This window comes from Oxyura jamaicensis, chromosome 14, assembly GCF_011077185.1.
Source record: "Oxyura jamaicensis isolate SHBP4307 breed ruddy duck chromosome 14, BPBGC_Ojam_1.0, whole genome shotgun sequence".
Classification (NCBI taxonomy): Eukaryota; Metazoa; Chordata; class Aves; order Anseriformes; family Anatidae; genus Oxyura; species Oxyura jamaicensis.
In genome coordinates, this window is record NC_048906.1 from 4607479 (window position 1) to 4889548 (window position 282070).

At 45.5% G+C, this 282070-nt stretch overlaps 7 protein-coding genes and 3 long non-coding RNA genes across 19 annotated transcripts in view; 6 read left to right on the forward strand and 4 right to left on the reverse strand.

Annotated features, from left to right (window-relative positions):
• Positions 1-27518, forward strand: part of CARD11 (caspase recruitment domain family member 11) — a 44781-nt gene extending 17263 nt beyond the window's left edge. Inside the window, exons 1-24 of one of the 2 annotated variants that reach the window (XM_035339610.1) lie at positions 3937-4070; positions 4464-4676; positions 5310-5447; positions 6083-6408; positions 7683-7862; positions 9624-9776; positions 9872-9997; positions 10482-10679; positions 11159-11338; positions 12372-12426; positions 13646-13761; positions 14964-15067; positions 16299-16351; positions 17034-17166; positions 17689-17890; positions 18754-18880; positions 19991-20231; positions 20645-20741; positions 21751-21846; positions 22353-22485; positions 23024-23203; positions 24328-24452; positions 25284-25399; positions 25983-27518. In XM_035339610.1, coding sequence (XP_035195501.1) covers positions 3992-4070; positions 4464-4676; positions 5310-5447; positions 6083-6408; positions 7683-7862; positions 9624-9776; positions 9872-9997; positions 10482-10679; positions 11159-11338; positions 12372-12426; positions 13646-13761; positions 14964-15067; positions 16299-16351; positions 17034-17166; positions 17689-17890; positions 18754-18880; positions 19991-20231; positions 20645-20741; positions 21751-21846; positions 22353-22485; positions 23024-23203; positions 24328-24452; positions 25284-25399; positions 25983-26187 — 3576 coding nt within the window. In that variant the 5' untranslated portion in view covers positions 3937-3991 and the 3' untranslated portion in view covers positions 26188-27518. Of the gene's footprint in view, positions 1-3936; positions 4071-4463; positions 4677-5309; positions 5448-6082; positions 6409-7682; positions 7863-9623; positions 9777-9871; positions 9998-10481; positions 10680-11158; positions 11339-12371; positions 12427-13645; positions 13762-14963; positions 15068-16298; positions 16352-17033; positions 17167-17688; positions 17891-18753; positions 18881-19990; positions 20232-20644; positions 20742-21750; positions 21847-22352; positions 22486-23023; positions 23204-24327; positions 24453-25283; positions 25400-25982 lie in introns of those variants that run through there. The other variant, XM_035339611.1, reaches the window with a different exon arrangement.
• Positions 27519-46397: 18879 nt separating this feature from the next.
• GNA12 (G protein subunit alpha 12) lies at positions 46398-89414 on the forward strand. Its single transcript, XM_035339622.1, has 4 exons — positions 46398-46990; positions 58844-59059; positions 81341-81391; positions 82349-89414. Exons 1-4 carry the CDS (start codon positions 46670-46672, stop codon positions 82916-82918), a joined length of 1158 nt encoding a protein of 385 aa, XP_035195513.1. The 5' UTR covers positions 46398-46669; the 3' UTR covers positions 82919-89414.
• A 3763-nt stretch (positions 89415-93177) lies between these two features.
• AMZ1 (archaelysin family metallopeptidase 1) lies at positions 93178-108960 on the reverse strand. Its single transcript, XM_035339620.1, has 7 exons — positions 108418-108960; positions 101138-101471; positions 100011-100178; positions 99013-99141; positions 98524-98687; positions 97271-97447; positions 93178-93906 (listed from the first exon to the last, which is right to left on the reverse strand). Exons 2-7 carry the CDS (start codon positions 101439-101441, stop codon positions 93337-93339), a joined length of 1512 nt encoding a protein of 503 aa, XP_035195511.1. The 5' UTR covers positions 101442-101471; positions 108418-108960; the 3' UTR covers positions 93178-93336.
• On the forward strand, positions 101407-104663 carry LOC118174341. Its single transcript, XR_004754621.1, has 2 exons — positions 101407-103038; positions 103444-104663. It is a non-coding gene; the product is annotated as an uncharacterized LOC118174341 (long non-coding RNA).
• Positions 108961-121078: 12118 nt separating the features above from the next.
• On the forward strand, positions 121079-122453 carry LOC118174340. Its single transcript, XR_004754620.1, has 3 exons — positions 121079-121200; positions 121401-121518; positions 122317-122453. It is a non-coding gene; the product is annotated as an uncharacterized LOC118174340 (long non-coding RNA).
• On the reverse strand, positions 122170-131510 carry BRAT1 (BRCA1 associated ATM activator 1). Of its 3 annotated transcripts, none has more exons than XM_035339613.1 (13): positions 131147-131510; positions 130709-130863; positions 129817-129961; positions 128549-128921; positions 128347-128466; positions 127133-127224; positions 126748-126866; positions 126065-126251; positions 125620-125693; positions 124941-125040; positions 124561-124659; positions 123377-123555; positions 122170-123157 (listed from the first exon to the last, which is right to left on the reverse strand). In XM_035339613.1, the coding sequence occupies exons 1-13, from the start codon at positions 131322-131324 to the stop codon at positions 122426-122428; spliced, it is 2553 nt and encodes an 850-aa protein (XP_035195504.1). In that variant the 5' UTR covers positions 131325-131510; the 3' UTR covers positions 122170-122425. The 3 variants fall into 3 exon arrangements, with proteins under 3 accessions (XP_035195504.1, XP_035195505.1, XP_035195503.1); XM_035339614.1 differs by having other exon boundaries at positions 128549-128918; positions 129817-129964; XM_035339612.1 differs by having other exon boundaries at positions 129817-129964.
• Positions 131511-131588: 78 nt separating this feature from the next.
• IQCE (IQ motif containing E) lies at positions 131589-159870 on the forward strand. 5 transcript variants are annotated; one of them, XM_035339615.1, is made up of 22 exons: positions 131589-131775; positions 132927-132974; positions 133628-133670; positions 134041-134181; positions 134480-134611; positions 135600-135670; positions 136411-136524; positions 138439-138489; positions 139010-139080; positions 139299-139371; positions 139799-139848; positions 142367-142524; positions 143016-143071; positions 143377-143585; positions 144394-144498; positions 145274-145382; positions 147722-147817; positions 149283-149306; positions 150298-150411; positions 151419-151549; positions 152248-152390; positions 155063-159870. In XM_035339615.1, the coding sequence occupies exons 1-22, from the start codon at positions 131734-131736 to the stop codon at positions 155200-155202; spliced, it is 2121 nt and encodes a 706-aa protein (XP_035195506.1). In that variant the 5' UTR covers positions 131589-131733; the 3' UTR covers positions 155203-159870. The 5 variants fall into 5 exon arrangements, with proteins under 5 accessions (XP_035195506.1, XP_035195509.1, XP_035195508.1 ...); XM_035339618.1 differs by having other exon boundaries at positions 152272-152390; XM_035339617.1 differs by having other exon boundaries at positions 145280-145382.
• Positions 159871-164466: 4596 nt separating this feature from the next.
• TTYH3 (tweety family member 3) lies at positions 164467-242991 on the forward strand. 3 transcript variants are annotated; one of them, XM_035339215.1, is made up of 15 exons: positions 164468-164730; positions 202389-202558; positions 210895-211006; positions 211916-212136; positions 212912-213007; positions 215564-215636; positions 215997-216072; positions 223796-223851; positions 225050-225142; positions 225245-225337; positions 226088-226224; positions 228258-228434; positions 229356-229431; positions 231634-231735; positions 237104-242991. In XM_035339215.1, exons 1-14 carry the CDS (start codon positions 164608-164610, stop codon positions 231712-231714), a joined length of 1584 nt encoding a protein of 527 aa, XP_035195106.1. In that variant the 5' UTR covers positions 164468-164607; the 3' UTR covers positions 231715-231735; positions 237104-242991. The 3 variants fall into 3 exon arrangements, with proteins under 3 accessions (XP_035195108.1, XP_035195106.1, XP_035195107.1); XM_035339216.1 differs by lacking the exon at positions 231634-231735 and having other exon boundaries at positions 164470-164730; positions 237104-242988; XM_035339217.1 differs by lacking the exons at positions 228258-228434; positions 229356-229431; positions 231634-231735 and having other exon boundaries at positions 164467-164730.
• Positions 242992-248848: 5857 nt separating this feature from the next.
• On the reverse strand, positions 248849-260426 carry LFNG (LFNG O-fucosylpeptide 3-beta-N-acetylglucosaminyltransferase). Its single transcript, XM_035339570.1, has 8 exons — positions 259950-260426; positions 253168-253216; positions 252358-252457; positions 252080-252233; positions 251838-251923; positions 251383-251548; positions 250891-250976; positions 248849-250780 (listed from the first exon to the last, which is right to left on the reverse strand). The coding sequence occupies exons 1-8, from the start codon at positions 260331-260333 to the stop codon at positions 250714-250716; spliced, it is 1092 nt and encodes a 363-aa protein (XP_035195461.1). The 5' UTR covers positions 260334-260426; the 3' UTR covers positions 248849-250713.
• Positions 260427-271441: 11015 nt separating this feature from the next.
• On the reverse strand, positions 271442-275691 carry LOC118174584. The gene is made up of 2 exons (XR_004754699.1): positions 275567-275691; positions 271442-273858 (listed from the first exon to the last, which is right to left on the reverse strand). It is a non-coding gene; the product is annotated as an uncharacterized LOC118174584 (long non-coding RNA).
• Positions 275692-282070: the final 6379 nt, after the last annotated feature.

Consider the following 282070-nt stretch of genomic DNA (forward strand, 5'->3'; position numbering starts at 1 on the left):
AAAATTAAAAATAGTACTAAGTCCCTTTGTGGTTTTGTGGTTCTCTGATATACAAATCGACATCTATCCATACAAGCAGCTTTTGAGAAAATGACCTTGTTGTTATGCTTTATATCATATGAGTTGCTACATAAACTTCAAGGAGAAAGGGCATTGCCCCATGAAGTCTAGAGATATGCACAGAAAAAGGTTGTAATACAAGTAGTCTCAAAATGTTGGGGATAATATATATAGTTTTAAAATGCTTTTTTCATCTTTATATTTTACTTTAGAGTGTGCTAATTCATATGTAAACCATTTCTTTTTTTATATACTCATATTTAGTATTTAACATGAACAAACTTATGTTCATATTAACTTTTAATTTGCACATTTTGCGTGGTGGTTTCTTTTTAAATACTGTTAGTCTGTGAACATCTGTGACAAATGCAGAAGTCTCAAGCATTAGAACAGTTCACCCTTCCAAAACAAACTTCCTCCTGCTCCTAGGCATGAGTACAATACCCTTTGTGTGTGTGTGTATTTCATGAAGGGCATATCAAGAAATCAGCAATGCTGGCTGAAGCCCTCATTTGCAGTCTGCTACATGGTGGTTTCTCAGTATCGACAGGCTGTCAAGAATTCACAGCAAGGGCATGCAAATAATTAAGCAGTTGAAGGGTTAATTTCTGCACCATCATGGAATTAAATCCCAAAAATGAAGCCTTAGGATGTGCCTTGATGAAGAGCACTTTATAGAACCCCTGGTTCTGAAGCCTGGAGGCTTTATTCCCTTGATCAGTGGAGAGTGTCACTGACGTACGAAAGCATGGAGTCTGAGTGAGAACAGAGAACAGCTTTAACTGCAAGGTGATTTGTTCAGTTGAAAAATATAACAAAAAAATAGCAAACACATAGAAAGATTCATTTGTGTGTAACAGACAAGAGAAGAATATTCCCCGAGAGAGCAAAGGAGATGAGGGGAGTAGAGCGTTTCTTTCAGTGTAAAAAAGGGATTCTCTCTTTTATTTGTCTGCATCTATAGAGACCTTTGAAATAGATGGGACTAGCTGAGATTATTACTGGATTAAGATCTCCTGCAGTTAAAAGCTACGTTGTATACTAACTACTGAAAGGAGCAGCAGGAGAGCAATTTTTTAACTGCTGTGGCAATTCTTATTTCTTTTTGGCTACTGTTTGTTGAAGTCAGTCCAAGTCTGTGATTTCACACCTGTGATTTGTAATGGACATCGTAGTATTTCTGACATATCACAACTTCTGAATGTGTTAGGTTACAACTCGAGAGGTGCTGGAGTCGGAAACTAAATAGATAGTGATAATGAAGGTCAGATGAAATGATTACACAGTTGAAAACTTTTTAAGTCTGTCATTTTTAATTTGATAAGTAAAAACAACTTCTGTGCAATGTCATTACAGCAAGGAAACAGGGAATAAGATCCTTTAAAAGACTGCAAAATACATGTGCTGCTGAAAATCTCCTTTTACAATTAAAGCCACTAATGCAATGCCTTTATTAGCTTCCCTCTGAGTTTCAGTTGTCATATCTGGTTTTGAACCAGCATAAAAAAAATCATCTAATCATAAGCATTTTATTTCTTATTCAATATTACGTTACATGCTAAATCAAACTACTAAGTGGTTACTATGAAGGCTGCTCTATTAGTATCAGCTATTGGTTTCCATTGTCTCTGGAAAAGCTGCAAAACACAGTGGAGTTACATGAAGGTTATGTACTCATAGACCAGTCTGGCCAAGGAAACACAACAGAGGCAATACCCAAGCTCTGGGAAGGAGAGGAGTGCTACCCATTATGCAGCAGTAATCCCTCAAAGGGGGTGGGTAACAGCATGGAGAACTAGGAGAGAGCTTAGCTGTGCATCTGGTAGGGCATTTCCCTCCTGAAAATGTGAAGAAGAAAGCAAAAGGATGATTCTCACATTCCTACATGGCAATGACGGACTACTCCACTGAATGTTGTTTTTAAGGGCTTGATCTTGACAATAGGCTGTGCTTAATAAGTCTGCTACCAGAAATGTGCTTTTAAAATTCTTAACCACTCGTGCAATATATTTATTACTTTCCCATTAAATGTTATATCCTCAAAATAACAGTATAGATATGTTATGCCCGTACATGAAGGACTATTTGTTAAAGGTATTTTTAATGTAATGTAAAAAATGTATTCATGTTGAGAATTATGCTGATGAGTGAACTTTTCTTTGAATCATTTAATGAAGAAATCCCTTACTAATGTCCTAAGGGAAGTGCTGACAGAGAGTGTAATAAGTTCTGGTTCAGTGCAGCAGACTGCAAGATATTTTGCATTTTATAAAATTCAGGCAAGTGCTTCTGAGGTCCATCTGTGAGCTTACTGGAATACTTTGAAAAAGCAAAGGGCCTGCAACATAACTTTTTTTTTATATGCAATAGCTGTAGCTAGATGACTAAAATACTGTTACCTTCTGCTTTATTGCCTTCTCCCCAAAATTCAGCTTTTTTTTTTTTTTTTTTTTTTTTTTTTTAATACAACATTTGTTAAATTCACCTCTGAAATGCAATATATGTGTGTGTTTTTTTTTCCAGAATAAGTGGCGGATAGTAAGGTTCATGAGAATGAATATTTGAGATGAAGCTGTATTTCACCATCAGAATTCCTCCCACTGCTACCTACTTTATATAGCTTTATCTGTTGTTTTACCTTTATACTGTTAATTGCTCCAGTGTCATTTTTACCACATGCAAATGCTGGTACACAGTAAAAATTTATTCCACCTTGTAAGGAGTTCGTAGTCTCAGAGAGACTTTCTCATAATGACAGCCATGGCCCCATGATCCTAGATCCCACTGGGCAGATCTGGTCTTCCTTGCCCTCTGAGGATGGTTGTCCCTTTTGGCCCATTTAATAGCAGCCAGTGGAGTAGTAAAATTTACATGCAATCAGCAGAGCTAAATAATGGTTCCTGGGATATGAAACTACAAAGAAAAGAATTCTGTGAGAGCTACTGGAGTATAAGAGAGAATAGCAAAGCTTCTGGCACTTTTCCCATAACCTATCCATGATATGAGGAACCCATTCAAATTCTTCTCATAGAGATATTGAACCCCAGCCTAGAATTCTGGACAATTTGGGAAGACCTTTGAAAGCACAAGGCAAGGAACATGCGTTTTTGTAGGACTATTTTGCATTTTATTATGATAGAACACTGACAAACACATTATCTAGAAGATTAGCACTTGCATTTTTAGTTTCCAAAATGAGGAGTTAATCGCCTCTGGCTATACAGAATAATAGCTGGTTCTGCCCAGTGACATTCAGTGTAATGCATCATGCTTTGCAGTTCCTAAAGTTGGAAGCTGAGGAAATTATAACACAATGCAGAGAGCTCTTCTGGTCCAAGAAAAACACCTTGCTTTAGTTACTGATTACCACCAAAGCCTCATAAAGCACTGCTCTCATCTCTTATGACCTAAGAACTACACATTCTTCTTATACCATGGTCTCCGATAGGCTAAAATAACTCTTGAAACAGAAGCTTAACTTCCGTGTGCCACCTGGATTGCAAGACCTTGAAAAAGAAAGAATGTAAAAATCTTGACATTTATCACAAATTTAAGAGGAAAAAGATTTTTACAGTTTCCTTACTACTAGCTTAGCTTTACTACAGGTTTTTTCACCTTGTTGCCTGCCTTGTAACCTTCTCTAATGAGATGGTTACAAATTAGGAGTTGGCAGGAAATTGCTTAGCAAGCACTCAAAGATCATGTGATATTTTTTGCATGAGCCAAGAACATTTTCAGGCTTCAGTGATACAATACCCATACCTATCCACTCATGCAGAGAAAGGCAAGGTCTGAACTCATGGGTAGTGGCGTTCATGCCCACATGTCCATCGGTACACACAGCTCCAGGAGGCAGGCACTCATAGCTGCTTGCCTATGAGCTAACTCTTCTTTAGGTATAGTTAGTTTCATCATTTGGCTTGTCACAGATATGCAGGGAAGCTGCATGTTCAAATCAGTACAGCTGAGAGGAACAGGGGAGATGAGAATGAAAGCCTTAGCTTCCTGCAGTGAGTATTTGTCTTTGTTCTGAGCTTTGTATGTTCATACCCTTTCTTGCATCGCACCACGTCCTTTACGCTTCTATTATGAAGAGGGATTCTGTGACTTCAGGAGACCTTCATGGAGTTAGCTGAGCTACAGATTCATCACCAGAGAGCAATATGCAATAGTTCATAAACTCAAGATAGCTCTTGTCTGAACTGTCACTTTCCAGATGAGCTGTGGACAGGCTGCACTTCAGTTCAAGCAGTTTCAATATAGGGCAGACTCAGCATTAGTCAGAAGTGATTTTAAGCTCATTCTATATGACATGGAAGCACAAAAACAAAACAAACGAAAACAAAAACAGGATAGAAACTGTCCTGTTTGATGCTCATTTGCCAATTGTTTCCCTTGTTAAGGAGGAGAGCCGGAGATGGATGACTGCCTGGAGACACTGAAAGATGAGGAGGAAGCTTTGTGGGAGAACGTGGAATGCAACCGGCACATGCTGAGCCGTTACATCAATCCCGCCAAACTTACCCCGTACCTGCGGCAGTGTAAAGTAATCGATGAGCAAGATGAAGATGAGGTGCTTAACTCGCTTATGCTGCCCTCCAAAATTAACCGAGCAGGTAATTATTTTATGAATGGCTACATCTGTATCCCTGTTTGAACGGTATTACTTTGCTAAGTCTAGAGGGAGCCCGTAGCAAGTTACAGATGATCAAATGAAACCATATATCCCATTTATGGGAGGTTTAATGTGAAGGGGGGGAATCTGCTGCTGTTATTTTGATAACAATGACTCTTGCCAGTGTTGTACAGACCAGAGCTCATGGGGTACATGTTCCCATCACAGCCGTGGCAAATATTTCATTTAACACAGGCAGCAGCCCTTACCATTCCAAGGGTAGATTTTCAGCTGTCTTGTGATGCTTCGTGATTTGTCACTGAAGGGTCTGCCATCCTAGCATTTCAGTACTGCCTGGTAAAAGCTGCACTGAATAAGGCGTCTTTTGAAATTCCTGTTCCAGAGACCAATTTGCTTGCACACCTTCAGAATAATGATCAGCACAAACATAAAGAATGTGTGGCATTACTTCATGAGTTCAGCTGAACTCAATTAATCAGCCAGATTTTCCACAGTGCATTGCTGTGTCAGAGACAAAACTTTAAAGAGATTTGACTTCAGGGATACACTGCTTGCTTATGCTACTCATAGTGCTAAGTCACCTCTCACTCTGTTCCCTGTGGGTTGCTCTCAGGGCGGCTACTGGACATACTTCACACCAAGGGCCAAAGGGGCTATGTGGTTTTCTTGGAGAGTCTGGAGTTTTACTACCCTGAGCTCTACAAACTGGTGACAGGGAAGGAACCCACACGGAGATTTTCCACTATTGTTGGTGAGTAAAATCAGTCCCAAACCCTGTTGAAATGAGGGCTATCTTGAAGACTGGTTTTAATCATTTAGGCAAGAAGTGTGAATAAAAGCTAGTGTTTTAGTGGCATTGTGCAGTTTTTCAGTCCCCTTCAATGCACAAGGAAAGAGCAACAGGTGAGGTATAAAGAAAAGGAAGATCCCAGTTGTCTGAATGGGGCTGTAAAGCTTCAAATGAAGTGACAGCCATTACAAGAGGTCTCAGGAGAAGAAACATTGTAACAGCAGACTTAATTTACATGGATGAGTGACACATGCAGAAAATCTGAAGGATTCAGATTAATTGTATTTGTACAGATCTGTTTTACAATGTTTGTGCTATTTCCATAGGCCTATCAGCTCAGCTGAAACAACAAGACAAATGTTAAGGCTTCATATTCTATCTAAACAAAGCTGTATGCATGGATATTGTGATTCTGGTAATAGTATGCTGTGTAATGCTTGTACCATTGCCAGTTAGATATATAACTGTGTATATATTTGTGCATAGGCTACATTTCTGTACATAATTTGGGACACTTATTTCTTATTCAGTTTTGCTGATCCTACTTAATATTAAGTTACTTTATGAGAAGTTGATAAACTGTTTAAACATTTCAGTGGAGGAGGGACATGAAGGCCTTACACATTTCCTAATGAATGAGATCATTAAGCTTCAGCAGCAAGTAAAGGCAAAAGATGTGCAGCGCTACGAACTCTTGGCTAAGTCTCGCCAGCTAGAGGATGAGCGAAAGCAACTAAAGCTGAACAAGATAGAGCTGCTGACCTTCCAGGAGAGATACAACAAGATGAAGGAGGAGAGGAACAACTACAATGATGAGCTGGTCAAGGTGAAGGATGAGAACTACAATCTGGCCATGAGATATGCCCAGCTGAGTGACGAGAAGAGCATGGCTGTGATAAGGAGCCGAGACCTCCAGCTAGAGGTGAGAGAAATGCTCTGGGTGTCTTTAACCAGGAGTAGCAATGGAGGATGCCAGTGGCACGTGGCAAAAAGAGACCTTCCCTGACAGCAGAGAGATGTAGAGCTCTCATTTGCTCTGCTTATCCAGATGATTAGGGGCATCACTGTACAGAAATGCCTACTGCAGTGATGTGTATTAATGGCAGGTAATTTACATACTTATAATGGATTAGCAGAAAATAACATACATAAAAGCAAAATTTAAAAAACATAATTGTTTGCTAGAATAATAATTTTAGCTTTTCAAGCTCAATAATGTATTAAGGCAGTTATCCAGGTGTGCATTACAGTGTTTTACTGAAAAAGTCTCACATAGAGTATTGAAATATCTTGGGGCCATTTAGAAAACAGAATTATTTCAAGTGCGTTAAAATTTATTCTTGTGTGTGTGTCACAGGTGAGACAGTAAACAACTACCCACAGTGGATATGGATACTGAGGTTTATTTTAGAACCAAAGAGATTAGATATTTTATGCCACTTTGCTTTTTCACAAAATCATTTGTTCCCCTCCCTTGGTGCTGCCTTTTATCAGGCTTAGTGCTCCTACTCTGCATGGAGGTGGCTGCTGGTGCAGGAAGCTCGGGCAGAAATTTGTGTCAGTTTCTGCTGCTTGCAGTCACCAGTCACTGGCATTACTGGCCAAGGACACGGGGTTTAAAGGTTTTCTCTGGAATTCATATCCATGCATCTCTGATCTCCAGGATACTCCACCACTTCCAGGTCCTTCCTCCAGCCAAGATCATCACGTTCTTCTTTCCAGGCTCCATTCTTTCTCTTTTTTTGGGAACCATCATTTTGGGAACCTCTCTTTTCTATCCAGAACCTCAAATCACCCATTTACCCATTTTTCCCAATCCGAATAGTTTATGTGTAAAAGCACAATGTGTGGTCAGCTTCCTAAGAGTAGTTCTGTCTTATATCTCTATTTATTAGAGGATCAACGACATGATGCTTTATTAGTCCTGAATTTATCAAAATTTGCAATCAGTCCATACCAATTACAGCAAGCAAGTAGCAGGCTTCTGCTTGAGAGTTCAAAAGTTCAATACTGGACATTCACCACACACACGTATATACACAATGCTTGTTAGCATTCGTAGTTTAAGGTTTTTCCACCTATGACAGTATGTTTTCACCTGAAAGTGAGAGTGTTTTCAAAACAGTCACTGCCAGAGCTAGAAATGATTTCTTTCCTTTCCTATTTCTCCTTTTCACTGCTCACTGGCTGCTCTAGATTGACCAGCTGAAACATCGCTTGAACAAGGTGGAAGAGGAATGCAAACTGGAGAGGAACCAGTCACTGAAACTGAAAAACGATATTGAAAACCGACCCAAAAAGGAACAGGTGCTGGAGCTAGAGCGGGAAAATGAGATGATGAAGACTAAAATCCAGGAGTTACAGTCCATCATTCAGGTATAAATGCAGAGTACTCTACTGAAAAAGCTGTACCCTTCAACTTATCCTCCCTGCTTACCCAGATGATGGAATCAGCAGCCTTTGACCACTCTTTGCCTCCAGGCATCCCCACACTCACCTCCCATGCAATGTCAAATACCCCACATCTCACAGCCTGCTTCACAGTGGCTACCCTTCAGTATCTCAATATCTGAAAAAGGCTGCGAGTGTGGAAAGAGAAGCAGCTGGTGGTGACATCTCCCATATGTTTTAGTAAGGCACAGGGGGTTGAATCCATAATGGGGAAACTAGAAACTATGAATAGGAGAAGCTGGTATGGTCTCTGCTACAAAAAATATTGTTGTCTGATAAATCAAGCTGTTGAGACATCAGCTCTTTCAAGGTGCAGAGTGCAGCTGTTTAATTAATGAGCATTCAACTCCATGTTTTAATCCTGCTGTGGTTCTTTTTACCAGTATGTCAGTACAAAGCTGTGTCAAATAGCCAGCCTAGAAATTCCTGACACTGGCTCCGTGTACCCTGTTCTATGCTATTGTCCCACCTGTGCCAAAAAGTCCTGATGAAACAAAGCATAATAAAGATTTCTGAACTTGGTTGGTCACTGATTTCCAGAACACCCCATAGAGCACTGCTGTAAATTGCACAAGGATCTTAACCCATTTTTGGGGAACACAATTGGGAACAAGGATGATATGCAGCTAATTTAGCACTGCATTACACTGTGAACAACATAGTCAGTATCAGGATATTTGTGAAAGTGATTAGTACTTCGCTGGGCAAGGCTTTTAAAATGACACTTTAAAAATTATCAATAGAAAGCATTTCAGAACACGGCTTTAGCCTTTAGCAGTGCCTAACAGTTCTTAGTTTTAATACAAATCCAATTCAAAGGTTGAAAAAGCATGTAGTGTAGAAGTTTGTGGGAGTTCTGGTCCATGCATACTATCTCATATGGATTGAAATGGTCTTATAGCAACTAAAGAAATAGACAAATTATCATGAAATGTCTAAAAATAGGGTTGTAATTCTCCTAAGTGAAAGTATAAATAAACAAAAGGCAGTTTGTTTTAGAAATATTTATTTTATTAGGTAACGAAAATATCACTGAAATCTCCAACTTAGTCTAGGTATTTTAAAAATAAATATGCGTATTACTTGCTTGCATTTTGTGCCTGTTTCATCTTGCATTCATGGTTAATTTTGGATGACAGTTTATTTGTTGGAACCTGCTCTGGTAATCTTGTTAATTTTAAATCTGAAAGAAAAAATATTGCTGGACACCGTAGAAAATGAAGCTGTGGTACAAGCTACTTCGGGCATGTTTAATATTCTCTAAGCTTAGCCTTCTAAAGCCTATGCATGCTTTAAAAATTCCTCTGAATGTTTTCTTAGGCCCTGCTCTTTGGCAAAGGGTGAATTTTGTGTTCAATGAGAGCTGATTAATAGAGAAGAATTTTAAATGCAGGGCTTGGAGTGAAGAATTGTGACTGCATCCAAAATGGATCAAATTATAGCCAGCACAATAAAACAGTAAAACTGTTCCTTCATCAGGCTATTCTGATAGCAAGACAGACTTTATTCATCTTCTCTGTCAGTATTTTAAAATATGAACAAACGTCCATCTCTTCTGCTGCTTTCCCATTGCAATACCATGTTCATTTTATATTCCTCTTGTTTGTTACCATCTTTGTTTCTTTTTTCCTCTACAATATTCTTTTCTCTTTCCCTTGCCTGTCTCTTAAAAATGTCTTTCCTTAGGCTGACAAGCGGAGTTTGCCGGATTCGGACAAAGCCATATTGGATATTCTGGAACATGACCGTAAGGAGGCACTAGAAGATCGTCATGAGTTGGTCAACAAGATCTTTAATCTCCAAGAGGAGATTCGTCATGTGGAAGACTTGAGAGATAAGGTGAGAAATGAAAGGATGGAAATAAAGAGGATATTTCAGGCTAGTACCCAAAAGATCTTTTAGAGCAGTAGTAGTTAATGGTCTTTCATTTCCAGTATCTTGAAGAGAAAGAAGATTTGGAGTTAAAATGTTCAACGCTAGGAAAAGACTGTGAGATGTACAAGCACCGTATGAACACTGTGATGATACAGCTAGAAGAGGTGGAAAAGGAGCGAGACCAGGTATCTAACAGTTAAAGTGGGGAAAATTGGTAGCAAAAGCCTGTTTCTCTTCCGTGTCACTTTGGGGAACTGTGGGTAATTGGATCCAAAATACCATGGCTATGTGAACATTTACAAGAAATCCTGCTTGTTGGAATTTGCATTATAGCAGTTATGCACAGGATGATATTGTGTTGTTACCACAGAGTAGCATGCTCTAGGCAGGACCAAGATTTTGACAACTACTGCAGGCTTCGTATTAGTGTCCATCCAATTTGCACTCTGGAGTATTTTGCCACTGACCCAGAGGGAACTGGAGATGAACCACCCTCATCATCATTATTTTTAATGGTACTACTGTGGCACGTCCTGGTCCTCACTGCTGTGTTAATTGGTGGATTGTTACAATTTCTGAAGTCCCCATTCCAAGTGCCTTACAAATAAAACCACCAGGAGAAGATACCTGCTGCCCCGATACAAAACAAGTTTCTTCTCTCCACTGCAGGCATTCCGCTCACGTGATGAGGCTCAGACACAGTATTCACATTGTCTGATTGAAAAAGATAAATACAGGAAGCAGATTCGAGAGCTGGAGGAGAGAAATGATGAACTCCGAATTGAAGTGGTTCGGAAAGAAGCTTGCATTGTTAACCTAGAGTGCAAACTCCGACGGCTCTCTAAGGACAATAATTTTCATGACCAGGTAAGGTTGAGAAAGACAAACGTGAGTTATTTTTTTAAGACTTCACTTGTAAAACAATTTAATATGGAAGGAAGAGGACTCCATTTATTCCCTCCATTAATTAACTTAAAAATCCACTTCTACTAAATGCCAATGCTCTGAGAAATTTTTCAGTACAATGGGGTTCAAGTTGTCCATATCACACACATAGTTTCTCAAAGGCTGGAATTCCACATCTTGATTTAAAATGGATGGGAAAAATTGTAGAAAGAATGAATTTCTGCACTGGGTTAGAAATTGTGAATTCTTTTGAGGAATTTGCTCCAGTGGACAAAAATCCCCACAGATGTCAATCTGAATTATTTTGGGGGGACTGGACCACATTCTACGTGAGCTTCTGAAGCACTCAAGTCACAGAAAATTCTATCCGATTACTCTAAAGGGGAGTCATGAGGAATCATACCAAACTCTTCTCAGAAGTGTTTCCTTCTGATCTTTAGAGTTTGCCAAGGAATCTACCCATTACCATTATCTCCCAGACCTTTGGGACTTCTAGCCCAAAAGCCAATGGTCAGGAAGCAGATGACTCCTCCACTTCTGAAGAGTCTCCAGAAGACAACAAATTCTTCTTGCCTGATCAAGCTCGACTCAAGAGAAGAGTGAATCTAAAGGGAATCCAGGTATGTTTTTACATCAGGCTGGAATGATACAGTGCGGGCACTGCTAGAACAAATTGATGACACATGTTGTGGTTACGCCTCTGGAGTGCTGTGCTATAAAGATAGGAACAGATTTGTATAATACTGTCAGTTTTTACCCTGTGGTGATTTGTGTCTTGAGGAGCAGATTTAATCAAGCTTCATTGACCATTTTCTGTCCCTCTTCTCCACATTCTCCTCGATTCTGCTGTTCATTCACATTCTTGGAGCATTGTCAATAAATTGATTCGTTGCCTCCTTAACAGTAGTGAAAAAAATGACATAATGCCTGAAGTCTAGCACACAAGGAACTGAAGGTGGAAATTGAAGCATTGGTGGAAAAGCTCGCATCAATAGGTAGAAATAATACAAAGAAATGGATACAATCTAGAGTCAAATTAACTGTCTAATTTAGAATTAAATTATGGCAATTTCCTCTCACTTAAAAGTAAGGGGTAGCATGAGTTAGGTCCATGATTTCACCAACTAGCTGCATTCACACTGCTATTATCTGATGCTATGTTCATGAATTGTAAAAAATATACAATCTAACATTTGGGGTTTTGAGCTTCTCTTCCCTTTCATCTGCATTTGAATTCTCCCTGCCCTTCATAACCTTTCTGAGCTTTTACTGTCATTATTACTTATGGCAATAGAGCTGCATTTTTTAAATTTCATGCTCCAAAAGGATGCCTGTTGTATTAACAGCTGCCTGAAACCAGTCCCAAGGCACCCACTTAACTTTTTTTTTCTTTCTTACTTTGTTCCTTCAGCAGAATCTGGAAATTGGAATACATTTTAGGCCGGATTTTAAAAGTAGTTAGGTAGATAAATCCCATTCATGGCAGTGGCATTTAGATACCTAAATATCTTCAAAGTTTGGTGTCCTGTTGTTTAAATGAGGACAAACATATTGCAGCACAACAGTGAAGGGGGGGTGGGGGGGGGAATCTCTTTTTTACAGTATGTGGCAAATATCCTGCATTTGTTCTGATTTTTGTCCTCTTTCTTATAGATAAATCCAAGAGCTAAATCCCCTGTCAGCATGAAAACAACACCAGAGTTTCAAGGTCAGAAAGAGCACCTATGTCCTTACTCCTTTTCTGTTGCTTTGTCTCATTCATTCCATCCTTTTAAGTTATTTTAAGAAACATTCCAACTCCGGACATTCTTAACAAAGTCCAAGTCAGTAAAACAGAGTTTATCTCACAGTGAATAATGTCATAATTTGAAGTAGTCAAGTGTTTTACCCAATCAACCCTTCCATTCAGAGATACCTCTACAAACACACGATATTGTATTCAATAATTAAATTTTCAGTTTACTTAATTTTCCTTTTAGCTTATAAAAATAGTAAATGCTGTTTTGTGATACCTGTAATAAAAGTGATAATACTATTCTATTTTGGCTGTTGGAAAAACCCTTTGAGCTGTATAGACCCCAATCTAGTGATCATCTAATGAGTTTCCTTGTCCTTCGGCAAAAAGGAATGACTTTTTTAAAATTATTTTTTAAATCTAAAGCATTGCAAAGGTTGGCGTGGGGGAGGGTTGACCCACCCATCAGCCAGCTGCCAAGTTGCCAAATTAGTTGCTGTATACTCCTAATTCCTCTTATTTAGCTAACACTGTTCTCAAAGCAAAGATCTTAAGCAGCACTTCCTTTATTTTATATCTACTGCAGCATGGTCGCTGTTGTACAAACTAAGAAGGTAAACATGGTTCCCAGCTGTAAGACATCATATGTATGTTTAGTATTAGGTAATGGCAAAGTTAGTTTGAATTAGAGGTGCTGGAGAAGAGAGGGAGTCCACAGAGACATTCACGCTGTGCTACCTGGGGCTGCTGAGGGATCTCAGACTTCTTGGTCCCAGCTGTAAATTTTTGGTTGAAAAAAAAAAAGAAAAGTAATTCAGTGAGTCAACCTTTCTGCAGATTATCAGATCCAGATGATGAAGTTAAAACACAAAGGAATAAAACAATCCTTCTCTAATCTGGTATTTAGTATTAATATAGCTAACAAAAAAAAGTACAGGAAATTATTGAGAGAAATGGTTGGCAGGAGGCTGTTCGGCATGGTGTGCATTTCTGTCCTGGGGCAGGAAAGGGTGCCAGTGCTGCCAAGTGCCTCCTGCAGCCTCTGTCCAGTACAGGAAGGGCAAACATGATAAACTGAAATGGAAAGATAATCTTAAGTGTTGTTGCAAATCTGTGAAAGATTCTGTATTGAAAGTGATCTAACATCATTTTCTTTGCTGTCTGTATTTTTCTCTGTCATCTGTAAGCACAGCAGTCAGAGCACAGGATGAAGATGGGGCTGATGCCAGCAATGGCCGCACAGACACTAGTTCCTCTAATTCTGTTTCCATCGGTAACTCCATCAGCAGCTGTGAAGTCAGCAAAATTGTAAGGAGCCTTCAGATGCCCCTTGCCTGTCTGCAACCTTCTCTCCTAATGTGGCTCAGAGCTTCTGCAACGCAGTGTTATCACTTTGCTAGCATCCCAGCTGTGATCAAATTCAAGACCTTTGTCAGAAGCTCTCTTAATCCTTTTACCAGCATTTTGTTAGAACCATGTTATTAGCCTTTTCCAAAATTACAGAACTGCTCTATGTTTATTGACAATTATTTTAGAGGTATTTATGACCTCTCACCACTGTCTCCCTATACCATTTCACATTTGCTGTTAGAAAGATGAGATTCTCTTTGAAAGCTGCTTTGTAATGTAAGAAAATTTTCAGGTTATACTTTTCTTTTTTTTTTTTCTTTTTTTTTTTTTATTTATTTCTCTAATGCTTCTTCTGTCTGTAAGTAACAGTGAGTGAGAAAAGGGGTGCAGATCACAGCTGGAAGTTTCTCCGTGCCATAGCCAAACCATTTCTTCCCTGCTTGCTGTATCCCCATAATCTCTCAAGGTAGATATTCCATTATACATATGTGAGCACTGACACAGCAGGACAAGCAGACAGAGAGAGTGCTCTTGCAGAGTGTTAATAACAAAGAACAAAACATCTTTCTAGAACACTGTGAAAAATGCTGCCCCCAGGAAATTAAAATTATACCCAAGAATAGCCAGGGAAGAACTCCCTGCCACTCATAATGAGCTTAGTTGTTTTAGGAATATTCTTTGGAATATCTGTTGGATACTTCGATGACTTACACTATTTTCCCTGCAGTACAATTTAAAGTTTAGACTCCAAACCAGTGTACTAGATTAATAATTGAATCTATAGAGATCTGTATTTTTCTTCCTCATTCCTACTATGTGTATGTCTAGAAATACATGTATATATGTATCTACATTCTACTTCTCATCCTCTTCATCCTGTATGTCAGCTGTGCAACATATATTCTACATATCAAGGGTAAAGTTAAAATTCTTCAGTAAATCCACTCACAGAAAAAGGTATTTTGCCATGATACAATCTGAACATATAGCTACAATGCCGGAACATATGAACGTGAGTCTGTAATATTTTTTTCTTACTGTTGGATATGTTTCTCAGTGCAGAATACTACTGGCAAGCTAACAGGCTAATGCTTCTGTAAATTAAAAATGATGCCATGTTTCATACAGACATTCTTTCTTTTGTTGATGTTTTTTAAAAGCAAACCCTGAGAAATCGCAATGACAGTATCATGTCTACCACTCCTGAGCCTCCAGGAAATGACTCAATCGTCCGACGCTGCAAAGAAGATGCCCCTCATTGCAGGTAGGTAGCTGGTAAAGTATGTCCAAAACCTGCTGGCACAAGAAGGAAGTAAAAAGGGCCTTAAATGTCCTCTTGTGTGTCTCTAGCTGGAGAGTTTCTGTTAGGAAGTCAGGGTAACTTCCTAAATGTCTTTGGGCTGCAGCCATTCATCCCTAATCTTGTCTGCCTCAGACATCTGAATGGCACTGACCCCTTCTCTGAAAGCTTTATAGCAAGGCAATACTAAGAAATAGTGTTTTGGTGTTGGTGTCAACAGTATTGGTGTTTGTATCAGAAATACCAGTACTCTGGCTTAGCAAGGTCCAAGTGTGACATTATTTTGTTAAGCTAGTAAGCACTACAGTTAAGTATCTTGAGTATGCCCAAAATTTCACTGTAGTTTATAACTTTATAATCAGCCTGCAAAGGTCTCTTTTAAATTTGTTTGTGAACATAATCCAAAATAATTGCCATTCACATGCCAGGTTGTGGCTTTCACAGTTCATCTGATCTTGATTTGCGCGAAAAGGGTGAGATTATAGTTCAATATGTAAGAAATGGTATATTATTTCCTTGCTTATACATAGTGTAAAAATAGCTGATTCTCCCCATACTGACTGAAGAAATTCACCCTTTACCTGAAGCCAGCTATGAGGATTATCAGCTCCACAGGAGATCTACAAATCATTCTGAATGGGAAAAACAACAAGCTGTTAATTTAGACAGTTTTGCAACCGAAGGACATACACTTTAATGAAGTCCTTCTGGTGAAGCAGACAGATCACTTGGCTGGACATCACCAATATCCCCTTAAGAGCAAAATTTTGGTGCATTTTTCCTGTTTAGTTATAAGACCAACCATTCCAGTCACCCTTAAAAGCAAAGGTTTTATCTAAGTAGTGTTAGTGGGAGCTAGGCTGGGGCCAGAGCTGCGGCATGAGTTTCTGTGCAAATGCTTGGTACACCTTGCCGATCTGTTACTGTAGGCATCTGAGTAAGCATGTGAGGTGCCATTAAGCTGTTATAAAATCCTTCAAGTACTTTAAAACAAGCAGGTAAATTGCTCTTAAACATGTCATTATTATTTATTTTTTTTTTCAGCTGTGCTGTTGCCTTATTTAACACCTCCAACATTTTTCTTTGTCACTGAAAAGGTTCCTCCTTCAGAACTTAATGAAATCTGCTGAAAGTGGGAAAGTGAACATCTTTTTCTCTCTCTCTTCTGTTATCTTACCTTTGTTTTTAATTCCAGTCTGGTTGAAGAGGACAATGACAGCTTTGGATTTGATGCTTTGGAGCTAGATGGTAAGAAAGAGGATATCATATAGTTTAACTGTGAGATGTGATGAGTTTACCTACTACAGGTACTGTCAAATTATCAACTCATACTAGATGAGATGGGACACATAGTCTGGAAAAAAAAATCAAGTCAGATCATCATAAAAAGAAAACAAACCTTAAAATAAGGAAAGCATCAGACTGAGAGGGGAAAATATAAAGACAGCACTGAGAATAGTATACCTGTATCCAGTGAGAGGACAAGAAGCAATGGGTACAAAGTGAAGCATAAACACTTATTAAAAAAAAAAAAAAAAAAAAAAAAAAAAACTTTTTTACTGCAAGATCAGTCATGTCAGTCATGCACTGGAATGTGTTCATCTGTAGAGGTTGAGGAGTCTCCATGTCTGGAGATATGCAAACCTCAGCTGGACCAAGTCCTGAGCGTTCTCCTCTATTTAACCCTTCTATGAGCAGGAGGGTTGATTAGGCAGTCTCCAGAGATCCCTTCCAACCTGAATGGATCTGTAAGAGCAAGCGGGTAGGTCTAGTAAGAAAGACTGGAATTCCTTGCCATGGTCTGTAGAGACGAATCATGCCTCTTATCAGGAATTTCCTCATTCAGTTTTGGCTAGGATCAAACTTCCATTTTCACCTTTTCCATTTCTGTCACTCTAAGACTCATTTTCATTTTTGTTACCCTTTTCAGATGACAGTCATGACAGACACTCACATGGAGCTCCTTCAGTTCACTCTTCCTCTTCCTCTCATCAGTCAGAAGGCCTGGATGCCTATGAGCTTGAGCATGTCAACTCCATATTTAGAAAATTCTCTCTGGAAAGGTATTTGACATGCCGGTTTACCTATCATAGACAAGAGACCCCCCTTTATATTTTAGTTACTGAAGATATATATTGACAGGAATATCATGTCACAAGTTGTCACTTGACACAAAGATCTCGTGGTATTGTGCTAAGTCTTTACTTCTTTATGTTGACAGCAGTATAACATTTTGAACCACTTTCATATCCTGTAATCCATTGAAGGTCATCTTAAAATTTCAAAAACCTCAAGGCAGGCAAAATGTTCTGGAGATTTAAATTTATCCCTATGTTCTTGTTATCTTTCTACCACAGGTTGCTAGGTGAGGTTGCCATTATACATCTGAGTACTTGAAGCTATCCAGTTGATCTTCTCTAGAACTTAGGCAAGAAGAATTTATTTTAGAGTCCTTAGATTCTAGTACTTGATAACATTAAAAGTTTATTTATATGTCTCTCATTTATTGTGCATGCATTTAACTCTGGATTGATAGTTAAAAGATGAGATAATGGTGTAACTGTTGCTTCCTTTCACAAACACAGACCTTTTCGTCCCTCTGTCACCTCTGTTGGCCGCATCAGAAACTCCTGCCATACCATCCAGCGCATAACACTGAATGGAGACAGTCTCAATTCAGAAATTACTCTTGTTGGAGGTAATGATAAAGGGAGCTTTATTAGCTCTGTCAAGACAGAATCACTGGCAGAGAAAGCAGGTCTTCGGGAAGGACACCAACTCCTACTGGTAAGCATAAAATAATCTACACATAGCATTAGATGTCCGTGCACCTGCATGTATTCATGCTTATCACAATACTTTCCTTTGTGTCTTCTTTCACCTTGTGTTAATGGCAAACCATACAATTATTTTGCAGAAAAAAATCTGATATTGACTATGAAATTATGGGAGAATAGTATTTATGGTCATCCAACACAGAGACACACACGCCTTTGCACTTTACACTACTTCTGTATGGAAGAGATTAGAGTAACTGACACTTTCCTAAATGCTCTGCCCTTCTGAAAAAGAGTAGAGTGGGAGTTGCTCTCAGCTTCCCAGTAGTTGCCTGAAAGGAAGTTCATGCTACTTAGCTCAGCGTGATGACTCCTAAACCATTATTTAGAGTGGTCTATCCTGGCACTGGACCTGCAATGAGACAGAATTGTATACAGCTGCAATATGAACAGGAAGAATGGCTCCACAGCTGTGTAGCTGTACCCAGCATCATGTAAGCACTTCAGTGATGCTTCTGCTAAGTTTCTCATTGCTTAGAGTTTTCCCTCAATTGCCAATGATCCCAAACTTTTTTTCCCATTAAAATACCTCCAAGGGAAACAAACAAACAAACAAGCAAACAACAACAACAACAAAAAACTGATATTCTTGCACTACTTACTACTGGGTTTATCAAAGAGCTGCAGCATGAATCCATGACTGCTAACATTTCTAATTTGAGAGAAAAGAAACTAGGTAATTAGAACATAATCTGTATCTTGATAGCAAAGTATCTGGATTGATTAATGAGAAGATTATGCCGCTTAAAAAACTGGTGTAATGGACTCAGAGATTGAACCTGCAGTGGATAGTAATATTTCTTTCATATCTAGTTGGAAGGCTGCATCAAAGGGGAAAATCAGAGTGTTCCCTTGGATACTTGCACAAAGGAAGAAGTTCACTGGACAATTCAGAGATGCAGTGGTCCAGTAACACTCCAGTATAAATCAAATCATGAAGGTAAGACCAAAAGTATTTCTCATCTCTAATAGCTCCAGGTCTATTGTACTGACTAGCGCAGATAAGAATAACAGAACCAGAATATATTTTATATTGGTATAAATCTGAAGCATGTCCACCCGTATTAGTTATTCTGTGTAACTGCTCCAGATTTTAGCTATGAAGTGAATACAAATAAACAAACAAAAAACATATGCTAGTCACTACAGGACTCTGAAGAATTTACATGGTGGGCCAATAACTACATGACTCACAAAACAGAAACTTATTTTTATGTACTGTTTTCTGTAATACAGTGTGGTGACCTGAATCATCTTTTATACAGCCGAAGACCATTTAGCATTTTACCTGATGGAGTTGCCCTGTTTATTACCTTTGTGGTTTTATCTTTTCCTTAACATCTGGAGTTTGTGTGTGATGGATAGAATTTGATTTTAGTGTTCAAGGCTTGTGATGATACTTTGGCGTTGTGGATCAAAAATTACATTCCCAAATCCATTTTTTACCCGTATGTATGAATTTTCAGGTTTTATTTATTCTGGTTAGAGAATTTCAGCTGAATAAATCACAAAGGAAGTGATGTCTTTGCTTTTCTTTGATGTTTTCAAAGGTAGGAAAGAATATTGCAAATTTTTGAGCACCGCTTAATGGTAGATAAAGCATGTTATAGTTTGTGGGAGTGCCAGTTAGAGCTAATAATGAGGGGAATAGCTTGTCATTAAAATTGGTGGCAGAACTCAAGCTGTACTTACAGTATAGAGTTACAGCTATGTTTGCATCTTTGCTGAGAAGTTCTCTGTTTTACAGGTCATGTTTGGAGCACTGAAAATAGGGTTATCTGTTCTAGGTATCAAGACAATGGGAGTATTCTCACAGATTCTGATACCAGCAGCATGACCTGCTTCTGAACTAATGCCTTGTTGGTGTCTTTAAGGTGCAGACCCATAACCTTGCTGTAACTGGTGCAGCTAGCACTGTAGAAGGACAAACCCTCTCCAGAGGAGCCTCCGAAGTTTGTGCTGTGTCCCTCAGAGGATGCCCTGGAATGCAGCAGTGCTGAGGTTTTGACCAGCGGCTTATCATGCTTTGCTCCTTTCCTCATTGCTGCAGGTTACCGAAAGCTGTTGTCAGAACTGGAAGAAGGGCTTATCACATCAGGGGACTCGTTTCATATCCGCTTGAATCTGAACATCTCCAGCCAGCTGGACTGCTGTTCCCTGTCAGTGAAATGTGATGAGATTGTTCATATTCTTGACACCATGTACCAGGGAAAGTACGAGTGGCTGTGTGCCAGAGTTGATCCTTTCACAGACAGGGATCTGGAAACAGGGACCATCCCCAGCTATAGCAGGTGAGTGTAATGCAGAGTGACCATGACTGAGAGCAGTGGTTCTGTAAATAGGAAAATTAATAGCTGCTGTAGGAAAGATGTGTATGTCTTCATTTTGGGGAAAAGACCAGGTGGTGTTAAACTGTAATATGAGCTGTAAAACTTGAGAAAGGAGTCTGCACATCTCACCCAAAAGAATAATGTGGGTTTCTCAAAAAGAAGCATAAGAAAATATATCATGGAGATTCTTTAATCCTTAACTACACTGCAGTCCTGCTCATTATTTTATTCCTGTATTTACTATGTCATTTATTCAGTCCTCACTGCTATTTCTATTTAATCTTTTCTGTCAGCATAGACCCATTGCAGTTCAGCCTTTTTTCTGAGGGGTTTCAAAGGTTTCTTGATCTATGAGATTCCATCCTTTCTTTCAGAGCCCAGCAACTTCTTCTGGTGAAGCTGCAGCGGTTGATGCACAGAGGAAGCAGAGATGAGACAGAAAGCTCATATAATACCCTTCGGGCACTCCGGGTAAGGACCTACAAACAAGGTCTTTTTAAAATCCATTACTCCACAGCTAGTTGTTGTTCATCATGTTAATTTTGTGGGAATTCTTATTTACACTCTGTGTAGCTTTTATTGTCCCAGGTAATGGGTGACCTACGTTTGCTTGAAATAATATTGTCTCTGGCAATGTACCTAGCTCCAGTGCACTATTAACCCTTCCTGCTATGAGGTAGTACACTTCAAAAGTATAGTATCTGTTCTGCGTCATAGTTAATCCCTTTCATTCTTCTCTTCCCATAAGCCTCTAACACAACATCACATCCACATGAGGAAGAAGCTGTGTCCTTGGAGTTAATAATCGGAATTATTTATTTCCTACTGTGAACAATTGTCTAATCCAAAGAGCTGTCATTGTCCCACATTAGAAAAACGTCTGTCTCCCGACCTACATGCTATGGAGAGAAGTGGGATTGTCAGGTCTTCACACACAACAGCCCTGCCAATTTCTTCTTTTCCGTCAGTGAAAGAACTTTTCTTTTTCTTTCTTTAGTCCCAAGAATTCCATCTTTACACAATGAAAAACTAACTTCCCAATGTATTACTTACCAGAGTTTTTTTCTAGAACTTCTAATAGAGCTTAGGAGACATGCACACTTCTAACATTTGCAGAGACACTGGAGCCATGTTATTTGATTTCAGTCAAGGTTGTGCTATGCATTCATCCTGTACTCCAGTCCTCACTCATCAAAGGGATGGAGAGCACCAGCAGAGATGCCAGTGAGAGCAAAAGCTTTGCATGCTATTTCTTGATACAGAAATTACCTCCATCATAAACTGTGGAATGCAATCTCCTGTGAAGAAAGGAATGTGGAAGAGCAGTAACCAAAGTGCTATAGCTTGCTTAGAACATTGTATTTGGGATAGATATAAATCAGTCACTATCCCTTTTATTGGAAATACAAAATATATGCTTCTGCTTGTTCTGTTTCTCTGATGCTATGATTAAAAATATATACGTATTTTTTTTCACTAGAATACATTGCAGCCAGAGGAGCCTGCACCACCAAATGACCCAAAAGCCAGCCCTCGCCTGTCTAGAGCAAGCTTTCTTTTGGGCCAAATATTACAGGTAATAAAGTTTAAACTCTCAGTGGCATGTCTGAAATAGTAGATCTAAATAACAGATATTCTCAGGCTATCCTAATCTCCCCAGAAACTCTGTCTCAGGTATAGAGGTTGCGTAAGGACTTCTCTGTGGTACAAAAAAGAAGGGGCAGAGCTGTGGGTACGATCTGCAATGCTGTTGTGCAGATATTAAGTGTGTGTGTGTTAATCTGCTGTGGATACATCAGTGCTTTGACTCATGATAGCAGCAAGCTCTGCCGAGGAAAAGAAAAGCATGCCACTTAAGAGCAGAGGAGAAAATAAGAAATCCCAAAGGGCATTAGCAAAGGCTGTGAATCAGATCTATGATATTTAAAGAGACTTAGAATTTAGCCTGCAGATTCATGGAGTTTTGTCTTTGACAGACATAGGTAATTCAGATCTCACAGATAACAAGCGTGGACTGATGAATGCATAGGAGAATAAAGAACATAAGAAATGAGGGTCAAATCTCTTTGTTCACCTTTTCAGTTTGTCAGCAGGTCTGAAAACAAATATAAGCGCATGAATAGCAATGAGCGAGTCCGTATCGTCACTGGCTGGCCCTCTGGTCTGGCACGGACCTCATCTGAAGCAAAGAAACTCTCACCCGATAAACTGGAAGGTATGGATATAAAATAATGATAGCTTTTATACATGTGGTGCTGATATGAAGGCCTACTGCGTAACTGCATGGCTGTTAAAAATGTTATAGGACTTCCCTATTACTAGCTTCTCTGTTCTACTCTGTGCAAAAATTAGACAGTGTTTGTTACCAAAAGACAGATTTTACTAAAAGTGTTTGGGGAACCAAGCCTTCATGAGCAAGCTTACAACACTGAAACTTCCTGTTTCGTTGGCAGTTCTTCCCAGGTTCTCTCTTGCTCTTTGTCTAAAGCAATTAACTTATTAGCAGAAAGATTCTCCTAGCAAGTCTCCTATTAAACCATGAAATAATTTTGTGAAAGCAAAAGGCACTAGAATTATTTAGTGTTAGATTGGACATTATACTACTGGATATATAGTAAAGATAACCTTGGCATAAGAGAAAGGAGAACCAGTATGAATAACCATGTCATTTCTGGTTCACAAGTTTCTCCTCTTTTTTCTCCAAATACTGATGGTGAGGAAATGCCATTATAAATATCTTGTTTTCTACTCAGATTTGGATTCTGAAAGTGAAATCAATAAGAGGCTCAGTCTGATCCCATATAGCTTGGTGAGACCCATCCACTGTGAGCGCAGGCGCCCCGTTCTTTTCACCCCCACCATGCTTGCCAAGACCTTGGTACAGAAGCTTCTGAACTCTGGAGGTGCCCTGGAATTCAACATATGCAAGCCAGGTAATGGGATAAAGACTGCCAGCCCACAGTGTTGGAAATATGAGTGTACACATACGTGCATATACACAAGGGCATGCACTGTTCAAAGTTGCTTGAGGTTTTTAAGTCACATCAGAGTGGTGTATAACTACAAATCTTATTTTTTGAGACTGAGATATTTGAATGTTTTTGAGACAGCCAATGCACACAGTTATGAGATTCTGTGTCTGTGAATATTATCCATGTGTATGCTGTGTGGTTGCTAGGATGCCCCTCAGAGACTGAAATGCTGTGAGTGCTCTTTCTGTTTGCATACTGTTTGCATACTGCATATCTAGGCAATGTGAAATTTTGATTAATTTGTTTCTAGTATTTGCTATTATGAGGAATATCTTCCCTAGAGCGATTTTATGTTTCTATCTCGTCCAAGGCTGTGAAGATTGTGCATTTGATCTGCTTGAAAGACTGATTTTCTTCCATTCTAAGTATTTACTATTAAAGCAATATGCAGTGCTGTGATTGCTGTAGGGCAGGATTGTATACAACGCAGCATTAAACACAGCTGACGTTTCATTTTTACACTAATATTGAATACCCACCACATAGTACAGTCTTACAGTTATCCAGACAGAGAAACTGAAAAGTTAAGTATCATAATAAATATCCCGTCTTGCAATATAAAACAAAAGCTTTGATGTAGAGCTGCAATTCACAAGGGGACCAGTATCACACATTGCAACCTAAGCCAAAAATTTTTGAAACTTTAAACACAAATGTTGGAACACTAAATCCATGTTTTAGGATCCTGTACTGAAGCGACCTTCTTTTTTTTTTAGCATTTCTCAGCATCTTTCTGTAACATGAGGTGCTGGAATTGTATTTACTGTTTTAATTTAATGCCTTCATAGTGTTGTGGTAATTGCCCGAGGACTCATTGGTGCAAGATATAGCTGAGGTGCTCAGCTGTGATCAGATTAAGCTTTAATTGAATTTAATGGAAGAAATGAGGCAGCTGTTAAGACAATTCATTGTTCATCTTCTTTCCCTGAACCATCATGACATTCTAGGTGAAGTACTATTGGACAGTTGTTAGGTGTTCTGCTGTTGTAATCATGATTTTTGTCCTCGTCCACTTCTCCTACCAGATATTGTAACAAAGGAAGAGTTCTTAAGGAAGCAAAAGATGGAGACTATCATCTTCAGCAGAGAAAAGAATCTGAACACATACGAATGTATTGTACCTGCCAATATTGAGGCTGTCACCGCAAAGGTGCTGAGAGTACTCTGTATCCATTGCATAGGCTGTCTGTGAATGTCTGCACTGTGTGTTTCTTCTTGAATGAGAGATTGACAAATTTATAGTTGCATGTTCTTTTTCTTGCCCACCTTAAATCTTAGTTTTGTATTTATTCTCTCACATGGCTTTTATTTGTGCTCCTGCTTTTCCTTTTCCTTTTCATCCTCAGCTATATCCTTTTATATTCTCACTCATTCCCTGTGATGACCCACATTGATGCAGCAAAATATCCTTTCATTTTCTGTGCTTCATCCCTTATTCAGATCCTTTTTGTATTGTAAGTATATATGAATGCGCGAGAGAGTAAGAGATACAAGGACCGAGACAAAAGAAAGGATAGCCTGAAACACAGACACAGGGGTGTACAGTACAAAGATAACGATGTCAAAGACAGAGATCTCATATCAAGTACAGTAGATTTGATGCACAGCATGGAAAAAAAGGAGAATTAAAGTGATGTTTTTCCTCATACAACTAGTTGCAGTAGGTGTTCTCTGAACAAAGACCATGTGTGTGTTTGTGTGTATATGTAAAACTTTTATCACACGCTTCAATTTTAGATCAATCAATTTCTATTTTAAACCTTTTCAGAAAGCTATTAAGCTTCACTTTTATTTGACTGGCTAGTTGTAAACCAGTAGGAGGAGTTGGGACTTTAAATGTATATTTGATTAAAAGGTTTTAAATCTGTACAATGGTAAATGGAGAGCTTTTCAGCTGACCCCATAAGGTATGGATACCTTTATCTCAAGATTCTACAGTAGTGAATGTTCCTTTGTAACGCTGTTATGACTTTGTTTTTAGAATAAGCATTGTCTACTGGAAGCTGGAATAAGCTGCACAAAGGATTTAATCAAAGCCAAGATATATCCTATTGTTCTCTTTATCAGAGTCTCAGAGAAAAACATCAAGAGGTTCAGGTAAAATATCAAACCTTTTGCATATTTGATATTCTGTCTTATTCAGTGAGTAATTCTCAAGTCCAATAATGTTATCACTGAGAGAAATGCAAGTCCTCTTCTTTCTTCATCTGGTGTCTGTGTGTGCATTGTTTCCTACCAAGTCTTCTTCCTGAAATACTGACCAGGAAAAAGAAGGAATTCCCCAAATTTTACATTCTTTCACTGTCCCTGATAGCAATGATCATTGTGGGAGGATAAGACTGAAGAATATGTCTTTTTCTCCATGCTTAGCACTCCCACAGCATCTCTTAAGTTAAAACTAGCTGTAAGAGGAAAGTTCACAAACACTTGCACTCTCCCTACATTCAGCCCTCTTAAATTATTTCCCCATAGCAAGTATTTTTTCTTGGGGGCAGGATGGAGGGTGGGGAGGGGGAGGGGAGGAGGGAATAGGAGGGAGAGACCTGGAGTAGCTGTATTCTCCACTGCTTTTATTGCTTTTATATAATCAGTAGAAAATAAATTCTTGATAGGGCAGCTGGTAATAGGGGATTCACTTAGAGTGCAAGACATTTATTTTTGGTCTGCTCATTTGGTACAGGAAACTACTGCCAAAGCCAGAGACCGAAGATGAGTTTTTACGTATGTGCCGTCTGAAAGAGAAAGAACTGGAGGCACTGCCATGCCTTTATGCCTCTGTAGAGGCAGATGCATGGAGCAGTATTGAGGATCTTATCCGGGTAATAAAAGACAAGATCGGAGAAGAGCAGCGTAAAACCATCTGGGTAGATGAAGATCAGCTATAAAAAACAATATGCAAAATGAAGCTCTTTGATGACAAAAGGACATACCCAGGTGGAGCAGGGCCTCGCAGAATTCTCTGATTCAGTGCCCAGTGCTCTCTTCTGTTTCACCCTTGCTGGCTGGGGACTTGCTACTGGCAGAATGAGTGTATGGAATGGAACTGGAGCTGTGCTGAACAGCCAACGTCTCAGATGCTGGGGATCTAGGGTGTGGATCAGACCACAGCCACCACCACAACTTCTGACCAACCAGCATCTCTTAATGGACAGCAGCTGTTTAACAAGTCAGAAGGACAAAGATCTTGCAAGGGAGCTTAGGGTAATTTATTCTGTAAAGATGCGGTTCACATTTGGCCCATCAAACACTTCTGATGAGACCAGATAACTGAAATCTAAGAGAAATAAAGCATGAAGATTGGACTAAAGGATATGGAATTGAGACGTGTCCTGCACCCATCCTGAGGTGAGGTTCCAAAAATACTCCAATAAGGAAGCAGTTTGGTAGCAACAGAAACACTACCGCTGGTGGCCGAGGCAGCTCTGTAGCCCTGTTTTTCCTTGAACATTTCAATCAGAAGGGAAGAGAATAGCTGTAATTCCTGGCATTAATTAAAATGACAATTTTCACGTCCTCTTTAAAGCCAGTCCTGTTTTGTGGGTTTTCTTCTAGTCTTGGCACTTACAGAAAAAAAAAAAAAAAAAAATGAAAAGACTCCACAGTCCCAGTGGCATATCAAATCTTTCCAGATCTGCCAATGTTTCATTTATTTTTCCCCTGCCTCTGTATTGTATTAATTTGTATGTCTCTCAATTTTTACCATTTTTTACTTGTGGAGAATTCTGTTGTGCCTTCTCTAGGCAGCAAGGTTCTCTGTTTCTCCACTGAAATCTGTATTTTTGTACAATGTCATTGCCTGCCAACATGCCTGCTCTCAACAGGAGGGACTGTTCTGAGAAGAGGAAAAGGAGAATTTCATAAGCCAGTAATCGCTGTGAGCCACTCAGTCCTTGACCTCTCTGCCATGACTGACAGCAAGGAGACCAGTGAGTGTCACACTGAGCTGTGGCCAGCTAGTATAACATTTTCAAAAGTGTGTACATGACTTAGAAGACCACATCCCATTTTCAAAAGCACTCGACTCCTCAGAGAGTTTAAGTTCCACCAAAAATGAGTGGGACTAGGACTCCTAAACCTCTTAGGGCTTTTAAAATGTTTCCTCTATACATCAGACACTGCATTGAGACTGCCAAATTGATTCAATAAAACTGATCAGATAATTATGACTTGCACAGTTGCTGATCTGAAATGCAATAAAATCTGACCTACGGATGAAGAGGTGTACATCTCATTATCCTTAGATCTTTCATTCCCTGCAATATCCCTCCCTTTTAAGATGCCTTTGATAACAAACAACTTATCTCTGCTTCTTTGTTCATCCCGTGTCCCCTGTCTTGGTAGCTCAGGCCAGCATGCAGCAGCTTGCAATAAAAAGACAAGGAATCCAGGCAAAACACCTGGCCTGGTTGCCCTCACTACATTAACTGCTGCACTGTCCTGGCAGCGAGCTTCTGATGTTGGGGGTGTCTCCCAGGTGGACTAGGTCAGTTCATGTTAGCTTTACATGACTGTGCTTTTCTTCTCTTCTCTTACTTTTATGCATATCATTTTTTTAACTAATGCTGTCTTCTAGAAGTCATTTATGTCAGCTTACATCTAACTTTCTGCTGCTGTGTTTTTCACATTATTAATGTTTGAAAGACTGCTCATACCTAGCGTTTCTCAGAGAATAGCTTTTTACCTTCCCAATGCCATCTGTTTGGACTGCGCAAGCAGGGGATACTCCTATTTTGCAATCTCTTCACAAAGTACAGGCTGCATCCACAATTTGCAGCTCCCTCCAGGGCAAAGAATAACAGCTGATTGGGGTATATATAGAACAAATTGGATGATTCTTCATAGAGCCTCTGTAGCTCAACAAGAAAACAAAGTGTCGGCTGGGAAAGCTGAGCCTTCCAGGAGCGTTTTTGCAGACATTCCTAATGTCCTGATCATGCAACCTTGTGCGACAGCTGCCTGTGCTTTGTTACCGTGACAGTTTTGAGTCCACAGCTGAGCAAGGGGTGGGACTGCGATAACATTCCTGGGCTGCTTCAGCAAAAAGTTCAGCCAGGTCAGCTTCAGAGCCTGCAGGAGCAGCCAGCTGCCTGCCTACAGGACAGAGCTCACCCCGTGTCCCTGCTACAGGGATCAGGAACAGCTGGTGGGGCGGCTGGGACAGACAGGGAGCTGAAAGGAGGGGCTGAAGGATCTCCATCTCTCATGGCTGCTCCTGCAGTGGTCTTCTCTTCCCACTGCCTTAGTTCTGAGCCCTCTTTACACAAACAACAGCTGTGGATGTGATTTATCTCACTTAACTTCAGACATGGAGAAGGTGGATGCCAAAGTCTGAAGGAGGTTCCTTTCACAGTGAATGGAGATACACCTCCCAAGAGCTATTTGTCTAACTTACTGTAGATGGCTATCTTAGGATGAGATAAATTGCCCTCTGAACTGTCTGTTTCTTTCCATGGACTATAGAAGAAAACTAGAAAATTTGCCTGGCTTTTAGCATTTAGCTTTTTGACCTGTATTTTAGGACAGCTAAGCCCACCTTATGGAAAAGGTGGGACTAGAGATGGAGGCAGGGAACAATAACAGACCTAATTATTTCTGTGAAACTAGAGGAGTAAATACACAGAACACATTCTTCTCAATATCTGAGTGAATCTCCTGTAAATTCCCAGCCCTGCAGATGCTGTAAGGCATTGAGATTGTCTACTCATTTGACGCAAGGCAACAAGACTCTTAAGTGAAGTTCACTGGCAGAGCTATGTGCTGTGACATTCATAATCCCCATCTCTCTTTGACTGACTGGAGAAGGACTGGAAACTATATTCCCCCTTGACTTCTGGATGTGAACTCAAAAAGCAAATCTGTAACTGGAGCACATTCCCAGAAGTGCAGCAGAGCAGTAAGGGCCATTATCATTTACACTAGCTGAAGAAGTGCTTCTGATGTAGTTCCAAATGCTGTCCATCTAAACTGGAAGAAATTAACCTCTGTGTCATTTGAAATATATTCAAAACTACAGGCTTGAAAAGAGGCCATGAATTTCCCTAAATGGCAGAGTACTGGAGTCAGTGTGAATTCCAAGTCCTGAACTGGCAGGTCTGAAGTGCAAACTTTGGACTTGGGCTGTAGATTTTCTCAGTATTCTTGATTCTGCTAAGTCTTACTTAGGAGGTATGACTTTAATCTACCAACCACTTCCCTCCTCACATACACATGTAGTATAGACAACCTGGAGCTTCTGATGCCCACCCATAAATGGCCACCCATAAATGCCCACCCATGCATAGTCAGCTTATTTGTCAAGGATCAATAGTGATCATTTTGTTGAAAATCTGGAAGCAATCAAAACTGGAAATATTGTAAATGTGTGTTGTAAGCAGTGTCAAAACTGAGTCCAAAACAGGCTCTCAGCTGGATCTCCTGGAAGTGTAAGGATTTGACAAGTTTTCAGTTGGATTTTCTTTGGGTGTTTTTGTATTGTTAGACAGCACTTGGTAGAAGATTTGCAATCAACAACTGGACATGCAGGTACCGCTGTAATTCAGAAAAATTATCCGAGTCTAATAAAATCAAGCTGCAGACCCACGTTCGAGCTGGCTGCCATGGCTGGACATCAGAGATCAGATCAAGCCATCTGACAGAGACATGTCTGGATACCAGTTGCATTTGTCTGTCTGAGGTAAGCAACATTTACATTAATCCAGTTAAAAACATACCACTCAAGGTTTCTAATTGAAGTCTGTGAACATTTCTCCACAATCTGTATGTTAAGCTAAACAGGGAATTATCAGAAAATTAGGGTAATTGTCCAGTATTCAGTATGCTACTTTTTTTTTTTTTTTTTTTTTTCCAGAAAAAGTTCTAAAGCATCAAATACTAACAGCCTTTCATAATATATTATTGGAAAACTACTTATTTCATTTAAGAGCTCACAAGAGCTGGCTGAAAAATTTTTAGATGTGGATTGTTCTTTGGAAAATGTCATTTAAAAAATTGGTCACTGGAAAATGCAATTGGAAATTTTTTCAATGGAATATTGTGCTGTTAGAAAATGTGTTTTCATCCAAATCAATTGTCTGTAAAAATGTTTCCATTCTGACATGTCATTAAAAAAAAAAAAAAAAAAAAAAGTTTTTAAGTTATACTGAAGTAGTTCTTTTCAGTATTTCACATACTTTCAGTCTCTTACCTAGAAATATTTCAGGTTTTAATTTTTTTTATTTTTTATAGATGAAGTATTTTTAAATGTCTACATTTAAGCATTTAATTTGATTCAAATACAAGAAAATCTTGTATTTGATTTTTTATATTCTACAAAGTAATAGCAGTAAGGCCTTTTAGCTATCAGATGTGGAATAATTTCTGTGATCATAAGGAAAAAAAAGCACTGAATCTGGCTTTACATTATATTTAACTCTGCTGCTAAAATGATGTGTTATATAAGTCAGTATCATGCAGTTCAGCACATTTGGGAATTGTTGCAGGTAAAAATTTCATGCAAACTTTATTACACAGAATTTGATATTCCTTTGAATCAGAATTCTGGCTGGAGGCTAAGCTGTCAATTGGTCTGTCTGCAGCACAGACAGCTCTGGCAGCACAATTTGCAGGGGGGTAGGAACACACACAAAGCAGACTTTTGCTTATGAACCTTAAGTGGAGATAGTTGCCAAAGCTGGAAAAATGCCTGTAAACCTGTTAGAGCTTTTTGTATTCTTTTATGCCAAGCTATTTTCATGGGTTAGGGTTGGAAAACTCTGTAGCAAGGATGAAGGCAGTGAGACAGTATTCAGGTGGACCGACTTCAGCTCTGGGGGTTCCAGAGCTGCGTGAACCCCAGAGCTGCTGTGAGGGTACAATGCTCTGCACAGTCACCCTAAGGGAGATGTTCAAGCAGCAGTTACTGTGCTGGCTGCTGCAGACTGAAAAAGCAAGTCACGGTTAGGGATTTGGGACTTCTGGGAGAACAGCATTCTAGGATTTTGCAATTATTTGAATTGAGTACTCTGAATCATTCAGCATTAATCAGCTTATACTGTGAAGCCTATCAAACGTGTTCCCTCTTGGTGTAGTTGCTATCTCCCTTGCTTTTGTTCAGTTCCGATGACTGAATGGTATTGTGCTATTTGTGCTGTTGGCCATTAAAAGGTACACAGGATTTCAGCTGAGATATGTGATTCCTTTCTTGTAAGTTCCTCTGCTTTCCCCACATCTCCTGCCTTGCTCAGTTTCCAGAGTTCTCGTTTGCTCCGCGCTCTATGTAACGCCCAGGCTGATTCAGGGTTTGCAGCACACTTGGCTTGCCTGAGGTCCTTCATCAGAACACTGCTCCATGCAGTCATGTCCAGCACACCGAATGATTAATGTGTAAATTGAAACTGTAATTCAAGAAAAACCTTGTGCTTTACTGGACTCATCTGCAGAAGAAAAGAAAAAGGAGGCTCTCATGTGGATCAATGCAACGTGCCTTTTGACTTTGGAGACCTAATCCCAGTGTGATTCTTGGTTCAAGTACAGTGAATACGGTCCTTTGGCTCTGGCAGCTTGGCTAGCAGCACAGCTGTTGGCTGTAACTCCTGGCACAGCAGGAGTTACGCTGACAGCGCAGAGCGAGTCCTGCCCACGCAGGACCTGGGGGAACCAGGGTAACTTATTCTGTCTGACACCTTCCTGAACGGAAAAGCTAATTCAGCCAACGCAGTGCCGAGAGACCGTGACAGGAAATTTCCTCCTGAATCTTTCAGGGACCGCAGAATTCTGCTGTGCTCCCAGAAATCACACTCAATATTTCTGCAAAAACCCTCTGCAGCCCTTACTCCCCCCTCCCCCCCCCCCAAAAAAAAAGAATCTGTGCCATCCTCATGGGCTTTCCCCTGTCTTTCTAGTGAAAAATTTTGGTTTTTCTCTCTGATCCTGCAGAAGCAAATGGAAGGCCTCCCATCCCAGGTTTCATCTGTAGTACTCTTGTTTCTTTACGAAGAAGGTGCTGTTAACATTCCTGTGCAAACAGAGGAACTGGACAGAAGGTCGGTCTGTCCGGCCTGCCCAGGGCAGTGACACGGGCTGGCTCCTTTAACCCTGCACAGAGCTGGTTCTGGGGCTGTGCTGCTCTGGCCTGAAGACTGAACGAGAGCGTAATGCAAGTCTGGCAGCGCTCTCAAGGATTTGAGTGGTGGCTGCCTTAAGTGGTGAGATTTCTAGTTTGATTTGAGAACCCTACCAGTAAGCCAAGTTCAGAACAACAGGAAACTCGTCCACCCTACCTCCCCCGCCTCCTTTTTTTCTGTTCCTCTGCTGCAGAAACTTTCTGATGTTCAGATCACAGGCTCTCCGGGGTTAAATGCACCATTAGTCACTGGAAAAAAAAAAAAAAAAAAAAAAAAAAAAAAAAAAAAAAAAGACCCTTTAAAAGCAGATGGTGGGTGATAGGGAACCTGTTTGAGAGTAAATATCTGCAGCAGCATGTCTGCTTCATCAGATATTAGCATCAAAAGCTGTCTGACAATTTAGCAACAAACAGCAATATTGATTTTCTTCCAAACTGCAGACACAGAAAGCACAGAAAGACAAAGATGGAGAGATGGCTCTTTCATATGATCCCCATCATGCCTGGGCAAATAACAAAGCAGGACTGCCAGGCAGTGAAGCACCTGCAACACCCAGGTCAGCGTGGTACCAGCAGCCTGCAGGTTAGAGGTGACTCAAGGACACAGGAGATGGTCCAGCTCCTGGCCCCGAGGATGTGCAGCACACAGTGATACCTTCCCAGGGATGAAGAAGCGAGGCTGGGGCCAGGCTGTTCCCACCACGACAAGTGGGAGCTTGTGGATGGAGCGTGAAGCAGTGAGGTACAGCTTGCCTCCCTTGCTGTTTTCAGAGGATACACGAATTAATCACTACAAAACAGTTGAACAGTGATAGCTACCTCTCCACCTGGGCTGTCTGCAGCCCTAGCAGCCATCCTGACTTTTCAGGGCACTGGCAAAGTAGCAATTTTTTTCCACCCTGGCATTCTGGAAGAATTTTACCAGAGAACTAAGATGCAACTGTTGTTTTTGTTTGTTTGTTTGTTTTCGCTTGTTCTCTGTCCCATTAACTTAATTTTCCCATGTTGGTAGAAAGTATTCTCATGGCCAGCAGTCAGACCTCAGGACCACTTCTTTTATCACAAGTGTTTGGTATATCCAGTCCTCTGGAGAACAGCTTTCTTTTTTCTGATTTAAATTCACCACAGCTATTGGTCTCACATCAATTATGTACACTTTTCTCTTGCCTCTCAGTCTGAAATGCCAGTGAATCTGGTAATTTTTGCTCACAGAAGTGGGGAACTAACAGGGATCTGATCTTTGGCACAGCCTGCAGTGATTGCAAGTACCAAGGCATTAGCGAAACAGCAAGGAAACAGAAACAGGCACTGAAACTCACTGAAGTACAATCTCCTGCTCACAAACAAGTATTCAGAGAGTAACTCATAACGTAGTGCTTCAGAAGGGGATGGGGTACATCAGGACAGTGCCCAGGAAGAGCTTCACAAGCAATATCCAGCCCTGGTCATGGGGACATCCAGAATGCTCAGGGCAGAACAGACAAGAAATAAGGATTAACTTGTGCCTAGACTTCCTGGCATAAATGGACACAACTCCATTAACTTTTAGCTCTGTGCACCAGAAGGAGCTAAGCTGGATATCAGCTCTGACCTAGTTGGAGTTCTTTATAGGAACATTACCGTATTGTTAAAATGCTGTTTTAAGAGCCAGTTTTTGGTTGTTGCCTTCATTTTTTTCACCCTAGAGAAAGCTGGTGGGGTAAACTTCTATTAAATGAATGTGAAAAATTGATGCCTGGGTCTAAGTGCACATTTATAAATATAACATCAAATTCAGTGGCTTACAACAGCATGTTGTAAGCCACTGCCCTCCAAGAACTGCCTATCCTGCTGTAGTAATGGTCTTTCTCTTACCAGCCTCCTGAAACACTCGAGCAGTCTTCCAAAGGCAGCCTTATGCTGGTGAGATTTAGCTCTGTCATTGTAGCTTGTCTGCAGCATTTACTTCTCCATATCCTGGTGCTGAGCTGATTTGCTCATTATCAGATTGCTTTTTATTAATCACAGCAGTAACAATGGGAGAGAGAAGCTGGAATACAGCATAGACAGTGCTTCATTTCTTCCAATTGATTTTCCTATCACATTTTATTACTACTATTTACTTTGTGCCTCAGAAAGATTGAACTGCACTGTGCAGTAGGGGTACATATTTGAATTTCTCCTCCTTTTAGCTCTTGGTATTTCTATTATGATAGTCAGAACAGTGGGTTCTTCCAGCAACTAAGCCATGACCTTCTCTGCTATAAAACAGCATATAGAGGTTTTGTGATAATTAGACTCCACCGGCGTGTGAAGTCCTGCGTGTGGAGTCCTAGGGAAATCCATGCGAATCATGGATACTGAGCACGTCTGAAAATTAGATTGCCAAGATGGTATTTTACAAATTCCCAGCACTGACCAGAACCACAGCTATAGCTAAAACAGCCACAAGGTATAATTTGAGAGTATGCAGAATATGTCTATGCGTACTACACTTGGGCTAGGATGTTCTGGTGGTTTCAGGATGAGGTTTTGATTTGCAGTAAAAATAATGGAGATAATGGTGATGATGATGCTTCTTCCTAGCTATTTTCTAATGTCTTAGATCATTGTTCACAAGCTGAATCTGGCAAACTTCAGTCAGCATATCTAAAACGTCAGAGAAAACCAAAGGATTACTGTCAGATGGTATTTGGTGGTTTCTGGAAGATGATGCTTGAGTGAACGAGAAGACAAAGGATGGCAGGTGCAGTAAGATTCATTAGTTGTTTCCTTTCCATAAACGAGGCTCACTGAGAACCAAAACCAACTTAAAACTTTGCCAGAAAAAAACTATCAAATTCTGTGGTAAAGCTCCTATTTTCAGCACAGCTAGGATTTCATGCTAGAGATTTATAAGCGTTTGAACTATATTTATTCTGAAATTGCCCTATTCAATGAGTACAACAGGAAATCCATGGTTGGCTGCACCTGTAGGTGTGAGATACAGTTGTGTGGGGAGGTGATGAGAATATGTAAAAAAGAAAAAAAAAAAAAAAAAGCTTTGTTTTGTACAAATTGTTTTACAATTAGCCTAGTTTAGGAGGGAGGAGGAAGCTAGCAGGTGGCAGCATGTGTCATTAATAAAGTTTAAAACAGAAACCACAAATAGTCAGCTGAGCTGAAAATTTCCATGGGCTCTTCACTCTTACTGGAAATGTGAGAGTCCCTCTCACAGGAATTTCTTTATTATCATGTGCTTTATCTTGCTGAGGTGCTGTTTTATAACTTAAGCAGAATGTGTGAGTGTTTGTGTGTGTGTGTGCGTGCAAGCACGTCTGTGTACACGTGCACGGCAGAACAGCACATGTCTATACAGATGCGCAACATTATGCTCTTTGGGAACATGCCACACACCATCAAGTAGATGTTTTTTCCTCCTAGCTCAACTACTAGAATGTCTTCTTTTGTTCTACCAGCAGAAGCTTTTGGTTCTTAGAGCAGAAGATGCCGAGCTTGAGTGCCCTGGCCCCCTCCCTGAAGTACATACATACACTTGTCATTTGTCCAACAGCGTTTGAGCTGTGTGACTTTGAGTTTGTATGATGGTTTACTTTCCTCCTACAGCTGGTGACCTTGAGCTGCATCAAATTATTATTTTCTTACTTTTTTTTTTTTTTTTTTTTTTTTTTTGAGCAGTAGTGGGGGTAATTGAATGATTGTAAAATCGGCCACTAGGCAACTAGAGGTTAAACAAAAACTAAAATAATGTCATCTACTGGAACATTTTTGGTCACATTTAAGGTCACAGTCAGATAAAGGGTTAGGAAATATCAGCCTGAGACTTTAGCATTGCAAATGGGTTTCTGCAAGCACAGCTTGTGAGTGATGGGAGGGGAGAGGAAGAAGGGAGGAGAATATACAGTTAATGGTGGTGGATTTAACTGGACTAAGTTCAGGCACCTCAATAAGATTCACTTGAGCACTATTGATCAGAGTGGAAACACTAAATATGTTTGTTAATCTGGCACTATTTCCTTCATGCTGTATTTTTATTGTTATTAGAATCTCTGATTTACTGTGTCCAGCCTGGATCAAATTCAGCAGCTGTATTTCTCAAGATTATTTTTTCACCCTTTCTCAATGAAGTGCATTTATGGAAGTTTTACAGCTTTTCAAAAGAATCATGTCTCCCTCCAGTGGTGAAGTGATATAGCTTGGGTTTCCAAAATCAGTTAGGCCATGTGACTGTATGTCAGTGTGCATGACAGTACACTTTTACGTGAAATAATCCTGTGACGCACATGAGGAGAACATGAACACTCATCAGTAGCCACCTATTCTATAACGGCTCTTCCAGTAGAACACACTGTTTCTTTGAACAACCCCTGTGGTGCACCACATCTCATTTTAATACTCTTCGTTTTAACAAAATAGTTTAGTATTGCAAATTCTCACTCAATTTGCATGTTTTGCTGCTTGAATATTAGTAGTTTCTGTGTGCTGATTCCAGAGTTGTACAATGAAATACCGGGTTGAGCCCCGTCACCTTGTGGCACGAGGTAAAACAATGTTTTAGACGCCGTGTAGAAAAATCTCTTTGGATCAAGCTGTTTTCAGTTCAGAAGAGACATATTCAAGCCCTGGTCACCCCATAACAGAAAGCCATACGATACAAGTGCATTGGGGTGAGGAGATATTGATTTACCTTCTGTGAAATAAATGTAAAGTCAAAAGCCTGAGCATTTTTCAGCACCTCTCCAGTACTCTGCCTGATTAGTGTGCAAACCCCAAGTCTCATACCTTCCACCGTACATCCCACATCTTTTGAACAATCCCTGAATTGCAGATTCATATTATGAGCTGCAAAACTTGTTCGGCCTGTGTTGTGAGCCACAAGTGCTCCCTTACTCATCTAGTTTGTGTTCCTTACTCAAGTTCTTCCTTTTTGACCTCATTCTTCACATTTCCAAATCTGAGATGAACTTCATAAAGCACTTTTCTTAGCCTCCCTATGCCTTACTGTGTTCCCCACAGAAACTGTGCAACATCAAAATAGGTATTAAAATAGTGATACCTCAGTAAGGGAAACAGCAAGAAGCAATATATTTAAACCAGTATTTATTGTTAATTATGCTTTTCCTTCTAGTAGTCAATAAGCACTCAGTGCTGAAATTGGAAGACCTTCTCAGAAAGGGTTCTGTGTGATTATTTGATTATAATATGTTAGCAGTGCTTGTAGTTACCGTTCTGCTGATTTCATGCCAAAACAATGGGCTGTGATGGCTTCAGAATCAGCTAAACACTTCACCATCTTCTGAGCATCGTAAATGGATTGGAGAAAACATATTTGTGCATTTTCTTTCTGAGCTCTTTCATCATCTGAACTGTGACATAGAATAGTTTTCTTCAATTCTTACTGTATCACAACCATTTGCTAAAATATGAATATATTTTGGAAGATAAAATGTTATCTTGTCTCTTCAGGAGAATGCATTCTCCTCCTGTTTACTTTGGGTTTCAGGTTGTGCTTTTCCCTGTCACCCACAAATATTCAATTGTTGTTCCCTCCTCCTTCTCTTCTAGCCAAGGTTATAAATTAAAATTCAATTTCATTAAAATTGTAAGTAATCATTCTCTGCCTCTCATTAGTAATGATTCGGTGCAGGGGGATCCCGGCTGCTCCCACAACTGTAATTCAATTGGGCTCACCAGCTCTTGTTCACAAATCGCTTGAGCTGCACTTTCTTCACAAATTTATGGCATCAGCACTGTCCAGAGGTTGAATTACAGCTGCAGGTTTGATCAGGGACTGCATTATTCTGCATCTAATCCCTGCATTCTGACAGCAGCAGGGGGGAGCACTGTTGTTTTACAGGAACTGTGCATTGTTCTTCTGCTTTATGTCAGGGCCTGAATTGCCTTTGGAATCAGGGAACTGTCAGCCCAAAGCTACAAGCAAACAACAAGATCAGAATGACATGGTATATAAATAACGAACATGGAGACAGTCGAAAGCCAGCGTTCCTTCTTCTGCACTCCCCTAAATTACTGGAATGGTGATTGACCACAGACTGTGCTCTTTCATCATCTGATGCTATCTGAATATGCGATGCTAGCTGAGCATAATGTTGAAATATCACTCCCAGCTTTTACTCAAAACGAGGAATGTTGATATTCACTCAATGTTGATATTCACTGGTGGCACAAAGTCACCATTAACATTAATTAAATCTTTCAGCCAGAGGCCATGTTCATGCACCCGTTCACACATGAGCCCTTCCTCTCAGGCAGTGTTCTGCAGCCTACGGCATTCTTGGCAAAAAGGGTCCGTCAGCAGATCTGGAACGGCACGCAGCAGGACCTGTGTGTGTGCCATTTACCCCGGAGGTGAGACGTCACCATCAGCTGACAACTTGCCTGCTGCAAGGCGGTATAGCCCCAAAGCCGCCTGTACCCGGGGTTTTAAACCTGGTGGAAAGCAGAAGCCCCTGCCTCTTGCAGAGAGGTGGTGCTGCCATGCAGCTGACCTGGCTCGTCACTCTCAGTTTGGAACTGATCTTCTCCAGGACTACAGAGACACATGGCCTCAACACATTTAACATCAGTTTGGAACACAAAAATAAAATAAAAAATGGTGTATTGCCTTTGAGAGATTTTCCTGCTTTAATGTATCCATATGCAGGTGGTCCCACAACAAAGAACAGGTCTGAAGCTGGCATGTGCCAGTATGTCGTACTCATTTAATTGAGCTTTGCTGTTAAATCATTAATGGAAATCACTGAGTGTAAGGCAATGTGATAGCTTTGCCACTGTTCTGCTTCTTCTGGCTTCTACTAATTTTCTTGTTTGTTTTAATAACAGAATCTGTCATATTCTAGTTTTGCACAAACCCTAAGAGGCAAATTACAAGAGGTGTCAAGCAATTCTTGTTGACTTCAATGAGGGTTATGTTTTTTTAAAAACTACTTCCCATGGAATCTGAAGGTCCTTTTATTTCTTTATGCAATCTTGCCATTTTTTAGGCTTTGTTGTCAGAGAGACTGTGACATGAGACAGGATAAGGGAAACGTCTGCTTTTACATGACAATTCAGAGCAACAGCATTTGGCTCCTGGTTTGCAGCTTGCAGCTGAATCACCTGTTGTGTGCAGTCCCTTGTGGCTGCAGGCTCCCCCAGCAGGATTCCCAGGCACGGTTTCCCAAGTGTGTTCCAGTATGTTTTCAGTGTATTTTAGAGCCTTCGTTTGCTCATTTTTTAACTAAAATATATTTTTCCTTTCCTAATTAACTCCCTGCCACCCCACTTGTGGTAAAGCCTGATTTATTTCTCCGTCTCTGCACTGAGAGGACAGGATACTCAATCTCCTCTGGGCGGACGCTGAAACACTGTCTGAATAAAATGCTGATCACTCATCTGGTTAGCTCCTGCCAGCTCTTCTCCACATTCCTGCCGCCCAGGTTTTGCATCATTTGCTATCACTTCTTTAAAATGACCGAGTCCCTTCCTTCTCCACTTCTGAAGGCTAATAACTCCTCCGTTAGCCAACAGCCACATTCGGGTGTGCGTGTGAGTGTTTGTCCTTTCATTTTGTCTGAAGAACATGAATATTCACAGGCTAACAAGGATTGTTTGGATAAAAACTTTGAAAGGATATTAAGCTGATTGCTGCAATTTATTGCACTTGTTCATTTGGGACTTTTTTTTGGTTGTTGACAGGGACCTGCTTTTTGTGCTAATGTCCACTTGGTAGCTGCAGAGGAATAAAGAAGCTTTGGGATCCCCTCATTCATGGAGCAATGAATAAACATGGTGTAGAAACAAACAGGAATAACAGCCCAATGAATTAACATTTTGAAAGCTTCTGAGTTTGATGCCCATCTGCAAAGTAAAGAATGAATATCAGATATATGTGGATGCATGCATACATGTTTGCAGTGGCAATCTCTTTCAGATGGCAAACACTTAGCTCTAAGTGCCAATGTTTTTGCACATCTTGAAAATATTTGTGTAAAAATGGAAAGAGAAAAGTTGCCATCTGCACCGCGTAGTGGAAAATGATGTGGGCAGAATGCACAACATGTGTTAAGTGAAGGGAGCCAGGTGAATGAGGTGAGGAATCAAGCTTTTTCTTCTTCACGCTGAAGCCCTGAGAGACTCATTTAGTGACGTCTCACAGCACACTTTTCAGATGTGCATCCATTCTGCCTTTCCTTTGAAGCTAACCTGGGCTGCGAAACGTAACAGTGAATTCAGCGAGAGGGCTTGGAAGCCTGGTCTGCCAGACCATTAATGGTCTCAGGCAAATACTGTTGACTCCATTCTATTTATTTTTCCTAAAGTGTAGGTGTTAAGAAATATGAGGCTGGTAAGCGGGTGACACGGCATCTGCAAGCATCACCTCGGCAATTCTGGTTAGCAGACAGCCTTGGAGTAGGATTGTAAAAATTGCATCATTTGTAACCTTTTCCGCACCAGCCTTTTTAAAAACAACTGTAACCAACAGCTTTCCTTTGGACATGAAGAGAATAACTAAAACGAACATCTGTTTTCCCTTTAGATGTGGAACTGCAATAGCAAGCCATGCATAAATTTTATTAAGGCTTGCTAATTTCCTATGAGTTTGGGGAGCTACATGTTACCCATGGAGATATTTGGCTCTGCATCTCCAGATGAAATGTAATTTTAAAAACAATGCAGAAAAAAAGTGTATATAATTTGGCAGCAAACATGTTAGGTTCTGTTCTCAGGGAGCTCCATTTTCTTTGGCTTTGTTTTTATACTTTTTGAAATTTTTACCTTTTCCTTTCTCTTAATGTTATTCTCCTTGTTTTCCAATGACTTTCTATAACATAGACATCTAAATGAAACAGGCATCTGAATTGGATATACTGCTTAACGTTTGAGTCTTTTGTACTCAAAATCAGAGCTCCAAACGTATTTAGGACCTAAGGCTGGCTTTATGTTGTTTCTTAAATGCCAGACTTCTTGTGCATGCTAGGGATGTATGCTCTAGCCAGCATGTGCCTGTTCTGTCACTTGGGGCTCTAGGAATGTCTCCAGATTTAGAACTCAGAAGCAAGGACTGTTGAGACATAACCTCATGTAGATATAAACCCACTCACATCCCACAGGCCCAGTTTCTGTGCCCTCTGAGGGCACCTTCGAGCAGAACCTCACTTTCGGATCTTTCTAAGCTCTCAGAATCAAGGCACATTGTCCCTGTGCATAACCGAGGGAACTTCACACTAACAACTTAGAGCCTGCAGGATGCTTAGCAGAACATGCCTGGAATTACACAGATCATGCCTTCTTATATGAAATAAGTAGAAAAGTCACGGCATGGGTTAAAAATATGCTTGTCTTCTCTTAATAATTAATTGTTCGGGGATTAATATGAGGTTTTGTGTTTTGAAAATAAACTAATCCACTCGTTGGCTGGTGTGTAATGAAGGAGAACAGGCTACTGTCAAGCGGGCTGAAAACAGTGAAAATTAACTACAAGAAGTGCCACGACTCACATATTTTATGTATATGAGTAATGTATTCTCTGTGGGACAGAAGATGAAAATATCACAAAGAAAACACTGTGGCTACAAATTTAATAAAAGAAGCAGGCATACTTTGCCTCACAGCATATTTTGGCATTTTTACTGTCTGTCGGTATCTGGGCTGGGCAATTGCGAGAGAATCCATGTCTGCGAACCCACAAAAAGCATGAACAAAACCTTCTGCAGCTTCCCTGCCTGCAGAGCTAGCAAAGGGAAAAAAATATATAATTAAAAATCAGAATACACTGATATCAAACAATTATAATTTGAAAACACTGTTTGGTCCCCCATTCTCCTTCCAGTCATACCATTACAAGGCTGTTTGTGGTTTTCTAGTTCTTTGTCTAGGCCTGTTTGTGATCTCTTGATGTCGATGCTTAGAAGCTCAAGAAGTTTAGGCAAATCTGGGTCAAAAAAACAAATGCATGTACAAAACAACTGTATATTAAAGCAATGTTAAAAGGGACAAGGCAAATACTGAGAAACAAATTCCCTTTTAGACGTATTTTTTGAGAGGTGCCAAGCTACTTCAGTTTTCTTTGACTTGATGGGAGTTGAGACTGCAATCACTTCAAAGAACTGGGACTGCTGAAAAAGAGCAAATTACAATAGAGATCATAAAGACTTGCAGAAAACATCCAGCTAAGGTGTCAGTACCCACAGCAAAACATTACTGTACTAGTCCTAGAATGTTCCCATATACTTAATGAGGTTACTAGAAAATAGTTGATTTATTTGAACTATTTTTGTTTCATTCCTCCACAGGAGAACATTATTCAGTTTTTCTATTTTTTCATGCTGCTATGGGGAATGTGATGAGAGGTGGCCATTGAAAAAGCTGCATAAAACCTCTGAGAATGCAGTAAGCAGAATATAGCTCTTTTAACATCACAAATCTACCAGCTTAGGTAAGGGCTTGAAGTGCACATAAACTCCCGCACCTCCTCAGATAGGCAGAGTCACGATCTCAACAATGGAGTAGAAGCAAAAGGAGCTTAGATCATAAATCTTTTTCAGATCTACAAGCTTTGCTGTCTGAATGCACAACGAGCAATTCAAGGGCCCCAGCATCTTTTAACAAGTCAGGCTAAGCTGGGAGTACTTCTGCCCTGTGGTAACAACAGTTCAATATTTTGACTCAGTTCGTTCATCTAGCACAGTGGTCAGAAAGGACAAGGTGGGTGATTTATCAGCTCAGGTGATTCCATTAGTGCACACTTTATCTTGCTGTTGTCTAAAGATTGCCAGTTTCGTGCCTAAACTCTGAAGTTTAAATTGCATTAGAGCGAGCTCTAATATTGCTGCATGGTGCTGTTCTGCAAGCTGGTAGGCATAGCGTCATTGTTGTTTTCTTTGCTTTCCGGTTTCACTGAGCAAAATATTTTTCCTGGCAGTGACAGTGTCTGGTAGTGCTCAGGAAGACAAGACCCATGTCTCAGGTATGGGCTAACACTCAGTTCTGTAGCAGCACCTCCTTCATACTGTGTCTCCTCTGCTGATGTTGATGGTACACTTTCAGAGCACAAAATGTAGTCTTTAAGGTATGGGTCACAGCGGACTGGGTAAAGAATGGGCCATCATCCAGAGGGCTGAGGGAGAATTTGGGGTTGGTCAACTATGAGCTTCAGGACACTGGAAAGATAGCTCTGCATGCTTTCAAGGGCTTAATCCATATATTCCCCCTGTGCTCAACCCAAGTAGAAACAAGTGACACTTGAAACATAGAAAGAACCAAGTTCAGGCACCTCAGCCCTCCTCATTACCTATACTTTGTGCTGACATTCATCAGTGAGGCCATAGCCTCGTATGGACTTTCTGCAAAAATCACAGAAATCACAGGATTTACAGACTGGTGTTCAATATCAGGGCTACTTCCATAATTTCTTGCTCATCTGCCTGAGCTGACCAGATGTCATGCCCAGCAGACATACAGACCTTATGGTCTGTATGTACAAGCAATCCAACAGCTTCTCCAAGTCCCATACAACTTTTCAGCCTTGATCTTCTGCCATCTGTTTGCAGGCTCCGGGTGCACAGAATTTCATGCTCCAGTCCTTCCCCAAGAGCTCCCAGTTTTCCTGATCATAATTCATGTTCATTTTCCTGCTCATTATAAGTCTGTAGCCAACAAGGGAAATGGAAATCATGTTGCCCTCACTGCCTCTTTCTAGCCTCCTCTCCTCTATTCCATCCTGCAGTCTCTTTCTCTCTTTACATCCATGGGAGTTGAAGGAGGGAGAAATAGAAGCAGGTGTACAAGTCTTTCTTCATCTCAGCAGACAGAGAAGAGGAATTATAGGAAGTAACAGAGATGGCAAAAAGGAAAATAGAGTTGAAATAGGAAAAATATGTACCTGTAAAACTGAGAAAGTAAATGAAGAAATAGAAAGCTGAAACAGTATAAATTCATTGTTTTGTAAAAAAAAAAAAAAAAAAAAAAATTCAGTACAAGCCCAAAAGAGGGAGATGAACTAGGAATTTTGAAACATGAAACTGGTAAATAATAAGGAAATGGAGAAAGGGAAGGTGTAGAGACTGAGTAGAAACCCCTCTCTTATAACCTTTTACATGGATGCTTACACCTACTGCTTACGCTCATAACAAAACACCCGCAGGAACATCAGCAGGGATCACCACATGCATTTGTGAGGTTCTGCCCAGTCCCTCAGCAGGGTAACAGAAAGCATACTGCTGCAGCTCCGCAGTAGTAAACAAAATTGTTTTGTCCTGTTTTTAGAGCAGCTTCTGAATGATTAGATGAGCAACAACAGTGCTGCGGGGGAAAGAGGGAGGGGTGGACCTTTTCCTTTTGACAATTAGATGTGAGCTATTGAAAGCTGCTTTCATGGATGAATGCATAGAGAACGAAGGACATATGGTAACTGATTTGTCTGATGAGGTTATTGTATACCATAATTTCGCTCTCGCTTACAGACGAGGCAGGCCTATCACGGGAGTTGCACTTCACAGTTGTTTGAATTCTCTGCCAAATACCTTCAGAAGCTCAGAAGTCTGAAGAGGACCTCAAGCAGGGCGCAGACAAAGCTAGCGGGGCAGGAGTAACGGAGCTAATCAGAAAACACCAATCTGGGCACTTCATAGTTACATAGGGTCTGATTTTCAGGCAGCTTAGGCTCTGTGGATTCCAGCGGGAGTCCTGAGTACTCAGCTGCTCTCAAAATCAGGCCTAAGAGCACGGGGGAGCTGGGGGTTGGTTGGTTCGCATCGTCCCGGCCCGAGTGGCTTCTGCTGGGGCAATGACGACCTCCAGCGGGGGAACTCGTGAATTACGGCAGTATTTTATGCGTGGAACGGGCTGTGCTGCCTCCAACTGCAGTCAGAGAGTAAGATCCTGCGAGAGAAAACAGCTATTACAATACCTAAAGGTGTTTTTCAGTTCCGTCTCTTTGTTAGGAGAAAAAGATTTGCTCTTTGGGGAAGTTGACAACAGCACCTCAGTGTGATTAAGGCACTGAGTGGTCACTTCCAGGAGGGGTTTTGTTTATTTTTGTCTCGTTTTGTTCTAAATCTGTAAGTCCCTGATCTTTTTGGTCATGTTAAGGCTTCCTGACAGCCTTGCCTTTCTATAAAATCCCTGCCACTTCAGGATTTTCCCTCAGCTGTATTTGTGTCGCTTGCCCCGGTGAACGCTTGCATAGGCTTGCCCCAGTGTTTGGTAAAGGCCTGGGGCAGGAAAAAACAACTGAAGCTGGATTGATTAGGCATTTATGACATAAACTCTCAGAAGCAGAAACAAAGGAATAAACACAGAAAAGGCCACAACGTCTCGTGGAGTTGGGGAAACGTCACAGCCACTTATGATTTCACTGTGTGGGCAGCAGGTATGGATCCCAGCTGTGGCGAGGTGACTGCCCTGTGGTTTATTTCCCCGGGTACCTAACCGTGGGACGGGGGGGCTCTGTGTCAGGTGCGTGCTTGGGAACTTCAACCCCTGCCTCAGCACAGAGGGAGGAGCCGAGGCCCCGGGGCCTGGCAGGAGCAGGAGCCCCGCTGGAAGCAGGCCGAGGGGCCCCTCACGGCCCGACCACCAGGGCTGCAACGTGACGTCACGATTTGACGTCACATTCTGGAGTCACGATCTGACGTCACACCCCGCCGACACGCCCCCTTCGGCCGACAGGCTGCCTTCTCCCCCAGCCAGGCTCAGGCCACGCCCCCTCCTCCATCACCGCTCTCCGCCCCCCGCCCGTGATTGGTCCCCCTCGCCTTGCCCCGCCTCCCGCCGCGCGGCTCCTCCCCCTCCCCCGCCCTGACCCTCCCTCCTCCGCCCTCTCCCCCTCGCACCCCGTCCCCTCACGGCGCTTTTATCCAATCAGAGCCGAGAACCCCTTGAGCGACACTTCCCCCGCCCAACGAAGCGCGGCGTTGGCGGGGCGGAGCCCCTCCCTCCGCCGGCCGCCTGAAGGCACCGGGGGCTCCCCCACCCCCCCCCCCCCCCCCCCCGGTACCCCCTCACCCCTCAGCGGCCGCGGGGCTGAGGCCGGGCCGCGGCGCTCGGGGGGCGGCTGCCCGGGCCCCTGGGTGCCCCCACGGCTCGGAGCGGGCCGGCGGAGCCCCCTCCCCGGGCCTGCGGGCCGCGCCCCGCCGCCACCGCCCCCCTTCCTCCTCCTCCTCCTCCTCCTCGTCGTCGTCGTCGTCGTCTCGGCGGCCTCCGCCCGATGCTGGCCGCGCAACCGGGGCTCGGCGCGGCGCCGTGAGGCGGCTCCCTCCCCTCCTTCGGCCCCCGCCGCCGCCGCCATGTCCGGCGTGGTGCGCACCCTCAGCCGCTGCCTGCTGCCCGCCGAGGCCCCGGGCCGAGGCCCGGAGCAGGCGCGGAGGGAGGGCAAGGAGCGGAGCCGCGATGCGGAGCGGGAGGCGAGGCGGCGGAGCCGGGAGATCGACGCGATGCTGGCCCGCGAGAGGCGGGCGGTGAGGCGCCTCGTCAAGATCCTGCTGCTGGGAGCCGGCGAGAGCGGCAAGTCCACCTTCCTCAAGCAGATGCGGATCATCCACGGCCGCGAGTTCGACCAGAAGGCGCTGCTCGAGTTCCGGGCCACCATCTACGAGAACATCCTCAAGGTGAGGGGCTTGGCAGGGAGCCGGGGCCCGCCGCTTGCCCAGGGACAGGTGCCTGGCGAGGCGCTGGGTGCCCTTTGTGTGCCCACAGAGCGGCTCCGGGCTCGCCCTCCCCGGGCCTCGCCGAAAAGGAGTCGGGGGAAAAGTTTTGGCTGCGAACGGGGAGTGGGAGAAGCTTTGTGGGAACGCGGGGGAAAGAGGAGATAGGTGTGGCCTGCCTTCTGGAAAGTGCATTAGGAGAGCATCCTCCAGGAGCTGGAGGGGCTTCAGGATTTGGAGGAGCGAGGAGGGATTTCCATTCTGTGCACCCTGAGTGTGTGCACCCCTGGGTGAGACGAGAAATGGTCCCCGTGTGTGTGCTGCGGCTAAAAGTGGCTGTGGGACATAAGTCGTGAAAGTTGGGCGCTGCGGGATGTTATCAAGCATAGCTCAAACATTGAAATAACTTAGTTTTGGTGCCTTTGCAAAAAGGTTATTGCTTGGTGCTTGTGCTGGCTGGTAGTGCTGGCAGTACGTTTCTTTAGCAACTGGAGAAGGTAAAGGCTACTGGTAGAGCTTGCAAGTTGAGCCCTTGGTCTTCAGACAATGAAAGAAAATTACCCCTGACAACTACTGTTTCCTTCTGGGGAACCAGCTTTGATGCCCGGTTCAGGTAGAAGTGGTTGTGTTTCAGCATATCATTGAAGATGCATGAATACATTACTTAGGAATATCTCTCTCTTAATCATCATAATCTCCCTAAAAGATTAGAGATGGCTACTTTCCCGCTTATGCTTTTCTGTAGAACTGACTCCATTCTTATATGGACATGGATTTGTGTGGCTCTGTGATACTTCATAGAAAACTTGAGTGAAGGGAACTGCGTAAGTTAAGGATAACAAGAGTTACTTCTGAATTTTCAGGTTTGTTTTGGATAGAAGCATATACGCCCTTAATAAGTGCACACACACACAGTGGTTCTTGGTTTTTAAGAATTCCGGTATTCCATCAAGAACCTTTAACTTGTGTTAGTGAACCAGAACGTTGTTGGCTGATTTTCTTTTCCTTTATTTTTTTAGTCCATTTTTGGAGCATGCTGTTTTTTACATGAGCACATACAGGAGTTACAGGCTCATTAACTGCAAGGAAGAAGCTTTTCTTTCATTGAATTTAGGAAAAAAAAAAAAAAAGTTGTTACAAATGTTTTATTTGCATACCTAGAAGCAAGGACTCTTATCTTAGAGGACAATGCTTATTTTGGCACTGTCAGTGGTATATTTAGTGGTACTACTGTTCTAAAGTAGTAACAGAAGTTTTTAAGGAAGAGATTGGGGGAAACAAAATTTTGATGAGACTTTCTTCTTTAAGTTATATAAGCAACATTAGTTATGGTTAAAATGTTGTAATATTTTATGTATAAAGAAAAAATAGAGCTTTCAGCAGTAGGATTTATTGTGCTTAGGAAAGGAAAGTGTCTCCATCATCTTGGGGAAGCTGAGTTACACACTTGAAGCACTTGTCTGCTGGATGGCTTTGGGCAAATCCGTGGAATCTGGGTCCTCGAGGTAGCTGGCCGGTGTTTGGATTGCAAGACCAGTAGTTACAGCACTTCATGGAGCGTTGTCAGCGGAACACCTTGCTTAAGCCTCCCTATCATCAAAGTAAAACATGGAAGTATTATTGAAGGGAGATAACAGGGCTTAATGAACGCCCTTTTGGCCTTGCAGATCGTTATTTGGGAGCGTAAGGTTATGGTACCCTTGTAGGTACGCGTACAGTGTCCACTGAACTTCTCCTTTTTTGTTTCTCTGGATGACAGAGATGGCTCTTGTGTAAGAATACAGTTTATATTTTACCCACAGTTTGGGGGAATGGCTTGGGAATGGCTGCTATGGAAAGAGCATGCAGAAGGAGAAAGAGCAAACAAAATGTTTTCTGATGGGAAGGTTTGAGACAGGAGCAGGGAGAAGGCAGTAGATATTTGCTTTTTGCCCATCAGAAAGAAACCTGATAACACCTTGAAATTCTGCCGTAATCATCAGGAAGAAGTAGGAGGCTCTTAAAAGAGTGATGTTGTCAGGGAAATTTAGTTTAGTGTAACACTTTTTTGTATTACTTTTCTGTGGAAAACCATCAAACGTTTCAAGTAAACTAATTTTGCTTCTTGGACAATGTAAATTGTCAAGTGAATCTGATTGCTATTCTTTCTATAGCAGTGTTTAGACTACGAGTTATTTCCCATGTTTCAGGAAGTTCAGACTCGAATGACCATCCATTAACACTATGTGGAGCAGAGATCATTGTGTAGCTAACTTGCAAGAAAGGGTTTAAGATCAATTTTATAACACGATACGTGGACAACACGAAAAGTAACTGATCGTGTAGAATGGCATATAAATCTGTTGGGTGCTGTGGAGTACAGCTGCAGCAACCTTACCCCTTGTTCCATTCAGTTCTCAGCATCGTCAAGTAATGGTTTTGTTAAGCTCCTACAACGCTGAGATCTGAGATAAAAATGCAGTGTAAATCTCTGGGATTAAATGGTCAATTTTCGTTTTCCAACCATGACTAAACTTCTGTCTGAAGGGGAGAGGATTACCAGTCTCTCAGCAGTACTTGGTATTTCTGAAGTGCTTATTGCAGTAGTATTTCGGCCGTCTACACAGCTCTTGGAAACTGAAGGAACTGATTGAGCGAACGGAACCCGAAACCTCTCTGGAAATAATGGTGCTAAGTGTGAATTGACATTAGTGTCAGCTTCGACTTTGAGTTTTCAGCTTTCCTTGTCCTGTTCTCTCCATTTCTCTTCCACCCTCCTTGGGAAACCCTAGTTAGAAACAAACTGCTAAAACGGAGTTAATCCCTGGTGCAGGATTTACTTTTCCGTTCCGTACAGGTGATAGTTCAGGGCCTCGCTAGCTTTTTCTGGCGTTTGTGGGGCAGTCTTCAAATACATTAGTTTTGCTTTGGTTTAAGGTAAACAGTCATCGGTTAACTAGGGTTTTGCTTGTTAATCGAGGCTAAGTTTCAAAGTAACTTTTTGGAACTTTTTGGTGATGGAAGTGAAAAGCAGCAGTGTTAATGTCCTGGTATGAGTACACAGCCTTCGCGGCTTGAGCACACCCACCTGGAAGCGGCAGGCGGGTATGACGGCCGTGCTGCAGCGTGAGCTTCAGGACAGCTCTTGGGGGAACAGGGAAACCAGGAAAAACCTTGTGTACCCCGAGTCCCAAGTCTAAGCAACATCTGGTGGCGTTACGTGAGCGTTTTGATACCTTCTAGCTGTAACTGGAGGGGTAATCTCCTGATACCTTCCAAAATAGAAGGGGTGGCCTTGCTCTACTCTATTTGCTTCCTTTGATAACAATTAAAGAGCTTAGGGACTTGATGAATCATGGCTCTGATGTTCCTTGTCTAAATGTTTTTTTTGTTTCAAGTATGAGAATAGCATGCTGCTTGAAGAAACCCAGCTTAGCCGCGTAAGAAAATAATTAACGTACGAGCACCAGAGTGGTGCTTGCAGCAGCATGTTTGGGAGATCTCAATCTGAAGGGAGGAAAAAAAATCAGTTTTTAAAAGCCTCAAGTATGATCTGTTGATATTTTGGTAGTAGTATTTTCTATGTTGAGACTGAAACTTTGAGCTGGCCGTTGCAATACATCTACGAGTGTTTTTTTGGTGTCTGTGGGCTGAGTTGGGCCGGCTGACTGCGGAGCTGGGAGCCTGGCCTTGCAGAGGGAAGGACTGCTCAGGAAGTGATGTGTAACTGCTCGTGGGCTCTGACGGGGGGAGGAACAACCAAAGGTCTCAAACATGCAAACTCCCTGAGGATACATCTTCGGGACTTTTGAATGTAGTTGCAAAACAACGTGGGCATACCTGCGAGCGTTTCTCCCCAGTGGTTTGAAAGTGACAATAAAGCTGGCAAAACACGTAGCCTGTGCTGAAGTCCATGTCGAGAACTTTGGACGTCTGAGCTGGGACTGAAACCCAGACTGCTGCAGCTCCGTTGTTTCAGGTACCCTCCACCTTGAGTGGGCTTCTGTTGTGTTTGTCGGCTCTGAGCAGAAGGTAACTTTTAACGATTTACCATATATAATAGCTGGATTAAAAAAAAAACTTGTTGGCAACTTGCTGGTTTCAGTCAAGTACAAATTTTGGGAAGTGGGAAGAGTATTCCCAAATTTAGATGAGCTGCACTGTGAGTGACCAAATTACCTAGTCGCTTATAATGCAAATGTGTTTCTTCTAACAGTCTGCAAACGCAGGGGGACCGAGGTCTGTCTCTTAGGTGAGTTCTTGCTACTCGCTGAATTGACTCCAAACTTCCCTGGGTTGACATCAAAATGAATTTGGTAACCTGTTAGGAGGGGTGCTAATGACACGCGCTCTGTTGGTTGGAGCCTGCCTACACTTGAGCTGTTTGTCGTGGGATGGCGTCCATCGAATTTCCACTGGGACGGCTTCCTTTGAGGGGAATGTGAAGGAGAACGCTCGGGAGGAGCTGTGGCTAATCAGGAGCTTTTCTATTAAATTTAACGTACAAGCGCTAAAGCTCCATGGTAGAACTGGTATTTAAATCTGATTATCTATGCTCCGTGCTTTGACTCTTTAGTGGTTATTTTAATATGAAAAACAATATTCACAAAAACATGAGGGGAAAATAAACACGCCAAACTTCTGCGTCATCTTTTTGTTCCAGGTTCATTTGATCAATGAAACACTTGGTAATTTCCACTTGATGTGGATGTTGTCTTAAATCTAGATTCCCTCACATCTGGCGGTCTCTTCACGTTTTAAGGGTGGGACTTGGTTGGGCTAGGAGAGAGCCATCTCTTCCCTGTGGTGGACATGGAAGAGGGATAATGGTCAGTAGTAAGTGATATATATATTAATTGTTGCTCCAAAACAGAGCCTACAATGCTCTTGTGATGTAGTCATTAGTCTCGCAGAACATGAGTTAGTCCCTGGAGACTGAAGACACATACTTTGATGTTTTCCAGACAAAACTTTAGTCACTTGAGTGACTAAATCTGGGAGCGTGCATTACATTCAGCTGTTTTGGTACACATGTATTTTTATAGTTCACTTGGAAACCGTATTGGCAAAGAAATCACCAGATTCTGCTACTAGGAGCGTGCACAAGAAAATTTCAGAGCAAAAGCAGACTAGCAGGCATTATTTTAAGAAGTTCAATGCAAATCACAGAAAGAGGAAAAGCCAAGAGCATAAGCCATGGGCTGCAGCGTTGCCAAATGAGTTTCCTTCACTTGCATGTGTCTTTGCCTCATTGTGGGGCTGGGGACAACGGATCCTGTCCTGGGGTGGAGACCCCTGGAACTGCAGGTGCTGCTTCAGCCCACTGAAGGCATGAGCTAGGCACAAGGGTGGTAGCCTCAAGAAAAGGAGCAACCCGGTCATGTAATTCTGGGAGCGCTAACTTGAACTTTTTTCAAGGTCCTGCATTAGTCATCACCTCCGAGGTAAATTGTCTCACTACTTGGTGCCTAGCTGCAAATGAAGCTTGCATCAAGAGGACTTTTTTTTTCCCTACTGCATTTATCGTCTTTCTGCTGGACTTCGTGGAAGACAAGGACTCTTTTCAGAGCTGCCAGACAAGCAGACGTTGCTGCTGCTCCCAGGTCAGAGATTCAGTGGCTAACCCAAATGCTGCTTAATGTTTGCGTTCCTGGGGACTAAGTAAATGACTCCTTCCCTTTGTTCAGGTTTTTATTTGTGTGTTGGGCTGGAAGGTAGGTCACCTTCACTGCCTACCCTGCTCTCACCTGGGTGGGATTGGGATACGGAAGCATTGAAAAAGCACACACAACTGCTGAGCCTTCTGCTGCCCAGCTGGTGCTGCTTCCTGCCCTGCCTTCTCTCTGTGATGAGGCTTTTGTTGGTGTTCGGTTTGTGGGCTTCAAAAATGACAAAGCCATCAAACAGGAGAGGTGGAGCCACGCTGCCAGGAGGGATGCTCCCCTAGGTTGTGCCTAGTTGTTGGAGGGACTGCTCTGTGATATGAAGCCCCCCCTTAAGGGCATTGGGTTCTTTGCTTTTCGATATCAAGTTCCAAGGGCATAGATCAATCGAAACACCATTAATGCCTTCATGATAGCATGCAGTACGAATCCGATTGTCTTGCAGTTAACCTTGTTAGCAGTAGATCACCTTCCTCCCAGTGTTCCAGGCGGTGTTAAAAAAAAAAAAAAAATGCATGTGAGTGTATTTAGGAACACTGACAATTGTGTTGTTCAAACTTGTATTTGAAAATGTCGTCTTTTAGAACATAAAGAGTTATTTTCTAAAAACGCACACAGGCTACATTTTATCATCTCTGTTTGCCAGTAAGATCTGCTGCTGCTAAAAAAGCCAGCCCCATCTAGGGCTGCGAGGCTGAGCCTTCTTCTCTCGTGCTGGCACCAGCGGTCCTGAAGCTGTTGCAGTTTTTTGGTCCAGCCTTCCAGTCCAGCTGGCCCCGGCTCACCCAGCTGCATCGTGTCGTGCCGTTCCCCTGGCACCAGGGCACAGCAGAAATATCTTACCAAGGTGGGAGCGCTCCCTTCGGCGTTAGCTCAGCTCTATATTGGTCTCTGTGAGTTGTGATCCCCAAACATTGCCAGTTTCTTGTCAACAACAATGAGGAAAAACACGCAGCAGGAAACACATTTCAATCTCCCTGTTGCCTGCAGTGTTAAAGCCATAGGAAGACGGCGCTGCCTGCTAGCTGTGATTTGGAGTCTCCTGATAAAGCTCTAGGCGATGATCAGCGTTTCTCTCGTGACAGCCATTTCTGTAAGTGACATAATTGCTGGGCATCTGGGGCTTTGGTGTGAGGTTGGACAGTGCAAAAAAAAACTTAAAAAGAAGCATCTGCAGAAGGATTTTGTGTGTAACAGTTCTGTGCTGTCTGTCATCTCATACACAGCAGAAGTTTGATGCAGGGATTCAGGGACAACTCTGTAGAAGGCTTTTCTGACTATTTTTGTACATTATCTCTAGACCCTTGACTACAATACTCAGTTCTCTGAGTCACTTCGTGGTCTCTTTGGGCACAGACCAACCTGCCTTTGCTTACGAGTGCCCCCAGGCCCACAGCCTGGGGCTTAACTGCTCTGTGCTTGCTCAGCCCGTGTTGGCCCCTCTGGCAGCAGGTGGGGGATTCCTAGGGAGCCTTCAAGTACTGGAACAGGTGAATAGCCTAAAACACAGCATTCGTGTTTTAAAATGTAATAACTACCAAGATAAGGTATTCTTAAATCCAGCTGCTTTGCAAATACTGCAGTGTGTCTTTTCAAGCATTGGCAAGCATCACTGGCTTCAAGTGAAATTAGTCGGTGATAACTTTTCTAATAATTCACCCAAAATTATTGTTGAATTATTGTTTAAAAATGTACAGCAACCCTGAATTTTTACAAAGCACTTTGAGAAGTGAAGGAGGCAAAATATATTTTAACCAGTCCTAATAATGAGCATTTGTGGAAATGCTCATAAAACCTTCATGCTGCTGAGGAGCAAACGTTCTGCTGAGCTCCTGACAGCTGTGCTCCATCAGGCCAAGGATCCAGCGCTTTGCCTCTGACGTGAAAGGGGAAAAGAATGGGTACAAGAACAGGGCAATGTGATATTTTGGTATACTCTTCCTGTTACTGGCAGCCTTGGGTTTCGGAAACTTCTTGAGCCAGGAGTTGCATCTGGAATGTAACTGAGTAGTCCTTCTTGGAGCTCTCTTCTGTCAATTTGTCTTGGTTGCTTTCTGAGTCCATGTGTTCTTTTGGCTAGCATCCTCTGTAACTGTGTTAGTCTCACTCTGGGGTGGGCAGGAGAAAACCCTGCTTTTAATTGAATCTAGCAGTGCTGCTGTGCCAGGAGTACTTGGGTACTGGGGGGTAGTGGAATAATCTTCTTTATTCTTTCTCTAAGTAGTTTGCAATTTCTGTAGATTTCTGATGTCATACCTTAGTTATCTTTTTTTTCAAAGCTGTAGGTTTCTATTGGTATCCTTCTATTTCTATTTGGTATCCTTCAGTGTAAGATAATTCATGGCTCAGATCACAGCACACTTCTGTTGTACTTTTTTTGGTTCTACCCTTTCTCTGTTCAGGTTGTGTGTGCTGGGGTTTGTACGGTGACTTGTACATGTTAAAAATCACTAGGAGGGGAGTAGGACAGAGAACTTTGCTATTTCTGACCTGGTGTTTCTGGTATGCTGCTGTTTGGCCTTTTTTAATGCTTGGCTGTGAACCTTTAATCCTTATCTGTGAACTTGTATTCTTTGCACCTGTGCTTAGTCTGTGTCCTACTTTGCAGCACAAAAGCTTTACATCAGCTGAGCTCTTTAGAAGTATATTTCGTATCAAAAGTTTTGCCACTCTTTTCTTTATGCCAGTTTTGAAAATGTTACAGTAACGGGCAATACTTAGTCTTCTGAATGAAAGAGTGAATTGATAATTAAGAGTAGAAAATCGGAAAAACGTTCAGTGCTGGGAAGCCTTCCTGTGAAATGGTTACTGCAGTTAAAGGCTGCTGCCTTTGTTGCCAGAACGTGGGAAGAAGGGTTGCACATGCAATGAGACCTGCTATTTTTAATTCTTACTGATGGTATATGAGTCCAAATTGAATTTTGACAAACATACTTTTATAATGAATTATGCTATTTTAAGATAGATACAAAATCTAGGTATTTTAAGTAAGTTCAGTTTTCTGAACGAAATGTTTACTTCTAGGCATCACCAGCATGTATAAGCCGTTCAGCAGTTTTACCTAGAGAAGAGTGTGCCAGGCTGTCTCCCGTGAGGGTGGTTTATTTGGAGGAAAGAGGTATGGAAATCTTTCCAGAAGGAGAGAGCCTGTTGTATGGCAACTTGTGCTGCGGATTACTGGGGTGAGGGTTATGCAGCGCTTGTTGTGGCAGCAAAAAAGCAGTGTTACTCTGAAATGAGAGAGTAGCCATACATGAGATCTAATTTTGGAGATGTTTGTCCTCGTTCTTGTGACATCTGCTTGGAGCGTTTATCATTTTGTAAGGATGCAAAAATACTCGGTTTAGACTTGCTTTACTGGGGCACCTTGCTGAGCCACGCTTTGTAACTGCTAAGAGTTGGGGGGAAGAAACCCTGGCCGTTCGTCTTACGTCAGGCCTCTGCTTGGGATGTATTTTAGGTATAAATGTCAAAGCTGGTGTGTTCTGCAAGCTCTGATTTGGAGAGGTGCTGTTCCTGTGCATATCCAGGACAGCATTCCTGCTACCCCATTTCCTATTTTTGATGCTCTTCATTCAGCATTTAAGGTTGTCCTTTGTGTTTCTGCAGGTGTCTGTGTTTGACAGTGCTGATGGCTCTGCCTCTGGCTGCCAGTTGGTCCCAGCTCTGTCCCTGTACGTGACTCGGTGGCAATCTTCCCCCCCCCCCCCCAAAAACAGTCAGAGGAAGATGCTGATGCCACATGCACCCCATGGGTAACCGTGTGGTTAACGCACGGCGTAGGGTCTGTGGGATCCAGGTTCCTTCTCCTGCCCCAGGGAGATTCAAACCTGCATTGCCAAGGAGCTGCAGCCAGTAGATAAGTGACTATTCTGGGACCGGAGCAGTCTCTACGCCCTTGATTGAAATTCTGCTCTGTGGTTTTCTCCAAACAAATGTTGAAACTTTCCTTAACAACAGCCTCTAGAGATCCTGCACATCCCCGGTGGGAGCAGTAAAACGCAAAGTGACAGTATGGGGAAAGGCGTCGAGTCTCAAGTCCAAATGCTGCTTCATCTCAGTGGGAACTCAGCAATCCTGCCGTCTTTTGCTTCAGATGTTTTTAGGGGACTGTGGTAGCTGTGAGATGGTGAAGAGTTAAATCCATCTGGATGCTGGAAGATGGAAAAGCTGCGGCTGAGCCGGGCGGTTGCTGCGGGAGCTGGAGCCGGGGCAGGTGAAAGGTCGGAGCCAGCAGAGCCCTGCATGCGGACGGAGCCCCAGTTAACTGTTTCTGTCCGTGAACATGACTTCTGGCACAGAAACAAACGTGGCATTAACATCTAGAAATAGCGGTGTGCCATCGGCCCTGCTAACCACAAAGTTTTGGAAAAAATTCCTTGTGAAATTCTCATCTGGGGCTGGGGGGACTTTGCACCCGGATGGAGCTCAGTGCAAGTGATCAGTTTGCAAAAGCATCTCAAGTCATGAGATGGAGTGTGGGCATCTGCAGTTCAGAGGGAACCTTGCAAGTGGTGCCTTTTCCTTCTGGCTTGCATTTGTCGACGCTGTTCAGATAAAGCAAATCTCAGGACTTGTGCTAATAAAGCACTAAACTCTAACTAGGAATGAGAGTGGGCTTTTGGTCTGTCCAGCAGAGTTACTAAATAGTTACTTACGTCTGAAACTTAAACCAGCAGCTTGTAAATATATTCAGTTTTAGTCTTTTCATGGTATTGTCAAGATCTGTTCTCTACGTTATAAAAAGAAAGTAACAATTGCTAGCGAACCAAATATTTACATTTTTTGGAGACTGCACTTCAGGAACACTTGCACCGTGACAAGCAAGATGCTTCATTTTGTGTTCTTGTTCTGTGACACTCCAACTTAAGTTGCTTCTCACTTCCCTTTCCAATCTTAATTTCCATTGGAAAAGTTACTGCTCACACTGTGTGGGGTTGTTAAAGGACTGGAGACATGAAAGATTCAAGTGTTGACAAAACATACTGGCCATCTTGGTAGCTTAAAGGATACAAAAAGGAATCGGTCCCATGATGCGGAGGCTCGTGTGCATAGCTGTGGAAACAAAGCTTCAGTCTTAGTTTTTATTTTTGTTTTCATAAACTCTTAAACCAAAAGATCAGCACGGTAAGCAGTTGTTTAGTACAACACGCAGAACTTATTTGTGAATTAGATAGTGCTTGAGATGCTAAGCCACCGTTAACAGATTTAACCAGTTTTAAAGCGATTCTTACTATTGAGAAATAAGCATCGCCCATCTGAAGCCAATAAGCACAGGTGTGGTTACATTCAAGGCTTAAGTTTCAGAGTTGTCTAACCTCATGTGTTTGGCTCATTGCCATGAATAAGAAGTTAAGTTTCTGTAAAAATGGCAAAATGTGCAATTGAGTGGTCTCAGTAATCCTGAGTTAAGTTAGAGAACTGGGTCACCTTCCTTCGATTTAAAAAAAAAAAAAAATCCCCCTCAGAATTGGGATATCAAAACGTATTTGTCATGACTTACCGAACGTGTGGCAAGCTGGAAAAGTTAGCTGGTACTGATAGAAAACTGCTGCTTTACTCAGCCTGGCAGCTTGAAATCCCTCCAGAGTCTTCAGCTTCCTTGCCGCTAGGCTTTCCTACTGGAAGGAACTGCTTGGATGAAGGTTTCTCAACAGAAGACACTTATTTACAGTAAATGTTCAATAAGTCTGTCAAGTTGGATAGACGTATTTTCTTGTGTTTTATAGCATCCAAGTAGATTGTGTCAAAACCACGCTTTGCAGCAACGTGCTTCTAGGATCTTGCTAGCCTGGTATGGGGCTCTCTTTCTGTAAGTGTTTAAAACTATGTTAGTGAGGATCATAAGTTAGTTCCCAGGCACTGTTTTATGCATTTGGTGCTTGCTTTTATTTTTAATCTGTTGGTAATAGACTTTGTTCTGCTGCTAATATTTTTTCCCACCTGAAGAAGCACATTGTGGCTGGGCTGCTTATACCAGCAAGCTCTGTCTCATTTCTGGTGTTCCAATAAACGATGTTTGATTCCCTCCTGAGTTCAGGCTCACCAGAGTAAGGTCTTAAAAAACAAAACAAAGCCCAAAACCAACCCTGAATTTCAGGCACCTCTGAGTATAACCTCTGTTACACACTTCAATCTCTTTCTCGCTGACTCTCTTATCTGACTCTTTCTTTAGGGCTGCAGGGTTCTGGTTGATGCACGGGACAAACTGGGGATCCCTTGGCAGTACACGGAGAATGAGAAGCATGGGATGTTTTTGATGGCTTTTGAAAACAAAGCTGGAATGCCCATAGAGCCTGCCACGTTCCAGCTCTATGTACCTGCACTCGGCGCCCTGTGGAGGGATTCGGGAATCAAGGAAGCCTTCAGCCGTCGGAGCGAGTACCAGCTGGTGAGTACCACCGGTTTTGTGGTGGGAGGGGGAAAAAATGTTCCCTGCTGTATAAATATCTCCTCAGTTGAAAGATCGCTTGCTACGTGTGAGATTTAGCCATCATATGAGCCGTTCGTAGTTATGCTGTAAATCTGAACACTTCAGCAGCAGGAACAAGTGGTAATTGGAGCCAAACTTGAAAAACTACATGGCAGTAAGAGGGAGTGGAAAAGTGCACATGACTGGATAAACTGGAAGAGCAAGAGGAACCAAAAAAGGCAGGAATTGGTTGAACTAAAAATATTTTAGCAGCTCAGTAGTTCTGTTCATAGTAGGTCACTGATGAAGGCACACTTAATTTGTAACTTTCCAGTCCTGCCAGCTTGCACTATATTGATACTGGCAAACTATTCCTGCATGCAGATCTTTTGAAGTGAATGCAACACCCATTCCGGCTGCTGCTCTTTGGCTGTTTCTTTTCATCCTGAGGTCTGCAAGTGAAATTTGGATAAGCAACTGGAAGATGACAGTGAGCTTTAAAAATGTGCTATCTTCCTTGCTCTCTTGTTACTTAGATTTTTGTGCTCTAGCACCAGACTAACTGCACTTCTAGTGTGGAATATGTTTCTAGCAGCTGTTCATAATCCACTCTTTTTTCTTTGTCTGTGCAAGTTGGAAACGTTTTTTCTTGTTTTCCATTTCCTTGTTCAGTGAAGCAAGGTATGGATCCATGCAACTTAATGTCACTGTAACTAGTTCTTAGAAGGTGATAGAAAAATTAGGAAATCATCCCCTAATAAGTGATTTGTGATTCTGGAATATTGATTGTGGTTTAATCTGCAGGTAGAATTCTTTGTTTCAGGTGTTCTGTCCACAGACTGAATCTGGCTATGCTTAAAAACAGCTGAAGGTTAAATTCTTCATACCTGGATACGTTATGAATGTTTAATTTAGAAGAGTTGGATTAGAAACCTGAATTGGTGTAGACTTAGACCCTTACAAAGAAACTGGATATAACTATAGAAAAATCTAGAGAAACTCCCAGCGAAAGTCTGTTTTTTTCATGCTACTGCTTTACACGGATTTTGTAGTGTTTTTAACAGGGTAGTTAAACTCATGCTGTAGAGCTTAGATAGTCATCTGTCTCTGCTAATAGATGCCTGTTGGAGTCTTGCTGTTGCCTATTTTTGATATCTGTCTGAAGCATCTTGAGAATAGCTAAAGAATAAATAAAATGACTAGGTAAAATTGTCACAGGATGGTAGTAAAAATTTCATTTCCTTAGGCTAAAAACGTTAACAAATTGCATGTTACAGCACTGGGAATGGGGGAAGGATGGATTGTTTCATAATTCCTAGCATCTGTAGAAACAGACTAAGCCTTTGCTGTTCTGCACTGTTCAAATGTGGAATAAAAAGATGGTTCATGCCACGGGGGACTTGCATTTAACATGAGACAACTACTAAGAGAATCCAGTATAATGAGCAGTAATTGCATCAGCAGCCTATTAAAAATCTTACTTTTTCTGGGAAACGCTGTGATCAAGCAAGGGTTTTGTTTTTAAGGGGAAATGCAGATTGGGATCATATGGGAGGTTCATCCCTATACCAGTTCAAAATAAAATTACATCAAACTGGGGGGGTGGAGGGGGTCCAGTTTGTTGAATAAATAGCATTCCGCGTCTAGTAGGCCTACCTCTGCATTCTCTCGCATTGAGAGCAGGATTAAACAGGAAATACCTAAAAATAAAAATAAAAAAGCCCCACAAAAACAAAGCATACAGGCATGGAAGTGAGCATCTAACGTGCTCTCATCTTCAGCATCATGGTATAATTCTATCGTGTGTCTCTTTGGATAGAATTCAGGTAACCTGCTTTATGCTACTAGTGCAACTGAAACTGCTCCAGCACCCACACTGTTAACTTGTTGATAATGCAGAGATAGCGTGCTACCAAAAATACTGTTCGTAACCCAGTCCTGTTGGGTTAAAAAAAAGAAAGATGCTTATTGCGGTAAAGTTCTGTAAATTTAAGTGTTCTCAAGGATACAAGCGCTAGTTTTAGATTGCTCCCTAAACAAATTTTTGAGACCTCAATAACTTGAACCGGTTTCTATTCCTTCTAGTTTCATCAAGTCTGATTGGCCGCGTACATGTGAATTAGAAGCAGTACAGTTTCTTTAAAAAATAAATAAAAAACTGAAAACTACCAAACTTTTTACAGAAAGCAGATAGTTTAAGGAGCTGCCATATTTATAATTGCATGTAGTATGTATAAACCCATACCTTAATTTAGTTTAAGCCCTCCCTGGATACCGACTCATGTAAATAAATAGAAGCCAGATTTAGTCGACTCAGAGGAAATCATTCTATTCTGAACTGATTTTAACTAAGGCTAAAGAGAATCTCTGTATCAGCACTCCCTTTCTTATTTAGAGTAACCTATTGAATGGAATACTCTTGGTTTGAACTGAATTTATTATCCTTATCCTAGTTTTAAAATAAACTCAAGTTTAAAGCTTTAAATTGCTGTAATTTTTCTGGATGTTTCTGGATGTTTCTGGACGACGTTTGAAGTCACAACCTTGCTCAGCACTCGTGTTTTCTTCTCCCACGTCTTACAGTCAACTGAACACCAGCCTGTTTTATTTTTGTTAATATAATAATGCCTTCAGTAGTTGCTCCTCCAGTCAATGTTGCCCTGATTTCTAAGCCAGATGATTACGTTGGTCTGCTTTTGAACTCTTTTTCCAGGAAGTTGTGTAACTTTGCTTAAAAATAAAACATGGTTGGTTAACTACAGCTGAAAACTGCGGCGTACAGGTGTCCTCCTATGGTCTGTAAAGCCGAGCATAATGACTGACTCAGCAGCAGAAAACCTGTTGAAAGAAAATGGCTCTGACCAGAATGTTGTACAATCTGAAGGCTTCTTCTCTGGGATTGCAGAAGCTGCCTCTGGGCATTTGAGTGTTTTCTGCTTCATATTCAGTGCCTAGAAGTGCAGGCTGTAAATCCCTGTCTGGGTCTTTGAGCCTTTCAGAAATGAGTGGGTGGATTCTACAATAGCAGGGTGCTTTTCTGCTTTTTTCTTTCCCTTCCCTGTCTTTCTTAAAGCAGACTAACCAATTTCACTTTCTTTTCACAAACATCAGCCTCTCGCACTTCCCCCGCCCCAGCCTGTCCCCACTGCCCCAAGTTCCTCTGTTCCTTGTATGCAAGCCAAGTGGTTTGGGGACAAAAGCTTCATTGTATGGTTGGTTACATTGTCACGGCTCTGTCCTCGTTTTTTAACTACTAGAATAGGAATTCCTTTGTAATCAGTATGTGATTCTTCTCTCTTCTCCCTCGCCTTCATTATCCTACCGCGTTTTCTGTCTGTATGTTAGAAAGGAATACATTTATCATGTGTCTGAAAATGTCCTGTAACATTTGTTCTTTTGAGGTTGCCTGTGGTGGTTTGGGCAACTGGGTGTCCGTTCTTCCTTGCCAGCAGGTGGAGACAAATTCAATTTTGAGTGGCTCCCTCATAGGAAGGGACTTGGGATTACAATTATATTGTAGCTGAAAGGGAGGGAGTTTCTTCACTTTGAGCCTAATAACAAGTATTTGGGTATACTTAGGAGTCCAGGTACATGTATTAAAATAAGCTGAAAGCTTTCTTACACCCATAAGCAATGCAAATTCCTTCTAGTAGTAAAATGTGAAGACCAATGCCAACGTAGGAATCCCTTTGGTCAGTTGGGTTTTGCTTTTTTCCCTTCCCAGGACTTCAGTGGGAGAACGTGAGAAGCCATTCACTTTTGTTTTAATGTGTCCAGAACAAGCATAAAAACTGGCGGGAGGTCAGCTACTTTTAGGACTGCTTGTGACACTGCGTGCTTTCTGTCGTTTTGGATAAAGATGGGCTAAATGGGACTTGTCGTGCGAGAAAGTGATACTTTGGTCATGGTCAAAAATAGCAGCATCTTATGTGTGAGCACTATTACAGAGCTCATGTCAACAGGGAGCAGATTTGAAAAGACAATCATCTGCCTTCATTGATTTTTGTTAAAGTAAAATCAACATTCTTTTAGCAGATTCAGTTTTTTTTAAACACACGTACTGTTTATCTACGTCCCAAACACTGGAAGTCAAAGCAGTATCTTTATTTCATTTATTCTTGTTCTCTTCTTTCAAAATACCAAGTCTTTCTAGCCTGTAACTATGTATTTGAAGAGTTCTTGAACTTCCCCTGTTGTACAACTTAACTCTTCAAGACTGATAGGACTCTTTACTCTGAACTTCAGAGACCGTTTGCATGTTAAGGCGACTGTGCCCATTTAATTCACATGTTGCCAGACTCATTTCTGACTTGAGTTTACAGATACCCACCCTTCATGCAGAAGAGAGAGTGTGGCCTTGCTGTGAAAGACATCTGTTTTAATGCAGTTATCCTTAAAATACAGGCTATATTGATGATCCATCGCTGCAGTATCAATTTAAATTTAATTATTATTGATGTTCTCTACGCTAGCGAAACAATTTCTAATGTTTAGTAGGTCCTTTTAAAAGTCAGCATAAATGGGAAGTAGTGGTTCCTGAGAGGGATGTAAGGGGCTTGCAAATATAGATGAAAACTTACTACTGTGTCCGTAGTTATTTTTAGATCTCTGCTCAGGGAATTGTATGGAACACTTCCAGTAATACTTCAAATGCGAAGAGCCTCTGAAGCCTTGGATGTGGGAAGACTCTGGAAAATGCTTTAAAGACCCTTTCTTTATTGATTCTCCATTTTCTGGGTGTTTTGGGGTGCGGGTTTGGGGGGGATATTTATAATGGGGTGTGAGTCGCTCCCCTATGAGTTAACTTGTTTTTTTTCTTCAAGCAGATCCTTGAAATAAATGGAGGTGGCTAAATTATGCCTGACAGAACAGATAGTGTGTAGGAAATGTTGCACAGTAAACAGCCTGCTCCTTGCATTAGTATAGCTGCGTTCAAATTCTTTAAGGATCTGATGGCCTCAAAGCCTTGTAGGCAGCCAGCTGTGTCTTTTGGGCAGTATGGAGGTGAGGAACCAGTCTCTCACGTTAGTTCTTGATGCAAAGCAGACAAACTGCTCCCAAAATGGCTTGCTTTTGGCACAGACATTCTGGGTATTGCAGTAATGTAAGGTGATCAGGAGTTGGGCTGTATACCAGCATATGGGGGTTGTGGGAGCCTTTGGCTGCTTCCATAAGCCAAGTGAACTGAAAGGTTGGGCAGTGAAACAGAGTACTTGCTTGCCATGGGAATTAAGTGACTTCTAAGGTGACACGCTAAATGAAATCTGTGAGAGAGGTCTCTGGTTTGTTCATATTCTTCAGTGCACTTTAGTAGAAATTCCTTGATCTTAATTTTAAAATTTCCTACTGATCATGTATCTTTAAGATGCAAGGGAAGAGCTCAATGAGCCTTAAAAGTATGTTTCTAAACATTTTGTTGTTCTTTCAACATGCATCCTGCAGCACTGAAATGCAGGAGAACTTGCACCTGGTATTGACTTAATGCACTTACTAAGAACTTATTGGGAAATACCAAGCGTTAAATCAGCTGCAGCTTGTACAATTGACCATAATGCAAACGTCAGCTATTTGTTTTGCAAATCACTGTTACGCTGGCAGGAACCTCATGAAGATCAAGTGCAGTTCTGCACCTGGGGAGGAATAACCCCATGCAAAAATATATGTTGAGGGCCACCCAGCTGGAAAGCAGCTCTGCAAGAAAGTACCTGGTGGTCCTGGTGGACACCAAGCTGAATGTGAGCCAAAAGTGTGCCCTTGCAGCACAGAAGACTATTGGTATCCTGGGTGGCACTGGGCAAAGCATTGCCCATTGCCTGCAGGTCAGGGGAGGTGATCCTTCCCCTGTATCCAGCACTGGTGAAGCCACACCTGACGTGCTGGGTCCTGTTCAGTGCTCCCCAGTGTGAGAGACACTTGGGGCTACTGGAGAGAGTTTGATGAAGGGCTGTGAAGATGATGAAGGGTTTGGAACACCTCTCCTATGAGGAACAAAGGAGAGGAGAAAAGGCTCAGGAGGAGTCTTACCTATGTGCTTAAACACCTGAAGGGAGGATGCAAAGATGACAGCCAGGCAACACTGGTCCTCAGCCACAGGACAAAATCCAGTGGGCGCGAACTGAAGCACAGGCGGTTCCATCTGAACATCTGGAAGTGTTTCTTTACTGTGAGGGTGACTGAGCACAGGTTTCCTGGGGAGGTTGTGGAGTCTCCCTTCTTAGAGAGGCTCAAAAGGCATCTGGGGCCATGGTCCTGGGCACCCTGCTCTAGGTGGCCCAGCTTGAGCAGGGGGATGGAGCAGCTGGCCTCCAGAGGTCCCTTTTGACCTCAGCCATTCAGTGATTCCTTGAGTATAAGCTTACACGGGAGGTTATGAATGTTCCTTATGGTGTAAGGATTTTTTGTTGTTGTTGTTTTTCAGAGCCATGAAACTTACATATTTCATCAGTGAGACTTACTGGGGCTTGACCAATGTTGGTGAGATGTACAAAGGAAATAGCCACGCTGTTCAAAGTGTCAGCGTGGGAAATCTTGTTACCCTTTAATGCATGTAATTAGGACTAAGCAATAACTCTTTGCAAGTTACTTGTGAACTTGCGGGTATTTCTAGTTCGCAGAATTCCTGTGAAACCGAATTATTGCTGAGGAAGATCTACAGATTTTTTTCTACATCTGGATGGGACATAGTCACTCAGAGCCAGAAAGTCTTAAAATACCAATGGACTGACAGGAGCACAACAAACTAGAAACTCTTTTGCCATTATTGAGCCTTGGTATTTTTTATTTCCAGTGTTAGTGCTCAAAGTCAATTACATCTGTATTTAGCAGCGTTACATTAAAATATTGTTTTGACAAAGCTGATTTTGAACCTGTGGGGGGCGTATAGGCCAGTTTCAATTTAGTTATTGCTTTTAAGGAGTGATAGTGCTCTAAGTTTTCACTTAAATTGGCCACATTTTTGTTGTTATTAAAAATAAGAGTAAGTTTCTGTTATCTTAGTTATGTTCGAATTCTGAAACAAGTTTAATCTGGCATAAGATGTCACGATGACTTAAAGGATCGTTAACTTGCTGACTTTATCTCTGCAACTTGCATAATATCCTGTTCTGAATTCATAGCTGGGTCAATTATGGAGATGTTTCCCTTCAGTTAAATATCTAAGCAAGGCTTTATGCCTGTAATGTGGCAATTAAATGCCAGAGGTCCAGATTTAAGTTCTTAGTTCTAGTTCTGTCCTCTAATCCCAAGACCTCAATTGTTCATGGTCATGTTATGTAGTTTGACTCATCTTCGTACAGCAAAAGAAGTTTATTGCTTGTTTAAGCACAATACTGCAAAGCATTGTGGCTGGCCTGTAGTAGGAGGGATTAGCAGTTGGAGTCCCTGCTTTATAATCCTGTCTCTAAAACCAAATAGGAAAAAAAAATCAGATCAAAGCCTTAAACAAGAACTGTCAAACAGAAGTGACATTTTGTTAAAGGAGGTGAGAGTTAGTGAGTTGTTATAGCTTGGGTTTTATTAAAATGTGAGTGAACATAAAGCACAATGCAGCTGGAAGCCCTCGCACAAGATTGTGTGGATATTGGCTAATACGGTATAGTTTGTCAGTTTGCATCTACAGGGGTTAAATGCTCACTCTGCTGTTATATTTGCAGTAATCTAAAAATAAACGTTAAAATGAGATGGTAGCAGGCCTGCTGCCACCAGCAGAGCTCCTTGAGCAGCATGCTGTTTGGCTGTACCAGCGCTAGCGTGTCTGGACAGTCCTGGAGACTCAAATTAAGGACTAAGCTGGAGTAAGAGTCAGAGTTGAGGATGCCTTCGTAACGTATTCTCTCTCACCTAAACCAAGGAAAGCTTCACTTGATAATGTCAATTCTGGCATAAGTGGCACTGAGCAAGAGGTGAGAAGAACTTGAATTTAAAGTAGACTGGAAGGAAAGGTCATAAATAATTTTATACTTTGAATTCTAGGAAAATCCACTTGTACAGTATCTGTTATTAATGAGAGAAGCTGTTCTCACAAGTAGAACCATCCACAGGAGGCTGTATGATGGGTAGAGCAGTTATTAGCTGTTTTTTTTAATAATTTCTGCTATTGGAGAGAAATAACAAGAACCAGAAAGGTCATGAATTGTGACCTTTTCAAAGCAGTGCAAATGGAAAAGTGCTAGAAAACAGCAGTTTATTACATTACCTACCAGAAGTCTCAACCAAGGATTAAAGCCCTCTGTACTGAATGCTCTGCAGAAAAATAAAAAGATTCCTGCCACTAATTGTCCCCAGCCTTAGGTTATGACAGCATGCAACAGCTGCATGAAATGTAGTGTGCACGGAACTGGGAGGATAATTTGGAAAGTAACAAGCAGATCACACATAATAAATAAGAATGGATAACAAGAAATTGATACGCCTACCGTATGGGAACAGAGACAGTTGCTGAATAAAATTAATAGAGAAAGACCTGTGCTACTGACTGTTCCAGTACTCAGTGAATTCCTGGCACTCTACAATTCTTCCATCTTTTTTTTTTTTTTTTTTTTTTTGCCCTTTTAAAGGCTGAAAACTTAGAGCAAAATCACCTCTGAAGTCTGTAAAATGTGCAGTGTGTTCATACAGTTCATTACTGCACTGCTGTCTGGATACCAAACAGTTGAAATTTTAGACTTCGTGTGGTCCTGCTTCTTACTTTTTTAGGTTCTTGGAGGTGGATTAAAAAGCCTTGTGTTTTTATGGCACTGTGTAAGCCTGTCTCTAGGAGCTCTTGCTTTTGGCCCATGGATGCTAGTTAAACTTGACTGTATTTTTGGTGTGGTTAAGGTGAATGAGAGAAACAACTTTGTAGATACAGCTCCCGTGTTGAAAATGCTTTACTACAGTTTGTATCTTGCATGATCATTTGCTGTTTTTGTGGTCAAAAAGTTTCTTTTTACTCATGTGTATTTGATTAAGGACAAACTTTTGTTTTTACCTCTTACTGCTGGAGCCAAGTTGGGAACTGCCTGGGTGTCCCAAAAGATTTACAGAATAAGTACTGTACTCATCCTTGCCTGTGTGTGGTAGTGGTTATAATTTGATGTCTTACCTTCAGCAATAGCACTGAAACACAAAATCTAATATTCTGAGAGTGGAAAAGTCCTTTTGGCTCCCAACTCTTGAGAGTAAATGCCACCCTGCTTTGGGAAAGAAGCTTTCATTTTATTATGCATAAAATAATTCTAAAAAATAGTTCTGTCTTTGCAGAATTGTTGTTCTAAGTCCTAATTAGCACTACTCTAAATCTTGCGGGACTGTATTGAATATAAGGATTTGTTCAGAGCAAGTACAGCTGTAATTAATCTTTGCATTCCCATCAAGAAATGCTGGCACATGCTGTGAGAAACAAGGAAGGAAATTTTCAGTTCAGGCTGTCTGAGCCAGTACCCAACTGCAGCTAAAAACCACGGGAGTAATCTTTTTATCCCTTTCTAGTGCCCAGGAAAGATCTGGGCAGACACAAATTCAACTCAGGGAGCAGACTTGAGCTTTCAATTGTACCCTTTAGTTTCCACCTTCAGAAGGTTTCTAATGGAGCTCAGTAATTCAGGAGACTTCAAAATTGGCAACGAGCGGCTCCGTGGAGGTTCCCAGTAATGAGAATGTATTCCAGAAGTCTGAACAAGTTAGGGATGTTTAAAGGTGTGCTCTTTATGTGACTAAAAGAGACTAATAAACAGTTCCCACTGAAATTTGGTGGAAGCTAGAGAGGACTCACATCAAATACAGCAGGATAAAACCACGGCAGTGCATGAGGACAGTGACTTTTCTTCTAATCACAAGAAAATACATGCATAATACAGCAGCATATGTTAATATGTAATTGTTTACACTGGAGTTTAAAAACAATTACAGAATGCTGCTTCTGATGGAAGGGTTCCACTTGTCAGATGGGATTCAGTCCTTTCATCTTGAAAATCTAGCTGAATTCATGTTCCCATGACACGGGCTTTCAGAGGTTTTGGTGTATTAAAGCTACGTACAGTTCTTCAAGATCCAGCAAGAACCAGCATAGCCCCGTAAAAGAAAAGAGGGAAAGAGGGCTCCTGCTACTCCTGTGTGCTCTGTTAGTGCTTTTCTGCCCCTGCAGCTGGTCTGGGGAGTTGGGGGGGCACTGCAAAAGAAGAGGTGAATAGTTTTCTGTACACCCTCCTCCCTGGCTTGGCTCAGTGTGCGCTCAGAGTGGTGCTCTGCTTTTTCATACTAGTTCTGGACCTTGTTCTCTGCCTAAATTCAGGGCTGAGAGCAAGGGTGACTTTAGCACCTTTTCAAATGTTCTAAGATATTCTCTTGAGAGGGGAAAAAAAAAAGGCTAAGAGGTTAAGGCTTGGATTTTTCAAAGGAGCCACTGAATTTGGTACAATAAGAGTTATTGAGTGCTTTAAAGCTTTCCTGAGTATCCTGGTTTCTTGATTCCATATAGCTTACAAGTAACAAGCACAGATGAACAAATAAGTGAAACATTAAAAACTAGGAAGTCTCACTGTCATATTTCCTGGGGTTTTGTATGTTTGGGGAAAAAAAAAAAAAAAAAAAAAGATTTGAAGTTGTTCTTAATTCACTGTCAGTGTGACATGTTATGTTTAATAAGGCTATTTTTAAAAAAGATGGGATCTGCTAGAATGCTGGAAAGGAAAATGCAGGTAGGATAATCACATGACGATAACTTGCCATTTTGTGTTCATGCCAGCTACCCAGACCTCAATCTTTTTGTAACAACTTCTTGCAAAGAGCAACTTTCTTCAATCTACTGTTCTTCTGTTATCTTCTCCTCTTCCTACTCGATCCCTCCCAGGCCTGCTGTGCTTTAAAACACAGAGTGTTGCTCTCAGTGTGTCTGCAAGGCTTGAGCTTAACGTGGGCTGTAGTTCTGTGACAGAGCACTCATGGAGTGATAGGAAATGGTGTTTTGGGGAGTTCTGCCCTGCGCTGTGTTCTTGTTTCTGTTGGCATAACTTTTTTTTTGGAAGCTGTGCTGTAAACTGGGAGGCTGACCTGAGGCAGAGTGTGCAGCCTTAGGACTGATTGTAAGCGCAGCTGAGGCAGTGACGTGCTGGGGCGTTGAGGATGGACCAAGCAGTCGATGTCACATGTGAGCACAAGTCACCTTAATGCCAGGCCTGCCAGGGAAGGAGGGCAGGGTCTTTCCCTGCTGGCACTTCCTCCAGGCAATTGTTCCTTTCCTTCATGATGCCAAAATAAGATGTCTGTTCCACAAGGATGCTGTTTCGTTTTTGCAAGTGTTTGTGCTCTGGGTCATCGGAGTATCACAAGTGTTTGTGTAACATTTGAAGACAAAGCTCAGTTTCACGTGTATTGAACATAGAGGAGGAGGTAAGCAGAGGGAGAGAGGAAACATGGTACTTGACTTGTGATTTTTGGGGGGGGGTCTGTGAAATTATAGTTGTGCAACAGTGGGGGGTTTCGTATGTTAAGTGACTTAAGAATGCATCTGAATGTGATAATGTTCCAGAAGATCTCTTGGAGTTCCATCATGCCACAAACTGACCAGCTGCCAATTGAACAGCTATGGAAGGAGCAGAGCTGTTGTTTTCTCAGAGGAGAAGAGTAAGTTTAGTTCAGTACTCTTCTACTTTCCCAGATAGTGCAGGTTCAGAAAAGCTTTCTATTACAAAGGCAGAAGGCAGCCTGATTTCTTCTCACTAGTTTGCAGCTCAACTTAAACAGCTCTGTGGAGTAAACATAATTTGCTCTATTATTGACTTAGTATTTGAGGGAGGGGAAGAAAACTTCTTGGAAACATCATGCAAGATTTTCTGCTTGAGAAAGTGGAAAACATGTTGCTCTGAGAAGTAATTTATTGACACCTTTCAAATGTCTCCTCTGTATACAACACAGATTCCTGCAGTTCAGACTGTGGCAGACTTGTGCTTCACTTGGCTTTACTCCTGAACAAACTGTTGGTGTTTGTCCTTAGAAGGTCTGCTCTTCACCCCACCCCCAAAGCCTCTTAATTTGACTTGCTTTCCATGATACTCTCTTAATTCTAGTTGGGAAAACTCAGTAAAATCTCTCACTGAAAAAAATGGTGGTTTATTGATGGAACTCTTTTGCATTTAATTCTGTCTCTGATTTGTGTGAATTTAAGACTTTGATCCATCTATTTTCAGTTTGGTCAGAGTACAGTATTGATTTAATAATGCTGTTATATATAGATTCATTGGGCAGGAGGCAAGAGAAGAACTTAACTGCGTCCTCTTTTTCTGTTGTCATCCTCCTGGTCCAGCACATGCATTCTAGGTTGCAAGGAGTTCAGATGGCCATACACATGGCTGGGCAGCTTCCCCATCTGCACTTCAGTGGGATGTGACCAGGGCTTTAATCCGGATTTTTTTTCAACAGTCAGCTCAGCAGCTTGTAGAAGTTTGTTAAACCTTCTTCAGTTCCCACTCTGGTTTTATTAATTTGCACATGTAAATCGGGCCTTAAGGGTGGAAGGTAAGTTACTTATTCCATGTCACTTATTTCAATTATTAGTAATTTACTTTAGATTTGGTTTAATATGCTTATAGTACTTGATTTTTGTAAGGCAAATACATTTATACACTTCAGGGTGAATAAGAACAGAGCTTTCCATTTGATATAGGTCTTCGATATTACTTTCCATGGAGGGAAAAAGCCCTCAAGTGGTTTCTAAATGCCTGAACTTCATGATAGTAGTTTTTGATGATGATTGAGGGCTGTGGCAAAGAACTAAGATGTAAATGCACGTGAAAATTGGATGGATTTGTCAATAATACAGTTATTGTTCATGCAGTTACCAATGTCACCTCATCGTGTGTGTGTGTTCCTTTAGTGAAGCAGTACCTGAGTAGCTGTAGAATTCAGTTCAGCTAAGTCCATTCCAATTTTGGCTTAATAAGTGAAATTAATACTGTGAGTGTGTGCAGTTGGATGAAGTGAAAAATGCAGGAAAAGCAATCGTGAATATTGTGAAAGAGAACAAGTTCTGAAATGAAGTAATAAATTTAAGTTACTTGAAATCCTCTTACTAACATATCAGTGGTGCAGAGGTTTAAGTGCATATTTAGAAGAACATCCCCTTCTCCCACTGTGACAACCTTCGTTTAGGAGGAATATATTTGTAAGAATGGATATATCGTGACTGGATGAAAGTAAATAACTGTGTTGAGGTAATGACTGTAAATCAGGTCACGGAGTAAACTTGAGATTGGGAATAGAAACTGAAGTCTGTTTCAGATCATCAGAGGCAGAGAGGTTTCACCATCCCTCATCTCCAGGCATCAACATGCGTTGCTGTGACCGGCACTGGAGCAGGAGAGATGGAGTTATAGGGAAGACAGTCACTTGCTGAATTCCCATCTCAGTATTAAGTGGGTGAACTGAGATGCTGAGTGGCTTCTCAGTACTGAGAGAAATTCCACCGATTTGAGCAGTAGCTAGCAAAACAAGCAAGCAAAAAAGGTGAATTTTGTAGCTAAATGTTAGTCAGTCTCTTAGAACCAACAAAAATCAAGCTGTTACAGAAAAAGTTGAGGTTATTTGTTTCCAGGGTAAATGATTTTTTTTTTCTGAAAATACAGAAAGTGGTTAGAGAGGAATCCCCTGAAGACTTGTAAGTCCTGTGTTCTGTGTAGTTGAGCCTGCTGAGAGCTACGGTAGTGGACGTGGTGTAAAACTTGAAAATAATGTAAGCACAGTGGAGTGTGCTTTTTCTGCACTTTACTGTCTGCACAGTTGCTTTTAAGGGAAACTGTTAAATAGCCCACTGATGTGTAACTAAGACTTAGCTTACATTTTAGGTTTTTGGTGAAAATCAGACTGAAGTAACTTTCAAATAATGAGCAGCTTTCTTGGTCTTGTGAGATCATTGTTTTAATCTGCACTGTATCTAAAATGTCCTAGTTGCATACATAAAAAATGAGAAAATCTTTGTAAAGCTTTTTTTTTTAATAAATGTGTGGGGTAAATGACTCTTTCCAATCCTTACAATAACCTTGGCAACAAATTATAGAAAAATTCAGTAAAACATGTCTGAGGTGATGTTTTTACAGCAAATGGAGCGTTAGGGCACCTTGCAACAAATGCTTTGGTGTAGAAATGGAGTAGGAAGCATCGTTCATCTGCGGTACTCAAGGTTATGCCTGTTGTAAATGCATTCAAGTTGCTTAGCTTTCCAGCTGGCTGCCTGCCATGGAAAAGTCCAAGCTCAACATTCTCTCATGGCTGGTGTTAGCTGTTTTTTTCAGCCCACAAGATCTAAGATATTTATTTCCCATCCCTTTATCTGATAAGGTTTGAAAGGGAAACTCACTGGTAAACTTGTGATTTAGTCTTGATCAGATAGTCAGCACTGCTGACTAGATTCATTAGTAAGTTACGGCTTTTCTGTCAGCGTTTTTTCTAGTTCTGCAGATGTCTTCTGTAAACAAAGCAGGTTCAAGTCTGCATACTGAGCTGCTGAAAACAAAGCATGGGACTGAGGTCACTTAATGGGATTGTGCGTCGCTCCTGATGGTTTGTAGAAACACCCAGTTCCTTTTAAATTATGCATTTGTTGGAAATGCACGTTTTTGCATGGCAGCTGCCGCTGAGAACAAATGAGATAACTTGCCAGTGATTGACCAGGAACTTGGATCTATCCGTCCAGCTACAGCTCAGGATTTTCTTTTAGCTGCTTTCAGTTGCCTTCCCTTATGGGTTTCAGCTGACTGTGCTTGGAATGAGAAGTTGAGTTGGCGTGCGTTAGTTCAACTTCACGGAGAACCTCCGGTGTTGGAGATGAAAGGCTTCTTGCAGCAACTCCAGACAATGGAGTCGCTTGGACAGTTGGCAGGGAAACAGGAAGGAATCCTTTCATGGGATGCTTGGGACTAGGTCTGTCGTCTGCTTGTGCCAGGGTGAGTGTGTGAGCTGGGCACACAGCTGATGTTGGATAAAGGCAGTCGGGCTTTTATCATTGTTTAAATATAACTGTGTTTATTCCACGAGAATGAGGTATGTATCTCCTTGTGTCTGTTCCTTGAATCTTCCTAGCTGATAGCCAGTGAAGGTTACAAGTGCTAAATCGCTAATATGCAAGTCTGGATAAGGATTTATATAGGATTTTAAAAAGGAAAGGGGGAAAAAAAGAAAAAAGGCAATAACTTTACTGTATTGCACCTGTGTGTCTTAGTTTGCGTCTTAGTTTTGTGGGTGGCCAGTTCTAGTTTTTTTGCTGTCCACACCTGCTTTTCTTCCTATCAATGGAAGTCTGAAGCAGGGATAGCAGTGAAAAGGAGGCAGTAAGTAGGAGTAAAATCAGAATGACAGGGATTTGTGCTAATGTCTCCTGAAACTTAGCATGTGGGATGAACCTGCCTTGGTCTCAGAGAAAATTCCTTTCCTCTTTGAGGCGCTTTTACTAGTGCGCATATTTGAGACAAATGGACAGAATTGTTAACATACTATCAAGAGTAATTTATCTCCTCTACATCCTGCTGCGGCAGAAACACGTAGAGTTTCAGGGGAAAAAAAAGGTGTTTTCTTTCCTTGCATTTCTAGAAAGAGGTGCTGTACTCAATTGCTGCTAAAAGCTAACGGATGTAGGAGTTGAAGAGTTCTTGTGGTGAAGGGCTCCTGTGAAGAGTGCTCCTAAAACTTCCCTCACAGGGACCCACAGTTCTTATCGATGATGTGGGAGCTCAGATTAACCGGGACTTCTGGGGAGGAATGAAACAAATATTTGATCATGTATTTTTTTACATGGGCTGTAAAGCATACAGCTTGGCCGGTGTGTCACATCTCAGAGCAGGATGGGTTTATAGAAAGCCGTCCTGACTTGGACAGACAAGCAGATTTTTGTGTTGCCTGTTTGTACTGAGCTGACAAATAAAGAATTTTTAAAATATTTTTAGATTTCTGATATCTGAGACTCTCCCTGTGTGACTGCAGCTGAAAGAAGAGGTAGCTTTTTCTAAAAGCCGGAACGAAACGGTGCTTTTTTGTAGCTGGTATGTTTGTAGGGTACAGATAGCAGCAACTTGGATAAGCTCTGGAGTTGCTGGATGGGAGCCAGTAGCCCAGGCTGTTGTTAAGGAGGAAGTTAAGCAATCTTAGAGAAATTTGATATTGCTGTTATGTATGGCTTAAATAGCGAGCAGTGGTTAGTCTCTGCCTTGGAATTGGTGATTGACTGAAATATTGCTGTTTGCCTTGTGTCAGTAAGGGTCAGTGCCCATAAAGGATGCAGATCGTATCTATAAAAGGGAATTACGGTAAGAACGGGCATAAACATTTCAGCATTTCAGGGCAATTTAGGTTACTTCAGCATCCTTCTGAGTGAATACTGAACAAGCACAGGCATGCTTGTCTCCTTGGAAAATAACACTTTAGAATTCATCAACCCTTGTAGAGAAGGGAAGAGTTTAGGCTCTGGTCAATCCATGCCCTGTTACTAGTGAGGCTGAACAGAAGGACAGGTTCAGAAGTAACTTGCTGAAAGAGCATGCAGGTCATTTGTTCATGAGTGGGGTTATTTGTTTGTATTTGCCCCCTCCTGAGAATTTTCAACTTGTTTTTTCTGGGTTTATAAAGGACTACTCTATCCCTTGCACCAAACCAGACTGTGTAATCTGGAGTTTCGTCTGCACGTTCACTTGCAAAGGTTGTATGGATTATGGTGACAGGATGTTAACCCGCTTGTAATGTCCAACAGGTGTCTCTACAGAAAGTATTTCCAGCATCTCTTTTCACTGGTGACATTTTGGGTTTTAATCTCAGAGACTGTTAGATCAGCCACTTCTTTGGATACTGACATTTTCAGATGCTAGTTTCCTGGCCCCTTACAATCAATAGGTCATGGAAATCCCAGGAAATGTGGAAAAATGAGGTTACAACGTCTGTCTGAAAAACAAAGATATTACTTACAAATTAGCGTTGCATTTTCTGGTAGTTTGTGTCTTTTACAGTAATTTACATGAAGGCCAAATTTGGATGAAATTATGTACCAGTGTTTAAAGTCCATCCTATTCATAGCATCACAGAATATCCAGAATTGGATGAGACCCACAAGGATCATTGACTCCAACTCCTGACTCCACACAAGGCAACCTAAGAGTTAAACCATATAGGCATGTCTTTGAGATCTCGAGGGTTAAAGGCTGGCAGATTTCCAGACTTCCTTCTGGGCTCTCCTGGATTTCCTCTGTGCTGCTGGAACATCTTACACCATCTAAAGAGAGGTTGTGATGCAAACAGCACCGTGCTTTTAGTCAGATCCCCATTGCTTCCACCACACAGATTCAGATGCAGCTTGCAGTAGCTGCAGGATCTGTTTCTCCGTGTGTCTGTGTATTTGTGGGAGTCCTGTTAGATCTGTGTTACATGTTCCTTGAAGTATAACATTTCCTTCCTGTGTGGTTTAATTCATCATCTGAAACAAGCAAAGACTGACAGGTCTACCTTAAATTGTCTGCTCTAAATTTAGCAGCTAGAGACAGAATGATCAGGAAGGGCTAAATTAATATTATGTCAAAAAGGCCTTGGGACAAGGAAAGGAAAAAAGCCAATTTGGAACAGAAGGTCTGCTTTCAAGTCTTTTAGCATTTAAAGGAACTGCTTCTCAGAAGTTTGAGACGAGCTTGTATTTTAGGGAACTGGACAATGGGACGTTTCATTATTAATGATCTAACCAATTCACTTTGAATAACTGGCTGAGGGTTAGCGACAAGTTGATAAATTCTGGCCTTGCAGAACATTTTTTCTTATTTTTGAGCTTCTGTGTGTATTTTAAAGGGATCTGCATGTAATCTGTTGTGCATTTATTTTCATGAAATGAAAGCTATTTGGGAACTCTGGCCAAGTGTTTTCTACTTGTTTTATGCAACAGGGCTCATGAGCAGCAAAGGAAGTGATGCCAGTTTTGTTCTAGTATTTCTTTGGGGAGATTTCCTGTGTGTTATGAATCTAGCCTGAAGGGACAGAGGAGTTGAATTCAATTAGTTATTTTCTATGGTAATTATTTGGAGTTAAGATGATATTTGATAATGCAAAATATATAGAAGTAAATGCAATAGATATTTCTTAATATTGCGACTTTTGTTCCTTGAGGTTTTTACTTGCCATGTGCATAGTAATCTAGAATACAAAAAGAGCTTTAGAGTGCTATTTCAGGAAGCAAAAATATTTTTATTTTCACCTTTCTTCCCTTTCTTTTCCACCAGTCACTTTTTAAGCAAATTGTACCATCTTTGTGGCTTTACCAACCTTGGTACTGCAGATAAGGCAGTTTAAAAAAATACGAGTAAAAAATGAAGTCCAATGGTGATGCTACGTTGTGGAGCTTGTGGGCTCGTTATAGGCCTTGTGTTTGTTTCTCGATTCCCCCAGTTCCCAGATGTGCAGTGACTCATCCCGCTGAACAATGGGAACGGAGCCGTACTCCTTCACTTGGTCCCAGTTGGCAGAACAGTTACTCAGAGGATATGTGTTGCAGAGGGAGAAGAGATTAGCAGTGGGAGAATGAATCATCCAAGCATTTGTGGTAACTCTTGTGTGGTGACCAAGAAGTTGAGAAAGGCTTATGGCCTATGCTGTGCTCTTGTGTACTAAAAAGGAGTATCTGCATTATGTACATTTCATAACGCAGAGCATATTTGTCCCAGACAGTACTGAGCAAAGATCGATGACAGCACTTTGACATCTTGATTAATTATCAAGGGGAAAAAAAGCTAGCAGATGACCATCATTTATTTTGCTGTTGGTACGCATCTCAGGATTTGTTGATATAACTTTTGAAATGTGAAGTTCACTAATAGATCATAAGTTTAAAAAATAACAAAATCCCAGCACTGACATGCTTCACTAACACACATAATGCCACGTCAGCTGAAATGAAATGATGGCTTTCAGATTTCAAAAATATTTCTTATGAATATTCCTAAATTATTTCTATCAAAGGTAGTAGTACTCCAACAGTGGAATACAAGATTTGAGTCTTCCTTGAAAAGCCAGAGGCTAGAAAAACTATGAAGGTGGTTGTTCTTCAGGAATTTTCTTGAGCTACTACAGTTCTCCTTGACAGGCCAGCCTGTTAGAGCTATCCTGGACTTAATTTGTGTGATTTTTGTAAAAGATATATCATGGGGTGTGTTTCCTTAGGTATTAAAATACAGTATAAATAGTATAAAGGTTTATATTGCTTGATTTCTGTCTTGCTGCTTGCAGGCATAGTTCAAAATAGGTTGCAGTGCTTGGAAAACTATTCAACTCCTTCAGCTGAACCATTAAAATAGGTAGAAGTAGTCAATCTATATAAAGATGTCCTTAATGTCAGAGTTAATTGCAAATATTAGCTGCTATATTCACTGCTGCTTCTAAGGCAAGTTGTGCCGGTGAAGCAGAAATAACTGGCTGCGATGTGGAAAAGGAAGTGCTGAGCCAGCTCTTGAGTGCAGTTGACTGGTTGGGTGACTCTGGAGAATCTCTACGAACTTGTGCTGAAAAAGCCAGAACAGGTTGCTGTTCTTCAGTGGCCACGAGAGAAAAACAGTTCAATGTGTGAGGGGCAGATGATATTTTTTGGTTTCTGTATTAATTTGTACTGAATATAAAACCTGTTCTCATGACCTATTCTTAAACTATTTGTGTACTTTATATACTTAACGCACACTTAACAAAAGTATGTATATAATACCCAAAGCATGTAAGCGTACTCTGCTTAATGTTGATGGCACTCAAAACTGCATTCAAGTACAGCTTGAGAGGAAGCTAAATAACTTTAACTTTTAGATCCAATTAACGTTGCTTTCTATTTCCTCTGGATGATGAGGAAAAAATGAAAAGCTAAAAGATTGTTCAGTTAATACAATTGTTATAAAGAAAAATATTAATACGAAACAGTCATAAAACATGGAGTTTCCTTACTTCTCTCATTTAAATAATCTGTGTTATTGCTCAAATCAGTTGGTGCCGTCTGCAGTTGTTCTGCTCTGCCAGCCTGATGAACTGAAGTGTCCCCCCACGCCCCAGCTCCTCAGAAGCAACCAGCTTTTCTGTGAATTGGATAAAATGAAGAAGGTGGTTACCGAAGAAGCCTTTGGAGCAGGAGCTGACCCCATGCTGCTATGTTCCTGTGTTAGGGCTTTAATCGGGAAATCATCTTGAGAGTAGGGGGTTCTCAGTGTTTGTGTTTTTTGTTCAGCTTTTTTTTTCTTCTTTTCAGGTTTGTGTGCTTTAATGTTCTGAGCTATTCTTTACTCTGAGCCCTCTGGAGCTTTTGGGGGTTTTGTTGTTTTGACTGGAAACAGATATTTTGACTTAAGTACTGAGAATCTTTGAATTCTGTGCTGGAAGGGAATACTCAGACTTGTTCAGAGCTGTCAGTCCCATCATATGTTGAGCACACCTGTTCGACAATCTGACTTGGTTACCCAGCTATGAAAGTATTTTGCAATTACTGCGAAAAATTTCTCAGAATGAATTATTTGGCTTAATTACAACGTTACGAAGAGCTTCATAGGAAAATAGCGAAGTCTAGTTTCCTTAAATCACTGAATAAATAAATGTGTATTTTTCAATAATTAGATTATCTTTCTTACAAATGTGCAAAACGTTAAATTGATCAGTGTGTGAGGCAGGAAGTAGGGAAGGCACAGGCCATAAATCAGGTAAATTTGCTTGTGTGTCGCAGCAGTTTACGTGCATACAGCTGTTTCCTGTTCTCAGCGTGGGAGGGTGTATGAGCAAGGCAAGGACTCTTAAAGCAACTGGTTGGAAAAAAGGAACTAGTTGCATCAGAGACAGCCTGCTTGCCATCTTGTTGCATATCTAAAAGCATTGTGCACGACAAAACACAATAGATAGAGAAGTTTTTTTTATTCTTTTTTTTTTTTTAGCTTCAGTGACCTTCTCCCATGATGGGCTCTCCCATCTCCTAAATATGACTAATGCTGTACAGGAAGACCTTTTTCGTATTCATGCAGTCTGTGATATCTCTTCTGATCCCAAAGAGTGCCAAAAAATACAGGAAATTACTTTCACCTTATGAAAATTCATGATTGTAAGGAAGCTCTTAGAGCAATTGTTCTTTACAAACTTGCCCCCACCCCTGGAAAAAGTCCTTTTTTTAGTGCCTTAGTACTGTGTATCTTTTGTGACACATGTAGCATTTTGCAAATACGTATGTTTTCTCTCCTTTATGAGAAGACACTTCCAATTTTAAATGATTAGAAATAGTAAATTGCAGCTCCTTTTTGTCTTTGCCTGATGCTGAAAGTACGTCCTTGTGCAGTACACTGAATCCTCTGATCTCCAGTCAGATTCTTCAAAATAAACTGTTATGTTGGCATCGGTTTGAAGTTGTTCTGGAGGGGAATAATTTTGTTCCTCTGTCTCAGGCCTATGGTATGGAGGAGAATGTTCGGTTTAAGGATTTATATTGCTGTTGGAAACTGTGAGATGATATTTTGAGAATGTTCTCATTCTAAATTAGTAACTTGGTGAAGGCACCTACTGTCAGTTTTGTCAGTGCAGAGTAGCACTTGATTCGAGTGTAATAAACAGGCAAGCTTTTTAAAACAAAAAGTTCACAAAAATACATCTTTATAAGCATTGCTTATTCTTTTCAATATAACTGCTAAGGGTCTTGTACCAGATCAGCAAATCTGTTATTAAAACCCTTGAGCCTAAAAGGGAAGCCATCTGAAGAAGAGAATGATCTTCAAGATTGTGAATTATCACAAATCTTAGGTGACTTGAGTCTTTCACTTTTACTAAAGTTATGCCAACTAGTCTAGAATATGCTTTGGTTCGCTGTTATGAATTTCAAGCAAAATACATTGGTTTCTAATGCAGGTGTTTATTTTTACTCCTACCCAGTGTCATTTAACTGCCTTGATAGTACAAGGGGAAAAAAAAGACTTTAATCCAAAGCAAAGTACTGCCTTTAATAACACTTCCTTTTCATTGTAAAGACTTACTAGATAACTTTGAACACTTTTTCTGTTCAGAATAAATACTAGCTCACCTACACATCAGTAGCATATTATAGTAGCTCTGCTTCATTATCAGCAGTTTACATGAGTTAAGCAATGGGGTACTTCTGGTGTTGCAGCTCCTTAAGCAGTTCAGGATGTAGTCCAAACTCCAATTGTGATATAGCTATGGTATACCTTGGTGGATGTTGGAAAGTGAAAGTGTTATAGTTCAATTGGATTTGCTATCCTAGAAATACACTTAAGTTTCCATATCTTTCTTCTTCTGTAGGGTGAATCAGTGAAATACTTCCTGGATAACCTGGATCGGATCGGTCAGCTGGTAAGACATAACTTCTCTTTCTGTACCAAAAGTGCTCAAGGATGAAAGCCTTGATATGTTATAATTAATGCCATAAAAATAATAATAAAAAAGCATTAAAAAACTTTATCAAAGTCCTTTGGGAATAGTGACTTCTAGCTTTATGAAACTGAAGCTTAGTATTTAATCAATATTTTTTGACAGATGAACATTGTTTATGGAAGCTGCATTTATGCACTTTTTTTTTTTGTCAATCCTGTGTGGCCTCTGGATCTCATTGTCTTTTCATGATGATCTGGTTTCTGCTACCTTTAGTAATGCCAGCATGAAACCCTACCAAATAAAAATTTACTATTGTAGGATTCAAAATGAGTAATGAAAATATCTGTCAGATTTGGAGAACAAAGAAAAGAGGTGATTTTTCCGAAATAGTAACTGTGATAAGCTTGTGAAGAACAAATTGCTCTGCAGTGTTGGGCTGTGCCACATCCTGCAATAGAATGTGTTACTTTAGTCACTGGTCAGGGACTGTGAACCTGGAAGAATTATTTCCATTAAAGCTTGCTAGATACCCTCTGTGAGAGCAAAGAACTGTGAAAAAATCAGTTTCAAAAAACAAAATCCTTGCAGCGGCATTTTGGAGGTCTGCTTTAAAGAACACTAACTGATAATAACACCATGGCTAAGAATTCATAATGGTGGAATAGTCTTCAGCTTGGAAATGTGATGCTTGAAGTACAAGAACAAGAGCGGTGGTCCTAAATTGTTGGTCTCGTACATCTCATGATCTTCTGGTAGTTGTTTAATCAGGTGCTGAGGTAAATGGTCAGCATTCCATTATTTTAAGTTGAATATTCATTCTTCACTTGATAATTTTTTTTAAAAAAAAAAAAGCTCTTTTTTTTCTCCCATTCTATATTTTGACATTAACCATCATTTTTGAAGGATTTTTTGACACTCTTCTTCTTTCTTTTACAGAATTATTTCCCCAGCAAACAAGATATTTTGCTGGCTAGAAAAGCCACCAAGGGGATAGTAGAGCATGATTTCATCATTAAAAAAATACCTTTCAAGATGGTGGATGTAGGTGGACAGAGATCTCAGCGTCAAAAGTGGTTCCAGTGCTTTGATGGAATAACTTCAATTTTGTTTATGGTCTCCTCCAGTGAATATGATCAGGTTCTCATGGAAGACAGGCGCACAAATAGACTTGTGGAGTCCATGAATATCTTTGAGACAATAGTCAATAACAAGCTTTTCTTTAACGTTTCTATTATCCTATTCCTCAACAAGATGGATCTTCTTGTAGAGAAGGTAAAGACTGTCAGCATTAAGAAGTATTTCTCGGACTTCAAGGGGGACCCTCACAGGCTAGAAGATGTTCAACGTTATCTGGTGCAGTGCTTTGACAGAAAGAGGAGAAACCGTAGTAAGCCGCTCTTCCATCACTTCACCACTGCCATAGACACTGAAAACATCCGCTTTGTGTTTCATGCTGTGAAGGACACGATCCTTCAAGAGAATCTGAAGGATATTATGTTGCAGTGAAGGAGAGCAGTCCATGTCTTGTTAAAATTTGCTGGAGGGTTAGATCAAAGTTTTTATCCTTTCTTTATGGCCCTTGCATGTGGTGTAGGACCCATGCTACTTACTTGGCTCAGGAATGCTGTAAACTAGCCAGTCCAAACAGAGGAGCTATAGGCCGGAGGAATCAAATGTTGATGTTAGCTACTGAATCATTTGGACTAGAAACACTACTGAAACATGGCCGTTGTAGGTTCTGTACCTAGTTTGGAATGCTGAATAACACAACCACCTTCTGCCTTCCTAGAAAAAATCTCTGACAAACCATGTATGGAAGACACTATGTTTTAAATTAATATGCTTATTTTTCAGAGACACCAGTCATACAAACTGCTTTTTTTGTAGTTTGGAGGTGCTGAATTGATCAAACTAACCTAAATATAATGAGATTGGTAGCTGTCTTGGAGAATGTTAATGGAATTTGCATTCTTAACCCTAGGAGTATAACCAGATCTTGTATGCATATTCAGTTTTGCCAAGGGTCTGGAATCCACTAATTAAGGTGGATGCACAGCTCTTGTCTGAAGGTTTTGCATGAGTATCCTGAAGCAAAAGTCTGAAACTGTATAAGGAAACCCATGTTGGAGTAAATTGGATGGGAAGTTAAGGCCTCGCTGGAGAAGGGTTTATTTTGCACTATGTGTAAAGGGTATTACATCATGGGGAAGCTGATTTCCTTGGTGAAGCAGCCTGTCCTAGAGCACCTGACCCTGTCTCTGAACAATGGGTGCTCGAGTGAGATGTACTGGGTGGAAATTCAGCACTGTTCTCACACCTGCAGTTTGGCAGTACTTGTGAGGGTTCGGTATCTCACATGGCAGAGCTTTATCTATATTCGGAAGTTTGGAACCGATTAAACTCTTACGCAAAGGCTTTGGTAGTACAGCAGCTGCTTGATTAGTTCCCAACAGCTGACTGTATAGGAAGTCCAAACACCCTGGAGATCCCAGTTTTACAGCTGCACTGATGGATTTGGGCAGCAAAACCTTGCTGTAAAATTAGCCTCTAATCTGTGTCTTAATGGGATCTCTAGCCTATAGTAATGCACGTGTAGTTCTGAATACAGTCAAGGTTGGAGTTGCCCCTTTTGGGCAGCAGTTTGTCCATAAAATTGCAAGAGGCTATGAATAGTGTTGATATGAACTGTTAATTTCCTAGCTCTCTCAGTCTGTGTAACTAACTATCAGGTGCCTTTTTTGTGTACAGACATATCAGGTCTTTTCTATTACATGGGGTACATGGACAAACTTACAACCTGCCTTTTATCTCAGCATTGTAGTGCTATTCTTTAGATAATTCTCAAACATAGCTTACTGTTTAATTTTTGTCATGGTTTTTATCCAAGAATAAAACCTGAAGGGCTGTTTGTACCCATACAAAGGCAGCAGATTCTCTGGAGTTCTTAATCCCCACTGAGACTGCAATGGCATGTCAAAACAAGCAACGTTTTACTTCAGCTGGTGATCCCATGGGAAATGTGGTCTAAAAAACATGAAAGGACAACGGAACAGGATTTTAATTTGGATAAAATCTGGAATCTTTCTTCCCCTCTGAAGCTTGCAGATGTTGTATCAGTATTTTTGTGTAGCTTCCTAACGTAGCAGTCTCTTTTTTTTTTTTGTGCAAGCTTCAGAGTGGAAAAGACGTGGCTATGCTGGCGTTATATAACGCGGTGTTGAGGTAAGAAGCAGTGAAAAGTTACAGACAGGAAAATCCAATTTAAATTTAAGCAAACTTAAACAGGAATTAGTTTCCTTGTAACAAGTCTTATTTTTGCCAGGACCAAGTCTGTCTTTTAAATGTTTATACATTTTTAGCCTTGAAGGGGAAAAATGTCATGTGACTGGTAGTCAGATGGGAGAGCTCTTAAGTTTATTACATTTGAAAAGGTAAATGCTGTAACCTTGGTTGGTGCAAATAAGTTTAGTCTTTGTATAAGGCTCATTTGTCTAAGCTAGCCCATTTGTTTGGCTGAAGATGAAGATTATTCCAACACTTATTTTTTTCTTTGAGTTCCTGATAGTGGTTTCCACTTCACACGAGACACTGGGAAAAGAGGAGGCAGTCGTGGGCTGACCTGACTTATAGGTTGACTTGATTTTACTTCCTAGTTTGCTGTGAGCTTTATTCTTTCACTAAATTTTCTAGATGGGCTAATATTAGGCTCTTTTTCTCAAATGAGTTAAGCATTCCCTTTCAACTCTAATTTTTTTCTCAAGAATTACCTCAGTTTTATGTCTGAATCTACTGTAGTTTTACCTGGGAGGCATAGTGTGGAATTTCCTGTTCTGTTTTTCTTTCCATGGTCATCCATGGTTTTGTATCCATAGTCACCATATGAGTTTAAAACTCTAAACAGAGCTAATAATGCAACATATACTTTAAGTAGCTTGATCTGCACCTGGAAAGAAACAGAGTGAGTTATCTCATATTGAGCTGTCAGTCTTGCTAGTGACTTTTTGTATGAAGCAGCAGTTTTGCACAATAAATCAGAGTTCTAGGGAACCAGTTTGCTCACCTGTGGCCCATTATTGCATTTCTTCTTTCTGTTGACAAAATGGGCCTAAGCATGATGCTCTAGACTGCAGATGGTTTGGCTCTGTAGGCTCTTTTGTGTGTAACTTGGGTTTGATAGTGTTGGTTCATACCAGGAACCCAAGATCAGGAGACTCTTCATGCAAAAGTGAAGCCCTTCTCAAATTTGCGAAGGATTTGGACCATGAGTGAAAAGGATTATTTTTCAGGTGGCAGGTAAATTTCTTTGTTAAATATAGACTCTACTTCTTGCACAACTGAGGTATTTTGTTTTTGTTTTTCAAGCTAAGTTGTAGTATAATAAAGCCAGAAAATCATGTTATGTTAAATCAGTTAATTACTAAAGCAGAAGGCAGGGAGCTTAAGTTGTACAAACATCTCAGGACAGGCTTGATCAGTTGCGTAGTCCTTTCACAAGAAACAAATAATTAAAAAAAAAAAAAAAAAAAAACTTTATTTTAAGTGACATCCTGGAGAACTTTGCAGGTAAACACAGCTGGAGAGAACATCTTTTTGTGTTAACTTTATAGGGTTATTGTTCATTTGGCTAGTCAGGAAATAGGTCACAAGCAGGATGATAGTCAGATGGAGACCTTGAACAGCTACTTAAAAAAATTTGCTGTCCATTCTCTGATGCTACAGGTCAGTGACCAGTGACTGGGTGTTGCAAGTTGGTTGTCTCTTGGAAGGACAAAGAGAGGAAGTGCTTGCAGCTTGTGCCTGCAGGAGAAACTTACGTAATCGTGCAGTTTATGTAGAAAAACTAACTAAATGGGAGTATTTCATCAAGCAGTACTTTGTATTTATTTTTAAGCTAACAAATTGCAGTGCTGTCATTTTCTGAACAATTCTGAGATGGCAATACCAGATGACAGTGAATTGGAATTTAACAAGGAAGAGTAGGAATAATTTCTATAAATGACATGCTTAATAGGCAGTTATCACTTTAAAGAAATTAAATAGTTCCTAGTGTTGATTACAGAAATTACTGGCCACTCAGCTTCACACTACAACTCAAAGATGCTTTGAGTTTCATATGAAGAACTGAACGTACTCTGTTTGGTATGACAGCAGAGATTATTTGACGTGATAAGTGGTTTTAAAAACTGAATATATTGCTGTATCAAACCTAGAACTAGTCGTGTTACAAGCGTGAAGGAGCTCATAAAGGTGTCCATTTTGACTTTCTGAGCTAACTAATGCCTGAACCAAGCAGAGTGGAGAAATATACACTAATTAAAAAAAAAGTGTAGGAAGAGCTCATCTGTATGTGGCACTACAGACTAAAATTTCATTCCCCTGGAACACTTGAAGTAGGTTTTGATATGAAAAACCTACATTTGAAATGCTACCCAGGCATTCAGTAGTCCTGGTTAGTGGGGAAAAAAAAAAAAAAAAAAAAAGAGAAATTAAAAGAAGAGACATGGAACTACTGAAGAAACTGACAACCTTCCCCAGAAGATCACTTTAGAAAACATGCCCTTTGCCTTCTTTAGGTGGCTGTATTCTGGATAATAACTTCATGTTTTGCAGCCTTTTCCATGAATGTACCTTTTCAGTTCTGAAGAACCTATTGTGCTGCATAGAACTCAAGGAATTTCTTACAAGCTCCCTTTCATTTTCAAGCAGTGTTTGAACACATGATTTTTTTTCTTATCAAATTTGACATCTTGAGGCAAAAAACAAGGTATGCAATAATACCTCCCCTACAGTGCAGCTTGTCCTGCAAACCAGACCTCTCATCATGAGACCTCTCTTGGGTTCCTATGGGTTCAGTAGTAGCCTCTTTTTCTATACCATTTTTCTAGTATAAAAACACATGGGGTAGTCAGGGATTTAATATAGCACTGCCAACGCTTTACCTCAGTCTGCTCTTCATTACTTCTGTAACGCGGGAAGTGGTAGGTAGGGTGTTTCAGCAGCAGCCATAAAACATCTATGCCTACCTTTGTAAACGAGCCTATGACAGATTTCAGGAATCGTGAAAACCAGCATCGCCTGGGCCAGATTTGGGCTGGATTAATACCAACTCCACGCACTTCTAGATGAGGACTGTCTAGCCTACTGAGGAGGTAATTGGCAAGACAATACAAAACTTAGTGCTTCTTAATATTGCCTGTTTTGTAATTAGCTGGGGTGATCTCTGTGCTGTGAAGTGGGCACTTCTTTGTTTTGACACTAATTTATTTACATAGATGGAATTGAGTAAAGCCAGGATGTTCGGAGCTGAAACTGCTGTTGTGCTAACCAGGTGATGCTCTCTCTTTGCTCATCTTGGTGCTTGGGCAATTTAGCTTGATTCTTAAAGCTTTTGTCTTCCTAACAGCATTTGGAAAGCGGTATTGAAGTTTGTGTGTGTTGATATGCTTGTCGTCTTACTGGGTGGGGAGTGTGGAGGTACTAGGTCGTCAGTGCAAGCGGTTCTGTGCTTGGCTTGCCCAACTGTATCGCAGCCTAGCTCTTGGCATATGCCCAAAGGTCGTGTCTTCTGTCCGACGTGCAGTTAATCGCGGTCGGAGAGGAAAAAAAAAAAAAGAGCAGCACTGACTTCCAAGGTAGGCATTCTGGTAAAAAGCCAAAGCATGTTGGAAGGGAGCAGGAGAGAGGAGCTATTTCCTAAACAGATCCCAAAAGCTGATGGTGCTTGAAGACTGACTGTTGAAAAGAAATGCCATCTGCATTGACCCCAAAAGGTTTGAGTGACTCCAGAGAGCTATTGGCTGTGAATTAACAGCAGCAGGCTGGCAAGGCTGTCCCTGCTGCAGCTGCACACCCTTCCGCTGTAAATCTCTCTTCATCTGCTCATAACTGGGTGCTAAAATTCAGTTTCTGCTAAAATATGGGATGGAGATCTCTGGCCAGACGGTGCGTCTTACTCCTAACAGCTACTTAACCTTTCTTCAAGATACCAGAGCTCAAGAAGCATTTCAGGGGAATGGCTAGATAAGATACTGTTTCCGTTATTGGAATAAAAACTACAGTTGATGGAGAGTAAACTTTTTGCATAAGCAGGACCTAAGGGAGAGATTCTTCTGAGGGAAGGAACAGATTTTCGAATGGCACTGCTGCTGTGCTTGTACCTCCCGTCAATCTTTTGTGCTGAGCTTAGGTGTGGGTGGTTGGGCACAAAAGCTGGCAGAAGAAAGCAGGGAGAAGGGGGATGTGGAAGAGGAGTGATCTTTTTGGTAGCTCACAAGACTTGGAAAGCATGCTCGGTGGTTATAGGTTTGAAAATGTTCAAACTCCCGCTCACGCTGAAGCCATTAACAGTCTTTAGGATAATGAGCGTTTTTCCGATGTACAGGTTAAGTTATCTGGGATGTGTAATGAGCTTGAATTGATGATCCATGATAAGCAGTATTTCTGGAGACTCCACTTAACAAAATGGCTAGTATTTATTGCTCTTGTGATGAGTTGTCTTGTTTATGGAATCAATATGTATGAAAGCAAACTGACAAAACACCAAGTTATCTCATGACACAATCACGTAGCTAGGAAGCCAATTAACATTATCTTTTTATTTTGCAATTTACTTGCTCTGTGGTGCCTATGCATTGTAACACGCATACTATGCAATATCTTTTTTTTGTTTAAACCAGTTCACTGCATTGGGCAAGAAAGGCCTGAGTTTAGCCTTAATTTTCTAACAATCACAGGAAAGTACTTTAGAAACAGTGACAAATTAAAGAAGGTTAAAAAAAATGCATAAATTAAAAGCACAGTTCCAGACTGCTCACATAAGTGTCTTTCTAGCACCAAAACAGCATCCACAATAGAAGCAGCTACTTGCTGTAATAGTTTCAATTTATGAAAACTGTGTACTAGATAAAATTATATTGTGATGTGTAAAAAGTGTATTTTATAGCTTTGGTGACTTAGTTTACTGTTTTGTATATATGAATTTTATAAATCTATTAAAACTTGACTTGTTATACTGTTTTTCATGGCTTTTATCTTTCAACAGAGTCTAGAGAATGACTTTTGCTTTGAAAAATTTTTCTGCAAAAAGCTGCTTTTTGAATAAATTACAGCACAGGCTGCATGAAACTACAGCTGTCATGCAATAAAACCTTGTTCTCTAATCTTTATGCATCTCCCACCTCTCCGGTTCTGGTCTGAATAATTCTTCCTGAACGTGTCCAGGAATGAAGGCTGGTGAAACATTAACCTATAAAAAACTTCCAACTCATTCATCTGTGACATTTCAGTAAATGTTTTAGACATTAGGACTGATGGGAAAGGGAAGGGGAGACGCAGCTTGACTTTGTGCTTATGTATTTTAAGATCAGCAAGAGAAGACAATTCAGCTTGAGCTGGCAACACCTGCTAGAGATTTCTTTCCTGCTGTGTAGTATCTGATAATAGCCATAGGAACTATCCTTGCTTCTTTTTCTGGTGCCAGTCCCCTCTTGGACTTCCTTACTTGTGTGCCGTGGTATCTTTGTGCTACGGTGCAGAACCGTTGACCTTAGAGGAGTTCTCAGCATCCCTGTTGTACATGATTGCCGTTGTGGCATCAGCTAAGTCTGCCAGAATTTGAGTTGCAGTACTTAGGAATGCTGTTAACCTTTCATGCTTGTACTCTGAAAGGTTACAGCTGCCAAATTTTGTGGCAAATCTTAATTGTTTCTTGTGTGAACTGTTAATGCCCAATCAATTTCATTGGCAGGTGCACAATTGGGAAGTCTATGGAGCAATGTTTGTCCTTTCACTGATCACTGGAAATGTTAGGTCTTCAGCTACGTCAGGCTTCTGGGAATGGCTTCCTTTTTCCCCTGGAGGTACTGAGCACTTTCAGGTGACGATATGTTTTGCCAGTGGTCAGCATCCCTGAAAATGAGGGCAAGTGGATGGCAGATTCATTATGAGCTTGTAAGAGGTTCCCAGGTGTGAACCTGTACTTCCTAGTTTGAGAGAGCCTTGGCAACAGCACAGCTCCACGTGACCTCTTTTGTTGGCTCCCTGAAAGTAAATTGGCCCTTTTCTGGGAAGAAATATTCCAGTGAATTTCAGCCCTACAAGATAGACAAAGTTTGGGCTGGAAAGTTACCTGAAGGATCATCCAACTCCACCCCCCGGCCTACGCTGTGGTGAAACTGTTCCTGGCCCACAAGTCAGCAGCCTGCTAGCTGCAAGATATGTTGCTGTTCCCACACCACTCTGTGTAGAAGTATCTCCTCAGAAACCTGCTTTATTTGATAGTATGAGTGCTGCTTAAAATGCAGGGTGCCTTATTTAGGGGCTTACCTTTGATATATTTGTTTCTTCAGTCAGCTGTTTTCTGCCCTGCTACAACTTGAGTATCTGCAGGAAAAAATAGGAATGGCCCCTTTGTGCCTTAGTCCTGGTTACCTCCTTGATTCCTCTGTGTAGCCCTGGCCAGTCACATTCCTCCTCTGCAAACCAGGCTGCCCACGGGGACGAAAGGAGAGGGTCCTTGCTCACACTGGTGTAGGCTTTGTAATGCAAGGGTGAAGTATTACTCCCCTCTGTGTTTCTCTCCCTGTGCTTGAGTGCTGCTGGCTCTGGACAGTTGCTACAGCTCTGTGCACCTGTGTTGTGAGCCTGACCAGAAGCTCCTGGGCACCCCAACCTCCATATTCCCAGGGACCAGCAGTGCTCAGACCCCTTCCTCGCCTCCATGTGCTGAAGGACTTGGACATGTAACAACCGCTTTCTTTCTGCCTGGCATCACAAGGCTGCGTCCGGCCTGCAGGCCCCACTGAGCTGCCACACAGGTAGGAGAATGGCCCTGCTCGTTTACTTCTTCCTTCTGGACAAGCTGAGCTGATAAGTGGTGGTTCTGTCACTGGCAGTATCAAAAATACGTTAGTGGTAAGTGACAGCTCTTCAGCAGGCATTGGTGCTCTCACAACAGAGCTAACACAAGTCTATAAACTGAGTGTCACGTAGGGAGTTTCCCCTCTGTGACTTCTGCTGCAGTGCAAGTTGGTTTTGTGCCACCCCTCTTCTGTGTTGCCTTTGGACTTTATGACAGAAAGCCGTCTCTCTCCCTCAGGCCCTATTGTCACCCCGAGTTTATGGTATCTTTTGGGAAACTTTCGAAAGTTCAGCCTAATGATTCACTACGGAATCAAGTAAGAGCAAACAAAAAAGTAATCCCTTGCTTAAAATAGTAAATCTGTTACAGCAACGCATGAGCAAGCGTGGGGCGGTATGCGGATTTGTAATCCTGGTAGGATTTGGTTGGGGAATTTCTGCTGCAGGGCAGCATGCCGTGGCCGAGAGCCCCTCGGAGGCTCCAGGAGAGGGCGGCAGCAGCGGCCCTGCTGCGCTGAGCCAGGGTGCGCAGCCTGGAAGGGGAGCTGCCGGGAGCTGCCATCGCCATTCCTGAACTCAAATTCCCTTTTTCTCCCTGCCTGAATCATGCTCGAGTGAAGCTGCTTGTGTGTCCTGAATTCGGCTGAATTCATGCAAAATCTTTTCTGCTGTCACAAGTAGATCTCGAGCTTTTCTAGGACGTCTTCCCCTGATTCTCTCCCTACCTGCCCCAAAAATGCGTTGCAGGGTTTTAGACCCTCTTGCTTTCAAAGTGCACAGGGCAAGCACTGTGGAAAGCCCGAACTATCAGCTCCTCTGAGGGAAATATCCTCTCTCACCCCCCAGTTGAACTGGACCTACCTGCTTTCCTGTCCTTTGCAGTTGTTAATTCAAAGATATTTTTAGATGGGGGAAATCTGAGTGTGGCCGTGGCCCTGTGAGCTGTAGGGAGCGTTATCAGTGCTGCAGCCTGAGTGAGCTGCGGGTGGCAAGGGCCAGCCTTCCCCGTGCTGCTATTACAGGGCTTGAAAGCCATCAGCCTCTTGAGCTCCAGCTATAAATAGCTGGAGGGGAACAGCGTGCCCCCAGCAGGGAAGGCAGCTCCCGGGGCCGGCACAGCACCCGTTCTCCTTCGGTGGGTGACCGAAGGGAGCAGAGAAGAGCGAAAGGAATGGGGTTTTGCCTTCTTGAGGCAGGGAGAGGAATGCATGTGTACATCCCCCTTTTAAGTTAATAATCAATGTGTGTGTGAATGCTTTCTTCTTGTTTTTTTCCCAAAGGCTTTCTCTGCAGTGCCAATCTGCAGAGGATGTGAGTAGTTCTAGCTCACGGCTCCAAGCCTGGCTTTGAACTTTGAAGTGAGGCAGCTCTGGAGATCCCCCGGAGTGTCCGCCAAAAGACAGCCGTCACACAAACGCTGTTCTTTAGGGCTGGACGAGCTGCCTGGCAGCTTTCTGCTTCGCTCACTACCTCCGTGCCCGTCCGCCTCCGTCTCTCCCCCCTCACACACAGCTGTGGTCTGTCGGCAGGGTTTGGGCAGGGTTTGTGCTCCCGTGCTGGGCTCAGCCGATGGGGCAGTGAACGGAATAGAGATGAACGTCGGGTTGGGGGGAGAGAGGGAGGAATAATAGCTGTGCGTCAGACAGAAATGCTAAGTAGGAGAGCTCTGTGTATGGGAAGAGAGCTGCCCTGGTTAATTTGCATCTGTTTGTTCAGATGGCCCGAGCTTCTGTGTGAATGTGTTTAGTGTTTAGCATAGACCTCTTCCCGGCTGACTTTGGACCAAATGAAATACAGCATGAAAATCAAGTGCCTACATAGGACTCGACAGGAATTTAGAGTCGTGCTGGAGCTTAGACCAGCACAGGAAAAACCCTCACCAAAGAACTGATCACATCAAAATGAAGTTAGCAATCTCAGAAAAAAAAAGAAACACCTTTTATTCCTGGGGGGAGTTCCTGTTTCTCTCTAACAGCAACAACTCGTGGTGAGAGAGCTCAGAAACAGGACAGTAATGCAACCAAAGCTGTGGGAGCAGAGCTGGCCCATCCCAAGGCAGACCCTCGCTAGTTCTCCTCCCACCGCCAGCGATGAGGGGATGATTCCCCTTTGGACAGTTTTCTGGAACTCAGTTTCCTCCTCAAGGAGGAGAATTTGTCTCCGAGAACTTTCCGCAGCCCGGTGCTGTCCCTAGCAAAGGGCAGGTCCTTCTTCATCACGGGCAGCTGTCCTGTGAACATCTCCCACTTGGCCAGCGCGTCCACAGCCTTGTCCACCTGAGCCAGCTCCTCCTCGGAGACATTCCTCTCCAGGGCGGCGATGCAGGTCTCCAGCCACAGCTCATAATCCTTAACGATATCTGTGGCCTTGGTGGGCCCGGCGAGCTGGGGCTGGCTGTGCGCCTCGGCCAGCGAGCCCGACTGCTCATCCTGCTCCAGCTCCTGGCCGATGGACAGGGCCTGGCTACACGTGTCCGGCGTGAGCGGCTCTGACAAGGAGGTCACCGCCTCCGAGTCGTTCTCGCAGCACATCCCGGAGTCCGAGCTGACCGCGGGGACGTCCTCCGAGGCTGACAGGTCTACCGACTCTTGCCTCGGCCACGTGGACAGCACGGTCTGTGTCCAGGCGTAGAGCTTCTGCGATGAGAAGGGAAAAGGCAGCATTTTAGAGAACGAGAGGAAACAGGTATGCCTTTCTCAGTGTTTTGGGGTAAACCTGTCTGTCTTAGGATGCTGTGGTGCTCCCTGCCAGGGGCAGGGGCTTTCTCTTCTCTTCCTGGAGTCAGTGGCCATGGCAGAGCCAGCCCCATCAGATGTGGGCAGAATTTGCCTTGTTATTGAAGATAGTCAAGACAAATGGCACAAATCCTCTCCCTCATTTCTGCATGTGATTTCCACTAGAGCCAAACCAGTGCCTCCCTAGAGGAAGCTGTGTCACTACAAAAGCTCCTGAGATAGCGGGGAAGAATTCTGGTTCATTGTGTGGTTGACTCCTGTGGCAATGCGTGTTGTATTCCTAAGAATAGCTCCTCGCCTCTCGAGCTGAAGTGCACAAGTTGGAAAGCTGGGCTCCAGGAAAGAATTAATGAAAGGAAAATGTCTGAGACAATTTCCTTTTTAAATATTAAACGCTACAATGTGGCATATAGCGGGTTGCTTCTGGCACATTTATTTCTTGTGCTTTGGGGGGATGAATCACCACTCCAGTCACCACTGGATAAAAGGTGATCTCCCTGTCTGCCTTGTTGGCATTTTTTGTTTGTTTTTCAGCTTTTTCACACCCTTGTGGCCTATTTCCTCAGCTTTCCTCTCTGCAGCTCCTGGCTGATACTTTTTGCAAAGCACTGCGCTTGCTTTGGAAAAGCCAGGAGTGACGGGTACAGAGCATTAACTTGGGTTGTGGCCCCAGTGCACCGGTCGCTGTGCTGGGTCCATGTGTGCACCTGTGAGCCTGGTGCTGCCGTGTTTGAGAAGTGGGTACAAAATTTGCAGTGCTACAGAGCTGCCTTCTGCCGGAGCATCCTCCTTCTCCCTTCCCCCTCTCCTCTTCTATTGCTCTCTCTTCAGGCAAGTGACAGAAAAGATAAAGAGCTCAAATTGAGTGGGTGGGAGAAATCGGCCCTGCTTCTCGTTTCAGTCTGCGCATGGAGCCTCAGGGAAGAATTTTGTACAAGAATAAAATGGACTCTTTCAGCTAAGTCAGTCTGCCCTGCCCCCTCCCTCTGGGGCAAGTCAAAATGCAAAGGGACAACTTTTCTCCTGCCTCATCCCACCTCCAGCAGCCCTTCCCTCCCTCTGGGCTTAAAAAACAAAGAATGCACCAGAAGCTGCAGCAGGAGCCAGACTGGGGAAGGGGACAGCAGAGCTGTTTGGAAGCTGCCAACAGCCCATGATTTTGTGTCTCTTTCAACTCCCAAGACTGAGGATCTTGGAAAGAATCACAACTGCTACTTAGCAAAATTCCCTAGAAGAGGAAAAGAAACTGCTGAGATGAGGATGTTCAGAGAACATCTGGATTATTATTAATGGAAGGAATAATTGACTCGAGATCACTACCAAAACCCCAAAATCTTTCCTGTCTCTCATCCCTGGGTGACTTATTGCCTCAAAGATGTTCACATCTTTGTGGGTTTGTAAGGTGGCAGCCTCTTTAAAAAAAAAAAAATAAATGTTCTCAGGTATAACTGGAACGGGACACCTTACCTGCAGGCAGGAGCACGTGAAGTCACTAGGAAGGAAATCTGTGATCTGACACCAGGGGACTCCAGTGATGGCACTGGAAGTTTTTCAAGCCCCCATGCCATGGCAGTGCCACCATGCCCCATCAGCAGGTTGGTCACACTGTGCTTGGGAACAGATCTAAGCCATGCTAATGCAGCCCATGGAGAAGAAACAATAGTACTCTAGGACATGGGTCTCTGCAGTGTTAGCTAGACTTAAAACATTATTAGACTTAAAACATTGGCCCTTAGCCAAGCTCCAGTCCTCACAAATTCATGATTTAGCTTTACTAAACCAGTATTTGTACCCTAGCTAGTGAACCTGCAAAGTCTGCAGAAACTGTGGTTAACACCAGGGCGAGGATACAGCTGTCCTGCGTTCTGGTACAGGCCCTACGTGCAGAACAGCCCGGGATGCTGCAGAAGCAGCAGGTGGAAATGCTGGTTGTGCTGGGGCAGTGCAGTGAGAATTGGGTTGCTTTCAATTTTCAAGACAATTCATCGCGGAATGAGCAGCTGCGATGACAAAATGGAGTATGTTTCTGAGTGCAGCTCAGATAAATAAATTGAAGGGCTCATCCTCCTACAGAAGGACCGGTTTCCTGTCCCACGTGCTCTTCTGCCTGCAATCTTGTCTCAGATGCAGACGTTTGCTGCACTACCTGCTCCTGGGGAGGAACGGTTTTGTGTCTGGCATTTCCTGTATTTATTGTGAACGTCTGGGGCTGCTCTGCAGCAGGTGGGGATTCTTGCTCGTGCTCCAGAGGGAGATGTGACTTCAGACATGTACTTGGCTGGCCACAACCTCCCAAAATATTCTTTGCAAGTAACTGTCATCTGATCTGATATTGTCTTCAGATGCTCTGTCCTCTCTTCGCAGAGTTGCTTAACTACTGAGTTCATCTCTGACTTTCCTATCTCCTCTCTCAAGGCAGCAGCAAAGCCTCTTGCAGAGATTATCACAAGTGTCTCCTACAGGCATGTACTATATCTCGCTGAGCTTCCACTCTCAGGGAAGCAGATGTGATGGTTGGCAAGTGAGGCCTTTCTTCAGCTTTGTGTTCCCTGTCGCCAGGGGATGCTGAGCCAATTATGGTTTTTACCGCAGGTGTAAAGGAAAAGCATTTCTAGAAGGGCTTAATGCAGACAGCAGTTCTCTTCTAGAAAGCAATAGCTGGATGCTGACAGGTCAGGCATTTAAATAAACCAGAGTATGTTCCCCTGGTGTTCTGGGCGATTTGGGCACCTCTCAGGCAGAAGCAAGAAGCAAGCACCAGACGGCTCTAACACCGCACAGACACACGGGTGAGCAGCAAAACCACGCAAGCGTATTTTCCCCCGCAAGCTTTGACATGCTTCTGTGCATCTGATTGCGAGCTGAATGAAACTAGAGGTGTCCCCGTTCTCATTCTGCACGCATCGCGTTACAAATATAACCCACAGACTTTAAAACAGGCAGCCGTGGAAAATCCTGTCTCTGAACATGATGCTTGTCAGACAGGAATAATAAGCAAGGAGAAGATAGGGTACGGAATGAGAATGGTGAGATTATTTATATTCCGCTAGCTGTTTGGTTGCCAAATCCAGCTTTTTAGACAACAGAGGCAGGAAAACCCTTTCTAAAGTTATGGGAGTGTTAGTGCTGCATGTGGTGTTAGCAGATCTATGGGCTTAGAAACTTGCCCTGCATTTAACATGCTGCTGTAGTGCATTTAGCACCGTGGTTTGGGGTCAGCAGCCTGGCAGCTGCTCCAGGAAGGGCCAGGGGCTCTGTCGCTCACCCTGTAGCGCTCGACCAGCTTGAAGCCCACGACGTACTGCAGCTTGCGGAGGCAGATGGGGCAGGGCTCCAGCGGCCGCAGCAGGGCCTCGTCCAGGCTCAGCGCGCCCTGCATGATGCACTGCAGCCAGCGGCACGTCCCCAGGCCCATCAGGTGGCAGATCTCGTGGCAAGTCACCTGTCAGGAAGGCAAAAATCACAGCAGCACACGGTCATCCGTGCTTCCTCATCCCCTTCCTTCTCCCATTACCACTCCGGCAGTTTAACCGGCTCGGCGTGGCCATCCTCTAGCCTTGGCTTTTCCAAGGGGAACACAGCTCCCTGCCTCCCAGGTACCCAGCATCCTGATTTGGGGGAGGAGGGGGGGATGCGAGTTTTGGAAGCAGCTGTAGAAAGACCCCATAGGTAGTGTTTCAGGCAGTGCTGCTGGAGCTCTCTTCCCCAAGAGGTGGTTGGTTTGGTTTGGTTTGTTTTTTTTTAAAGGAGAAAAATCAGTCCCAGTGGGGTCTGAAGAGAGCAGCACAGTCCATGTGAGAAATCTGTAAGAAATTATTGGCAATAACAGATTGGGGTCATTCCAAAGCACAATGTCTGTGCCGAAGCAAAAGCTAAACTGGAGTCAGCTGGCCAAGCGTGACTGCCTGGGGAACTGGGAGCTGTGGGACGGCTGAGGATGGAAGGTTCTCCTCCTCCCATTGCCACCTCATTCCCTTTGAAATTCTACAGGAAGAGACCCCAGACTAGAATGTCCTGAGCAAACACAAGGCGAGGCAGAGAGAAAAGGCACTGAAGGCGTTGGTGCAGGTGCTCAGCGTGGGCCAACATTGCAGGAAACGCAGCAGCAGCACTGGGCACGGGGTGAGGGGTGAGCACTCACAAAGATGATGTGCTGGAAATGGACGGGACTTAAAGCATATAACCACATGTGCAAACTTGTCTAATGTATTTTTCTCATCCGCCCACGTAAGCAGGTTGGACAAGTGTTAGTGCCTGGTCCTCTTCCCTGATGGATGCCTGTGTCTGAGGAAGACGCACCTGCCCAGCTAACCACTAGCTGACACAAAACACCATTAGCTATCCAAATTGATCTCCAAGTACTTCGTCAGCTAACAGGTCCTACTGCCTGCACATCTCCTGACAAGCAGAAGACTAAGTCTCAGGCTTCACTGGGCTGAGAGGTGGATTATGCCCAGGCCTGAAATATTGAATCTTGAACTGCAAGAAATACGGGGTGCAGGAATGTGCCAGTCCTACCTTACAGCACTGGACCATCTCTTGGGCACTGAACGGCAAGGTCCGGTCTCTGCTTTCCTTGCTGACATGGCCTAACCGTTCCTTCTGCACGAGCGGATTCAAGCTGCTACAGCTACCATGGGGGAAATCCCCAGAAAATCTGGCAAAGCTGCAGACTCCCACTTCTGTAAAGAGAGGCGCGTGTAAGCTTGTGACTGTCTCTCAGCTTAGGCAGCACAAAAAGAAAGCCGTGATAGCGCAGTCCAGTTTAGCAGTGTGGTAAGACATGCTTCCAAGGTCTGCAGCACCTCGGTTACCTTTGCCTGAAATAGCAGCCCTGGATCAGGAGCCCTGAGATCCCAGTTTTAAATTGGGAAAAAAAAAAATCTTTCATCAGGCAGTGGGAAAAAAAATAAGACTTGGTTATTCTAGTCTCCCAGGGAAGGCTTCCTGGTACAGTGCTGCCTTATTCATTCCCTGAGCTAGGGGATCATTGGACATCAATCCCACCTTGTCCTGGCAGGAATTTGCTGAAGGTGAAGCTCCAGGTCTCACATGGGTAAAGGTCCAAGAGAGTGAGTCCAAGGACACACAGAGCATCCATGGGCTTGTTGTTCTTCAGGAAGTTCAGGATCCCATCTGGACAAACACAAGAGAGATGGTCATTAACACGAAGCATCCTTGGAAGGCAAGCAAGAGCCAGAATTCCTCCTGCTAACGGGAAGGAGCACGTAATCCAAGCTGCATTTAGGCAGAGCTGCTGGACCCGGTGTCTCGGATGGAGAATCGCAGCTGTGCAGCCCATCCTCTCAAATCGCAGCACAAGCAGACCTGGCTTTTCAAGTGGTGCTGAGCACAGCATTAGGGCTAAGCAGACCTGAGGGCAGAAGTGTAGATGAATTCAGCACTGCCCCATGGAAATGAGCACCTGGAACTACCAGAACTCCCCCAGGGGTGTTTCAGGGCTGTGCTGCAGCAGCCCTACAGCCACGGCATGGGGGCTAGGACAGGCACACGCTGCCCCTGCTACCTGCGAGCAGCTCGCTCCAGATGGGTGTTTGTGCACCACGAGTTTGGCAGCTGGCCAACCCATTTCCCTGGGGAGCTGTGTGACACTTGAACCCAATTTCCGAACATGAGAAAGGCTGCTGAATTCCCCACCTGCACCACCCAGGCCACGGATTTACTTTGGCTCTGGACAGGAGGTGGGAGAACTCGGCCCACGTGAGATCTACAGTGCCTTCCCCCAGAGCTGATCCGAGCTGGATCTAAACAAAACAGTGCTGAAAAACACAAACAGCAGAGGAAAATGTGATGAAAGTCACTTTGTTTTTTATTCCTGTTTCCAGCCTCAGAGTTCTGGCTTTTCCATGGGAACAGGATTTCTCCCTTTTCACTCCCTTCCTCGTCCCCTCCCTGTGCAGGCAATGAAGGGATATTGCAGGCATTTCCTATTTTCCATGGTGCCAGCAGGCCAGGCTGGTGCCAGGACGCTGCCAGGTCCTTACCTGCGTGAAGCTGCACCCTGTCCGAGTCCTGGCTGTGGCGGTAGCAGCAGTGGATGGAAGAGATGGGAATGGAGGGAAGGCACTTGACACGGAGCCCCAGGAAGAAGGACTCAACGCAGCTCTGCAGGGAATCCAGCAGCGACAGCCCAGCGGGCCCTTCGATCAGGTCTGCGAAGAGAAGCCGTGGTGTCAGTGCTCTGGCGTCAGGGTGAACGGCCAGGTCTGACGGGGTTTTGTGGGGCTGGCCACAGCGACTGGGCACAAGGCAGGCTCGTTGTGAAGGTAATTGCTTACTCTGGGATGTGGCAGCCACCGCCAGGCGGCTGGACAGGTATGGAGGAGAGGGGCTCTTTCAGAGGTCACCCTGAGAACTGGTGGTGTCTCTCACAGCAGTGCTAGGAAGGTTATTTCTGAGATAAGCAGCCCGGAAGGATTGGCCTGGGGACAGGGAGCTGTTTGTTTTTTATAAACTGGCACGGATGGAGTTCCAGAAACACCATTCTATCCAGCATTGTTTTACATACATGTGTATATATGCACAGATATATTTCTAGCAAGTCTCACCCAGGGGCACACACGGTGCCGTGTCCGGAGAAGGGCTAGTGAAGGGCCAGGAACACAAGTCCTGTGAGGAGCAGCTGAGGGAACTGGGGTTATTTAGTCTGGGGAAGAGGAGGTTCAGGGGAGACCTTATTGCCCTCTACAGCTAGGGGAGGTTCAGGTTGGAAATGAGGGGACATTTCTTCTCACAAAGAGCAGTCAGGCATTGGGACGGGTTGCCCAGGGAGGTGATGGAGTCACCATCCCTGGAGGTGTTCAAGAAAAGGTTGGACGTGGTGCCTGGGGACAGGGGTTAGTGGGTGATAGTGATGGTAGGGTGATTCGTGGACCAGATGATCTTGGAGGGCTTTTCCAACCCTAATGATTTTATGATTCTAAGGTATTTACCAGGGAGCCATACTGATGGATGTCATCATGACTTGTACTCTGGACTCGGGGCATGGCACAACCTTTGGTATTACCGACTGAATTTTCCATCCAGAGGTTAGTCCTTGGAAGAGGCTGATGGGTTAGTAGCGTTTGGCACCACCTCCCTCCCAATGTTTTCCAGGAGTCACCCGCATTACCTATAGGCTGCAAGTATATGTGCTTCCGACAGAAGCTCTGCTTCCTCTGCAGCATGGCGTGATAGAAGGTTTCAAAGTCTTCGGGGGCATCGGGGTGGCTGAGGAGCCAGTCGAAAGCCGTCCGGATGAGCAGCGTGCAGAAGAGCGTTCTCTGCGGGTTGTAGGCTTCGGAGAGGAACAGCTTCTCCGCCCTGGAGAAAGCTTTGGCATAGAGCTCCTGCAGGGCTGGGTTGGTCGAGATCAGCGCATCCTTCAGAGCCCGGGGCCCGAAGCTGAATTCCTGAGCATGTTTGCACTGCAGCATTGCGGAGAGGCCCGCAGGCTGTGGCACTGCCTGCAGGAGCAGAGGCAACCATCAGCACCAGGGACCTGTGAGCCCCCTCCAGCTTTGCTCTCGGAGCCGTTTGCCCCAGGCTCCCAGCTGTAAGGCTTGGCTGGGAGCTTGTAAAAGCTTAGTGCTGGCCAGGAGCCCTATGCGTTTACGTGAGCGCAGCTGTGACAGGGTGCTCTACATCTGCGTGAGTGTCTCTGGTTTATGGACAGTGTACCAGTAGATGGTGCTCAAGAATGCATAGCTCCATTATTACTATCACATGTCTGGATTAAATCAGGTGGTTTTATTTTTTTTTTATTTTTTGGTGCTCCATCCCAAAGTCCTGATAATGTGGTAAATATCTGTGGTGTGCATCTGGCTGTGCTAGCCCTCGTTGTTGAAAGGTGGTGCTCCTCTTTGCTTAGGGCTCTCAAAGGGCACGGTAGAAAAAGAACAGAGGTAGGGCTTGGTCTTTTTTGTCTATCAGAAGCCTGAACTCCTGACTTACCAGGCACCAATAACAGCAGCTGTTCCTGTTGACAGTTTCCTCTAACAACTTTCAATCCTGGCTCCTAGGCACTGACCCTGGGCACCTGCCCAAGGAATATTGCCCAGCCCGTTCCACAGGTGGGATGTGCTGCATGAGACTCGTGCAGCTGCTCTGCCTCTCCAGTGAGATCTGCGTGGGCCCCCTGCCATCGTGTCACCTCGTGAACAGCTCGTGTCAGATGTCTGACATCAAGGACGCTAGATGAGGCAGCAATGTTGAAGTGGTAAATAAAGAGCAAATGAAAGCCTGCAGCAGAAGGAAATCAGTCGTAGCATCTGGGAAATATCCTTTCCAGGGTCTTTTCTAAGGCCAGCAGCAGGAGCCAGGCACCTATTTCCAATTGCAATTTAGGCACCAATGGAAATTCCAGTGGAATCTCAAAGAGAAGAAAAAGAGGAAACAATGTACTACCCCTATGGCTGTTCTACGTCTGGATTTTACTGGAAACATTTGTGTGCCCAGTAAAACTGAAGTATTTTGCAGCAGTGCTTTGGACAAAGCTGCCTGCTTACAGGTACGTGCTCCACCTGTGTAGAGCAGAATGAAAACATACAGGTATAAATGCACAAAAGCACAGAGCTTCTAGGAAGAATTTTATCTTCTATTAGGCAAGTTAATACCAGTTTAGAAGAAACCAGGTGAGTTTTCTGGGTGGATAAGCCCATGTATCAGCTGCTGACCATCACTGTTGTAACAGCATTATGCAATCACAGGAGAGAGGAAAAAAGGTGAAATATTTTTATGAGGAACTGGTTAAGTCTGTAATTTAAGCAGCTCTACAGCCAACTCTCAACACAACGGTGAATTCAATATTTAAATAAGAGCACCAACATGAGCCAAATTCTTTCCTCAATTATGCAGAGATGTCTCTGGTCATTTCACCGTAAGAGAAAAGTGGCAAACCATTAAAATTCATATTAAATTTCTTTACATCTAACCCTCGGGAAGATATTTGTATGTATAAGCAGTCCTTAAAAAAGACTCTTTTTGTAATATCTCTTTTGGAGCTAAAGGCATGTTGCATAGGTGACGGCGCAGGTAAGCAGTTTGCTTTTATTTTTGCAAGCTTTGTGTTTCGCTAGCATTAAAGCCTAACGGCAGACAGCACAGTGGGATTTGAAGTAGTACAAGGGCCCTAATCCAAGGGAAGCTTAGAAATAAAGTCTGCGATGCTTTCTCAGCAACCTCTTCTTATTGCCCCCAAAACATCCATGTTGCTTCTGCTGGATTTTTACGAGTAGCAACCAGAGTACACGTGAGGTGGTTTTGTGCTTTGTTACCAAAATCTCTACACTTCTGGCTTGCTTCCAAATTTGAGAGCGTGAAGGGAGATTGTAACCCCACTGAAGTCACCAGAAGTTGCCTGGGGGTTTAGTAGTGCCAAGATTTCATTTGTTCTGTGCAAGCTTTAAATACCAGCATCATTTTTCTGATCATATGCAGAACTTACACTAGGAAACTATTCATTATGTTAAAATCACTGAGGATGTGTGAGCCACTGCCTGCCTGTTGCTCCCAAGAAAATCAAGCGGAGGCTTTGTGCTTGGTCCAGGTTGCAAGTGGTCTTGTCAAAGATCACTGCTTTCATCAGCTCTTCCTGGTGAGCAAATGGGTATGCGGGAGGAGGAGTTGGTTAGAGAATGAAGAGAATTTTTTTTCTTCTTTTATTTTCTAAATGGGAAGTAGCAAAGAGTGAATGTATGCAGCAACGAATACAATGAGCACACAGTCTTTTAGCATGTGTTCCCTCGGGCTCTCTCATGAAATATAGTGTGTGCCCAAAGATATGGGACATACGTTGTTTCCCAAGGCTTCCTAAAAGGGGATATTCAGCCCGCATCAGACACTCCCAGCTATGAGCATGGGCATTTTGTGAGCATCCAACATGCCTAAGGATGTCCATGATTACACTTTAATGGTTTGAAAGCTGAAGGGCAAGAATTCTCTTGCAATGTTCGGTCTAGAGCAGTGGGTGCCTCCTCCCTCTGGGCACTCTGGTTTTGCTCCCAACAGAACAGCAGCAACGCATTGTATTGGCCACATCCAGCACTGTTACTTCTATTTAACAAGGTTTTCAAAGACACTTCACTGAAAAAATCAGTGCTTCAGAAAAGAATTATGGATATCTTTAGCAGCTTAAAAGAAAAGAAACTGTTTTACAACATTAACTGCAGTAGACAGTATTTGTGCTTGATGTAATACAGGGATATACTGTTTCATTAACTGAAGTAGCGTGCAAGGGCCTTGCAATTTTTAGCTCTTGTGTCAAGGATGCCTTGCATTACTCCCTGATGCAGTGCTTCAGGAGGCAATGGCATTTTAGCTTAGGTGGGCATTTTTTCCCTTCAGTTTTTAGGTTGCTGAGGTGGTGATGAAGGAGTGGAAGCACCAGTGCATCTACATGCACTTCAGGTATGTAGGAAGAAGACATTACGTCTTTAAAGCAAAAAGCAACTAATTTGACCTCTTAGCCAATGACAAGCCGTAGGACTTGATTAGCAAGTTCTGAGGAGGAGAAAGCAATTCTTATTATTTAAAAGGCCATTAACTTGTAGTTGCACTTGAAGAAATCCTTTAAGCAAAATTATATTAATTTAAAGATCTACTGCAAGTGGAGGCACACGCTGTGTCCACTCTATCATTCTCTACTTTTACTATTAGAAGAAAAGCATCCTACTTCCAATCTGAATTTTATTATTCCTACTTGCAGCCATTTGCCAGTGTTACATTTTTTCCAAAATTGGGAGCACCCCATTATTGGGTCACAGGGAGGAGCGATGCACATCTATGTAGCAGGAAACATGAGACTACGCCCTGTTGGCACCCTGCAGGATCCCTAACAGGGCAAGTGTGATTCTGTGAAGAAGGAGCCAGCCTCTGCCAGGAATCCTAAACTAAACCAGGCTCACTGGGACCACACAGACAGCACGCAGAGGCGCTGTGCTGCACCAGCCTTGGTGCAAGAGCAGTAATTCTCCCTCTGGAGGCTGGCTAGTCCTAGTCCCATCAGCTCACCAGTGGCTTTTGGTAACCTGGGGAGGTTTCAGGTCAGATGGGCATATTCCACAAATCCTTTCACTGTGGAATGTGGAGGGTTTTTTAATGGTGGGTGTTTGCACAAGAAATGCCCCCTAAATCCAGTCTTAACACGGCTGTGCAGCCGATATATTCCCTTTGTTACACTAACCTGTAAATGCTTTTTATGTGCAATTCGGGTTACTCATAAATTATTCCCTTTACAAATCAGGCGCCTATAAATTATTCCCTGTAATTGAAAATTACCTATGAATTATTCTTTGTGTAAGTCATATACATGTCACTTATTCTCTATTATATTGACATTGCTTTCTTGGATAGCTACGTGTGGGGCTGACAACAACAGCGTAATTCTCCAAAGCTAAGGCTGTACCATACAGCACGAGTTCATGTGGGACAGTCCAACAAAGCAGAAATGGGCTGGTGTGTGGAGAATCTGTGTTGCACAGTCCAGAAAAGGGCCTCCAGTACCAAATGGATTTTGGGGGTATTTTATGAAATTTCATCCTAACGTTGTAAAGATTGTATTTTATATTTATTCATTTATAAAAATAAATATATATGTTATATATGGGTAAAAAAATGGTCATTCTAATGTCATTTATTTTCTAATAAATGTAAGTGTAAGTCATTTCTATCTCTGTGGGCTGTGCTCATTCTGTTTTTTCCCCCCTCAGCTCTTGGGTAGTATTTAGAGCCAGACTTATTTAACTGGGCTCTTCGGATGTCAGAGGGACATTAGCAGAGTCTGTTAAAACTGATTAATTGCTTAAGTTAGGTGCAGTACTGTAAACAAGCAGTGGTAGTGCAGAAAATTCATAGCCAGTCAACAGCAGTGTAAAACCCAGAGCAAGCAGAACAAGCGTTAGCTAATTATCAACACATGCCCTAGTTGCTTAATAGCTCTTTTCTGGAGATTTGCAATTGGTATCTGCTACTGCTACTCTGAGAGCATTCTCTCCTTCCCCTGTATAACACAGATGATAGCCTGAAAGCAATTCTTTCAATTTGTTTGCTGATATGTAATAGAAAGAGATTTTTCTTGAACACTCAGTGGGTAACAAAGTCCGATGCAACGGGACACAGAGAAGACGCGGAGGTGTGCGAGCTTGTAACCCCGGTGCAAATAAAGTTCTTGGTATTCCAGCTCCTTCCTCAGGGACCTAAATGCAGTCCCTTGCATGGAGCAAGGCATTGCATACTGAGTAAGCTCAGCTCCTGAGGTCAGAACAAATCTGTATTGTCGGGCTCAGACCTGAAAAGGGACAACTAATGGGGGCTGGGGGATCACGGGACGCTCAGCACTTCTCAGGATCCATCTCCTCTGCTCACAGAGAAAATACACCCCAGGCCTGGTGCAGCCCCATACTTGTACCCACAAGGAACTGCAGCATCTTCTGTTCCCTTTGCATTCAATGGCTGCAAGACTTTTAATTAGATCTCTGTGTGTTCCCACCCATGAAGTTAGATAAAAACCTTCTGGCCTCGTGTGCTGCCAGCTCCCAGTAATATTTGTGTGTCATGTCACTAGAATATGCTTGTGACTCTGAAACAGATGCTTTGTGTGGTCTCTCTGAAAATGAGTCATTCCTGGAGCTGTGAAAACCTTTAGGGATTCACACGTGCATTTACTGGGAGGAGAGCCTACCTGACATGTAAGTGTGATGGATGTGTTATTGCCGCAAGGCTCAGCCCTGGAAGTTTGTCCTCACCTGAATCTTCCTCGTGAATGTACTTGGACTGTTGGGCAAGGCAGATGGACAGCCCATATGTGGAAAGGTTTGCAATATTAAAGACTAGATTTGTAAGGGTCATCGAGTACCTACGATGGAGATGGACGCTTGCAGAGTATTTACGAATGCTTACACATCTGCTTTCCCTTGATTTTGTTTTATGTTCAAGCCTGCTCTCTTCAGTACACTCTACTTCACATGAATATGTATTAAGGACATGCGTTATCCACAGTTTGTCTCCTACCCGAAGGATCTTATTTATTCTATACTCATGCATAATGCTACATTTTTTTTAGTACTTTCTATTTAAGGATCTCTAAGTGCCACACAAATATTAATGAACTTATCTGTGCTACCCTCTGGAAGGAAAGACAAAAGTACACACCCTTCCCCCCCATCACCCATTTATTCATTTTTGGTGGTCTGTGATTTTCTCTGTTCATTTAATCCAGTTAAACTTTCTGTGATGTTTCTCCCATGCACATGTGTGATGGAGAGCTGGCTACACTCTCCTCCCCTTGCTCTTGCATGCAACAAACCTGCATGGTCATCTGGTTACTTCTTGTGCATTTGACAACCAAAGACCCAAAGGCACCAAGATGCAGAGAACACCACCTACCAGCACTATACAACACCCCTAACATTGCAGAGATAGCTGGGCTCTCATCATTCACCGCTCTGGGCGCTTTGCTCTTCATCATACTTGTCTAGACAGACTAAATGGTTTCTGCAAGACAACCCCGGTGTTAGCCAGGGAAGAGGCTGCAGAGTTTCCATACAGATGAATGCCCAGACAGGTACGGCTCTGCTTAGATGTTCCCTCTGGCACAGGCGTTATAAAAGTGGTTCATCATGCAGTATAAATGCACTGTAATGCCGTGTCTTTTTCCCCAAGAAACCGAGTGCTTTGGGAGGGCAGGGGATGCTCCTTTTACAGGGACACCAAGGTGGTACCTCCACCAAGGAGCCCCAGAGGCAGCATGGCTGTGGTGGGCAGACCCCAGACCCGAGGTGTGCCCTAACGGGGGGGGGGGCAGCTCTGCCAGCCGGGAGGTTGATGGCTGAGGGGCAGCTTCTGGGAACTCTGCAGCCCCCAGGTCTTGCTCTTGGGACGCCCGAGCCCCCCAAGCCCTGATGCTTTGGAAATGGGGCGAGGGCAGTGGCTGGGGGGTGCCAGGAGGTGCTCCCCTAGCACCCTGGGAGGACTCCCCGAGCCCAGCCGGGTGGGATGCACCCAGCTCAGTCCCAAACCCCCGGGGGGCTGCTCCAAGGACAGCCCCGCACTCCGGGTGGTGCCTTTAGGGCGCCCTCCACCACCTCGGGGCGGGGAAGGGGATACCCTCCGCAGGACCCCATCACCCGGGGAAGGGGGGGACACACACGAGGACCACCCCAAAAACACCTCCCAGCCCAGGACATTCCCCAAGCCGGACCCCGTCCCCCGGGGGGCGAAGCCCCGAGCCCCGAGCCCCGAGCCTGCACCCCCGGGGGGGGGGACAGGAGGGGACAAAGTGGGGGCGACGTGAGGGTCCCCGCGCCCCTTCAGCCGCCCGTTACCACCCGTCCCCCCGATTCCCTCCGGCGACGAGGAGGCCCCCGCGCATCCCCCCGCCGCCCCCCGGGCCTGCAGGGGGGGCTCAGCACTCACCGCCCGCCGGGCCGGGGCTGCGGAGGCCGGGGAGGAGCGGCAGGGCCGGGGCACCCGCTCGGGGCTGGCGAGGCGGAGCGGAGCCGGGCAGCGGCGGCAGGAGGAGCAGCAGCAGCAGCAGCAGCAGCAGGAGGAGGAGGAGGAGGAGGAGGAGGAGGAAGAAAAAGGGGGAGCAAAAGCCGCGGGAGGGGGGCTTGGAGAGCCACCCCGCAGCCCCCGCTTCTCAGGGAAGGGGGAGCCCCGGGGGTGGACCCGCTGTGCTCACCCCTTTAACCCCCCCTCCCAAAAAGGGCCCGTGGCGAGGGTGCCCCGAGGGGTGCTCGGGGTGCTCAGGGTGCTGGTGGTGGTGGCAGGTCCCTGCCGGGATTGCTGGAGCCTGGGAGAGCAGCAAAGTCAGCCCTCCTCTGGGAAAGGGTGCTCCTGGAAGGGCCTGGGGGTGAGCAGCGTGACTGCCACCAGGAGCGAGAGGCTTTTCATCTGCTTTCTTAATGAGAGCTGAAGGAAGGAGTGGGTGTCTGGAGACCAGAGCGGTAGTTATGTGGTTACGCCGGAGCCTGATGAGATCTCCGCCATGGGAGTGGCGTTCGTGTTCGCCTTGATGCGCCTCTCAGGACTGGTCCCAGGTTGTCCTTTAATTTGGGAATATTATCTGTTCTTGGGAAAGTTAATTATCCTAGAGGAGTGGATCTCCAGCCCCATTGCTTCATATATTCTAGCTTTCATGTTTTGATCCTTTCGGTGCTTTGATCCTTCGTTTCTGCCATCCCTACAAGGAAGGACAAAGGAACATCCTGGCTGGGACCAGAGCTTGTCCCCAAGTGACTCAAGCTGATGTAAAGAATAAAACTTGTTTACAGGCTCAGGAGCTGCAGTGGTCCTTGCAGCCCCCATGCCGCAAGCACAGCCAAGGGCTTTTCGGGGGGGGGGGGGGCAGCAGAAATTTCTCCCAAGCCAAAGTGGCCACAGAGGAGGACAAATTGCCCCCTGCTGTGCTGCGGGGTCAGCAAGAACCGAATAAGAAAACCTGGGCTCTGCGTTGCTCTTAAGTCACCGAGAGCATCACTGGTGAAAAAACTCCTTAATTTGCTGCTGTCCTAATCAGGATAAGAGGAGTAGCGGTGGCTTCAGCCTCCTTGTGGGAAAGCTCCCCGCGATGCAGCGGGTGGGGAGGGCAGGAGTCCTAAGGCCTTGCAACAGCATCCCTGTCATCTGCCCGCCAAAGCAGAGGAGATGCCCTCTGTGCTGATTTAATTGGTTAGTGCTTGTAATTAGAGTGTATTTGTATTAATTAACTTAAATGATCTATTTGTGAGTTGCTTGTTGCACACCACCAGCCTGCTCAGAACAATACAGCCCCAAGCAGGCGGCTCCTGCCCTGAGGAAGCCAAGAGCTGAACCAGACAAAAACACTCTCCAGACACGGTGTGCCCAGGAATGCCTCTCCCTGTTTGTTTTTGCTCAGAAACCATCTAACGCATCTAACCTCAATATTTAATACTTGGCTCAGCTGCCAGCCCACTGACTGGTCAGCATAGGTAAATATGACAAAATGGGATAAATGCTGTGAGAAACAATCCTGTGATGGTGCACTGATCCTGGGCAGGTGGGGGGGGGGGGAGCTGGGGATTCCCTGGGAGAGGGAGATTGGGATCAGGAACAGAGGGGTGGATGGGGAAACAGCCACATGTCCACTCGGAGTCTTCTTAGGAGGTGAGTGGTTCTATTAAGAGAAGATCAGTGTGACAGGAAGGGGAAAAGGGAGGAGGAGGTGGCCAGGAATCGGATGAGAAGCGAGCCAGGAGTTACAGGGGGCGGATGTGGAGTGGGTCGGAGGGAAAGAGTTTTAAGGCCGAGGGTTTTAGGAAAGAGTTTTAGGGCCGGAGCAGCACTGGGGTGGTTGTACTCAGCCTTAGTTCAGCTGCAATGAAGGCTGGTGGCAGCGGAGACGTGATGCTCACCACAAGCAGCCTTTTTTTCCTGCAGCGAGCAGCAGCCATCGTTATTCTGCACCAAACTCCACTGTTTGTGCCGGGCTGTGTTTCCTGGCCAGACCGTGGTGCGTTGCCTCCGAGCAGGAGATGTTACACAGCTGCCTGCCTTTGGTCCTCAGGGGGCATGCAATGAAAACACCCCCAGAACAGTGCCTAGGACTGGAACTTAAGAAACTGCAGTTGTTCATCTGAAGACAATTGTATAGCAGATATAAACATCACCCCAAGGAGAAAGGCCAGGTATCCAAGAGCTGTTTAAGTGAGGGAGAAGAGATGTGGCCCAGACTCACAGCTGCAAGCTGAAGCCAGACAAATTGAAATGAGAAAATAGGCATTAATTTTTTCAGAATGAAGCTGATTAGCTGCTGGAACAAATCACTGAGGAAAGTGAAAGTCTCTCCATATGTTAGCGTTTGCCAATCAGGATAAGATGCCTTTCTGCAAGATGGGCTTCTGCCAAGCACGTTACTGGGTTCGGCACAGCAGGGATGGGATGAAACGTGGTGCGCTCTGCTCTGCAAGGTGATCTTGTGGTTCAATCTGGTCCTTTTCAAATGACTTGCAGATTGTGTTCCTGGTGAGTTTTCCTAAATTGCCCCTGGGCAGCTGCAGTGGTGCTGCCCTGGGTCCCTGCAGGAATCTCCTGCATGTCCCCTGGGACCACAGGTGATCCAGCTGCCTGCAGGAACAGTTCCCCATGCTGCCATGGGATGTCTTTCCCCCTGTGCTCCTGCTTCATTCTTCAGCTTTGCTTGTTTCAGTTTGGTCAGGGCTTCTCGAGAGGCTCTTCTGATAGGGCTGCACTCTGAATATCCGGGCAGGTATCTTTCAGCCAGCCAATTGCTTGCTGCAGGTGTGAAATACAGTCCTGTTACTGGAGTTTGGGCTGTTCAAATGTCAGCGTTATTTCTGTATTCTTGCAATCTGCAGGCGGTTCTGAAGAGGCCAGGATGCCTTTTATCATGGGTCTGTACTGCCACAACAAAGCACGAGTGCACACGAGCAGACTTCAAGAAAGTTTGGGTATTAGTATCAGTCTAGACAAAGCACCACGGGTTCATCTCCTATTCGCTCACTGCTCTTTGACCACAAAGAGCTGACCTATATTTGGGCAGCCCTGCAGAACGCTGCGTCACAAGCGGTTACTTTGCTCTTGGTCCAAACTCAGCCATGGCCATTCAAGGAGCTGCTTCACCCTGGGAAGGAGAGAACTGGGGAATGCACAAAAATACCATTCTAATGTCACGTTGCTGCTCTACAAAAAGGTGGGTCTAGCTAGACAGTCTGAAGCAGGAGAGGAGGAGTTATTAAAGCAGGCATTCTGCTTGAACAGGACGGTCTGAGGGACTGTCAGGTGAGGTCACAGGAGCTTTGTGCTTCCTCTCTGACACCAGTAGTTTTGGCCCTTTGTGTACATCAGAGGGCATGGAAGGGAGATGAAATGTTTCTCGTCTCTTCCATTCACTCGCAACGATACCCTTTAAAGATGTGTTGTATCGTCCTGGTGCTTGGAAGAGCTCCTCCTGTGCCCAACTGCTGCTCTGGGCACTACCCAAACCATCCTCATCTGAGTGCCAGGACGTGCTTGGGGATGCTGCCTTGTGCCCCATCCACCACACTCCGCTAAACAGCCCCAGGGATAAACTTTGTGAAGGTCGATAGTAATGCGAGTATGATACTTGGGTCGTTTTGTTTTTAATACACGATTCCTTTCAAAATCCCCTGTGGAGCAGCTAGGAGCAGCAGCAGTGAAGGATGGTGGAGGAGAAGAGAGCAGCAGGCACCTTCTGGTAGGTGATAGAGCGGAGACATCAGTGTCCCCGAGGCAGTGCGTGCTCCATCTGGAATTGCGCCCAACCAGCGAAATTGCCCCTCTCTGCTGTGTCCTGGCACGGTCTGGGCTCCATTGGCAGGCTTGGGGAGCAACATTAATGAAAACAAGTGTTTGGCTGGTGTTACTGTAGTGACACAGACGTTAAGAAACAAACACAGAAAGCCCGGCCCCTCTTTGATTAGCGAGCGCAATCTGCTGTTACAAGCTGATGCTGGGGGAAGAGGGAAGGGAAGGGAGGGGAAAGGAGAACAGCTATTAAATGAAGATGAAAACACTGGGCAGAAGATCTGCGGGAGCCATTTATTTGCAAATCTGTTACTGGAGCATGCTTCCATGTGTACCCCGTGCAGCTTCTAATGCTGTGGGTTTATTCAGATTTAAACTTGTGTTTGAGACCCTTGAGAAGGGGCTGTCCACCCAGGGAGCTGGGTAATGGCTGCTTCAAATCTGTCTTTCTAAGGAGAACTTATCTTACCCCAAGCTCTGCTCGTATGCAGGGTTGTTTTCCCTTTTTACCACTGATCTCGTGTTTGAAGTCTCCCTGTGGGAAGTCAGTGTGGATGCTCCATGGTGCCAAGAGAAGGAGCAATTTCACGTTCTTCTATCTCCACAGACAAGGATACTGCTAAGTTTTCACAGCAAGGAGAATGCAACTTCAGAGCAAAAATTTGGTCTGGCGTAGAGTATCTAGGGATAGTACAGACTGATTATCCTTTTTTAAAAATATATATATATATATATATATATATTTAATTTTTGCTGCTGGAAATGTTGAGGATTGCTACCTCTTGGCTTCAGACTAAGGTTTGGGACCCCGAAGGACGAGGCTGCTGCCTGAACAACCCATCCCCGGCTTTAAACTCAGCCCGGGCTGTGCCTTCCCTGGGATTCAGCAGAGTTCACGTATTGAGGCCAGCAGAAATAGCATCTCGCTTCCTGGTTCCAGAGGGGGTGTTAAGTAGGGCATAGTTAAATTTGGGATTATTAGGAAGAGAAGAAGAGCAGATACTTCCTTTGTAATGCTTTTCTTTGATAATAGATCTTCGCACAAAGAAATGTGAAGAGAGCTGCCCTTTGTGGAAGGCTAGAGGATGAGAAGTTTGCAGCAAGGAAGCTGTCTCAGACGCAGTGAATTATTGGGCAGAAGTGGATGTTTGGGAGTGCTTCGTTATTCCTCCTGCAGCTGGGACTGGCACCCAGTCCTGCAGCGTTTCAGCTCAAGGAGAATCTTGCTGATAGCAGCAGCTGGTAAAGGGCTGGGAAAATTCCTGTGTTGGTATCTTAGGCTAGAGGAATTTCGGGATTGCTGTGTGAAAGTGCTGGTGGAGGTGTTCTTGGTGCTGTCTCCATTTTAAGGTTCATCAGAGTTTTCCCTAAAAGAGAGACACCTAGACATCAAGTGTCCAACTGGAGACAGTGCACTCTATAGAAAACTGTTCACAAATTCCCAAGTTTCTATACAGAGAACAAGTCCCTCACCGATCTGTGTAATTAAAAAGCTGCAGTGAGATGAGATACAAGATGGAGAGATTTTTCTTGGAGACACTGGGAAATGGAAGCGCTTTCAAGCCTTTCACTGCAGAGACATCTGGAGAATTCACCAGGACTTTCTCCTTGCGTTGCTTTTTGCCTTGTGAACGGTGCTGTGCATCCAGGTATGTGCTGGTGCTGGTTTTAGCACTAAACTGAGCCTTGGTGTAAAGGCATGAGGCCAGGGGGAGTTGCAGGGCTGTGGAGCTTTCAGCCTGAGCTCACATCCGTGTCCTGTCGGATGGAGCTCCGTGTCCTGGCTGGGACTTGTGCTCACAGGCAGGCTGCTTTGCTCTGGGCTGGGTGCTGATCCGCTTGTGCACAGTGATGCTACGAAGGTGGCTAAAGGCCAAGTGCTGTCATTGGAAGCCAGCTGTGAATTAATGTGCAGCGTGTGATTAATGTGCTTTTTAAACCTATTCATGTCCTGTCGCACTGGCTGTGGCTCTTGTGTCACACTCAGTGTTCTCAGAACACTTATTAGCCTTACAGATCCCCTGATTATTGCTTTCTCTTTTATAATTAAGCCATGAAACTCAGCATGGCACAGCTTATGCGGTATTAATTCATGCCTGGCATATTCTGCATGTGCCCTAGGATAAGGCTAAACACTGGCAGCTGGGTTGCTCTCTGCACAGTTGCTATTCTGATTTTTTTAATATGATTATAAAAATAACATTGTGTGCATATGGGCAACTTGGGGCTCACCACTGCTGCAAGCAGTAGCAAGATGTGGTGTGACTTCTGCAGGAGCCAGATCTGGCCCTGGCAGTGCTGAGAGATGGATGGGGCTTGGTCCTGCCGCAGGCTCTGCCTGATGCTCTCCAGGCCAGTGCTGTCAGCTCTGCTTTGCTCTTTGCTGCTCTCCCTTGTCAGGACACATCCATGAATATGTGAGCCTCACAAGCGAGTTCTGCTTCTCTTCTTGTTGTCCTGGCCTCTGCTCTTATGGGGTTTAAGCTGAATCTAGGATTTCTTGTGGAGCTGCAGTTCCACATCTACTTTCTGCCAGTGTGTAGTTTCTGTCCCGGCTGGTCGCTCTTGCCCACAGTGCAGCAGTTCAGCAGCTTGTGTGGCCATGTGGTGAGCTAAGCAGGGAATAAAAATGTCATAAACCATGTCTGTCTCCTTTTATTTCTTTTTATTTTCCCTCTCCTGGGACTTAGCTGTAGGAGTGACTGTGCCGGAGGAGTTGGAGCTCAGAAGGAAATCACTGGAGTGACCCAGCGGCTGCGGCTCCTGAGGGAGCAGTATGAGTGCAGAATTCATGCAGGCTTTGCAGGGCTGGGTGTTGTGCTGCTATTTGTCTCTGCTGGGGGAGTCCAAACATCCCTACAGATGAGCTGTGCAAAGTAGGAGGTAAGGGGCTCCAGCCACTGCCCACCTTGGCCTGGGCTATGGGTCTGCTGGAAGTCCTGCCCAATTTTGGATGTGGGGACAAAGGGCAGTAGGTGGCTGTGTGTCAGCTGTGGAAGAGCACGTGTGTCCTCATCTACTTTGGACAGCCTGAAAATAGTAGGAGCTATGGGATGCCTTCATATACAGTTGGACACCACAGTCTACATGGGCTGTGGATGCAGCTGGAGCTGATAAAAGCTCACTGCAACAGGTATGGTGATTCCCTCCTATCCTAGCCCCAGAGCAAAAGCCCACGGGTTACAAAATGCAGCCCTACTGGCTGTGTTGCACAAGGTGTTCTCTCACATCTAGTCCTCATTTCAGAGGGAATCTCCCCAAATCTTTAGTGAAACCCCTGAGCTTGCCGTGCTGCTCCCGCTCTGTGGCACGTGCTATTTATACACGTGCTGCTCGTGCTATCAAATTTTACTAATCAAGCCATTTATGTAGAGACCCGAGTGCTGATACATCGAATCTCAAAGCTTCTGTTTCAACAAACAGTGCCAAAGCCTGTGAGCAGGATGCAGAGCTGTAGTGCAGAAACTCTTTGAGCTCAGACGTTTCCATGGAGATGGATCTTTGATCTCATCACAATAAACAAAGGGCGGAGAAGATGCTCCCAAACTAGGGAGGAAGGCCCGGCTGATCCCTGTGGGGCAGAAGTTCCCAGCAGCAGGAACTGGAGAGGCTGGAGGTCTCTCTGCTTCTCTCCACAATGACATGTCTGTAGTACCAGCATGGCTAATACCTGCTGCAGTGTGAAAGGAGGACGTCTCTTGTTTGGCCGGGCTGCACCTTTGAGCTGATTAATTTAATGCTGCTGAGAACTCAGACCTTCGTCTGCACTGTGATGTTCGCTATGTGATTTGAAGAGCAGGGGCACAGAGCTTTAATGCTGGCATGAAGCACTCCCGGCTGTGGGCAAGCAATCTGAGCAATAAGGAGAACAGCTAGAAGAATCTACAGCTGCATTTCTAGGTAAAATAGAGGGGAAAATCACAGTTTTCTCTGGAAGGATGCACAAAACAGAAGTGTTTAATATGTTAATGTGGGGACAGTGACCAAAGGCAACAGTCAAGTTGGCTTTATCCACCTGGATGAGCCCTGATCACACTGGCCCAAGCTCACGTGTTAGAGCCATCAGCAGGGTCAGGGCTGTTACTCCTGGCACTGGAAATTGAGGCTTCTGGGGCTGGAGCTTGAAGAAAATTCGTTAGGAAAGGACATAACTTGGTCCAGCCGTCCCTGAGAACGGCTGCTTGAAGTGGTGGTAGCCACACACGCCCCAGCAGGGTGTTTCACACCAAGATGTGCTGTGCTGGCAGCTGGAGGTGATCCCTCGTGTTTGGCTGCGTGGCCGTGCCAGCACGGAGCACACGCGTGCGTTCGGGCGTGCTGAGCTGCTCACGCGTCTGTGCGCTTCTCCGCCACTCGGCAGCTGGGTGGTGACGTATCCTGGTCACTTCCTATCTGTTCACAGGGTGTTGATGGATTGGTCCCTTTGTCTCTGCTGCCAGCACAGCCTCAGACAGCTTTTGGTTTTGATTTTTTTTTTTTATTATTTTTATTTTTTTTAAAAAAAAAAAGTCTGTAGCAGTATGTAGGGTGAGCGAGTTGTACAGAGCCCAGTTGTAATACTCCTTTCTTTTTTTTAAATGTTTCTTCCTTGGTTGAATTAAGTTGCCAGTCATGCTAATTATATTCTCTCCTCTTTGGGGATTTTCAATACTTCACACAAGCAAAATGGTGTTTAGGGACCTGGTACGGCTTCCTCCCACCCCTTTCACTGGAGTAAGTGACCCCTCCGTGCCCTGCCAGATCCCAGGCTCCTCAATAACTCACCCATTGCTTTATGTACTTTTAAAGTTCCAATTTAAATATTTATGAGGACATATGTTGTTTGCGGCTCTGAAAAAAAGTTATCATATTTTTCAAATGTTACAGAAACACAGTGCTAAATGTAGCCCCTGGGTTTGCTTTGGAAGCTGACAGGTGTGGCATTGTTTTTTGTGTGTGTGGTGGTTTTTGTAGTTGTTGTTGTTGTTTTTTTAAATGACCCTCATGGAAAGTTTTGTCATTTATTTCCTGTTAATCAGAAATGGACTCTGTACCCAGGACAGCCATGTTGTTGTCTTGTGTACTGGTTCAGTAGAGGGGAAAAAAGTAAGTTGGAAGAGCATGCAATATTAAAGATATTTTTCAACCAAACTTGCTTCCTCTGGTTTCAGTGGAGGCCTCAGCTTTGTTCTCACAGGGCTCTTTGTCAGAACCCAAACCATATAATATTCTGGTTAAGGTTACCAGAAAGTAATGAAAACAGCATTTTTCCCCCAGTTCCGCAGACAAGATGGAGTTGCTGCACAGCTGCAGCGGCCTGTCCCGTGGCTGTGACATGTGTGGATGCTGTCACTTAGCAACGGCTGCCATTTGTTTTCTAACAGCAGCTTTTCCTTGTTGGCACCTAATGAGAGTTGTAGTTCTCAGGCCAGCCCCAAAAAGGGTGCACCTGAATGCAATGGGCTCTGGGGCTCACCTGTGCCCCTGTCCCGGCCCATATCAAGGCCTGCGTACGCCAGAAGTGCAGCTGTAAAGGCTAACACAGCCTAGTAAGGGTTTATCTTAGAGACAGTATGGCTGGGCCATGTCCTGTTTTGAAATGTACAGGCTGGTTCTCCATATGCCAGCCATGGTGGTGCAGCTCCTCAGCCCAGGGCCTGTTTGTGGCTGAAACGTCACAGCCCAGGGCCTGGTTGTGATTGAAATGTCACCTTCCTGACCACCACTGGGGTGGTGGTGGTGGGGAACAGCAGAGGCCAGCCCTGGTGTCCCCATGCACAGCAGTACGAGCTGCCTTCTCCCTTCCACCGACCCAGCCTGAAAGCTCAGAGAGTATGAGGTGAATGAAGACAGAGAAGTGTGAAGACCAAGAGACAAGGAAATGGAGGAATCTGAAATTCTGAAAGTGTATCTGCATCCTAAGGGTAATTCCCCCCCTGCCTAGCACTAAAAGGGTGTGAAAATGGGTAGTCTGCAGCTCAAGCTCTTTATGATCACAGTTGTACTTTACACCTGACTTGGGCTAACTGGGAAAGTCCCCAAAGGGGGCTGGGACAACCTCTGTCCTGCATGGTACACTCCTGCCCCTGCAGTCACCCCCCTGCGGCTGCAGAATGAGCTGGGGAGGGACTTGGTTTGGCTGGGTTTGTTCTGGAGGCATGTATGAAAGGCGTTTCCCAGCCCTGTCACCTGGCTGGGGTAAATACATCCTTTAACGCTGATGGTGCTGAGCTGTCAGCAGAGATTTGGTATTGGTATTACTGATGGTCAGACAGCAGTAATTCCGCCTTTAGTATTGCAGGGGCTCTTGATGTGGGCTGCTTGTTTTCCCTTCCATGTTACAGACATATCCAGGGTGTGTTTGCAGAGCCCTGAATGCTTTCATTGCAGCAGCAGTGAAACATCACCAGCTTTGTTCCCTCTTTTCTGCACAGGCACACCACTTGTCTGAAAGACACTTCTCTGTGTGCCGGCTCATGAGGCTATGTGCAAGGTCTGGCCTGTCTGTGCAGGAGCAGGTCTGACGCAGGCTGAGGTCTGGACGCGTTAAGTGGTGCTTTATTTCTCAGCAGAGGACAGAAACCACTGTGCTGAAGGGAAATGACACAGACTACAGGGGTGTTGCTACTTATACATTTTTCCATTGTAAATTGCTGAGAACTTGGGCAGTGAAGCCGGCTGATGAGTTTCCTCTGTAATGCACTGTGGCTTTTAAAAGCCTTGATGAATATGTATTGAAAGGTAGAGCAAGTTTTACTAGATGGACAAAGGAAATTTCTAAGATATCCCTGAGCTGATCTGTAATCACAGATCATGTATGTAAGCTGAAGCAACGGCCTTAGACACTTACAGCTCATTTTTACTTACATGATGCAATTAGTATAATTAGGCAAAGAATATTCTTTGAACTTGAAATGTCCAGTGTATTAAATCAGAAAATTAACGACCATTCTTTTGGCAGCTTTTGTAAAGCCATTACTATGTAGAACTGAGCCAAAGATGCTTATTCACCACTGTATCTATTTGAGTCTGAGTAGTTAGAGGATAAATCATTTTTTTCAAAATTTTGTTGAAATGTGTTGAAAACGCCTTTAGGAATTTCATACTTCTGTATAGACCGGGCAACACAGCTTATATTGCCCCATTTCAGATAAAGGGCTGAAATGAGCTTTGTCATTTCTTTCACAGCATCAGCCATCAGAGATGTGGATTTTTCTTATTTGTGATGTTCTGTGTTGATACCACTTGTGCTGTTGCTGCTTGCCACCCGCAAGCCACATGAAAGTAAATGACAGTCCTGAGTGTTGGTGCCTCTTACATTAAACGAGGTCTGTGCCTGGCACAGGCTTTGCTGAAGTCGGCTGTAGCGTGAGGATGGGGAAAACTCTCTCGGTGGTGCCTGCCTCCTGCAGGAGCTGTTCAGCCACAGCGCTGATGGTGTGGGAGCAGCAGTTTCCACAGAAACTCATCCCAGAAAGGCAGCTTGCAGGTTTCTCGTGTGTCTGTAACTCAAGGCCAGGCAGCCCACCTTCTTCATATCACTGGGGTCCTTGGCATGTGACAGAAACGTAAAGTTTATTCAAGGATCACTCTTTTCATCGTGCTAAGTGGTAAGCAGCAGTGGCACCGGGGCTGAAGGGTTGGTATGCATGTTGGGGCGTGATGAATCTGTTTCTAGAGTGGCCTTGGAAGGTAGACCCTATTCCTCCAGGTGCATCATGCTCACAGTTCCTTGGCAGGGAAAAGCGAACAGCATAAAATCCCAGCAGAAAGCTGCGTGGTTGGGTAAGGGTCAAAACAGCTTTGGTAGGTAAAAGGTAGGTAATGTAAGTCAGTGCAGTAGAGATTACACATGCGCTCTTAAAAAGGTCCTAGAGAAGGTATTGCTTCCCAGCAAGATGATTTGCACTGCTAGCTGTGGTGTGTTTACCAATTCAGTAGCTAAACTTTCAGCTTGCAAATCCCACTGCAATCTTCCTGTAGAAAGTCTTTTTTCTTTTTTTTCTCTTTTACTTTCATCTCCATTAATCTCTCTATTCCCTGGCATTTGTTCCTCGTACTGCTCAGATGTTTATGACTGTTTCTCCCAGTTATCAGGTGCAGGATGTCAGTACAAGCACCTCAGCAAGGCTCTACCATAGCCATAGAGGCAGAGAAGACGAAGTAAGGGAATGTAGTGAGTTCAGAAGTGAGGGAAGTACAAAATCAGGATTGAGTCACCTAATTGCTGGAGATGGAGACCTGGTTTTAATGAAACATGAAAGAAGTCTTCAATCGCCCTTCCAAAGATAAGGAGCACTTATGTGTTTGTTGCACATCTGATTTTTAGTGGAACAAGCATCCTGTGTTTAAACAGGACTTTGGACTGCAATTAGGAAAGCAGTATAAACTTAACAATGTCACTATCACCTCAGCCTATACAAAAATGGAAAAAGTCCTATTAAAAGTTAATAGGAGTGGGAGTCAAGAGACCTTGGTAACATGCATTGGAGTCTCCTTTCTGTAAGAAGGTATTTGTTCAATTTGCTGATGTTTGAGACTCCAAGGAATTATTCAAACTGCACAACCCAAGAATTCTAGTGCTGAACAGGAGGAAGACATTTACTCAGCAACCTGCTGCCTCCTTTCCTGAAGCGTAACTGAACATATCTGATATTGCCAATATGTAACGCTAATTTTGGAATTAGAATCCCTTTACTAGACAGGCTTGCTAAATCTCCACAAACAATCCACACTTCTTTAAAATCAATTGTTTTCCCTCCAGCTAACTCTCTCAGGTTCTGAGGAAAAATGCAATGGCAGACAAAGACCTGATTTAATTTTTTTTTATTTTCTGTCTTCTGTCTTTGACCAGGTATAGGCCCTGCTCAGGTAGAACTGTGTAGCAGAAGCAGAGCTGCTTTCTTCTAGTAACAGCTCCTGTTAAAATACCCAAGAGCTCTGTCATACATAAAGCTGTGCACAAAGCAATAGGTAAGTTTACTGGCTTCATAAAAAGGCATAGAGCACATCTTCAACCTCAGCAGCATGAAATTAAAACTACATCTCACCCCATTGTACTGCTGCAGGGGTTATCGTGAAGGATGAAATGGTATGAGAAAGTTACTTCACTGCATCACATGCTACAGCCCCCATTAGCCTAAAATGCGTGTTGATTTCCTGTCCCTCTCTAGGCTGAGGGAGAATAAATGAGGAGAACACCTGAGTGCTAGAAAGGAATACAGCATGGATTGTCCAGCTCCTAAAGGTACTGCTTTTTATTCTAGGTTATGGACAGTTTCTTAGCATAAGGTGAGACATTGGAGTAAATCAAAATCTAGCGTTCCCATCTCCCCTGAGCTTTTTTGTTTTTTTTAAAAAAGGCTTTTTTCCCCTTCAGGAAAGTGTTGCTATTTTCGCTACAGCTACTGTTTTCTAGTTGTTGTTGTTTTATTTTTTTTTATTATTATTATTTTTAACCAAAGCTAAGGATGGATCTGTTTTATGATGGGAATAGCTGCAGGTGTCAATTTCTCATACTATTTAGACTATTTTAGTTCTTTAGGAATGCAGAATAGGAGCTCTTGAAAAATTCAGTGAAATAAACCTGCTTCTGGCTTCAACTAATAAGTCAGCTTTTTTAGTGTCGTTGCTGAGATTAAACTGGTATGTTAACATTACCTTTCTTTATGAAAGAGCATTTGTAATCAGTATATATGACTCTCTGAATGCTACCTTCTCCGCTAGGCCTCAAATTAACACTGAACTTGAGAACTCTTGTTTCTAGAATGGAGATATGGACAAAGTAAGAACTAGAATTTCTTAAAAACGAGCCTTAATCAGGTTTAGCTATTCTGGCTCAAAAAGGAGCATGCAGTAACTTGTTTTCATTCACTGTTTTTTTAAAAAAATGTTTCCTTATGTAGGCAGGATCTGGGGCTTTCTTAAGATATATACAACTTTAAAAACAGAACAAATGAATTTATTTACTTTAAAAAAAAAAACACAGATTAATTCATTATAAACTACTTAAAATAAAATCATCAGTATTAAAGCAAAGATTTTCTAACCTCTTTAACAGCTAACAAAACCATCCTTTTCTCCATTCAGAGTAATGCTTTTTTTTATCTCCTCTCAAGAAAGACTTAAGACTGGTAGCAAAAATTCTCCTCCAGAATAAAACTGTTTCAGCACTATTCCCTCAAAGCAAAACACGTGTTTAGTAACAGTCAGCTTCATTCTCGTCTGTGGTCCCCACAGTAGCAAGGATGTCCTCTAAAAGGGACTGAGGGCTTTTCTCTACATGGTCAGTACTTTTATTTAGTTCATCATGTAGTTCTTCTAAGTCTATTGTTCCCAAAGCTAGCATCATGCTCTCTGGATCTTCGAAGTCCACCCCATTACCACCATCTGTTGGGAAGTGCTGAGCCAGAGAACCCTGCCTTAGAGTCCTTTGCAACCAAGGAATGCCACGTCCAGCAGATAAATCTCCAGCTCCTTGGCAATCTTTCAGCATGTTACTTGGAGAGAGACTAGCTCTTAAGACAAGCAGTATATCGCAAGCTTTCTGACCCACTGGCTTGTCATAGTCACACAAAGACCAAAACAAAAACTTGAACAATTTTGTTCGGCAAAATATCTGCAGCGACTCATTCTGATGAATGGAACTAGTGACTGCGGATGAGACAGGAGCACAGGGGTATTTAGGAAGGCCAGCTCGGCAAAGTGTCTGGACACAGAAAACTTCAACCAGTTCCAGCCCACCAATTCTGACTTCCCAGTCTAAGTCATGCTCTACAGTTTGGATTGCTCTAGAGACAAACTGCTCTGTATCTTCCGCTTGACCTGTGCAGCCTTGTTTCAGCCACTTGGTGAAGATGCTGATCACAGCCCTCCGAGGAAAGCTCTCTTGGTCTGTCGACAAGATATCTTGAAGCTTTGCTGTAATGTCCTAAATGTCAGAAGACAAAGAAAGTACAGAGAGGGGAGGAACATGCACCCCTCCCCAAAAAAATCTATTATAGAGAGATGAAAAATTCAGTCCCTTTTCACTGCTGGGTGTGTAATACGCCTGCAGTAGACTGCAGGTGACTTAGAAAAAAAGTTGTAATACAGTAGTAAACTGGTAAGTGGTTCTGCTCAAGTCTGCAGGGACACAAAGTTATCATACCTCTTTATTGTACTGAGTCCTGGTGACAGGTGACTCCGGAAGAGAGTAAGTAACAAAGGTCAAGTGTCCCACAGCAGTCACAGCGCTCGCTCGCACGTAGCTCTCTGGATCCTCAAGAAGATTTTCTGTAAGCTTTGGCACCTCTGAAGACAGGAGGGACTCCCTGAATTCATCCTGGTCTGTAAGCAAGACAGCAATCCAAAGAAGTGAGGCTTTATTCTCTCAGAGCATGAAGTTTTCTCCAATGCAAACATTTCTCTGCATCATACAACGACGCCTGCTGACTGCAGGGACAGCTGCCAGTGAGTTGAGCCACTGCAGAGAGCAGACAATTGCTCACAGGAGCACAGACACCCTGTGTAAGGCTCCCTGTTTCGCAGCAGCTTGATGACTTCCAGTCAAGCCCTGCTCAATGCTACAGTTTGGACAAATCTACCTGCAGTTGTTCTAATGGTGAGAAAAGACTTCCTCCAGATAAATGGCAACATGGCTTCAGCTCCATCAAACTTACACTTTTGCTTAAAGGTAGAAAAAAATATTGTATTCCCTTACTGGCTTTGAGGCATGTGGCAAAGAAAAAGAATGCAACCACAGCAGTACCACTGGGAAAGGCTGCAGGGTAGAATGCTAACAGAGCTGAGTGTGCTGGATGCTTCCTCTGTGACCTGGGGACAGCAGTGGGAGACAACATCCTCCTCTATTCTAACATCACAGAGCTACTGCAGTGCTTGAGCTACCAGTAAAGCAGAGAAGCAGTAGCTACTTCAAAGCATGGAAAATAGACCTAGGCTTTCAGAGCCTCCTATATCACACCCCCCAGCCTGCTGAGGGGAAACAAACAGATTCCGCTGCTGAGCAAACTCGGTAAAAGGAAAGTATCTGCCTAAGCACTGTCACCTACTCTGACATATGTCTCAACATAGATGACCGTCTCAACACCCCTCAGTTTAACTTGCCAAAGCTACCATTAAGGAAGACACAGCTATCAGAGTTCTACAGAAAAGTAGGGTAAGTTTATTAATCTTTTTGTCAGATTTTGATCGTGATATGAGAGTAAAAGGGTCAACTTTCTTTCTTTCTTTCCCCTGCAGTTACAGGTCAGAGATGCTGCACAAGCCTTACTGCCTTTCATAGCATTAGAACAAACTCTCCTCTAATCTGAACAATTAAATTTCTGCACATACCTCTCATGCTTTTAATCAAGGAGGTGAGGAACTCCAGAGAAGAATCTCGTACTTCCCAACAAGGACTGCACAAACGCTTCTGCAGCACCAGAAACACATCTGTGAAAGCCAAGTGACAGGTTTGAATGGACGTGAAAGATAACAAACCTAACTGGAGCAATTTATGTAAAACCTCTATCATTTTATCTGATGCAGTGCTTTTTGTTGATGCTGTATGTTTCTCCCAGAGTTTTTGAAAGCACTATATGAGCAGATAAACCTAAATTCACCATAACTGCAAATAAACAAATCCTAAGTGCTTTGAGTGCGAAAAGTAGGTGAGAGCAGATTTCAGATGTACCACTAGCTGCAGTTTGTCCTAACTTGAATAGGTTTGTTACCTTGCAAAATCTTCTCAGTTTGCCACTGACTGTTGACGCAGGACATTTCTGGCAAGCGTGCCAACCATTTGGACATAGCTTGAAATGACTTCTTCAGTACCTGAGGCAATATAAAGCAGATTTACTACATTGCAGAAGGCAGCATTGTTGCTTTTACGCTAGATAAAATTTGTTTTGGCTTGGGATTACAGAGAAATTCTCAGAGGAAACAAAACATATGCTTCCATACTAAGAAGTAAGCCACAAAAAATAGTGCTTATATAACATTATAACATCTCTAGCAGACTCCTAGATAATGTCTGTTCTCAAAACAAGTGTTAGTGTCTCCAGTTTTTGATTGGCTGTTGTCACCCGAGTCATTAGGACAAAAAGCAAGAAAACAAAAACTTACTGCAAAAACTTACTGCAAAGACTTCAATATCTAAAGGTCATGTCAAGTTGAGTATGTTGGTCCTGCTCTCAGATGTGAGGTCTCCTGTCTTTTCAGGAACACCGAATTTACGGGTCCATTACTTGCTCTCTAGCATTTTAGCTATTTCCTGCAAACCACCCAGAACAAGTCTTCCAGATAGTCTAACAGAAACTGTGCTAAGAAACAACTATTATCAGGCTATTTCTTAAGACTATATCCTACTGGGTAAGTTAATAGAGTTGGCTTTTTCTTTAGTTCTATACTCACAGTAGGGCCGGTGTTTGGACTCTCCAGGTATACCAGAAGGATGTCAAATAGGCTTCCTATGACTGTGTCACAGCCTGAAACATTTAAAAAACAAACGCAAACTAAAGAACCAATATTGAGTCAAGGGGACAATTCAACTCTTGTAACACAGAAAGAAAGAAAATTATAATACTGCTTCACAGAAGAAAGTCCTCAAAAGGAGGAGAAATATTCAACTTGTCACAACCACTAAGCTTCTTTAATTACAGCATTACCTGACCTAACTTATCAACAGAAAGTACGATTAGCCAAGACAGTAGGAAGAACAGGGAAAACCAAATGCATTTCAAACAAATGGCATTAATAGTCTTCATTCAGAAAGATTGGTGAAGGGGAATTGAAAATTCTGTGATTATATTAGTCAAGTAACTTCCAAAATTAAAATAAAGAGCTAGGATTCACTCACCTTTCCGTTCAGAAAGCGTTGCCAAGGCATCCAGAGCTGACTTCTGTACTCTGCCGCAACCAATCAAAATTTGGCTTATCTTGCTCCCCAGAGGAGTAGCTGGAATCAGGAGGCCACTACAGAATTGCAATATTGTCACGAAAGAACGTAGCAAAGATGTATAGGGTAAATCCACTGGCAAATGAATCTAAGGGGAAGGAAAAAAAAGGTAAGTTTCCAGCAAATGTTACAGGCGTGCATACAGAGCACGAGTTTCTAGTCAGGACACAGCAAAAATTACAACTTCTTGTGTTCTTAAGGTAACACAATGCTAGTAACTACAAAAAAGTAATCTTCTCTCCCAACGAACTACTGGACAGGTGAAAGGAGATTCTTTTCACTAACTGGGAAAGCATTTTAATCTGTTTTTCAGTGGATCAGTAATTGCAGTAGATGGGATGTATGGTAACAAAGCTTGTGAAGGTGGATTTAAAAGAAAGTACAGTGTCTCTTTACAAGCTTCAGTGTTCCACTGTTCTCCCATTTGGACTCATGCTACATTTTATCTTTTTCTGGAACATACGGAAGCCCTGCTGCCAAATCCTCTCCATGTTAAGATCTACTGCAAACGTTCGTAACTACTCTCAATACTAGCTTTCAAGGATCAACTTGACCCCCAGGCTTTTTTCTTCTCCAAATGTTACCAGAGACAGCAGCTTCTCCAAATGAGCAAGAGTCTGACACAAGAGACTAGCGCAAGATGACTTGGAGGACAGAAGACTTTCAACAGTGGAGGGATCACTAACAGACTCATCCAGCAAACCTAGAGGATCAAAGAAGGGAGAAGCTTAGGTTATTACTGACTACAAATTACAGTGGTTTTTAAAGTTGATTTTTCAAGTTACAGTTTTCAGGTGATGCAGTGTGAATAACCCTTAAAATGCAACTGTCAGCAGGATGCTGCACTTCACCACAAACACTGCTACTGACCTTGACTCCTTTTATTCTTCCTCCTCCAGTTTTGCCTGCACCAGACATTTAAAACACTGGCAAGCAGACTAGCCTCTAACTTTTCTATCCCAACTGTACCTGCGTATTCCAGAGACTGGGAGGCTGCTCTCAAAATACAGTCCATTGGCTGAAGTAGAACAGTCATTGCCTGAATCCTCACATCTTGTGGGCTTCAAGGAGGAAACAGCAGTTACCATAACAAGAACACTACAACTCTTCCCAAACATCTTTTTTCCCAAACATTGAGCAGATTAATGTTTTTCACACAGGCTTCTTAAAAAGTTAGCAATGTGACAGCAGTAAAAGTGTTATCATAATTCAAGCCGCCTTCCAATCTTCTTTGGCTAACTGAAAGGAGAGCAGAAATGAAATTCATAAGCAGCCTCATCCAGCAATGAAGAGTGGAATCCTGTGTAAGAAGAATGTTTAGACAGAGCCATTTTGTGTCCAAAAAAAAAGTATCCTTAACTTAAGACACAGGTTTTAATTAGCCTGTAAATCAGTATCTGTATGTGCTATATTTGTTTAACACCTGATGCTTTTTCACTACCTAGAAGGGATTTACAGAGAAGAGGTAAGTCAATTTCTCAGAGGTGCACAACTAGACAAGAGGTGATAATCTTAAATTGCAACAGGGTAGATTCCGATTGGATATATAGAAAATACTTTTCAGAGTGAGACTGATTGAGCACCGGAACAAGCTGCCCAGAGAAAATTTGGAAACCTGCAACTTGACTGGTGAAGGCCCTGAGCAACCCGATCCATCTTTGAAGTCATCCCTGCAATAAGGAAGAAGTTGAATTAGATCACCTCTACTGGTTCCTTCTAACCTAAGCTTTGCTATGACTGTTGACAGAGATGATGCCAGCATGACGCATGCTTATGCTGGACAGCAGAGAAAGTTCTTACACTAGTTTGGTTTGTGAAAGCAAAAACTGACCAGATACTATTGGATTTGACAGTCAAATTGTATCCATCATGATCAACCTTGGCCTAACTTCCAAAGTTAAAGGAGCCTGGTATTTCTTTCTGAGATGGGCTGCTTGTAGATAAGATGCAAATGTATTCATGTGAACGTGACATTGGTTCCTTTCATTTGAGTCTTTAAAACTACCTTTTTAATTATCAGTGTCTGAAGCTTGTTAGCTACTTGCCTGGTTCTTGCCAACCCATCCTACATATTAAACAACATAGTGAAACATGTAGTGCAGGGAAGAAATAGCTCTTAGAAACACACCAGATTTATTGGGAACATCTGCAGAGTGCAAAAATTTCATAGCAGCAACTCCTACCATTTGTGGAGACTCAGAATTCCTACTGCCAAAGGACCTGCTTGTACCGGGGTTAAGCGTTCCAGAGCAGATGTCACTAATGCCCAAAAACTGCCTTCAGTGTCACAAAACACAGGAGACCTGTGAAGAAAGAGTAATATGTCCTACTAATACAGACGGTGGAAAATGCGTATCTCTCATCACTGGATCAGAAGATCCTCACCTTGACATGTTTAGCAAAAGATCTGCCAGCATGTGCCGTGTTTGAACAGAGTCTTCTGTCAAGAAGGATTCTACTTGCTTTGCTATGCGTAACCAAAGTACTTCTGTCCAAGTAGCTCGACAACTGCCAAACAAACTAGTTAACAGCTTTAGGGACTGATTGATACGAGAGGCAGAGCAGGACTGAAGAGAGTCTTCTATATGCTTTATAATCATTTGGGCGCATGCTGGCCAGTTGCAGTCCTTTTCACTGAGAGGTGCAGTTGTTTCAGACTCCACAGAGAGGGTGAGCATGTGCACCAGAAGCTGGCTGGCAGCTGAAGCTACAAACAGGCTGGGATCCCCTTGCAGAGTGAAGATTACATCTATGCCTCCTGTGTGAAAACAAAGCATAAGTCAGTGGAGGAAAACTCCGCTCCGTTGGAGTGGAGCCTTGCTGCAGTCTGACTGTCTATTATTCAAATACAGGTATCACAGGCTTAAATGTGTGGTGTTTTTTTTATTTTTTCTCTTTTTGTTTAACATTTTATTTTGTAGTCTTTCCTGCCTTTTAAAGTTAGTCAGTCCTTAAGTACAAGCAAACAAAAGCAGAAAGTAGAGTTTTTCAGATCCTCAGGTGTGTTTGTAACTCAGGAACAGAAGAGGACTTCTGTATAACGTCAGCAATCTTAGGAGAGTTGACTGTATTTATGGAAGGAATCTGTACCATCTGCAGACACGGCCAGCAAGGAAAAAAATGGGAATTGCAGCAACAGTACCACTTAACCATCCTATGGCCAGGACCACATGCTGCACAGTTAACATCAATCCCATGTTCTACACCCCTTTACAGAGGTAATCCAAAGCTGTTAGCAGAAGAACTTAAATAGCTGTGTAAGGACAATGGGACTGCAAATGTAAGCATTAAGAAACGAGTCCCGAGTTTTTCTGCTCTAAAACTACACCGAAATGTACCAAAACATAATTTGGTATGAATTATAGATAAAAAATACAAAAGGTTTTTAATAAGCTATCTTTAGCCTGTGTTTCGTAAGATCGGCCTCTCTCCCCTCCATAAAGGGCACCATCTTCATTTTTGAAAAAAAGTTAAATACATAACCAATTTAACAAAAACCCCACTCTCTTTCAACAACTTCAGTATTTTTGATAAATGGCTTTTTATCTTGCATAAATGTAAACTCCTCTCTCTCTTGATCAATACCTGAGCAACAATCTAGAATGGAAGGGACTGAGGGTATCTGGGGAGTTACCAGTCCTGGAAGTACTCACCACCATTGCAGAGGAAGTGGAGGGCAGGCTGGTGATGCATCATGCTGTGCACGCCCTCTACCCAGCCACTTCGCACAGATGCATCTTCCCACACTGCCCTGTTCAGTGTCCCACCTGCACCAAAGAGCCGGAACAACAGGTTCTCCTGCTGAGGACACAGAATTCACACAGTAAACAGGGAGCAAAGGGACTTGAGAGGTGCAGAAAGGTTGTTCTGTCAGCCAAGTCAATAAGAGAAGTACTGTAGTGAAATGATCTCTTTCTGGAAGCAACACTGAAAGAGAACATTTTCATATCTTATGCTTAAATGCAACATCCCTGTCTTTTATGGACTAAACACTCTAAGTGCTTAATTGTTTGTTTCTTAAGATTCTGGGGAAAAATTACATACACACAAATTCCACTAGTCTGCTTTATGTTATATATATCTCCTCCCTGAAGAAAGCCTTTCAGGTTCTCAGTTTTGTTCTACAAATGTATTCTATTGTAAAAAATGGGGCTTTAAAAAGTTCCCATGTTTTCGCAGGAAATCAAAGATTTCCTTTCAACCTGAAAACTACATCTGCTATTGCAGTTTAAACCTAAAGGACCTGTCCACGTGTATAGGATATTTTGCAATTATTGTTAGAGACACTGTTATTCCATGTACTGTTTTGAACCAAAACTGAGAAATACTACATATTAACGTTGATAGCACTTTTTGGTGCAAGACAGAAATAAGATAACAGCTGCTTTATGTGGGAACTGAAGAAATAAGACGATTGTAGGTCTTCATAGCAGTGTCACTGTTCTTGACTTGTTCAGTGCATGCAGTATTGAAATAGAAGCAATATTGGCACATTTCCACAAGTTCTCAGTACAGGAGAAAGCAGACACGAGGCACCTGACTCACCTGCAAGTGCTGGAAACATTCTTCCGAAGCTGCAAGTAACCCGGCCAACCGCAGCGTGAAGGAGAGGATGCTCGGGCTTGGCTCTGGTAGTGCCAGGACAGAGGTGAAGAACTCTGTAAGACAGGGGTTGTCCTGCACCACGTTCAGGGTAGGCTCTAGAGCAAGCGGGGACAGAAAAGAGCGTCACTGCCAGCGCTTGTACCACGACCCCACAGCGCTAAGGCTTGGGATGATTGTACCACACAGCCCCGACAAGAACTTGGGTTTATGTGCAGCCCAAACCCCGGTACAGGTCTCAGGCACCAGCAGCGGTTCTGGAGGCCAGCAGGACCCGTGAGAGAGGCTCCCCGGCCCTCAGCCGAGCCCCGGCCGCCCACCCGGCCCTGAGACGAGCCGCGGCCTCCCACGGACGACGGGAGGAGCCCGGCAGGGCCTCACCGAGCTCCGTCAGGTCCCGCAACCAGTCGAGCAGCTTCTCCAGGCAGGTGTCGTCGGAGCCGGGCTGCCGGGGGTCGGCCAGGGCGGCGCAGACGCGGGGCAGGAGCTGGGCACACTCGCGGCTCATGGCGAACCTGCGGCGGGCGCGGGCGACGAACCAGGCCTGCCAGGCCGACATGGCGGAGCGGCCCCGGCACGCAGGCCCCGTCGCCAGGGGAGACCGTAACCACGGAGACCGTAACCATGGAGACGCGCGTTGCCAGCGCTGGCCGTAAAGCGAGTGTCGCGATGGGAGCGGTGGCCGTGCAAGGCGGCCCGGTGCGCTGAGGGCCGCTTGGGGGCAGTGGCGGCCTGCAGCACGGCCGGGGGCTGCCGGGCTTCTCCCGGGGCCCGGAGGCGGTGAAGCCGCGGCGAGGGCGAGGAACCCGTTGGCACTCCGTGCGTTCGGCCCCGTCGCCCCTGTTCCACCGATAGGCTGGGCGGAGCGCCGCTAGGCCGCCCCGCGGTTGCCATGGTTACCGCGCACCCGGAACTGCCGTGAGGGGGAGGCCGCGGCCGCCCCGGCCCCTCTGAGGCCGCCCCCGGCCATGGCCCGGGGGGCGGGAGAGGCAGCCGCGGAGGGGCAGCTGGTAAGGAGCGGCGGGGACAGGGGGACGACGAGGAGGAGGAGGAGGAGGAGAAGGAGGAAGAGGAGGAGGAAGAGGGCGGCCGGGGCTCGGCCTGGGCCTGGGGTCGTGGCAAGGCCTGGAGCCCCCTCAGGCTGGCGAGGGAACGAGAAGGGCTTCGGCCCGGAGCCTGAGGGGTTTAACACCCCTTTCCCTCTCCCTCTGCAGCCAGGAGGAGGCTTTGGGGTCCTTTGCGCAGAGCCCCCGTGTTCCCTCTCCGTGATGAGCCTGCTCTGCAGGGGAGGAGGGGCTGTGAAGGCTCCCAAGGGTATTTTTGTCCCGGCACCTTTATATCCTGGTGAACTGGAGCATTTTTGTCACGGCACCTTTATATCCCGCTGAACGTTCTCTAGAGGCCGAGTGCCTTCTCATTCTCTATCTGATTCCTCCTGCAATGGGTGCAGTTATGTGGAGAGATCGTGCAGAGCGATTAAAAGGCCTTAAAAATAAAAGAATCTCTCAGTGTGCTGCAGGGAACATTGCCTCAGGAAATTAAAAACTAGATGGCATGGCACGTGAGATGCATGCGTGCTTGCTCACAGCCAGCACCAAGTGCTGTTGTATCTGCTCCGTTGTTGTCAAGCCCATCTCCTTTTCTGTCAATTTGGGTTCTAAAAAAATACTTCACCCCCTCCCTGCCCCTCAATGAGATAGCTCAGCATCTTTCCAAAGAATGGTGCAGCAGCTGTAAGTGCCGTGGAGTTGGCAGCTAGTGAAAGCGTTCTTTCTGTGAGGGCAGCACACTTCCATATAATTTGAAAGAGAAGTGGAAATTTTCTTTTTGCTATGGATATGCTCACATTTGAGAAGCAGAGAAATTTGTCAGCTCAATATGAGGAAAAATTAAACGCTTTTTTTTTTGATTTATTAGTTATGTGTTTTTTCTCAGCCACATTACTTCTCTAGTCTAGTTTACTAAATGTCCCTATAGCTTAACAGGGGAGGAATCACAGAATGTTTGTGTTAGAGCAGATGATGCAGTGTTTTGTAAAAGTAGCCACTCAGTTCCCCTTTGATTTAGTTGTGATTGTAACAGAAAGTAAAGTTTTCTGGACATGCATTACAGCCACTTACTTGGAGAGTCGCAAATATCGCAGTTTGTGTTTATTTCCCAGGGAGATGACAGCCTGTCTGTGATAACCTGTGAATCAGATGCAGAAATGGTGAGTTTTATTCATGGAGTTCTGCAGATAAATGACTTTAAAAGGCCTCTCAGAGTGTTCTTACACACACTACGCCCACGCGGTGTCTCCTTATCAATAAGACATCCTTCAGAGAGGAGAAGTAACAATGTCCTTGCAATGCAGTTGGATATGAAAACCTCGTCTAATTCCAGATGTAATTTTGGGTTCTAAATTCTCCTTTTCTAAATTCTTCTTCTGGGAGCTGCAAATGATGTTTGGCTTTATTTTGCTGTTTTATCAAGTCGTGGGTTTAACTAATCACTTTACAGTGTTTTCGTGGAATTCAGCAAGTCTTTCCTTTAGCTAAATGGTCCTATGGATCAGCCTCTGCTCTGTGATCTCCTTGGACTTGTTGTAACTTGTACTTAGGACTGATGGGGAAGGTCTTAATGTTCTGAGCATGAATGCACTATTTTGTAGCATACAACTTCAGTAGTTACCACCTTAATTTTGGTGACTTGCTATGGCCAAACCTGCATGTACTTAATGCTACAGGTTTTGTTTTCTACACGAGTTTTGTGTTATTAGAGTAAGTGCTCTTAATATAAAATTGGAGTCAATTTTGCAGTTATATGCTCAAGTGTTTGAAGGGTGGAATATTTTAAATATACATAATATTTTTTTCCTTCCAGAAGTTAAAGAAGAGAATCTTTCACAAGCCTCCGAAATCACCAAGTAAGAGTTGCAAAATCTTTTCTTCTGCTTCTATTATGCACAAGATAGGTTTCTACAGGACACAGGAGCTGCAAGATTTATTTGAAAAAATATCTTATGATTCTCCCTAGAATTACTCATTGGTGTGTGCAGAGCACATCTGTCTGAGATTTGTGTTCTATAGCTAGTGAAGTTAGATTTTTATAGGCTTAATGTTGAAGTTGATAGCTTAGTTGGAGTTCTTGATTTTTTAAAAACACTATTATTTTTTTAATATTATTTTTATATTTTTTTCTAAGTGACAGGGCTGTGTATGGGAACCTTGAAACACAAGGCAGAATTTCTGTGGTCTTGAACTTTTTAATGCAAGTGGTATTTTCTTTTCTTTTAGAGTCTCCGTACAGCTCTAGCACACAACTGTATCCTAAAAAAACCGCCGTTTGGAGATCTCTGCAGGGAGCAGGCAGTACGCGCTTTGAGACCGCAGCTGTAAAAAACCCGAGACAGATGTGGCTGGGATCACTGAAACAAGGTATCAGTACAGAAATTTTATCTTCATACGTGGATAAAATTCACTGCTGGGGACAGCTTAACATATGATTCTTAAACAATAGATATGTATTTGTTTAGAGGGTGCGTAGGAAGTCTTTTCAGTATTACTTAGGTGGTTGGAACTGCGTTTGAGTTATCTGATCTTGAGCATTGGAATTTATAGTAGGAATGATTAACAGCATCTGGAGCTTTCTGTGTCGTATTTGCTCAGAATAAATCCACAAACGCAATTCACAATTATCCCTGACTTTTGCATTTTGTTCAATTTTTGTTGGCAGGAGTGAGCCACCCACTGAAATCAGATGTTGATGTGGGGCATGCGCGATCTAGTGTTTCTAGTAGCACTCCAGAGTATTTGAAGGAAGCTCTAGGAATGAAGAAGCCAAAACATTCCCGTTCTTCTAGTAATGGTAAACCCTGTGATTGCGTGGTAGATAAAAGTTAGTGATATCATTTCTTTTTCCATGTAAAACCACACGTTATTTGTTTAAGATCTTAGCTTTAGTAAAGCAAGACCCATTCAGTTTAACCTGTGTTAAAGTACATGTGTCAAAATGTGATCATTGGAATACTTTGGAGATCTGTAAATTGGTTAAGGCGGCTTCCCAGATTTTTGTGAGCAATGAATCACTATTAGCTTTCAGAACTTCTTGCAAATTGCCATGCATTTTCAGCTGAAAAAGCTGCAAATATAATATGGTTCAATGGGCCAGCTGTAGACAATTTATTGTGACTTTGCAAAGCATAGTTTAGGAACCATTGATAGAAACCATCTGCTTGCCTGAAATTCTATGTAATTGACTCCTTTTACTTCTTTTCTGGAAAGTGATTTATCGTGTGGTTGTGATATTAAAATCAACTGTTTTTTATGAGAAAAGCAAAATTTAAAACTTCTATCCTGTTCTTCTTCAATGAGAACTGTAAAGTTAAAAATTCCAGTTTTAAATTCCATTTCAAATGATACCTGTGCTGTTATTATACCTACAGTCTTATACATAGGTTCCAGCAACTATGAAAGGCAATAAACTTTCACACATTAGGCATCAATAGAAAAATGTCTTTTGGACATCTTTTAGAAATCTTTTGTAAGTAATTGACTTGTTGGGATGGAAAGACGTCAGTCTTCTGTGAAGTGTTTGTTTTTCTTGAGATGCGTATTTTAATCTAGCATGAGAGCAAAGAGTGATACTTAAGAGAAATTTGACGTATAATCTGGCAGAAGGTTCATAAGGTAACATCTCCATTTTTGTTTATAAAATTAATTCCTTTGATCTCATTTCTTTTTAAAATGGTCTAGTTTTCACTTTGGTACTGTTCTAAATATTTAATTTAGAAGATTTTTATTTAGGAAAAGGTACTTTTTTCAGATCTGCTTATTTTATGTACCTTTTTCTGTAGGCTATATTCCTGGAACTCCTGACTACAAAGAAAAAGAAGATATGTATGATGAAATAATAGAACTTAAAAAGGTACCATCTCTCTGATGCTTACGGAATAAAAGTCATAGGGCTGCTCCGTTCATCTCTAGATGTCCAGATCTTGTTGGTTCAGAATACTTTGGTTTCTACAACTGAGACATCCACCAAACTTTTTTTTTTTTGTATTTATAATGCAAGGTCTAAACTAAACTTATGTCTGTTTAAGGCAATTTCATTGTTCTTATGGTGTGATAGATACTTCTGAGTTCTGGAGGTGGAAGCCTTGAAGTATACCCAGTCCTGAACCCCAGCCATGGCCCTAGCTGGACACTAAAAAGGTTCATTGCATTGGTTTCTTTGATTCTCCATGCGCAACCCTCCTTCCCCTCCTTTTTTTTTTTTTTTTTTTTTTTTTTTTCTCCCTTTCTGGCTGTTATTCATCACATTTTAACAATTTGTCAGTTGATCTTTGTGCAGTGTATGAAAGACGAGGACAAGTTGAACACTAGGCAAGTTAAACCCTAGGGATACCTATAAACAAATATCTTAGCTGTTACAGATCATTTGTGTAAGGTTGCCTTTCTGTTAAAACATTCTTTTTATCTTTTCCCTGTCATCTCTGTTACATGTCAGCCCTGGCCTTAGTGTGATGGTCTTTTTTTTTTTTTTTTAAATTGGCTTTGTCCTGGCCATCATAAGTGGATTGTTACCGGCATCAAAACATTTCCATGTCAAAATTCAGTGTGATTTTGTCTCTGAAACTAACTTAGGATTTTTCTCTCCTCTTTTAGACAATACAAGCTCAGAAAAATGAAGGAGATCGAATGAAAACTAAGCTGCGTCGACTAGAAGAAGAGAATAACAGAAAGGATAAACAGATTGAGCAACTGTTGGATCATTCCAAGGTGACTGTTTCTTGGGGATGGGGAGCTGGAGAAGCATGGGGAGAGGAATGAAAATAGGCAGAAGAGTGCTGAGTGGTGTGGTCCTCATCTCCTTGTCTCACTGAATTTCGGAAGTCTAGTGTGTTGATTTCTAGGAGTGATGAACTTAAATATGAGAGGTGGTTGGTTGGTGCAAAGTGATTTCCGTTTTGTGTATCTCAGCTTACCATTCCAGCTCACTTTAAGGGAAGATAACACCATGCTGTGCAGATAAGCTTATTTTGCAAAGATAATTTTAATTTCTGAAGGTAAAATTGAATTGTTGTCCCTTCAGAGGTCTGCTTTTTGAATATTTTGCCTGAGAGTAGGAGGGAGTTAACCTCTTGTATGGTGACTGTTGCATGCAGTCCCAAGACCTGAACCAGGAAACAAAAATGAGCTTTATTATCAGACCCATGAGGCTGAGAAACATTTAGGGTCATAGAAGACCTGAATTTCACTGAATTCCTTTAGCATTTTTACCCCAATGGGCAGCTACACTCCATTATAGCTGTGTTCTCACTCCCTTTCTCAAAGGAAGAGGGGCAGAAAATGTGATGAAAAAGGGCTCAAAGGTTAAAATAAGGACAGGGGAATCACTCACCAATTACCATCATGGGCAAAACAGACTCAACATAGGGAGATGAATATCATTTATTCCCTATTACTAATAGACTAGAGCAGTGAGAAACTAAAATCAAACTAAGCCTCCTTCTTTACCCCAGGTCCACCCACTTCTACATCCTTTCCCTGAGCAGTGCAGGGGAACAAGAACTGGGGGGTTGCGGTCAGTCCATAACACTTCATCATCTGCTGTTCCTTCGTGGTCATTTTCTTCCCCTGCTCCAGCGTGGAGTCCCTCCCATGGGATGCTGTCCTCCCCTAACTGATGCTGTGTGGGCTTCCCACAGACTTCAGTTGAAGAACTGCTCCAGTGTGGATCACAGAATCACAGAATGGCTTGGGTTGGAAGGGACCTTAAAGAATAACTCATTCCAACTCCCCTGCCATAGGCAGAGACACCAACCGCTAGATCAGAGGCTCAGGGCCTCATCCAGCCTGGTCTTGAACACCTGCAGGGATGGGGCATCCACAGCCTCTCTGGGTAACCTGTTCCAGTTGCCCTCTGAGTGAAAAACTTCCTCATGGCCTCTAATCTAAATCTCCTCTCTTGCAGTTAAAAATCATTCCCCCTTTTCATATAATTATCTGACTGAGCGAAAAGTTGCTCTCTGTCTTTTTTGTAAGCTCCCGCTAAGTATTGAAAAGCCACAGTAAGGTCACCCCACAGCCTTCTTTTGTTTAGGCTGATCATCCCCACCTCTCCCAGCCTTTCTTCCTAGGAGAATATGAAGGGTCCATACCACATAGTCCATCCTTTAGGGGCAAACTGCTCCAGCACAGGTCCCCCATGGGCAGCAGCTCCCACCAAATCACCTGCTCATTTGTGGGCTCCCCTCCACAGGCTGCAGCTCCCCTCTCTCAGCTGCTGTTGTTTTTTTTGCTTTCTTAAATATGTTCTCATAGAGGTGCAACCAGCACCATTGGCTCAGCGGAGCAGCAGGTCCTTTTTGGAGCCAGTTGGAGCTGGCTCTTATTTAATGTGTGGAATCTTCTGGACTCTTCTCACAGAGGCCACCCCTGCAGCCCCCCTGCTACCAAAATCTGTCGACATAAACCCAACACAATTCCTTGCGCCTTTGTTTTATGTGTTATGTTCTGCATCTTGTGAGAAGCATGCTAATACAAACCGGTGAGCATAGGGACTTCTAAATTTAAGCTGTTGGACTGTGAAATGACTATGGAGACAAATAGATTAGAAAATTCTGTGGAAAGAGCTGACAGTAGAATAAAGTAGCAAAGTTGGTCATTTACATTATTTGTCTTCTCTTGCAGTGCTCTGAGCTGGCACGAGCTTTGTCAGAAAAGAAGTCTGACAATGGATGGGTAATAGTTTGCTACCTTTTGCTTTCATTTATTTTTTTTTCTTCTTGCCAAGTCGAACCACTACTGAATAATTAAAAAAAAAATAGAATAAAATAAGAAAGAATAAACAGTTAAGGAATCATGTAACAGTTCTTTTTATAGTCAGACAACAAGGATCTGGAATTAACTGATTTGTAGAGAGCTTTCTTTGTCACTTCCTTGTGTCTGTTTGCATCTGTGTTCTCCCTGTTATCCTGCTAAATACAAAGCAGCAAATAATGGGCAGAGTTGTTTTTATTTAGTGATTATGCGTAAATATTATAAAACTGGTTAAAATAGATAGAAGTTAGGGATCCAGTTTCTTCAGTGTCCTGTTTGAAACAGCATAACAGACATGCATGATTTAAGTGCTAACATAAGTAGGAATAAGTATGTCTGATAAGGTACAATTTATAAAGAGAGGCTGAGATTATGGAGAAATGCAACTTCTGTGAAGAGATGGATTACTGTACGACTGATGACCTCTTTGTTCTTTCTGTAGGTGGTTAGTGGATTAAAGCAAAAGATTCTCAAGCCAGAACAACAGTGCAAGGAGGAAGACAAGGCTATCAAGTATGACTTTGGAGGGGTAGGGGCTTGTATTGGATAAGATAATCAAGGGAATTTGAAACCCATTATTTTTCACCCATATTCTTCTGTTTCTTAAAACAAGCTAGCAAACTCAGAGAACATCTTAGAAATTATAAACCACCCACCAAAAAACTGTAAACCAACAGGTATTGCTGTGGCTTTGCCAGTGTGATTAGATTATTTTTTTCTTCTATTTTTAGCAAATTCCAGTCAGACGTGAAGACCAGTAATTTGGAAGAAATGAGGATAGCTATGGAAACCTACTATGAAGAGGTACCTCTGACAAGGCTTTCATCATGTATACTAGAAAGGAAGTTTTTCAGTTGTTGAGTTGAAGTATAAATACAAAGTTTTAGATAGGCGCAGCTAAGCTGTAGGAAACCTGTCATGAGAATCAGATTTTCACTGGTATTCTTACAGCTCCTTCTATATGTCCTGGAAAACCTTTTTTCCTCAATAAGTTAAGTGTATTAATCAAGAAGGGGAAATAATGAAACTAATGTACATCTATGTGTAGTGCATAGGTGAAAGGCAATATAACAACAGCCTGATTTTCAGTGATGGCATTATTGCCTCAACTACTACCCCTACTACCCAAAAGGTCTTGCTCTGATTTTCAGCTAATGACCAAATGTGTTTTGTTAGTGATGTCAGTTTCCCACAGCTCGCACATTAATAGAATCTATTTTGTACTTCACAGGTTCATCGTCTCCAAGTCCTCCTGGCAAAATCTGAAACTATGAGGAAAAAGTATGTTCCATTCTTTTGAAGCAAATATTAGTGTATATATGTTTCATATGTCACTCATATACTACTTTGGAAAACAATTACGTGGGAACTGTTTATTTTGTCATTTAGATTGCTGGATTTGCTTTTTCATACCGCTTTGGTTAGCTTCACAGCTTTAGCATGCGTCTTAGTCACATTTTTTTCTGTAGATAGATCATTTTGTGGATGTGGGAAAAATGCTAGAGCTATTTAAAAAGTCCCCAGAAGCTCTGCAAGTTTATTTGTTAAATAAAATCCATCTTCCCCCATAATTATGCTTATTCTGATATCACTGCTGATTAAAACAAACTCAATAGAATTTTGACATTTTACTGTTGAGTCAGTTCTGGGCCTCGCTCTATGGTGCGTGCTGCACTAAAGTTATTTTGGAGTAAACTTGACTTTTCTGCAGTACAGAGATACAGATCCAAGGCTCAGGGTGTCTTTTGCAAGATATCCATGAGTGGTGCTAGTAAGACACTGTCAGAGAAGCTTGTGCTGGTGCTTGTCACCAGTGCGCAGGTGTACAGATGGTGATGAGGGTAAACATGCTGTGAGAAATGGTATACAGAGGAAATAAAAATCAAAGCACAAAGGCAAAAGACCTAGCTACAATAAGAGAGGAGAGCAAGGGACTGTTAGTTGATCTGAGAAGAGGGTTGAGCTGAGAACAGTCTTGTGGGGTAGGAAAATGTATTGGAGTAGTGAAGCATACCACTTCCAAATTTGCTTGTCCTCTTGGCTTTGTTTTAAGCACAGGCAGCTATCTGAATTTTGGTTGTTATTATATGGATTGATAGAAACACGAGAGCTCTTTGTGGGTCATTATGTGCACTAGTTGTGTTTTGTTGATTTCCTTTGACTCTTGTGGATTAAAAACAGGAATTTGGTTTGTCACCGTTTTCAAAAAAAAAATCTTCTCTTGGCTCAGGCATGCAGCGACTAGTCTCTCAAGGCTGTAAGCCATCACACTTCATTTAGTCACAGGTGAAAATGAATCATCGGGTCTCTTCCTTGTCCTCATTTATTCATAGCTTCAAAAAGCAGTGGTCAGGGCAGTCTCTCTCAATTATGAGTGTCAGTCTCTACTTGAGAGGCCGAGCACTGAAATAATAGGTGCTGTTGAAGGTCAGGACTCTGGCACACAGAAGGAGTTGTAGGAGAGTGTTTCTTTCATGATGCTTGTCTATATTATTTCTGGCTGAAGTGGATGGCATTTAGCTCCTCTTTTCTGTATTTGTACCGAACTATGAGTGTTTGTATGTGAGACAGTGGTTCCCAATTGTAGCTAAAAACTAGACAAATTTTCAAACCCTCAACGTGGTCTGCAGTTTTTTCAGTTTGGTTTTGATGAGCCTAAAATAATGGCACCCAGTCATACAGTTATGATTTCTATTGTTTCTGTCATTTCCTGTTTTTGGTTATTTTTTTTTCTACTCCCTGCTTGGAACAGTTTAATGAATAGTCATCCATGACACCTGAACAGCTTTGTTTGTTTGTTCTGCCTTCATTCCCTTTTAATTTCCAAAATGTAAGTTAGGTATCTTTTCACTTAGAGAGTGAATAAGTGATGTGAGGTTCCTTCACAACCTGTTCTGTGAATGTCATTGGCATTTGTCCAAAAGTAAGTCCATTCTTTGTTTTCAGAAGTAAGTTTTCAAGATTTTTCTCATAGTGATAAGGAACAATTATTTCATCTCACTAGAAATCTGTTTTGTGATCAAACCTTGCAACTTTGAAAATCTGGAAGCTGAGTTTTCTACTTCCTTTTATTAGGAAAAAAAAATAGGCAAAATCACTGATGTTTAAAGCATTCTTAACGTGGGAAAGCAGACTTTTACTTTTCTGGTACCTCTCATTCCCACCACATCAATGTAAATTATATCCTCCAAATCCACTTCAAATTTCTCATTGATTGAAATGTACCTTAAAGAAATTTCTGAGGGGTTCAGTCTCATGACCAGTTTCTTTCATATTAAAGCATTTATAGTTAAATCCAACATATAAATGTATTTTACACATAAATGTGAGTTATTTTTCCTGTGTAAAGCCTGCTCTCCCAATCTCAATCCGCTTGTTGAGTGGGGGGAAAAAATAAAAGCAATTCAGTACATGTAGGTTAGCTTTCTGTGCTGAACAGCTTTTTGGAGAAGTCTCTCCATTAGTTGTAGGTAAGGTGTTGTTGTTTTGTTTTTTTTTAATCTGTGGTCCATAGATCACTGGTAAAGCATTATATGATTGGTTAACAAAACAAGTAGAAGAATAAATAAATACAACTCATACAACAATTGTGAAACTGAGCAAGACAATCTTTAACTATTCTTTTAGGAAAAAGCGTTCAACTCCTCAAATCAAGAAAGCTGCAAAATGCTATCAGGGAGGGAGCTGCAACAGTTAATGTAGCCAGCTGACTTTGACAGCAAGGCTGTTTCATTCCTTCTGATGTTGCTTTTTTGTTCTCTTCTTTTAAGTTAACTTTCTGTTCTTGACTCTTTTCAAGTACAGAGGGCAGAGATACCCAAAAACGACTAAAGGCACTGAACGCTGCTGTCCTGAGATTATCCCGGAACATCAAGGAATTACAGAATGAGAATCGGAGTCTGAAAGAAGATCTAGATCATGTAGTGAGCGCTTCTCTTGCATCCAATAAAACAAAAAGTAGGTGCTGAAAAGTTGGTGAATGAGGGGCAAGGGATTTAGGTACTTTTGTAAAATGTGTTTGAGAGGGAGGGCAAGACCCACCAATGTTAGAAATAAGAGAGATAAGACAATTTGTGATAGGCAGAAGTTGGAATGGGAAGTTTCTTACAACAGTCTCTCCCTTACTTGTGGGGATGCTGCTCCAATAAGACATTCCTTTATTATTATTCTTGAGAATTCTGGACTGGAATCACTTAAGATTAAGCTTTTGCTGGAGAACTATTTTTATCTGTTGGAAATGGATAAACATGAATGGTTTATATTGGTTTTTGAGCTAACTGATATAGGAAGTCAGATATTTCAAGACTTTTAATCTTTTCATTACTGCATCTTTAAAGTTGAGGCTCAGTGATCTTTAGGTGGTCTTTTTGTATGGACAGAAGTTAAAAAAAAAAAAAAGTTAATTCACAGATACAGTTTCCTGTTTAAAGCTTTATTTTTGTGTTTAGATTACAGTGAATGGAGCAAGCAGAGGCTGATGAGGCGGATTTTGGAACTAGAAAAGGTGGGTGATCATAGTCACATGGCTGTCTTACCTATCTCCAAGCAGAAAATACAAAACCACTGGCTTGTGCTCATGGCGTGTATCAGCATTGTGTACTGTAGCGTGCACATGAACTGTTGTCTGTACTGTGTCCCTTTCCTCCCTTTTTTCTTTTCCCAGACTTGCATGTAAACGCATGTTTCAGAATTAAGTTCTGTTTGATCTTTTCTCATAGCCTAAGTGAAATTGTTTTATACTAAGTTTAATTTTCCTCTTCTCTTTGCATTTGTGGTATTTTTTGGTGTATGTAAATTTATCCTTTTTAGAAACTAGGTGCCATGGAGAACAGCAGGGTATCACCAGCAGATAGTGAGTCATCCCAGTTACTTGCTGTGTCATCTTCACCTTCTGCAGACCCGGATCATCCAGACTCTCAACAGGTAGACCACGTTAAAGAATGCCATCACCTCCGAGGGCTAGTGAAGAAACTGAAGAGTGATAGGAGAGCACTTGAAAAACTCCTACTTAGTAAAGAGTAAGTACAGTGCTCTCTGAGATGTCACTTTTGTAGGTAAGAATTATTTGAATTCCCTTATGGAACAACACAATAAATTATTCACATTTTCAGTAAGAAGACGAATTGTTAAGGATCTCCTCAGCTTTTCTCAGAAGCTTCTTCTAGTCCTGTTGGTGTTTTGCAAAATTAAGTTATAGAGGAGGGAAAAAAAGTAAGCAAGATGATGGAAAATGAGAAATTCTTTACGTTTCTAAAATGTTTTTCACGCTGTATCATTTTCCCAGACACAAGTAAAAGCCTTTGAAAAGTTATATGCTGCTTTATGCAGCACTTCTTGCATGTATTTTGCTGTAAAAATTTCCCCTTCTTTTGTGACAAACTGTTTTTTTTTTTTTTACTGATCTCCCGCTTTCTCCATTTAAGCCTGCCTTCTGCCATGTAATGCCACGTGTCGTCTTTTCTCTCCAGTAAGCAACCGAGTTGCAATTTAAAATGTTTAGACTAGTTTGGTGTGTCAGTGCATAAGGGCAGGCAGGTTAATCTGATCATGAGCAGAGATGTGCACAGAGCTATGTATTGCTAATAAGATGCTCTGCCTCCCATGTCGACTTGTCTTTGAACAAACATGCACAGTGAGAGCAGAACCAGAAAGCGTCTTTGTGTGAAAAATGCGTTTGCATTTTGCTTTGTTTAAAGGGATAAATTAAATGTTTAGTTACTTTCCAAATCTCATTTTATTTATAAATTTAAACAAAAAATAGTTACTTTGTTCATATAAAATAAGATTTTTTTAAAGAATTACTTAGATTTTCTTGTACCTGTATAGATTAGATATCAACCAGTTGCTGCAAGCAAAGGCTGAAGTGGAGTTGGAGCTGCAGAAGTGGCAGAATAAGAAAGAAGATAAAAGTAGGGAGGAACAGACTTTAAGGTATCGTATTCTGTACTAGTAGATACTTTCAGAACCAAAAAAAATAATAATAATTCTCTTTTGAAATAGCTCAAAATTCATCGATCATGTGAACTGCAGGAAGCTGGGAATTTATTTAATGAAAAATGTTTTGGAGGGATGGCGTATGTTACCAGGGGAGGAATTCTACAGAGTGATTTTAGAGGAAGATGAAGTCTGAAATGTATAGTAGAAAGAAGAATAAGGTTATAATAAAAATGAATGGGAAAAGAAGTGCTATGCTGTGCTTGAGATACTTTTTACAAGAAAACAAACAAACAAAAAAAAAACTTGTTGTATCTTTACCTTACCTTAGCCTATGCTTCTGGACCACTGCCAATATGTCATTCTGTGTAGTTCATTTATTTTGTATCACTGCTGGTAATAATCCTGTGCAAAGCGGGGACGGGAAAGTGATTGCATTATCACTTTGTAAGACAGGACTTTGCTACAGTTTCATATTTATCAGTCATCATTTCAGATCTAGAGGCATTATTAATAGTATCAAGGGTAACCTTGAGTTGCTTTCTTTTTAATTTTAACTTAGGACTGTGCTATCGCAACTTGAGAATTGATGCTCGTTGTCTGTAACCATGAGAATATGTATCATGTTATCCTGAGAACAGTTTCCCACTTTGACCTTTTTTAAAAAGCAAAAACCAAAACACAAAGTAACCCAATTTTAGGAAATAAGTTCAGCATATTCAAAGCAGGAAAAACAGAAAACTTCTAGCTACAAACATCTTTGTCTTTCCAGCCATAATGAGGAAATCCAGATCCTTACACAGAAAGTTGGGAAATCAGAGGAAACATTGGAGGAAGAGAAGAGTGAAATGGCAAAAGATACAATGGAAAAGCTTAATAAGGTACAGAAAAGTGTTTTTTTTGTGTTTTTTTTTTTTTTTCCTTGCTTTTAATACTTTGCAAATGGAGCTGATAGTCTAAATAGCTGTTAGATCTGTCTTTTCAGAAAGGCATCTCGTTATAGATACTGTGAATGATGGTTAATTTCCAAAGTTTGTGGTTGTTTCAATAATTGCCACTGCAACTTAGGTTTTTTTTTGAAGCTACCTTAGTAATTACCTACCTGCTGTACCATCACTTTTTCTTATTCAGTGGAATGTTACAGAAAAGCTCATACTTAAGTATTTTTTTGCCTTCCTTCCTAAGAAGAGAAAAAAATGATACTTGTGATATTAATTTATATCTGCTTGTAACATCTAAGCCCATTAGCTAATTTCAATCAGATACTGTAGAGGGAGGAAGGTCTTACAAGGTTTGAAGGTTAAAGTTGGACAGACAGGTAAGTGCGTTCAATGGCAGACTGACAAAAGACAACAACAACAACAAAGACCCTTTGAAGTGCTTTTACTCTGACCAGATGATCAATTAGGGCACATGTGCTGTCCAATCAGAAAATATTCTTTAGCCCTTCTGCTTGCATAGAAGTTGAGCACTCTTTCATGGGAAGGTTTACCAGACAGAGTACTAATCATGATGAAAAGAAAGTTGTTTTTTTTAGTTCCCCTGCTGATGGGGCACCATAGTTAAGTAAAACAGTTAAAGAAGATGCCAATACAATAAAATAAACTCTTGTCCCTTTTGAAAAGAAGTTTTTCTAGAGTTGAGATATTCATAATTGGGTTCAACTCTGGATTTTCTGGTATCTAATAACTGTATTTGTGCAGCCATTAATCCTTCTGGGCAGTCTTAAATAGGCCTGTGTATTCAATTGCTTTTTTTTTTTCCCATGAAATATGCGTGAACTTGATATTTTTGTAATCTTCTGTTCCTTTGCCAAACGTTGTTGTAGCTGGTCAATAGAGATGAGTGGGCTCTGACCAAAATGCTTTCAGATGCAGGGTGATCGTGTTAATCTAATTTCACTAAAAACTAGCTGAGAAGTATTACTGGGGATTTTGGTTGTTTGTACTTAAAAATTAATATACCCTGAAATTACAGGTAATACGAAAGTATAAATAAAAATGTCCATAAGCTTAAGAGGGTACTATTTTTGATAGACTGCGCAATTCTGTAGGAATTTGGGTTAGATTTTTTGTGTTATAGGCTGATGGATGCTAGATGATGTTTTGAATACCAAGTAACATGTTTTTAAAAACAGCCAATGAACAACCCCCTTTTTTTTCCTCTGCAGGCTATGTATATTCTTGGCCAGTAACCATCTATTTATTGAAATGTTCCCATTATTTGTAATTATCACTAAGTTCCTACCAATTTTTCATTTTAATAGTAGGTTGTCATTTTTAATATAACATGATCCACTTGCTAAGCTTAAGCCTGTAACTCAGTATTTTAAAGGTTATAAATAAATCCTTCTTACAGAATCAAGAGGCTTTTTTCAGACTATATAAAATCTCTTGTTCCTCTACTTAGAATTTTACACCAAAATATTAGATTAGTCTTTTAAAATTGCAGTTATAACTTCTGTTTGGCAAGTGAAGTAGAATGACTAGTATGGGTATGATATTTAGGGATCAAAAAGATCGGATGGCCAGAGGTGGAACATGCAACCACACATCCGGAGAAATAACCAGAAAAAAATCTTGTTTTGTTCTTGGTTTCTCTCTTTTTTCCCTCTAATTAACTAATATCTTCAAGACAGAAAAGTAGTCATACCAATTTACACAAGCTTTCTGTCTTGTCAATGTCACGTGGTGGCCAACACAATACATCAGCAAACTTAAAAAGATGATTGTGGGGTCTCACCTGTCAGGAAGAGACATGAGAGAGCTCCTAGTTTAATTAATATTAGTGTTCTCTGGAGAAAAAAATGTAAAATAAGGTACTCTGACATTTATTCTCAGTATGTCAATAACAGATGCACACACACAAAAAAAGTTTCTTATCAACAAAGCATTGGTTTCCATTGGGGGAATTCTTACTGCTATAGTAATGCGTAGAAAGGTAGAAGTATGTGTAAATGAAAACCTTTTTGTTCCCATGCTCAGCTAACTGCTAAACTGGGGACAGGAATGTGTTTTATGTTAAGTCATCCCAATGATGAACTTGAACGTGAGCAGTATTCAGAGCTAAGATTTTCCTCTTTAACTTTCTTCTACCCTGTAGGCAGGTTGAATGTTTAAAAACTCGGGTTACAGCTGACTGAGGAAAAATCAACACTGATTTCCCCTCACAGAATTCTAAATAATCTTTAGTGTACTAAACTAAAGGTTCTTCTTCTCAGTCCTCACCAGTCTGCACGGTTAAAGGCGAAGAAGATCATAGGAAGGAACAAGCAGCCAAATGCATTCAGAGGTGGTGGAAGTTGTACCAAAACAAGGTAAGAGTCCTCTTTCGGGAAGCAGTGAGGACATCCACTTGTGCATTTTACTCGTTTCAGAATCTAGAGTAACCTGCTGCTGGGCTCCAGGAACTACAGCAGTGCTTCCCAGTTGGATTCCTTACCACCATCTTCTCTTCCACCACTTTTTTTTTTTTCAAGTCCTCCCTGCTGCTGCTTTTGCCTTTTTTCTCTAGAACCCTGTTGCTTCTGCTGTGAGGACGGTTTCTAAATGGGGGAGTTTGGGTGAGAAACTAAAGGGAGCAATAGCAGCTCTCTCTTGATAGCGTTGCCTCCTTGGATCTTCTCATGGAGTTCCTGCCTGCTGCATCTTGGCAACAGTGTTAGCACTGGAGCAGAGCCCAAGCTAATAAGCACAATGTATTGCTGATGTGGCCAGCATCTCTAACATGCCTCAGAGGAGACTTTCTGGGAACCAACGCCTGTAACACCAATGCAAGCTTTCATGATAACTGTTTGACCTTCTTCTTCCTGAATACTCTTGTGAAGGATAGACTTAGGGCTTTGCTCCTGTACTTGGGCGAGCTGGCTAACTTTCCAACTGAGTCCACGGGTGAACGACACAATAGCTAAAGCTAGAGTAAGGGGTAAGAGTCCTAAAGCTATTGATTTTTTTTCTTATTATTTCAGCTGTTCATTAGAGTATTATTGGAATGTTGTTCAAGCTATTGAAACAACTTGTTAAATCAAATTAATAAAACAACAACAAATAAAACCACAAACAAAGAAACTGGGTGTTAGGCACCTTCACATCTGTTTTTAAGTGTTTAAGAATAGCACTTCAGAACTGAAACATTCTTTGTAGTTAAAAATCATTCCCCCTTGTCATGTCATTATCTGACTAAGCAAAAAGTTGCTCTCCATCTTTTTTTTTTTTATAAAGCCCCCTTTCAGTATTGAAAAGCCACAATAAGGTCACCCCAGAGCCTTCTCTTCTTTAGGCTGAACGTGCCCACCTCTCCCAGCCTTTCTTCCTACGAGAATATGAAGGGTCCATACCACGGAGTCCATCCTTTAGGGGCAAACTGCTCCAGCACAGGTTCCCCATGGGCAGCACCCTTATAATACGGAATTTCTTACTAATATCAAATCTAAATCTACTCTCTTTTAGTTTAAACCTATTACCCCTTGTCCTATCACTACAGTCCCTGATAAAGAGCCCCTCTCCAACCTTCTTAATAGGCCCCCTTTAGGTACTGGAAGGCTGCTGTAAGGTCTCCCCAGAGCCTTTTCTTTTCCAGGCTGAACAGCCCTCTCACCTGACTCCAAAAAAACTGCTTTCAGAGATGAAAAAATTTGTTTTCCTCAAGTTTGTATTTTGAGTTTTCAGGGCGGGAGGTGGGACAAGTATTTTCTTTGTGTGTTTGTTGGGAAAAATTTGGAAAATATTTGTTAGGTAAAATGTGTGCATTTCTGGCCTTAACTTAGGCATTTTCCATTTCAGAAAGAAGAAATTGCTCTGGATGAGGTGAGTATTTTTATGATACCCAACAAAACAGTGAATTACATTTAACTTATATAAAAGCATAAGCAAATAATATATATTTTTTTATTTTTAAAGAGGTTTTATTGTGAAGTGAGCTGTGGTACTGAGACTGTCTTTGTGTTTCAGGCTGGCAGTGTTCACCTTTTGGTCTCAAGTTTTCTGAATGTTTTTCATTTTCACTATTAAGAATCCTCAGAAAGATTTTGTAGGATTTTGTAGCCTTTCCTAAGGAAAAATGTCACAGAGTGTTCTGAAGAAATTGACTTTGTGACAATTTAGTCACTTTTTGACCAATGTTTTGCATAAACATTGCATATTTTGATTAAACTGTTTTTCAAATTGCACAACATAGCATCTTAGAAATGCTTTTTCCAGAAAATTAAGAAGTCGTACCTTCAGAAATTAGAACAAATCTTATGTGATACAAAATATGCTGTGTTACATCTAGATGCTTTTTGTTGATTAGGATCTAGTAAAATCTGAGTAAAAATTCTCTATCAGAATCTCCAACTTGTACGTTCAGCATAATCACTGCAGTGGTCTGCCAGGCTTGACTTGATTTCTGGTCATACCAGAGCATCACAGAGCCTGCTGAGGTGCCAGAATGTAATATGGGAATGGGATAATGTTTCTCTATCTGTGAAATGCAGGCTAGTACTGGTGGCCAGAAATTAATTGCATTTAATGGGATCGATCATGAACACCTCTTAGACTGAATTTAAACCCAGAAGGTGCATGTCTGTGGGTGTTTTTATCCCTCGCTGGGGATTCTCTGGACTGTGGGTGTCAGAGTGTCTGTGAAATAGATGGGTGGAATCCCTTAAACCTAAGAAAATGTCAAGACATCAGTATCCATTGCACAGGGAAAAGTTATTTTGCTGATGTGCCTCTTCCCTCTGGACTCTTGTTTTAATTTGTAGGTGCTGTCTTCCAAGGGAGTTAATGTTTGTTTGTTTCTTTCTTTCAATGCTAGGCGGTTGTTGTGCTTCAGGCAGCTTTCAGAGGACATCTAGCTCGGCAGAAACTGTTACTGAGTAGTGGGATGCATGATGCAAAATCTAACAACAGAAATAGCCTTGGAAAAATGGTAATTGGTATCCAGTAGTTCTATTATTTTTAGTTTTCTGTGTTGAGGTACCATGCTTCCACGCTTAATTCTCCATGTCACACAGTACAGTTATTTTAATGCATTGGTTAGCAGCACTACTGTAATTCCAAAAAGAGAACAAATAAATTCCCTAGCTTTACTTTCTGTCTTCTTTAGTTCATGGAAGTAGAGCTGTAATTTTATTGTATTATGGAGTGTACCTATGTGTTCTGTGGTTTTTGTAGTTGTTTTGAGTTTTCTGGTTCTTTCATCAGCTAGTAACATAACCTTTAACTCATTAATTTGGAATGTTATTGAAAACTGTACTTACGCTCATGTTCGTTGAGTCATTGTAGCAATAGGCAAACCTTTGTCACTGAAATTCAGAAATAAGGATTTATAGATCAGCTTTGATTGGCTTAAAAAGTAATCTTGCATGTGGCTTGCTCTGCTTAAGACTTGCAGTGTCTTAGTCATGTCAAACGTGCTCCAGATAGCTCAGCGCCGTATGTGAAAAAATTTCCTTACCAACTAAACTTTTTTTTCTCTGTAAATCATTTGCCAACTTATATGAACATCCTTTTGGCCTTTAGCAGGCTAAAGTTAATTTGGAATTTTCCATACAGGTTGTCCATGTGGTTGCACTTTAAAAACAATTTTATATAAATAAATAGGCTGAGTGCGATAGGACTGAATACTTTTGCTTTGATCCAAGCAGAAAGCATATCCATCATGAAGGTTGCCTTACCTTGTTTGACTTTAGGAGGTTTTCTTCCTCGGAAATAAATGAACTTTACTTGCAGGTATCTAGTCTCGTTAATTGAATGCAGATGCTTCAAAGCTTATATGACAGTCAGGTTTGCATTGCTGCTTATAGAACCATAAAGACTGCAGACCAAAAGACAGAAATGTTTGTTCCACTGCAGTTTTCAAAATCAGGACTAAAATTGTCAAAGCTTCTGTCAATTTCTAAAAGGTCAATTCTCTTTGATCTGATTACTCTGCAGAACTCCTGTATGTCTCATGTGTCAAACTCTTTGAGCTCGTCTGCTGACTGTGAGGAGAAAGAGGGGACTGTGACATTCATCCAGTCCGTTTTCAGGGCTCACTTAGCACGTGCAGTACTGCTTGAGGAGAGGTAAGTGACAAATAGATTTTTTTGTGATACGCAGAAGCAAAACTGTGCTTATTACAGAAGAGGAGTAATTTTTGAATGGGGTTTTAGTGTGGGTTCCTTGGCAGAGAAAGAGAACAAGGCCATTGTTCAAACACACAAAAGAGCTTTCTCATGAGTAAAATGCTGTGGGTATGCAACTAAAGAGGTTTCTTGCTGCAGCAGTAATCTTCCTATATCTTGTTGCATGTTCTTTGCTATAGAGATGAGGGAAAGCAGAGGAAAATAATTACTCTTTGGAGGAAAAAAAAAAATACATACAGTTGCTATCAAACTCAGTGCTCCATTAGCTTAATTTAAATGAGCCTGAAGCTCTGACAGGTGAAAGTTAAGAATTCTGTGAAATAGGAACCAGGAAAAGTAGAATACAATCTTGCATTCAGTCTACTGGCTTAACTCTGGAAGAACATGGCAATTTGCTTACTACTTAGTATTTTTCAAGGTATTCATAACAAACCTTTCTTTCTCTTCAGGGTTTACCGCACCAGAAATTTTTAATATTAGTTCCTATGGTTACAAGGCGAGTTATATAGTTTTCACCTCACGTGTGACCAAGTTCACTTCCTCAAGTGATAAACTTTTACCTCTTTGGTGCTAGTAACACAAGAAACTTTGCTGTATGCATTCTGAAGACAGACTGCAATTCCTGTTCTGTACTGTAGGCTATGCAACGTGTATTTTTGCAGACCCTCTGTGTCCAGTGCAACAAGTGAGAAAGCAGATTCTGCAGTCTACGTTACAGAGAAGAAACCAGTCTCAGCAGCACTCCAGAGAACTCCTTCAGTCATCATTTCACCTCTTCTTGGTAATCTCATTTCCTTCTGTGCTCAAAAGGATGTGGGGTTTGAGTGAGTGCAGACATAATTTTACAGAGCATCTGTACATACACGCGCATTTACATGCATACTTGCACTCTGTGCATTTACTCTTTTAATTTGATAACATGTTCCTTGTATGGGCATATTTTCAAATGAAAGATTAAATCTTTGACAACGTCAGTACCAGCTTCCCCGCAGTGCTTTGCCTGCTTGTCAAAACTGCAAATTGGATGATCTCTTTCTGTGGTGAATAGTAATTATTTAAGGAACATGGTGTTTCTCTGTATTGCCTCTCTACTTCCTCTTCAATCCCCCACCCCCTGTAGCTGTAATATGGTACTTTCCCTTATGTTTTGGGCCTCAAGCCCTAGACAAGTTGAAGGAGTTTTCACCTTGCTGACTTAGTTTCTGAAGGAGACAGACATCTGGTAAAAATAAACCATTCTAGTCTGTCATCTGTATTTAGTCATGTTTTCAGCAGTCTTCAGTTGCTGCATTAAGGGGAAAATTGAAGTTGCGGATAGCCTTGCCAGCTAGCACTACTGTGGTATAAACTGGGAAAATGTCTTTGTCTTTTATGGCTGATATGCAGTTTTTCCTTCTTGAATTTTGCTTGCTGCTTCTGAGAAGATGGAGTTAAAGCCAAAGAGGCTTCTAAGAGGATGATAGAAGTACTGAGCAGGAAAAGAAAAACAATGATGTAGATAATACAGTCTTAGACATGCAGCTTCAAAGGAGTTAAAAACAAGCTGAAGAAAGCTAGTTCTACCCTGAACAGGATATTTTAGGTTTTATGGACCAGTTGGAGAAAAAAGAACAACTTTGAGGGTGACCTGAAAAACATTAGCTTGTTGTTGTCAGTGGAAAGCTGACAGTCCCTGCAGACTTGTGCAGAAACAGAGCATGCCGTAAGCAGCTCAGGCTGTTCCTCTAAGATATGAGATGGGGAGTAAGCCAGATTTACAAGGGCTGTGAATACAGAGATTACCCTTCAGTGAAGGAGAATGTAAGAAAGTTTATTGTATTCCATATTCAGAAGCACGTTCTACTACTTTGTGAAGGAGTCTGTAATACTTGCTTCTGAAGATGTTACAGAGTGGCTTCTAGTTATGTCTAGTAACAGTATCCAGAAAAGAATCCTGGCAGCATCCTCTTTCACCTGGGCTCTGCTGCAGTAGTATTTATTGGTACACTCAGTCTAAACCCAGAGTAATTCAATTGTGAAATTCTGCCCAAAGAGGAAAAAATCATTAAAAAAAATAATAATAAATAATTTTTTTTTAAAAAAAAAAAAGCTTTGTGCCTCTGAAGAAGTATTTGTAAGACCTAGAGAAAGTGCTGTAAGATGAAGCTAGTTTGGTAAGTGCCATAGTCTGACCATTAGAATAGTACTGATAGAACACTGTCACTACCTACCTGTGAAGTCTCCAAAGCGAACTTTTATTGTAGGTGATGATGACAATAAAATGATGAGCGAAGAAGTTCTGGAAGAACTGATGCAGAAAAGAATTTCACTTAACTAGAAAGTCATGTTTCTTTTCTTCTGTAGGTTGAGGTCAATGTAACAGTTTCCTGCATTCCTTGTTTTCATTCACAGACTGTCTGTCACCCTTTTTCTATTTCTGGGCCTGTTGTGCTTTCTTTATTCCACATTACAGTTGCTGTGTATACCTCTTCATACTAGCAGGTTTTTTCTTTGTCAGGAACCTCTCGTTTCATTATGAGGCCTGTGGCATGTTTGTTCTCCCCAAGTAAGATTCTCTGTGTGCCCTCTGTTTTCTTTTTTATTCCAGTGTCAAACTCTCAGTGTATGGCGTGTTTACTTTTTGTACTACAGGTCATCTTGATTTATTTTCCTTTTGTCTGGGAGAGAGTCTTTTTCAGAGAACTGATATTTGATGCTTAAAAATAGGTGAAGTTGAGAAGCTACTGTGCTAGAGGGTATTAATAGCTGTAATCGTTAAATTCACAAATCTCTTACAGAGGGGATAGAAGCTGTTGTTTCTGCTCATCAGATGTAACGGGCCTCATGTATCTGACTTCTCCCTCTGATTTTCCAATTTTTACTGGAATCATTAGGATTCTGTTTATGCAATAAACATTTCTTCAAATTGGAATTGAGTTGCATAGAACCAATAGAACATATTGTCTTAAGGTAGTACAGCACATGAATAATATTTGTAGTATTTTATAGATACGAGAATAAAAGACGTTGTCACTCACAGCTTTCATCTTATTTGTCCCTGTTTTCCCTTTTCTCTATCTATATTTGACGAAGTTTTCATTATGACCTTTCTGCTTAGCTTAAGCTTGCTTGGGTCAACTTTTCCTTTTCTGCCTTTCTAATAAATATTTATGACCTGAGATAGTTTCAGTATCAAACTGCTTCACTTTGTGACGTTTAACCACTTGCAAAGATTTAAAGACAATAAGACAAATAATGTGTGGCCAGGATGCCAGCTTACCACTTGGTATGCATGTTCTGTCATTAAAGAGGAAAGGGTAATAGTTGCAAGCGGAAAAAGATAGATGAGAGCTATTCATAACTGTAAGCAATTCTGGAAACTTGATGGCTCAGAGAACATTACACTTCCCACAAGGGCTTGTTTTTATCAGCGTTGCTTATTGATGACTTTGTTTCCTTTTGCAATTATTTCAGCCAGGTCTTCTGAGAAGCAATCGCAGCCCACTCTGTCTGTGGATGAAGCTCACTCAGATGATTCAGATGATATTGTCATCGTTCCTCCATTGTTACGGATGAAGAAAAACTCTACCCACTTTTGTAATGGGCCCCGATGATCTTGAATTATTAGATTCACAAACAAAAATATTTATTTGAAGGTAAAGTATATCAAAGATGAAAAGGAGGAGTATTAGCCTACAGTTGTCACTATTTCAGATGTAAATTAATAATTGTCTGATATGTCTGACTACATGGCTAAAAGCTCCTGACTGACCGTTATGCTTATCCTTCTGGTACGGAGAGTTTGAATTTTAAAAAAGACTAAAACAAAACAATGTTTTGTCTCACAGATTCAATTATCAATTTTAAATGAAAGCCGTAAAGTCTTAAAATATGTCAAACAATGTCTTGTTTCAGGTTGGCTGAAATACTTTGTTTCATCAGAAAGTGAAAAATAACTTGGCTCCAATTTTCAGCTTGTGTATGTGAAGGGGAACAGCTCATATTTGCTACAAGGTTCTCTCTATTTAAAACTTTAATAGTGTCATATTCTAATATGTTTTGTTTTGTTTATTTTTTTACACTAAACTTTTAGTCTATGCAGATCAATAAAGTCTTCTAGGAAATCACTTCTGTCTCATAGGGCTACTCTAGGCCTACTGTAGCTGCATGGTTTCCTTATTTATTGCTTTTTCCAAATGTGTTTGCTATAATATGTATAGCACTGTTTTGTATTTGAAATGTCTAATCACATAATCACTTTTTTTTTTTTATATTTGTCAGAGAAGGGTGTAATAGCAGGAGTGTTCTGTAAAGGATGCCCTTGTGACTGCTTTTTCTGCTTACATATCAGTGAGTGGAGTACGCAGGGTCATTTCTAAGTGCAAATATTTGACGTAGAAGATACATTGATTTATGTTCTGTTTTAGCTTACATCACTTGACTGAAATTTTGACTAGCTAGATTGCTCATACACTGAGCACTAAGGGATTTTAAGTCTAATTTTGCTTTGCTGTTGTTGATCTCTCTTCTCAGCACCGCTTTTGTGTGCGTGCACATCAGCAGTGTATGCTGCAAGTGCACCATGAGACCAGTCACAGGCTGGGAGAGGGCTCACAAGACACAGCTGTCTTCTGCTGTGAGGTAAAGCTATGAGGCTTACTGCTGGAAAGCCTGGGCACTGCCCACTGTTTTCTGAGGGACGTGGATTGGGATGAGCAACATATTCAGACCCATGCAGCCTGAGCAGAAGCAGTAGGTTGGCTTATAATAGATAATAAGACTACATCCGGAAATAACACTAATTGACAATATCTTTAGCAGGCTCCATGAAAGGACCAATGACATAACGGACTGTGGACAATACAGTTAGAGGAGTCTTTCCAAATCTTTTACACAAAGTGTACCTCTTCTTGCTGGAAGGAGGAGCTTTTAGTCCAGACTATTGTTCCAGCATCCTTCAAAAGCATGAAAATGCCTTTTTATGAAAGGTGAACTGGGTAAATTATGTGATATTTACTGGAAGTAGAATTTCATTTTGCAAACAGCAAAGTTTTTGTAGAGACCCTAATGGTTCTTTGTCATCAAGGAGTAATAAAGTCACCTGTAAACAGAAAGCATGCTTTTAAATAGAAGATTTTTATCACCTTTTCCCTCTTCTTTTTTTAAATTAAAAATCAGTCACCGCTGTTTTGCAGAATACTAATAAGCCAGAGCTGTCTCAGTTCTCTGATTTCAATGAAGCACTATCTGAGCTTATCATAGTTCATGCCAATACTTGCAGCCAAAGGAAACTGGATGGCTGCAGCACAATGCAGCTGATTTCATTTAATCCCATCAGTGGAAATGCTGCCTTTGCTTTTTCCAAAGGCAGTTTTGGGAGCTCTCCATACCCAAAGCAGTCTGAAGAATGTCATTTATACTTGTGTTGGGTAAATTTTTCCTGCTGGTAGCTTGGTCACATGACTGTCATCTGCAGCAAGGATAAATATATATAAAATAAAAGGGATAAAAACCTCTTGGTAGAAGCTTAGACTGTTTCCCTCTTTTTCTGACAGTCAGGTTATAAAAAAGTAATTTTGCTAAATAGAAGCAGAGCTGTATTGAGTTGCTTATGTATAATATTTCAAGTCTGTAACTGTGACTCTGTCATGGATACCTCCAGAGAGAGTAACTAGAGCTGAGGTCTCTGACACATCAAGGAGAGAGTATGTAGTGTACGTCAGGACCGAGACTGATAAAAAAAACCTACCTAACTGTTACCCTTTAGGGAAATACTTGGACAGCAAATATGATGATGACATTTACTTTAGCGTACCATAACAAAGAACAAGTATGAAGCATCAGGAAGAAGAAATGGAGTAGAAAGGCTTGTGTTTTAACTAGGCATACGATTAGCAGTAGAACAGCTGAGTTCCAGGGTAAAGGAGAGAGAATTGCTTGGTGTGACCCAAAGTCATAGACAGAAGGGTGAAAAGGAACAAACACCTTCTGAGGTTAATGAAAATGTCTCTAGAACTTCCTAAATTCAATTCTATCTGATAACCATTAAAAATAAATAAATCTGATACCTAATTGAACAGGCTTCAAACACATAACTTTGTTTGAAAGATAACTATATGCTCACAGGATATAGAAAGTTTGGTTTAGTACATTAGAAAGAGAAACCTCTGCAGCATTAATAGCCTTTAATGTTTTTTCATTATATGCTATAATGGAATGTGTTGAAAGGAGTATTAATTGACACTGTAGGTTTCATTCTGTGGCTGTCTGAATGCCAGCCCATGTAAATCTGGGGAGAGGTGTGGAGCAATGAAGGAAGAAAAAGTTAATTTCAGAGGAAGTGGCATATTTTTTTTTTTTCTTTAACTCAACAGAGAGCTGAGGACAGTAAAAATCTGTGTGGCTGAAACCAGCCAAGATAGGCACTATAAAAACACTCAGTTTAAATTAAAAAACAACATGTTTTCTGTACAAAGTACTGGTAACCTTGTGGGGGCATCAAGGTCCTGAATTAAAATTAAATTCCACTTTAAGCTACCTATTAGCACACTTTCCATCCTGCTGATACACATGTTCTGTGTGGGATAATGCTGCCTAACTTAAAACCTTTTGCAGTTTACATACTGTTTAGTTAGGAATCACGTGTGAATATAGAGATCTGACTTTCATGGGATGTGATCTCTCTTGATCTTTTTCTCTCCTTAAGTGCCTATGCCTGTAAATTTTTATTGCACCATCAAGACTTGAAAAATATAACGTTTCCTATGTAGCTATACAAATAATCCCTACGCAGGCAACTTTTTATATAGAAGTATCAAGCTTGGCATATATGAGAAAGCCATTGATTTTTACGATCATTTTAAAAACTACAACTGCACAAATCTTGTATGTAAGTTACTTTGGGATCTTTTAAAAGTTGAAATAATTGCAATGTATTTTCTTCTGACTATTGAACTTTCAAATTAAGTTCAAGCTTGTAAATTAATTGTTCATGCATTCCTGCTGCAGTTGCTGTGCTTGTATTGCTGCTCTGGCCTCTGCTGCTTGCTCCTGTGTTTTCACTTTGCACCTAGGTTGACCTTTTACCTCGGGCTGTTTTGCTGAGCCAGTCCTGAGTAGTCCAGTCTCCTCCATTCTGCAAGACAAGTAATGAGGCTAGTAAAAAGTTAAGTCTTAAACACGTAGGGTGTGAATTTCTTCTTAATACATGTTCAAAGTCCTCCCATCAGTAGGGTGAACAATGCTCTTGACCAAAGCCTAGTGCAATTGCCAGCAGTGATGGGCTTTTCCTTTCAGTCTTGGTTTCTGGTATTTGATTCAAGAGAGGAAATCTGTCACATGTTTCTAAAACTAAAAGCCATACCATTGCCTCAAATATGTGTGGCTTTGTGCAGAGTACAGCAAGTTTAATTTATGTCTGTTCATTTGTTGTGCTGCTTGCTTGTTGGTTGTAACAGTCATAGCGACCAGTTACTAAACCAGTGAAATGGGAGTAATAAAGTAATAATAATTATAAAAAAAAAAAATGTGATGACTGTTCCAATTAATCTGCCAGGAGGAGTGAAGGGGGAGCAGATGTGCATAAGCAGCATTGGTTGTTGCTTATATGTGGCCTTTAGCATTCATTCTGTCCTCACTGTGCTTGAAGGAATAGCCTTGAACAGCAAGTGTTGCTATGTTCTATACTCCCTTGTATTCCACTGATTAAGTTGTACCCTGCTCCTCTTGCCCTTTCCACTGTCTGGCTGTCCTAATGACTTTTTTTAAAATCTGAGAGCATATGTATTCTACATCTGTTCTGATCTCCAGGAAAGTGTTCATGTTGTTCCCCTCGCTGGGGCTCTGTATAAACAAAACTTCCTCCCTTCAAGATGTTGCTCAGATTGTAACAGCTCCCCTACTGTTTGGTAGATTTTTTGCCAGTGTGCCCCAAAAGACACTTCACACTGGGTATCACGTAAGCCCCTTTAGGGCTTCTGTTCTTGGTAGTATGAACAGATGTGTCATAAAATCTTGATGCCCAAAATGATCTGAAAAGAACCAGGAGAGACATCGTGCCTGTTGTAAGGGGCTGTCTTACCTCTCTCGCTATCAGCCAGATCATACCACACCTGAGTCTTGCTCTTCTGCCCCACCTCAGCTTATCAGTTCTGAAGAATGATCTTCCCTTTCAGTAATGCAGTGGAGCTTGCGAGTCTGCCCTGTAATATAAATTTAGAAATAATATACTGTAAGATCTGCCATTTGATTACAGTGCAGCTGGAAAAAAAAAAAAAAAAAAAGCTGGGTTTAAATGACCTCTCGTTATCTGCATAGAAAATAAGAATAGTGTTAAATAAACTGGAGGATTGACCATGAATGCTTGCAATTCAAGTTATAACATCCTGTACAAACATTAGTTTAGCATTGTTGTTATCTAGCAATGATCCTTATTTATATCTCACACAAATTATGGCAGAGCCTATTTATCTAACCTGGAAATATTTCCTAAACAGGCTCTGTAATTTACATGGAGTTGTCAGTTTCTTCCTCCTCTTGGCAGATATTTAATAGCCAGGTAGAGCATTCCTATGCTAGTAAACCTTCATTATTATACAAAATGTACTAGAATGTTATGAAGAAATATCTTAAATAATTAAACAGAAACTGACTGACAAAACAAAGTGCAATTTGAGCTGTGTTATTCTTTCTTTTTTATATTCACTTACTTGCTAATTTGCTGAACTTACCAAACTGCACTGGGTCTCGCTGTGATTAGAGAGAATTTGCCAAGTTCCTTTGTAATTGTTTCTTTGCAATTAACTAAATAATAGAATGTTCTGTGTGTAGCTCTCTGGGGAAAGGAAAGGAGCGGGCAGGTGCAATAGGATTTCCACATCTTCCACCCATTTCCCTCAATCTCACAAAGTATAAAAAGGCCAGTAGAACATGAGAGAAAAGGACTATTGCCTCAGGACTGGAAATGACAGAATTAACCTTTTCATACGACTTCTTTGAGTTTGCTTAAAGCTTTTTATGTTGGCTCTGGTTGTGGCTATTCTTTGTTTAAACCCAAAAGTCCCTAGGAGGACTTCAGAGGAAAGTAATGAAGATCCAAATGTACATTCCCTTCTCCACTCTGGGGAAATACCTCCAGCTGGGAGGAGAAGTCAACTGGAAAGAGCCCCGGCAGAACTGCTTCACTGGGAAGAGCGAAGGCTGTGGACTGACCTGTCGAGGGGGCAGTGAAATCTGAGGGGGGCTGCAGAGCAGCCCTGGCTTTGTTATTTCCTTTGACTTTCTGTAGAAAAACACAGAGGAAGCCCTTGGAAGGAGAGGAAGGGTAATATTGAACGAGGCACAGTCTAGCTCAGTGGGAAGGAGGCATGACTTGATGTAAGGGCAGAGTTTATGGAGCAGCAGAGGCAAGCGGGCTGAGGTGTTGTTTAACAGTGGCAGCTGAGTGCTGTGACATGTTTGTCTCGCTGACCTCCCTCTGACTGCCCGTAATTTAGCCCCTAGTCTCGAGAGGGTAACTCATCCATCTGCTGGCACTTGAAATTCAAACTTTTTTTTTTTAATCTGCATTGTTGGTTAAAACCTTTCATACCACATATTAGGTCTGACAGTCAGGGGAAGACTTCTCGCTTCACGGTGTATTAAAATCTGAATTATTTCATCTCATAGTGAATAAAAAGAGCCAGGGGTATGGGATTACTGTTACAAAACGTGCTCTCATTGCACAAGTAGGAGTGTCTGAAGTCAGGGGGAAGCTTCTGAAGCATGAAAAAAGATATATTTGCTAGTAATGTTTTCTCAGACTGCCTGATGGTCTCAAGGGGAGAGGGGTCAGCAGTGGTTGCCTTAATTTTGGAGGTTTAAACTGTTCTTTTTATGTTCATTTTCTTTAATTTTGAATACCTCTCATCTGCATATTTTGTCCAGTGATTCTCTAGCAAAGCCACTGTCAAAGCAAGTTAGTGAATGCTAATGTGGCTCTTAGGGTTACTTTTCAGCAGGATGGCCATCGAGCAAGCTGACATTTGCAGTTTGCTTTGGTTGATTGTAGAACTGCTTTCTATGCAAGGGTGATTGAGTGTTAGCTTTTATTCCTGGGATATCACAGCAGTACCTTGTTTGTTCGTTTTGCTTTGGCAAAACAGAGAGCACCTATTTGTGTGGGGAGGGGAAGAGGCTGCTGTAATCTAAACATGAAAGCCTCGATAGCTGTTTTGTTGCCATGTTGTAGAGAATTACCTGAGTAATATTGAGTGAGAGATGCTAGACATCCAAGAAATGCAAACACTGCTTCCTGATGTGGTGCAATAGTATGAAGCGCCCTTTCTACCATGATGGTATGGCTAGAGCTAGATCCTGTGGATTGTCTCATTCCTACTTTGAACTTGTTTTCTTCTTCTTTTTCTTATTTTCCCATATCATTATAAATAATTGTGGGGGAGTAATTAAAACTGTTGATGCCTCTGTTTCTCTCTAATCCCAAATCCTCATTCTACTATAATTTAATCCAGTTGTCTCTGCAGCAAATGACCGTGAGAGAGGCATGCACACGAGCGCTGCAAAGCCTGGTCCCTTTCCCACTTACCCCTGCCCCCATACGGCGCCTCAGTCTGCTGTGCTGATGGGCTGGTGCTTACACCCCCATTTAATAGTATCCAGCTTTTCCTGTGATTTGTTCCAAAACATTTTGTTCCGTTTGATTTATATCAATGCTGTCAACTGAGATCTCCGTGTTGAGTGGCTGCTGCATCTGCTTTTATTCCATGTCCATCATATTGCTGACAAAGGTACTTGGACTTGCAGCCTGGTGGGTTTTTTTCTCTATCCAGAGGCCCGTGGCAGCAGTAACATCTGTAGGACAGATTCCAGCCTTGAGTGTTTTAATGCCGAATTGCATAAACTCAGTGGTGTAAGTGGTTTACGCGGAGAGAGCTCTTGCTTGGAGTGAGGTCTCTCAGCTCCTTGTCTTAGGGTTGTTTGATCTGGAGGTGAAATATGTTAGATCATTGGGCTTTAAAGTAATTTCTTCCTCATCCTTGTTGGCACAGTGAAAAAGGAGGGGGGAAAAAAAGGGAACAAAATAAAATTGGCTGCTGATCTCCTGTCCTTCTGCAAAGAAGTGAGAACTCTACTTGCAGAAGGCTGGAGGGAGTTGAGGTCTTCTATCTCATAGCCTTGTATATCTTGTACTTGTGCACATACTGCGTGGCTGTGAACTCTGACGTGTGTCTCAGTGCTATTTGTGAATGATAAGATTTCATTTTAGTTATGTTGATAAAACTCATATGAAAATCTTGTCCTAGTCAAAAACTATTAAAGTTGATGTTATACTTCAGAACATCAGCAGAAATATGTTTATTCGGTCTTTATGTATTAAATAGCCCATTTTAGCTTTTTGCTGTCCTTATTTATAAAATGCATCTGTGAGAACAGTGTAAAGTATAAACTCCTAGCTGCATCTAGGGAATGTAATAAAATTGTACTTGCAAAAGAGGCATCTCTATAATCTCTACTGACCCGCCACCAGTTAGGAGAAAGAAAAAAGCAGTTAGCATTATCTCCTTTTCTTTTCTTTTCTTTTCTTTTCTTTTCTTTTCTTTTCTTTTCTTTTTTTTTTTTTTTTTTTAAATAATTTCTTACAAATGGCATGCACAGCACTCCAGTGTTTTGTATTTTTTCCTGGGTCATAAAAGTTTCTTGTTCTAATAGGGATAATTTAGATGAGGGTTTCTCAGTGATTTGTGAGATGTTTGCTTGAAGTCTGTGAGGAGGCTTTTTCCACGTTTCAAATCCAAGTTGCATGAAGTGATATTTAAAATACATTGTTTTCAGCTTTTCGAATCAGCAGGTGCAGTGCGCTGCCTCAGAGCTGTGACGGGGAGATTGTGGTTCACGTAACTGTATGGAGAGAGCTGGACTGCAGCACGTACTTACAGCAACAATTAAAATACTGGATCATTTCCTTTTAAAAGAAAACAAATATTGTTATACCTTTCGGTCATAATAGGAACAATGCCATCTTTGTAACAAAGCAAATGAATTTGTGATTGCTGCTGCTTACTGTTATTTTTTTTGTTGTTGTTTTACAAAGCTCTCCTCAGGTTATCCAGAGTGTTTACTTACTAGTTTCCGACACATTCCCACCCAGAGGGTGTGCACGTATTTTTTAACTTTAATACTGCAAATAGTTTTGTTCTGTTTGGAAAATATATGAAAATACTTTCTTGTCTGGTTGGTGTGTAGTCCTTGGGAAAGCCGTAATGTCTGAAGAGCTCTGGGGAGAGCACAACATCAGCCCTGTTGTGTTGTGCACAACTCTGTTGTGTTGTGCAGGAAGCGACTGTTATCGCTTACGTACCTGGGTGTTGAATTCATGGCTGATTTATGTGGTCATCCAGCCACCCTCCTACCTCCACGTCCCGTGGAAGCTAATCAAGCAACGTAATTGGCTTTGGGTCAGGGGCTGGAAGAGGCCAAGCCTTTGTCTGGAGAATGGTGAAAATTAAAGGAGTCTGCATGGATTGGGCACGCTTGGACCTGTCACTAAGAGCTTTTAGCCACCTCTGTACCTCAAAAAACTTGCCCTGATTTTGGGGGAAAAGCACAAACACATGAAGGGAGCAGTGGGGGCCCCACGCTCCCCTCAGCGCCCCCCCCCCCAGCCTGCGGGGGCCGGGGACTCCGTGAGGGGCTGCGGGCAGAGCCGGGCTCCCCTGGGCGCTGCTGGGGGGGCTCCCCCCTTCCTCAACCGGCCTCGGGGTTCCCGGCCTCGGCGTTTGGGGGCGTTTTGGGGGGGGTTCTGGGCCGGGGCCGGGGCGGGGCGCGGCGGTGCCAATGGGAGCGAGCGGGCGGTGCCAGGCGCGGAGGCGGTGGAGCCTCCTCGGCGAACAAAGAGGGAGCGAGCCCGGAGCCGGCCATGAGGGGCCGCCGGCCGGCGGGGAGCGGGTGAAGAGGGGGGGCTCCATGGCCGGCGGGTCGGGGTGAGGAGAGGTCGGTGAGGGGAGGCTGAGGCGAGGCGAGGCATGGCGGGCGTCAGCTACTCGCCGCCCTGGTGGGTGAGCCTGCTGCACCGCCTGCCGCACCTCAGCCTGCGCTGGGAGCTCACCTCCGCCGATTTTCGTCCGCACGACGCCGAGTACCAGCAGGTGAGGGCCCCCTCGGGGGGCTGGGGGTGTTGGGGGGCCGGGAGGAGGAGGAAGGAGGGGGCCCCGTGCCGGTGGTGGGCTGCGGGCTGCACGCCTGGGGGCTGCCTCCCCTCCACCCCGCCGGCTCGGGGCAGCTCCTGCCGGCCTTGCTCGGAGCCCAAATTCCTCTGGGAGAGGTAAAAATGAACCGAAAGGGGAGGCAGGAGAGCCCCGCAGGCAGCCCTTGGCCGGGGGGGCCGGTGGAAAGCAGCTGCCTGAAAGGGGGAGAGCCACGGGAAGATCCAGTGCACAGCGCGATGCTCGCACAGCGCTCGTGTGCTGCTGCTTTTATTTTTCTCTCCTTTTTTTTTTTTTTTTTTTTTTTTTTTTTTTTTTTTTTTTTTTGTGCTATGTGCCTTGCTTGGTTGGCTAGCCACGTAATTAAAGCGATTACGGAGGGAATCTGTGTGCTCCAACAGCTGTGTGCTCGGCTGTCGCCTTGGAGCAGAGCTGCAGCGGCTCTGCTGCCTCGCTTTGCCACGGGCTCTGGCTCTGGGATCACCATTTTGCTTTTCGGAACACGCCGGCAGTGTCCTGTGTGTGCAGCCCTTGTGCTAGCACCAGGGGAAAGGCTGGGGCAGCTAAACAGCTCTTGTTCATCCCAGAAGCGTAAGGGGTTGGCAGTACTGTATAAGCAGTGTGCTTTGGCTTTTTGTTGTAAAGAGAAGAACACTTCTGGGGGCTGAAGCTAGAGCAAAACGTGAGGGAGGTGTTTGGAGACCAATGGGTAGATGCTGAGAAGCCTCTCTAAACCAATAAACAAGGCAGACTTTTGACCCAACTCGAGTATTTGGGGCGCCAGTTTATTAATTCACTTTAGTTCCCATGGCTTAGCAGAGTTCAAGATGGCCACACACAGATGTAACACAGCACAGCAGCTTAGCTGGATCTCCATGACCTCAGAGGGTAGCTGCCTTTACAGCAGGCGACACGAGATGCTGAAGAGCAGGAGTTCAGAGTTCGTGGAAGGATGTTCCTGGGAGCGTATTGTCACGAAGCGAGCACTAGCTGGCTTTTGAATGGACAGCCGACGCACCGGTTTTCACTCAAATTGCTTAAAAACGTTTCTCACAGCAGTCTGGGGTTGTGTTCATTTCTCAGATAATCTTTCTACTGTAATCACATTCAGGCTTCTGCTGCTCCCCTCCTCTGTGTTTGCTTCCCCTTCCATGATGACATTAAGGACTCCTCACGCAGCAGTGGATGGCCTCTTAAGTCTTAACATCAGCTCGAAAGAAAATGTCTTATCAAATCCCAAACTGACTGTCTGGATTACTGAAGCGCCTGTCTTCAAGAGAATGATTTGAATAGCAGCTTTACTGATTTCAGCGTCGGTGAGGGATGGCAAATAGGCTCCAGTAATGCAGGCGGTGTTATCTGTGTTGCTGGTTATATAACGAAGCTGCTGTGGCTCTGCAAGTTGGCTCTGGAGTTTGTAGTCACATAGATTAATTCTAATGCAGTGAAACTTATTCCAGGAGCGGGAACTGTAATGCTAGATGTTCTCTCATGCTTTAAATTGTTCTGAATTCTAGCTTTTTCCATTAGCTTTGTTATGAATTTGCAGCTCTTGCTGTGTTTGCAGCCTATGCTGGCACAGTTTCCCTGTTTCTTTAGGCACATTTCATGTTTAGGAGGCAAAATTATATAAAGTCCTGAAAATAACAGTCATTTTTTTTAAATTTAAATCCTGTTTATTGTTCTTTTCTTTGGAAGTCTCATGAGGTGGCACAAATTGTGCGTCTATTTGTTTTCCATTCCATTCGTGGTTGATGCCCTTGTTCTGTAGTATAAACTGTTAAACTGCACGCTGGATTTGAGGTCAATGGGGGATGCTAGCGGGGAGCGTATGGGAACGGGAAAGGACAGAGCGTCCCTAGCTGCAGTAAGGAAGGATTACCCTTACTAAACTGAAAATACCATCAAGTTTCCATGACTTCAAGACATAGGGTAGTTAGACTGTTGTCATAAAGAGGCAGACAGTAGGGCACGATGTCTGTTCTCGCTCTGATTTGTTATGAGGAAGGAAGCAACATGTGCCTTTTGATTCTTCACTGGTTCTCGGGAAAAGAGAATAAAACATGAAAAACAAAACATGAGATACAATGGCTTGGATTTGAGTGCTGTAGTGTCACTTGTTGAAGTGCCACGTGCTCCTGCAGGTGAGGAGCCTGCTGATATAACAGGCTTTCCACCTCTACCTATCGAGGATTACTGTAATGCGCAAGCTGCTATTCCACTGAAGCAGCAGACAAGCCATTGTCCCCTGAAACCTCTCTGGAGCACGTGTAGCTCTCAGATAAGCACATAGTGCCTGCCTTTCAAGTCCAGGTCTTTGTTGCGTCTTCTGGGACCCTGGATGGTGGGGCGCATCTGTGAGGACGTAGATCTAACAGCCAGTCGTACTGCTCTGTCCCACCGGCTGTGCGCGTTGTGTACCAACGGGGGCTTCCTCCTTTTGAGAGCTTGAGATATGCTTGGGGCGATGCTGTGCCAAGGGCTGAGATCAGTGGAGCTGCAGGCTTTGGCCAGTACCTTCTTCACCTGAGTCAGTCTCCGAAATGCTCTCTCGGTATTATTTACTTCTTATCTTCTCCTGCTGCGTATCGTGTTGCATTAGGCTAGAACACCGTGTGCTAGTGTGGAGGAGCAGAACAGATCCTCCCATCAGGACTAGATTGTCTAAAAATGTATGTGCATGTCCTTCAGATGCTCCGCTTCAGTCACGACAGTCTGCAGACGTCAGTACAGATCGCTGTTTCATTTTGGGGAGAAGGAAGCTTCAGCCTAGCCTGAGCTGGGGTTGTGATCACCCTTCTCCAGGGGCTGGCGTACCAGCGAGTCCCTTCAGAGCTGTCTCCAATTCTTGGTTTCCACGTGCTGCTGAAAGGATGTGCTCCATGGAGCCATCCCTGTAGAGGATCTTATCAGACTAGTTCTTTGCCCCATCTTTCCATGAATCATTGGGACTGAAGATACCTCGATATGAACAGTTTTGTTCTGGCTGTGTTCTCATCTGAGTCATACTGCAGTGCTCTGCAAAGCCTTTTCATTGTGTAGTGAGTCACAAACTCCGGAGCGAAGGGAATGTAAAAATGGAGCAAAGCCTGTGTTCCTCCTGACAGCACGATGGTAATACCAGTTGTGGTTTCTGTGCCTTTTGCTGCTGAACAGATAATGATGATCGCAACACTATTGTCCGCTTTCTGATTAACTGAACTGGAAAGTTAAGATGGTCCTGAGACTGCTGGCATCACTCACTTAATCTACTTAGTAGAGTAAATTCTTCTACTTGTGATTTATTTAGTTGCATGGCACTGAATTCACTTTAATTCTGAGGGCAGAGTTGGTTAAGAGCCTTGAGGTACCGTGGAGGTCATGGGCTGGAAAGAAGTAGAAAAGCTGAATAGCTTTTTAATACGGTACAACAATAGGTAATGGGATATCTGATTGAGACAGGGTGTCTTTGGTACCAACAGAAAAGGAACCTAAAACACTTCATTGTTAGCTCTTAAGTCTTGCTGGGTGCTGAGAAGTGTATTAAACAGCGAAGATGAAAAGAGGCTGCAAAAAGCTAAGCTACGGAGTACCTTGACTTGAATTTCTGCTTCTTCTTCTTTTTTTTTTTTTAATTGCTGCAAAATGGCAAAGTTGACTTGAATCTGTGTAAACACATGAGTTGTGCGAAACAGGCTAGAATAAAGCAGAATGCTCCGGCACATCTTTGAAATTCTTTCCTTGTATCACACCAGTGCTTTTTCTGCTAAAACTGCAAATGCACAGACAGTAGGTGCAATGGCAACTGTATGTGCTGGGGAAAAAAAAGACGAGCTGATTGATTCCTACCAATTAAGATGCAGAGCCACACTAAAGGAAGCAGAGATAAGAAGAGGGGTATGCTCTGGTCCTTGGTTTTGAGATGGTCTCTCTAGTTTTGTCACCCAGGAGTTTCTTTTCATACATCTGTCAGCGCTTTGGTGTTGTAATGGTGTTTTTCTCCTAATATATGTATGCCGAGGGGAATCCAGCAGTGAAAGGTGCTGTGTAAGCCCAGCGATGCTTCCTTTTTTTTGGCTCGCAGGCTCTAATCCGAGGCATGTGTGTTTGAACCTGTAGGCAAAGGTTCAGCGTAGAATTAATTCTGTCAGGTACTTGCTGGCGCTGCGAGGCAGTTTCCCTGCACATAACAGCTAATGTCGTCCTTGGAAGTATTTCTTGGCTGCAGAAACACGATGAAGCCTAAACTGCCAAAAAACTTGGATTAGAGAGATTGTTTTAGAACTTCCTCTACTGTACTGGCGTCTTATTTCAATTTTGAAACCAAGAGTCTTTCTGTAAATTGGAAACATGTGTATTAGTCAAGTTGGATGACGTGTTCTTGTCTCGTTGGCTCGAAGTCAGGGGGTAATGTGCCTTTCTTAAAGGGGGTTATACTAAAGCTTTCTTTCAAGAACAGATGGACCACTTCCAAGGTCTGATCAGCTCTCCTGCCGTAGCATTAGTTTGTTCGTATTTCCAGAAAGGTTAGGTGACCCTGGTTAGTAGAATCCAGCGTTTTCTAATTACATTGAAGTTGCGTTTAGGTTTTTAAAAACTGATGGTAAATCCCCGCTTCCCTTTTCTCATCAGTCTTGGTTGCACGGGTGACTATGTAATAATACCTCACATCAGCAAATCGGTGCTGGAGCCCAAATCCGCTGCTCTGTTTGATCTGGAAGATCATCTACTGGGGAACTGCAGCGTAATGAATAACCAAAAAATGTACAGCTAAGACAATTTTTGATGGTTGATTTACCAAAGCAAGACATAGAAGGGTTTCTGTATACCATCCATCGAGTCGTGCAGCAGCATATGGTATACAGACAAGAAAAAAAGTCAACCTCTGCCAACTTTCTGTCTGCAGCCTTACTTTTTTTTGCTGACCTGTGCTGTGCTGCTACGTTTCAGATGGTCTCCCGAGAGCTGACAGTTTCTGGAAACCCTGGCTGTATGTTACCATACTCGAGTCAGAAGAGCGACTGCTCTGAACGGATGGCTTTAGCAAACCAAAGTATGCGTAGAGGGGTAAAAAGTGACTTGGAGAAACATGAAGTGCATTGTAGGAGAAGGAGATGCGAGTGTGCAAAGACGTGAACTACGCTCACTTTGGGCACAATCCTAAAAGTATTAATCCTGTGCAGAGAAGAATCCTGCGTGTGGCTTGGAATAGAACCAGGTGGTGGACGGCCACTGGCATCGTGGTGCTTCTGCTGAAACCAGTTGTCCTCTTGAAAATCCTCTCTCTTTCTACAAGAGTACAACAGCTATGTCTCCTGGTCGGGTTTTAAGCACTACCAAAGTAAATCTTTAGTGCTGCCTATGTATCGCACTTATCTGTATGCATGCAGGTGCTTACTGGTTAGGAGCAGAGGTTCAAGAACCTTGGGTTTTGCTTTTGCTTTGGAAAAGGAATGTAAACAGGAACTGAAAATGTAGACGAGGTTCTCTGACGTTGTTTGCCACCAGAATGATATGGCTGCTTAGGAAGCTCATCTTGGTATCTAGCTACAAAGCCTGATCACTGGTGTTCTGGAGAAAGGACCAAGCAAAGTCAATGTCTTACTTCATCTTTCCCTTTTTTTCCTTGACTCTTAATACCTTTCTGAGGGAGGAGAATCCATGCTTTTCAGGTTAACAAAAAGCCTTTGTTTAAACTTGCATCTGAAGATATGAGCGGTGCTTCAAGCAGACGTTGGTGTGGAGTTCCTTGCTTCTTATTTTTCATTATTAGGGAAAGTGAGAAGTTCCCCCACACAATATATCTCATTAGTCGCCAGAGTCATGCCCAAGGTGGGAAGTCAGGTGCTTTCCTCTGACTTAATCCCAAGGCTTTGAATGTGAGTTAAGGCAGCTGTGCAGAACTGTTCTTGAGATCTGTCTTGTTTTGTATTTTGGGATTAGATGTATTTTTGAACACGTGAACAAAACTCTGTCTATTGAAAATGAGACACAAAAGTCTGGGGCCTTTGTCAGGTTTCTTGACATAGCAACTTTTAGACATCTTGAGGGACAGACATCCTCAAATCCCCTGGCACTTTTTTCCTTCTTTTCTGCCTTTTTCTTCAGGACAAGGCTAACTTACACCTCTTTCCCCCCAGTTCCCACCCACCTGCATGCGTGCTGGTGGAAAGGGTGAAACCTGGAATCAACGCTCCGTGCTTTGGGTGTTGAGGCAGTAAGACAGTGTTGTGGCAGAGCACATGTGGTCAGCTCTGTGTGAATCTCCTGCAGGACACCTGTACCTCTGTGATCAGAGCCCTGAAGACTAAGCCGCATTGGTTAACGCTTCTCCTGAAGTCATTCTTTTATGAGCAAGCACTGAGTAAGATGGTGCTCACTCTCAGATTCTGGGGGGTGGAGGGCAGTCATCTCATTCATAGCTAAGCTCTTGATGGCTATCACTTCTCTGGTTTCTGTTTTCTCTTTTAGTAGTAAGCTTTCTACCAGTTACGTTGAGATTTCCCATTCCCCTTGAGTGGGTAGGAGAACTTGGCTTGTTTTCAGCTGAATGTAGTTCCCATAGCTGGGGGAAGGGACGTGATGTCTGGGAATTTCTTTGCTCTGAGATTCAGACAGGACTCGAGTAACTTTGGAATATATCAGGATTGCCTTCTGGACTGAACTTTCTAAACTAATTCCCGCTTTTGAGACTTGAATAGGACTCGAAACACTCAGGGACGTATTGACATGCTGGAGAGTTGTCTCAAATAATTAAACAAAAACCAATAACCCCGCCTCCCTCTCAGCAAGGCTGTCTGCACTTTTTAGTATGTCATCCTACGAGTTCTTTGTTTTGGAAGACGATGATTAACAAGACAGGTGAACCAACATCGAGGAAGATCAAGGTCACGCACGACTTTCAGTCCTGGGGACACACTCGGATGACAGTCTAAAAAAAGAAAAAAAGTCATCTCTGTTAGAAATCCTTCCTTCTTCTACTCCTCAGGGAGCAGCTGAGATAATTTGTTGTATTACAGTAGTGAAAACTGGGAGCTGGTTGCATTTATCCCCAGACCAGCAATAACCTTTGCTGCATGGTGAAGGGGCCTGCAGGTATCTCCTGAACGGTAATTGCGAGGGCAGTGTCATGCTGATGCCTGTTCCTTTTTCTTTTTTATATTGGATAAACTAGGAAAAAGCAGATCTCAGCACACTTTAAAGCTACAAAGTCTTTAATTTCGAATTTGTTTCTTTTTTTTTTTTCTCTAGATTTCTGGGTAGTGAGCCACTTGTAGTTTTTCAGTCTGATCTCATAATTGTGAGCTTTAGGATTTGGTAAGCCACAAATGCACATGCTCTTATAAAGTAGTCATTTGCGTGCTATTCCCTTGCCAAAAGGGGAGAAAAAAAAAAAAAAAAAAGCTGCAGTGAATGGACAGAGCAGTTGGTGTAACTCAGTCACCATAACTTGTATCAACGCCTTTCTCTAAGCACTTGGAGATGCTGGTAACATTTAGAATAACTCTTGCTTTCACGTGATTATCAGCCTGTTAGCTTTAGCAGGTGTAATGTGGGCCAGACTTCAAATTATAATTTGAACAAGTAAATGTCTTTTTGTCAGTAGGAAGAGCAGCATTGAATCCAGCCAGGAGAAGGAGCTGCCGCCCTCGCCCCCTTCCCTCTAACCGGAGCTGCACCCTCAGGTTGCGATCTCCGATCTCCTTGGGTCGTGCGAAAGGCTTTTTCTGGCTGATGCGCCTCGGAATGGTGCCCCACGTGCATTGCCATGAAAGTCCTTTGCCGTGTGAAGTTAGGGATGAAAGATACTGCTAATCAGTGCTAACAATGCCAGGCTTATTCCTGGCAAAGGGGGACCTGGAATGTGGGGAATGGATGTTTCACAAACGTGTAACACATTCAGATGTGTTGTTATGCCAGAGTTGGTGCCTGTGCACGGGCACCCTTTTCAGGCTATGAAACGCCACTGTTCATGCGGAGAATTTAAACAAGCCTCCTATTCAACGCCGAAATTCAAAATAACTCCAAAATCCAAATGGAGGCACTTCACTCACATAATAGTGTCTGTTACAAGAGGACTCAGTGTGGCAGATGATGTAATGCCCCTTCAGATAAGGCCCAAGCTGGGGGAGAGGAAGAGGGAGCCTGTTACAAATATTGGTAATGGCAGCAAAACTGCCCATAGGGTGTTCATTAGCAAACCTGAATAATCCCAAAGTTGGTTGGGTTAGAGCTGTACATGTGAAACAAAAATGACCCATTGTTTGCTGCTGTCTGTTTTCTCTGATAGTTATAATTGCTTTAGTGCTGAATGGCAGATTTCTGAGTAACGTAGCGGGCAGAGCATGACCGCACTGTACTTCGTGCTCTTTTCTTGGGGTAAAATCCCTATAGTGCAGCAGATCTCTTGAGTTCCTGTGGGGCTCGGCTACAGCTGATGACCTGGGGTAGTTTGGACACGGGCTGCAGCTGCTGGGATTTCTTCGTTCTGCTGAGGAGGTGCTTCCTGTCTCATTGCTGAATTTGTAATGCTTTCTTCCCTCTACGCTTGTGTTGAGCTGTTCCGTACTTATTTCCTTAATTTTAGGAACAGCCCCTGTGTCGCTGCCTCCCTGGAAGTGCCTCTGTGCTCTCGGGGCGCAGGCAGAGGGGTGGAATGGGGCCGCAGTCTCATGCAGCCCCCACCTCCCCTCCCCTGTTTTACAGTATTCACTCCAAGAAATGCTGAGAAAGTTGAGAGTAATGGAATTCATGAAATTCAAGCTGTGCTTCAATGGAAACGTGTTTTCAATTTCTGCCTCCTTGGGAGCCTGGGACTGAACTGCAATTGTTAGGGCCTGGGGGGGCTGGGGCCGGGATGAATGGGAACGGCAGAGTCGGCGCTCCACGGTCTCTTGTGCAGGATCTGGCTGCTCCTCTGCATTCAGAGGCTGGTGTGTGCTTCGTGACCGCTTCAGGAAGCATTTTTGCATTCAGCTGTCCAAAAGGCCAGGGTGTTTTCCTGCTGGGTTGGCTCTGGCTGCCAGCATCTGAATGGCGGCAACGTGCTGGAGTGGGTCGTGATGGGGAAGCGCTGGCCGGGTTCAGGCTTTTCCCCCTTCTGCTCTTGATCCCGCTCACGTTGTCTTTTGAGTGTCCTGCTGCTGATTAAGGGTGAAAATTATAATGTTGACTTGAAAGCCTTTGGTAAAACTCATTAATTCATTCCTTCTTTAATCAGACACCTAGCCGTAGGCTTGTAATTACCAGAGCCTAGGAACGTTTGCAGTTGCAACAAGCTATGCTGCATCAACTGCAGAAGTTGTGCGTTTTTGGTCAACGTGTACTGGGTGAGCTCCTGGTTTGGTTTTCAGTAGGGACCATGGATGGGTGTAGTGATAGGGGAAACGGCTGGGAGTGCTTGGTGGCTTTGAAGCAACAACAGGAGGGGAAATCAAATCAAAACTGATGCAAATGTCTTCTCTTAAAACTCTAGCTCCTTTTCGGAGTTGGACTTTTGCAATAAGAAATTAATGCACAGTTGCTGGCTTTGCAAACAATGCTCCTCTTGCTGTTTGGAAGCCAGGGAACAGCTGAGTGTTCTACAACAAAAAGTACCGGGTACTTTTTTTCAGGTCTTCTGGGGGAAAAGATGTTAATAAACTTCCATTATTTTGTCATCTCTTCTTGTTTTTAAAAGAAGAAGGAAGGTAACTTCCAGAACAAAGCTGTGTGGATGACCCCGGCAACACATGACTAGGGTCTTACTGGAGAAGTTTTTGTTACTTCTGGTATTTTTGTAATACTTGTGCTTTTTTGAGAAGGAGAACGGGAGGGAAGGCTAACAGGACTTCAGAGAAGGACTTGTTATTTCTACCCCGTTCCAACTGTATGTGTGTCTCTAGGATCACTGTGAGTGCAATGGCAGACCCTGCAAACCCTTTAGCTTTGGACTGACAGGCTGTCAAGTGCGAGCAATACTGAAAGGCACAGGCCTAGGACAAGGCAGGGGGTAGAGATAGCTGGCTGTCACGGTGTGTAGACAGGGACAGTTAAAAAGATAGGATTTTTTTTCCTTAGGATTTGAAGTTAAGTCAGGTTAGGCTGAACGCCTTGGACTTCAGTAGGTGGCAGTTACCGCACGGGACTGGGTGAGAGGTACTCCTGTTCGGAGTGACAAGTACTAATGCTCATGCTCCCTTAAGAGGGAAACTGCTTCAGTTACAGGAGTTTGCAGGAAAAAAACGGATCATCTGTGTTTTGGGTCTGTTTTTGTCTGGATGTAGAGGAAAGCGCACACAGTACACCCAGTGAGGACAGAACGATTTGCTTGACATTTTTGTAGCTAAACTGAAGTCTTTGCTCTGGATGAGCAGGCTGTCTTAAAGGCGCTGCATCACACTTCCTGTGTGCCTTTTGCTATTTCAAAATGTGACCTGGGTTTTCTGCTTGTCCTGCTGTCCTGCCCCTGTCAGGGTACGAGGCTGAGCAGCGCATGGAGCTCGGTGGGACAGGGCCTCACGCCCAGGCTCGCTGAGCGTTGGCCTTGTGCGTGTGGTACAGCTCTTACAGGTCACAGCAGATGCTCAATAGACAAAGTAGTGGGAGCAACAAATTTGCAAGGTTAAAATAGCCTTTGAGTAAGTATAAATGGGTGAAAACCTGGCAGAGTCCTTGGTTGCCCTCAGACCGTGTTCTGGGGCAGGCTCCCTGTGCTCGCTGGCTTTTCAGCGGCTCTCCTGGTCACCGCGGGGCCTTCGTCAGCCTTCTCAGCTTGACCTGCTCCAAGTTCAAATCATTTCAAACACCGGCTCTCCCCAAGCATTATAAACACTTTAATAGTAAAGGGTAAACTAAAAGCGATGAGTATAAAATATGTCCGGTCCTTGTTGACAAAATGTTCCACGTGGCCGGGCGGTACTCAAGGCTGTGCTGCCGGTGCTGTGTTAGCAGGCAGCTCCTGGAGAGGCAGCATGAGTGTCAGTAGTGCTGGGGGCGTTCTGCTGAGGTGTAAATAACAAGGCTGGACAGTTTACTCTAGCTCTGCTGTTTTTATTAGTGCAGCTTAGCTGTAGCCTCAGGCGGCGTGGAGGTTCTGGGAGGAGGAAGGGACAGGCTGTGATCTTGCCTCCTCTCCTAGCCTGTGACGCTGAGAAGCAAGGTACGGGGATCTCTCTACCCTAATCCCCACTGCAGTGTTAATTCTTCTTGTCCCTGTACTTCTATCTTAAGCATGAAATTCCTACCATGGCAAGTGTTTGCTGGGTCACACGCATGTGTCACTCCAGTGTCCTTCCATCCTTTTTGGTGTTTGGGTAGGTTATGTTAGCCTCTGTTAAATACAATAGCAGCCAACTGAATTTTTGTTGCTGTTAACTTTTTCCTTTCCTTAAGCAAACATCGATCTGTGAGAATGCTGCTTGTCTTACTGCTGTCCCTGAATACATTTAATAGCTATTTGCTAACTGTTGTGTTTTCTGTCTGTGATGTACCTGCCCCTTAATGTGCTCCCAGTGCTGAGAATGACTACAGATCCAAGATTGTTTGGTGGCTAGATCTGAATGCTCTTCTGCAGCTGTCAGCAAAGATTTAGGCTGGGAGGAGGTGTGCCCCTTGTACCACAGCAGTGGCGTATCCAGCAGGTGAAATGTAGTTCTGCAGGTATAACCCATGGGCAGGACTTTCAGCGTTTAATTATTGTGTTTGGTTGGTTTGTGCTGGCTTTGCTAAGAGTAATCTTGGTTACTTGATGCAATAAATCACAGGTTCCTAAGAAAGAAACAGTGTCAAAGATAGTCCTTGAACACATATCCAGGTTCAAGTTCAAACCAAGCATGTCTGTATTTCTTTTCCTTTCCAAAGCGAAATTTGCTGCTGGATGTCTGATTTAGTGAGTGCTGAGCTTTCTTTCTCACAGCGGTGCCTTCGGACTGAAACCACTGACAGTTTAGTTCAACTTAGTTCATCACTTCCTATCCACAAACGTGTACACCACCACAGCTGTGATGTTAAAACTAGTCTTGCAAGACTTTCAGTTCTGAGGATGTTCTCTGTGAGCCTTTGTCTTGCTGTTGCCTTCTGACAAGTCACCGGTCGCTTCTGGGAAGACCGATCCTGAGCGTTTTGTGCAGCTGCCCTTGGTCAATGCAGAGCCTGCCTCCCATGTGCGATGAGCTTAAGCTAACTGCAAAAGGGCTGAGGGCATTAGAGCTTCTGCAAATGACAGTGTAATTAATCTTCAGCTTTATTCTCAGCACAGAATATTTTTTTTCCTGTTAGAACCTGACACACATGAAATGAAACTGCAGCGTTGCTCTGATGTTGCAGTAAGAAAGTATTAAATGGCCCAATCTTTGACATTACCTGCAAGCTATTTACTATTACTTGACTATCTTCTTTTAGTCAACACATTAAGTACCCTGCTGTAAGGTTCTTGTCTTGATGCAGCAGTGCTTTGGATGATGAGATGGGTCTTCAGGTTCTCCTGCAGTGTTTCTGAAATGGGTTATGGATTGCCTGGTCTAGGTGAGTGCCCTGATGGCTGAAGCCATGCCGTGAGCCAACAAGCGTTCAGACACATGTACCAGCAGCTGGAGAACAGTGCTAGCTGCTGGGTCTAAGCATCGATGCTGTGCTCAGGGTGCTTGCTCCTTGTACAGCTCTGGTTTTAAAGATCTAAGCTCCTCCAGCCCCACTGAGCGGGGTCTGTAGGCAGGAAAGTGTCTTGTTTGATTCCCAGCAGCTTGCAAGGAATGGGGTCTTTGGGCTGCTCGGGCTGCACTCCTAGCCATCATGTATTTAACTTCCACCCAGCACCGATATAACCCCCTCTCCTTGTGCCCTGGCAAATAGGGCTCCCAGTGGAGTTACGCATTCAGGGCACGTTCCCCATCCCGCCCTGCTGGCTCGGGCTGGGTTAGTCATGCGTTTCACTGAGCGTGTCAGATCTGAGGCTGGCTGTCTCTCTCCTGCTCTGAGTCCTTGCTCTGTCAAAGACAGTAATCAACAAAAGGGTGGTTAAAGATGTGGAGCTTGCTTAAAGGGTCTTGTCACTTCTTTCACTGTGATCTTGGGACTAAGGAGATAGCATTCTGTGTACAAAGGGGTTCGAGTCCTGGGAAAGTGGCTGAGGCTGTACTGATCGACTGTGGGGTAGTCACTGAAATTAGTGAGTGACAGCGACGTGAAAATGAACCATCTGGTTATTAGGAGAAAGCTAAATGAAGACCTGATGCGATGGTATTCCTCATGGCCCAGTTTTACTTCTGCGAGCTCCTGGCTCCTAGCTGCTACGTGGGGATTGCATCGTGTCTGTAAGTGTATGGAATAAACTGCTCAGGTTCCTTCACTTGCATGTGTTCCACCTTCAGGTATAATCTTGTGACAATTTAATCACTTCCATAGCAACCAGCCTGTCGTAAGCAGGATTATGGAGCCCGGTAAGGATGGAGGGCACGAAGAATTTAGGAAGGAAGTGTCCCCTCGTGTAAGTATCCGCGCTGACGTGGAGTGAGGAGGGGTGGGCACAGGACGTACATGCAGGGAGGGGGCACATGCGTGTGGCATGAGCCGTGTCCTTCAACTGACGTGCTAAGGTCTTAAGAAGGTGAACCTGTGGGGTTAGCAGGTAAACCCCACACAGAGCTAGTCACTGATCTCAAGGCGCAGATGTGCAGACTGCCTTTTCTCAGCCAATGTGACTAAAACCTTGAAGGGACCAGGGACACATTTGATCCGGCTCTTTTCTTTTCATGCCTTCATTCTTTCTGCTCCCCTGTCAAGAGCACCCTAGGCCCATCAATCTGGGTAGGGTAAGGTTGGTGTGTTACAAAGCACTGACTGCATTATTTCCACCAGTTCTATCCAGAGAAGTAAAATAAAATGCTTTCTCAAAACACACTCAGCTTACTTCTCTCTTTAATAAGATCTTGAGTTGGCAGTTTTGTTGTTGAAGCTGATGGGAAGAACCAGCAAAACCAAAAGCTTCCCTCTTAGCTCCTCCTGCAGTGAAGGCTAATGGTGTCTTGTGAGGTCTTTCTGTAGACCTTTAAGGGGAAAGGGAACTGCATTACTTGGACACGGTTATTGCCAGAGGCATCGTGGTGGGTTTTATGCTGCGTGGAGTAGAGTGAGAACAGTTACCGAATGCTTTGTCAGAGTGTCTGAGCAGATGCCCCAGTCTACTTTGTTTGCAGCTTATGCGCCACTTGCTTGCATTCAATAAAAGCTCCATGAAGATACAAGAGTCATTGCAGGTATTTGTTTTCTCGCTTGAGGATATCTTATCTCAGAACTCCTCAAAACTTTCTAGAGACTTGCTCTCACTTCTTGCAGTGTTTGGGTGATGTAACGAATGGTTCGATTACCTCAGTAAGTCAAAAGTGCTTCTTGGCTCTTTCCCAGAAGCTTTAACACCTGCTAAAAGGGTGAAGGATTCCAGGCAACTGCTGCCAGCCCGTGAGGGCTTTGAAAAGTCTCTTTTCAAAGATCCAGTTTCCTTCCTAGCTTGGAGTCGGATAATGTTCCCCACTAATCTAATGCAGTCGGTCTGAGCAGATCTAGATGTGTGTTGCTGCCCAAACTATTTTTCTTGTTGCTGGTGTTTTTAGTGAGCTGATCCAAATTTGTGGCACGTGATCGTGATCACAGGTGTTGACAGGGAAGAGGTGAGAGGGCTTAGGAGGGCATGACTGTCATTTTTTAGCTTCAGAGAATCTTCAATCGCTGTATTTTGACTGTTGGTCCAGTAGTTAGTGAGGTCTGCCAGCCTCCCCTGGTCAGAGAATAGCTTTCAGTAAGAGAGATTAATAGTCCCCTACGGGGAAAACTTATCGTTTTCGCTTCTCTTCCTGATTAGGATGCTCTCGGAAAAGAAGTTCACAGATGTGGCGTAAAATACCTGTCTATGATGAGCAGAAAGAAAAGTTGTGTGTAGAGAAGTATGGATCTTAAGTATGAGATATCTGAAGTTCCTGGAGGCACTGAAATAGCCTGGAGGATTTTTGTGAACAAGTTCGCGAATCCCACATTGTGATAAATCCCAAATAGGCAAATTGCTGATCGTCACAGGTAAGGATAATTGGTGCTTCAGAAGAGCTCTTTTCAAATGGGAAGTTGGCTATGAAGAGAAATGTAGGTATTAACACCAGAGGTTTTTATGAAGCTAAGGAAAGTGATTCATCGGTCAGAAGCTAGCTGGCCAAAAGTCCATCCAGCTGCAGTAGTGAACTGGAAGACACCAAGTTAAAAATAAACAAGAGAGGAAATGGCTGGCAGACAGCAAATAAGGAACCAAGCCCCAATTCGTGGTGCAGATCTGATGAAAACGCATTTCAGAAACAACAGCCAGAAAAGCTGATATAATGTATTTTCGTGCTCAGCACTGGGGGACCTATAAATTCAGAATGCTGATAGGGTAGCAGCACCAAAAGCTATTTTAAAAATATTTTTTGTTTGTATAAAGTGGAAGTGGCCAGTGTGAGAGACGATATACTGAAATCACTGAAGCACCACAAGGTGTGTGTTGGAAGGCTAGCCAAGCCAAAGGCAGAGGAACCACAAGGATGGTCCATAGCAGGAATCGCCCACTGTTTTGCTGCCAAAAGGCTGTGGCCTGGATGTTGTACAGGAGGCTGGATTAGTCCTTTCCACGAGCTGTGAAGCCAGGGATCTACCCTGACTTTGTGTTGCTTTGCACTGCTGCAGTACGTGATTGTGTAATAGTCAATGGACGAGGCAGCTGGCTGCTGTGCAATACCTGAAAGTTGTTTTTTTTTTTTTACTGGGTCCTTCCTCGTGTTTCTGCTTTTAATTTCAGGAGGCTGTATTTCTATCTTCATATGTGAGCTTAAAAACAAAACAGCAGCGCGAAGAGTGCGTGCCCTTGAGTTTTCTTTCTGGAAGACGCTGTAATCCAAAATGTCACCTCGCTGCCAGTCGTTAGTTATGAAGAGCATCGAGGAAAAGAGCCTGGGTTGTGGTCAGAAGTTCAAGTCCCTTGTGTGACCTCTCCCCTGGGCAATAGGGACCTGCCATGGGGGCAGTGCTGCTGCCTGGCTGTTCAGCTGGCACTGCTGAGCCCTGCGTGTGGGTGCTGTGCTGGGGGAGCCCTCACAGGGGCTGTTTTGGGTGAAGGAGCCTTTCCCTGGAGGCTTGTTGGGTGACAGTGCAACACCATGGTCTTGACATGTCGAGATCTTTGGCTGTAGTGCTTCTGGCTTGATGTGGTTCTTTATGTATAGAAAGAATTCATCTTGAAGGCTGTTTATAAATCTAAAGGTAGCACTGGGAAGACAAGGAAATATGACTTAATGGTATACCCAGCTAGAGACGGAACAAAACAACAAAAAAAATAGCTCAGGATTATGCTGCGAGGGGGGAAGTCTCAGTCAAGTTAGGACATGAAAGCAAATGTACTTCCTTCTATCTCTTTATAATTTTGCCCACAATGAGTAGTGTTGCTGCTGCTATCTGAAGGAAAGCTTCAGTATGTTTCACATTTTCAAGGTCAGAGCTGCTGACTTTGAGACTGTGTTGGTGGGAGAATGCGATGCTTTCAAAACGTGAAACTGCAGCGGTGAGATGAGCAGCCGTTCTGGAGAGAAGGGGGAAGCTGCCGGTATCAAAAGCAAGTGTCCAAAGAAGCTTACATTTCCTGATGAAATGCAACGTGAATAACTACAAAGGATAAGTTGATCACAAGTGGAGAAACAAATTTACAGTCAGCGCCTTTAAAAAGGCAGAAGCTTTTGCTTTGAGCCACTGGGGATCGCTTTTACTTCCAGATGTGCATTGGCATGTAGTGCACCTCTGCATCAGCAGCAGTATGCAGATCATGTATTGAAAGATCCTACAGGAGCAGTGCTGGCAGACGGAGGCACGGCAGGATGACAGCGTGCCCCTCTGGCTACCAGCAGCTGCTGAGGTGTGACAGTAACACTGATGGCTCTGTCAGCGTGGGGGCACAGGGCACGGTGGCGCACACAGAAGACACTGGATCTAAGAAGCTCCAAGCAGCTAAAGCTTCAGCAGGGCATGTGGTGTTTGTATTTCTTCCTCTAAAACCGACCCAAATAGCACCTACCTCTCAGCAGAGCGCTCTGCGCTGATTTCTTCCCCAGATGTAGCTGCTGTGCAAACAAATGCTGAAGGACTTTGTTTTTGACAATGGCCCTCTCTGTCAAAGGCGCTTCAGCGCTCGTGAGTTACTGGATTAGCATAGCAGGGGCGGTTTGAAGCAGTGCCGATAAGCGCGGAGCGTTTCCTGCTGAAATTATGACAGAATGACTTAGAATTCTGCTGCCTTGCACATTTTTCAATCCCCGACTTAATAGGAAAGTTTTGGCTGCCTGAAGTGTCACCACATCCTCTCTTGCATCTGTAAATTGCAGGAGGATTTTACGGTGTCCGAGCCTGCAGCGCACGCAGGCTGGGGTTGGTGCTAGAAGAGGTCGCGCTTTGTTCTGGGAACCACACAGCATCAGAAAACGCTTCCTCCTTTGTGCTAGATTTTGGAAAACTATTCTTTCTAATAACCCAGAAAAACGAGGTGTTCTCAAACTCTGTGTGCGTTGTGTTTTTTTTTTCTTCTAATTGTCCAGGAGCTTAGGTGTGCTCAGAGGCTCCAAGAGAAAGTTTATTGTTGCCTTTTCCTTTACAAAAGCTTTGACTTATTTTTTTTTTTAACCACAATAAAACTGCCTTTAACTTGTAGAAGTCAGCACAAACAAATTGCCTTTAGTTTTGCCTGGTTTTACACTCCAAACCCGGGAGGTACCTTAGCTACACCCAGTCTCAGTGTTGCTGCACGGTTTGCACTATCTGAATGTCTGAAGAGTGACTCTATTTCCCCATGATGTGGCAGACTTTTTTTTTTTTTTTAAAAAAAATCCTGCTTCTAAGAAGCAGGCAATGACTAATCCCGAAATGGGTGCTGTAAATCATGCTCGTGTAGCACACAGAGGTATTGTGCTGTGCGCAGGGCTCTGTGCCGCAAAAAACAAGCGTGGAGCGTGCCGGTGCTGGCGGCTCCTAAACTACACGGATGTCAAATGTTGTAAGTACCGAAGTATTTGCCATTGAAATTGTAAGTCAAACAAAGGGTGAATAAGTCAGTAGAGACGTGCAAAGAGCGTTGAGGTGAATGCTGTGTAGGAGGATGCGGGCTGCAGAGCTGCGCGGTGCTTACTGGAGGGGTGGTTTGTGGGGCACAAGGGTCTGGCTCGTGTTCCCTGCCATTATCTGCGGCTGTGTGCTCCAAGTCTCTGTAGTAGCTTTCTCTGTGGAAGTGCTCTGCACAAATTTCAGCATTTGGAATCCGAAAACTGATGTGACTCTCCCATCCCAAACGAAGCGTGCAGCTTCAGACCCTTTAATCATCGCTGTTTGAAGTGGAAGCTTGTGGCTTCTGAGGTCATGGTTACGCAGTCTCCAGCAAAGGGAAGGCAGAAGGGCACGTCCAGGACAGTGGCAGGCACGCCTTGCACCCTGCAGTTGCTCAGTGATTAAATCAAGGAACTGACCTGGCTGAGAACAGGTTTCAACACCGGCACAGAGGCAGGTCTGGGGGAAGTTACAGTATAACTAGCCCTGATGCTAACCAAGGCTGTCCACAAACTTGAGGCCAGGGTGTCTGAACAGCTGGCCACGGAACTGGATTGAGCGCCCGATCCAGGTGTAAAACACAGTTTTCTTCTTGTTGCTTGGTTATTGTAACCCTGCTCTGTCTCACCATGCGCCCCCACAGAAGGTTGGGTCTGGATGTGGGTTGAAATGAATATCCCCTTTGCAAGCCAACCCCCCAGTGGTTTAGTGTTCTGTGGTGTAATACGTAGCCTTGGTCTGTCACCGTGAAAACACACCTGCGCAGCAGATAAACCAGAGGCAGGAGTGAAGTGCCTGTGCCCCGTAGTGCTTCATCACTCAGAGAACTGGGGGTTAGGTGTGGGTGGAAAGGCGCTGCGTGCACAAAGCTCGGCGTTCAGTCTCTCTTTTAGGGTGTCGAAGCAATAAGCAGAATTCAGGAGCCAACTAAAAAGTTCTTGGCTGACTTCTGTCTTCATGTGACCCTGTAGCTTTTTCTAAACGATAGTCCTTTTATTTTATTTTCCACCATGGGGAAAAAAAAAGACACGCTTCCGGCTTTGGCTTATAGATTAGCTGTTTCCTGCTCTTTATGGCTTCTTTCTGGTTTGGAGGCAGAAACAATGTGGGGCTTGGAGAGTTGATAGAACAAACCACTATACCGCTAGTGACAAGAGGTTTGTGATAACATTTTATTTCTGGTTATTCTGTGGCTGCAGAATTGTAACTGAGCAGGGGCATATTGCTGTTAAGTGAACCAACACATCCTCTTCCGAGCTTGTTCTTTCCTCCTTTCTCAGTGAAGACCATACTCTCCATCACTTTAACAACCTCGAGCTGTTCTGGCTGCCATTTGAGCACATGACTGATTTTTGATTTCTTTCCCTTTCTCCAGCAGTGGATTGTATGTGACTTGATTGTGATTTGATGCTGCCACTGGCGTGCACACACCTCCTTACCAACAAAGCGTATTGCAGCTTCAGGAATGACACATGAAATCCCACAGAGCCGTGTTCTGTTGACACCAAAGTCTGAGGTGGTGGCGTAATACCATGCTACAGCTGGCCAAGCAGTAATACAAATGTCTATCTTCACTAGATCTGCGGAGCTCAGCTGTGTAACGTAGCTACCGTCCCCACCTTCCCCGCAAGTTTCTCTGCTGCAAGGCTGTGTTTTGAAGCCCTTCGCTAAGTTGCACCTCTTTTAAAGAGTAATGAGGTTGAAAGCAAGATACAGGGCTGTGTGACTAGTTACAGCCCATCCATTTATCAGTGAAATTGTTTTCCAGTGCTGCATACACGGAGAAACTGTCAAGCCTGATAAATATGCTTGAGCTTCTTCACTTCTTCATTCTCCCTAGAGCCGAGTTTCCAGAAAGAAATATTGATATGTGAAGTATTGGAGATGCTCGCCAGGGACCATCCTGGAGCGGAGACATGGCAGGAATACTTCATTTGGAAGCTGGCTTGGTACACAGTCAAAACAACAAATAGTTTCTTTTGTTTTATGAAGATTTTACTTTTTTTTTATTAGGAAAGGAAAGGAACTGAACTCTTCATACACTGAAGTGTCTGGGAGGGGACATCCTTTCAAATGTTTGGCACGTTGGAGATAACGGCAGCCTTCCTTTAATCAGTAACCTTTTCTGAATGCTTTTTTGATGCGGAGCAGAGCCAGCGAGTCTGGGGTTCTGGGCACCTTATTTCTGTGCTCTGGTTGAAACAGCTCTTCCTGCCGAAATTAAAATCGGAAACGAGCTGAGCTACACATGCTGAACAAAAGGAAGATGGGGAGTGGCTTGGTGGCAGGAAGCTTGCTAGTTCTGTTTATCTGTTCGGTAGTTTGGAAATAACTACTTTGGAAGTGCCAGGAATTCGGCTGGTGGGAGCGTTTGCTGTCCTGCTGTCTATGCAGGTTCGATGCTGGGAAGAAGTGGTGCTCTCCTTGTAAGCGTTTAGTTCTAGTAAAACTCGTGACTGAGACGGAAACACACAGACACTTCCACAGAAAGGTGTGCCCTGACTCTGTGTCAGAGCTGTTGGTCTGAACGGAGATTGCTGCATCCTTGGTGGGTGGGAGTCAGACGCCAGCCGATGGGATACAGCTGGACGTGCTTTAACCCCGGTCACCCTGTTTTGCCCCACAGTATTTAAAGATCATGCTGTTATTTCCGGGGTCCATGGATGAAACTTTAACTTTAGAACCCCAAACTCCTTGAATAGTTTGTTTTTATGATGTCAGCATCCAGGTCAGTATCTGAGTTTGAATTACCTTAAAGATCACAAGGTAAATGCTGTAGTGTGAAGTGAAATCTAAACAGGCTTTTCCCCTTTATTTATCATTGTGGAAGTAAATTCTTTCCCTGAAGGAGGAAACTTCTGCTTCTGAAGGACAGACAGAAGTGTTAAACGTGTCTTAAACATGAATGATGAGCCCTTCCTAAATGTAAATGCTCTGTATTGTCAGTCTATGGGCGTTTGCTGTTTACTTTGGGATGATCAGTAACTTCAGGCTAGCAATAGTTCTCAGGGGTGGGTTATGTTTTCTAGAGGGAAACTCGAGCTCGATGAATCGTTATGTTAATGGGATTCCTTGGGTAGCAGTTTCTTCCTACACCTAGGAGAGCCATTGTGCCTGGAGAAATCACTAGGGTATGAGCAACAAGGAGAGGAGGCTGAGCCTAACTCGTCTAGAGATCAAATGCTCCACCGGAGCGAGTATGAAAATAGCCTGGGGAGCCAAGGGGGTCTTTGGTGCCTACAGCAATGAGCTACATGAAATAAAGCTGCTTGAGTCCTGGGACATCAGAGGCTGGTTTTGAGCGGGCCTCCTGTGACAGGACTTGAAAAGACAGCCCTTACAAGGCAGCTTCTCTGACTTGATTAGATTTTGTCCGGAGCTTGATTGAATTTGTGGACGAGATTATGAAAAGCACCACGACTGTCAGTGAGGTGAGCGGTCTTTTGAGGGAAAATTCTCTGGTGTCCCAGAGGACAGTGCTTTTAAGTTTGGTTACGGATATCAGGAGTCCTTGATTTACTTTTAGGTTTTTGATACAACGTTCTCGCTGTTGTGCCATTGGTATGGCCAGTTTAACACATGGTTTGCATGGTGCTATTTCCTGAACTTGGTGTTTGCTTGAGTCTGTCCTGAAAGTGCAAGGTTTTTTTGTGGTCTTAGTCCCTGGGACCACGGGAAAAGCTTTGATCCTCAAGCAAAGCAGCAAAAATAGACTTGCTTGTTAGGGTGGAGTTGTGTTTGCTGTGCTTCGTTGCTCTAGCAGGTCAGATTAGACAGATAGTGACCTCTGGATAGCTTGCTTAAATAACACATCTCGATATTTTTGTAGTGGATATCAGTCAGGCTTCCATGTGAGGACATGGGGATTTTATAGCCTTTTGTAAGAGGAGAGGAAAATAAAGGAAAACCTCGATATCTTTTCCTCTCTTTTACCCAGGATGGAGTAAATGAAAAGTTTTTAGAAGCAGCTGTGCCTCCTACTCCATTTTTTTGCTGGCCGTGTTTTGGTGAAAGACTGGAATTGCGTACAGCCAGGGGACCACACCAGCGGCGTGCGGGGACTGCAGGAGGGCGAGCTGACAGCGCTGCGCTGAGTTATCACTACCCACTCTCGCTGGTGTTCTTGTCTGTCGGCTGGTGGTACATGTTCAGCAGTGATGCTGGAGAAAGGTCAGAATAATCTCTGACACACTTACGCACAGCTGCGGCTGTTAACGTGGCAAGCAGTACTCTGTCAGCGCTGGGAGATCCCACTCATTGAAATTATGCTCCCTACCTCTTTTTTTGCAGGGTAAAAGCAAGCTGATGCAGAAATAACAGTAATTTATAAGCCTCAGAACAGTGCTCATGTAAATGACTACAAACCATTTTGGCTACTGCATTGAATAATGAAGAAACCCAATGCTTAGCTGTCTGCTTATCAAATGTTTCCCCACCTACCTCTGTTGTATTTACCTCGAGGGAATTAACAAAAGATGTGACAGATTTTTTTCATATGAATTTATACCCTTAGTCCGTAAAAACTTCAAAAATGTTTTTGTACTAGGTGTGCTGGCAGTATCTGCCATTTCTCGCTGTCAAGAACGTGTGTGGGGAAGATGCTGGATTTCCTGGAGCTTTTTTCCTTTTCTGGTGGTGACAGTGGTGCATCTCAGGGACTCCTGAGGTTTGTAGCAGCCAGACTGTTGAAAAAAAAAAAAGCATCTGTTGTTCTCAAACACTTTCTCCCTGTCCCAAAGTCCTTTCTTCCCCACATGTACGCTTGTAGCTGACCTGGGATCTAAGATCAGATGACTAATATGGGCCTCTGCAGTATAATCATTAACCTGTAACACTCTTCATAGGTTCAGTGTGCTGCCCAAAGACCTTGCCGTGATCTTTGGTTTTGTTTTCAGTGGCTGCCTTGGGAATGTAAGGACAGAGACCTTTGGTTTGCTTTCTTTCAAAAGTGGTAGAAGTTAAGCTGTTGGTTTTGCTGTTCAGATTTTGGTGGTGTTCCTCCTGTTCGTTCTCTCTCCAAGCTGAGAGTTGCACGGGGTGAGCAGAGGCTGCTGCAGAGGTGGACCTGACCTGACTGGCAGAGCCGAGCTCCTCCTGCCTGTGCTGGGAAGGGAGGCAGAGTAGAGCAGGGTGTGCACATGGCTTTAACGCTCTCCGAGTGCTTCTGGGACATGGTGGTTTGGGAACTGGGCTGAAGGAATTACGGACCTCTCTCCACAGCTGGTTGTGCAAGAGCCTGCAAGCCATTCACCTCATCTTTGAGTTTTTTGTCCAATCACTGCACTTTTTTTTTTCTTTTCTTTTTGGTCTTATACATCTGATGTTGGCTTGGTTTAGGCAGTTGTGCTAGAGGAAAGCTGTAGCAAGCTCACCCGCAGTGAGCTGTCACACTCAGGAGCTAGAACTAGTTTTCCTCCTCCGCATCTGTATTGTATTTCACGATGTGCTTTGTGGCTGTGGCGGTGGTAAGCCCAACGGCTGCATCAATTACTTTTCCACATGATGCCAGCTTCTGTACTCTCTCCTGCTTGCCCTTCTGCGAGAAGCATTTATTTTTATTTTTTATAAATGCCGGTGTGGTCTTGGGCCTTGGAGTTGGAGCCCTTTTTGTAGAAAAGCCAAGGCCGGACAGCATCCCCTGTTGTGACCGTTTTCTCCCTTGCTTTCTTAAGTTAATGGAGTGAAACATCTACAAGAGCAGCGCTGATGCTGTGCGGTCCTGCTTTTGAGGAGCATTATTGCCTTGTGGGTGCCAGCACTTCTCCAGCTGTCAGACACGAGCACAACTACACGCATCTTACCCGTCCCCTCCATCCCGTCCCCATGTGTGCAGTACCGTCCTCCTGCTCGCCAGGGACAACCAGAACCACGGAACAAGGCAGAACGTGAGCCTGTCCCACCGTGGCTTTGTAGAAATAACCCAGAGCAGCCGCTCTGCGTTGGCCCCGTGATCCCTGGGTCCTGCCTGCTTGGGCTGCCTCTCCCTGCTTGACCTCAGCAGGGGGAGCGCGATCGATCGGGCGGCAAGGCGCAGAGCCCAAACGATCCCGGTGCTCGTCATGCCTTGCTGTGGGCCTTCAGAGGAGGGGTTGAGCAGGGAGCTCTCATGCATGCTGGCAGCCTCCTACCTCAGGCTCGTTGCTGTGCAGCTCTGGCGGGCGGCAGCCAATGGTAACCACGAGCATCCGCACGGCCCGGCTCGCCAAATAGCTCCTGCAGTGCCTTGGTTTCGGTCCGAAGCGTGCGACTGCTCCATCGTGTTTTTCCCTTTCCCTCTGCCTCTCCTCTGCTTTCTTCCCCCCTCTGCTGCCTCATTTTGTTGTTTTGATGAATAACGTTCACGCTGTTGAGTCTCTTGTTCGGTCTCGGGTTGAAGTTGCTGCGTTTATCACGCCCACGGAGCGCCTGCCTGCGCCTTGCAGTGCGTGGGGGCTGAGCTGTCACCTCCTGGTGCTTCGTGACCATGTCAGGTGGGGTAGGTCATGCAGCTGGAGGCAAACCTGGGCCACGAAGGCTTGTGCTTTGCCCGGCTTGCTAAACAAGCTGAAAATAGCCCTAAAACGGGGTCACCAGCCACTCTGCACGCAGAGGCTCTTCACCAGTTATGCGTGCCAGCGTACGTGCTGTATGGCTGCATAACCATTTGGGGCCCTGGTACAGGAGGGATGCCGACCGACTGCAGCGTGCCTGGAGGAAGGTCACGGAGCTGGTGAGAGCCTGACCTTCCCCTTGGCCCCTTCAGCACGGAGAGGAGAATGCAAAGGGATGGATCCCTGAGCAGCCTTCCCCTAGCTGAAGCAGGAGCTTGGAGAAGACAGCATCAGGCGGTTCTCCGAGGTGCGCAGCAAAAGGCTGGGGAGCTCTAACCATAAGTTACAATGGGAAGCGGCACCCGAGTGTAATTGCTCATGAATATTTTTTTCCATAGTGCTGGAGCAGGGTCTGAGGGAAGCTTTGGAAACTCTAGCCCTCGAGACACTTGAAACTTGCCTGGACATGGCTCAGAGCAGCCTCATCTGACTATGAAATTAGCCCTACTTTTAGCTGCAGGTTGGACTACAGTGACCTCCAGAGGTCTCTTCCAGCCTATTATTTTCTATCACTTTAAGGGACCTGTGAAATTGAGGTTTCTCTCTGAAATCTTGTAGCAGTGACATGTTGACTTAGAGGAGTGAACGCTGTAAAACCAGAGCTGTAAATGTGCCCATTTAACATTTATGGGAATTAATCTTTCAGGACTCCGTGGCGCCTGTTTTCAAGTTCCTGAGAAAGGAGACCAGGCAGCTATGAGTGCTGCTTTCCCCTGCTCCCAGGGGTGCTAAGTTGAGGCTGAGTGGTGCTTCTGTTTTCCAGTCATCCCCCAGCCCTCATCAGCATGATCTCTGTTTATAAAATATTCTTTCCATTCATACACTTCCCATATAATCCTTCTGAAATGTATTGACTCATGGCAAGAGAAATATGTAAAGAAAGTCCTTCTTACTTTATCTTTAACTAATAAAGTCCAGGGGTGTGCACGCGGGTTACAGTCTAACTGTAATGAAAAGCTAATCACCAGCCTTCTCCACTCCCTGGGATCCCAGGAGGTTACTGGAGTAGCACACTGCCCCAGTTTCTCGTCCTCGTGTGTGGTGTCCGAATTCTTTCTTCATTTGGTGTTTTCAGTGTGACTTTTGATAAGCTGGTTTGATGTTGGTTGGCTGCTACGTGTAGGACCAGCATCTGACATATGACTTCAGAAGGGGAAAGCAACTTAAGTAGCTTAATAGGATTTAGCTCTGTCTACACTGTCCTGCCAGAGCACGTTATAAACCACTTTAGTGGGATTCCTTCTTTAAATATAACCATGACATCAGCACAGGCAGAACCGCCCTAAGAGCTCTGGGAACTCTCTTGTAAAATCAATCTCAAAATGCACTTGAGAAGAATGAATGAATGCATGAACGCCCGTGCAGGACTCAGGGTCTGGGAGGAATCCTATATGTGAGCGGGTTGGAAGAGTATCTGAAGGCGGGCTGTGTGCATTAGTTTACCTTTTAAAGTGCCTTGTTTCTAGTGTAAATGATGTATCTGTCTTGGGAAAGTAGAGCAGCTAACAAGAAATCTTGTTAGGACAAAGTAGTGCAAATATGTGCTTCTTTGAACAGATATAACTGCCAGTACAGCAAAACAGCTCACTGTCCTTATATATTCCCAAAACTTGGTGGCAAGGGAGGTTACGTGAGGCATATTTGTCCCTAAATATCTGATACAAAGCCAGTGCTGTTATTCTTCTTTTATTTTTTTGGGCCAATGGCCTTTGACATCGTTCAGTTCTGCAGGCAGATGAGCCTGAGTAGTGACCAGCTTTGCTGAGTCAAAATGAGACCATTTCACCTCTTCTCCCAACCCACCTGGGAAACAGAAACCATGAGAAGAGCTGCTCAGACCTGGAGCTGCAGAGGGGGCTGCCCTCTGGTTCTTGCTGTGGCACCACATTGCACTTATATCTGCAGAGATTTTCAATCTGTGTGCAATCTTACCCCTACCTCTTGCCCTACTCCCATGAATGGCATTTGGGATGTGAATTTAAGAAGCGTGTGGTCCCCTTCCTACAGCATGCTGAATGGGCAGCAGAAGCAGAGGGGCGAAGCTGGGCTTGCTGACCCCTTGCCAGGACGCCGCGCTGGAGGCAGCGCCATCTGATTTCCCCCTGCTCGCTCAGAGGACCATCTGCAGCTCCGCTCCGTTAATGGCGAGAGCTCTTAAAGAAAGCATCTCTATTCAGACTGCATTTCCCTTCAGCATAGCTGCTGGAGGCCCTAATCCCTTCTCGGCGCTTGGCGAGGAGCCTGCGTGGGGCCTTTCTTAGCTCTGCAGCTTCCCTCCGCAGGCCGCGGTGCCGAGAGGAGAGGTGCTTAATGACGCTCCCAGTCTTGTCAGTGGTGCAGAAACACAGGCTCCAGCTGTGACTGCGGTGGGTCTTGGCTGGCTTGGAGAGGTTTTTTTTGATCTGCTTCCTCTGTTAGTCTCTCGATGGTAGTTTTTTCCTGGGTTTGAAGGTTCCCAATAGTGGATATCGGTTGTCTTCCTCCCTGAGGTGTCCTTCTGAGAGCTTTTTTTTTTTTTCTCCTTTAATGAAAGGGGGGGAAAATAACCAGCAACAAACCACCCAACCCCCCAGAAAAACACAAAATAAAACCGAGGAAGATGTGGGGTGGAAATGCTTCCTGCACATGAATGTGCCTCTCTTTGGGAAGGGAAATGCACAGCTTCAAGTTGAAGGAAGAGATTTTTTTAAAACAAACAACAGTAATAGACTGCAAAGAGGAGGTCTGGGAGTGAATTGAGGGTGAGAAGCGTGGCAGCTGTTTGTCACTGCCAGTCTGACAGTTAATGGCGTGTTCGCATTGTTTGTGCAAGAGGGGCAGCTCAGGTCCACAGCAATAGATGGGTCAGAGGTCTGTGTTCCTCTTGCCCCAGCGCGCGGGAGGAAATCGCTGGCCGCGTGGGATGTTGCCCCTTGCCAGTCCTTGGTGGCCTCTCCGCATGACTGACATCCTGCATGGAAGCTGGCTTCAAATAGAAATTATTTTAAGGAAGATGTCACGTGGACAGCTAGCAGTAGCACAACGGGCTGTGACTTTTTAAAGATTTAGGGCAGTTTGCCCTTGATTTCGCTCTCTGTTCCTTCCCAGAGGTCAGCCAGCAGGGCAGCTGTACCAGTGTCATTTGCTAATGTAATCAGGAGTGCTATTTCTTTCACCTTGTAGCTGGCTTATTTTGTGTTATGGACTACAGTAAGTTTTTGCTGTGTAAATGGCCGTTTGACCTGCTTCAGTTGTACAGAAAAATGCCAGTAAAGCTGAATGGGGCAAATATAAATGGAAATGCAGTGCCCCCTTTTTTTTTGTCATTATCTTTCGTTGCTGCTGCTGTTCCAAACCTCTTGCTTTAGATTCTGACAATTGGCTTCAGGCTTCAAACTGATCACGAGCTGGATGTGGATCTCCAAGTCAAAGACCCCTGAACAGCATTGATGGAGCGCTCTCACATCACTTCTGTGCAAGTGCAGGAGCCCAGTCACAGCAGCTTGCCTTCCCGTTCATTCGGTACTAACAGAAGCACGCTGTGAAGCCACTTGAGGTAGATTGGTTATCTTGACCAGGAAAGTATCCCTTTTCTTCTTAATTATTTTTTTTTTTTTAGACTAAAGTGCTCCCAAATGCCGAAGCGTGTGCTAGAGCTTCTTAGTTACACTAGAAAATAGTTCAACTGGTGGCTTAATCCTTTTGCCTGATAGCTGTTCTTCAGGAAAATACCTTTTCATGGTGCCAATGATATGAAGCAAGCTGTAGAAATGCTGGTAGGCATGTTAAGTTGCCTTTCGAGTCTAACATTAGTAACAATTTGACACTGGGGTTCCCATTCCAATCTGGAATTGCTCTCGTTATTCTGCATCACTTCATGGTTCAATGCAGGATTTTCTGGGTAAGATGTCATTCTGTAAATGATTCAAGAACACAACCCCACTGGCCCAGCAGTGATCATGTTTTCTACATTTGTCTTAAGTATTTTCATATCTCTTGGGTTTCTACTTACTTTCTTTGTTCCTGTAGTACAGTCAGAGCACTTTTACAATCCTTCTGATTGCAAGGAGTTCTGATTCCTTGTTTCCAGTCATAGTTGTTAAAAAAAAAAAAAAAAAAGTGTTTAGTGTCCTTTGCAGATCAGTTATGAGTCTTTCACAAAGCCTCTGCTCTACCCTGAAAAGTCTCCTTAAAATGAGCTCATTTGGTAGGTCCGAGTAGACATTGGAGTATGTTATTTGCACACAGTGCTTGGGAACAAAGGAAAAGCTGCTGCTTTTCTGTTCATCCTGAGGTGCCTTTTCTCCCCCAAGCCAATGAGCTTCCTTACCTGCCTGTGTCCGATCAGTGAGCTTTACCAGATCCTGGTTCCAGTCCCACCAAAATTAGTTGGAGGTGGAAAGCTGCAGTGATGTCACTACGGGGATGAGGCACTGCGCAGGTTCTAGTAGTGGAAAAATATAAAAAGAAGCCTGCCTGGCTTTCCAGAATCACTTCAGCCCAAGTAGGGTTGTTAAAAATACCTTCTGTTAAAATGAACTTCTTTCATATGGAAATTTTGGAGACAAATTTGGAAACTCGGTATGGTTTTTTTTACTCGTGGGGTAGACGGGAAATGGCCATACTCGATCTGTTTTTCCCTACTTTGATATGTCTGCAAATCATGAGATGCACAGAGAAGATGCCAACAGAATCTGAAAGGAAGAGCGAGTGCTCGTGTGCCTGTGCACGCTCTGGATGCAACTGGATGCTTATGCTGTTAAGAAACTTGAACGAGTACCTTCTTTGTCCAGCAAAGCTTCTTAACTAATGCATGTGATGTGATATTGAATTACCGAAGGCGATCCATCGAGTCCAGAATAATGTAAAATAATGACCGAATCAACCCCGTTATCTACAGCTGTCATGCTTGTGGAAACTCCTGTCCCTGATGATGGGATGGGCTCACCCTGTTGATGGGTTGCTGTCCCTTTGGGCAAAGTTTCCACAACTGGGATAAGATTTTTGTTTTCCATTCCACTTGGGGGTGGCTCTTCTCATTTCCGCTCTTCCCCAGTGTTTTGTTTCCTCTTCCAAACAGAAATGGTGTGGGAAAGCCTCTGAAAGCAGACTGGAGGCTGGCTGTTAATGGGGTACGTACAGCGCGGTCGGTGCAGCTGGCAGTAAGCTCCCTGCCAGGCCTCTCCTGCTCTGCACGTCCAAGCCGAGCACTGAGCCCAGCCTTCAAGCTCTGTAGTGGCTCTCTTCTGGTTTGGGTGGCTGTTTTAGGAGAAGGCGATTAAGCAAGACAAGTAACGCTGGTATGATTCTAAGTATCTAAACCACTGCCATGCCATTCCCTGCTCCATCCTGGAAAATACAGGCTTTAGGTCCTGCAGAGGAACAGGAGAGAAGAAGGGGGTGCATGTGGTCATCTCTGCTGAAACATCCTATCTTTATACAGGACTTCTGCAACTTACAGGAGCACTGTGAATACTCGGGTTTCAAACCATATCTAATAAGAAACAGTTAAAGAGTAGCTAAAAAGAGCTGGTAGCTCACAGTGAAACACAGACTCCTTACAGATGGAGGCATGAAAGAAAATCCTTGAGGTTGGCGTCCGCTCTGGCATGTGCACAGTCAGTGTTGATAGGTAAAAAATGTGTTGTCCCAGTACTCCGCTAGATAGTAAGGATAGGTTTAATAGTAAGGATAGGCTTAATAGTGAGTAAGGATGAGATTTTTTTTCCCCCTAAATGAAGTGCATTGTCTGAGATTCCACATTGTAGGAGGGGGGAGGGAAGAGGAGGGAAATTGGATTAAGTCACTGGGCTGCAGGCCTGAGCATTTCCTGCCTTTTTTTTCTTTTTTTCTTTTTTTTTTCTTTTTTTTCTTTTTTTTTAATATACCAGTGCTGCCGAGATCACGTGCTGAGCTGTGCAAGCCTCCCCTGGTCCCTGGCTGCGTGCAACAGGCAGCTTGGCAGCGCCGCACCTCGCCTTGGGGAGATCCAGGCCAGCGAGAGCAGAGCTGGGGCTGGGGACTTGGCTTGGCAGGGGAATTTGTGCGCCTGGGCTCAGGCCAGGTAACGCAGGCACTGCTTGCTTATCCCCGAGTTGTAGGAGCATTAAATTTGTGCTGCCTTTGTAGCGCAGAGTTTCTTTCCATTATCCAGTTTGCTGGAAAATTACCTTGTGAGGAGATTGGGTTTTAAGGCTTTTATGGGCGATACAGCTTTCTAAGCGAGGAAATAAAGCTGCTTCTAAAAGGCTGAGCGGAGGGACCGCCGGTGGTCAGGAACGCGTGAATTAATCTGTTGTGGGAAGGGAAGGGCTGGAGAAATTGTGCAGGTCTGGCCTGGGTGAGCTGAGCGTGCACGCGAGCTGTGAGGAAAGACCCGCGCAATTCTTCTGGTGCTCCTCTTAGTGCCCTTCGCCTTAATATTCCAAATATTTATTTGATCTTTGTCTTTAAACAAAGCTGACTAATAGGTTTAATGTTATCTGACCGGGAACATTAGGAAGGAGTGAACTTCTAAAGCCAGAGGCCCGTTCCCAAGGGGATTCCTTACACATTTTGCTGGTCTGGGATTTGGAGCAAAGACCTGTATGAACACTGATGTGCCCGTGGTTTTTTTAGAGCCCTGCAAGGGAATTTGCAGAATCCCCAGAAAGGAAATCCTCCTTTTCAGCGAGAATGCTCATTTGACAAGCTGCCAGTTCTGAGCTAAGCCTCATTTAATAAAGATTTAGTCTGTGGGGACCTGTCAGTGGAAACTGAATTTGGTGAGTGTCTCATTCTTTTCATTGCTGCAGCGCATAGAGTTTTTCAGCCAGCATTATGGAGAAACGAGGGATAAGAACATCCAATTTAGAGGACCCCCTTACCTCTGGGAATGTTTCCTTGCTGTGTAAGATGGAGATTGCTGAGTTGGTAACAGCCGAGGGAATAAAAGGATTGTTATTTGACTTCAGCCCAATAGGATGCCGGTGTTCACCGCTGATTAGCGTGGCTTAGATCTGCATTTGTGGGCAGGGAAAAAAAACACAACCCAATTGTTAAGCAAATCCTTTCTACTGGGTGCTCTCCGTCTCCCTTTGGTTTGCGATAGGAGGTGCTCTGATGAATTCTAGCACCTGACCCCACGCAACCTATGGAAGCTGAGGTGTGTAGATGTAGCTGCACTGTAAATTGTTAAAGCACAGACTGAAAAAAACTCTGGCGATGATTGTGTTGTGTGCTTGTTATTGCAATGAACCAACTATCAGCGAGGTTACATCTTTCTGGCCTCTGTGCTGGTGGCTTCTGTGAATTGTACCAAATGTAAGGGCAGTGTTGAAAGTGTTTAATTATGAAGTAAGGGGTCAGAATGTTAACGTGGAGGAAATGATGATAATTTCTAATCAAACTAGCCTTGTTCTCAGTCGTTGCATGTACAAGGGCACTTGAGAAATTAATCTGAATTAACTGCAGGAATAAATTCAAAGCAGATTAGTTAAACCACTTTAAATGCACTAAAGTGAATTAAACTGCACTGAATTAAGACCATTCCAGTTAAACTACATTAAACCCCTGTGTGAACACTCATTTGTAATTAAAGTGACTTTAGTTCACGGCTCTAATTCCAATTAACTCTGGAATGCCCTTGCCCGTGTAGATTGCCTCTCAGCATGAAGGTAGTTGCCTTGTTTATTTAACCAACCTGGTTAACCTAATTTGGGCTATCTAGCCGTGTTACATGTTTCAACTGTAGATCTGTTTTATTCCAGTGTCTGCTGTCTTGTCCTCAGGTGATTAAATAAAAATAAAATAAAAATGCATGACATAATCCTTGGCATTTTCCTTTTTTTTCCAGCAAGGAAAGCCAGTAGCCAAAAAAGCCAAAGGCAAAGCACTGGCCTATATTGCTGCTCCAGTGTGGACCTGCTCTTACTGCGTGTATCTATAATCTGCGCTTCCTTGCAGTGTGCTTTCCCTGGGAGGTGTCTGCAGAAGGAGATGGGGCAGTGGAACCTGTCCTCCGTTTCCATGGTGCTCATCCCCGCTGCTGAGGGATCCCGAGCGAAGGAGAATACATCTCAGTGCCGTGGGAAAAGGCTCCTCCACAGCACGTTTCCTGCCCAGCCTTGCTTCTCCGCTGTGCTGAATGCGGCGATTGGCCTGGGAAGGCCTGTCCCCCAGGCAGAGGAGATACGGATGGTTTAGTGCTGAGATCAGTCGTGGTTTCCACATCCTTCCCCCCCCCAGCCCCGCAATTACATTTGCCAATACGTGGCTGGCAGTGTTCCCTAGAAAGTCTGCATCCTTCTGTGGAGGCTGTGGGATGAATGACATCCTGAGACAGTTCCGTGTCTCGACAAACGCCACATAGAGCGCTCTTCACCAGTAGGGAGATGAAATGAAAATCGAGCCTCTGAACTCTCAGCACGATCAGAGCGAGCTGATGAGGGGTCAGAATGTGCTGCTTCTGTTGCCAGCATTACACAGAGATCAGTTTGGTAGGACGTAATTATTTATCATCTGTGAGTACATAAGTTTCTCAGATGTTCTGAGGTCTGCAGAAAAGGTGTGGAAAGTAGTGTGGGCATGACACTATCCTACAGCAGCTTCTTTTCTTGCTAAGAAGACTTCCGTCCTTGATGGAATAAATAGAGATGAGTGCTGCTTTGGCAGCAGCCCAGTTTGCTTCATTTGTTCTTCTGGGTGAACGTTTTTCTCTTCCCACACTCCTTTAACCTCTTCTCTCTGTTTTATTATCGCAATCTTAAGTCACTGCATGGAAATCCAGAAGGAACATTAGTTGCAGATTGAGTGGAAAGCTTTCTCTTGGCAAACGCTAACTTTAAGGTAAAACTATAAACAGCTCTCAATCTGGCAATGATTAAGGCAGCTGTGTTGCTGAGATGCTCAAAAGCTATAGCTGGTGGATTTTATATTTTGTCCTGTGGGTTGAAATTACAAAGTTTAAGATGAAATGATTTTCAAATTACTGATGGAAGATTAAAAGCAAATCTACATGCTTTTCGGGAACCACCTGAAGACTTTTAGCTTTCCTCAAATTTCTTCTTGAGGTTTTAGTGGACTTTATGACTAGCAGTAAAACAGCAATGCTATCCAGAAATAGCTGTCATCTGTTTCATGTGAAGAGTTGCTCACCATGCCGGACTGCTGTTAGTATAGTTCAGGTCAAAAAAACAGTGGTAATTGGAAATTGGATAGGCCAAAATTGGTAAAAACTTGTACTTAATATGGATTATTTGGAGTCTGTGTGTATTCAGGATTAACTTTCTAACCCGGTGCTGCTGCCAGGGCTTCTTGTGCCAAGTAACCTTTGTGGCAGAGGGGAGGTGGTGGTGGGAGGACGAGGCCCTAAGCCAACACTTCGCTCTCTAGTCAAGGGGCAAACCAAGAGGCTTCAGGCAATGCTAAACCTTGACACTTGTGTGCAACCCGATGTTTACCTCCTGCACTGCAATGCTTCATTTTTATTTATGTTTTTGAGGTTTTCATTAAGAAAAGTGCCTAAATATATCTTGTATATCTCCTTTCTCATCCTGTGTAGATCACTACTGCTCTTCTTGACTACCTTTGTGATTGCAGTTCCTTACATGAGGGCCCTTCCTGCTGGGGGACGATGGAGTGGTGCGTTCGTCCCTTAAGTGCAGTTTCAGCAGCAGGAATTAGCTTTCCAGGACCACAGAGATCAGAGAGATACTCACGGAGCTAATGATGTAGATCACAGCTGGGGACTTGGGGTCTAAGAGAGCTGAAACCTGCAGTTTGGTGTGGGATTTTTCATCCAGTAGGCAAGTCTGTGCATTGGCTGAGTCGATACTGGAGACTTGGAGACTGTGAATTGTGTTGTGCTGAAGGCTGATCTGCATCCATGTCCTTGGGTGTTACATCAACACCGAAGGTACCCTCATACCATGCGAAAACTCCTGCCTCTGTAGAGCTAACCAGCCCCAGGGGGTTTAGTGGGGGATGTTTTTGCCGTGACCTGTATTTCTTACAGTGATTGTGCCTCTCTCTGCATGGGAACCTAGATGTTTTCTGCCCCTTTTTGTCCTCTTATTCCCATTGAGAGGGTGAATGCCATGAATCCTGGCAACCCAGGCAGAGCTGAGAAAAGCCATTAACGCTGCAGCAGGCTGTTGAGCACAGTGCATGCACAAGACCAAGTGTATTCAGGTTTCCCGGTGCCTTTCCAAGCTAGCAGTGCTGCTCGTGGTTACCTCCCTGTGCATTGCTATTAACTTTTATTTTGAAAGAGCTGCCGAACACTGCAGCTTCGTCTCCTGCCACTCTGGCTGATACCACTTGGATTTACGCTCATTTTCAGGGACTGCTCTGTCTCCACTTCTGCCGTTAGTGTCAGCACAGTGGTAAAATGTTGCTCCTCGACGTTGTCTCCGTTTTCCTGTAAGGGCAGTTCATGCATCATTCGCTATAAAGGTTCTGGTAGTTCAGCAAATGTTCGAAGACGAATTGATGCTCTTTTGTGGCAAAAGGCCCAGTGCATAATTTTGCATTTACTTGGGATAACATGGCCTTGGATAACCGAGTCCCAGATTTAGTGTTGCAGGATAAAGTCTCTGAGGGTTTATCCAGCCTCAACCCCCTTTTTTAAATACTGTTATTTAATCCCAACAAGCAGGCACAGGCACATCTTTGGTTGCGACCAGGCTTTCACTGCCAGCCAAGCTCTGGGTCCTAAACTGACTCATCAGTCAGAAAGATTAATAACTGCTCTGCTGGATGATTTCACTTGTTGTCATGGCACATATCCATTAATGGAAAACAAATATTCCCTGCAAAATGAAACACAGATCTGGGTGTACTGGCCAGCCAGCCCCTTTTGGCTAAAGCTTGCATTTAAGCGTATATTGAAGCGTCCCTTCAAAGTGAGAAGCAAGCATCCAAGTTGCTTGGTACGTGGCAGTTTTTGTGTGTGTGCTCTTTCTTGTTTGCTTGTTCCTTTTCAGGGGGGCTGTTCCTCTCCACCTGGAACTGCAGAGTGATTTTTTTGCTAATAAAGTCTCTGGGAGGACTTTTCGGTGGGTCCTTCTTCCCGGAGGCAATGCCTGCTGGTGAGCGAGGAGGGCCGAGGGTGCGAGCGAAGAAGTGCAGGCAAGCAGTGCAGGCAAGCTTTGCATTACAGCAGCCTGAGGCCTTTAAAAAATAACCAATATCCCCAAGGAGCTTTGGTAGGCTGAATGTGTTGGTTAAATTAGTACTGAGGGCTTGTACATGGCAGGCCTTCCGAAGTGGGAGAAGTTGGGTCTCCGAACGCAGCTTCCCTCTCGAAGGCCTCTTTGAGCTCAGGAACTTGAGCGGTGCACACACCATCTGGCGTAATCATGGGAAAGGGGGATAGTGCTTTTTCCCTTCCAGCCCCACTCTCTTAAAAATCCCCAAGTTCGGTTTCTACAAGGGGACGGAGTTTCAGCTGTTGATTTTGGGGAAGGTGCACCTGTAAGCTCCCCGCATCCCCAGCACGCTCGGTGAGCTCTGGGTTGCTTTCTTCAGGCCACAAAGGCACACAGCACACAACGATGTGGAATATCTATCATGCAGCGAGAGAGCCCTAACTGGTGTGAATCTCGTTAGGTACATCTGATGGGCACTACAGCCCACAACTAGTGCCGTTTGCTGGGCTGGGAAGTACGTCCAAGTGTTGTGTGGTTTATATAGCTGGCCAGAAGTCAAACACAGCTGGGAGTACCTATGGAGCAAGCTGGGGGTGGGGAAGGAAGGGGAAGAAAAACGTCTGAAAAGGAACTTGCTACCAGAGTCCCTTGGAAATATTCACAAATTTTGTTGAGGGTCTTGCTGCAACTGCAGCATTCTGTGTTCCGTGTCTTTGACCAGGAGGCAGTTGTTGCTTCAATCAGAAGGAAGTCTATAAATATTTTAAAGGAATTTCTGCATGGGGAGAAAAAGAGAGACTGATTTTAAAAAGCCTAAACCTTAGTGTTACATTTGCTGATACAGATCTATGCCTGCCTTCCCAATACTGGGGCAGCAATAGGTAACTTAGGTCCTTTACAGATATTTATGCTGTTTTTACTACATTGGCATTTCTCGCTGCTACCCAAGGGTTTGCCCAAAACCACTTCTGGATAAAATAACATCCTTTTGTTTCATTCATTCACTTGAGAAAGAGTGGCTGGATTTAGTGTTAGAATTCTTTTTTTTTTTTTTTTTAATTTAACAGAAATGTTTTGCATTTTTGGGCTTCGGTCAGGATTTTCTGAATAAAAATAAATCGGAATGGAGTTAAACACTTTCTGCTTTCCTTTCCTCCCAGGGAACATCTGAATAGAAATAGGTGCAACAATACCGAAGCTTGTGACTACTTCAAGCTGGTGTGTCTGTAGCATCTGCATTAGTTTTGCTGTATCTGTGTATGTGGATGGTATGTGGAGGGTTTAGCATGTATTCTAGGTCTACCTAGAACAGAGGCATTGCATGGAGATTTTTTTTTTTTTAATTCAATATCACACATGCATAATAAATTCCACCCCCTTTCAAACCTACTCATGCACTTGGATGTCTAATGAATAAGCCTGCATATTTATTCATGAGGATTAAAGAACTGTACAGATAGAGGCAGCTGGCTGAACTATTCATTTATTTTCTCTTTAAATCTGCTGACCTCTGATCTGGAGTAAGGAGGAAGCCGTCCCTGATTCACTTTGGCTGCTTGCAGACGGGGCAGACAAAATGGCTCGGCTCTTTGCAGCTCAGAGGCAGAACATGGTTTCATCGAGCAGAGGCAGGGCAGGGAGAGAGCACTGCTCGGAGTCTCCTGTTTGTGGCTTTTAAAAACAAAACCAAAAAAAAAAAAAAAAACTATAAAACCACCAGTTTTCAGGTTTGGCCTTCAGTACCATCTCACGGCAGAGTCCTCAGACCTCTGGGCCGTGGCTGATGGCCTCTGCTCTGGGTGCTCGGTGGTCCCGCGCTGACGACTGGTTTTCTTTTCCTCAGGCCCTGCTGCTGTTGGGTGGCGTGGCGCTCTCCTGCCTGGCTCTGGACCTGCTCTTCCTCTTGTTCTACTCCTTCTGGCTGTGCTGCCGCCACCGAAAGAGCGAAGAACACCTCAACGCCGACTGCTGCTGTACAGCGTGGTGTGTCATCATCGCGACCCTGGTGTGCAGGTAAGGGTGAGCACCTCGCTGCGTCGTGTTTTCATGCTTGGGGTGCTGTGCCTGTAGTTAGTAAATGTTGGCAATAATCCCTCTTTCTGCTTGGTAGGTGTATGTTTTAAATGTCTGTAATGCATTTTCTTCCTCTCTGCCACTTGCTGAACTGCCTAATGGTTTGAGCGATGTGAAAAGTAATAGCTAATGGGCTGCTCTCTGATGCTTCGCAAGTGGTAAATCAAGGACGCTGTGTCCTTGGGAGCTTAACACTTAAATAGGATGGATACAGAGTTCAGGAATTTGATGGGTCTAGATGGGGATTACTTAGTCTGGTGTCTGAAGAGAATGGCTATAGGGGAGAGTAGATTATGAAGAAAGAGGCACAAATCATTCTTTTGGGTCTGGAAGTACTGGTGTTTGGACGTGGACGTTCAGGTGTTGTAGCCTGTGTAAGGCACTGCTACATTTTGTTGTATGTACTAGTGTACAGAGCACTCCAAGGGTTGCTAGTAATGCTGCTAATGTCAGCAGTGTTTCATGTTACAACTGAACAATAGACACTCTTGGAGACGTTCCTGGAAAACCAGCGAATTTAAGTAGTTGGAGAATATGGGCAGCAGAAGTTTAAATGAATGAGTTTATATTTTGCATTCTGTTTTTTTTCTCTCTTTTTTTTTTTTTTTTGGTCAACACAGACAAGGATCCCATTTCCTAGAAAGATAACAATGGGGCATCTGAAAGCAGGAACATGCTTGCAGACTCCTGGAAAGAACTTTGGGCTTAGTCTGTTTTGACTTGAGCAGAATGAGTTCTCTGGGATCTGTGGACATTTACACCGAGCACTGTGTTTTCTTGCCAATTCCAAGCATCACCTACTCTTACCTGAGAGCCTAAGTGGTCTGAGTTGCTCCTCTGCAGTTCTGAGAGCAGTTCCCTGTTCAGAAAGGAGGTGAAACAAGACAATTGTATTTTGTTGCGTCTTGTGGCTCGCTTTTCCTATTAACCTGCTGATAGATCATGTCCTAGATACGCCACCATTTTGGAGGCGTACATGTTCCTTGAAGACCAAGCTTAGCTGTTCAGGGGCTGGACTGTGCTATTAATGGACTTCTCCATTAGAAAGCAAATGGTATTTGCTCTTTCGAGGCACATACTTGAGAGACTAGAAAACCCCTGGAGTACTGGAACAAACACCACAGAGCAGACATTACTATGTTGTGGGTTTAGCAAGCTGGGGATGGATTTGCCTGCAAAAGCCAGGGCTCAGTGGTTTGGAGGGGAGCTAGTGTGTTTAAAAAATACTGCTGTCTTTGCAGGGAGCTCTTCCATGCTTTGCTGATTGCAAGTAAGTGCCTGGAACGGAAAGGCAAACTAGAGAACAACTCAAAAAAGAAGTCTCAACCTCAGACACCTTTCTTTTTCATGATCTCAGGAGTTTCAGCTGCCTCCATTCCAATCCACTGAAAATGCCGTGGTCCTAACCCTTTCTTACAGAAACACTAACTGATGCTATTTATAGTTGTGTTGCTGCTACAGGCTCTTGTTAGCTATTGTTATGCAGCATTTGTGTCCAAGACAGCTGCTGCAGAGTGTGGTAGTTCTGTTTGCTTTTAATTGTAGGCAGGGTGAGGAGGAGGCTTTCTGCATATCTCCCCAAGTGTGCATGAGACAATTTAAAGTTGGAAGGTCAGCATTTAAATTCTGGTAGGCTTGATGCAACTCCCAGTCATGTCCGCAAGCTGGAAAATGGCTTAGGCTTGCTCAAAATCTGAACAATTGATTTATATCATCAGTGTACCATTTGTTTCTGCAAGTATTAAATGCAGGAGTATCCTTAAAATTAAGATTCTCCTGGAATCTGCGTGATACTGCCTGAATATTTGTTCTGACCTTTTTTTAAAGTTCCCCCCTGAAGTTGGCACTTGCAGCGGTAGCAGGATGGTACCATCCCTGGTAGCTGCAGGTGCTGTCCAAGTGCTGCTGCTCTCCGTGAAGCCGAGGTCTGTTTTCTGCCCCTCTGACAGCAGCTGGATGCGACAGCGCACTCAACGCGGCGCCTTTTGGCGCTCTGTGCTCAGCATCTGGCTGGGAATGCAGATAGGCTTCCGACAAGCAAGGAATCCAATCTGCACTAGCAGGAAGTCCCAGTTAGGTACCCGCAGTTAAAGATCAGTCAACTGGAGATGTCCTGTCCTAGCTGTGCGTGACACGCAGCAGAAATGCCAGGCTGGCAGATGCTGTTAGGTTCCAGTGAGAGGGAATAAAGCTCCACTGAATGTCTGCCGGGGCCAGCAGGGTGACCTGGGAGGCAGTTCGCAAGGGGAGCAAAGGTGGCTTGGATGCTCAGGCAGTGAGAGGATCCAAACAGAGACCACTCTGTTCTGTCCAAGTAACGTTAAGTGGGCTGTTGTCTTCCCAGCTGAGAACTAGTTAACTCTGGTTGAGCCCAGCCATGCCTAGTACATGCTTATCTAGGTAGTGGTTAATCCCAGAGGGCTGTTTGTGACTCCTGCTCAGAGCTGGATCACTGTGGGTCGCTGTTACCTATTTTCCTGCTGAGCAAAAGGGAGAATGCTGAGCCAGCAGGAAGGCAGAGCTGGTTAATAGGAATTCTCTAGCAAAATATCTCTCTAATGAGTCTTCCCAGTTGCTTTAATCACAAAGCTGTGGGAAGGACTTGCCTAGATTATTCCTTGAAAACCTCGTTCGTTGCTAGTCCTTACTAATTTTGATTGGTTTGTGTGTATGGGGAGTTGTCGTCTCATATAAATCCCCTCATCCTCAGATCCCTGTAGGTCACGCTAACGCTCCCACAAGGGACCTCGGCTCCGAAGGTGGGTAGGAAGCTTCATGGAGAGGATACCTGAAAGAAATGGGTGCAATTAAATGGTGAAAACTTGCTTTCTCAAGTGCTAATAGCGCTTTCCCTTGGTGCTAAAGTGCAAGGTGGTAATTAGACAGACAAATTAACATTCCTCCTGAGAACATGAAGTCTAAAAAGGGCTCTCCTTATGAAGTTGCTGTAATTAAAGATGACTTGGTGTAGTTAGATTATTCATTTCTAAAGATGTGATGTGAATGGCTAGTGCTCATCTTTTCAGACTAGTGATTGGATGCCCACGGGGGTTTTCACTGTGTGTGTGTGTGTTATGACTGGAAGATCTCTCCATCAGCAGGCATGAGTATGTTCTCCGTATCAGATTAATGCTCTGCTGTTCACATACGCCTTGTGTAACCCAGAAAATATTTTTTGCAGGCTGCATTACAAGAAAATGTAGAATTACACCTGATTTCTTTTTCTGTCTCTTTATCATGGAACGTCCTAAGCCCATGCACCTCTTGCATGCAAATAATAGGGAGGCTGTGTCCTTGGGGAAATTCAGCTGTGAGCTTTTCAGGAAAAGAGAGAGGGAAATGGGTGTTTTTTTCCCCAGACGTGAATTTCTTGAGCCTTGTTGAAAAGTGATACTGAAGTGTACATACGCAACATGCAGTAATTAAGATCATAGTGTTGTCTCTGTATGAATATGTAGAAGTCGCAGCATGCTGCTGGTCTGCCTCTTGTCACATAGCTGTCTGAAGAGCTGGTGTAGCACATAGTCTCTCCCTAGTGTGCATCTGTGGGTATGCATTAGTAATGACAGTGTTAATCTCAGGAGCATACTGTTTTCTTCTTTTAACATATACGGGTGTCCTAAAACTTAGCAAAATGACTGAGTAGCCAAGTGGCTTTTTTAATGCTATATCGAGCAGCAGGAGAAATTTCTGAAATGTCCCATAAGAGCTTGGTAGATAGATTTTAAGATTATTCTTATTTAAAAATACCAGCGAGAAGGAAGGCAGGGGAGAGGTAGTGCTAGTAGAAGGGGCAGGAGAGTGACAAAAGTAGGTCTGGGAGGAAGAACCAAGGCTGGGGTGGTGGGGATTGAGGAGCTGAGGTGTGTGCATGCTGGGGAGGGGAGTGCAGCAGAAGGAAGAATAGCACAAGTGGAGATGACTTTCCCACAGAAGTGTTGAAAATGCGTTGGAGTATCTTCCAGAGGGTGCTAGGGTGGGAAAAAAGCTGTGTCATTCAGGAATGCTGTTCTTGTATCCACGCTGCATGACAGAACGGCAGGCTTCCCAATTGGACGATGGTTTTGTCGTCACAGACTGGGAAATGTCCGCTCTATCTGAGGCTATGGAGCCTTCCAGGGTTTGTGCAAGAAGCCGTGAGATCGGTCCTGACCTCAGGGACTTACGCTGTTGGGTTAGGTTGAGTCTATCTATTTTTACTTTAAAAGAGTGAGCTCAAATAAAGGGAGCCCCTGCTTCTTTTTAATCAAATGAAAGGTAGTTAAAAACTGGTTCAAATCCTTAAATCTGCTTTAAACAACAGCAACTTATATTGGTGTGTGTAGGCAGGGATTTGAAACAACTGTTGGATTTAGATAGGCCGAATGCAAGCAGAAAGCAATAGCAACACTTCTCTCTTCCCCCGCTGGCGGTTCCCCCCTTGCCTGCCCTTCGGCTCGGCTCCCCCCTCAGTCGCAGCGTGGATCCAGGCAGCTGCAACCAGCCCGTGCCTCTGGGCTGCAGGGATGGATGCCTTCCCTCCCTCTAGCATGATAGCTAAATGGCACAGCTTGCTCCTAGGAGAAGGAATGACTCCGTGTAAGTAGCTCTTGCTAGCACAGCATACGGATGCAGAGCTGGCTTTTGCTGCGCAGTAATGGAATAATTAACGTACTGTCTGTAGGTTCCGGCGGATGTATGGTATGCACATCTAGAGGAATCTGTTGCTTGAATTAAATGGCTTTTCTCCTAATTCCTGTTGCTCCAGGAAGAGGCAGATGCCCAGCCTATCCCTGAGCAGCTGGTACCCCTCCTGTCCCCCAGCCAGCCACCCCACATTAATTGTCCAGCAGGACACCATGTGGTATGGAATACCCCTTTGGCCAGTTGGGGTCAGCTGTCCTGGGTCTGTCCCCTCCCAGCTGGAGAGGGACTCTACCAGGGAGTGTAGCCATGGAACAAGGAATAATGGCTTTGAACAGATGGAGGGGAGATTTAGATTAGCTGTGATGTGAGGAAGAAATTCTTCACTCAAAGCACAAAGCGCACATGGGAATTAGGGCTGAAGATGCACCTTGCTTCTGTTCTTTTCCATAAGGAATGGAATGAAACTAAAAACCAGTGTTAAAAATAAATGCAGGACACAGGATGGGAGGTGCAGGGCAGTCCCTGTGGCCGAGGGGGAGCCAGCCTCAGAAAAGGGGCCCTCAGCCCCCTCAACTCTCCTCCTTCCTCCACGTGAGGGCATCTTCCAGGCCGCTCCCAACACAGCCACTGTTGGCCACGTGTGGGCCACTCCATCACAGAGGCTTACCTGCAAGATGTCCCGGCAATAAACAACCCCGTTGCCAATTCTCACGGGTTGCATGAGTGCTTCTTTTTTGGGGGGGAGTGGAATAGGCTAAAGTTGTGCCAGGGGGGGGTTTAGGTTGGATATTAGGAAAAACTTCTTTACCAAAAGGGCTGCTAGGTATTGGAATGGGCAGCCCAGGGAAGTTGAGTCACCATCCTGGAGGTCTTTAAAAGACATTTAGATGTAGAGCTTCGTGATATGATTTAGTGGAGGACTTGTTAGTGTTGGGTCAGAGGTTGGACTGGGTGATCTTGGAGGTCTCTTCCAACCTAGGTGATTCTGATTCTGTGTGAGTAGTGACAGTACCTACCCAGGTGGTAATGGGCGGCTGGAGGTGGTAACACGGTGCTGGGCAGGACGCCTGTGAGGATGGGTGGCTGCTGGGGTCGTTCTGCCTCTGATATGGTACAGAGGTTCGAGGCAGTTGCCTGTAGTTGGCAGCACTTGATAAATGATTCTCTTGTGTAAAATGGCTAAGGTACCTAGCAGTATTGTGTCTTTAAGGACAAAATGACTGCTGCCACTTCACGCAGAGTGCTGTTTCTGAGCCTTTTCCACCAAAAAAAAAGTGCTACTGTGGTGGGAATAATGAGAACCAAGCAGCAGGTTTTGGGCGCTCACCAAGCCTTTGCTGAAAGAATAGCATTCTAGTAGCTATAATGGGATGAATAAACATCACTTGCCAATTAGAGGGTTCAAATCTGCATATTCAATGCCTGGAATGTCCTGGAATTTATTTGGTGTTGACAGTATAAACAACTGCTAAAGTTTGCTGCTGCTCTGGACAGTGAAATGGTTTGTCTGAATTTGTTTGCTCTGATAAGACCAGGGGAAATTCAAGCCAGAGGTTTGTAATTGCAGTGATGGGATGCTGAGTGGTCTTGTCCTGGGAATAGCTCAGGATCTGTAATCTCTCTAGTTCTCAGGGATGGGGAGTGCTGTTTTTTTGTTTGTTTCCGTTTTGTTAATCATCACCACCACCACCTGCATTTTAGGCAAGCATTATCAAGCTCTGATTAAAGCTGCAGCCAGGGAGGAATGCAGAGGGCTTTTCTCTCTTCCATTATCAGCATTGTTGCCATTGTGAAAATATTTGAGGAATGGAGTTCATAAAGAAAGAGACCAAATTCTTGTATTAACACTAAATATTAGGAATTACATACTTGCTTCCTCTCTTTCTGTATGATGTAGTTGCTGCCATCACAGGAAGATTCTTCAGCGAAGACTTAAGGGCCATAATTTCAGATTTTATTGTTGGAAAAAGCATGGAGCGGACAGATTTTCATACTGGATCTGCTTCCAGTCTGTGATCTTTACTTCTGTCTCTTGCACATATGAAGAAAAAGTAGAAGTGCAGCCAGGTGAACTATATCGTTCTGCTCACTGGTTTTGTGGTGCGTGAGACATGAGAAGGGAAGGATGGGTGCTGTGTTCCTGCAGGACAGGAGTGACAGCTTAAACAGTCATTTGGACTGCAGAGTGGTGTACGTGCCAGAGCAAATCTAGGCAAGTGTCTGTTATCCAGACAAAGCCCACCCTGGCCTGCTTAGGTTCATTTCCCAGCTGGGTGATGGTGGTGAAGAATGCTGAATGTCCTTCTGTGACCCTTCCTGTTAAACCAAGACACGGCACTTCCTTCTTCTGGAAGCTGTTGGTTGCCTTGCTTCCTTCCTCTTTCATACCTCCTTCAAACCACCTCTGTGAGTGTGGTGCTATAACCCAAGCACAAGGTTCTGAAGCACTTTCCCCACAATCAAGAAAATTTTTAACTTACTTAAAATAATAATAATAATAAAAACTCCTTCCTCCTCCTTCTTTACCACCACCACCACCTTCCTTTCCAGTACCACAACCCTGGTATCTTGAGAACCATCCCAGAAAAGATTCTGGATGCTCTGAAGACAAACGTGACATGAGAATGGGAAACGTGTATCTTAGTAATGTTTGTTTCCCCTGAGTTCAGTTGTATAAATCCTTCACAAGTTCTTTCTTCCTCTGTTATTAGTAAAAATGGGCTTGGGAAGAGGAATGGTGAGTTCCTGCAGTAATGCCTTAATAGAAGGGGTATTGCTGACTTGCTTCAGATAATCTCATGGTTGTAACTCATTTACAGGATCTTCCTCCTGTAAGTGAGGCTTAAGCTAATATGGTTTACTTCATAATTGGGCAGACTGATATGTGTGGACAGTTATGGCAAATCAACTGATAGGTGGTAATTTGCCAAGCAGCTGGAGTTGAATTGTGTCTCCAAGCTTGAAAATCACTTGCTTAAAAATAAATAAGCTTTTTGTCCTAGCAAGTTATTAAGCTTTGCTTCCAAATAGTCTAAATCAGTACAACTCAAATGCTTTTAATGGAAGATAAATCAAGATAGATGATGTTCATGCATATTTCAGAGTGTAGCTAGAGAAGACATGGAAATAGATCCAGAAGAATCATCACCATAGACAAGTAGTCAGTGCAAGCTCTCTGTATCCTTTTCTTAAAAATGTAATGAAATGATCTGTATGTCATGTCCAGAGAAGGCATGGGGTTCCTGGCACAGCAATGGTAGCGCCCATTTCCTCTTGCAGGAGCCACTGGAGGGCAGCTTGGTGTCTTGATTTCTGCTTGCCGGTGGCTGGGTCTGAACTCTCTAATGGTTCTCTAACATTGTCATCCATAAATGAAGCGCACACATTAAGAAGGGATGGTTCGTTATATGGATGCTTTACAGACAGTTGTTGGCTGTGTGGGAAATGCAGGAGAACATGTACAGATTAACTTTTCTGGTGGTTGCTGGGGAGCACGATTACCCCAACTGCTCTTTGTGGAGGCATGCAGCTTTCCTTCCTGTGGAAGGTGCTGATGTGACCATGAAGGGCCCTGTAGAGGTAAGCAGTGCATCATATCGCTACCCTTTAGCTTTAACTGTACCCTTTCTTGCTTTTTTTTTCCTCCACAGTGCTGGAATTGCTGTTGGCTTCTATGGGAATGGAGAGACGAGTGACGGTATTCACCGGCTGACCTACTCGCTACGCCATGCAAACCGCACTGTGGCAGGTGTCCAGGACCGGGTAAGCACTAGGGGAGGCACCCTCACAAATAGGGAATCAGGGAATGAGCAGACTTCCTCAGCACCTCTTCTCCTGAATCTGTGCCTGTATCTCTGCCTTTTTTTGTTGTTGTTAGTCTCCAAGCTTAGAGATGTGCTAAAATTTCCGTTAATGGAGTGATGCTTTCTTCAGCTCTTCTAAAAATATCAGAGCAAACACAGCTTGTTAAATGAAGTCTTCTCTTTGCGATTGTGCTTGATTTAAACACGGCTTCTGATCAGCTCTATTCCACAGACATGGAGGCAGGCCAAAGCAGATGAGTCTGTTAGTAGAATGTATCATTTTAGCACAATTGGTTGTTGCTGTACTACCTCAAATTTCATGGTACCTTTCTGCAACCTTGATAGATACAGGTACTAATATCAGGGCATCATAAGCTTCCACAAACGTCCCTCCACTAGACTTTATTGTAGACATTTTTAACCTGTTTTAGAACTAAGGTGAACAAATCTTAAGGGAAAAAATTTGCCTTCCCAGCCCTAGTGGCTGTGTTCTGGGTTTCTGCTGTTCTGTTCTATATTTCGATACGGAAAATGGCTTTTAAAACCGTGTTAAAGCAAAGGTACAGGAGGTGGTTAAAAAAGGGATGGCTATTGTGATTAAAGATTTCCTGCTTATCAGCAGAGCCTGTTTAACATGTTGTAAAATGTGTAGGTATGGTGAAGGCTCAGCTGAGATACCATCACAGGACTCCTTGCAAACAGTCAACTTTATAGATGCTTGTAGGTTGCTTTTGAAGGGTAAGAAGTTTGAGACTGCTTAAGACAGAGAAGCAGTAGTCTGGAAGCTGTCTATAACTCACTAATAAGAATTAATCCTCTCTTACTTCTGTGACTTCCTAAACTTTTTTTTTTCTTTGCCACACTATAGGTGTTAGATACCGCGGTGGCCCTGAACCAAACAGTGGAGCCAAACTTACTCATCCTGGAGGAGATGTTTGCGAAGCAGACAGACTACCTGCACATTATCCAGAAGCTGCAAGGTCTCTTGGATGATCTGGTCAGGCAAACAACTGAGATCCCCTTTTGGAAGAATGAAGAGCTGTCCCTGGAGGAGCTGGCAATTCAAATTGACCTCTATGACTGGTACAGGTGTGTACTGTGCTGTAGTACAATGGTTGTTGCATATGTTTTGGCCTGTTTTGCAATAATTAAGTGCCTGGTCTGGGTGACTGAACCAAAGGCCGTGCTCTTGGCCCAGTCCACTGATTTCATTTCTTACAGCAAAAATGCATTCAGTTTAAATGAAAATGCGTGGCAACAACTTTTTTCTTCATTTTCAGTTGGTTAATTACCAACTGAAGGGAAACTTATTCTCCAAGTACAAAATCTTGTACAAAAGCTTGTGTACAAGCTATACTGGGGAAGTGGTTGTATGGTGCATTAACTAAATAGAGTAGGAAACTGAACTTGTTCCTTGTGGTAACACCACATACTAACTTTCCTTTTTATTAAAGTTATTTAATAAAAGATCACTCCAAGTGTATTCCACGAAAGAACACCTCTGTCCACACGTGTGGGTTAACTGAAGCACATTCTGGCAAATGTCTAGTTCAACAAAGTGCAATGCTTCTTTGCCTGATGGTGTCTAGTTGCGTATAACTTGTACAGTAGCACAAGATTAGCAGTCTCATTTCTCAACAACTGTGTATGCTGAGCGTGTTGTTTAAATGCTTTTGCATGCCTGGTCTCCAGACCCAGCAAACAGCCAGTGCTTTCTGCAGATAAGTAAGTCATTAGCAGTGGCTCTTACTCAAAGAAAAGTGAGGCTAATTTTTTTTTTTTCTCCATTAGACACTTTAACTGCTTAATCTATTTTTTGTATACACCAGTTTTCCTTTGCCAACTATGTTTTTATTTGCTGCAGGTGGCTGGGTTACCTGGGCCTGCTCCTGTTCCATGTTCTAATATGTTTGCTGGTGCTCTTTGGACTCATTAGAAACTCCAGGGCCATTCTTTTGGGGTAAGTCCTGACCCAGGTACAATGCAGAAGGAAGGCAAGCTGAGGGCATGTGCCTGATAGCTTAAGCCTCTAGACTATTGCCTGTTGATTTCAAGGGCTTTTGAGGCTGAACAGTTTATATCTGTCTCTTAACGTACAGTGTCTTTGTAGAGCATTGCTCTGTGGATTGGATTAGGGCTGCATATGAGAGAGGTTCAGAGGAAGGAGCTATAAAATTCAGTGGTACTCTTGTACCTTGGTTTCACATCAAAACCAGGTAACTCATTTGGGTAGTCTGCCTTTTGCTAGGTAGCACTGGTAGCCTCTGTTTGCCTGGGAGTCAGCTGGTAGATGGTAATGTGGACATCCTCTCTTGAATTTACAGGTTTTAAAAATTCCCCTGTAATTCTCTACAGTAGTGAAGGCATTTGTTAATGGCTGATAAGCTTTGCATGTGTTTACACAGCCTGGTAGCATGCCTTTTGTGTCACGATCTGCTCTTGTTTACCTTTGGCTGTCACACCTGAAGACACTTTAAACTGAGAACACACAATGATTTGTACAGCTATGAGGAGGAGTCTTGTTGCCATGGTACTGCAATATTAATGCATATCTGCTTCTACAAAGCTCTGCAAATGCTGCCATGCTGAGGCCCTGTTACAAGAAAAAAATATTTCTCTATGTTGAAGCTTGGTTTAATTTGGCATATTTGGCAAAGATACTGGTTTCGTAAACATAATGACAGTTTGACAACTGACGTAGCCAAGAGTTTATCCTGGTACATGGTGATACCATTAATACTTGGAATGCGTATTCAGATTTATTATTTGCCAGATGACTTCATACCTGGCAGGTTATACAGACAAAAGTCCAAGTGTATGCACAGATGGTAAACCCAGAGTTTAAATTAGAATCTCATTCCATGTTAGCCAGAAGTTCATATTAAGGCATTCCCCAAAGGGAGCACATGGCATAGAGAAGCAAGTGTGTCACAGCCAAGCAAGATGGTGAAATGCCAGTTTTCGATCTTTCAGCCAAGCAATCAGTTACTGACCCAGTCATCTTCATTTAAAGTAAAACAACAACTGTGTCACCCTGAACAGATCACCACGCTCAGCTGAAGGCACCAAGTGGTGTTGTCCTTATGTTTTAAAACCACAGAATCTTGCTGATCCATGACTGATAATTTTTGTGTCCCTTTGTAAAAAGCACAAGAAGGTATTCAGCCACTTTATTCCAGAGTGCTGTACAAGGCTCAGTCTGGTGAGGCTCCACGACTTCTGCAAGGTGAATCCCCATTCTGTAAATGGATCTGTGGTCCCTCAGAAATATGTTGTTAAACTGAGGAATAGATCTTTTTAAAAATAAAAAATAAAAATCAGACCCACAAATATATTTTTTGTAAAGCCCTAGCCTTCAGTGAGACAAATGTAGCAGAAAAGAGATGCCCCTTCCTCATGGAGGTGCTCGCACTAGGTTTGAGTAAAGAATATCTTGATTATGAATTTGTTGTGTTTGTTTGTTTGTTTTTGAGAGAAGGTGGGAGGAACCTACTTGTATTACAAAGCCTGAAGTAAAAAGCATGCCTGAGAAAGCAAGCCAGTACCCCTTTACTCTGAAGATAGGGATGCATAAAATGATACAGCTTATTAGTCTGCATTCCCATACCTGAGGGAGTTGAGGAGCACTTTTGCCTAAATGTCTCTAGCACTCATACTGACAGCAAAGGTGAAGAGCTAATGTGCTGGTTGGGGAAGTGCAAAAGCTTTTCCCACTACTGTGTACTAGCTGGGTATCAATGAGACGACCACTCCATCATCTCGCTGCTTTGTGTGTCTGTTTTGGCCTGATAGCAGACATTTCCCACTATTTCTGCCAGTAATGAGGTCCAGCTGCCAGAACGCAACTTAAGTCTGTGCAGAGATGTGCTCACGTGGCATCTATGGAAGGAATCTAACTATTGCTCTGAGCTGTTTGCCTACAGATGCCTGGCTCTCTCCTTGGGCTATGTGAGGTGCTCAGGTGGTGTTCAGATGCTTACAGCTGGAGACCAAAGTCAGGTGCCCTAACACAGGCAAAGTACTCCTTCCAACTGTTTGTAGCCAATGCATTGCTTACACCAGACAGCCTCACTTATTCTAAAACCAGAAAGAATTTTGCCTAATTTTGTTGTGTTTATATATGCATGTATATATATAGGGTGGGAGGGTATTTTTCTCTGAATATCTTCTGGGTTTAGAAAGTAATGTCCAGAGTGAGACTAGTTGAAGTGATAGGATTGTAGCCATTCGTCTGCCAGTCTGCCTTTCCCTGGACCACCCCTGTGGTCCTCTTCGGGCATCTTCTTACTTCCCTGCAGCCCCAGGGCCAGGAAACATGGGAACCAACAACTGGAGATAAACTTTCTTGGTTGCTGCTGTCTGCAGCATATAAAATGGGGTGGCTTATCTGAAGATGCAGTATTTGACAATTTACTGGTTCTGGTAATTGCTTTGGACTCCACATAATACATCACGTGAAAGATCTGGATGCTTGAAGTCAGAGCTTCTATATCTGCCATCTGTCTGTCTCCTACAGGGTGTGTTTGCTCGGGGTGTTTGCCCTGATTGTCAGCTGGGGATCCTTGGGTCTGGAGTTGGCTGTTGCGGTGGTAAGTGGCTCTTGTCCAAGTCCCATTCACCCTTTGCTGCAGAGTTATCAAACACAAGATTAAGTAGCTACTAACGCATATTATGGTGTGCCTGTTTTACTGTGTCTCTTGTTCTAAGTAGCTGTCCCAGTAATTTGCATCTATGAGAAGTACAGAGCTACTCCATGGTAGGGTGCACTGGCTTGTACTCCAGCACTACTGCGGCTGTGTAAAGCTGTGCTAGAGGGGATGGCGATGAGAGACTTCAGTGTCTGAAAAATCCCTATAGTGGAGGGTTCCCTGATGCTAACCTGGCTCAACTGCTCTTTGATATTAGTGTTCTTTGAAATTCCTTTTCCCTTTTGTCTTGTCTCTACCTAGGGTTCCAGTGATTTCTGTATTAACCCTGATGCTTACGTCTCCAAAGTGGTTGAAGATAATGCAGTGCTTAGTGCTGGTAAGTGCTGCGTCTGGCTTTGGCACAGGGAACTGTGGCTCCAGCTGTCACGTAGGAGCATCACAGAGTCTGAGAATTTGAGACTACGTTTGGAACCCAGCAACCTGCATACAGTGGGAAAAGCAGATGTGTGTGGAACTCTGGAAAACCAGTGTTCTTCCCCAAAAAAGCATTTATACCCCAGTCAGAAGTCCATGCGTACATTTTATTTATTTATTTTTGTCAAAAAAAGCATTTAGAATCCTTATTTCATCTTGGCCCTAAGATGGAAATAACTGGTATAGTGGAACAACAGAAGTCCCTGGATTATTTTCTTTAAATGTAGCAACCTTGGTCTTGTTTCTCCTCCTTTAAGTGACGGAACTGTAGCAATATGAGTGTGCAGTTTGGGTTGTCATTTTTAAAATTTGCTCTTGGGTCTGTATCCCAGCATCTAGAATACTTATTTTTTGTATTTGTTATTAACAAATATATATCAATTTGTCTCTTAATGGTGGTTATAAATAGGAGTCTTTTGAAAGCTAATTTAAAGGGTAAATGAACGGAAACAGCAGGAAAGAGAAGTATGAATTTCCCTTTCCATTATAAATGCAGTATTTTGATTGCTTTGTTTACCCTGTTCCATTTCAAGCAATATGCCTGCATCACTGTGGCATTCAGCTTAAGCACTGATGGATTTTGTGTTTGTCACTCCTAATTTAGACTGAAGTGGTTGGTTGAGATGAGGGGTGCCTCCAATTTGGACCTCAGGGGCAAAACAGATATTCAGAACTATGGCTTAACAAAAATATGGCTGGATGCTTGCCCGCAGAGATAAGTGCTAAAAATGAAAGGTATTTTTCAGGGCTGAGTCTGCTACTTAGCTAATAAAGTGAGCTTCTCTTTTCTCCCACCCTCTCTCCCCCTGATAATCCCTCTGTACATTTCTGTGGTGATAAATCACAAATAAGCCATGATCCTGATTTGTAAAAGGAGCCACATGTGTCTTTGCTGGTTCTTATTTGCTGGAATCTGAGAATCTTTGCCATGTGTACCCAAGATCTAGCGTTATTGCTGTGCGCTTAGCCAATCGCTGCCTCTTGCCGCGTAACTGATAGGGAATTAGGTATGTAGCGATGGCTGAGGATGCAGGGATTGGAAGCAATAAGAAATATTTATGTCTGGAGGCAGAATGTAGCATAAAAGAGTACATGCCAGTTGATATTACCACAGTGCAGCTTATTCTTGGAGAGCCTTATTTATTGATTTCCTGGAGGGAAGAGGAGAGAGCCTGGCAGCTCGCAACAGATGGGTCTTTGTAACAAAGAAATGCAATAAGGGAAGAGAATGAGTGTTTAACACTGCACAAGATGAAAATCCTTCCTTGGTTGTGAGGGTGACAGCAATGTGGCTTCAGGTGCCAGCTAGCCTCCGTGTTCTTCGAGGAGGCGAACAGGCTAGCGAGGCCAAGGGGAAATACATGACGCTATTGCCAGCCATGTGCTGTGTTAACTTGGTGACCCAAATCAGAACATTTGGGAACAATTTGGTTGATCCTGAGCAACTGAAGGAACAACCTTCCATGCAACCTTTCCATTTCACTTGTTCTTGTTGGCTTCTGCAGGATTTTGCTCTTCAGTGTCGTGCACGTGGAGGCTGCCAGTGGCTGGGCCTGGCACTCCCCTCCCCTCTCCTGCTTCCCCCGGCAGGGACAGTCAGCTCCCCGGCGTGAAATAAGGCTCTGTTCTGGCAGCTCCGCCAGCTCCAACAGTTGCTAAGGCTCCATAAATAACAGTGAATGGGGCTGAGTGAGACGCTGAAGAGGAGGAAGAGCAGGTGTTGTCACAGGCCTGAGCTGGAAGGCCGGCCTCCTCCGTGGGCTGCTGGTGTGTCAGCTCCCTGCTGTTCAGCAGCCGTTCTGCGTTCACAAGCACCTTTCCTTTTCTACAGAAGGAAATCAGCCTTGCTTCTGAGCCTGCCATCACACTAAGCAGCTGGTGGGGAGGTGATCAAATGTTCTGCCTTCCCATGTGAATTTCCATTGCTTTGCTGTAGTTTATGGTCAGGAAGCGATGGAAATAGGCTTTGGCCCCCTGTGTCGGGAGCATCCTGTGCACCTGAGCAGGAAGGAAGACCACAATATCAGCACTGTGGTATGGAACTGCTCAATGAGACTTTAATCCCAACAGTAGTTCCTTAAATACATCTTTATAAGTCTGAAAAAAAAGTGTTGGTATCCCTTTATATGCTTAGCTGTGAACTGTGGCAGTTGCTTTGTGGTCAGTTGAGCCGTGTCTGTGACAGGGACAGGCTTGAGGATGCAGGGCAGGCGGCTGGGAGCCAGACCCAGGGCTGTCCTCCTGGGGGAAGCTGCTTGAAGGCTCCCAGAGCTAGTGCACAGGCTCTTCACACACTGGTTTGCTGCGGGATAGATGGATGAGGCAGGAGCATTTTTAAGATAGTTCCAGCTAGTTTCACCAGAGCGCATCCTGCTGTGAATTTTTCAGTTCAGAAAACAGATCACTAAGAGAAGGTGCGAGTTGAAGGAGGGGCTGGCTCGCAGTCCATGGAAGAAGAATCCAATACCAGTTACCATACATGTAGAAAGCACATTTACCTTGCAAATCACTTGAGCTGAAACTGGACTGAAAGCAGTCTTTTTTTATTATTATTCTTGCCTAGGTGTCTGCTTTTGACCAGTGCTGGGATATAAGATACTGGGCTGGGGGCTGTCATCTGCTTTTAAGGACATTTAAGAACCAACAAGCAATCTTAAATGTAAAACAACCAGAAGCTTTATAGTGCTGGGTCAACTTTTCCCTTTAATTACTACCTTTGGTTGTTTTTAGATATGATGGGCTATAATATTCCCAGCCCTATGCTCTGGCATTCAGACTAGCACTGAGTGGCACAGGTTTGCATATTTGCAGTGCTTTTTTGCTGTTGGTTATAGTATTTTTCCCAGAAAAAAATAACAGTATTAGATATTGGGCAACTAGTATGTTAATATTTCTGTTTATGTATTAATTGCTGTTTACCAATCTAAATAGAATTAATGGAGCTGAGAATAATCTGATTAAATGCATCATTATTGTTGTAATGTTTTTAGCTGGCAAGTAGATGTCCTTGTTTTGTAGAGAAAATGTGCTGCATTTAAAAAAAAGGGGGGTGGGGGGGGATTGTCCTGGGATTGGGCAGAGAGCCTTAATACAGGTTTCCTGGAGGAGAGGCTTAAATCATTTTGCAGAAGAGCATGATATATGTGTGCCTAACTCGCCCTGTATTCATTAATTGAGATAAAGCCAATGGAGTTGAACAGTGGCTGTATAATCAGCTCCTGCTGCTAGTAAAAAGGCTTGGTGCAGCCAAGATGTTTATTTTCAAAGCAGGAGGCCATCTTCTAGTCTCATTCGTTTTCATTGATATTATGTTATTATCAGATGACTTATTGAATAAAATTAAATAAAAAGACAATCTGTCTAAACAACGGGAAGAGCTTTCTCCAGATTCTCTTACTGGAAAGCTGCATTGAGAAGAGACATTCACTTCATCTGAAAGAAATGCTGACCACAAGGGAGGGATAATGGAGCCTTTTACCTCCAGTCCGGCCAAGTTTCTCAGGCTGGATGCTGCAACTTAGCTGCTAGGTTATAAACTGCAAGCCTTGTTACATGTAGTCTCCTAAGTGGCCTCACTGATTCACTCTCATCTTAGAAGCCCAGAGCTGAATGAACCAGAGGGCTGACACCACCACCGTCCTTTCCTATCTGAGAAGTAAGGCCAGGACAAAACCTCGTGTGGGGAATGTGGTGGCTGCGCTGTTATTACTTGGGCTGAGTGGGTGCTGCCGGAAAGAGGTTGTCCAAAGAGGCTCTCAAGATTTGTGTTGAGCTGTTGTCGATGTTGAGAAGCTGTGTTTTCCTGCGTCGTTTTGTTGGGCTCCTGATGAGCAGAAAACTTTGCGTGGAGAGCACTTGGGATGGCTATGAGCTCCTTACTGAAAACTCATGATCAAGTCAGCCTGCTTTCACCAGTACCAGCGGTGTATATAAGAGAAATACAGTTGATATGCAGATTCATCCCTTTGCCTTAGGAAAACAAAATGTCTAGAGGGCAAGAAAACCTGGCCAGAAGAGTATCCTTCCTCTTTGACATCACAGGCCTTATACTTATATTTCAACGTCCTCTAATGACTGAACACACAGGCAGTCTCATCTGGGTATATATGTAAAAAGCAAGCCGGCTAGAGAATGCTTGAGTAGAGATGAAGAATGGCTGGGAAAAACTACTCAAGGTGTGGATTTTCTTTTGTAAACTAGATTTTTTTTCCTGATTGCTCTTTACCCTACAGATCTTCTTGCTGCCTTTTGGCAAGTGCATAATGCCATTTTCACGTTTCTGCTGAGCTTTGTAATGAATAGTAAGTAAGTCTCCATGGTTGCAGAAGCAATGAGTAGATTCTAGCAGCTGAAGCTGTCTTTAGTAGGCAATTCTGCTTTCCTTTCTAGGAAGAACAGACTTTACAAAAATAAAGCATTTCGGATAGTTCTCTTCCGTGCCTTCTGCTCCCACACTGCCTGTGCACTGAGAGAGTGGGTCAGGAGGACTGCTGCTAGCAACAGCAGGCACAGGCAGCTGCCACTGTGACCGTACCTAACCCTTCTCCTGTAGACTACATCTCCTCAAGGCTGGCTTCAAAAATCAGATCCGGCCTTCAGGAATTTTCCTTGAGAGGAAAATGCAACAGGAAGATAATTACAGGGGAGAAGCAAAATGGCCTGGAGCTGTTAGCAGAGCACAAATAATGGGTTAGCATAGCTGTTCTCTGGTCAGAAATGTGAGACTTGCTGTTGTACGGGAAGGCCTCCATAGGGATTAAAAGTGGTAAAGGTGCCTCCTGTTCTGTCCTTTCTTCCCAGCCTGGTGGTGTGGAGGCAGCGGTCACGCTCCTCTTCATTTACAGGCTTCACAGCACAGGATAACTTCAAGGCAGCCTCCGTGTCTATTGTAGCATTAGTTTTAAAGCACCGCAGCTATCAACGCACTATCTTCAGTGCAGGGGAAAGCTGCTCCTGCTGGCTTTGCCATTTTGGAAAACACATTTTACGTATGGAATGTCACACTAGTCAGCTGCAATGCTGGTACTGCTGCCGTGAAGCCTTGTTGATATTGCCTTCTAGAATGAAGCAAGGCAAGCACTCATTTCACCATTCTGCTTTTTACTTCACTTGTAACCAGCAGTCTTTGATTCTGGGCTCACAAGTTGCAAACTCTGATGGTATCGGGAGCTCTCATCTGTAATCTGCCCACCAGGGATGGTCCAGGAGGGCCTGAAGAAACATTTCTGGAGCCATATATTAGCAGTATGTCACGCATCTTGGTGCATTTGTAAAGGTGATGGAAATTTGATACCCCTCTGGGAGCCTATGCGAAACTTTTAGTGGTTTGTTTGTTTAAAATAAATAGGTGGCAAAATCAGAGCTGTATGTAACGTTCTTGCTGTGCTGTTCTCTCAATACAGGGGCACTGTAATCCATTTTTTCCTTAGCCATCCCATGGGCTGGGGTGACTTATGAGCCTGGGGGAGCAGTCCTTTCCTTGGCACAGTAGTTGTGCATGTAGTTTGTGTGGTCTGCTCAAAGTGAGGCCCACGAAGCAGTTCTTGCTGCCCTCCTGTCGGCCCAGGTTTTGCTAATTGCTGTTTAGAGGAGGCAGAAGTCATCCCAGAGAAAGAGATGATGGGGGGACAGTGGCGCATCTGGCAGGAGCTGCCCCAAAGTAGGCTAATGAATTATAAATCACAGCTGTCAGGTTGCATCGCAGCGTGCAGGAGCTGACGGCCTGTGTTACACCACTCGGTCTCCGGTGCGCTGCCTTGCCGAAAGGTGCATTCAATATTTATGGGAAGTGCGGCAGAATCGGAATACAGTCAGATCTGCTTCCTTCACAGCTCCCCTTGCTTTTGGTTGTGCGATTTGCTGATTTCTGAGTTGGGACTGATTAGAATACTTTTGTGACCTGGAATATGCATTAGCGAGTCACAGATAGAAGATTAAAGGGAATGGAAAGAAGGGTATGGAGAGAAGGGGGGAGGCAGTGTATGTGTTTTAGAGCTTTTGTTATCTTCACTGAGCAACCTTCACCCTTGATTTTTCTGAGCTGACGTGCTCCCATTCATCTGAACTGTAAATATTTGAGAATTAATCTAACAGTATTGGGACGATCAACTCTTTGACAGAACTCCTACCCTCTATAACACTATTGAGAATGGCAGGGGTAAGCCTGATATTTGTGATTTGTGCATGCTGACTTTCTTCAGGCAGTTGGTGTAAGTATTATGGGGGTCTCGTGAAGAGGGCACCAGTCTGCTTTCACACACATTTGAGCAAGGAGAAATGAAATTGTGTCTTCAAGCCTGGAAATTGGAACTTTAACAGTCCTACTTACCTGTGTACTCATAAACGTGAGTACCCAGTGAGCATGCTGCGATTACTGATGGCGCTGCTGTTAAAACGCATCTTTGGGATGTTACCAGCAAGTGATCTGAGGGCCCTTGAACAGATAACTTGTTGCTGGTATCCTAATACATGGCAGGAGCTTTCTTTCCTGACCAAGTCTGTGGTATTGATTTAATATGTAATATACCTTCTTAGCACAAGTCAATAGAAAGATGCAAAGGAAATTATATGCACTCTTTTAAGTAGTCTAACTAGAGCCTTCTAATTAAAATCTAATTACATGCAAGTGACATCCATCAGAAAACAGACTATGTTTACTTTTTCATCCCTAATGCACTTCAAAAAGACAAGAACTTGTTCTTCATCCTTTTCTTTTCCCAGCACATTCCATTACGTTGCTTGCTTGCTAGGTGATAATGTTTTTAGGAAATATTGCTGAAAGTTATTTTCTTGAACTAGGAGGGCTTTCTAACATTCTGCTACAGAACACTGCCTAAAACCAGTCTCTGAGTATGATACAAGAATCCCCAGTTGTGAAGACTCTTTTTTTCTTTGTTTGTTTTAAACACATGAGCTTGTATATTTAGGAAGTGGTACATCTCAGCATGGTGTGGTAGCGCAGGGATGTGTGTCTGCACCTCCTTTGGCCCAACATTGTGCTTTCACAGGTATTTTAGTTAGCAGCCTGTATTTATATCAGCACTGCTACCTCTCCTGTGCCAATGTTTCTGTGGCTGTTCAGTGACCTAGCTGGTGAACAGAACTGGCTGAAAGTTGAGTTGTCTCTTTGCTATATTCCCTAGGCAGCACTCTACCTCTGGTTGCTGTCAGTGACCATAGAATGTTATTCTGATACTCAGAAGTTACAGAAATTAAACATCCCACTGGATTTCTCCTAGACTAAGGTCTGGTAGTGTGGTTATACTGTGAATAGTGCTGACTTTGGAACTAAACTTTTTGATGGTTCCCCTGACTATGCAAGTGGGGCAGCCATGTGCTGCTTTATTGTTGAGAGCAAAACAAAAAAGTAGCAGTCTTAATTGCAGGGAGGGAAACAAAGAGAAAACAAATCTTTCTTCTATCCCCAAATGCAGCCTACATCCCTTTTTCTAGTGCCATCCATGCCCTGTAATCCTACACAGAGAGAGGGAAGTGATTCCATTTATATTGCATTTTCATTTTGTGTATTGCCTTCAGAACTTAACACCTCCCTTGTGGCAGTCGTAAACTATTGTAAAGCTGGAACAACATACCTAGTATGACTTTCTCCTCTTTTGTCTTTGCAGATACCTTCCGCTATTACATCACCTGTAGTGCTGGATACCCCAACCCTTTCCAGCAGGTGAGTGGAAGCACCCTTCCTCCCTTCCTTCATCCCTTCTCAGCGCGCTGTTCCTTGCAGGGCATGGGTTAAATGCTTCTGATGCCAGCATGCAGCAAATTGCAATGTGTTAGCTGTAGGAAACACTCCACCTGTTGGTAAAGCTTTGGTAGCTACTTCCCAGTTGTGCAGGTGATTTAGTGAGCAGTTTTTTTCCACCTTCATCAATGCCTGCATAGCTTCAGGTCCACGATGCCCTCTTACAGAGGCCCATATGTGTTGTGGTGAGGAGCATGGCTTTGTTCATGGTATCTCTGTTTACGTGGTGCTCTTCTAAGAGAAGCAACATGGAGACAGAGCACCCATAATTACTGCCAGGGTGGGAAACTACAGGCTTCCTGCTTTGAACCTCTTCTCAGAGGTTCTTTTAGATTAAACACTGGCAACACTCCGCTCCCAGACTGCAGCCACTTCAGTGGGTGGGGGAGTGATTCTTACAATATGCCTTCTTAAATCCCTTGGATGTTGGGGGGTTTGTATCCTGAAGTATAAACGTGAGTCATTATTCTTTTGTGTGGGGGCTGAAGAACAGCACCTGGGCCCATCCCAAACTTTGTCTTGTGTATCAGAGGCCAGAAGGAACCCACACCACCCACTGTTCAGCAGACACCAGCTGCTTCACGGTTTATATTTAGGATTTTTTAAGTCTTGTCTTCCTGTGTTTTCAAGGGTGGGGGAAGACCACTTCAGTCTGTGCACTGTTACCATCAGTTGCGTTTCTGGTTGTTCAGTGTAGTCTCTGACATGCTACAGCATGTGAAATTCCCATGGGTGCTTTAATGGGGCGTGAAGGCTGTACCCCACTGTAAACAACTTTCAGTGTTAACTTTTTCTCAGCCATCTAGTTTAGTAGAAGAATCCAGCTGTGTGCTGTGGTGAGAATACGAGTGCTTTGTGTCTTGTCTTTTCTCCTTCCTGTCTGTCCTGGCACTGGCCACAGTTCTGCATATGTGTTTTGTGCTTGCCCTTCTTGCAGGTTGGTAAAAGTAGAACTTAACCCTATTGTAACTGAACCCATGTCAGTTGAGACATCCTTAACTTAGACCTTTCATACAGGTGCTTCAGTATTTGGGAGCAAGACATAAATCTTAATTCCCAGGAGTTCTGTTGGTCCATGTGGCCTGAGTTGCTTAAATGCTGCATGTTTTGTGTTGAGCAGAAGCTGTCAGGAAGTCACAAGGCTCTGGTGGAAATGCAAGATGATGTTATGGAACTCGTGAGGTCAGCAAGCAGAGAGCACCCCACCTCCAAGGTAACTCTGTTCCCCCTCTGCTTCCCTTCCATGAGTACAAAGCCCAAGATCAGTTTCTGTAAAGCTCTTTCCTTGCAATAATTACTGTCTTGTTGCTTACAGGAGTATCTTATGCGGATCCAGGAGGTTTTAAATTCAACAGAGATCAACTTGCAGCAACTGACAGCTTTAGTAGACTGTCGAAGTCTGCATTTGGTGAGTACTCAGTTACTGGGCCTGCCCTAAGAAAACACAAAGAGGGATGTAGAGCATATAGCTTACTGATTATTTTGGAATTTTGCATCTCTGGTGTGCCAAAACAGTTTATAACAGCTTTACTGATTGATTCCTGCAGAAAGGAAAATGGGATTTGGAGCAAGCTAGCTTTCTATTTTTGTGTTTAAAGATCAGGGTAGGAAACTGGATAATATGCCTTTATGCATCTACAAGCTGCAGCCATAAGGCTTCAGGAACCACCAGCTTGTTTCCATAGCTCATAGCTTATTGCCTTTCACATGAAATGCCCTATAGCTGCAGTAAAGCATGATTGAACTGTTGCCCTAGCTGCATCTCTGAAGGTAGAGAAATAGATAGTCCATGCTTGTGTTCACAGGCAAAGGGACTGAGTGAAGGACCTGAGAGGCTTACTGAAAAATGTGGTGGCTTAAGTTGGGTGGATAAGTTTGTCTTGGATTTTTTTTTTTTCTTTTAATCTCTTACTGTGGGGGGCTTAAAAAAAACTGCTATGCCTATATCTGATTTGGGCTTTGTGAGGGGAAATAAAGGTTAGATAAATTATGAAAAACACTTGAGGACCCTGAAATTAAAATAGAAATATGCTCTGCAAAAGGAACTATGAACTCTTAACTTGTTTCAGAGAACATAGTCCAGGGGAAGGGCTTTTGAATTAGAACTCATTGTTAACTCTCTAATGATCAGGAAACTCTGCTCATTTTTTCTCTCCAGGATTACGTCCAGGCTTTGACGGGCTTTTGCTATGACGGAGTGGAAGGCCTCATCTACCTGGTTCTCTTCTCCTTTGTCACAGCCCTCATGTTCAGTTCCATTGTGTGCAGTGTCCCACACACTTGGCAGCAAAAGAGGTATAGAGAGGGTTTAGATCCTGTAGTGTTGTAGAGCTCTTTCCTAATGAAGACTGGCTATTGGATTTGTGCCCATGAGCATCTGGAGCTCTTTCCCATATGATCCCAGGAGTGTGAGGCCTTTTAAGCACAGGTCCAACAGAAAAAAAAAAAAAAAAAATCTGCTGGCTTTGTTCTGGTTGTGGTTAATATTTACATCTGAACCTTATTGCACTGGAACACTGTGTGCAAATTACTCAGTACGCTGCAGGACTATGAGCCAAGTCAGAGATGAATGTTGATAGCTGTAGAGAAAGGTAATGCTTGAACTATGTGCCATCTCTGTACAGTACCTATTCTCTTGTGTTGCCTTGAGTCATTTGTTCTAGTATGGGGAAGAGAACTGGAATGAGAAGCAGTCCACACATGCCTTTCTTGTCTTTGCTAACACTGGGGCAACTGACTTGCATAGTTTCTAATAGAAACTGGGAATGGTCCTGTTTGCAATAACACAGGCAGATGAGATGCTTGCACACCAGCGGCACTCATGCAACAGCAGAGTTGTTTGGCACTAATATTAATTATGGCAAGCAGGCTGATGAGCAAGTCTTGAACAAACCTTCCCAGGGTCTCATTGACTCACTGCAGCACCACATGCAGCTACTAAAATAGCTTTGATTTTTCTGTTCTTGTAGAAAAGCAGTAGGCTGTGCAGCAAATTCTTTTCTGTCGTCCTGAAACATGATTTTTGTGGTCTAAGCCTGAGCGCAAGGTTCAAAGTAAAATGGAACATCCTGAACAATAGCAGGAAGCCAGAGCCCACAGGCCTGCAGTGCCCACAGAGAAAGCCTTGGGAAATGCGTCAGAATAGCACATAAGAAAATGGCTGGTTTCCTTACCTCTTCCACATGCAGCTGTAGAGGCATTTTCAGGAAGAGAATGGTAGTCTGCCTGATCAAAGGAGAAAGGTTTATGCAGTGTTATCTCTTGTGCTGCCTTCCGTGTGAGCTGCTGCCCATATTGCAATCCCCAGCAGGCTCAGGCTGCTGCTGTGAACTGAAAGATTCCCTCTTGCTTTCTCTGGAGCACCATTTCTTCCTCTAGCTCCCTCAGGGAGGTGATGGATGTCATACTTTATTGCCTGTAAGAGAATGTGCAGGCTGCAATTCCCTGCATAAATCTTCAGTGCCACCTTGTGGTACAGAAACTGCAAGCGATACTTGGGATGCTACAGCTATGGCCATGTTGTCTCTCCTGCAGGCAGCAAAGCATTTCCTATGGAATGTTTTACTAGCTTTTCCAGCATCACTAAAATGTATTTCAAATCTTGGAGCTTCATCCCATAATTAGGGAGATAAAATAATAGTGTATATTACATAGGTGGGACGGGAGAATAATACAGGAAGGGGAGGGGAAGGAACCAGCTAACAGCTCTGCTCTTTATTAAAATAAATTCCTGGTCTTTTTGAGAGAAGAAAGGCTCTAGAAGCAAATGTTGCAACTTACTATGTGTAGAGGTTTGTGGGATTTTGTTAGAAGCTGAAGCAGTCACTGGGTAACCATAGCGGAAGTTCAGAGAAGTCTCCAGAGACTTATCCTTAAAAGCCCTGTGGATATCGCTACAAGGAATGGAAGGACACAGTCTGCAGCTTTGAAGGTTGTCTTGAGTGATGCATGCCACTATATCTTCACTTCCTCTTTTACATAGATTTTTTTCATGTATTTGCTGTGTATTTTGGGATGTATGTCCATCCTTCCGTTATATGGCTGGGCAGTTGCAGAGCTGTGCTGTCTGCCAAGCCCTGAGAGAAGACCATAGGGAGAGTGTTGCAGGGGATCGTGCAGCCGAAAAGTCCAGATGGTATCTGTGGGAGGTCTGAGTCACAGTGGTGTAGGCTGTGTTTGACACTGCCGCCCTGAGGCATCCCAAATGGGTATAAATGTGGAGGTGTGGAAGATGGTTGGGAGGTTCCTAGGATTACCATGGTTTCCTGCAAACCCCACGTTTGGGGTAATTGTAGGGTTCTAGGAGGAACTTTTTTTCCTTCTTGCAGAAGCTCAGATGATGATGGGGAAGAAGAATCAGCTGCTCAGGGGAGCAGACAGACACACGATAATCTTTACAGAGTGCACATGCCCAGCCTCTATAGCTGTGGGAGTAGTTATGGCAGTGAGACCAGCATTCCAGCAGCAGCACACACAGTCAGCAATGCTCCCGTCACAGAGTACATGTGAGTATCCTGACAAAAAGGCCGTACTGCAACTTGCCCGAGCTGCTTCACTCGGATTTTGTCGTTGCTAAGCGCTGCGAGGCTGGTGCTTTCAACCAGGCGTTGGAGGTGGTAAGGGATTCTGTCTGAAATGTCAAAAGGCATGTTTTCCGATTAGACATCTGCTGGGAGAAGGGGATTGCTTAAAAGTACTGCAGTAGAAAGGGGTTTATTAGGCAGCATACTCAAAAAAATGTGAATCACTTCGTACCGTGGGATTTAGACATCTGCCTACAGAAAAAAAATAGTAGTATTGTCCAGGCTCCTTATTGCACAATCTGATCCCCAGAAGACCTGACTCTTCAGATAGAGCAGTTTTGCGAGAAGATTTTAAGCCTCCTGAGACACTGAGAGCCATAACAAAACCTGCAGGCTCTTTCCTTCCCAGTAATTGCAGTCAGCTCTGACATTTGTTGCAGTCTGGAGCTACCTAGTGCAGGTGGGACCTTCAGAGCTTTCTCCACAAGTGCTGAACTCTGATCACACTTTGACTCCCTTCAGGGCCCGTCTCTTTTGGGCTGCCACATCATTTTCTTCCCCTTAGACTTTGTCCTTATTTTATCTCCATTTCTACAGCACGGCAGTTCTGACTCTGCAGAGAGGCAGATTTTTCACACAACCCTATTTTTAAATCATTCGACGTGATTCAGTGTGGGCTGTTCCAAGTGTAAAGATAGTGCTTAATCTGAGGAAAATAATGCTAGTTTTGTGTCCTTAACTGAAAAAGGGGATCCACTTAGCCTGTAAGAAAAGCTTTGAGGGAGACTGATATCATACAGTAGTTCTGGGGGGATGTATACTCTGTCCCATGTCACTGTCAGAGACCTTCCCCAGAGAAGTGTGGCACGTACCCCCATTACCATGTGTGTCTTCCTTTCCTAGGAGCCAGAATGCAAATTTCCAGAACCCCCGTTGTGAGAATACCCCGCTCATTGGCCGGGAGTCCCCACCTCCCTCAGTAAGTCTCTCTTTACTGCTCCTCTCTGCTTCAGCAACTTTGGGGAATACACATTTACCACTCCTGTATACTCTCAAGGGAGCTGGTTGTGTAGCCAAGCACAGGATCTGGCCCATAAATGGCAGCACTTTGAATAGACGAGCTGTGTCTCACCTGCCATGGAGAATAAAACTCAACTCTACTACTTTTGACGTTGCACATAAAAATAATAAAACTAAATCTGATAACACTGGTAATCCTATGGGCCCAGTCCTGCCACCACTGAAATGCATGAGTGTCTTGGTGGGTGACTTCAGCAGGATGGTTCACTTGCATGCAGTATTCTCGCTATCTGTGGCACTGGTTCCTCAAGTTTACAAAGAAATTTGTTAAAGCAGTAAATTCAGAGTTATTGCTGAACCTCTCTCCTTAATCTGCCCTAAAGAGACAGTAGGATGAAATTTGTATTTTTTGTTGCTGTTGAGAATTTTTTTTTAACCTTTGTTTCACAACTCTTTTACGTTCTTTAGAATCTATTTTTGCATTTAATTTCCTACAAAGGAAAAAAAAAAGAAAGAAAAAAGAAAAAGAAAAAAAAAAACATTTTCATGGAAGGTTTTGATATTTGGAGTGTCCTGGTAGCCATTTCAGTGTGCTGGATAAAACATGGGCATGCCTTCATGTATGTGTAAGAACTAGATGAATCTTGCCCTCCTTCACTGGATCTTGTGAACCTTACGCCAGAACCTGGAGAACATGCCATCGCAGTGCTCGTTAGCTTGGTGGTGTGATTACAGAGGATGAGTAGTAGCATGTTTAATAATCAGCCAGTCTTCAGGTATAGGTAAAGAAAATACACTCAGCGGTGCACGATTCAAATCCATGGGAAAGATGTTGGAGGATGGAGTAGGAACTGTGGTGGGAAGGGGGACATCACATTCATGTTTTCAGTTCAAAATGATGAGTTCATCTCACCATAGAGAAAGTGAAAAACTGGAAGGTTAATCCTTATCTTGGTACTTGGCCAGGTTTCTTGCAACCTTCTTAGAAATACAGATGGTTTTTCCCAATCCCTGGTATTATGAACCACAACCTCTGGTAGCATTATCTGCTCTCAGCAACGTGACAGTCCTCGGGAGGAGCTGACGTGCCGCACACAGTACAGTATGGCAAGAGCTTGCTTTACCACTGGCATTTCCTGCCTCTAGACCTGCCAAGGCATATGTTCATTCAGTGTCTGTAGGCCAAAGTCCTGCCTCCCCTTCCCCTACAGCTCTCGTGCTTCCGAAAAAGCATGCTCCTTTCCACGGGGGCAAGACATTCCTTGGTTCTTCAGTAGCTGTTTGCATTAATACCCTGAAGGGGGATCCGAGTCCTGGTGCCTTCAGGCTAGCTTCTGAGAAGAGCTTTATTTTTTGAGATTTATGAGATTTATTTTTTATTCCAGAGGAGCTTGACTTGACAGCCACCAATATGGTCTGTAGGGAAGTGTAGGAGCTGGAGGAGGAGAGTGCATCACTGCTCCTGGGGAGCTTCTGCCTAGGTGAAGCAAGGAATGGGCTGTAAAATAAATGTATTTTCTGGAGGGATGTACTGATAATAGATGGGCAGTAGAGAGAACGCAAATGCTGTCTGCTATCCTGCTGTACAGACAGGTAGCAGGGGGCTTTTCTATTTTGTTGTTTGATTTGTTTTCCTTTTTTTTTTTTTTTTTTTTTTTTTTCTTTGGTTTGGTTTTGTATTCACAGCTCTCCATAGTAGGTGGCTGAGACTGTATGGAAGCTGAAGAACTTGCAGGACCTGTTTGTAGCAAATTATCTGTTAGAAAGAGAGCGATAAAAAGAGAATATTAATGTGCATGTCCCTGCCTCTTTCTGGGAGGGAGGAGGAGGGGGTTAACCATCTCAGCAGGGTATGTCCAGTGAGTGGACAGAGCTGATATATTCCATTTAGCTTCTTTCTGAGAACAGATGGTGAAAACTAAGATGTGATGATCCTGCTGCATTGTTTGTCCGTTACTTTTCCTGGCTTTTTGTTTGTTTGTTTGTTTTTCCCTCCTCTCATTCCTTCTGTTTTCTCCTTCTTGCCACAGGGCTATCCCCTTAGGGTTGTAGAGACCACCTTGTCACCGACACACACCACAGCGTTTCACTTGCTTGCACTGTGTTTTTCATGCACGTTGAGGCTGCACTCTCTTTTTCTCTCTTTCTTGCGTCATCACAGTTGTATTTGGCTGCCATGGACAGTAGCAGCCATATGAGCTGGCAGCTTAAGCCCTCGGACAGTGCACGGACATACTGGTAACAGCGCCCGCAAATGGAACAGGTACTGGAAAAAAAGGTCCTTCTTGCTCAACCCCTTCTCCACTCCCAACCACTCCTGTCATCCCTGCACTGTTTATCCCAGGCCAGTGCCTTTTATTTCTTCACATTCCTTTCCTCTGCACCTCCCACCCCATTCCCTCCTTGCCAAGGGTTAAAGTTACTTAGTTGTGCTCTGGTGCAGACTGAAGGAGCATTATTAACCTTGGAAGGGCTTCTGGTGCACGATGTGATGGTTGGAGAGGCCCGTGCCTCCTAAAGGCTAACTCACAGCTGCTTTGAATCAGAGCCCATGCTGGAGAACAGCTAGAACATGTACTGAGCACCGCTTAAATGTACAAATAACGTTGCACTTCAAATGCAGCACCGAAGTTCTCCCATCCCAATAAGCCATTTTCTAGCAAGAACCAATCTAGCAGCTTTTCAGTCAGGACCAGGTGTCTTATTTCAGCTTTTTGGCATCCCCTGAGCCCTGATGCTGTTCTCTTTGTATTGACTGGTCATAACAGCATGTGCCCACAACCGCAGATACTTACCTGCCACATGCTTTAAGTTCCTCAGTAGGATTTGTAATCTGTTGAAAGATCCTAGCTGGTAATGGTGGCCTGTCCTAAAGAGTTGTTTCAATGCCTGTTAGATCTGTGTGCAGCTCCTCTTTTTATCCTCGTATTTAAAGTCAGAAAGGAGTAAGTTTAAAAAAAAAAAATCCTGAAGGGTCCAGACATGAGCACTAAGATCTATTTCATTCTGTTTCCAAACCTTTTACTGTTTTGTTTGATCTGTGTGTGTCCAAATCATTCCATCCATCTCCCATTGGCTCTGAACAGGGCTCTCTTAGCATCATTTCACCGTCTGAATTCCCAACGTGCTGCTGTTGCTGGTGATCTCCGAGGTAGCCAGTGTGTCCTCCCTCATGGTGGTCCATGAGAAAGCCACGTGCAGACAGAGAAGAGCAGCTAGTCTGCCTTAGGCCTTGTAGTTTTTAGCTTGGCTGAATACAGGGTATAACTACAACACCCATGCAACTCACCTGGTGTAAAGGACAGTGTTGCTCCATCAAGGGAGCCACAACCACAACTGGAAGGTGTTGGTTCCAGCTGGAACAAAGGCCTGCTGCTTTTGGCCTGCGCAGCCAAAGGCCCGTATCTTACAGTCTGTTCCCAGAAAGACACGTCCATAAAGCTGCTGTTCCTCCATTTCTGCTGTTCTTGTTGGGACTTAGCCTCGCATTGGGTTCCTTTCTGTCATGCTGCTGCTTGGTCTGCCTTCTTGCTGCCTTGTGCCATTTGTCTGCCTGCCTTGTGATGTGCTGGGAGGTGTGCTGTCTGAATTGGGGGTCTTGGTGCCTTCTCCCATGGTGCATGAACACAAACTTGTCTTGGAGCATGGTGCTAGCACCCTTGAAAGGGTCACAACTTTCTTCAATCTTAAGTCTTGTAAAGACTGCTCTTGGGCTTGTGGTGGCTTTTCTCCTTTCTGGTTCCTGCAGGTGGTATCGTAGAAAAGCTAGAAAACTGCTTTGGGTCTATCCCATAAAATATTGTCTGGGGAAAAAAAAAAAAAAAAATCTAGTCTTTATTCTGGATTTGAGATACCCTCTGGGCTGGAACATGATCTCATTTCAGTTTTCACTGTCTTCTGTTTACCTAAGGTCACACCCAGAGTTTAATGTGGCTGTCTGCAGGGCTAAGAAAAAGCCATCGCATTCTTTCCAAGACCTTAAAAACAAACAAAACAAACAGAAGCTCTGTTCTTTTGACTTGGAAAACTTAAGTCCCTTTGAATTCAGAACCCACTGGCTGGAATTGGCTGTTTCCCTCCATGTTGTATCTCCCATGCATAATGATACCAAACCCTGTTTGTTTACTGTGCTGTAGCTATTTGAGAGGTGGATCAGCTTTTAAGAACTTGACTCCAGAAGCTTTGGTCTTTATTGGCTTACCTGAACAGCTCTGGCAGGAAATCAAAGTCAAGGTAGCCAAAGAGAGATGTGTGTGCTTTTTTAACCACAAACAGTAAATGGTTTTTACTTGGAGTCATGGTTTCACGTGGTAAGTGATCTTCCAGCATTGCTCAGTTAGCAGTGAAGTATTCATGACCTGCACAGTTCACAGGACTTGGTAGAATTCATGATCTCTAAAATTAACTGATTATTCTCATTAATTTTTATTAGTTTTTGCGACCAGTGATTCCTTTGTATGCAGGTTACATGTGTTTTATGTGCTGGCAAATTATGCCTATCAAATTTTGTATGCCCTCAACAAGGCTAGATGTAAAGGAGAGACTCTTTCTTTTAAGAAATGCAAAAATAAACTTGCGTGCAATCAGCTGTGTTTGTCCTAGCTGACTGGTAAGTGACTGAGAGGAGTGTTGTGTGGAATAACACGAGACACCTGGTGAAATGGCAAGAAGGCTGTTAGGTGCTCCGCTCAGGGGAACTAACAACGTGGTGAAGGTCCTGTCATCCGTGATAAGTTTAGAAAGGTACAAGAGGGCATATAGGCACCTGGGCGCTGAGAGTACTGGAAGAATCGATGCATTCTGCATGTTCTTTAACCTTCTATGAAAGCTCCTCTTTAAAGGAAACTAAATGCAACTGTGTACCTTATGGCTGTGTCAGGCACTGTATCCAGGTTATCTCAGAGCAGAGACCAAGACCTCCTGAGCTCTGAATTGTGCTCAGGCTTAGAAGTCTTTCTTTAGATTTTTTTATTTTTTTTTTAAGGAACTGAAGTCTAAAGTTATTTTAACTGTGGATAATACATTTTGATTTCATATCCATGTGACTGGCAAGTTTGTGCTGATACATCTTCATCTATTGGCCTGTCCAGAGGTAGGGATCTGTGTATTTCACAGCATCTTTCCTTTGCTTGCCAGCAGAGGACTGAAGGACTTGGGCGAGAGTCTGCCAACAGCATATGGAGCAAAACATTCATACAGTGAACCTAACACGGTGACAAAAGATTCAGTGCATGCTTGCAGAGCTGTGCTGCTTATGAGGGGTGTGCAGAAGTGTTTGCTCTCTGCTTCCAGTTTTCAACCATACTTTTCACGGTCATTAAAAATATACTTTAACAGAAGGAGTAACTGGTTCAAACTGTAATGGGAAAAGGTTCAAAGGTGCAAAAATCCTGAGTTAAGGAGAGAACATCAGCCCTAACTCTGACTGTTGAGTCTTGATTTGTTCCTTGTGGTGGATTGCAGGTATGTTTGAATGTAAAATGCTCTCTGCTTGACTGTCCAAATCTTGTGATCCTGATTACTTTGTTTCAGTGTCTCTTAAACAACTGTGGTGTTTTTTTCTTGGAGGAGGAAGGAGTGAATTCTTTTCAACTTCTCCCTCCACAATGAGCGTACTTTGTACATCATTGAAATGCAGTTCATCAATTGGCCTTCCTTGATTTGTAATGTTCTAAAGAAAGTTGATGCTGCAAGTTGTGTGCTGAATCTATATGATTTGTCTAGCAAGATGCACAATGACCTTCCATGATCCTTGATTTTATTTTCTAAATACTTCTTAAAAATTTTTAGCAACTGCAAGTTCTGTGTTCATACTCATCTCCTCTGACACTTCACATATAGAATACGAATGGAAAATGAGCAATCAGATGCCTTCTAAGACCCTCTTTTTAGCATGATGCTTGGCTGGTAATTTCAGCATGATGCTATCTGAAATGTGTCCTACTTATCCTATGAGAAACCTCTTTGACTTCTAAGCCTCTTTGAGCCTGTTGGGTTAGTCCCATATGTTTTAATAATGCCCTAAGCTTCATTTCTGAAACAGTAATCATACTTCATAAACTGTATAGAATATACAGTTCAACTGGCTCAGCTTGGTATTTTCTACTTTTTCTTTCTCAGTGGCAAAAAATACATCTTAAAAAGAGAAAGAACACATGTACCCTTTGTCTTCTAAATATAGATGCCATTTCTGGGCCAGAGTTTTATATTAAGATCCATTTTCTGCAGAAAGTTTTCCAATTATGGAAGACACTAAAAGTTGAGTGTGCAAATAAGCCCCAGGTGTCTTCATCTTGTGCCAATAGGGTCAGCCCTGCTAAAGGAGCAGTCTCTCTCTTCTATTGTGCAGAGGTTCAGCCCGGTTTGGTCTTTGAAGGAAAACTGATTAAAATACCGTTAACTCTCTGAAAACCCCTTTGAATATCTGAGCTTTTGAGAGCCTAAGGATGCCTCATAATGTTCTTTCCCAGTGTGCAAGATAAATCCTACCTCCTGGTGGGGAACTGCCTTTCAGTTGTCTCTTTGCCAGCTTAACTGGCTATTTCACGTGGTACAATTTTAAAGGTGATAAAAAGTCAGTATGCTGAAAAGCACTCTTGGGAAGTAAGATGTGGATATTATAGAATTATTCAAGCTCTTGCTGGTATAAAAAGAGGAAAAAAAATACCTGTCCTCATTGCTTGGTTGTTAGTATCATGGTAGCAGAATCCCAGAAGCAGTAGCATGGTCATGATGAAGGCATTGAATACATTGGCATAAAAAGACAAAGACTTCTGTTCTTACTGCGGCATGTGATTTGCATGCTTTTCAGCTCAGTAGTCAAAACTGAATGGCATACATTCCCCTTGTAGTTTCTCGGAGCTGTTTTGGATTACCTTGCTTGGAATAAAAAAAGAAGAAAACAACCCCCAAACCAAAGGCACCTCTCATCTTTGTGAATTTCTTTTCTCACCCCCAGGCTGGAGTCTTGTCTACCACTGCAGGCTGGATCCCAAGCCACTGGTGGATAATTAACCATCTGATAATTGTTAGCTAATATCATCTTGTGGGATAGCAGCCTGTTGCCGGTCTGGTGGGGTCTCTTCTTTCTCAGGCATAAATTTTTCATTCTTCCACACTTTTCTTTCGAACTGTCCATCTGCGACGCATGCAGTCTTCTGATGCCCTCACTGCAGTAAAATGCAAAGTACTTTATTTCCATTTCCTTTTCAACCTCTTATTTCTGGCAACGTGACTAATTGAGGACGAAGGTATGTGGTGGGTTTTTACATCTGCATCACTTCCATTTCTGTCTCTTCTCCCAAGTGAAATATGGCATAATTTGACTCGATGACTGTTGGATTTCCTTCTCCATCGAGAGCTTGGTTAAATCATTAGCTCATCTGCACTGACCTGGCCAGCAACCTTGCAACAGGCTTGACAGTATGTTACTCAGACTTGGCTACTCAATGATTTGTGAAATTTTCCTTGTCAGACCAAGCCAGCAGCTCCTTGATATACAGTAAATACAGACCATTTTATGCTGGGAGGCGGTCATAGTCTGTCGTTCCATGTTTACATTAGTCATTATGACTGACTTTTCTGTTCTGTTGTTTGTGTTTTGTTTTTTTTTTTTTCTTGTCTTCCTCCAGTACACCTCCAGCATGAGAGCCAAATACCTCGCCACCAACCAACCTCGTCCAGATGCTGGCAGCGTGCATTAAAATGAAAAAGCTAAAGCAAAAAAAAAAAAAAGGCAAAAAACAAAAACAAAACAACAAGAAACCCACATGTGCAGTCAGACAAAACAATGTGCCAACTGCTGTGCCCCTGTGCTGTCCTCGTAGAACAATCCTGCTGTTCTGCCCAAAATCCAGTGCAGCTCCTGTTTCTCCAGCCCAGACCACCCCTCCAACCTGGTACCTGCCTACTGGAGTGGAAGCCCCTTTTGAATTTCAGCCTTCACTTTGCTTTACCTGATGTGCAAGAGAGAGCAAGCACGTGCAGGCAAGCAACCAAGAGATTACCATCCCGTCCTGAATTCCAGCTGCCTGGGGCCAGCTTTAACAGAGTAGCCCAGTAGAAAATGTTGGTAAATATCTTCTGCCCCTGTTTTTTCCCCTTCTGTTCCTCAGAGGGATGCGGTGAAAGATGGTGGTAGATCTTGTTACTTCTGCAGTGGGATCAGCGGAGCTGCCCCGTCTGTCAAACACTGAAGAGGCAGAATTTCGTGTCTGTGACTAGCGAACAATGAGGGGAAGCTGAGCCAACGCACAATACAGCATCTGGGGGGGAGTCCTCCGGTCCAGCACCCTGTGTGAGGGAGGAAGAAAACCCCTGCCTCTTGGTGTCACTGTATATCCACTGTAATCTGTGAGCCTGTGGCTCTTTTCTAGAGAAAACCACTCCACTAGCATGGTAACTTAAAAAAAATCAATTAAGAAAGCGCTGTTTTCTTTCCCACTATATCTAGCATGTGAATTCTCCAGGAGGAGCAGGGGGTCACAGCACCACCTAAGTACCCGGTCCATTGCTCTGAATCTGACCTCTCTGCTCCACCAGGGAAACCCAGGTACTTGCAGATGGCATTCTCGGTGCTGCTTTTATGAGGCCGACACACAGAACAAACAGGAGCCAGCCACCACCCACTTGGTGCCAAACTTTTCCAGGAAAAGACTTGTAAGACTTTATGGTTTTATTTTTGTGCTTTTTTGTTGTTGTTGTTGTTTTGTTTTGTTTTTGTTTTTTGCACTTAAAGAGTTTCAGCTCTCTGATATTAGGTCTTATGGGACAGTCAGCTTGCAAAAGCAAGAGGGACTGCAAGCACCAATGGGTTTATAGAAAATGCAAACTCCCTGCAGGAGTGACCTGTGAACTCTGGTGGACTTTATTTTTCTTTTTTTTTTATTCCTTTTTTTTTTTTTTAATCACAGTTTACAGCACAGGGTTGCTGAACTGGCACTGAAGGAAGTTTTTTTGGAGCCTCAATCCTAACAAACTCACAAAATCCTCAGTATATCTTCTTCTGTGCTCCAGAATCAGAAACACAAATGCCATCATTTGGGCATTTGGAGAACGTTGTGACTGTCAGAACATATTTTTTTTCTAATTGTTTTTGTTTTTCAAGGCACATTGCTAACCACTATCTGACTATATTCAGGCACATGTAGGCATTTTTCTAGGCATGAGCTAGATCAAGGCTTGCAAAGGGGCAGCTGGGTGCCTGCAAAGGGCAACATCCTCCATTGGTGCTGTACTTTCCACTGAAGAGCAGTGCTCCAAAGGGCACTGACCACTTCCTACTGGAAGAGCAGGCTGCCTCTTGGGCAGCTAGTAGTACTGTAGAGTACTGGCCTTTCAGTAGGGAAACTATGATGTTCCTTCTTCTGTTGATTTTTTTTTTGTTTTTGTTTTTTAACCTCTGAGCAGCAGCATCTCAGTGTGGCTGCTGAGCATGATATTAAATAACTGGCAGAAGAAATAAAGTGGGAAATATCCCTCAGACTGGAGTTGGGCCATTGGCAGAGGCAGTTAATCTTCACGTTGGTGATGTTCAGGCTTGGTGTCCCTTTACCCCACGTTTGCTGTACGGGGCGCAAAATCTACCAATCTGCCTTTACTCAAGTCAGTTGCCTTCTTGCAGTGAGGTAAGGATTGCTCCTCGCAATGATGGTGTTTGCTCTCAAAGGATACCAGCTCTGTGGAAAGCGAACTTTGAGCTCCTCTTAAGAAGATAAACCACTAACAGAACAAAAAGCTGTAGGCCAGCTTGTACCATTCAAAGGAGTGAGGGAGAAAGGGAAGAAGACAAGGCACCGCGCAACCAGGAAGAGAAGGTTTGGGAGAAAACTTCACACTTCACCGTAAATCTGTGGAAGCAGGATTTTCTTGCTCAGGACTGAGTAGGCCTTTCAGACACGTTTGATGGGCTTCACACTGAAACATACCTCGGTGTTATCAAATAACAAGGGCAGGGAAACATAGCCGCAGGTTGTATGGAGGGATTTCTGTGGCTCTCGAGCACCAGGTATTCCACCCTGTCTTAAAGCCTACCAGAAGACCCCAGGCGTGCAAGCACGTGGCACGGTTAGCTTGCAGAGCCCAAAGTATGCAACTGCTATCCAGGGGGGGACTGAACCTTCCCCTCGCTTTGAAGAAAGAAGCAAGAGCCATATAATGCTTACTAAGAACAAATCGTTTTGCCGTCATCTGTCCCTGCAAGGGTGTGCCCAGATTGCTACTTTGGCTGTCATTTGTAGGGGAGTTGCCCTAAAATCTGTGGCCTGATCCTGCTCCATGAAGGCAAGCGTTTTGGAGGCTGGAGGGTGTGGGGAACCCTGTGAGGACAGGTGCTTCTGTATACTGACATTGCTGTATACAGAAAGCATCCTGCATATGGATGTGATTGCATTTTGGGAGGGGTTGGATCCAAATTGCCACAGGGGCGTTGTCTGTGCCAGCAGGGGCATGGGGAGCCTGTGCCTCCTGTTTGCAGCACCTAACGCAGCAGCCACCTTATCCTGCTTCCTTCCAAGGCTTGGCGTAGTCACTCGTAACACCCAGAACAGCTTCTGACAATGTTGGGGCTTGCAGCAAGGCACAGATGTGGAGATATGTGCTCTGTGACTTCGAAATATAACTGGAAAGAATGTTATGGAGATGACGTTTTGCTCTCTGGAGGCCAGCATAACAAGACTGCAGTGTGAGCTGTGTACTTTTGTCCAGCCAGCACTTCCTTTACTTGACATGGATATTGCACTTTTGTAAAGCATCCTGGAACTCTGCTGCCCCGCTGCATGCTGTGCAGAGCGCTGGATAGGAAACACAGACAAACGGTTTGGTTTTGTTTTATTATTGTTGTTAGTACTTTCTTTTTCCTTTTTTTTTTTTTTTTTTTCTACTGGAACCTTGAGCGACAGTGTGGCATTTCTGCAGGCTGGTCTGAGTGGATCTGCTGAAGAACAGATGGCCTTTGCCTATTCTTATGGCTGCGACGTAATCAGTCTCATCCATATGGTCACACTTTGTCTGAGGAGTGGACTTTGAAAAGCCAAGATCTCCCAGACTCTGTGCCTCCCTCTCGGGTGAACAGCAGGTGCTATCTGGCGAAGACTCATCTGTTCTGGATGGCATTCATGGTTGAGGGAGTCCAAGCTCTTCGGGCTGTAGGGGGGAAAGCTGTAGAGACCTCTCTCTCTTCCATTGTGTGTCTTTGTTCTTAATGTGACAAAGCGCCAAGGCTGTATCGCTTGGCATGTCCCAGCTGACCTTATCAGAACATGAATCATGTCACTGGTCGCTAACAAAAGGGTCCAGGAGTCAGGGGAGCTGAGATTGGCCTCTGGACGCCTCGCTGACTGCAACAGGGAAGGCGGCTTGTCCGGTTGAAGGTGACTGCATCGGTGAAGACACTTCATGTTACTTTTTCAGAAGCACAAATGTGGTCATTGGCTTGTCTGGTTGGCTTGGTTTATTTCCACTGCATCATCATGTGTGAATGACTTTTTCTTTTGGAACTGAGAACTCTTCCAAGCACACGAACATCTCCACAATGTGAAATGTAAATAGCATGTTGGACTCTTGCGTCCAGTGTTCAAGACTGCATTGTAATTGTAAAGGAAATCAAATCAAGACTTGGCTGTGAATTTCTTGTGCTGTCTTGGGAATATAACTGTAGTGTTTGTATCCTGTATGTACTATTAAACTGAGTTCATTTTATGTGCTGATAAAAGGGTTCAAGCTAAGATTTTTAGCGTGCATCCATGTACCCAAATGTGAAGGATGGAGTGCTCCCTTCCCCTCCTGTCCTTTTTAAGTTTTCTCCATTTGATAGGTGTTAATTTTCCGTGTACAGTCATCTCAGCCAAGATGCAAGGATGTCCATTTGAGTGCTTTGAGGAGGACATGGGGATTTCAGTGATCCCAAGTCAGGATTTCTATAGCAGTTCCCTAAAAACTATGTAGTGTTCACATTAAAAGCTTGGCCTTTCTGAGAGTAAACAGCTTCTTGGGGGGCTGCCTAGCCATCGCTCGTGAGAGCTCTTGGTACTACAGGGTGATAGCAGGCAGGATCGCATGGATACCCGTGCGAGCAAGGTACAGATACCCGTGTGGATAAACCCACGTTAACTTCTGGTCCCGCCTTCCAGCAGCAGCTGAAATTGCATGCTGAGCCCTTTGAAGAAGAGAGCAGTGTCTTGGCTTGTTGCTTAGAGCCACCCCACCTGATTGAGGTGCAGATTAGGTGGGTGGGTTTCTCCTTAGGTAGGGAAGGGTCTTTGAAGTACTTCCTACATAGGGACCAAGCCAGGGTCTTCCCCTGGCAAACAAATCTGTTAGTAACTCACTGAACGTCTCCGGGTGGGAGGGGAGAAGCCCTCCAGGCAGATACTAAGGAGTAGATCTAACACCTTGAGAGAGGGGGACCCGACCAGACTTAATCTGTACCTTTGGCCAGGTGGCTTCTTTCGTCGCCAACTACTCTCATTTTCCAGAGGTGATCTGTGTGCGTGCGATGGATGGTTTCTAGTCCTTCCAGGAGGCCCAGCAGAAGCGTGGGATGCTTTGGTAGCAGTTCCTAGATGGCTAACAAGCAGTCTGTGCTTTTGGGGGGAACAGTGGGATCTCCTGCCAAGCTGTGATGGTGAGTGTGTTGCCCAGCTGGGAGAGAGAAGGGATGGGTCGCCGGTGGCCCCGAGCTGCCAGGTGCACACCCAGCCCCTGTGGCTGCGTGCGTGAACAAAGTGGAACATAAATTGATGTTCAACCAGAAAGTTCATAATACTCCTTTCCTAAAGAGGATAACTGTAGCATGAAGCTCTAGGTGCTCTGCGTATTTGATACCACATTGCTCCTCACTATGCAATTCCAAACTCCTTCCTTCCTCTTCCTCCTCTAATCTCCCACGAAGACTTCTCCAGTGGCCTCTGTGCAGGAGGGCACTGGGCTCCCAGAAAAGCTTCATTTCTTTCATCGTCCTCTGCGCTGGGGCCGGGTGCCCAGCTGCCATGTCGTGTGCCTCAGGTCCCTTGTTAACGGGAGGCCCCATGAGTTTCATCCACGTCATTCAGAGGGAAGTTTTTTTTTGTTTTATTTTGTTTTTTTCTTGGACACTGTGCACAGAAACCTAATGGTGAACATGTACCTGGCCTTTTTGTAACTTTTCTGTTTTTTTTTTTTTTTTTTTTTTTTTTCTTAACCATAATGGTTGTATATCATACCACTTTATATACATATATAATATATAAATATATATAATTTTTTTTTTAAACTTTGAACCTGCTAGTTTCTTTGAAGAGTTCCTGCACTTACCCAAAATGTTTTTAAATTGTGAGGGTTAAAGAGGATTGAGCCCATTTTTGTATCTTTACTTTTAATTCTGTAGTTCTATTGATTGTAATGTAGCTATTTTTTACTGTAACTTTTTGGTTTGCAAATACTAAAAAAAAAAAAAAAAAAAAAAAAAAAGAAAAAAATGTAATTTCTGTGGTTTCTATTCAGCTTGGGTTTCATGTTTTAAAAATAAACAATATAAAACCACTGTTCCTATTTATTGATTCACATTCTTTCCCTAGTTCATAAACCTGCCTGAATTTTTATTGCCTCTCATACATCCTCTGATTACCTCTGGTACATCCACAGGCTAAGGACAGGAGGGAATAGGTCCATGAATTCTCGTAGCTGTTGGGGAATGGAAAGAACAAAAGTGTGAGCGTCCTTTACTACAGAAATCGAAGCATTAGTGTCAGTCCTGCTAATGTTTATGTGTGTTAAGTCTGTGCAGGAGTATTGGCAGGCCTGCTTTCTCTGGTCGTAGCTCTCAGCCTAATCTGATTGCTGTTAGAAATCAGACTTTGGGATTTCTGATTCGATTTGAAGTCTGGGCTGTTGCAGTTGAACCAGCCAGCTTCAAAACCAGCCCTCTGAAGAAAAAGGAGCTGTGCAGACATTCCCTCCGGGGGAAAGTTGCACTAATCCTGCTTCAGAAATGAGGTGTTTTCACCCGTCATCCTGCACGGGCTGCAGCAGCGTGCCTGGGGGGATGAATTCTGGTGGGGGGGGGCATGCTGACCACGGCACACAGTGTCCACGGACAGTGCCCATCTGCAGTGTCTCTCTTGATGTTTCCTGCCTGAGTCAGTCGAATGAAGGGACTCAACTATATCCCAAATTACCTGGTGCTGCTGTAAGGACCAGACCAATGCCCCTGGATGTCACTGCCATGTGGCACCACTGGTCTGAGGGCCACGGAGAGGGGACAGCTGCCTTCAGCCCTGTGGCCAAGCTGCAGGCACTGTGCACCCTTCTCCGTGCTGGTGTCCTGCCCTGCTCCTCTCCCCCAGATCATACGTGACCTTTCCTGCTCCCTTGGCAGGCCAGACTGGTGTGAGCGAGGGTTTCATTCTGTTAATGCCGTATTTCTTTAAGCACTGTGTATCTTTAGACTTAAACCCACTCCCATGGTCACAAACCCATCAGTATGGTGCAGAAACACCGATGGCTTTTTGCTGCCCCTTTCACTCTTGTGTGAATCTCAACAGAAAACAGTCTTCCTCCCCTCACTAATAATTGACAGACTGGCCTCCCCCCTTATTTTTCCCCCTAACGGAGGAACCCGTGCCTTCCACCTTCGCTCCCTGCCCTGAGCTGATTAAACCCCCTCAGGCACAAAGGGCTTGGAGCAGCCAAGGGAAGCCAACAGCGTGAAGGAGAAAAAGCCCCCACCAGAGTCAGCACGTAAATATTTTACCAGGTTGACAGACTCCCACCAGGGATGGGAACGTGCGAGGCCACTGTCCCGGTGACCTTTCCCAGTGCTTTCCAGCCGGCCGTGCCCGCAGCCGCAGGCTTCGCTCACCCTCCTACATGGGTCCCTTCTCCCCCAGGAGCCGGGGTGAAATATGTGTTTGAATAAACCTCGCCTTCTGATCAGCCTTCAGTAGTGGGCCGTTAGATCTCCGACCTCTAAGATAAGGGAGGGAGGGGTGCCCCCAGGAGATGTTTTCAAATATCTTTGTTACTGGCGTGTGCTGAGCTGTGCCGACAGGAGCGGTGCCTCCAGGAGGTGGTGGTGGTTGGCGGCTGTTCTGCGCTGGAAAGGCAGCACGGTGCTGGCTGCTGTGTGCCTGCTGGGACCGGTTCTGTGCCTCTGTCCCCGGTCAGTGGCTGGGTGGTGACTCCTGCTGCCCGTGGTGGTGTGCGTGCCGAGGCTGAGGCTGGATTTGTCCAATTTCTTCCATCAACCACACCTGAGAGCTGGATCCATGGCCCTCCTTCTGTTGCATCTCTCCAGAGCTGCGATTCCTCATGTTTCCCAGCCCGGGGAAGCCAGTGGGCAGCCAAAATTGCATCTTGTCCTCTGCAATGCTCTCTAAAGCACACCTGTCCCTGAGGAATGACCCCGTCACCCCTTCACGGATGCTCTCGGGAGCTCAGCAGCCTCCCCTTGTATGGTGGAGGATGCGAGGACCAGAGCTGGGAGCCCACTGGTCCTGAACAGCTGAGAGCAAAGCCTAAAAGGGGAGAAAGAGATCTGTCTGACCGCATGGGGATGCTGAAGTCCTGTTCTTGGCAGCCAGAAGGGTTTGAAGCGGAGGCAGCCACAGGAGGAGCGAGGGGAGAGGCAGCAGCCCCAGGGGCTCTGCAGGGCTCCTCTGCAGCTCTGTGGAGCTCGCGTGGCGGGGCAGAGGCTGTGACCACCCAGCACATTTACCGGCAGCCTCCTGCCTGCTGGGGTGGCCGGGCAGGGGAGGAGGCGAGCCTGGATGAGGCCACCTCAGGTCACGGGTCCAGCCACTGCGACAGAGCAGCTGGGCACGGTGCTGTGCCATCGTATGCAGCATGGGGAGAGGGGAAAGGTGATGGCAGGAGCAGAAGGACTTTCTTGTCCATGCCTCGTGTCTCTATTTCTGTATGTGGGGTTGCACAGTGGTTTATCTTGGAGCTGCAGTCAGGAAGGGTCCTGCCTTAAAGCAGCTTGGGGCAGGCTGTTTCTCACAGCGAGCCCTGCGAAAATCCCTGTTCAGCCCTCAGGACAGGCTGTTAATCCCTCCCGGGTCCATGCAGGGGCTTTGGGAGGTGTTGCAGATGCTGGTGATGAGAAGTTTTTCTCCCACCCACCCCCTTCCTCTTCCCACCAGCTGAACACCACGGGATGGGATGGGATGGATGCTCTTACCCCATAAATCACCAGGCACGCAGATGAGCTGCTCCAAACGCAGCTGTGTGGGGCTGCTGCAGGGTTGGCTGCTCCAGCCCCTGCTCCCCAAGGGGCTTATAAATCACTCTGTGTGCCCCAAAATGCCCTGTGCCTGCTGGGGGGGCTCCCTGGGCCGATGTGTGCTCAGGACCCTGCAGGATACAGCTGTGCCGACCACGGGGGAGCCTGGGGAGAGTTAGTTGGCCATGGTGCACCCATGCTCATGTCCTTATGTCTTGGCTCTCAGGAAAAGTACGGGGCGGTCCCTAGGATGTGGCCAAGCATCACCTGCAGTGTCACGGTGGTTTTAGTCTCCTGCACCCACTGGGGATAAGCACAAACCCAGCACGGTCCTCCCAGTGAAGGCATCGTAGTGTGGGGAGGACAGAGGGGGACACATCCACAGAGAATGAGGAAGAGGAGGATGAGGAGGACGGAGGGGTCGGCAGCAGAGCCATATAGCAGTCCCACAGCGTTGGCCGGCAGCGCTGTGGGAAGTGCTCCCAGCTGTGCTTAAGATGCTCGATTCAGCTCCTACTCGCCTCCTCCTTGCCAAGCAGCCGAAGGAGCAGAGGCAGCCCCGCTGCGCGGCTGGGAAACCAGAAGCAGCAAGGATCTGGGAGCCCCGGGGTGGGGGGCAGGAGGGGTCTTGGTTTGGACAGAGACACAGCTGGTCTTAGAAGGCAGGAGGAGAAAAACACACTTTTGGAAGGTTTGGGGGTATTTTTTTTTATTCACCTTCAAGGGATACAGGGTGAGAAGGTAAGCAAGCTTTAGGGGGAGGTGGGAGATGGCCAGGAGCTGCTTTGGGAGCTGGCTGCCCTCGGCTTTCCAGCCCATCCTACCAAGACTGCAGATGCTAGTGAGGGATTTTAGGGGACACCCTCCTGTCCCATCCATGGGCTCACCCATCCTGGTGCTGGGACGTGCAGCTCCCAAACACAGGTCAATAGATGACAGCGAGGTGCATTGGACAGCCAGATGTGCATTGTTTGGGTTCTGTGATTTGGCCACTTTTACTCTCGTTTCCCACAAATGTTCCCCATTTGCTGGCCAGAGCAGCTGGAAGTGGAGCTTGGAGAGGATTCACACAAGGCTCTCCATCCCCAGTCATCCCCTCCCATCCCGATTCACAACTATTTCTCGCCGGGGCTGCTGCCAGGACTGGTGCTCATCTCATCGCAGCACAAACACGAGTCCCCAGCGAAATGCCTCTGCGCCACGGCGCTCCCGCGCTGTGAGCCGGCTGGGAAAGCAGCGACTCACACAGCATCCAGCACACTGAGTGACCCGAATGCAAGTTTTAGTATTAAAAAAAAAAGGGGGGGGGGGGGTGAGAGAGCAGCAAAAATGACTAATGCAGAGTCTCACTCTCTGCCCTCAATGCTGCAATCCTCCCCAGGGGGCTGGGGAAGCCTTCGGCACAGTGCTGGAGCATCTCTGGGGCACGGCGGTGTCACAGAGAGGTCCCTACATGGTGGCCGTGTCCCTACCAAGCCAGGCTCGTCCTCGCCCTCCATCCCAACACAGTTTTGCTCCAAAAGGTACCGCGAGTTATCAGGAGCAGCCCCAGCTGCAGCGCTCGTAAACAGGACGTCCCACACCAGCGCCGGGGGCGCAGATGAAAGCGGGCTGGCCTGATGAGCCCGCCAAGTATGTGAGAGCAGCAGGGCTTGCTTTTGTTTTCCTTTTGTTTATTAATGCCTGTATTTATTTACTTTTCAGCCCGCAAGTAAGGAGGCTGGGAGCCTGGTGTGGGATGAACTGGCGGGCTTGTTTTCTGCCTGGGCTGGTCCTGAAGGCTTGCTGGGGTGCTTTTATTATTTTATTTTGGTTTGATTTGGTTTATTTTATTTTATTTTATTTTATTTTATTTTATTTTTATTTTATTTTATTTATTTTATCCCCCTCCAGGGACTGTGCAGCACCCAGCCTCCCCCCCACCAAGGGCTCCCTGCAGCCCCCTCCCAGCACCAGGCTGCAGCCTCCAGCTCCCCTTAGCCTCCCCCCCTCGGAGGATGATGATGAAGATGATGGTGGACACACAATTTTGGGCTGTTTTTGCCAGAAACGTGCCCTTGGCACCCACTCCGCTCGGGTGACCCAGGGAGGGCAAGGCTGGGGAAGGGGTGAGGGCGCCTGGGGCTCCTCCAGCCTGACCCTGCACTGCCGGGAAGCGCCCGCAGCCCCACGAGCAATAGGAAAATGCGCGGGCGAGCGGCGGGTGGCACGGCTTCCTGCGCCTGACGCAGTTTCCCTTCTGTGACCCCGTGCCAGGAGGGGTTGGGGGGGGGGGGGGGAAGTGGGGACAGAGGACTGAGAGGTGCCAAATCCTGCACCCGCTGCATGGCTGGGGCCAGGCGGTTTCACAGGGCTCGCTTTCCACCGTCCCCTCTTTGTCTGAGACACTATTGGGCTCTCCATTTTTTGGGGTGTCAGTTTTGGGGTGATGCTCGCTTCCCTTCTGCATGCAGCAGCCCAAGAGGGGGCTCCTTGGGGGGATTTTGGTTCATTTTGGGGCTGCCTGAAGGCTGTGTGTGTGTGTCTCAAGGGGAGGGGGGTTGTTGCTTTAGCACATGCTGACTTCCTGCTAGGATGTATTTTTAGCAAGTCCAACCCATGATAACCGAGAAATTCAAGCGAAACTGTAAAGTAAGTGTGTGCCTTGAAAAAAAAACCTGTAATAAAAGATGCTGGGTAAAGAGGAAGGCCGGGGGGGGGGGGGGGCGGGGGAAGGAGATGACTGTGGCAGATGAAAGCTTCTCTGGTTGCACAAACAGTGCTGGGTTTAGGAAGCGGGGGGGCAGACCTGACGCTGGTGCCACAGCACACGCAGGCTGGGTGGCTCCTGGTGTCAGAGGGAAGGGGCTCGGGCCCCCTGCAGCCCCCGGCCTTCCCACGCACACGCCTGCCGACCGGCTGTTAACACCCCCCTGCTAACAACCGGCTCTCACCTCGCCCCCGGCCTCCGCTCCCACCCCAGAGCCTGGGAAAACCCATTCCTGAGGTGCTAAGCCCTGATGGAGCCTTTTGGGGAAGGGAAGGAGGAGATGACCCCCCCTCCGTGGAATGCAAACGGGCCGGTACCCGTGAGAAAAGAGGGGGATGCAGGGGCAAAGCCTCTTCATGCAGCCCCGAGAGCTTCATTAGGGACGAAAACGAGCGCAGCCCATGTGTAAAGAGACACCGGAGCCCAGGACCAGGTGACTGTGGTCAGCAAAAAGCTGCTTTATTGGTGACGGCTCCCACGGGGGCCCCGTGGCAGCGATCGGGTTCAAGTCCCTGAGAACACACTGTCCATGCTGGTTCCCCAACCCACACCTATTGCTTTTAAACACATCCTAGTTACAAAAAGCACAGAGTGACGTTCCAGATACTGGAACATATAAATTAAGGTAAGTGATAGTTACAAGACATCGCAATTTTTTTTTCTTTCTTAAACAGATTATCAGAAGGTTGTTTGTTTTTTTTTTTTTCTGATCCACAGAAAATGTATAAAAAGCATTTTAAAATCTACATAATTCTCAATGTTGCTGGTTTTGTTTTTTTGTTTTTTTTTTTTGTCTTTTTTTTTTTTTTTATAAAAAAGGCACAGTAAAAAAATACTGGCACGATAACATATTTACAACGCACCCATTATGGGCTATCTTCACTCAGCTTCAGGTTGGGAACATTCGGCTCCGGCTCTGCCCGTTTCTCCCCAGGGAGCGCAGGCTGGCAGTGGCCGCGGGGGGATGCAGGGGGATGCAGGACCCCTGTCCCTGCCCGCGCTGGGCTAAATCCATCCCTGGCTCATGGCAAATTTTGCTCTCCAGCAGCATTTCCCAAACCGTTTTTGCTCCTGATGTGCCTGGGGGAGTGGGACCCTGCTCTTCGGTCCCCCAGTGCTGGCTTTGCTGCAGGGTGCACCCTGTGTAGGAGCAGAGCCAGGGGAAGAGCCTGCGATGGTGTGGGGGGACATCTGCTCTTTTGGGGTGCCACAGGAAGAGAGCAAAAGCCAGGCTGGGAAACGCTGCTGGCCCACAGAGGGTGCCCACCCAGCCGAGCACCTCTTGGGCACTGCAGCCACCCCAGAAGCACCCGCTGGAGGATGCTTGGTGGGGGGACACCCATGTGGCCCCCAAGGACAGACCCTGAAGTGCTACTTTGCAAAGGAGCAGGGTGCCCATGCTCAGCCTGCACCCGCAGCGACCCCGCTGTCGGGCAGGGAGGTGGCAGTGGAGGGAGACACCTCGACGCTGCACAAACACAGCTCCGGAAAAGCCCTCCTCCCGCCCCCCGTATTTATAGAAAGCCTTTAAATTAGTCTCTATAAATAGTGCATAGATTTACGCCGCTGAAAACATTTCAGCAGGATGCAGGGAGCTCCGGGGAATGGAGCTAATGCTGGTGGTGTTGGGCTTGCAAAGCCACCCGTCTGCCCCACTGTCTCCCTGCGGGGTGGCCGTTGAGCACCCAGCAGCTTTGCAGCACTGCAATGTGTCCCAGCATTTGCCATGGCCAGGTTAAAAAATAATAATAAAAAAAACTTTGCCTGCGAGGAGCCAGAGCCTCAATGCTGAGATTTGGGGGCTGGGAAAAAGGATGGGGACAGGTTAGGGGTCTGCGGGAGCAAGGAGGGGTTAGAGCTGAGGGTGGGGAGGCACACACCAAAAAAAAAAAAAAAAAAAAAAAAAAAAAAAAACATCTGGAAGGAAAGAAAGAAAAGCAAGCCAGGGTGAGGCAGAGCTGCGCAGCACCGACTGCCACTCCCCACGCATGGCGCAGGGCTGGCCGGTGGGCGGGGGGCTCGACCCAGGCGAGGCAGCCCCCCCATGCCCCGGGGTTAAGTGCTCAGGACCCGTCCATGCCCGCCATCCCAGAGCGGGCAGCGGGGGCGCACGGCCAGGCAGGCAGGGCAGGGGACAAGGGGCCGCACAGCAGCCTTCAGTACACACACACTGTGCAATACCACAGCAACGACGGCCGGCCGGAGGGCCGACACGGCCACACACACACACGCGAGGTCCCGCACGCCCGTCGGATACCGGGGAGACTCGGGACGAGGTTGGGACACACGTCTCCCTAGTACACCACGTTGGCAGGGCACCACGGCGTGTCGGGGTACAGCAGGCAGTGCACGGAGCGGAACCTGTGGAGGAGAGGAGCGGTGCTGAGCACAAGGTGGTGGTGGCCATGCGGTGGCATGGCCCTGGGGGGGTCCCTGCCAGCGGGGTGCGGGATGGGACCCCCCTGTCTCACCTGGATGGGTCCTCCTCAACAGAGAAGGCTCCCTTCATGTGGATGGAGTTGCGTTTGTTTTCAAACATGCCGTAGCTTAGTGTCACCTAGGAGAGAAAGCACGGGAGGGTCAAGCAGCCGACGTGGCCATGAGGATCGATGGGGGGGCTGCAAATTTCACCCCGTTTCCTCACAGCCTCCTGGGACAGGCTGATGGGGCTTGCACATCTATCATGTCTCAGCTGAGATGCCCAGTTTTTAGGTGGCTCACGATAAAGGTCACTCCTCCTTGCACTGCAAAGGGATCCCACCAAGGAGCCTCAGCTGAAAACCTCATTGTAGGACACTTCATTTGGGGATTTCAGCCTTTAGCTCCAGCACCCAACCCTGGAGACCCTGCTCCCAGGCTCCCAAAATCCCATTGCGTGCCTACACCACAAAGGATAAAACCGTATGAAGGTACCAACCATCCCAACCCCTCCAGGCAGCCCAGGGCCCTCGGGGCAGGGTTACCTGCTTGTGGATCTCCGTCTTGGGCACCTGGTGGAGGTTCTCCAGGTGCGAGTGGAAGAGGTTGCTCCGGATAAGCTTGACGCCCAGCACGGACTCGATGATGTAGCCGATGGTGCAGTCGTCGGGCAGGCGGATCTTCTCCGCTGTGCTCATGAAGTGGCCCCCGCTGTGGGGAGACAAAGAGGAGCTGCAGCGGAGCGAGGCCCGGGGGGATGTGGGCACCCCGTGGGGCCTGCGCTTGGCTGCTGGGCGCCCGGCCCGGCTCTAATTAAAAGAGAATTAGGGGAATTTAGGTCCTTTCTAGCTTGTTTCCAAGCCCCTGCAGAAGCCCCCATCAAGGCAAAGCGAGCCAGGTGGTGGGACACGTTCAAACATCCCCAAAGGTGCTGTCACTCTTCTGTGCCCCGCTGGGACCTCGACGGGTCCCCCTTGGAGAGCAACGCCAGCGCTCTTACCTGGCCCACGGGCTCATCTTCAGCGCCAGCCCCCGGCTGATGCAAAACCCTGCTCCTCCCGTGGCAAACCAGAAATGCACAGGGTGCTGCGAGAGAGGGGAAGCAAAGGCAGTGAGACCTCCTCGGGCTGGCCCAGACCCCGGCCATATTAAACCAGCCCCAGCCTCCCCCCTCCAGCACCACGGGAGCTTCCCACATGGCGCTGCTGCCACGGCGGTCCCCCCATCATGTCCCCCCCTCACCATCTTGTTCTCGCTGATCCTCTCCGTGGCCTGGATGGGCCGGTCCAGGCTGGGCTTCCCGATGTAGATGTCCTGCGTGTGGGGGTAGCTGGAGAGCAGCTTCACCAGCGTCCGCACGTTCACGTAGTTGTCATCGTCCACGTGGCAGAACCACCTGCGGCAGCGGCAGCAACCACGTCACGCTAGGCCGGGGCAGCTCCCCGTCATACCAGGGCCGCCCAGGCCCTGTGATGAATTACAGCCCCGAAAGGCAAACCCCGTCCCCAAGCACCACTCACTTTCTCCCAGACTCGATGAACTTGTCGTACTCCACGGCCATCTTACAGGACAGGGCCTGGCGGCTGTGGGCGGCCGAGCAGTTGGTGTTGATGACGTTTCCTGAGGGAAGAATTGGGGTTAAAACGCCGGTGCTGGGGCATCCCGCTCCCCCAGACGAGGAAGTTCACTCCAGGTGTGATGGGGGGCATGAAACCCCATGGGCTTCGTGCTCAGTGGTCTCCACGCCATGTTGTTTTGGGCAAAGAACAAACTTCGGGAGGAACGGCTCTTCGGTGAGATGGAATGGGGCTGAAGTATCCCAGTACCCCCACCCTATATGTAATGCCACCCTACATCACCCCGCCTGTCCTTGGGGCTGTGCCCCCAGCACCCTGGGAGCACGGAGGATGGATGGAGGGGGCAGGAGGGAATGGGGCTGGCTTCTCCACCCAGGATGTGACAGCTAAAACCCTTTCTCTGTTCCCACTGCCTTTTCCCACAGCAGCCACCTGTTATTTGCTTGCCCAGCTCAAAGGGAATCGCTTCCCGGCCTGAAAGGGAGTCATTTGCATGGGGAGAATAGGCTGAGCTGACCCCGACCCCGGGCAGCGGCTGCCAGATAAACATCCCTGCAAAACCCCGGGGTCTAAACTGCAGAGTTTTTTGATTTTTTTTTTTTTTCACAATTTTTTGACTTTTTTTTGGAGTTCCCTGCGGAAGGCAACACAACAACCATGCTCCCTGGTTGGGGGAACACCCCAGCACAGCCCCAGGCACCCATCACGCTCAGCCAGGTCACACACACAAAGGGACAAGGGCCACGGACTCACGTGCTTGCTTCTTCAGCTCTTCATCCTCCCCGTCTGTGAAGATGAAGGTCTGAAAGAGAAGATGAGGCACCTTTGAGGCTGAGGCCACGTGGCTCTGGACATGTTCCAGCATCCCAGGGCAGTGCCAGGGATCAGTCCCCATGGGGCACTGTTGGTGACTTCTTCCTCCTGGCTAAAACCCAAAGCAGCACCAGGGCACTAAGCAGCCCTATAACACTCTTGCCCTTGGATTGAGAGGCTTGGATCAATCCTCTATTTACAGAGCCTCTTCCTCAAACCTGGAGCATTCCCATCCTCTTGCCCTTCCCATGGGGCAGCAGCAGCAGCAGGGAGCAGCCCGCTGGCACCCATATGGTATTTTGGGAGAGGCAAGGGCTGACCCTGGCACGAGGTGGGCGCACGGAGAGGAGCAGGGAGCGGGTGCAGCTCCAGAGCTCCCTCCTCCCAAGCAGGGACTTCAGACTCCAGCTGGAGGGACCGGCACGTGCGGCAGGGATGCCAAAGCATCCTGGGGCCCTCCCCAGGCAGGTGTGTTTGCCCACAGCACCAGGTGCCAACCGTGTCCCCACCTGTGTCAACAGCATGCTGCGGTCCCTGGCTGCTTGCACAACACCCCTGGGGTGGAGGAGCCGGCAGCACCCATGGGTGCCTCCAGCCAGCCGCAAGGAGGGGACTGTCCCTTGCCACCTGAGCTGCCCGCCCGGCTGCACTCCTCTATTTACACAGCTAATTCCTGGCATATGTCACCCGGGAAAGGGGGGGGCCGGGGGCCGCTGTTCGGGCTGGATTTGGGGAAGGGCGAGAAGCAGGAGCAGAGAATAGGGGGTGGGAAAGGCACCGCCATCAATCAGCGCGCAGCAAACAAAGCTGGGGGAGAGAAACCACAACCAGCTGCCAAGCACTATTAAAAACCAGACGTGCACAAAAGGGCAAAGGAGGAAAGACAAAAGGGCTGGGGGGAAAGGCAGGAGGCGGTGGGGGGGGGCACGGGGCCCGAGCACTGGGGCTGAAGAATTACAAGCAAGCTGGAAATTCGGTGCCACCCCGCGGGCAGCCGGCCCCAGCAGCGCGCTGGGGTTTTGTGGTTTGTTTGAGGAGGGAGCGGGGCCACGACAATAGCGGGTGCGCGGGGCTGACTTTACTCAGCAGAGGAGAGTTAAGCGGGCAGCAGCAGTCATTAGCATACAGCTGCGCTGGTTAACCCGGCGCCGGGTTTGCTCAGGGCCCGGTCAAGCAGCGAGGACGGCGGGGAGAGTAGGGACTTGCTGGAGGGATGAACGGGAGGGTGTGTTCCTGGGGACAGGGCTACAAGTGACCTTTTAGGCTTGGAAAGGGGAAAAGGGGGGGGAAAAAGGTGTGGGGGAGGAGGTGGAAAGGCAGTTCTCACAAATGCACTGCCAAGCGCCTGCTGTGCATTCCTGATTTGGGGCAGACAAGGGTCAGCCCCTAAATGGGTTGGTAAGGGTTAGAAGATGTGGGACCTGATGATGAGGAGGGGACAGATGTGGGATGCAGACCTCAGTCCATCAGCTGCAGGGCCAAGGGTGTCCTTGGCACCCCAGGATTGTCAGGAGGAGCTGCCCAGGGAAGGAGGAGATGATCACACCACAAGCACTGCCTCACCCACCCCAAGGCACGTGGGGCCCGGTACGTCCCCATCCACCGCCAGCCCTGCCTCCATTCAGGCGAGACAGAAAATGTTTGAAAATGTTTGCTTGATTAGATCAGAAGTGCCGTCCAGCAACTGTGCCTTCAGCCACTCCAAAAATAACCCCACAGCCCATCCTCCGACCCAGCCGCTATAAATAGGCCACAGGGACAATTGTTTATTGCCGGCCACACCGAAAGCCCTCATCCTACCGAGGCGTCTTCCCCCCGTGCACATCCCCACACAGTTTTCCCAATGCAGGTGGGACCCGGGGGTACCCTGGGTACACCATGGACCAAGCACAGTCCATGCCGTGCCCTGCCAGTCACCCTACAGGTTCCCCACCTCCCCCTGCCAGATCCCAGCCAAGAGTTTCAAATCAAAACCATTTTTTTTTTTAAATTAATTTATCTGCCCTTCCTGCACAGCCCTCTGGCCCCAGGCAGGATCAGGCACTTGGAGGTGTCGAGGAACTGGTGAGGAAAGGGGCCAGGAAAGGAGAGGGACAAGAAGGCACCATGTCCAGGGGATGGGGAAAGCTGTGGCTCAGGCTTCTCCTGGGACCAGCCATCCTACAGCCACGGATGGGGCCGGGCTTTGCAAGTATAGACCAGGGCTGGGGAAGAGGACATGCGCAGGACCCCGCCGGTGGCTTTGCTGGTTGGTCCCTGTTCAGCTGGGACCGGGTGAAACATGGCCAGAGCTGCAGCTCCAAGGGCTGGTTGTGAGCGGCAGCACCCCAAGCAGGCTTGGTGCTGTCACATCCCCTCAGCACCCTCACCCCCCGACACCAGGACACATTTGCAGCAGGATGGGAAAACGCAGCCACAAGCTGTCCCCTACTGCCAGCCCCTCTCCCACACCGAGTGCCCCCAGCCCTTGCACTGCCCCCTCCCCATCTCCCCCATCCCCAGCTATGGCACCGAGGGGGACCAAGCCCTCCTGCCACCCCACGCAGTTGATTTCCCAGCGGGGCAGAGGAGAGGAAGGGCCCGCTCCCGGCACACTGGCGGCCGCCCTGCCTGCCCAGACCCCTGCCCCGGGAGGCGCAGGAAGCCTCATTGTTCTCCAAAGTGCAACTTCAAGAAACACAGGATGCCAAATCCCAGCCGAACAATAGCTGCCCCCGCTGAACGCGGCCCCGCACAATGCGGCCGCCCCACCAGGCGGCACAGAGGCACCCCGGGGTCTCAGTGGCCAGGGGATGGTGTCAGCCCCGGTCTGCCTGTGAGGGGATGGGTGTCCCCCAGCCACCTCTGGTCCCCTGGGGAAGGCTGTTTCTTTAATTTTTTTTCACCCTCCCCTCCATTTCTCCTTTCGCAGTGACTCATTTCCCCTCCTCTGAGTGAGCTCGTGGGTTGCTCTGAGCTTGGTGCTGTGCAAAGCATCCCGTGGGCCTGGCCAGACGCGGGGGCAGCCTGCCTTCTTCCTCCTATGCCACGTTTTAGAGCAGTCCAGGGGGCTGCCAGGGCTGACACATGCCCAGCAGACATCACACCTGCCCACCCCCCCCCCCCTTCCCCTGCCAAAAACGGGAACCTGGGCCAGGAGAGCCCCGTGACCCTCCAGTGCACAAATCCTGCACCTTCCCCATCACATCTCACTTCCCCATGCTGGAAGGGGATGGGGCACCCCCCGCAGCACCCGGGGGGGCTGGCAGCCCCTTTCACCCGAAGGAAAAGAGGGAAGCAGCCGCTCGCTCAGCAGGAGGGCCCTGGGGCGAGGCGGTGAAGGGGCGCTGGGTTTGAAGCCCCCGCTGGGATGGGCTGCGTTGGAGGAGCAGCCCCTCGGGGAGGTGTGGGAGCTGCTGGAGCAGGTCCCTGCCCGGCTTTCTGTCCCCTCCAGCAGATGTTTGCTGCAAACAGCCCCGCTCCAGCCCGCGGCGGCTGGGAGGGAAAGTCCCCACCTCGCCTCGGCGGGCAGGGCACGGTGGCTGTGTCCCTGTCCCCACAGCTTTCCCCAGGATGGGATCCGGGCTGGCACGGCCCCGCAGAGCCAGGGAAGGGGCTTGCAAGGCTCTGGCAAGAGGCCGAGGGCCCTTCCTCCCCCTGGCTCCTTGCAGCAAGAGGAAGAATCCTCCACTGTAATTTTAAATGCTATAATTTTTAATAACCTCCGCGCAAACAATGAGCTCATTGTGCAGCCGGGGTCCCCCGCCCTCCCGCCCGGCGCTCCACGCACGCCGCTCGCCTGCGCCGAGGCTCTTATTGACAAGGCTGGCGGCATCGTTAGGGGCAGGCAATTAACAGGCAGGCAATTAACCGCACAGACAGCGCCCCATCCCTGCTCCCCCCCCCCCCCCCCCCCCCCCCCCCCGAAAAAGACCCTGCCTCCCAGGCTGCCCAGGGAGGGACGCTCACACGTGAGCAGAGTTGAGCAGTGCTCAGCACACCCCAGGGCACCGCCAAGGGATGGAAGGGACCCAAGGGACAGAAGGCACAAACAGCCTCCCCCATCCCAGCTCCCCAGGGGGCACCCAAGCAGGACACGTGCCCGTTGCCCCCAGGGACACAAACTCTGGCCAAGGTGCTAAAGAAATTTTGGGAGCCGCCAGCGGAGGAGCGTGCTCTCCGGAAGGCAAATGCATTCCTCGGCGCCTGGAGCAAGAATATTTCAAAGCCTGCAATTATCGTGCCGAGCTTTGGGGGGAAGCAAGCAGCTCCCACACGGGCGGGATGGCAGCCCAGTACAGCCCAGCACAGCCCAGTACAGCCTGTGGGCACCGCGGCATGCGCCGAGCACCCGCTGCCCTCGGTGCCCCAGGGACCTGGATGTTTCTTGTGCAATTCTGCCACTGCAAAGCACCCGACTGAGCAGGAAACCCGTGGGTTTGGGTGGTTTGGACTAGCTTGGCATCCAGGACTTGTGCATAATGGCCACTTTCCTCCTCCCCCCTCTTTTCTTTCAAGTGTAAAGTTTCCCCCAGGCTGCACTCCAACGGCCTCAGGATACAAATGCCGAGACAGCTGGAAAAGCTCCCCAAAGCGAGGAGGGGAAAACCCCACAACCCTTCCCCAGTGCCTCCTGTCTGGCCTTGCTCGTGCAAGGCAGGGAGCGGGCTCTGAAGGCAGCAGGGCTCTGCCCTCTGTGCAGAGAAAAGCAGGAAGGAGAAGGGGGTGCCCGGTGCGTGAGCCCACTGCGGTGGGGTGAAAGGGACAGACCACAGGAAGCAGGGACTATTGTAGGCAGAACAAAGAGTGGGGAGGAAGAACACAATAGCTATTCCCCCTGTCTGCCAGGCTGCAGGCTGAAGCTACCTGCCAGTTTTAACCCCTTCTCACCCCTCCATGGAGCCTGGCTAACCAAGAGCCACAGGGGAGACTTTGGGAGGAGGAAGGGGGGAAGGAGACGCTGTGCCAGGCAAGGGGATTCTCAGCCCTCGGGCAGGAACTTCCCCGCACACCCCTGTGCCGAAAACGAGAGGGACAGGATGAGACAGGCCTGACTCAGACCAAGAGAGCCGTTGGGTGCAGGCAGCCCCACCACCACCCGGGGCACCAGCAGGGAGGTGATGCAGGAACCATGTAGGACAGGGCAGGGATGGAGAGGAGCCACATGGCACCAACACCAAAAAGCCACCACCAAACAGCTTGGTCCCAAGCTCAGAGGAGCCCAGGGTACCCCGAGGTTTCGCAAATCAGAGACAGGGTCAGCGTGGGAAGGGTGGAGTTCATGCCAGCAGCACACAGGCTCATCCCCTCCGTCCCCGCAGGGGTTTGCGCCGCCTCCAGCTCGCTCCGCAGCTCCTTGTCCTCAAGTGCTGCACAAGAGCCGTCACTCAGCGGCTTGGCTTGTCAGTCGGGCACCTCGCCGGGCTGCGGCCCCCCTGGCTTCATGGCCCTCATCTCTAGGCAACCTGACCTGGACACGGCCGGCTCCAGCTCCCCCGTTCCCATGGAAAGTGCCACACAAGAGGCTGCGAAGCCTTTTCTCTGCGCCGGGAGAAAAGGGGCTTTGTTAGCTTGCCCAGGGGGACAGCGTGAGAGCCGAGGCTCGGGTCTCTGGGAATCCAAACGGACAAACGAATCAAAACAAAACAAAAAAAAAAAACACAGAAGAAAGCCAGGGCTCACAGGAGGGAGGGGAGGGGGGAAGACCAGCCATTCCCAGGATCATCTGTAGGTGCTCAAAGAGCGTTTCCCCCATCACCACCGCTCTCCACCCCCTCACTGTGACAGCAGAGCATAAAAGAGGCTTCCATTAAATAACCGTACCAGGGAGAGACGGCAGAGCCACTGCCAAGTCCCGGGGAAATGAGCAAAAAGAGGGACAAGATCTCCAGTAGAAAAAAAAAAAAAAAGAAAAAAGAAAACGAAAAAGAAAAGTCAGCATGCTTGGAGTAACGCACAGGAGCCAAGCACGCCCACAGGGTCCAAGGGAACTGAGCAGAGGAGGCACGGGCAGGTCGAGCGCCCTTCTTCCCTCCCAACCACTTCAGGCTTCCAAAAACCACCGAGGAACAATTCCAGGCCAGGAGGAAACACGTGAAGACAGTAGGACGGGAGGGTTAGGACGAGGCGTAACTTACTCGGGAAGCTGTCTAAGGCTAGAAAAAGTGCCTTAAGAGCAGATGGCAAGGCACATTTCCTAAGACAGACTTTTTTTGTTATTATTATCTTTCAGAGCTTGAAGGACAGAGCAGGGCTGCCAGGACAGGGTGTCACCGAGCTCAGGGCTGGCACCAGCTGCAACTGCCCCAGTGCGGGTGAGCCAGAGCAGACCAGTGAGAGCCCCAAGTGCTGCCCAGATCCTGCCGAGGGGACCTGCAGCCTGGGCACAGCTCTCTGATGCCGATGTCCCCTGGGCAGCCCAGTGCCTACACCCCCGGGACCCCCCAGAGCCGCGGGGAGCACCAGGGCTGTGCTCTGCACCGTGCCTCAGTCTCCCCAGTGGAAACCCTTCGAGGCAGCAGGGCAGAGCCGAGGGCTGAGTTTTTGTGCACCGCTCATAACGGGGAGCCCAGGGCAGGGGTGCCCGAGCCCTCTCCATCACTCACCCCCTCATCGCTCGCGCTCCCCAAAACCCCCCAAATCTCCCCAAAAACACCCCCCGGCGCTCGATGTCAACGAGCGGCCGGCCGGAGGAGGTGACACGCGCCTTGTCCCCGGCCCTGCCCCGCTGGTCGCGACCTTACCATGTCGCGATTGCGGGAGATCCAGGTGTCGAGCAGCAGCTCCAGGCGCGCCTTGTGGAACTTTTTGGTGGTCTTGACGGCGATGAAGACGTCGCGGGGGGAAATGTCCTCGGCGGGCGGCCGGGGTGGGCTCGGGGGGGCGGCGGGCACCTCCCGGCGGGCTCGGCTCAGCCTCCCGAAATAATCGGCGAAGCTGCGGAGGCCGCCGGAGCCCTGCGCCGCCTGCCCCGCCGCCCCCAGGCTCTGCAGCGCCCGCTGCGCCCCGCCGGCCTCTCCCCTCGCCAGCCCCGGCCTCCCCGGAGGCTCCACCATGAGCACCAGGAGGCAGGTGAACATGGAGCCCACGAGGGACAGCAGCAGCTTCCTGCCGCAGCTCTTCAGCATCCTCCACCTCCTCCACCACCGCCTCCACCTCCTCCCTGCCGCCCCGCTCCGCCACCGGCCGCGCTCCGCCCGCGCCGCCGCCACCGCCGTCCCCGCGGCGCGCCGCCGCCGCCGCTTTTAAACCGCCCCCGGCCCACCCGGGGCGGGCCCGGCTCGGTACCGCCCCCACGCGTGGCCGTGGGGCGTGGGCAGCCCCTGCTCCAGCCCCTGTGCCTGCACGCCCCCTGCGCGCCCCCTGCGCGCCCCTTGCGCGTCCTGTGCGAGCCCCCTACGAGCCCCCTGCTCGGGGGTCGCCTGTGCCACAGCCACGTCCCCCCTGTTGCCACCCCCGGGGGGCCTCAGGGGGCTGCCCGCTGCTCCCGGCCCCCCATCGGGGTACCCCACTGCCCACACACCATCAGCCCCTGGCCCACCCGCGCCCCTCACACGTCCACCAGGCTGCAGAGGAATTTGGGAATGGGGAGACGAGGGTCGGATCCTGCCCAGCTTGGGCAGCACTGGAGGAAATGGCAAAGGTGGCAGACCCCATCCCAGGTGTTACGGAGCTGGTGCCGGTGTGCAGCCCCTGCCGTGCAGGCTGAAAATAAATCCTACAGGGGTGTCCCCAGTGACTGCTAACCATGGTAACGACGCCTTGCAAAATGAGACGCTGTTTTCCCAGCCAGGTGGTGGGAAAAGTGGGGGCTGCAAGGGAAAATTGATGGGGAAGTGCTCCTGGATGTGCCACCAACCTGCTATTTTACTGACACCAAACACCAGGGTTTCTTTCCCTCCTTACCCCCGTCTCGCCAGGCAGGGAGCTCTCGGGGTTTTCTCTCCCACCGCATGCTGTGTCTGCTACAGGGAGGCGGATTTGGGTTTGGTCCTGGTCTGCTTGGTAATGCCATAATCAGGGGCTGCTGCATTTTTGGGTAGGGCCCTTGTCCAACTTGCATTTTTCCTGCTGTCACGTGCTCCATTCATCTCTGGCACAGCATAAACAATGTTAATAATACCAGGCAGGACGAAGCAGGGAGGCAGCTTCCTCGGGCAAGCCCCAGCGTTTGCCTTCTGCTGGGTTTGGGATCTACATAACCCCGCTCAGCCCTCCAACCCTGGCCCCGGGCTGCGAGTGCTGAGGGAGGCTGTGGACCTGGGTTTGGTTTTGCATGGCACTGCCCACGTCTGGGGAGGGACCTGTCCTGCCAAAGAAGCCTCCGATAATAAAAGAAAAAAATAAATAAAATAAAGCAGTTAGACCATACAAACACAGGAACCAAATCCCACAGTCACCACTTCCCGCTATTGCTGCAGAGCCCGGCCTTCAAGCCTGGGCTTTATTTTCCTCGGGCGCCTTTTGTCTCCAACCCGATGGCACAGCAACCGTAGCTCGAGAGGCAGCTGAAAAGCCCGACCGGCGAAACTCCGAGTGAAGAAAGAGCGCCTTTCTCCGCGAGCCAAAAGGGGAGGAAACGCACTTGTCCCCCGACCAGCTGCTCTCCCGCTCCCGCAGCCTCGGAGGTGGCCGGGGACACGTGCCGCGGCCAGATGTTGGGGTCCGGCCGGCGCCGCGGGGCCGGTGACAATGCGGGCTCTGTGTGCCCCGAGCAACACAGCCGGGGTCTGGAAGCCACCATGCCACCGGCACACGGGTCCCCTGAGGCCACCCTAACCCTGTTTCCGAGGCCAGAGTGCCGTGGTGGTGGAGGAAAGCTTTCTTTCATCGGCATTGTCCCGCCGGAACGCAGCTCCCCGGGGATAGGCTGTGTCCCCGTGGCTTCCTCTGCAGGCGCCTGGCCTCCTGGCTCAGCCCTCACCCGCCACACGATGTCTCCGGCCAGGCACCATGCTGCTCGGGGAAAGGGGACAGGGTGATGGGGTGAGTGGTCTCCATGCCTGTCCCCGCTGGGTGGCACCTGCAGGGCTGGGAGCCGGAGGTTGCTGCAGGGAGGATGCTCTCCGGAGTGTCCCGTGCCCGGTTTGTCAGCATTCAGCCCCTCTTCTGGGTACCAAGAGCCTCGCCCTAACCAGGGTGGCACTGGGGCAAGGAGAATTTGGGTGCCCTGAAAACACAAGGGTCAGGGGAGAAGGAAGCTGTGATGTCTGCTCTGCAGGAGGGATGCCAGGGCTGGCCCAGGAGGGGCATCTTGTGTCCTCCCCCTGAAATGATCCTGCTTTGGATGCACCCCATAACCTATCCCACTGAGGTGCCATGGGGGGAGCCTGGCCATGGCTGCATGGGGGCTGTGGGGTTTCGGCAGCTTTCCAGACCCCCAGCCAAACCTCAGGGATATGTCCTCATCTCCCCCATCCCAAAACCAAGCCTAGCAGTTGGACAGCTGGCAGAGGCACCACCCCAGCTCCTTCCCACTGCAAATTAACCTCACCAAAACCCCATGCTGGTTTCCACCAGAGCTGGCTGCACTCACCCCACACTGACCCAGGGCAGGGACTGGTGTGGGGCACCTCCCGTCCAGCCACACCACGGGATTAGATCTCTCTAAATTGGTTTAAACCTTCCACATTGCCCCCTCCACAGCCTGACCCCGGTGCTCTATAGGTGGTCCCTAAGAGGCTCACAGCTTCTCAGGGCTGCCGAAACGGGTAAATAAATTCCCTGTAATAAAGCGTTTGGGCCATCGGGGAGAAACGCCGTGCCGGGGCTGCGGATTGCAGGACGATTTCCACGCCTCGTTGGACAGGGGTTAAAAGCTCTGTCAAACGCGGGCTTCATCGGGATCGCGGTGCTGAGTGTATTTAGTGGGGTTTGGCCCCGCGTGTTAGGCTATGCGATGGAGGAGGACAGCTGGGGAGCCACAGTGCTGCTGCAAACACCACCCCCCTTCCCCCTTTTTTTTTTCTTTCTGGGGTTTTGTGACAGCACAAAAGAGACTTTGCATCGATTACTGGTAGGAAGCCGCAGCGCCCCGCGGCAGACTTCTGCGCTCCCCGTCCTGGGCTTGGTTAACTTGCCATTGTGTGAGCGAGGGAACAGGGCAGCGCTATTCAGCCCCAGTGTGAGGCTCAGATTTTTTTGTTCATGGCCTGGCATTTTCTACCCCCCTGGGACCACAAAACCTCCCTGCCCTTGTAGCACAGGGCTTGGCGGTGCCATCGGGGTGGCTGCGGGTGCTGAGGATGCCCTGCCTGATGCTGAGCCGTCCCCGTCCCCCTCGGTGGCTGTCCCCAGCTCTGGCTCCCGCACCAGGACCTGACGCAAACCCCACCATCCCTCCCCGACCCCAAAACCCTCCGGGGGCTGCGGGTCCCCTCGGAGCAGGGCGGGGGGACGGGGCGATTTGTGCAGGGCGCGCCGGGATCCCACGGGGGCCGGGGGGCTATAGAAATGCAAAGCGTTATTATTTCCCTGGGCTGAAGCAGAGGCCTGAGAAAGGTTGAGCGAGAGAGGCAGCGAGCGGGGAACAGCGGGGGATTTAGCTCCTGAAAGGGAGCCGGGGAAAAAAGCGGGCGAAGAGCCTCATTGTGCGCCGGGCAGGGGGGGTCACGAGCGAGTTAAACTGGTTAATGTATTGGAGCAGCTTCCTCCGAGCCGCTGGGAGAAAGCAAAGCGCTGCAACAAAAGGCCGGGGGAGCATTCTTGTGGGGAAAGTGGGCTCTCTTTAAAAGGATTTGATTTCTTTTCTGTCAGTTGAATGGAATTTGGTGGTGACTCCTTCAGGTCTAAGAATTTCAGGCTTTGGTGGTGGCGGGAGGAGATGGTGTGTGTCCCCGTCCCCCCCCCTTCACTCGTCCCCATCCCACATTCTTCTCCCGCCAGGGCCATTTCCAAGCCCGCTGCCCCCCGGATCACGGCCCCTGTTGCTGGGGGGAGAGGGGCTGGGGGGACACCAGTGGCCCCAGGGCCACGCTGCTCCTGAGAGAAAGGCAGGGGCACCAGGCGACCTGCGTGGCCTGGTTTCTCATGGTCGCTGTTCAGCCACGGGGGGGTGGTGGGGGGATGCTGGAGGAGAATGGGGGTACTGCGGTGGTCGGTGCCCCTCTTGGGGCTCCGTGGGCAGGCTGGGAGGGAGGGGAGCTTTCATTTGGGGAGAGAATTGTAAAAATAAAGGTCAAAACAGGAGGGGAAGGGAGTCAGCACAGATGGATGGATGGAAGAGGGAGGCTCCAGCTGATGCCAGCGTGGGTGCCTCAGTTTCCCACAAGGTGCCTGTCTCCAGGGCAGGCAGGGTCACAGCACGAGGTGAAAATGGGATTTGCTGTGCTGTGTGCAGGGGATGGGCATTGTCTCCCTGTTCCCCCAGACATTGTTCCCCAGAGGAGCTGGGCAGCTCTTGGCCCTTCAGCTCTGGCCTCTCATCCTTCCTAGCCCCCAGTTTTGTCACGTTCTTCTCCCGAGCTCTGAAAAAGAGCCAGGAACTGGTGTCAGGTTGCCCCAAGGAATACGCAGGAGCCAGGTTTTGTATAGGGCGTGCCCAAGGCACCTGCCTTAATAGCTCCCCAAATCTCCTGCTTTAAAGTTCATGCGTGATGGACGGGGCACCAGCCTCCCCCTTGCTGCTCACAGCCACCGACCGCCCCATGTCTCCCAGATTTGCTGGCACAGAGGGAGTCAGAATCGCTTTGGCTCCCCACCCCAAGCATCCCCATCCCCACAGCTCCCCAGGGAGATCGGGGCAGCCCCGGAGCAGCGATAGCTCCCGTGGCCGCCCGCGTGCATCCAGCGCAGCTCCGATAAGTGTCACCCCTGCTCGGTACGCTCCTGCCAAGGCTGTTTCCAAACACTGCCTGACCCCAGGGAGCTTGGCTTCTCTCTGGGCCATCACAGCTTCTTGGCTTCTCCCTCACCCCTGGGATGTCCCACTGCCAAGCCCTTTGCCAAAGGCGCACGGGGCAGCGTTCATTCACCCACCACTTTCCCTGGCTTGCCTTGGTGGTCTCCGAAAGCCCCTTCCCCACGGCACCCCTGGGAAATCGCTTGCTCCTTTCCCACTCCCCCCACAAAGGGGATTAAAAGCAGCAGTTCATTTTTCATGTGATGTTAGTTTAAATTGGAATTTCACTGCTCTGGCTTCGGCCGGTTTCCGGGAGCTGAAGCCGAGAGGGTGGTATTAGCGCCGTGCGAGGCAGGGAGGAGGAGGAGGGAGGTGGGAGGTGGATGGGGGGAAGCAGGGGGACGTGCGGGGGTGAGGACGGGATTAAAACATCCCATTAGAATTTCTGTTTTTGGAAAGCTCACAAAAATGTTGACATGTAGCATGACTAACATAGTGCAAATGTCAGCCCGGCTCTGCGAACGGGGGCCCTCACTCTCCTCCCAACACGCTGGCCCCCTTTTAAGGCAAAAACATACAATGAAAGGCACAATGGCTGGATTCCAGCGAGCAGCGCTAATTGTTCCTCGCTCACGTCGGGCTAATTGCTGCGCTGAAACCATTCGTGCCTGGCCTGGATCCCACGTGTTTTTACCATTTAATTGGGAGCTGGGACTGGGAATTGGGATGAGATAAAGGCAGGCAGAGGCTGAGCCAGCCTGGGTGCCCCAGTCCGGGGGGGGGTCGTGCTGTTTGCCCCCACTGGAGCAGCCCAGCCCCGTGCCAGCCCCGCGCAGGGATCAGGCTCTGCAGAGGAGAGCTGGGATACTTGGGGACCTGGTGAGCCCAACATGATGGAGAAACGTCTCCAGCAGCAAACATGTGCAAGAAACACCTTCGTCCAGCTGCTCGGGGACTTCTCCAAGGGTGATGCACACAACAGGGTGTGCACAGCTCATCACCCGGTGCTGTAATTAGGTTTGTCCCCTTGCAGACAGTGTGTGCAAAGCTTGGTCAGGGCCTGGGAAGAACAATAGGAGGGCAGGAAATGCCTTTCAGTGGCTGCCTATTGTCTTCCACCTTCTGGGGGAACTGGAAGTTTAACTATAGTCTTCCTCTCTCAGGTATTCCTGTAGGGTTTCATCCTCGTAGGATGCGCCTGGACCACAGCATCGTCCTGGTGCTGGACTCTATTGTGCTAAGGAATGTGCACGTGGTTTTCCCTTTAACAGCTCCTCTGAGACCCAGAAACACTGCAGGGTCCCAGCACAGCCCCGCTGGGGCAGAAGGGCTTTCTTGTGTCTCCTCCAAGCATCTCTGCCACCTCTCACCCCATGCTGCCAACAGGGGTGGGGGCACAGGGCTTAATGTTAGCATGTCTTTGCCTTTCTCCACATCCATCTTACAGAATATCACTTGTTCCACAGCATCTTCTGGGAAGCCTTCATCTAGGCTGTGCAGCTTCATAGGCAACCCAAGGCTCTCAGCTTTCAGGTCTCTCAGAAATAGAGACCAACCATGAACAGATGTGGAAACCACTCAAGACAGGGAACCCAAAACATCCAAGGCTCCCCAGGAAATCTGCAGGTATCTGTCTCGGCACAGCGAGGATGATCTTCTCTTTGTGTTTCCATGAAAGCTCTTGAGCGCACACCCACAGCCCGAGGACAAGGATGTTACCAACACCGGAATTTACAGCAGCCATTTGTTCAGAAGAAAGGCTCCAGGTGAAAAGGACAGATACTGGAAAAAGAGAGAAAGAATTCTTCACAGATGCGAGTGGGATACTTGTAAGTCAATATTTGCTCCTGCAATATTGGCACTCGCAGAAACGGTTTCCCAACGTGAACACATTTCAGCCCAGCTGCTCCAGGATCGCCTTGTTCAGAAGCACTCAGATCCACCTCTTAAGCTTCATTAAAATGCACTTTTTATAGCCTCTGGGGAGCTGAGAACCTTTTATGACAAGTCCTTCTATCCCTTGAAATCCACCCATGCCATGGGATGGCCTTGTGGTAGCTAACCAAGAACAGATGATCCCTTTGGGAAGGGAATATTTTAAGCCCCAACACATAGACAGGCCAGAACAAAGCCATGTGGCAGTAAGAAGAGAGTTCAGAACATTTCTTTCCAGCTCAGTTGGTCCCAGACCCCCCCCAGATGATATTCACTCCAGGGCCAGCCCCCAGCCCCACAGATGCTTCCAGCTCCTGCCCTGTACCAACCTCACACCGGGATGCCCAGCACCAGTCACTCACTGGGGGATTTGAGCAGGGCCCTTAAGTCACTCCCCCATATGTGTGAGCCCAGAGGGAAGAACACAAGCAGGGGATGTGGAAAGGTGCTTCTGACACCCAGAGCCTTGCTTCAGACATGGATTTATTTGCACAAAATATAGGTCTGGGAAGCCATAGCGGAGAAAAATATATGGCTGCACACCCCTGTCACCTGGGGGAAAGTGAGGCTAGTGACCATCATCAAAACCTGGTAGCAAAAAGCGAGGAAGCTCCTTAGTGCCTTCCCCGAGGCTCGGAAAGGTTCACATCAGGAAGGGTGGAGGCAATGCATTTTGTACTCTTCGACGGGACGAGGCGTCCTCGCCAAAGCAATCGCTCCTCTCGCTGCTGCAGGGCAGCCTCTGTCCTGTCCCTGGGAGCGTCCCCTTTATTCTCCGACCTCAAAGGGCCGCATCCGAAGGAGGGCATTTCTTTGGGGTTTACCTCAGGTGCTGTCCAACCAGAGAATTAGTTGCCATCCCCATTTGGGAACAGCATCCTGGTGTGGGTTATCATCTCTGGTGGACAAGAGACTTTAGCCAAGAATAGCTCTCCTGGGTTTTACAGAATAATACAGCTCTTATTCTGGAGGAAGCATGGAGCCCATGTGCCGAGCAGGGAGCAGCCCGAGGGCTGGCCACGGACAAGCTGTCATTTCCCCCAAACTCAAACTGGGTCAAATGCAAAAGGGGAAAGCCCAGGGAAGAGCAAGACCTGCTTTTTCTTTTTCACACCTAGACCCCAGCCTCTGGGGGATGAGATGCTGCCACAGGCAGGTTTTCCTCAGGACCGTGCTCCTGGTGCATCCCCAGGGATATGAATCAGAAATGCATGGGGAGAGGCTCAGCGCCCGAGATGCTCGCCGTCATGCTCTCCCCTTGCACTGCGTGCCCGTCCTGTCTCCTTTCAGTTTAAGCTCCTGACATCTCAATCCCCGGGTCTGACCAAGTGTGTGGCTGTCAGCTCTGCCCACCCTAATCCGCTCACGGGGCTCCTCTGCAAGCTCTCAGGAGCAACAGAGGCGGCTTCTCCTTGTTCACATCGAGGAGATTCATGAGCTGGTTTCACATTTGTTTTTCTTTCAAACTTGAGGCTTTGCAGATATTAAAATATAATCCAGGAAGAATTTGCTTTGTGAGGGAACAGTGTGGGATCACCGAGGGGAGAGAGGTCATGGGGGAGCACGGGGAGGTGGGGGAGCAAAGGGATTTTAATTTCCCCTCTGCGTCCCATTGGGATCGAGGCCTTTACCTCTCTGCAAGCAACTGTTGCCAGTATGGGACTGGTTAGAGGCTTTGGGAGACTCCAGGCTCCGCCAAGCAGGGAAATACTGCTTGCAGCAGGGATTTTAGACATTGACCATGGTGAGGACAGGAGCAAAGCTCTCTGCAGGTGGTAAGAGCTGGAGAAGGTGGCTGGGACCATGGAGAAATGGGCAGCAAGGAGAAGGGAAAACATTTCTCCTGGTATTAAGTAGTTGCTTTGGATTAGAAACAAAACAAGCAAGCAAACAAACAGAAAACAATCAAACAAACAAGCAAAACAAAGAAAAAAAATGTATAATTTGTGCTATAGGTAAACAGAGGAACTGGCCAGGCAAGACAGGAAGGCAGGGCCCCGTCAGAGCCCCGCGCCTTGCGGTGAGATAAACAAGAATTCAAGAAATGAGAAGAGTCTTAAGGTGATTGCTCAACGCGTGAGGAAATACGGGGCAAAAGTCAGATATCAGGGAGAGGAAGCTGGAAAAGGGCAGGCTGATCCGAGCAATGAGGTCAGCGCAGCAAAAATAGTGCGGGGAAGCTTCCTGGAGACAGCGAGCTGGAGGAGCACATGTGGCCCTGCTGCTCCGCCTGCCTCACATGCACAGGTGGCAAGGGATTACCAGCCCAAAACTGGGCTCAGCTCTTTCATCTCCAGTGATTTCAGTCCACGGAGAACCCCTCAGCTAAACCCCCTGCTCTGCAGCACCTGCAGCTGCTCTTTATTTCCAAGGGAGCACTCCCAGGCTGATGCAGTGCCACTGGGGACATCCCGTTGAGTTGCCCTAGCTGAGGATCTTGCCCCAAATCCATGAGGAATGCACTGCTGTGTCCTCTCAAAACAGCTATTTTTATTGAGCGAGTGTCAGAAGTGGCCCTGGCTCGTTTCAGAGCCAGCACGAGACAGACAGCCTGCCCTCCCGGTGCGGGTCTGCTCTCCTGCTCCGTTGTGTGCTGAGCTCATCCGTTCTGGAGCACCAAAATATTTGGGCTCCCGATGTGCCAGGGGTCTTGAGGCTTATTTTGAGTTCATCTCAGAGTGGCGGGTTTGATGGAGTCTGCTTTTCTGGTCTGGGCACAGGCAGTGGGATGTTCATACCAATCTTGCTCTGAGACTAACCGAGTCCATAAATCTCCGGGCAAAGCCAAGAGCCTTGTGTTTTGTTGCTCCATGCTGTCCCTGTGGCCCTTTGAACCCCCAGTGCCCTCACAAGCATGGAAACCTCAATCGATGTCCTATCAAAAGGAGCAGAATAAATCTCCTTATCTGATGGGACAAGGTCACACTCCCTGTGTGGCCATTTGGCAACAGACGGGGCTGCTCCTGAGTTGTCTTCTCTGTGCAGGAAGTCTTCCATCAGCTCTTGCAACATGTGAGCCTCCATTCGTCTCCAAAATGCAGCTTCAGCACTTGGCCCTGCTGCGGCTCATTCAGGGGGGTCACTTCTCTCACTGGAGGATTTCCCTTTATGGCCCACCCTACCAATCCATCCTGCTCCACCACCATAGTGGACAACATGAAATTTTGCCTCCAGCTTTGTCCCCAGGGTCTCATTACTGCACAGGACCGTTGGATCCCTCTGTGCCTTCTCTGCTCTGCAAGCTGACCTAAGGGAGGACAGGTGTCCCTTCCCTGCACTTTTCAGTCCAGAACCACCCATCCCAAACCCAGCTTTCACTTCTCCACTTTATTTCAGTCACTGATAGAAAGGGGGATCATTTAAGGAGGAGGCAATGAATTACAGTCCCTTGTGCTCAGTTGGAATTGTTTCTCTAGGTCGTTTGCCTTCTGTTCCTGCTGCTCTGCCTCCTTCCATCATCCCAGTGATGCATTACAAGGTTGTGACAAAGCCTGACAAAACCAGTGGGAAGAATTCCTCTAACATCAACGAGTTCCAGGTCAGACCTTGAGCCTGAACTAGCAAAAAATCCCATTTTCCTGCCCCATTTCCCCAATGTGCTGGCCCAGGCACGGACCCACCAGCCCCTCCATCAGCCCCAGGGTGCCGGGGCGAGGCCAGCTGTGCCAACATGAACATGTTTTCAGCCAATTTTCCCTTCCACCCTCAGGCAGGGAAGAGGACAGCGGCAGTGGCAGTGACAGTGATTATCTGCATTTCCAGAAAGCCTTCAATAGAGCTGGGCTCCTGCCTGCTCTGCCCAGGCTCCATGGGCACATGGGAGGACCATCTCCCCATCCCAGGGAGACACGGAGAGCCAGCCACCGGCCTGCTGGCACACCCAGCTGGGCACACACTCCCTTCAAGTGACAAAGGGACACGCTGCGAGAGGAAGAAACCATGTGTGGCCTCCAGGAAGGAGGGGGCTGAAGAGGACTTGACCTCACCGCCAGCAGGGAGGGCAGATAAGGATGGAAAACTAGATTACATCCAGCTCACACCATTCAGTCTGTGGGGAAGAGGCTACAGCAGCTGTGCATGAAGGGGCTGCTCACGAGGCCACCAAACACATCCAAGAGCAGGGCCCCTTTTCTGCCCGTCACCCTATAGCCATGACCCAGTTTCCCCGTGGCATTTCTCGACCACGGGCTTTTTCCTTTTTGTCTCCTCGCACACCATTCCCCTCCCTCCCCTCCAGCACCGGCATTTGATATTTACTCTCAGGCTGGGAGGGACAGAGGAGGCTTTTCCTTGTGTTGCCCCTGCATTGTTTCCCGCTGGTATTTGGGAACAAGTGTGACATTCAGGGGAGCCATGGCAGACAAAGCCTGCCTGGAGGTAATCGTACCGCAGGCGGCCGTATCGGGTATCCGCGGACACAGGGCATCCGAGAGCTTTTGACTGTGGCTTTTTTAGGAAGAGCTTTCTCAGCCCGGTATCTCTCAGATTAGGTTTTGTCCCCAGAGGAGCCTGTTGTCTCTCCTTTGTCGTGCAGCTGTGGGAACCCGCGGCACGGCTTGGGCCGGGAGCTTTAGGACAATGCCGAAAGGCACCGGTGCTCCCGACCGGCCCGCCGGGCGGCTCGTCCCGTGGTCCGGAGGGACCTGGTGCCAACAGCTGCTGGCCGGCACTTCCTCTTCTGTACTCAGATGTCCGTAAAAGAGCAGGTATGGATGGAAGCCCTGCGCCCTTGGCAAGCATCCCCTGAGCGTGAGCATGGAGATGGAGAGGGTGAGACACACATGCACTGAGGGACAGAGAGTGATCACCATGTATAAGTGGGGATGGGGAAGAGGATGCATGCCCTCATCCCTGGCTCTGACATCAGCAAGAACTCTAAAAACTCAGTGACAAGTAGGGAAATGCAGGGGAAGGCACAGGGCTGTCTCGTTTTCTCCCCCATGCCCTTTGGCACTGCCATGCACAGAGCTCCCACAGCCCCTCACAAAGCAGGGAGGACACCTGCCTGCGGGGTATGCAGGAGGGACATCAGTCCTCGGGCTGTGCTGCAGCACCAGCTTGTGTGCCAGGTGTCCCATCTGGGGACATGCAGCCCCTTCCAGCACTGGCAGACCTGGCTGCTGCACAACCCTGCCCATCCCAGCTGGGAGGACACTGAGAGCACTGACAAGTCGAAGGAGCCTGCAGCACCTCTCCTTCCCAAAGACATCAGCACCCCTCCCATCCTGATCCCATTAAACTGCCTGATTTACTACAGATGCTGACTGCGTTGAGTCCGTGTGAAGCCACTTGTGGCTTCTCGCTGCTGAGGAGCTGCGTAACCCCGGTGAAGCCTCGCTGATAGAAAGCAGCCTGCGACCCGTCCCTTATCTCCAGCCTTCTCGCACTGACTGATCAGTTCCTCTCCCCTCTCTTTTCTGAGTCTCTGCTCTGGATTCATGCAGACTTTTCATCACTTTTGAAATCCTGGCCCAATAAAACATTAAAGCACTTGAGCATGAATGGGACTGTTTACTTGCTTAAACCTAAACACGGGATGCAGTTGGATCAAGACCTTTCTCTTCCTGCCCAGGGCTTCCTCTGAATGCCTCAGTGTCCTGGCTCCTCTCCTCGGCATCATCTGTGGTTTCTCTCCGCTGCAGCACACTGTCACGGAGAATTTGCAGTTTCCCATTTGTGACACGCTGGTTTTGCCTAAGGTGACAAACGACCTCCTCCCTTCGCGATAAACCGATTTACTCATCCCAGGCTGCCTCTGCGGCTCCCTCACGGCCTGCCCTCGGAGAGGAGGCTTTCGTTTCTGCTCAGCATCTGCACTGCAGCTGCTTGCCATCGACTTTCCCCTGTCGTCTTTAGCGCCCTGCTACCCGCTTGCTATCGTGCTCAGGCTCGTTGCGTTTCCTTTTATTATTCTCAGTTCTCTCAGCCAAGAAGGCTCCTTGGTATGGGTTCTGGGAAGACCAACGCTCTGCCCGGGTGCCCTCGGTGGGTTGGTGTGGGCCAGCACGTTGGGTTTGGTGGGGAATCATGAATGTGAGCATTCTGGGGACAACGGGGCAGGCAGGGGGGGGACACCAGGGGGATCTGTGCCATCCAGGATGGCTCTCCAGGAAGGGGCCAGGACCTCCAGGCGTGCCTCCAGCCAGGAAGGGATGTTTTTGGATGAGCAGAGAAGTCTGTGCCGCAGCTGGGGAGTGCGACAGCAAGGCTGGCGTGAGGCCGCCCGAGGCCGCCTGCCACGGCTTGTGCGAGCGTGCAGCCCGTCGGACGTGGCCCTGGCCAGGGTGTCTGGGAGCGGGTCCAGGCTTCTGCGAGCCGGGCCGGCTGCCGAACACACACATCCTCCACGCGAGGAAAAAGATGTCCTGGCGGGGACACGCAGCGCGCGATGGGCAGGTCCCTGGATGGAGCCACTTCCCTCCAGAACATCTGGAAAACTGCTCCCGTCCTCCGGTAAACAGGCTTCCAGAGGAAGATCTGTACAAGCGTTGTCCTCCCTTTGGGACGTGGTGGAGCCAAGGTAGGAAAATCCAGTGGGATGGGAGGATATCGGCTCTCCGAGAATAACTTACAGCTGTCCTGGAAGCTGGGAGACCTGGAGGGCTGAGGAACGTGCTGGTAACGCTGCAGATGTCATCAGTTCTCTTTATTCTTGGCAAAGGAATGGGGGAAGACGTGGTTTCCATGGGATGATGGGGATAACGGAGGCCCATCTGAAGGCCCAGGCGAGCTCAGCCATTTCTCCCACCTCCGTGGGCACAGACAGGTCTTCAGGCCAGGCTCAGCAGAAATCCTTGAGGAGCTGGCAAAGCCAATCCTCCCCCCCTGCACAGAGGAGGCCTCGGGACTCCCCAGCAATGCAGCATCTCTAAAAATCACTGTATAATAAAAAAAAACTGCATAATAAAAACAACTGCATAATATGAGGACAGGTCATTGCTTTAAGAGCCTGGCAAGAAGACAAAAGAAGAGGTGTCATGGTATGAAGTCCCCTAAGGAAGGGCAAAACTGATCCCAGAGAAGGACCTCACATCTTCCACCCCAGTGCAGGTATTTGGAAGAGGAAGGGGCTGCTTCAGAGCCCCCGCTCCAGAGCAGGGAGCGGCGGTGAGAAAGTGCTGCAGTGCTCGGAGAGCACAGGGAGGTTTTGCCTGAATCTCTGGTAACAATAATTATGTCACAGCTGCTGAGGAGACGGCCCAGAGCTATTTTGCTGGAGATTGCAATCCCAGATATGGATAAATCAGGAAGCTCGAGTCTCTCTGCAGAAAGGGGTTAGCAAGGAGGTTATTCTCCAGCGAGGATGGAGGTGGAGCCTGGCATGGCCCAGCTGGAGGTGACATGGGAAGAGAGAGGCACCTTGGCTCCCCCCAGCCCCCTGTTATCAGGGGACTCGGGATGGGGCAGGAGCACAAGGCAGCTGATTGCAAAGTGCTCCAGGCTCCAATGATAAATGTCACACCTGGTACCACGGAGAGAAAACCAACCAGAGGCACAATTCATGCCAGGGTGAGCGTGATGCTGAGGTCCTGCTCCAGGACCATGCCCAGCCCAGCCCTGCCCAGCAGCCCCAGGCAGGGAAACCTCCAGCGCAGCACAAGGAGGCTCCTCTTAGGAAATCCGGGAGCCTGCTGAGTTCAGCCCTCCTTACAGCACTGAACCATCAAGTCGTAAATCTTTTTTTTTGAGTCATCCTTGGCAAGGGTGCTCTCCACCCAACGCCTTGCTCAGCCCTGTGGTGAGTGTGGTGGCTGGTTTTGGGGTGGATCTCCCCAGTATGGACAAAGGCAGCCCCACAGCAGCCCCCAGGGACCTTGTGAGCCCAGCACTGGGGCTCTGGGTGAAGGGGTCAGCCCTGAGTTCTGGAGGCTTTAAAAAAAAATCACCTACAGGAGCTTGTTTAGGCTGAGAACTCCCAAGCAATCCCAGGGACCTCTCCCCCTCCCCGTGGGACTCGGCGCTGCCTCCTGCGAAATCTCCGAGTGACAAAAGGCTCCTTGGGCTCAGCATCAGCCCCAGCCCCACCGCCCAGGCCGGGGACAGAGGACAGGACCATCTGCTCCAGGGCAAATGAGCCCCGTGGCCAGATGCTCTGCTTCTGTAAAAGCCTTGGAGCCGGTTCATGGGAACAGCTTCGCTCTCCCCCGCTCCCTCCTCCCGCTCCCATTAACCTCTTTACTGCCGCTGATGCGTTCGCGGCAATAGCTGAAGGAGGAGGAGGAGGTGGCGGCGTGCTGGGAGCTGGCCTGACACGGTGGTGTGAAGTTTGCCATCCTGCTTCCCTGCACCGCGGCCGCGGGCCCGGGGAGCCCCTGCCCGGCAGGAGGCCATGGGCAGCACGGGAGGCGCCGCAGGGGTGGCGGGAGGAGGTGGCAGGATTGACACTGGGTTTGGGAAATGGCCCCGCGGGGGTTCCTGCTCCAGCCCATTCCCACGGGCTGCCCCAGCACCAGTCCCCAGGGCCTTTCCCAAGGTTTTCCTTGATGATGGAGTGAGCCGGGATCAGCAGGATGGCCCATTGGCCGCAAAACCCCTCTTCAGCAGGGAATAACTGTTCAGAGATACATCCTATCCTTCCACACTTACCAGCCTTACCTTTTGGGTGTCCTCACCCCCACCATGGAGCACAGCTCTTTTTATTCCCAGCCCTGGCATCCACCAGCACCAGCCCTGATGGTCCCCATCGCTGGGGGAGTGGTGCAGCAGCTGCTAAGGAGGGGAACCAGCACACAGCAACTTGCATCAAGCCACAGGGTTTTACATAGACAGGGTCCCAGAACTCCCCATTGTGCCCCTAGTTGTGAAGAACCCACATAGCCTCTCTATTGTCCCTGTTCAGTGGCAGAAAGGGGATACCAGTGCCATCCGGCAGGGTGCCCCCATGTAGCACCCGGTTCTGGGGACCTGGAGTGCAGGGACACACCGCCTGCACACTGCTCGGCGCTGCAAAGCCCACGGAGCAGCAGGGTGGCAGGTCGGACCCCAGCTGGGCCCAAACCTCCCACAGTCACAGGGCAATGCAGCCTCCACCACAGCATCTGCCTTTCCCCTCCTTTCCCCACGCGTTTCCCACCCCTCTAATCTCATTTCCAGTGACCCAGCCCACCAAGGGTTAATGCCACCAGCTCCGCTGGGCTGTCCCCGGCTGGGACACACACACGTACCCCCCCGCCACATCACAGGTGGGACGCGAGCTTGCGAGGCACGGTGGCCTGCTGGAAAAGACCTTGACTATTGAACCCTGAAAAATCTCCCCCTTTCTGGCAGAGCCTCCCTCGCCCTGGTTCCCACAGGGCTCCGCACCCCCGGAGGGTCACACGCCACGGCCGCATCGCGCCCGGCGCGGTGGGAATCCGATTAGCCACCATCCCCGGCCCTGGGATTGGGCAAAACATGGGCGAGAGAAGGGCCCCGCGCCCTGGAAAAAGCTTTCCCACACTCCGTCCCCCCTTGCGCCGGCGACGGCGGAGGAAATGGTCCATATCTAAATGTGTCCTGATAGCCGCGCTAATCTGGGGCTGGGTGCGCGGCGTGGGGCAGGCTGGCAGGGCACATGGCCCGCGTTCAGCTCGCACAAAGGGATGCTTTCACCCGCTGTCCTGCTCCCGTTTCGCCCGCTGGAGTGGAACAGCAGAGGGGAAAAAGGGACGGCACCGGGGTGCACGGGGGCCTCTCCACGGGGAGGCACCGCACGGGCAGGGCAGCGTGGTGCCGCAGCCACAGCTCTGGAAATGAGGCATGGAAAGGGGCAAAAAGCAGTTTCTGAGGAGAAAAGAGGCGTTTTGCAGTGGTTGTGTTGCAAACTCCATCCCCGGTCCACAGGGATGCTCTGTGGGATGGGATTTCTCTGCTCACTCTGCACCAAAAAAAAAAGTATCAAGAGGAAAAACGTCAGTCAGACAGCAAAAAGAGTTGGCTCAGCTCAACCTGAAACATCCCTCCCACCAAGCCCACAATGATCTGTTCCCTTTTGGGGTCTTTTGCACCTTTTGAACTCTTCTCCTTTTGACACAGAGCGCTGTTCAAATAGGAAAAGCTATTTTGAAATGAAGAAGCCATAAATGTTTTGTTTTGAAAAATGTTGAAACAAGATGTTTCGACATCTTCCAAATGATTTCCCTCACTCGTTTTGGCTGAAGCCCTGCATTTGCATTTGACCTGAATTTGCACATTGTTGGTTCCCCACAAAAGGGCACATTTTTTTGTGAACTCAGTCCTGTTCACCAGCTCTGGGGCCAAGCTTCTGTAAGCAGAAGTTTTCACAATGATGGACTAAGGGGCTGGTCTGGATAAAGGTGAAGATCCTCTTAAATCATGCCTCTTAGCCCCACAAAGTTCCTCTTTCCTCTTCCCCCTTTTTTTCTGTGCTGCCTGTTCTCTTTTTGCCTCCACGCTTTGACCAGCCTTTCACCTAAGACTCTTTCTTCTGCAAACTGCTTTTTTCTTTGATGCATGTAGTGAACAAATGCTGCTGCCAGGTTGGCATTCACATTCCTGGAGCTGATTCCCTAGCCCCGGAGAGCCCAGAAAAGTGTAAAGCCCAACTCCAGGATGGGGTAAACTCCCCTTGGGGACCACCCTGGGCCACCAGAGAACATCCCCAGTGCTGGGTAAAGGAAAATTTCCACCTGGGAAAGAAGTGCCCAAACCTCAGCCCTGCTCCCCAAGGCTCCAGGGACACCTGGGCTCGGGTGCGAGGGAGCAGTAGGGTGGATGGGCTGGCACATTGTGGGGCTGCCGGATGAGAGCATCCCTCGCCTGCTGTCCCATCAGTTCACATCAGCAGCAAAGTCCCCACCCTTGCTCCGAGCCCCATCACGCAGCTCCCTGCCACCATGGGGTGACTTTCCCCACCTCACCAGTGCCCGGCTCCACACCGGGTGAGAAAACCCCAGCATCTGGAGCTGGGAAAGCACTGACCTTCCCCATTTCCACTGCAAAGAGCAGGGAGCGAGGGGAGGCAGCCTGTGTGTGCCTGGCAAATCCTCCGCCATCCTCTTTCTGGGCCCTGTCGAAATGTGCCTGTTTTAACTTGTCTGCATGTCTCACTGGGGAGATGGACTGGAAAACACCAGGCGGATCCAAGCAGCTCACTCCACAGGGAAAGCTTTCAGCACATAATAGTCTTGGGCTTGTTTGATGCCTGGTGCAAGATGCAGTTGAATAAAAACATGTAGAAGGAGCTTGAATAGTAAAGGGCATCTCGAGAAACAAGCGGCCTTTTCTTCCCTCGTCCGCTGCAGAAGCTGCCCTGGAGCTGCTGTGTGTGCGGGGCGAGGGGCTGGCTCCCGTTTAATCTCAGGATGAAGGCTGCCACTAGAAATGAAAGTAAATATCTAATTCCTCCAATTCTTCCCCTGTTTCTATGGGGACCACGAATTGAATTAACCACAACTCCGATGCCCTGCACGCCACAAGGCTGCCTGGGTTAATATTATGGGCATCTCTGTGTGTGTCGCTCCTGGGAGCACTTCTTGGTTTGACTCCCAGAGCTTGCCAAAAGCCCTCGAAGGACACGTGGTGCAACCCGGCGTCATTGGCACACAAACCATGCCCACGTTTCCCACACGGGACAGACTGGGAGAGCAGGAGCTACCAAAACTGCATTCCTTGCTGCAGCGCGCAGACTGGGTGGAAAACTCATACATAGGGAAATTCCAGAGAAGAAAGGGGAGAGAACAACCCTATTTATTTTTCATGGGGCTTCCCTTGGAAAGCCCACAGAGATGGAACCGGTGCAATCCCCACTACTTCTGCCTCGTGCACCACGGCTTGGTGGGAGGCAGCGGGGCTGGCGCGGGAAGCATCTGCAGTCTCCCCCATGCAAGGCGGGCTCCTGGCTGCACCCCAAATGTACCCAAATTTACCCAAACTCCTCATCTGCAGGCACCGTGAGCTGCACGGGGACTGCGGGGAGACCCGTGGCAGGGAGCTGGCCCAGGCGTAGGAAATCCAGCTGTCGGGGCTCCAGCGTGCACGCCCGTCCCTGCCCCGCGGCACCTTTTTCTGGTGTGCATTCATGTTTCAGACGGCGCTGATCCTGCCGGCCAGCCCCTACCTGCCAGCATCTGTCAGACGCCGCAGCAAAGAGTAGCCCCAAGGCACGAACAGCCCGCCACGGGGGCCGCACCTACATCCACCTCCGTGATGCAACGCCTTGCTGCGCAGCTGCTCGCCTCGCTGCCAACAGCCCCCGCGGCTCCGCCGGAGAACGGGGCTCCGAGCTCGCCTCCGAAATAGGAGCCTGGCACCTGCCCAGCTGTGTGCTCAGCCCCGGCTTTGAAAGAGAAATCTCAGCAAAAGCCAGCAAAAGCCTTCTCCTGCCCCGGGGAGAGGCAGCGGGGTGAGGAGCAACTCTCGTGGCGCGGAACAGGGTGTTCTCCCGGGGATGGCACTGCGGTGTGGGAGCATGGGCGTCAGGATTTTTCCCCTGAGAGGACCTCAATGCATTGTCAGGGTGCTTCCAGGGATTACAAATTACTGGCTTTTCTTTCTACTTGGACTTTTGCCTCAATTCACTGCCTGTAAGCAGTGCCCCAACAGGGCTATAAGGAGCATCGGACCTCTAGGCAGCGCCTCATCCCTTGTGCATGTCACACACCATGGTCACCAAGAGGCTTCACCTGAGCCACCTGAGTGAGGAAGACAAAAATGATGGGACCCTTCAGGGGATCTGCTGCTCTGCTCCTGGGTGTTGGGAACTTGCCTTCTTCTAAGGGCTGGATACGAAATGAGAAGCTCAGGGGACAAGGCTTGACCTGGTCAGATAAAAGCAGGAGGGATGGACGATACAAAAGACTCGTCCCCATGTCCCCACAGCTGCTGGCAGGGAGAAGTGGACACCCCAGCTCGGGTGCTGGGTCAGGGACGGCCACCCCATCTACTTCATGGGGACCCCAAGGAGATGTGGTGGGAGGCTGAGCTGTGCCCTGGTCACACAGCCTGCTGTCACCGGCTGTCACCACGGGGCTGTGAGCACCACATCAGCTGTGCCGCTGATTTGTGCTGCGTGCGAGAGCAGCTGCCAGCTGCCAAATAAAAGGACAGCCCGGTCAGGGTCAGATTTTACCATCCAGGTCCTGATAAGCGCTGGTGCGGGATGGCTGTGCTGCTGTGCTGCCAATGGAGCCCAGCGGGCTGCACCGCTGTTACTGCTCACGTACCTGGGAGAAGCACCAAAACCACCGCAGAAAACAAATATACTTGCCCGAGGACGTGGGACACACGGACCCCGAAGGACATCTTTGGGGGCCAGCCGAGGAGGAAGAGCCATCTGGCAGCCCCGGGTGTCTTGACCTCGTCTGGAAGGACTCACCTCTCCGGCTCATCTGGAGGGTTTATTTGTCCCTGGGTGCTTCCCATTGGAAAACGCAGACCCTCATTCCCATTCCCGAGCTCCCCAGGGAGCTGGAGGATTCCTTCGCTGTTTTTACAGTTTGCGTCGCTTCCCTTCTCCCTGTTTTCCTTCTCCTCTTATCCGTGACACGAAGCTTAACCAAACCCAGAGGAGGGGAGAGGAGAGGGGAAACAAAGCCCTGCCTCTGACTCCCTGCTCCCACACGATCTCTGGGCACAGAGGCACATTTTTGTGTGCCCCACAGGGTGTGGGGGCAGGAGGGCTGGCTGCGTGACTCCCTGTTCTTCACCTTTTCCATGGGACTTCCCCATCTCCTCATCTGGGCTCCGACCAGGAGCCCCTGGCTCCGAGGGGTGTTTTTTTCTGGGATGGTTTGACTTGTGCAGGAGGTAGATATCAATAAATGGGGTTTCTTCCCTCTCTGCTGTCTCAGGTTAGGTATTAGGATAGCAGGAGCGGTTATTGCCAAAGAAACCCATCAGCTGCTCTCATCGAGCTGCAGCTTGGTGGTTCTGAAGCACATTCGCAGCCTGCCTGCTGCACCTTGCCTGGAAGCTGGCACCCTCTTGGATCATGTGCTGGGAATTTAGCTGAGGATCTCCAAAGTTCCTTTTTGTTTTGTTTTTCAAACTGTTTAGCCAGGGGCTCCCATTGTGACTCCGATCCCTGTGGGACACGGAGAACCAGGTGTCTGCTCAGGCTGGGTCTGGCACGCAGCGATGCTGCTGGTTTTGGGACAGGTACGGGTGAGGCTGGCACGGAGACACCGCACAGCTAAAATGTACCCAGTGCCTCTGCTGAGGCTTGGGGACAAAGGGGACAGCTCTCCTGGGAACAGCCCCAGCTCAAGGGCCATAAATCACAGGCACTGGGAACAACAAAGGCGCTCGTTGGATGGGGTGGGGGCAAGAGGCATTGCTCGGGGCTGCCTGGATTTATGGCACCCTCTGGCTCCTTTAGCAATGGACGCATTCGACATAGGACTCAAAGCAACAGCCTTAGAGGGGAAGATAAAAGGCTGGGAGAAAAGAAAGGATCATCTTTTTTCTCTCTCTCTCTCTCTTTTTTTTTTTTTTTTTTTTTTAAATCAGCGGAGGGAGAGGAGGAACCATGGCAACGCCACCTCCTCGGGCAGGCGGCAGAGGCCCTGCGCTCACCATCCTACCCCGCTCGCACCATCCTCATCCAGCCTCAGCCTCCAGCACCCAAGCATCACGCACCCACTGCCCATGCTGCCCGACCTGTTGGCAGGAGAAACCCTTCCCAAGGACAGGATCAACCATGGCTCTGGCTCCCCAGAGCATTGCAGGAGGCGGCGGAGGCAAGGGAAGGCAGGAGGAGGGCAACCCTGTTAACAAACCTCTGCTAAACAAGCTGCCGGGGGCTCCACGAGCAGAGCCGATGGCCTCATTGATATTGAAATCAGGTGCAATCCATCACGGGGGAACAGGGCCCTTTCAGGGTTGGCTGAAAAGAGCCACTCTCAAAGGGAGGGGGAAAAACTTGTCCAGGGGAAGGGCGAACCAAAGCGTGGCAGGTGTGGTATGGAGAGGGATGCTGTCGGCGCCGGGCCGTGATTCATTGCCGAGCGGCGCCGTGCCATCACGGGGAGGGTGCAGAGTCCCCACGGGAGGAGTTGGAGTGACCCAGCCAGTGCTGGGAGAGGAGATGGCCATGGTGAAGCCATAGGGAGCCTGAGCTCCTTCCAGCTGTGCATGAGTGAAAACCCAGCT

Excerpts from the sequence above, each read along its gene's own strand:
- BRAT1 (XM_035339612.1), bottom strand. The coding sequence starts at position 131,324 with ATGTCGGCCTGGCAGGCCTGGTTCGTCGCCCGCGCCCGCCGCAGGTTC. Across the intron at positions 126,252-126,747 it reads TGGAGAAGCTGCTGTCTCTG|ATTCATTTGCCAGTGGATTT; the intron begins GTAACATTTGGA and ends CCTTCCCCTTAG. Across the intron at positions 123,158-123,376 it reads GGACTCAGTACAATAAAGAG|GACATTACAGCAAAGCTTCA; the intron begins GTATGATAACTT and ends TCTGACATTTAG.
- GNA12 (XM_035339622.1), top strand. The coding sequence starts at position 46,670 with ATGTCCGGCGTGGTGCGCACCCTCAGCCGCTGCCTGCTGCCCGCCGAG. Across the intron at positions 46,991-58,843 it reads TCTACGAGAACATCCTCAAG|GGCTGCAGGGTTCTGGTTGA; the intron begins GTGAGGGGCTTG and ends CTCTTTCTTTAG. Across the intron at positions 81,392-82,348 it reads TGGATCGGATCGGTCAGCTG|AATTATTTCCCCAGCAAACA; the intron begins GTAAGACATAAC and ends TTTCTTTTACAG.
- AMZ1 (XM_035339620.1), bottom strand. The coding sequence starts at position 101,441 with ATGCTGCAGTGCAAACATGCTCAGGAATTCAGCTTCGGGCCCCGGGCT. Across the intron at positions 100,179-101,137 it reads CATATACTTGCAGCCTATAG|ACCTGATCGAAGGGCCCGCT; the intron begins GTAATGCGGGTG and ends TTCTCTTCGCAG. Across the intron at positions 93,907-97,270 it reads AGCTGGTCGAGCGCTACAGG|AAGCTCTACGCCTGGACACA; the intron begins GTGAGCGACAGA and ends TTCTCATCGCAG.
- LFNG (XM_035339570.1), bottom strand. The coding sequence starts at position 260,333 with ATGCTGAAGAGCTGCGGCAGGAAGCTGCTGCTGTCCCTCGTGGGCTCC. Across the intron at positions 252,458-253,167 it reads AGAGCTGAAGAAGCAAGCAC|GAAACGTCATCAACACCAAC; the intron begins GTGAGTCCGTGG and ends TTCTTCCCTCAG. Across the intron at positions 252,234-252,357 it reads TTCATCGAGTCTGGGAGAAA|GTGGTTCTGCCACGTGGACG; the intron begins GTGAGTGGTGCT and ends CCGCTGCCGCAG.
- IQCE (XM_035339615.1), top strand. The coding sequence starts at position 131,734 with ATGGCCCGGGGGGCGGGAGAGGCAGCCGCGGAGGGGCAGCTG. Across the intron at positions 139,081-139,298 it reads GAGGAAGACAAGGCTATCAA|CAAATTCCAGTCAGACGTGA; the intron begins GTATGACTTTGG and ends TTCTATTTTTAG. Across the intron at positions 147,818-149,282 it reads GGAAGTTGTACCAAAACAAG|AAAGAAGAAATTGCTCTGGA; the intron begins GTAAGAGTCCTC and ends TTTCCATTTCAG.
- TTYH3 (XM_035339215.1), top strand. The coding sequence starts at position 164,608 with ATGGCGGGCGTCAGCTACTCGCCGCCCTGGTGGGTGAGCCTGCTGCAC. Across the intron at positions 225,143-225,244 it reads GAGAGCACCCCACCTCCAAG|GAGTATCTTATGCGGATCCA; the intron begins GTAACTCTGTTC and ends TGTTGCTTACAG. Across the intron at positions 229,432-231,633 it reads GGGAGTCCCCACCTCCCTCA|TTGTATTTGGCTGCCATGGA; the intron begins GTAAGTCTCTCT and ends GCGTCATCACAG.